The sequence below is a fragment of the Asterias rubens genome, chromosome 1 (genome assembly GCF_902459465.1).
Source record: "Asterias rubens chromosome 1, eAstRub1.3, whole genome shotgun sequence".
NCBI lineage: Eukaryota > Metazoa > Echinodermata > Asteroidea > Forcipulatida > Asteriidae > Asterias > Asterias rubens.
In genome coordinates this window covers 15,819,873-16,068,803 of record NC_047062.1, presented here as the reverse complement: position 1 = coordinate 16,068,803, position 248,931 = coordinate 15,819,873, and the positions used below count along the sequence as shown (strand labels likewise).

Here is a 248,931-nt window from a genome sequence, read left to right as displayed (position 1 = left end):
ATGTTTCCAGTCATTTACGCAACTCAGAAGCGTAACTGCAGTAATGCTTTTCATATTCGAATGTTGGGGCATCAAAACTGATATCTTATTACATGACCACATTACTTCGAAGTGTTTAAACAATCGGAAGCTGCAGTAGGCTTCCCTTTAAAGAAGCGCAGACCAGCTACAAATTGTACACATGACAGAGGGTGATCTTGTGGTATTTGTTGAGCACAGGTGTGAAATATAAGATGGGCTGGAACCCTATATTAGTAAATCCACAATGAAACCGGCTCGCTTGATGGAAGAAATCACCCAGGTTGTGAGTAATTTCGTCTATTAAGACAATATACACATTCCCGGAAGGTATTCAGGACAAGATTGGGAGGGGGACAACTTTAATCAACGAGAACCTAATTGTGAATGATCGGCATGTTCAGGTGCGTATTTTGTTCTCGCACCTGTCCCTTGGGGCTACGGCATTTACACCTGGTGTCTGCTTGTTCAAGAGGTGAGATTCTAGAGTAAAACATTATTAAAGGCACTTTTACACTATTGGTAATTACTCAAAATAAGTCTTAGCGTAAAAACTTACTTGGTAACGAGCAACGGAGAGCTGTTGGTAGATATACAACATTGTGAGAAACGGCTCCCTCTGAAGTAAGGGTAGCTTTTGAGAAAGAGGTATTGTTCACTCAAATATTTGAACCTGATAAATAACTTCAGGCCTGAAGCCTTTTATTAGGCATCTGAAAGCACACGAGACAACAACAAGGGTGTTTTTTCTTTCACTATTCCCTTGCAACTTCGATGAACATTTGAGTCCAAATTTTCACTGATTTGTTTATAATTATTATTCATAATATGTTGGAATACACCAAGTGAGAATACTGGTCTTTGGACAATTATCAACGGTGTCCCGTGCCTTTAAGCTTTAAGTGACTCTGACTGAATACTTACGAATAGTACACTCTCCTGTATATGCGTCTAGTTTCCAACCGCTGCAACACCTTGAAACGCACACGTTTGGTCTGAAAGAGGAACAAAACAGAAAGCAAACATAGTAAGTCGATTGACTGGTCACGTTTGTTTGCTTGTTTGTTTTTGAAGTAGCAACTCTGCATGTGTTTGATCTTCGTTAGGTAAAAACAAAAGAAAGCGCCATATCGAGCATCAAATGCGGTAAAAGGACGGGAGAAGAAGCCATAAACCTGACCAGTGCAACTCCATAGAAAATGTATCATAACCATACAATTAAAGGCAGTGGACACATTGGTAATTACTCAAAATAATTATTAGCATAAAACCTTTCTTGGTGACGAGTATTGGGGAGAGGTTGATGGATAAAACATTGTGAGAAACGGCTCCGTCTGAAGTACCATAGTTTTCGAAAAAGAAGTTATTTTCCACGGATTTGATTTCAAAACCTCAAGTTTAGAACTTGAGGTCTCGAAATCAAGCATCTCAACGCACACGACTTCGTGTGACAAGGGTGTTTCGACGACCGATTGAGCTCAAATTTTCACAGGTTTGTTATTTTATGCATATGTTGAGATACACCAAGTGAGAAGACTGGTCTTTGACAGTTACCAATAGTGGCCAGTGTCTTTAAACCATTTATTTGTTGTCGTGTAGTTGTTGCTAATTTCCAATAGACTGAAACGTGTACGCGTGAAAGACTACGTTCACATTACACCCCAATGCAAACTTTAAACGGTACCATTTATTTCAACCGACAAACCCGTCAGTGTGTTACAAAAGCTTTGGTTTTGTTTGCCTTTCACCAATACCTGTGCCCATTTTCATAGAGCTGCTAAAGCAGATAAATATGCTTAGCAACTTTCAGCTCAGAAAAAAATAAGCAGCAAATGAGTCACAGATTGTCCTCAATACACAGCACTTTGTCAGGTATAAATCTTGTTTGGTATAAGCACTTAGTTACATTTTGCTTCAGCAGCTCTAAAAAACTTGGCCCTGTTTTTATCTCAACTAGTTAAGACTATTCTTATCTCAAGTTAGGACGAGTTTATACTCGTTTTATCTTAAGCTTTAAGTTTTCAACACCTCCTAAAGAGTCATTAGCACTAGTTCTAAGTTACAAATATCTTTATAAAATTGACCCTTAGTACTTTAGAAGATGACTGAGATTCTCTCATTTCTTATACCACGGATAAACCATCTATCTATCTACCCCAATATGGTTCAATGTTCAATAGAGGCTCTACTGGAAACTTTGTAGCGAGACAGTCGTCTGGAACTCAACCAGGGGAATAGGGGAGAAACTTACCAACGGGAAACCAAGTTATGCCGTTAGTGATGAGGGACCAGCAGATTGGTAGCGTCTATGACGTGACCCATTTAGCTCTAATTTTCTGCCTCTTGGAGTTATAAGTAAACGAGGCAGTCGGAGTATGATATAAATCATCGGGCAGCGATCCGCGGCTGCTGCGGTAGGGGGCCTGGGGCTAAGAGACTTCGTCGCTGATTTATACCAGAACTGTTTCGGGGAAAATCGTCTTATGGAAGCTTACTTGGAACGCTCTGTTTAAATTTAATGATGTATGTTACATTAACAAGCATGACTGAGGGTACAATAGTGGGAGGGGTGGTGTTGACTGCCATACACTGACGGTTTTGCTTGATCGTGTATGGAGCCCGCCCAGCTGTTTGAATTTTCAGCAATATTGGGCAATTAAGCACACTTTCAGACTATTAGGGTTTTATTAATAAAAAGGGGTGTGCCGCGTGCGCTCTTGAGCGGTTTTATAAATACATATTGGGGAACGGGCAGCAGAGGTGTCTGTGTGGATGAAGGTATGGAGTCGGGGGGGGGGGGGGGGTGGGGACATGGTATCTGAGTTGAGGCGGGGTACGTCAAATACAAAGCCTCTTGAACTTGTCTAAACTGGACACATTAACACAAAATCCAACGTCACTAACAATCGGAGACACAAAAGAGTTCCTTTTTGTCTGGTTTCTGGAGATGAGTCATTGACAACCCCGGAACAACCTTAAATTGTATGTTATATTATAAATAGTTCTCTGTTGGTACTTGAAATAAAACCCCAGCAATTAGTCATGAGTCCCTAAAACATGGGTTGTCTGACGCCCAGACTGATCCAGACACCGCAGGTTTGACCCGTGGCTCGGCCAGGTGACCAGAGTGTAACGCCCCACGGTTTGCCTCGGCTAAAACAAGGTCAAAGGAAACGCCTTTTAACGAAATCCAATCCCGGATCATTTGGAGAAAAAGTCGAGTCTGTCTAGGTTTTTGACACAAAGTTTCAAGTTGACAAAAGATCATAGTACAGAGGAAAGAAATTATGACACGATAGCGCGGTGCGATGCTTGCATTTTAAGGGTTTTAATTGTGGTAACGTGGTTAAGCCACTCTTTTTGTTAAGGGATAAAAGAGGAAAACATTTAAGATGAAAACAAGTCAGGGGAGCTGACGGCAGGAAATGATATTCCTCAACAGTATAGATTGCAGGGTGGATGTAATACAATGAGTTCAAAAGAGCACAGTGTGTAGAATCAAACTGTTGGAGTGGCTCTTTGTTCCTGTTTACTAAATAAGGCAGTGGACACTATTGGTAATTACTCAAAATGATGATTAGCATAAAACCTTACTTGGTAATGAGTAATGGGGAGAGGTTGATAGTATAAAACATTGTAAGAAACAGCTCCCTCTGAAGTGACGTAGTTTTCGAGAAAGAAGTAATTTTCCAAGAATTTGATTTCGAGACCTCAGATTTAGAATTAGAGGTCTCCAAATCAGACATCCAAACGCACACAACTTCGTGAGTGACAAGGTTTTTTTTCTTCTTTCATAGTTATCTCGCAACTTCGACGACCAATTGAGCTCAAATTTTCACAGGTTTATTATTTTGTGCATATGTTGAGATACAACAAATGAGAAGACTGGTCTTTGACAATTATCAATAGTGTCCAAAGCAGTATTGGGTGGGACCAAGGAGAAAGCTTGACGCTCAAACACCCTGGTAGGAGGGACCAGATTGAAAACTAGTGCCACATTATATACGATTGGAGGCATTGCATGGTGAGGAATCAATATATACCACGCAAATAGCTGTTGGAAGTCAGTGGCTGGTTACGAAAAAAACAAGATGAGAAAGAGGTTGTACATTCTTTTATCTTGCGATGAAGACCATAAAGCATGACTGATCAAAACATCGACCTGACTGTCAAACCATCAGCTCTTCTCTGAGCCCACAACTTTTTGCTCTTCTTAAAACAGATGTTGCATCCGTGGCACAGGCTTGACTCACATCTGCTCGGATATCAAGTACTTCAGAGTGTACATAGGATGAGTCAATATTGGTGTTCATATACCAACTTGAAGATGATGTTTTTCATTACATAGGGTTAGGGCGCTCATCGCAATGCCCGAAGTAAATGAGATAATGTTTTATCAATGACACCTTCTCCATCTTCATTAACTTTACGCACACCTCTACGGAGCGGCAGATAGTACCACTGAGGCAATAGATGACTATCCCCACCGATTGGCCAATTGACAGGCCCGTTATCAAAACATCTGTCCAATCAGATGCTGCGTCACATTAACTTCCGATCAGGAAATTGTGCGTGTCTCCCGATGAACTGCACCATAGACTTCATCGTCTAGGTTAATCTAGGGGTCCAGACACTGTGTCATGTACGGTGACACGGCATGTTACAGACGTGTAATAAGATAGGGGTTTCTATTCCAAATCAAAGTCTAGCTATAAAAGGTCATTTAAAACATGCTGAAAAACCATGGTATCAATTTAGTCTGATATCTCATGTAACGGTACCAATATTGTCAATGGATACAACTAAACGGCTGCCATAAAAGTCATCAAAATAGCATGTTTAAGATTCTTTCCCCCATCACACTCAAAAAAATAAATACAAAAATCCCCAACATATGACTTTTTAACACAAGCTAAGAAAATATTATCAATTAATGTGAAAAAGACCATCAGAACAGTGATTTTAAATCTAGACTGCATTGATTAGAACTACACATTTTCAACCAAAACCTGGTTTTTCACACACCTGTTGTTATAAAACAGAAGCGAGAATGACAATCTACTTTGATAATACTCATCAGTTTGGTTTTCTTGTAATCTCAAAATATTGATATCAACGACCGTCGAATCTGGATAATCGAGTGAGTGGCATACGCGTCGTTTATAGTTTTCCCGCACACTTTTAGCATCAAATTTTCCACAAACTCGCCATGTTTGTGAAAATCTAATCCAATAAATCTTAAAATTACTTTCAGAATGCAACATATGTTCTTGGTAGGCAAACGTAATCCAGTTTAAAAACTTAATCCGCTTATGGTACCAATCTTCCCAAGTTGTGATGTACTTAATTTTTTTTATAGACATTGAACATGATTTCCCATATCCTTATAAATTTTCGAATGGAAATTGCACAAGCTGCCTTAATATTACCCTTTTAATACTTTATTGCAACTGTCTTAATCATCGCAGCGTTTTTGCAATGTAACTCATTTTGCTCATTTTGCCCCAAACGATAAATAAATGTGGTATGGCATTTTAACCAACACACTGACGTGTGTCAAGCACATGTACTTTGCAAACACTGAGGTGTTAAAATTGACACCATTTGGTGTTGTCACATACTATTGAAACATCAACAAGAATCACAAATTGGCAGCATGTGTAAATAGTGTTAACTATAGTGTTAATTTTTGTTTTATATAATAACACCAATGTAATTGTCTTGCCAGTAATCAGTGTTATGTTAATACCTTATAGTGTAAAATAAAAATGTTGATACCTTTTTGGTATCTATTTATGACAACACTATGGTATCAATTTGAACACGGCTTTTTTGCAGTGTCCTTCCCCAGCCAAGAACCATCTTCAAAGAGGAAACTATCGAGGTGTGTTGATTGTATTACAAACCCACGAATTGTGATTTACCAGACAGCAGAAAGGAACACTGTTTCTTATAATATAGTTTTAAATATAATACGTACAAATTATCTGATCGCTGCAGTGCCATTCCCCATAGAGGTAAGACCCCAATGCGTGCCATACCTTTCCATTATCGAAACCGGTGTCAGCAGCAGGCAACAATTTAAAAACAACCCTGGGTTCAATTTCACAAAGATTGTCTTAAGAACCCTCCTAGGACTCTGTAAGAGTTTTAAAAACTAGTCCTTTACCTACAGGACGAGTTAGTAGGAGTAACTCGAACTAACTCGAGATAAGACTTAACTCTTTTGGAAATCCACCCATGGATCGTTGTAATCTTCAATGCAACATTCAGAAAAATCGTAACGTCTAGGAATGAAACAGAAGCCGACACAAGGGTCACCAAATTGGAGCAATTTAAAATGACTTCACAAGTACCACTGAATATTCCACTTATCTACAATTGAAACGGATTAGTTGTCATCTAAAATAATACCCCTTCGGCAATCAACTGTTCATCACACAGAGATGTATTTTTATTTCAGCTAATTTGTCGTAAACGGCTGTCGCCCACATGTCATACTAATACTTCATGTCATTTGGTGTCATATTGTATCGCATTGAATAACGTGACTCACGCTTGCTGCTATAAAATGGAAGAGTGCCAAGTGAATAAAGCAGAAAAACCTGCCCAAAGTACATGAACATATACTTGAATGACTTGCTTTTAGGAAAACCGACATCTTGCAGTTTCCTTCATTACAAATTTGGCGCTTTTAATTGTCATGTAAAGTCCGTTTCTTCGAGGTCTAAATTTAAACTTGACTGTGGAAGTGAAATACAGGACAGAACTCGACGAGTGAAACTTCCTTGTTTGAAACACAAGGCGTTTTTTGAGACTCATAGTGCATTTAATAAACGGATGCCTTTACAGAGAAGGGGTTCCAAACAACATTGTGCGGTTCTCAACACTACCAATGCGTACATTGAACTTTTACTTTATAGCTGTGATAAGAATATCTGACCTGAAGACGGTAAAAATACTCCATTCAGCTCAATTCAACTCAGCATGTTGTTCCCATGCTGCAAAATGTACGTACAGGTAATTATAGAGAAGTTCAAATGAATAAAGATGTTAGTATTTTGTGTACTTCGAATCTTTTTTTGGTGTGATGTTACATAATGCCCTAATTAAATTGTTAACTGTGTTAATGGAGCCTAATCTGCAGAACATTATGATACAGTTTTTTTTTTTAGTGGAGTTGAGTTAAAGAACTATAAAGAGACACATGAATTGGAGGCAATGGTGGCATATTCAAAACACCATGAAAAATACAAAGCATTGTAGAAAAACGCCTTTATAAAATTGGATTTTGTCTAACAGAAATTGTTAAACGCCTACTATTACCACACTGTGACACCCATGAAACATAGTGACCTCTGTCGTCACAACTATCCATATTCACTTTTATAGCCTTAGCCTTTAAGACACTTCCCAAAATGGCTGAATGTGATTGCTTCCAAATATTCCACTTGTTCATTGCCCGGAGAGAAACTTTACTTTGAATAGACAGTCAACAACTAGAAATGAACTTTGTGTACTTTTTTGTGACATTATGAACGCAGACAACCATAATAACTGTTTATGCCAACTGTCGTTTTCTGTCCTTGGATGAGGTTTTCGTGCATGTCTCATTCGTTTGCACATAATCTACCGTGGAGCAAAACCTTAAAAGTACAAGGAGCGAAGGCACATTCGTGATCTTGCATTTTGACCTTTAACCGTTTTTTTTTCATTCAAGTGATGACAACAATAGTTAGAGAAAGAAATTCTCCACAACAATATTTATGTAATTTGATGTGTCTTTAATAAACAGTATAGGCATCAAGTCCCTGAAACCTGTGACGCCACGTGTTTAGAAAAAAAAAAGAGCCGGAACGTGCCATGCGTGGCTCAATGGAGTACAACATTTTATGTGGATTTCACCTGGATGCATTTTTCAATAGAAGAGTTCCAGTGATAGTATAAGGTGATTATGATACAAAACATACAATTTGTCATGAAACGCCCTGTGTGGTAGCTGGTTAGAATTAACAATTGACCCTTTTAAAACAATGTACAATGTGCATTGTTCCAGCTGATGTCCCGACGTTACTGTTATTTTAACCTATTTCTACATGTATTTGTATTATCCAACACAACGCACAGCGCACAGGAAGTTTTTTTGTCAAGTGGTATCATCAGTAGTCTCTCATCGTGACGTGACCATGACGTGACCATGACGTGCCCATGACAAAGTTAACACCAATGGCCCTGTCTCTCATAAACATTTACATTCACTTTAATATATAGTACAAACTCGATTTGTTTACACTACAACAAAAAACAGATAATGTAAACAAAAACAACAGCGTCTTAATTGCGTCAGCTATCCATTCAAAATGCCGGATCCAAAGCGGGCTTGTTGACAAAATCACCTTCGATATCTCAAAGCCACAAAATCATCAATAGAGACATGAAAAATTGCTTCCAGAACAAACGGATGTGCTTTTCCCGCTCCTACCTAATTTCTAACATACTATTTCTGTTTCACTAACGATCCAACACAGCAATGGTCGTTCAACCCTGGAGTGTGCAATTATCAGAGAAACACCCGATCTATACCGGGAATGTAAGGCTCGTAGTGCCGAATCCACGGCTCGACGGGTGGTAATAATGCGCTACATTACCCGCTTGTATTCAATTATTGACGGCGGGAGGACCTTGACACTGGTGGGGAGAACGTTTGAACTAGAAATCTGGATGGAGAAATATAATATTGCAACAGTTTCCGTTTATTCAAGCCAAAAATAAACAAAGGCGAGGGCTTGAGCGGAGATGTGTACCGTGTTGCCGGTCATTTCAGGGTCTGGTTGTAGTCAGTGAGTCCGGTAATAGATGACAGATTTTTCATCTGATCTGGTATATGTATAGATCATGATCAGAAGTAGGCTCATGAGAGTTGATAACAATAATAGAGTGCTATTTGTGATCATCTCTGGCAAAAAAGACTGAACTTTATCTGACCTCAAATTTTAAGCCTACGAGAAATTTGGGATGATATTTATACTGCGTGTCGGAATCGCCAATCAACTTCAGCTACGGCTACACCAGGGTATCTGCACACTTCAAAAAGTCAAATATTAGACTTTAAAGACACTTTTGAGCCACCCTTAAAAAAATTAAGACAATTTTTAATAGTTGAAAAAAGCAGGGGAGAAACAGCAAGTTCATAACTCTGTGCCAAAAGAAGAAAAAACCACAGGTTTACCCACTTCATCAATTTTGTAAAGACATGAACAAATTACTGAATTTAATATCTATTAATGCTCCTTTAGGCCTTAAATTTGGATAATTCAATTTAAGACTTTTTAACACTTTAAGGACGGACTTTTTAACCAAATCCGACCCCACATGCCACATGGCCGTTAATTAATAGGACACCTCCTTATTATGACATAAGAGGGTTGGGAACTGTGGACTGTTCCCTGTACATGCAGGTTCCTCGTGGAAATTGATCATTTCTCAAGTTGCTAATCATAGATCTTCGAGGCCAAGCTGTATTCAAGAATCAAGTGCTCCTTCAAGCTGTAAAATAGTTACTTACAGACATCAGTACGACCAAAATGCAGGCATGTTGACATTAGGCTAGATCTAATTGTCATGAATACCTGAATCTGGAAATTAAAGCACAAACATCAACAACAACAACAACAACAACACCACAACAAATACCGACAACATCAAAGACAGCAACAATATTTTGTAATATCAACAATTACGACGACATTAACTTAAAATGCACCACAAATCCGACAGCATCAAAACATCAATGACGTCACAAGCGATACGGTATCAATAATAATACCAATGCATGTATTACAACGGCAGCAGTATAACTTTGAACAGAAGTATCAACACGTAATGACGAGGTACTGGACGAGATCCAGAGGGCATGTAGATCTCGTTGCCAACAATCCCATAACAGACACACAACAATAACAAAATTGTGACATAACCAAAGATCAAGGACAGATGTAGGTAATGCCGCAATATAACAGGGGCTAGATTTAAATGAGGGGTTCTCACTTGGCCATCTTGATTTCCCGCACTCGAAACAACGTAACCAAAACCGAGGCTCGAAAGCCAAATAGTCTGGTTCCTCTTTGTACCATGAATATTAGCATCCATGACTGTGCTTGGATACAGGGACCATGACCAAGTTGGCAACAGCACGATAAAAGTCTATTGGAGAAAATAACAGACACAAGTGGAACTCAACTCAACGACCTAAGGTACGCTTCCGGCCCAATTACATAAAGCCTGTAAGCACAACAAATTTATTAGCATGAAATTTCTTCCTAGGTAAAAACAGGATTACCAACCAAATTTTCATATGTTGCATATTGCTTGATACTGGTATTCGGCTGTTGTTTGCTTAATCCTGAAAATCACGTGGAAATTTGGTTGGTAATCCACAAGCACAACAAATTTATTAGCATGAAATTTCTTCCTAGGTAAAAACAGGATTACCAACCAAATTTTCATTTGTTGCATATTGCTTGATACTGGTATTCGGCTGTTGTTTGCTTAATCCTGAAAATCACGTGGAAATTTGGTTGGTAATCCTGTTTTTACCAAGGAAGAAATTTCAGGCTAAGCATTTGTTTGTGCTTGGGCCCAGGTAAGATCTACCAGACGGAGATAGTTAGATAGGTACACAGGCAAGGCAGTAGTGTTTTTACCAGAGAAAAAATTGACCCCCCCTAAAGTAACCATTAAGTCATTAACAACATGTCCGGTTCAATATCAACCCCCCTTGACAGGTATACTAATTGTAGGCTGAGGAAAGAAACGACGTATGAGAACTAATTAAATTTAATTGTGAAGGACACACGGTCTTTGCTGTACCTTTGCTCACCCATGTTTACGACAAGACCAGAGCTGTTCCGTCGTATTTTAAAACGACACCTTGAAATGTATTTGTAACACAGCCCGTTGCCCAATAAACGAATTTTGACAGATCATGCAGTTTCACATAATAAGACAACATACATAAGACATAAGAAGACATAAGAAACTCTCCAAAAAGAAGAAGTGTCATTGTCGGACAACAACACAAAATACCTGCACATTGCTTGCTTGTAAATATCGACATGAGATATTCTATCGAAATAGCTATTTCAAATCAAAATCTCGATTTTCGGGACAAGTCTGACAAAATGTTAGATTGTTTACATCATGGTTTTGGGCAGAACATTTACAATGCCCTGAACTGCGTCAACGCGTTGATTGGGTGCGTCAATCTTGAAATTTGGAGGCATTTAGAAGTAGGAAGAGAGAGTTACCGGTCCGCCTACAGGCTTTACGGAAAGCAATGGATCTTACACGTTGTTTCGTGCGTTCGGACCAATCCAAGAAGACCCTTTGTCACGTTTTCCTGACAAAACAATTTTAATGCTTAGGAAGGCTTTTCGCTTTTGGCCATTAGTTACCACCAAAAAGAGATTATATTTGTCCCTATGTGTCTAAGCAATTATATGCAGAGACAACATGGTCAGGTGTAGCACAGCGGGACTTTGGCTCGCATTTTGCTCCCGGTATGCAATGGTCACTCAATAGCAATCAATTGCATGCATTTGTTAGGGGCCGATACTTTAGTCCATTGGTCCTTTCCAAAATTCCATCTGTCTGCAAGGGATTTTGATCTGATTTTTAAAGCAAAACTAAACTCTACGCCTGTCTGTCATTTTGATTATAGCATCGGTTCAACAGCTGAACTAAGACGTCCACACTGTTTGGGATATTAATAAGTAGGACTGGTGTATTTACGTTCCGTGCACATTTTGACCATCAGTTCCGTCCGGATCGAGCTTGATCCCGGTTAAATTGTTCCGGTCTTCCTCCGGAACATCTTGTGCAATGTGCAACAGTTAACAATGTATTTGGGGAGGGGTGGTAAAAATAATAGAGGCTTTTTATATAGCGCTTATAATATTCGTCACGTGACGCACAAGGCGCTTCAACATTTTGCTTCAGTATTTTCCAGCAAGGTTTATGGACTATCTTTTATAGCAACATGTAAAGTTTAACAAGTTGCTGTGGTGCAATATGTAGCAAATCAAACGAGGAACACCGGGGCAAACCCCTTCCATTTACAATAAGTGCACTGGGTTATTTCACTCCGGTTAAGGGTGTAGGCTACACCTTTTCTTAAATTATTTTGTCTGACACATACTATCAGAAAGGCCGACTGAGGGAGACTGGTTCGTATCATTGCCATTAAACCTGACAGACTCAATCTGAGTCTATAGATCTTGAAAGTCCCCCACTTTGGGTCCCATTATTACCCATTACTCGCTCTACCAAATACAAACAGAAAAGACCCTTGGACTTTTGAACTCCACGAGTGATGTCACATCTTACGAGTTGCTAGTTGTTGTTTTTTCGATGTTGTTTGTTTAGATGATCTTCCCGCCAAGGGAACTCGGCAAACCCCCACAAGGGGATAAACATGACCTGGCAACAGAACAGTACAAATATTGCAAAATTTGGTTTAACGTCTATGATTATTAATTGCACAAATCATGAAATTGTAATTCAGTAACTAGACGACATAACTTATTTCATAGCTATTGTGAAATCAGCGGCTAGCTTGTATGATTCGACCCTACAACCTTGTGAATGCAAGTCCTTCGGTAACACGATCTATCTTTACATTTGCAATCGAAAACAAAGGGAAAGGGTTGTAAACAAAACGAAGAAGTTTTACTCTTATGTCAAGAATGATAAGTTTTATGCAGAATGTGAAACAAGACATTGATGCCTAGGGTCGATTTCGTAACTCGTCTTTACTCAAGATAAGACTAGTCTTAACTAGTTGTGAAATCCACCTAGGGCAGAGACGCTAGGATGTGAATCCCTGTGGCAAAATAACTACATGAATCAATGACTTTTGAGAGAAAATGTTCAATCTACTTCGCTTTGTACGTCTTTTTTAGTTTGTTGAAAAACAATTGCTTTAGTCTGTGCATCTGTGGGCGCTTTGAATTAATGAATTAAAAAAAATGTGTTATCTACCAAGGAGGAGTTGGTTGAACAATGTTCCATCCACCATGATTGAACATTATGACATGCAACATCAAATCCATTCGCACGCAACATAAACAATATTTTGCAACAAGGGCATGCAATATCACCAAAAAATATCCTCGAACGACTTACACGCAAGTATAACATTTTATGTTCCTTAGAGAACGTGGCCTTATTGAAGAAATATCCTTCTAGTTTTCCGGCTCAAAAAACAAACAAGTTGGCAAAGCTAAGTTTAGAAAGCTTCGGGCGTGTGTGGGTGGGTGTGTGTGTGTGGGGGGGGGGGGGGGGGGTAATACGCTAAAAGGTAAATCCAGAACACTTTTATTCCGGTTTAGCCAGCACCCATCATTAAAGACAGTGGACACTATTAATCATTGTCAAAGACTTCTCACTTGGTGTATCTCAACATACACATAAAATAACCAACCTGTGAAAGTTTGAACTCAATCGGTCGTCGAAGTTGCAAGATAATAATGAAAGAAAAAACACCCTTGTCACCTGAAGTTGTGTGCTTTCAGATGCTTGATTTCGAGACCTCAAATTCTAAATCTGAGGTCTCGAAATCAAATTCGTAGAAAATTACTTCTTTCTCGAAAATTATGTTACAGAGGGAGCTATTTCTCACAGTCACAGTGTTTTATACTACCAACAGCTCCCAATTACTCGTTACCAAAATAGGTTTTATGCTAATAATTTTTCGGAGTAATTACCAATAGTGTCAACTGCTTTTAAAGAGAGATTTACGTTGAGTTTTTACAACATGAAAAAAAGGAGAGATGGTTGACAAAAACGAGCTCTCGCGTAATCTCCCCTTTAGAAGTTGACCGTGATCTCAACCGCATCTGCTCGAGAAACTGTTTACACTTAAAGAAGGTCTGGGGATGTTCTTGTCAATAAACCCATTACGTCTGAAACATTCCCAAACAAAGTTACAGTAATACATCAATAAGGCTTGCTGATGCCACACTATAAAAACCCACTATACACTTGAAAGCTGTTATGAATTACCTTCTAAATAATTGTTGGCTGTCATAGTAACTGACATTTACAGGGGATAAACGGTTAACCCCTGGAACACAATAATACACATGTAAATGTAATTTAGGACCACCCATCGGAAGATCGGTAAATGGCCTACTGCATGCTATCTGGTACAAATAGACCGATCTGGAGCAGCGATTGTCCGGGCCAGGTTTGGATGCTTCATGGTGAGCCGCCAGATTTGATTATTTATAAAAATATAAATTAAATAAATCCTGGTATATTTATACGTCTCCATTTATGGGAGCCAGACTGTGTTGCATGTTTACTGTCACAACTGGCGTTCCATAGATACGAGAAATGAGCTACCAGTGTGGTTCGCAGTGCTTTGATGATGTATACCTTAGTAGGTGAACATTTTAAAGGAATATTTTCCAGAATTTTAAAGACCGAACACCCCATCGTTGCTTGATATCGTGTTTAAATATAGGGGCCTGCACAGATACATTTTGCTACGAATATGATCTCAATAATTTAGAAAATATTCGGTTCGCTAGAAATACGGAGTCTGAAATCGTGGACCTTCCAAATGTAAACATGATGAGGGATAAACACCTCTGGCGGGACGTTGTGCATGGAATCTCGGGTGCCACCGCTAAATGATGAGTTTAGAAATTGGTGGCACGAGTTATTTTCAAAGAAATTTTTATAACAGAAATAGAGAAAAAGCATCCGTGCAAACATTCATCATAGAACAGTCGTTGGATACTTTTGCGAACAGCTAATCAAGTTGTAAAGATTTGGTTTTCACTTCCTGCTGTAATAGTTATGCAGTTACCATTGTTTTCTACAAAGTGTCTTAAATTGTTTCAGGTTTGACAATATTTCTACAGTGGTGGGGAGGGGAATAAGACGATGGGGCTCAGAGTACACACTGTTAGGTTCTGTACAATCAAAGTCTATTTCTGGATTGAAAAAAGGGCAACCAAACACAACTTTCATCTCGAGAACTAATTGCTCGGTTTCCAGTTCTCTCGCACCAGCTGACGATGCACCCCAGACAGGGGGAAATTGGATTCATTACCAGAATCTCCAAAATGTCTCACTGCCTTGTCCTTTACCAGGAAATGCCCCATATCAGATCCCGCCACTGTCACGGTCAGTGTTGACGTCGCGTACCTCCACCCCCTCTATCCTCACCTTAAAGGCACTGGACACTAGTATTGGTAATTGTCAAAGACCAGTATTCTAAATGGGTGTACCCAAACATATGCATAAAGTAACAAAAAAAACTGTGAACATTTAGGCTCAATTGGTTATCAAAGACAAATACCCTTGTTGCACAACTCAGTGTGCGATCAGATGCATTATATTTAAGGGCCTAATAAAATGCATCAGGCCTGAAGTCTTTTATTTTGAGTAATTACCAATAGTGTCCAGTGCCTTTAAAATGTTGAGTTTATTCTCAGACTAAATCAGCTCTAAAACCTCTAAAGGTTAACGAAAACATTTCAAAAGCGCCAACCATCGAGTATAATTTTTATTCAGTTGTTGTAGAATTTTAAAAAATGGTACCCTTTTGAATCCGAATTTAGCTTTTGATTCAAGCATCGAAATCGACTCTGTGTTGACAACTTAGTTATTTAGAGGCGGTTTGATTTCCTTCCTCCATGGTTTTTACAAATGGGTTTAAAGCCATTGGACACTTTCGGTAAACAGTATTGTCCAAGTTCCACACTTCGTGTATCACAACTTCTATATAAAATAACAAACCTGTGAAAATTTAGGCTCAATCGGTCATCGGAGTCGGGAGAAAATAACGGGAAAACCCGCCCTTGTTTCCGCACGTTTCGCCGTGTCATGACATGTGTTTAAAATAAATCCGTAATTCTCGATATCGAGAATTGATATTGTTTTAATGTTTTCTCAAAAAGTAAAGCATTTCATGGAATAATATTTCAAGAGAAGTCTTTAACCAAAACCTTCTGTAAACCCTGTAAGTTATTTGTAAATCTGTGAACTTAAAAAAAAAAATGTGTACCGAAAGTGTCCAATGGCTTTAACTTGGGCATGTCATTCATTCACCCGTTCATTCATTAAAATGTAAAGTATGCTAGCAATTAATGGATACGTGCAGGTGGAGAAAGTGAGGGTGATGGGGGGGGGGGGGGGGGGGGGGGGGGCGAGTAAACATCTCCCTGTATTCTTCATGTGGTGGGAGATAACACACGAAAAGCATATTGATATCTACTGATAAATAACAACAACTGCTCATTAGCCTTGCCATCAGTCGCTTCCAATTATGTCTTCAATATCTCAAGGTATAGACCCCTGGTACGCATTCAGCATGCTCAGCGGGCTCGACTACTGCGTGATGTCATTATTAGAAGGAAATGTTGAGTCCAGATGCTAAAACTGGTAGTTTCAACTACATAGGATATTAGTTGAAGGACTATTATAGTTATCGAGTTGACATTTTGAGGGATCTGCCATGTTGGCTTTCAAGAAAGAAGAAAATGTCAATAAATCCAGAACAACCAAAGCAGTGTTGTGGTTGTTTTTGTTATTGTTTACACTTCAAGACACTGGACATGTTAGGTAATTGTCAAAGACCAGTCTTCTCACTTGGTGTATACCAACATATGCATAAAATAAAAAACCTGTTAAAATTTGAACTCAATTGGTCATCATAGTTGCGAGATAATAATGAGAAGAAAAACCTTGTCACTCGAAGTTGTGTGCTTTCTGATGCTTGATTTCGAGACCTCAAATTCTAATTCTGAGATATCGAAATCAAATTCGTGGAAAATTAGGCCCCCTACTTCTTTCTCAAAAACTACGTTACTTCGGAGGAGCCGTTTCCCATACTATCAACCTCTCCCCATTACTCGTTACCAAGTAAGGTTTTATGCTAATAATTATTTTGAGTAATTACCAATAGTGTCCATTGCCTTTAAAGGTGGAGGTTTGATCCGTTTATAACGCCATTTTCACATTCACAAAACGTAGATAAATGTCATTCTTGCTCTCAGACAGATGAGAGTGCCTTGCAAGTTTCCTTAATACATAACGATCCCTTTAAATTATGAAAACACACGAGACACTAAATGATGCTTATGGGCCTAGTCCCATATTTTTGGTCGATTTGACCAAAATTTCTTTTTACATTTTTATTAGCTATAAAGATTCGAGAAAGTTACCAGCCTTCATTTAATGTATGGCATGAACAACTGTCAATGATGAGTGGTAGTTAATTAAAAACTAAACACTAAGAATTTTGTCGGAATCCCTCCATTATCTCAAGCACATCAATTTGTGCATGTTTACACGCTTCGTGCAGTGTCTGTGATGGCACATGCAAAATCTATTGTGTGTTTCGTTTTGAAGCACTAAGCATCGTCGGTCTGTCAAACTTCTCTCAGAAAAAGTCTTAAAAACAGTTTCTCTCTGTGAAAAAATCGGGTGACACAACTTTAATTCAATCTTACCACGTACGGATGGAATCTCAGCGCTCTGATCAAAGGCTCTAATGTGTAACCGAAGCGCGTGTCACTCGACGGAGTGAGGTAAAACAGCCTGCCCCCTACGACCTTGTTTGCGGTGAAAGTTGCGTCCGGGGAAATGTTTCAAATAGCAATAAAAATCTTTCACAGAGGTGCCTGCCCACGAAGCGGTTGGAAATATTTAAACACTTTAAAGCCACGGTATAGATTTTCAAACAACTCTTCGTTGCAAAACAATACTGTGGAACAAAGCTGTACAAATCCTCCAATCCTGATAAAGGTGAAGACAACGAAAAAACTGATAGACATTTTCAAGGACACTTGCGCATGCTGAAAGTTAAATAATTTTCTTTTGCTCTATTTGAGTCTATAAAATAAACCGACAGTAAAATAAGCAGAATAGCCATGAAACAGTTAATTTTAGATTCAAATGATAAGGTCACTCAAACCTATATTTTAATAACGATTTCATGAGAGATCGCCTAATAACATTAGGCTGGAAGGCCACTTCAAGGTGAGGGCTACATTTAACTTTATTTGGGCCATCGACCCAAGTCAACTGTCACCAGGGCCACAATGTCACCTACTTCTGGGACTGTAACAGGGTGACCTCAGTCTGTTTATATTACAGACATGGGTATCACTAGGAGCCTGGCTGGTAGAGCAGAATGCACAGCATCTTAAAGACACTGGACACTATTGGTATTTGTCAAAGACCAGTCTTCTCACTTGGTGAATCTCAACATTTGCATGAATAACATACCTGTGTAAATTTGAGCTCAGTTGGTCGTCGAAGTTGCGAGTTAATAGTGAAAGAAAAAAAAACACACCCTTGCCACACTAAGTTGTGTGCTTTCATATGCTTGATTTCGAGACTTCAATTCTAAACCTGAGGTCTCGAAATCAAATTCGTGGAAAATTACTTCTTTCTTGAAAACCACATTACTTCAGAGGGAGCCGTTTCTAACAATGTTTTATACTATCAACAACTCCCCGTTGCTTGTAACCAAGTAAGTTTTTATGCTAATAACTATTTTCAGCAATTACCATTAGTGTCCACTGCCTAAGTTAAGGCCCGGTCACATATAGGCCCCGATAACGAGAACGAAAACGAAAACGATAAAAATGCACGTCTTTGATTGGTTGAATGAGCGTGGGCGTACTCTGCGTGGAGCAATTCAACCAATCGAGGGCGTGCATTTTTATAGTTCTCGTTTTCATTCTCGTTCTCGGGGCCTGTGTGACCTTTTTAGGAAGAGTAACTCGTCCGAACTTAGGATGGGTTTAATGCGTCCTAACGTCTAAGGTTACGGAACTTAACTCGTCTTTGTTTCAAGATCAATCCGAAGTTAGGAAGTGTTTGGTGAAATCGACGGCTGGACATTATGAAGAATACACCTACCTATGAAAAAAAGAAAATCGTTGAAAAAAAAATCAAAACAACTAATGGGACAAGTTTGTCAACAAGTGCCGACAACGTACCACGGGGGCGTTGCAACCAAATTGGTCCTTTCGCTGGAGGGCAAAAGACAGGTACGGTTAAAGGGAAACTCTCTCTTCTACAAAGTATGGCAATACAACTTTTGATTAGATGCCTATAACTGCAGCTTAGTAAAGCATTTTGATAAACATTTCACTTCGTAGTACTGCAGATATGGATAAAGATATCAATTATTATCCCAACAACATGTGAATCTAAAGTCGTTACAATAGCGTTTCTCAGATTGCATACTCTCAATTGCATATTATTTTTCCTGCGGGGACATAACCACTCAAGATTGTTGGTACTAAAAAAAACTCTCCCACCTTTTGAAATGAAAATGCCACAGGTTAGTTTTTATGTATATATATACAACTGCATATATATTATATTGAAACAAACAGTGGGCTCCAGCAACCCAACGCATACAATCCCTTTAACTTAAAAGAAAGCAGGCAAAACCATTTAATTCCTCTGTGACTTGTTTCTGAAACAAAACAAGAAATCAATCACTAAATTCTTATCCATCAGGCCTTTGCTGACGATCACATTTCTTTCCATCCCACATCGCCATTCTTCAAGCAAAAACAAAACCGTAGCCGAGGTGGCATCAGTTAACCTTCTGATCGGTCCGTGAAACAGTGATGTCATCAAAGACCTGGGGGTCCTCCAAATTAAATAACTCTCAACCCTAATCAGGTTTTGCTGAATACGATACTTGCAATTTCTTGGAACGGTACACAATGACTGATCAATGTTTGCGTATACAGTCCGGCGAGTTTCCGAGAATGAGACCATTAGCCAGGCTCATGTCACACACGGGGAAATTGATGATTAAAGCCCCGTACGGTCGGAAAGAACACGCGCAACATTCCGAAACATTCCCGGTGTTTGGTGACTTCCAAGAAAATGTCCCCATCGTTTGTCCTCGAGGGAGGTTAACGCAGTAAATTAATAATAAACTGCAAAGGTTTGACACAATCCATTATCTCTGACGTGTTCGTTATCAGCGTCAACGCAACAGATAATAATGTCATTGGAACGTAAATATTTGGAGTTCCAAACTAGACGGGACGGTTGTTTTTCCTCCCCCATCTTTGTCGAGGATCCATCACGATTAACGCAGGGGAAGATAAGGGGAATGCCTTTGGTCTGTGATTTGAGGGTCATGGCCCTAAGGGGGTCTCTGAGTACCCTCAATGTATCATTGATGCCCTCCCATGACATCTGGACCACACCCAAAGCCCCGTGTTGCTGATGAGCGTTGAGGTGAGTGTCATGATAGACAGTTTCTTAATAACTAACTGCCCTTGTAAAATGGGTTGTGTTTATGCGGGATGAATAGTTATTCTTTCATTGAAAGTTGAACAAGGAATTAACATCAGTGTCACTTTATTTTCAATCCTTCAGGCAAAATACACAGTTTTTACAATGTTTATTCTAGTAAAAGATTACAGCAACTCAAATCGAAATGATGACATTAATTATAACTTATAGCAAGAGTATTGATTTATGGATTTGTTGAAGGTCATTGTGCAATAAATCTTAAGAAACTAGCAAAAAGACGTCTAGTATATTTCCATGAAACGCCTACAGGTTCAACGAAGGCCATTGTAAAAATAATGGGACCGACTAATAGAGGCAGTACAGTAGTCTCGCGAGGAGCAGCGCAGTCTCGTGAGATAGTTGCGACAGAGCAACACGTCCAAAGTATGTCTGAATTGATGAATTCGGCAGTGGCTATGGCTGGATTGCCGAAAATTCCTATTCTCCAAAGTTGCCATTGCACCATAACAGCCAAAGCCGTAACCGAAGTCACGTAACTCGGATACATCCCCATAATAACATAGGGCCACCAGAACAGGGCCTTTCCAGACGCCAGGACTACTGAAAACAGACCTTGTCAAGAGCGACATCATGGACCCGCCCCTCCCCTCAGCATCCTTCCTCCATACTCAGCATAAGTGTCTTCAAGCAGTTCCCCTCAAAAATGTACCCGGTGATTATTTCCGAACTTGTACCCTCTCATTTACAAGAGCACCAGACGACATTTCCCGCTGCATTTCCTCTATAGGACAACCACAGGTCGTGTTGGGATTTGTGAAACAACACAAGACCCACCTCATCAAAGAGCTGTCATGTTTAACCCTTACTTGACTACTCCCACTGTCTGATACACCCACTACTGATATCGTACCTTCTTCCTATAAAAACACAGCACAGCTTTATGCATCCACGTTTATTAAGCCACACTTTAACAGGAAACCGCCAATAATCTTGGGACATTTTATCTACAAACCGAAGTTCGCGCTCCCAGCAAAATGGCCACACTTGACTGCAGTCATGACAACTGGTTTCCTGAACAACCTATAAACTATTATCTCAACTACGCAATCATGTTTCATCCAAGGGGACCAGTCTTCCTGATGACGAAACGTAAACTTCGTCAAGATGGACGTATCAACTGCTAGACCCAGACCAAGACCCATGATAGACCCGACAGTCAAGTCAACACCCCCCCCTACCAGTAGCAATTGTTTTCCTTCTCAGTAGCACGTATAGATTTGCCACCATCACAAATTTTCCTCATTTTGTTTCAAGGACTCTCTTTATTTAATTGATTTAGAAAAGAAAACCCCCATTGAAAAAGCACTCACGACAGTGGCAATTTTGATGTACAGAAACATAGTCTTATCTCGATTTAGCAATAGTCAATCATAAATTGACCAGCCAGACGATCTCTTAGGACTAACTAGTCCTTTAGGACTATAAACTAGTCCTAAGTTAGGACTAGTCCTGACTCTTTGTGAAATCGACCCCCAGAGACTCATTGAGTGATACCGTATAGTGATACGGAGGAATAAAATGATCCGAACAATACGCGATACATGACTAGTTTCATGGTATACCAGCACTGGCCGCTAACCCATGTTCAAAGTCTTGAGCAGAAAAAACAGAGGTCCAGCTTACACTGCAGTATATCCGCTCATGGTAGGCTACAGTATACGCCTCTCTTAATACTTATGCATGACGTCATAATTCTTACCCAAAATGAGGCTATGGGCGCACTTCCCCCATCACTTGCAGTGGCTGCGCCCATCGCCTCGTTTTGAGTTAGCATTGTGACGTACCTCATGCATAAATATTAACAGAGGCGTATAACGAACATTGGGCGTATTTGACTAGACAGTTTCATGGGACTAAGAGCATAGAATAAACCCATGTTCAAAGGCTTGAGAAAAGGCAGAGGCTTCCATTGCTGTATATATACACTTATGGTACATAACAAGTTTTACAAACATATAGGCGTAGATGACTAGTATTATGGTGTACTAGAACCGACCGATAAACCACGTTCAAAGTCTTGACTTGAGAAAAGACAGAGGCCGAATTCAGTCTAGCTTCCACTTCAGACTACCCACTCATGGTACAAGGTCCCCTGATGGAGGAACTTACATAAATTGTCGGGGTAACATGTGCATGAACCCCGCTGGTAATACAAAAAAAAACTGAAGTAAAAACAAACCATCCAGCTCCCGTGTGGTGTTCGTTATTTATATCTCGCTCACATCAGAATGAACATCCTGAAGAAACAGTTTGTTTTAATGACACTCCAGATAATAGGGATATAGCTAGCTCGCCAACATTCTGTGCATGACCTTGCTAGACACTGAATGCCAGGCATCTCAACATTGATAACAGGTATCGGGGTTTATCGTACAATGTCCGGGATCACCATCTCCTGGAGTGATCTCTCGAGGATTCCAACCCATGATACCACTCTCCCTAAACGCACAAAACATCAGATATTTTATCCAAAGTCATGGAGGTATACAATGATGCAGGAAGAGGAAGGAATACACAGTGACGTGGCGAACAAAATGTACAAAATACCATTCATCATAATGAAGACTGTGTTAGACAACTTGATAGGAGTAAAAATAACCTGTATACCCAAAGAGTAGGTATACACATTCAAACCGGGTACCTATATTTAACAAAAGTGTACAAAACCAATGAGAGCTGTTGCAAAAAGGTTTAAGTATAAACACAAGAGGGACAATAGGAGATCCACGGTTGCAGGCGTATTCTCATCCTCCATTATTCCTAGTAATTCCTTTGATATTAAATTAAGCCCCTTTTTTTAGTTTACGTCAAGAACCCACCAATGCAACAGAGAATCCAATCCAGCGAATCCAAGTTCGTTGTCATCGTCATCTGACATGTGGTAAGAATTATTTTCACACAGAGTTAATCCAGTTATGGTTATTAATTTGAATAGTTGTGTTCACTCACTGGATCTATTCGCTTTTGAAGGTTATGTCAAATTAACTCCAACACTCCCAACAGACGCTACAGCACGCGCCATAATCAGTGGACCTATTCTTCAAATGACTGACTCTACTAATACTATCAAAGTATTACTAATTTGTGAAAACTTATTTCCTTCAATAGTTTCCTTCAGGGGTTATAACACGCGGAGCTGAAACACAACGGTCAGCTGCACAAAGGGACGCATGCGTATTGCTGACCAATCACGACCGAGAACAACGGTACGTCATAAAACTTGTGAGACAGGATAAGCTGTAATTGGTCAGTAACTTTTGGTCAATAGGTCAACTCAATGCCACAGAAGAGGTGCACGTAGATCAAGGTTACCAAGAGCAAACTTCGAAACAACGTAAGAGACGTAAGGGTATGCATGGTGGAAAGTATAAGTAAGGTTTGCGGTGACACCATGTACAAGTCTCTTTAAGTTTTGTGAGTAGTGGTTGCTCTGAGTTTTGCTTGACGTTTCGATCAGTGTGCTCTGGGCCCAATTTCATAGAGCTGCTTAAGCACAAAATGTTGCTTAAGCAAAAAAAACCTTGCTTAGTAAAATCAGATTACCGGCCAAGACTCCACTCAATTGTTATGTTAAGTAAACAACAATCAAATACCGGTCAAAAGCAATTGTATATGGCATGAAATTTTGCCCAGTAACATGTGTAAAAAACGCGAGCTATTTTCGTGCTTATTAAGCAAACTTTGTGCTTAAGCAGTTTTATGAAATTGGCCCCTGATCGTCTGTATACAAATATGAATTCCACAACTTTTGGGTACAACAACCTCAGTACGCACGTAGTTACAAGAAATCAGTCTCCACTACTTCCATGTAAAAAGAAATCCAATACTTATTACCACTTATCTTACATGCCATAGCGTTATCCATTATGATTGGGGGCCCCCTTGACGATTTACAGAATTTCATTTCGGAATCTCTTGTAATCCAGTAAGACCGCACAGTGTAAACTTACACAATGAACATGCCAGACCTCTTTCCAATAAACAAGCCAGGTGGAAAATTATGAACAGCGAGTCGCACAATGAGAAAGTAACAATTCGGAACAAAACGCCTTTTCAGATAAACGAGCCAAAAAATAAAGCGTCTGTGAATAAAACACTTTGGTGAGGTCGGCAAAGTACCGTCTACCAGTTCGCATTGTGAAGACTAAGATTTAACACGACTCAAGTGTGAGGTCAATGCCATCAGTGAATAACTACGAACAATTCAACTCTTATTTAGGTCAGGTCATCTAGGATTTTCTAAAAGAAAAAAACAATCTACCACCACACCTTTTAGGTGAGAAAATTGTCTCCCCATTTCTCAAAATAAACATAAACCATTCTGACATGGCACGCCAAGGCATGTTTTTCCTTATTTGATTTATTTGATTAAAGGCAGTGGACTATTGGTAATTACTAAAAATAGTTATTACCATAAAACCTTTCTTGAGTACAAGTAATGGGGAGAGGTTAATGGTATAAAACATTGTAGTGACGTAGTTGTCGAGAAAGAAGTAATTTTCCACGAATTTGATTTCGAGACCTCAAGTTTAGAATTTGAGATCTCGAAATCAAGCATCAGAAAGCACACAACTTCGTGCGACAAGGGTGTTTTTTCTTTCATTGTTATCTCGCAATTTCGACGACCGATTGAGCTCAAATTTTCACAGGTTTGTTATTTTATGCACATGTTGAGATACACTAACTGTGATGACTAGTCTTTGACAATTACCAATAGTGTCCAGGGTCTTTAATTAATTCATTCATTTATTTATTACTTATTTATTTATTTATTTATTTATTCGGCAATTTTAAATTGTGACCTATTTATTTATTTATTTACTTACTTTTTCCTTTTTTCCTTTTTTTCCTTACTTATTTCTTTTTATTATTTGTATTTATCTAATTAAAAAAAATATATATATTATGGGGGGGGGGGGCAAAGACATAGTTTGTTTGTAATGTTTGATGGCACTGACCTTACATTTATTTGTGCATTTTCTTGTTTATCTCATTTCTCCCGTCAGCCCCCCTTGGCCAACCCCCACCACCCCCGCATGTAACCCCACTGCAACTCGGCACTAAAAAGCGCATTATAAAGCCTTCCAAGAAACCCGTACCAGTGTCCCTTTATGACATAATCTTCACAGGAAATGAGAAATCAAAAGTGAAAATGAAGCTGCCGCCATTATTTACGACTCGTTGATTACAATGACTTCCTATGTCTGTCATTGCTTGACTGCAGATAATAACTTCATGTACTAATGTGACGAGTGAGAACAACCAGATATGTAGTGAACCATTTTCAAGACCAAGTGGTAAAGGGTTTTGGAATCCTTTTGTAGATCAAGTTTCTGGCCATGACGTGAATCCCTACTTACTCACTGTGAATGAAGATGTATGTAATATAATTCACCTATAGAAGTTTCAGCCTTAATAGTCGTCAAGTTTTGAGAAAAAAAGGTGAAGTTACAGAGCATCCGCTGTACATAAATTTATTTACGTTAACTTGTTTTACTAATTTCTCAAAAACTACAGGATCTCAGCAAGTAAAATACTTTAGCAACGGCTTTTCTACGTGTATTCCTATAGGGGTAATGTTCCCTGCGTACTTTCTGCGATATCTCTAATACGCGATATACCTTTTGCAAATAAATGGTCACGTTAGTTTTATTGATATGTATACATCTACATTTAAATAGGATTAAACAATCGAACGGTTCCACACACCTAAGGGAAAACGTTGCCTTTAAAAAAAGAAAAAGAGGACATTTTACGTTATGATCAATTTCAGCAATTTCACAAGATGTACAGATGTATAGGCCCTACAGTATCCTCTTGACACACCAGCTTTTTGGTAACACAGTGTCCAGTCCTTAATTTGCCTATGCTTGTCTCTGTTGCTTTATTCCTCATACTGAGATTATGTGTCCTCCATGTCCCCTTTTGCTTGGGCGGGAAAGTTTCCTTTTCAATTATCACCCATTACACGGTATGCCATCAGCAATGACCACATCAAATAAGACACACCAATGACGTTTGTTTAGCTCTTGTTTCTATACGTTTTGTACAGTGAACGACTACGATATACAGTTTCAATGTGTACATAGTCACATCGAAGAATAGCCAGGGGCACAAACTAACAAAGTAGAGTGTGCTAAAAAAGAAAATCGCAAAAGAATGTTTAGTCTGGGTACAGTTAACACTGGGACATTATATTAATTCGTTTGTCAAGTATACCCCGCGGCAGTTAAAGAGGCTAGAGACAAACTTAAAAAAAAAAAGGAAGTTAATATTGACGAGACGTATTCCCTGACACAGATCATCGGAAACAACAGCAATTAACAAACCGAAAGTAAAATGTTTAGCAGGTGACCACAGAGTCTCCTGTGACGGGTGGCGAGTCTAGCATCCATCCATTTATGTGGGCAACAGTCATGATAATATGCAGTACAATTTAATGAGAGTCATGGATTGGCTGTACTTCAAATAATTAAGCGAAACGAAAGTATTCTTCCTCCAAAGATTTATGGTGTCTTATTACGAACAGGAAGAGGGTTGGTCGGTAAGTCCCCCGCCGAAACAGACTGAAAGTATGTTCATGGAATGGTTGTTCACGAGACATGCAAGGAATACCGGTAGTCCTTATAAGTGAAGTTACAGTCAAAACATAAATAAATAACGAAGTAATGAAACAAAATAAAACGCAATAACGACAGATCATAATTAAAGCCAGGAGGCACTCGATATTAACGCCTAATTATTTGTGTGCACTTACTAATAGTGTTATCATGGAGCGGCCATCTTTGATTTTGACCCAATGTAGCCGAACCGAGACTCAATGGAATAGGTCTGGTTCCTGTCATGATATGAGAATTTAACAACTGTTATTGTCATGTTGCATGCAGGGTATCGGACACATTATAACTACAACATGATCAAGGTCTATGGGTAGGGTTAGGGGGGGGGGGGGGTGGAGTGGGTTCATGGGCGGGATACAAAGTAGACATACCGGGATAAAAGAACTCTATAGGGTAAGACATAGCTTGGACATTGTCACGATTATATTAACGTGCCGCACAAGGAGTTCGATATCATCTGCGTTTGTATATGAATGTTGATATCAGCTCAAGGATGTGACGTATCCCACAATGACCTCGTTATACGCGGGAGTCTATTAGGACTGACAGACTTATTTAACATTAATCATGTTCACTTTGTTTGGCACTGTGACAGTGTAACCTTAAACTGGGGACATTAACCCGACAGTAATTTCTGCTCCTTCCGTAAAAAAACTGCTCCCAATTTGCCCCTCATGGTGGCAGTAAACAAAGTTCCTGAGGTATAGGCCTACATGATTGTGCGGCAGTGGAGCACCCCAAGGGTGACTCTGGGGGTCTGCTGATTTGATTTCAATACAAGCAAATATAACAAAATGTTTCCTCAATTTTGAATTGATGTGGGTCGAAGAAAATTGATGGGATCGAGTAGAAACAGGTTCTCCCTCTTCCCGCAAACATCTAACTAGAATGTCGGTCTCGTTCGTCCTCCTTCTCCCACCCTCCTAACTATCCCTGGAAAAGGGAAATCCTGACCCGTGCCTCTCGATGACAGAGGCTGTTATGTAACTTTATTTGTTATTGGCTGTCAACTTTAAAATCAAGTCAAAATAATCCGCAAACATTAGTTTAGCCAAAAGAATAAGAATCGTTTTTATAGTCAATTGCTTCAGTTTGTGTAAAGTCTAAAGAAACAGGGCAAGACTTGTGCGCATCAATCACGGTTAAAAAAAAAGGTATTTTTTTCCCCCTTCTTTTTTTGTGCAAACGCACAAAACCGAAAGGAGGCTTTATATTTTATGACAATTCGCGCTGGTTGGCATGGACGGCCGAAAGTTAGCAAAACATTCAGATATTGTGAATAAATTCAACATTTTCTGCAAACTGTCACACCCAAAATACGCCCATGATTGGTTACTTTGTTTAAAAAAAATCTACACTATTTTTTTTTTTAAATATCTGTCGGTAACATTGTTTAATACGAACTGTAGCTATCTGTTGTTGCTTTACATATTTGATGGCTTTCCGTAGTTGTCCAACCTCGTTCGGCGTCCAACCTCGTTCGGCAAACAACTCGGGCTGTGACGTTGCATTGCAGAAGAAATGTCTAAGACGGGCTGCAGAAATAGTCAGTCCCCTTTAGAGGAAGTACGCAGCAAATTGCTCGCATACGCCTGGGGAGCAGACATGCACATAATGTCCATAGTCTGAATTTTAGGTCAAACTGTCCCAAATGCAACTAATGGAAACAAAGGCCTTAAGTTGTCTTAAAACCCGTCTAGCCATATATGTGACTCATCATGTTGTCCCTTGTGTCCATCGCAAATGTATGTAAACGGACATCAGCCAATGCCCTGCCAACCTCGCTTTGGATCCATTGGACTGAATGGACGAAATACAACATGGTGTTACCCGCACAAACTGCTTGCTAGTCTGATCTGCGAGGCTTTGTTAAAACCTCTGTGACTTCGTAGATTTCTGTCTTTAAAAAGTCCAGGGCCCAGTTTTATAAAGCAAAACAAAATTACGCCAACCAGAATAAGGTTACCAGCCAAACTTCCATGTCACAAGTACAATTGTGACTGGTGTCCCGCTCATTTCTGCTTAGGAGAAAATTGTTCAGCAATATTCTCTACTTAAGCAGCTCTATTAAAATTGGGCCCAGCTCTTTGCAACTGACACTGAAATTTACACGACAAACGGTTCACTATGCATAAGTCCACTCATCTTTCCAAAGTAAACGTCTCGTCCGAATCCTTTATGTCACAAGAGCACTTGAAACTCATATCAGAGGAAATGGTGTCTGGCTTTGCTGGGCGTAAGGACAAAATTGTGGTATCTCAGACCATGCTCAGACAATGATATAGTTCTCTGGAGGATTTGTAAAAATTGTTAAGTTTCAGTTAAAAGATTTTTTTCTTCGCTCACTCCGTACCAAAAACTGGAGTTTGTTTCTCAGTATGCACTTGATTTTGTTGTACATTAATTGTTTTAAAGGGACGGCTATCGGTGTGATGCGGAAACCTCGGAGTAAGTTGAGTGACTTGCCTGGTATTACTTTTCTGATGAATAGTCGATCAAGTTAAACTAACCGAACGTTCTAAGGTATTCATGCTTGTAATATTAACAATTTCACCCCGACAACATCAAGTTCTACGACCCCGTCTTTTTTTTACGAGTCCATTATACCATCCTTGTTCTATGATTATGCCATAGAGCAAGGACAGAACTCTCTGATTATACGAAGTTACACAAACCAGACACGCTATATTTGAATCTCAAACTTGAATCTGTATGAATAACTCATGCGTGTAACTGTGACACTACCATAGGCATTATGTCCACATTAAACGCGTACCTTACCAAGGTCAACTCTCTGTGGGAACGAATTTCTAATGAAAATATTGGTATTATGCAATTGACGGAAACAATCGGCCCAGAGGTAGGGTTCAGAACACCCATGCACGGATTTACGTTCGGTTCACCTTGGAAAAAATCCACTCGATAAAGATCTCTCAGCGTAAACAACCCACGCACGGAACATTAACACCACAAGGAAGAGTGATTGAACACTAAGGGAAAACAATTAAGTCTCATAAATGCATTGCTCATCATTCTTAGGTATGCATGACTAATCCTTTGGTCTGGTGCTATGTTACATTGACATTGAATATGAACGTCGTTGAAAAGTCATAGTGAGAGATCTACAGAAGCCAGACTGAAGATGTATAAAAATAAAATTTATTACGATTCAATTATCTCGTTTGGAAACATACCGTGGATACTCCGTACATTAAATCATGGACTGGTGTCCTTGCTCTATGTTTCAATATTACAAAACGAAATAACATATAACTCGTTACGTCTTATAGATTGGATTTGAGATGAGGTAAGAAAGTACACAAAGGCAAGTAGATACACACATGGTGTTACAGCACCGCAAACCAATATATATATATAGTTATACGTCTTGCTACAATTATTTGCAAGCAGCATGCAAATGTAGTTGATTTAGTATGCGGTGCTATTGAGTCAACAAATATGATATTAACATGATAATATTACAACGAGTGCAAAGATGTACTAGTAAATAGTGTGGCTAAAAGAACAGAACAATTTTATTTGTAAAAAAGAGAGTTTCCAATGCCTTTTTTTTTCGGTAGCTGTTGAGGTAATTTACACCAACTCTCACGAGACTAGCATTTTATATCGTCTTTCTTGTTTTCTAGCGTCAATAAAATACGAAGTATTTAGTGTCACTATTGTGAACTTTTAAGAACTCTCGCTGCGTGTGAATTTTTTGTTACCACCCAAGGCTCGATGAACCATTATATGGATGTGATCCACTGTTAAATATTAATTTTTTTTTATGATATATCAAAACTTCAATTGTTGAGTCGAAGACAAAAACTTCTTATGAAAGGAGGGTTCTGGAATCATCAACGTACCTCCCCCTCTCTATACGAATGTTTAAGAACTTACCCATCTCGCTGTCTAGGCGCAAGTACAAATCGGACCGCTGCCCATCGCTGTCTGTTCGTCTGTTGACCCTCAGCAAACAGATGAAGTGATGAAAATGTAATAACGAAGAGCAATAAACCAGCTACAAGTGAAGAAACACGCGCCGGGCGAAACATCATGATGTGACGGCAGCCGATGTGCATTCTGTAACAGTCAGCTGTGATCTGATCGACAGACTGTTTATTACATACTACTAACTACTACTACTACTTGACACGATACCGCGCGTAGTGTGTATGGTGTGTGTATACAGCAGTGAGTGAATCCGAAGACAGACCCAAACATTAGTCACCTCTCTATGAAACTTCCTGAAGTTCTGACAACGCCTGACTGAGCTACATACAGTCAATCAAGTGATAGTAGTCTGTAGGGGTTGCCCGGGGTTTGCCCCGCTGCAGCTGCCCCGTGTATTTACTCCAGAGCACGGCGTAGATGCGGTGCGTAGACAGAGGGTAAGAGATCAAGTTTGGGATTACTACTGCATCAAAAGGCATACCAGGCTATTGAGTTGGTTGTCTGATCCACTTCGGGGTTGAACTAATCCACTCAAGTCATATATCAGACAGTCGTTTGATTTAAAGGTGCACTCTCCGGTGTTTGACGGATTGGAACCATATGATTGTAATGAACCATATATGATTGTAATGAGACTTTAGATGAACAAAACAAGCGCAGCTGTAACAATGCATAATATTGAGAAGATTAAAGGGGTATGGTCCGTTAGGTAACATCAACTATGTGTGAAATATTTGTCACAGCAATTAACACTCAACAGAGGGAAACTACAAAAAGAGTACAATTCAATCAACGACAATAAAACACGGGCTGTAGATTTTCCTGCTGACGTAAAGTCAATTCGAAATCATGAAATGGCCGATAAATTGGAGACAATTTGTCCTTAACCCTAGCACTAACACAACCTGGCTTTGACTTTCAAGGAATCAGGGATTTGGGTCACTGGGGCTAACTTTTTAGGGGGGATGCCTCCCTCTTTGTATTTTCTAAAGTTGTGGATTGATTTTAATTAAACTTGCTAGTAATGCTCATTTCCATGATGACGTAGTGGTCAAAAGAAGAACAACAAACAACTAGGAATATAAATCATTTGACCCAACGTCAAACAAGGGGTTGCCATGGTAAAAAATTACCCCATATGAATTTTTTTGGTTTACAATACGACTGTAGATGAGATCGGGGAAAGTCAGAAAATGCGATGTTACCCTGGATTGGCCCTGAGTGTTCAGCGGTGGCGGTGGTGCTGGCATATTGTGCCCGCTTGCCCCGGTTCTAACAGTAACAGTGTTTATTTTCTTCTTACTCATTTCATATGTATTGTATATTTCTCTTAAAGGAACGTTACAGAATTGGAAGAAACAAAAATCGTGAAGATCACAGATTTACCTAAAACTTACATGGTCTAATGATAATGATAGTAGAAAACATCCCTTGAAATATTTATGTCTGAAAAGTCATATTTGATGAGAAATAAATAATCTAACTTCGCGTTTAGAGTTTATCGCTCAGTGAGCGTTTTATTCATTTTTATTTTGGCATCGATGCAATGCAAAATTCGTAATCGGTTTTTCACTATTCTCTCGTGACCCAGATGGACGATCGATCTCAAACTTCTACAGGTTTGTCAGTTTATGTATGTGGTGGATTACATAAAGTGCCTACACTGCCAGCAACTGTTTTGTTAGCAAAAACCAATTCTGTAATGTTCCTTTAATACTTTTATATGGAGCTGGTCAACTGTTGTAATTGCTTGCAAAGGATGATTAAAGTTTTTTTAATTGAATTGAATTGAATTGAGTTCACAAATAGCCTCAAATTCGAGCAGAAGCAATCATGCGTTCCTTTCGACAAGAACAAAATTAAGAAGCAAAATTAAACAGTGAGACCTCAGATTTGTATTTCTTGACAAGTGAATTGCGTTCAAGCCGTGCGTCAGTGGAAGTTCCAGTGAGTTACGACAGATCAAATTAATAGGCAGTTACAAGGTTACATCAGGCAAACAGACAAACCGGAGACAAGCGGAAACCGTGCCCGTGTAATAGCGACCCATCACGGGAGTGAGTGAGAGAGTTGCCTACGTCTCAATAGGGTGGGGGGGGGGGTTGCGAATTTGCCTAAACTCCAATTTCAAGTTTAATGTACGAAGCTATTATTTGGATGAGACTACACTTTTGCCATGATTGCGGAATTCGCTGATTTTTTTAAATATATATAACAGTTACTGTAGAACGAGGTGCATGCTGGTCTATAGCGATCAAACCTGGAGCGTTTTGACGGCCCAAAACATGGTCATCGGTTGAGCGTTTTCGCATGTTCGGTTAAGAGCGGTGATGATGCTGTTCAGACCAACCGGTAACCGGCTTGTTGGTCGGTTGGGCTTTGGTAGGGGTCGCCATCCAAAACGCACTCCTGATCGCTAAGACCAGGGGCCAATTTCATAGAGCTGCTTAAGCAAAAAATTTGCGCGAAAATAGCTCGCTTATTTTACACATGTTACTGGCCAAAATTTCATGCCATATACATTGCTTATGACTAGTATTTAGCTGTTGTTTACTTAGCATAACAATTGAGTGGAGTCTTGGCCGGTAATCTGATTTTACTAAGCAATTAATTTTGTTGCTTAGGCAAGCTTAAGTGCTTAAGCAGCTTAAGAAATTGGGCCCAGCATGCACCTTAGTCCACGCCTACACGCGCGCGTTCCGACTATTTTGCGTTTAAATGGTCTACATGTCTTTGACAGTTGTTTTGGGATGATTCATCTGGCAAGTCATTTCAGAACGTTCATGTTTAGTAAGAGATGTTCCCGACATCAATGTTACGCCTTTCCGACATTTCCTCGAAACTAGTTGCCATCAAGGACCGTTGAGGATTACCGTAAGGGATATGTCTGCATCCTGTACGTTCATTGCAACAGTGTTTTTAAAGGCACATTTTGGTGATAGTCAAAGACCAGTACTCTCATGGTATAGCCTATCTCAACATTATGCATAGCTTGAATAAAACAATCTGGTGAACATTTGGACTCAATTGGTAATCGAAGTAAGAAGAGAAAATAAAAACATGGAACACAGTTGTTGCACAACATGTGATTTCAGATGCATAATAAAAGGCTTCAGTCCTGAAGTTTGTTTTTATTATTTGAGTGAGAAATTTTTCTCAAAAGCTACGTTACTTCAGAGCGAGTTTTCTCACAATGTTGTATACTATCAACAGCTCTCAATTGCTCGTCACGCAAGTAAGTTTTTATGCTCACAACTATTTTGAGTAATATTACCAATACTGTCCAGTGCCTTTTGTTAGTAATTCTTTGACAAACATCAAGTTCATGTTCCTCAGTTTTAGGAACAGTGATGCACAGAAGTCGGAGTTTGTCTCTTGCAGCTTTTGGAAAGTCGCCAAAAAAGAGAGCTGTAGATTCGCGGTTCTGTGAAAATAATGTTATGTTCAGCAACAGACTCAAACTGCCATTCTCGCAAATATTTTAACGTCCGGGGTCATGTTGGTCCACGCCGTTGTGGAATTTTACGTGTGTGTGATTCTGTTTATGGCTTTACAAACTTATATAATATTGTTCAGAAAGTATTTTAAGTTCGATGACATATATTTGGAAGTAAAATAAAAATAACAAATCACCAAAGAACACCCGAGAATACGACTTGACAACCGTTTCGGTTACCTGTGAACAATATGAATGTTGCACAACTGCCGCTCATGTCATCATCACTGGAATTTGTTGCTTTAAACGGGAACATATACGCTTGGCATCACTTTTAAAATTAATGACATTTACAACTTTTGATTAGAAGCATAAAGCAGCTTCCGATTTAAAGCATACGGGTAAACATTTCACTTCGAAATAAGTTTTTATTCCCCAAAATTTGAATCTGAGAAGCGTTACTGCCAGTAACGCTTCTCAGAAGGTGCATTCCAATTACAGGATATTCTTCATGCGTGGACATTATTTGCTCAGGATTTTTTATTTTGCAAAATATAAAAAAAAAAAAAATCCTTCGGTATAATGAAATGTTTACACCTTAATTTAATTGTGAACATCTAAATTTATATAATATGATTCAAGCAATTAAACGGTTCCAAAAACCACCTGCAACCATCTTCACGACTGCGTTTCGTGATAGGCCTAACGTCATTCAGAGACACACGTAAGTTATTTTGTTGACGGTCTCTAGTCATTAAAACCGATAACAGGCGCTAAATCCACAGTCTAAAGTCGTAAATCTAACAAAGTCGTAAATCAAATTTAGAATATAACTGTCTTTACGTCTTGTCAGCCTAAGACCAAAGTTGGAAGATTTCAATCAAAACTTTGCACCTGTATTTAATTTTCCGAGGAACGATCGGTGAGCCACCCCCCGTAAATCAGAAGAGCAATTTGTGGGTAGGTATACGAGTTTCATGGTCGAGGCTGTAAATCATATTATGTAGGCTAACTTGTTAAAAAGAAATACGGCATTTGAGAACCTGTCCATCATTTGCTGTTATAGTGCTTTTATCATGATGGCTCGCTGTCAGTTAGCAGCAAAGTTAGCAGCGAAGTATAGCTAGCTACTCGTGTGAACGTGGAACAAATAATTGCTTTTATCGAGATCTGTCGCTGTTCTAGCAGCGAAATCAGCAGCGAAGTTAGCTAATCATATGACCCTCGTTCCATGTGGGGTAGCTAACCATATGACCCTCGTTCCATGTGGGGTACGATCTCGCCGCTCCTGGTCATCCCACCAGTGGGACGAGAGGTATGACGCGCTGCTCATGGTAGCGAGGCCCTATGACACTGCTCTATGATCACACAGCACGGCAGTGGATTTATCACATAATTAGAATTAACCAATGACAGTATTGTAGGTGCATACTTGCCTGCCTTTTCAGACGACGAGAATAAAACTAATACAAATAATAGAGATTCCTTTGCGAATTTTACAAGCGCAGAGTGTTTGTTCAAGTTACTATGGTAAGCAAAATGGTTTGAACTGTATTTGGAAAACTTGGTACACGCACTCATAGTCATACAATCTTCGCACAGATATCCCTTTTTCTTTGGATGTCGAACTTCTGCCGAAGAAATGGTCAATCAAAAAATGATCTGCCTTTACCATAATAGGTCAAACTTTTCACATGTATGTTTCAAAAACAGCTCGCGCTGCTCTTCGGTTAGTCTAGGTTCCAAGACCATTGGTGTTGCGTGGTCACACACAACCAACGTTCCGATTATGCACGGCAAAAACTGTCGTGTACAGTGTTTGCCGTGCTTAGATCGGAACGTTGGTTGTGTGTGACCGCGCAACAGCAATGGTCTTGGAACCAAGACTACTCTTCGGTTAGAAATTTGACATTTTTTTAGGGAGGAGACAACGCGGCCAACCCCGGAGCCCTAACAGAAGGTTGTTATTTTGTATAAAAGAACACAGGCTAATGACATTTTAAACTCACAGTAAACGTAAAACCTATGTGCAGATGTGAATCGAAATGTAGAAAAAAGGAAGACCACTCTTTCCCGGGTGTTTTAATTTGTTACATATTTCCCCGCGAGAGGGCGCTATCTTCCAAACATGGTGTGCACAACGCTAATAAACTTCCCATAAGCAACTATTATAACTTTCTGCTTACGAGTCTCTACAGAGTCGTAAATACATGAAATATATTTCGGGACAGTTAAACTTAAGATTTCCTGTTAATTTTCGGCATGTAAGCCGTTTGGATTTTTTTGCCAATTACCATCAAAAGTAATACTTCGAAAAAAGCCATTTACTTCTCCTATTAAGCAGCACCCATCGGCTGATTCTGATCTTTAATGTAGCATAACTAACGCCGTTGTACTCAAAACCGTTAAATTTGTCTTTGGAGGTCAGTGAATGTCCCCGTCCATCAGTTTTCAGTATAACACAACACAGCCTGCAAAACTCTGTTAAAGGCAACTCAGATTGTAACTTGTTTGATGAAAACAACGAAAACCAAAGTCGACAGTTTTGGACAAAACCATTAGCAATGGTGTCTTTGTGGGTTTTCAGATGCTATTTGGTCGACTTATTATTATTATTTTTTTGAAAACCCCGTATTTTGGATTGAAATGATCATCTTTGTTCGCTTTGTCAATGCATTAGGCCTGATGAGTCCATTACATAGTAATAAAGTCATACTGCCGAAGTAGTAACAATACAGGTTAAGCACCCGGTATTTCAAATGCCGTGTTTATGTACTTATAACGGCACAAGGTTAGGCCACCAATAATTGTCTTCATCTTATAAAAAGAAATTATTTTCTTAAATAATCAGAGATAATCACTTTTCAGAAATGTCTTTTCTAAATTATATGACAGGTTGTTGTTATAAGAGGGAGAAAAAGTGTCCAAAAATGAAGATGAACACAGTTAACACAACGGAACTTCAAGGCCGTAGCAGTAAGCAAAATCAGGAGTTTATAGAAAATGTAGTAAACTAAAAAATACTAGCCCCCAGTGAGATTTGAACTCACGACCCCTGGTTTACAAGACCAGTGCTCTAACCACTGAGCTATGGAGGCTTACATGTTGAACGAGCTGAAATAAGCTAACTTATTGAGTGCTCTCGCTCTTGTGTTTACCAACAGGGCGGGGTGAAGTTTTAAATGTTATGCTTGGCTAACTTCAGGTTTTGTTCAATTGTTACCAAGCCAGTCTTAGCATGCTTTAATGTAAAACATTGTCTTCCAATATCAGCTTAATGGACACTTAAACTCTTATAACAGACGTGTGATTTCCAAGATTTTGAGGATTTCATTTTGCGCCTTAAAACTTTTAAGAGGTTAGTCCAAGGCAAATGGGAAAGAAGTTGTCCATATTGTGTCTTAAACCTCGGTGTGGGTTTTTTTGGTGCCATGCACAGAGTATGTGCCCGTCGTAGGTCTAGAATATTTTACAAATTTGTTAAATCTCATCCTTTAATTTGTTATTGATTTACGTTTTTATTAAACAACAGGTGTTCATGGCAGACTTTATTATAATTATATACTCACTTAAAGGGAAGGGATGCATTTGGTAATCACTCTTGAAATAAACAATTCTGGTAAGAAGCCTACAGCGGGTATGAAGCATTTTTAGGAACACCAGAAAATTGTGCCGAAAATGAATGGGGAGAAATCCAGTGGTAAATAATAATTTACTAAATGAAAATAGTAAAGTAGAAACACAGAACAACATTGATTGATTGTTGATTTTGAAATGTGGGGAAACCGTGATTCCTATTGGTGACGCATTCATCAGCTTTCTCCATTTGTTCCATTTCTACACAACAGATGTTAGCAAATTAAATTTAGCAAATTTCATCGTAAATATCTTGAATAACTGAACACATATTAATCATAAGTTATTCTCATTATAATTAATTTTAAGAGTAATTACCAAACCTTCCCTTTAAGTGATCATGTGTATAAATAAATCTATCGCGAACATCTGGCGTTTGATTTAAAACGTTTATCAATATAGACCCTACGGCAGTTAAAGCGATATTTTACAAACTTGTAAATATTCTACAATTTCAAATGTTTTAATATTCTGCAACGGCACGAACTCTATATAGAAATCTATAAGATAATGGAAATCACACGTCTGTTATAAGGGCTTTAAACGTCTTAAAATGTTTTAATAAGACCGCAAAGCATACTAAGACTGGCTCGGTAACAACTGAACAAAACTTAGGTTAGGTAAACACAACGTCTTAAACTTTTACCCGCCCTGTTGGTAAACACAAGAGCGAGAGCACTCAATAAATTAGCTTATTTCAGCTCGTTCAATATGTCAGCCTCCATAGCTCAGTGGTTAGAGCACTGGTCTTGTAAACCAGGGGTCGTGAGTTCAAATCTCACTGGGGGCTAGTATTTTAGTTTAATACATTTTCTATAACTCTTGCCTTTGCTTACTGCATACGGCCTTTGCGTTCCGTGGTGTTGTTTTCATATCTGTGGATGCTTTTTTCTCCCTCTTTTAACAACGACCTGTCATATAATTTAGAAAAGAAATTTCTGAAAATAGATCATCTCTCAATACTTCTTCATTTTCTACATTGAAACTCCTGCTTTTGTTTGCTGCTACGGTTCTTATCTTCCGTGACGTTATGTTTCCATCTTTATTTTTAAGACACTTGCTCTCCTTCTTCCCACCTTTGATTCTGTCTTTTCATGCATCTGATGAAGCATGCAGATGAAGTAGTTGTTGCTATGAAAGCTTTATTGCAGTTTATAGTGTACTAATTAGTCAATCTTTTAAATACAACCTTCCTTGTTTCAACTTCTTGTGGTCAAACCAGCCCCTTCCCTCAACCGCCCCTTGTCTCCTTATTCTTGTTTACAACTTGCCTTTCTGCCAAAAAGAATAGTTAGTGCCTGAAGTTTCGACCCTAGCAGAGGCTAACCAATGATAACTTATGAATGTTTGTTTGTTTGGCCTTCGAGTAGAAAGGCTCGGTGCGAAAGGTCAGGCCATTTATCTGCATGCATTTATACCATAGTTCATTTTAATTGGTAAGCAGTTTGCAACATAATTCTTTTTTTCTCGTCATTATTTTTCATCTAATTTTCATCACTTTATCCCATTTACCCAAGAAAAAACGCCCACTTGAAAATTATTCTTAAGATGATATGTTTATTTGTCTCCATAGAAACCAACAGCATGACAATCTAATGTAGAGGGCTTAGATGAAAGGATGCAAATACAGAAACTAATATCATGCATTGTGGAAAAAATGAAGATTGTTCTTCCTATTGGGGCAAGCAAGGCCACTTACCCTGAAAATAAATAAATAATAATAGTTCAGAAGAAGAGTAACAACCTGCTTCATGCCATTTGGAATACAATAAAAAAGAACAGAAAAAAGATGATCATCAACCATTAAACAAAATAATTTATATACAATAAACTATTGATGGCTTAACCGAAACATGGCATTTAATACAGGTTAAGCACCCGACCCAAAATTTTAGGGTCGGGTGCTTAACCTGTGTTGTTATTACTTCGGCAATATGACTTTATTACTGTCTAATGGACTCAGAAAACAGAAAGAACAAGGATGATCATTTCAAATCGAGTTAGGATTTGCATCAAAAGTAATGTCAAAGTCGATCGTAAAGCATCTGAGACCCACAAGGACACCTATAGGACTGTCTCTTATTTTTGTGCGCAGTCCACAAAACCACCTTTTTTGGTTTTCGTTGTTTTCATCAAAAAATATACTGTCTGAGTTGCTTTACAGTTTCGCATGTCGTGTTGTGTTTACTGAAAAATTATGGATGGGTGCTGAGTTTACTGACCCCAAAACAAACTTAAGCATTGTTTTTAGGACAGCGGCGTTAGTTATGCTTCATTAATAAAGATCAGAATCAGCCATTTGAGTGCTGCTTAAAGGGAGAAGTAAAATATGTCTATTAAAGCTTTAAAATATGAATTACTGCCGTTTCCCTGAACAACACAACAGTTCCAAATGACAATTAAGCATTAACCTCTGTTGCGACGTTGTCTCGCGTCTAAGTTTTTTTATCTATTTTTTTATTAAGGGCACAACTGGTCATGTTGACGCAGTCCTGCACGGGAGACGGTTGATGAAACACCGGGTTGTGGTAAACCTCGGCAGCGGAATTCTGATATTTCGCGTGTCAAGAATCACACTGACTAGAATACTCAACTTGAAAGATTGTCTTCAAAAGATTTTTGGTACACTATGGAAGAACAAAACAACGTCAGTGCATTTATATGTGTACTTATTGCAGCTGTTATACTCCTTATGGTAAATCTGACTCAGGCTGACTCTAAGGAACAAACGCACACAGACTTGAAGTTTTACAGCACGGACAAGAGAGCTTTGAAAAATGGCGCTTACAGTGTGCAACATGGGGTTCAATCCCACGTGCAGTGTGTCCGTAACTGCCACATGGATGCCAAATGCATTTCAGTCAATTACATCGAGACAAACCTAATCTGTGAATTAAACAATGCATCGAGGGCTGAGCACACAGATGAACTTTTGAAGGATTGTGAAAGCATGTATTTTGACGCAGAGGAGAGTACTCGTCGTTTACCTGCACTTCAGCAATGCAGTTGTCTTGACTTACTCAAAGATGGCCAGACTGAGAGTAGAGAGTACTACATTTCACCTCCCAGCATCAGCAAAGGGTTGAAGGTCTACTGTGATATGGAAACAGACAACGGGGGATGGATTGTATTCCAGCGACGTATAGATGGCAAAGTGGCATTCAATCGAAATTGGCTGGATTACCAAGACGGTTTCGGGCAAGCATCTGGAGAATTCTGGCTCGGGAATGAAAACCTGCGCAAACTGACCGAGTCGTCTGGAAAGTGGCAGCTGCGGGTTGAATTGCTTGACTGGGATGGTTCAACTGGATGGTCCGGTTACAACCAGTTCTCTGTAAGCAATGATAATTATCGTCTGACATGCAACGAGTATGATGAGAGAAGCACTGCAGGTGACTCGATGAGGTTGCATAACGGAATGCTATTCTCAACCAAAGACCAAGACAATGATGTCAACGACAATGCTCACTGTGCAGTCGTCAGACCTGGAGGGTGGTGGTATTACAGATGTGTGCAGGCAAACCCCAATGGTCAGTACTTTGACTATGAAGATAGGAACATCCCAACTACTAGTGGATCAGGTTGGGGGATCATTTGGAAAACATGGACCGGTCAATATTACTCCCTTAAAGCATGCACAATGAAAATACGTGAACTGGCCTAATATGACATTATGAATTCTTCTTAAACATTTTAATGTATACTGTACATAGTGTAATAATATTATAATACTAGTTTAATTTTGATCAGTTTATCATGAAGTCTGTGTACTTCCCGTGATTATTATGCAGTGATGGTTTCGGCCATTGTTTGTGCATTTATTTTGTTGTGAGCCGAGTTCTGCTGCCTTAACGAAGTTGATCCCGATCGTACACGAGGTTTTGGGCTCAAAAATTCCTTACAAAATGACAAACGATTTCTTGAAAAACAATTTGCTGCAATTGAGGTCCATTAATTTCCATTCTTTGTTTACATAATATTAGTCATTAGCATCTTGTTTGATTTCACTGAACTGAAATTAGAACTGTCAGTTTACTATCATAATTTTGTTTCAATCCCTTTGTTCTATATTTTTGAATCTGATCGTGTGCAGATTCTTTAGATGGACTTGCCAGTTTGTACCATGGAAACATTTTTCCATATTTAATTCATCCCATAAGTTTTGCTTATTTATGTTTTAAGTCTGTAACTTTGTGTTCCTTTTCCGCATAATTGTTTTTTGTTTTGATTGGCGTTATTTATACCATGCCACTATTGTAACTGCCAATCTCCTTCATTCATATTTAATTTTTATGTTGGTTTAATGTTTTGTATATTTCCCTTTAATGTATGTAATCTTGATGTTTTTTACCTTGTAAATTTAATTGTAATTTAGCCTTTGGCTACAAATATTTGAATAAAATACCATGAATTGAATTGAATTTAATTGCTTTCTTTACTGTCTAGTTCCACTGTTTGATCTCTCCTTTTCAGGTTGTATTGCTTTTTTGCAGGTTTTATCTTTTTAGTTTTACAAATTTGTGTCGATTAAACAATACACTTTAACTACTGTCGTGTATGTATGGGGGTTGATTAATATACTTCGAAATGCTTTTCATTGGAAATAAGCAATGATGTTTGAACGAAAATGCCAAGTCGTAAACTTTTTTTGCTGAATTTCACTTAAATTTAAATCAATAAAGAAATCGAGTAATTGTGTAAAAAACTGTGTCAGAAGTGTACACTAATTAAATTAAATTTAAATGGTGAAGAAACGCATTACAAACAAGTTAAAATAGCATATCCGTTAAAAAAATTCCGCTCAAGTAGCTTTTTATTAACTATCAGCACTTTGTCTATACTTAATTTCCAAGTTCATCTTTCATCAAATTTTCACTCCTTTATCCAGTTCTCAAAAGCAAAAACGCACACTGGAAAATAATTCTTAAGATTAGAGTTGTAACTTAAAGACACTGGACACTATTGGTAATTGCCAAAGACCAGTCTTCTCACTTGGTGTATCTCAACATAAGCATAAATTAACAAACCTGGGAAAATTTGAGCTCAATTGGTCGTCAAAGTTGCAAGATAATAATGAAAGAAAAAACACCCTTGTCACACGAAGTTGTGCGCTTTCGGATGCTTGATTTCGAGACCTCAAAATCTAATTATTAGGTCTCGAAATTAAATTCGTGAAAAAATTACTTCTTTCTTGAAAACTATGTTACTTCAGAGGGAGCCGTTTCTCACAGTTTTATACTATTAACAGCTCCCCATTGCTCGTTACCAAGTAAGGTTTTATGCTAATAATTATTTTGAGTAGTTACAAATTGTGTCCATTGCCTTTCATAGAGACCAACAACATGACAAACTTATTATTAAGGGCTTTTGTGTTAGAATGCAAAACACAGATACTTAATATCATGCATTGTGGAAAAGAATAATTTAATGTTGAACAGGCCTCGAATTTGATTCTTATTTTGGGTTTTAACAAGCAAGGATACTTTCCCTGAAAAAGGGCATTGTCTCTATTACAGAAGGGTGGAGGGGAGCAAGTAACTAGGGGCAAGAGGCACAGACTTGGGCAAGGAGAGGCACTGACTCCTGGGGCAAATGAAAAGCCATAGTTTTCTGTGGAATTCCAAATCTGAAAGTCGGCGGCTATCATTAGGTGCAATAACCCTTGCAGTGCCCTGTATTTAAATTAAAACAGAAACCTGTAATTCCGCTCGCTCACGTAAAATTTTCAATGACAATACTTTAAAAAAATAAATCACAAATAAATCACGTCAGTCAATGCATGCTACACAGAGCTAACGTCCCGACTGTATTTACGTCACAACTTGTTCATTTAAAGATCACATGGTGGGTTGTATCCAAAACAAATGCACATTAAAGGCACTGGACACTATTGGTAATTACTGAAAATCAATGTTAGCATAAAAACTTACTTGGTAACAAGCAATGGAGAGCTGTTGATAGTATAACACATTGTGAGAAACGGCTCCCTCTGAAGTAACAACAATTTTAAGAGGTAATTTCTCACTCGAATAATATTAAAATACTGCAGGCCTGAAGCCTCATTATTCTCTTGCAACTTCGATGACCAATTGAGTCCAAATTTTCACATTATAAAAGGTGAAAACCTCAAATCTGTTTACAGTCAATTTACATTTCAGTATCAAAGTCTGTCTCTATGCCTCTCATCAGAACTCAGAGTAGCAGCAACAGTTGATGATTTGATCAGTTTGGGGGACAAGAAATAACAACTCAATCAATCCATCCTATACCCATGGTACCTTAGACAGACTGACACAAAGTACGATACCTTCCAATCAAGCATAATAAGGTGCATGTCTTTCTTGTACCTCAGCAGGTGATAGTGGAAACCATTGCTTGTGTACTATGGACAAGTTTCTACAGTCTCCTTTGGTATTTTGTGGAAAGATCCAGTTGGGCAGGAGAGTGTCAGGATAGTATTCCTGTAATCTTCCTCAGCTCCTTAAGGGAGTATACAGCCTCAGGCTGCCATGGCGCTCCAGTAGCTTTTTCATACACAACATCAACCTCTACCCTTGCAGGTACCAATTTATACCACTGGATGAAGAGAAGCAATTATGGTAAAGCATGTTGCTCAACAACACAAGTGTTATACCCGGTATTTGAACCCACATCCTATGACTTAACCACCAGAAGTTGAATTCAATGGTCTAGACTGCTCGGCGATTCACCCTCATTCACTGTATGACTCCAATGTCGCAGCTCAAATGTCAGTAATAGGAACAAAATGTAGAAATAATCAGGATTCACTTATAAAAGTCTGGAGTCTAAGTTCAGCTGGATGGTTTTCCTTCTCCCAGCTTATTGGAGCATTCCAGCAGAGCATCGTGGATCTCTCTTGCATAACTAATCTGCGACTTAACCGTTGAGACGTACTGATTATAAGTCTGGCTGTCTGTGCTGTTTGTTGGCGCCTCTGATTTGGCAGTGGATAGCGGTAGAGGAGTGTGACGAACGCTGTCTACGTACTGTGCTGAGCCGTCTAACCCTAACCTCTGTTGGCAAAACAATAAGAGTATTACTATACAGTTTTCTCCAGAAGATGATCAGAGCATACTGATCGAAACGTCGAGTTAAAACCAACCGTTCTTTTTAGAACCACCCCCAACTCATTCAGAGATTATCATTACATACATGCAGTGTTACCGCAAACCCTACTATAAAAGTATTACTACTTGAAGTAGTATTACTATTAATACTATTATTATTTATTCGGCCAAAAATATGAAACAATAATACAGACATACATTACACGAGAGCGAACTAATGATTAATTAGGCCTATAGAAGAGGATAGGTAATTAAACAGGATGTCTAGTTTATAAATGAACAGACTGAAATTAAAAAATGTATTTTAAAAGCCGGAGTAAGGGGCCGGGGATGGGAGAGAAGGAAACAGGTTTGGGTGTAGAGAGCAAAAATTGAAGTCCAAGTAACAAAATGATGAAGCAGCAATTGGACACAGGCTAATGATTAAAGGCCACATTAATCATAAAGGCAAGAAAGAACTTAACATTTCGACAAACAATTCATTCTAATATGGCCAGGATTAACAAAAGCAGACCTAAGCACTATAAGTAAAGAGCCTATTAATCCAATCTTAAGATGGAACACTTATTAAATAAAAACTAAACAACTGTACACAAATAAGAGACTAATCGATATATACAGGCCTATAAAATATAAGTAGGGCAGATGGCATGATGGCCTTAGCTAGCTTTCAATCCAAACCGGACCTTCTTCACAGGCATAAACAAGTACAAACAAAAACATATCCATTTATAGCAAAAAGAGGAGCAAAGGATTAAGGGAAGGTATCCAGAAAAAATGGGAAAATTAAAGCAAATCAAATTTACCAATTTATAAACAATTGGCTGGCTAAAACCCAATAAGAATAAGGTGGTGAGAACAAAGGATGGTCAGTATGAAAGGGTAGATTACTGGACCAGTAAGGGGTAAATGGATCCTAGGTATTACAATACAGGGTAACATGAGGGTAACATGAAAGTAAAGGCTTGCATTAGAGTGCAAGCTGCATCAGGATGCAACTAACAATAGGCAGTTAAAGAATAACAGGACCAATGATAGGATAACATTCAAAATAGGCAAGAGGAACCTGGGGAGAGAGTGGGTTATTAAATTTGTCTGCGAATAGAAATAGTAACTAACCAATATTTAGAAAACAACTTATTGATCGAAATAATGGTGAAAATAAGCCTGTTGAGAAAATGGGTTAACTACAGATTATTCACAGTATACATCTAACCTTATATTCATCTGCGGGGAAACGGAAGGGGGAAAGACAAAAGTTATTAGTTATTTCCTCCTTGGATATTCAGACCATACATATATACATACAACATAATTTTACCGCTATTCCATAAAGATCACAGCGGTTTGTTATGATACAATCTGAACAAATCAATATGAAATAATAAACAAACAAGAAAAGTTGAATGTCTGGAGGCGCCTTATCCACAGTTTCTCCCTATTCCCTATACAGTCTCCCTGTGGTTACCTAGTGCCTGAAATGTCTGTATTGAGGCACTGTGTTACCAGCTAATTCTTTCAAACTAGTGACCATATTTTGTTCAATTTTCACCACTTTTAAAAATCAAAACACAAATTTGATAGCAACTTCTCTGTTCTACCTACCAAATAGAGTTCAACTTGATCACAGATAGAGTAAAACTCCTCCAAGTTTTTGTCAAATCTTTGCACTGTGACATCTCCTGCTTTCCTACAGAAACAAAAGACGAAAAAAACCTGTAACATCAGCCATTTTATATGAACAGTGCAAAGGTCAATCACTACGTATTGGTTGAGCAGAAAGTCCCAAAATATGTCATTAGCTATCCAACAAACTTTGGGCATTGATATTTTCATACCATAGCATAGGGAATCCTGTTGAGGTGTGGGGGGAGGGGTGGGAGCAATGGGGGTGACGGTGGGTGTATGAATGTACATGTAGACAGATACTTACTGCGACGCATTGTCGATCAAAGCTGAGCATTGGAATCCATGGGCAGATACTTTCATCAAATTCTAGTTGTATAAGAAGAGAGTCATAATTCAATAATTTTAAATTAAAGGATAAAACTTTCCGTATCCTGGTGTCATGTGTTTTCAGTAGGATAACAGGAAAATTGTTCACAATCAAAAACAATTTTTTTTTTTTCAAATCATCTATCCAATTTTTTTTACATTAACACTTACACTTCATGGTGTGTTGAAATTTTTAAAGTTTTGGTTTTACGTTGCGAGAGACAGTCCGCCATTAACAGTGCTTATGCATGCACGACATAGGAGCAACGTCATATGTTTTCACACCTTTCATTGGTTGGTATTTTATTGAATATTCAGAAGCTAGTATGGCGTGCAAAATAAATCAAAAATATTATTCAATTACTACTTAACAAATTTAATTACATTTTTGTCCAAAGGCATTTTGGCTACTATATTAGAAACCAGAGATATCATAAGGCATGAAAGTGGAACACCCCCCCCCTTGAAACACACACACTTCATAACAATCCGTTACAAGGTATTGTATTTTTTTCAAATGAAATTAAAAAGTGGTGACAAGATACGGAACATTTTTGGTTTTTAAGAAGCAGTGCCAGTGGTGACCTTGTTGTAATAAAATGTCCCATAAACCACCTCTGCACTTGAAGTTGTAGAACACAATTATAGACCTTATGCACATGACGTCATTTCAGTACAGCGCCCCCGCATGGAGGTCAAAAGGAGGTTGTTCATTGGCCAATCTATGTGCGTTTTGATTGTTTCGTCACCATTTGACCTCAAAGATGGCGGCTGGATGACGTCAAAGCATAAGGTCTATATCTCTTCTCATGCTTCAAAAGAATCATAAAAACAAACAAAAAATACAATTAATAAAACAAATTCTGAACGGACTCGCCACAAATTTACAAAACTGTTGTACTTCTTGTTTCACATACCAATATATCAAAGGTAATTCTTTGGTAGTTACATTAAATATTTCTCACCGATAGAGATTCTTTTAAATGAGGAACCAATACTTTCACTTTTGAAATAGGGTCAAATTCAGGCTGTTGTTGCTGTTGAGATTGTGCAGGTTGAGTTGGATGGGCAGCCTGTGTCGTTTGCTGGGGTTGTTGGCCACCAGTAGCAGTACCGGGAGCTGGTGACGAGGCCCCGCGGACAGCTCCTGGTGTGGCGGTCGGTGCCTGGTTTGGTGGCTGTGATATCGGCGAGGGGCCCTGTGAAGCCATTTTAAACAATTCACCAAAGACAACTTGTGATTGTGCGGAGATTCTCGTGTTTGTCTGGGATTATTGCATGTGAGGCCTATAATGACAAACGGATCCGAACGTCAGTTGATTTACATGGGGAACTTTTCGAAACTACGGCTTAAAATTGGGCTCCGGTCAAAGCTCTAGCGCAGCTTACATAAAAAACGCGTGATTTTATACACAAGCGTACAAGCCGAAGCTAAAGCCCAAAATTAACCGCATTTTCGAAAAGGTTTACAAACGCCCTCTTGTGTCTTGCATTGACAATCATTTGCTGTTCAGTTGATCGGATCTGAATTGTCGTGTTAGCATTAATCATGCAGAAATGAAATCCTTACTGAACTTGTGCTAAAAATACGGATGTTTGTGCGCCTTTGTATCCGATTTTTCAACACCCAAAATGGCACCCATGCCACCCATGCCACCGACGATCCAAAGTGGTGAAAAGAGAAGTGATCGGGACAGAAAGTGAGTATATATGCAGAACAATTATTTGTATTCACAAGGTAGTCCAGTTTACGGACAATAAACACGCATGCAGGATCATCACTCGTGGGTCCTTGCTCTATTTTTCTATGTTCGGACTCATCGGACAGTGCTGACTACATGTGCACCCCCTGTATCGTAGTGTGGCTTCCCGCAGTGTCCCCAGCAGAGTGATGTTTGCAGCCAGTACAACACTCTTTTTGGTTACTAAATCTATTACAGTGAACTGCCCGGTTAGAATTAGATGATGTTCAATTTCAACCCCAAAAATTGTCAGTTTCCATTGAATTGATGTAGTTTATTATTGATATTAAACTACAACACAATTACTAATACAAGAACCAGAAAACAGAACATGATCTGATGATCAGATGTCAGATGTTCATAATCATTCTATAAAGACAAGTATCATTATTTGTTTACACTGATTATTGAGGATCAACGCAGTCTCCGGCCGGCTTGTCATCAATCAATGATCTATTATCTAGCCCCATATAAAAGAGTGCCAACATGCTGGACTCGCTTCTCGGCCCTAATGCATAAGTCTCTGCAGGAGGTGAGGAGTCCAGCGTATTTGTCCCTACCCTGTTTTGGGGGATACGCCTCATCGTTTGTCATATTACATGTAATAATTACTTTAAAGTTAAAGGGAAGGTACATGTTTGGTAATTGTCAAAGACCAGTCTTCTCATTTGGTGTATCCCGACATAAGCATAAAATAACAAGCCTGTGAAAATTTGAGCTCAATTGGTCATCGAAGTTGTGAGAAAATGATGAGAGAAAAAACACCCTTGTTGGACGAATTTGTGTGCTTTCAGATAGGAATAAAAGACTTCTAGCTAGAAGTCTTTTATTATTTTAGTGAGAAATTACCTCTTTCTCAAAATCTATGCTACTTAAGAGGGAGCTGTTTCTCACAATGTTTTATACTATCAACAGCTTTCCAATGCTCGTTACCAAGTCAGTTTTTAAGTTAATATTTGTTTTGAGTAATTACCAAACACGTACCTTCCCTTAAAGCCGTATTTAATTTAGGTAGTAAAACAAATTATTTAAATAATTGTAAAACTCTTTTATGTCATCATGCTTTTTCCAAATTTTTAATTTCCCAGTTGGCAACTGCCTTGTTTTATTGGCATATAAAAAGTTGTGGTAAACAAAGGAATTTGATTATCTTAGTCGAGTATTCGCAATTGCTTGCCTGTTGTGTTCTGAGGATTGTGATAAAGGAAGAAGTTTGTATCACTTACAAATGCAAAAAATAATCAAAACTTTTCTCCAATTCCCTTTTACAGGTCAACAAGGGGTACAGTACCAGGAAAGTAAGTTACTTGAAATTTGATTTTTGAGACTGCTTTATTTTTCCAGGAACAATATGCAACATACACTAGAGAGCTCTATTTGAAACCCTTGTTTATAGAATTGTGTGCTTTCAGATGCCTAAGAAAGGCTTCAAGCCTAAAGGCTTTCTCGGATTCAAATTTTGGGGTGAAAAATGACCTCTTTCTATCAATACTTCAAAGGGGCTGTCTCTAATAATGATTTATGATATCACAGCTCTCCAGTACTCTTTACCAAGTAAGTATTAATGGTAATTATTTTGAAAAGTAAATACCAAAAGAACACCCTGCCTTTAAAATTAAAGTACCAAGCTAAAGAAACAACTTTCAGATGGTTGCGGGGGTAAATTACACATAACATGTTTTATAATCATAAAGTGCTATTAACATGAAGTCTTTTTCCTGATCATAAAAACATCCAGATCTGACCTGGTGTGTCGCATCAAGTACAGCAACAATCTCCCAGATATTCCATTCGATCCCAAGTTTGTAACGTATCCGTTTGAGGCCAATCGCTTCGTCCAGTACAATGCCACGTCGTTGGAACGTAACTACAAACATGAACTACTGGCGGAGCATGACCTCGGGGTCACCATTGATCTTATCAATCCAGACACTTACAAAATAGACGCAAATAGTAAGTACTTGTAAAATTTCTTTAGTGCAAAACTTTATCATTGTTTTTTTTTCTTTCTTTTTTGAAGAGTAAATAGTTTTTAAACTGACCTGTGAAAATTTAATCAAATTCTATGCTTATATTATTCCAAGCTTTGCATTTTCTTCAATAGTTCTTTTTCTTGACTGATAAAATCAGCTAGTAACATCTCTTTGGGGGTTGTCACTTTTTCACAAATATTAAATGTAAATGTAAAAATGATTGTCTCTTTTTTTGGGAGATTGCCTTCAACTGATATCCTGTAAAATTGCCCTCTGCTCAAACTTGTCAACTTCATTCTTTGTTATTTTGTTTTGTTGTTGAACACAGCTTATTTAGACCCTGCTGATGAGAAATTACTAGAGGAAGAAATTGCAACACCGGGAGATTCCAAACGGTACAGAAGATAAGATATTCAGTTATTTCTCTGCAAACCCAAAGTAATAATACTAACAAGAACAAAACAAAAATTCATACAGCATCAACATATCCATGAAAGACACTCTTGCATCTCGGGAGAACTCACAACAAATAGTTGACAGAAACACAGTGAACCAAAACATAAGGTAGTACGACAATGTTGGCCCAGTACAAAGGCTTTTTGAACAGTTCTTGATATTACGATGTTGACCAACAAAATTTAAGTCCATCTCTTTTCCTAGATTTCAAAAACTTTTTTTTCCTACACTTTGTAAACCAATTTTTGTTTCTACATTCATGTAATAAAACACAGCAATGCATAATGAGACATCCCTAATTACATGTTAGTAACATGTAATCGTTTAGATGAGTGTTCTAGTACATTCTAGTTAATTTCGGTTATTCTTATTGAAACAATCTTTCAGGTCTCGTCAGCATACCAAGGCAGTATCATGGTTGAGGAAGACAGAGTACATCTCCAGTGAATACAACAGATCCCAGTATAGCAGAGACAAAGTAGAAACAAAGTAAGTGTGAAATACAAACTAAAATTAGCTTGTTTAGTTTGTTTATTGTTTCCTTCATGCGTCAAAGAAAAAAAGAAAAATAGTTCATGGCCAATGTTTCGACACTAGCAGAATTTTTCTCAAGGACAAAATGACAACACACACAAACAAGTATGCTGTTGTAACTGAGACATTCAAGTCACAAAATGAAAAGAGAGAAAGGCCAGTGGTTTGCTCTGATGTCCTGATTGAATTGTCAAACCACCAGTCCTTTTCAGCACCACCACAACTCAAAAAGATATTAGAAGGTGTTACCGCAAAGTGCTAACTTTTACTAGAATATTCTCCTACAAGGCAAAGTTTCAAATCCTACTTGAGGTTCCTGGATGTTAGAACTTGCACAGTCAGTAAGCTCAGATCTGAAGCTGATCAAAGATTAATGTTGATTTTGCCCCCCCCCCAACCCAACGCTTTCATCTATCAATTTTCATTGAAAGAGGAATGGTTTGATTGTGTTTGTGTTTCAGGGTTGCATATCACTTGAAGAAACAGTTCAATGAGGAAGATTTATACAAGGTAAACCTTACACCAAAATAAAAAACACGTTATTTATTACATAGAGTTGTGAAAATGCTATTTTAAATATTATTGTCTATGTCGATTCAACATCATTTCCACAAATATTTGAATGTCATTTTAGCAAAAGAGTTACAGAGATTATTACTTTACACCTAAAATGAAGTTAAATTTTTGGTAAAAAAAATGTAGTTCAAAAGTATTTTTTCTGAAACTGTGCTTCCTTTTAGTAGTAGTTTTGAATGTTTTGAGTAGACATTTTGAGGACCGTGTTTGTTTTTCGTCAATGTTATTGTGTTTTCTAAAATTATGCAATTTGATTTATATTTAAAAAAAAAAATACTATTGGTTGGTTTCTGTTATGAATGTTATTTGAAATCCTTCTTCATTTCATTTTCAGGACCAAGCAAGTCAAATCGCTGCAATCGAGAAAACATTTGAAGATGCCAAGCGACCAGTAAGTAGCCCTTATTGAGAAAACGAAACAAATCAAACCCCCTCTCTAATAATTGAACTTCTCTCTACTAAATTATGATGGTTTGGAGCAGTTCTGAGTAGAACCAGTGGATGTCAATACAACAGAAAAGAGGCTCAGCCCATACTGTTTAAAGTGTTGTAGTTTTTAAAACCAGATCTTTTCAGAACCATCAAAACTTGTCATTAAACTTTGTGGAAATCATGCAAACCTAAGTTTCTAAACTGCAAATCTCACCGTGAACTGCACTGACAATTAATGTTGTTATTTTCTTGTAGATCGAGCAGCATTACAGCAAACCACATGTCAAGCCAGTGGAAATCCTCCCAGCATTTCCCGACTTTGATGTGAGTTTTATCTTCTATTGTTTCTTCCAATCTGAAAGATTTTTTTAAATACTCAGTACTTCAGCATTTTGCTTCTACCTGTTGATATTATATTATAAGAATTGTATGTCATTTGCCGATTTCCTCATGTTTAGAGTCAAAACCAAAACAAGCATCTCTTATCTGAATTAATGGTTGCTGTTTCATCATAAGTGGCCAGCTCATGGAACCAAATAAAAAACCAATGTCATGTGTAATCATCATCAGATCAGAATTGCTGTAAACTTCACCATGAAACTGTGCCTTGGTGGGGTGTCATGGCCGAGTGAAGATCACTGGACTCGAGCTCTGGGCCCAATTTCATAGCGCTGCTAAGCACACACATTTGCTTAGCATGAAATTTCTTCCTTGATAAAAACAGGATTACCAACCATTATTTCCATTTGTTGCATATTGCTTGTTACTTGTATTCAGCTGTTGTTTGTTTATCCTCAAAACCACGTGGAAATTTGGTTGGTTATTCTGTTTTTATCGAGGCCAAATTTCATGCTAAGCAAATTTTTGTGCTTAGCAGCGCTATGAAATTGGCCCCTGCTGTTTCTGTTCAGCAGAGTGTGGGTTTGAGTCCCATTGAGTCATGACACTTATGTCCTCAAGCAAGACACTTCACCATTATTGCTGCATTCTTTGGATGGGGTGTAAAGCCTCAAGTCACGTGTGTTGTGTAATGCATGAAAAGCATCAAGTGCTCTTAACTTATCAGAAAGAGAAGGGGTCTTTATAAACAGAAACAAAATAGTTAGTGTCCTGACGTTTCTACCCTAGCAGAGTCTTTCTCAAAGGCTAAATGAAAGTGGAAATATATGGAGAGAGAGAGAGAGTTAGACAGCGCACAGTTAAAAAGCAAGGGGTAAACAATGAATAGAGAGACAACGGGGGAGGTTTGGAGGGAAGGGGTTGCTTTGTCCACAGCCAGCGTGCATTCTACTCTTGTGGTGATATTTTCCTCATCGATTTTTACCCTTTTATTTTGTTGTATAGATGTGGATCCATCCGTGTGCTCAGGTGATCTTTGATTCAGATCCAGCAGTTAGAGGAAAGTCTGTCCATGCTCAGGTTGAGGAGATGTCACAAGCTATGATCAGGTAAAATATTTACCTGAAAGCGAGCAGAATATAGTGTTTGAAACATCGAGACCACACCGACTCTTCTCAGAGTAATCACTCACACAAAAGAGATTTAAACATGGGTGTACCCTCAAGTTTACTTTATATTTATCTTCCTACATCGCAAAATATGTTTATGAAAGATTTGTGGATGTAGAGCTTATTTGAAATTGAATGGTAGGGTCATAGATTTATGTCAAGGTAATGCTGGTTTACAGGCAAAATGATTCAGAAAGATATATAACAAGTCGCATGTTAAAGTGTCTGCAGCAATTTTGTTTGGGTATTTTCTACTTTATGAGAAGTAGGATGATAATTGTGTATGAATTGCTAAACAAATGGAAAGCAACTCAATGTATACAAGAAAGACAGGCAAGTGTCTAGGTTTGTGTGCTTTAAAGTTGGGTTCTATTTTCGTATCAGAGGGATACTTTTAACTGTGTGTGCTGAAACTTTTACTGATTGATCTATTTTGTTCCGATGCTTCTTTAGTATTTTACAAGTTGCTTATGAAAACATGTTCGTTCTGGCTGTAAAGTAAGATAGTTGTAGAAATTTATAATTCACATTCATGGATAATGATTTTTTAATTCTCTCTCTTTTTAAAACTTACTAGGGGTATGGTTGACGAGGCAGGGGACCAGTTTGTCGGCTATTTTCTCCCGAATGAAGAGACGTCAAGGAAGAGAAAGAGAGATTTTGCGGATGAGATAAACTACGTCGAAGATGAAGAGTAAGTAAAAGGAACAATGTATGCTCAAATAAGGTATTTTGTAGCGTTTTGATTTTTTAACGGTAATATAATTTAAAAATCCTTTTCCCAATTACCAAAAAGTTAAACGAAGCCAACAGTAAATATAAAATATAATTTAAAACAAAAGCCTAAAACAAATGTGGCTCAGTGTAAAAAACATTGAATGGTTAAACAAAGCCAACAGTAAATGAAAAATATATAAAAAAAGAAGACAAAACGAAATGAAGCTCACAGTTAAAAACATTTTCAGCCCAGATGATATCCAGGGAGAATGAAAGACATCTCTTTTGTTGGTGGAACTGTCTTATCATAATCCCCTACAAATAATGTAATACATTATTTCCTATCCCCTACAATTTTGTTATACATTTTGTATGCTGCCATACCTGTGGTTTGTGGTGACAGGGAAGACTGGCTATAGACCTTTATCACGGTGTGGCCATCTTGATTTTACTCCATTCCAACTCATTGTAACCAAACTGAGGCTGGACGAAATAATAGTCTGGTGCCTTGCGCAATGGATGTTAGCATTCATTACTGTTATTGGGAACAGGGAACATGACCGAGATGGTGAGAGCGTGATAAAAGTCTTAAGTGTTCTGTTTGTAATCCTGATGATGGTGGAAAGTATGTTGAATGTATTTGGGGTTTTCCTGAACATTTCTTCTTTATTCATATTCGCCTTTATTGGCACTTTTGCTGGTGGATGTGTAATGAAAACAAAAAATAACAATAAAAATAAACTAGAATTTTTCAGTTTTTGTCACCTACAAACCCAGGTATTCGTTAGTGATGTCATCAAATTGTGATTGAAAGAACTGTTGACGTGATTTCAACTAGTTCATGGGGTTAGATTTTGTCCAATAACCAATATGTAAATCTTCAACTTCCACTTTGATCTGTAAATTCAAGGTCAAATGGGTTCAAGTTCAAATATTACAAAAACCCAGAAAAATAACAAGAGGTGTTCACAACATGTTGCACAAACATGCAATAAATAAAGTCTAAGACCAGCAACACTTCAGAATAAAATGTGAAAGTATCATTTGATTGTAGCACAGAACTGATTAAAAGTTTTGTTTGTTTCAAAAGGTATGACTACGATCTGGAGAGGGAATATAACTGGAATGTGAAGAACAAAGCAAGCCGAGGTTACGAGGAGAATTACTTCTTTGTATTTAGGAGCGGCAAGGGTGTCTACTACAACGAGCTGGAAACAAGGTAAAGGGAATGACTATATCCGTCCAATGATGCTAAAATCAAACCTGACTTCCCAATCTTTACTTTGATTTAAATGTAAGCTTTAACAAAATGTTTCATGGTGGATGGTAATAAATGCAAACTGTGTTATAAAAAGCCAAATTGAATCAGCCTGGGCCACTTTTCTAAATTTTACCCTCGCTCCAGTGTAGTTGCATAGCACTTTTTTAATTTAACTTGTTGCAGACTGAATGAAAAACACCCAAGTTTCCTTTTTTTATAATTTGTGTTTACATTTGAAAATTTTATCCTAGAGTGCGACTCAACAAAAGAAGAGCTAAAGAGAAAGAGGGTCCACCTTCGAAGTCGATCCTCATAGTTAAACACCGAGAGCTCACTGATCAGGAAGTGATTGTTCAAGTAAGTCTCAGGAATACAACTTTTTGGCTCGAATTTGACTCCTCAAAAAGAATACTATTTTTAGTTTAACCCATACACTGATGTATGTTCAGCACTGTATACTCGGTAATTCCCAAATCTTGTACATTTTTAAATGCACTACTTTTCATATTATTATGCCTTACTAATTTGGATCATAGTTTCAGACCTGTTTATCAGCAGTTAATTTCACCCCTGGTATCAATGTCAGGCATGATTTAATTTCCGCTTAGGTCTGTTTTCCGATTTTTATGCCCTCCCAAAAATAAGCAAAATTGTGATTAAAATGTCTATCAAAGACTCTACCATGTGTACATATAAGTCAGCCCTTGTACTCATTAAAATATTCCTACTTTTTTGTCCAAGGCCCAAATATCGTCTCTTTGTATTTTGAGTGGTGCAATTACATTTTAAATTTATACAACCGAGGTGTGTGTTTACTGGAAGCTTACTGAAGAACCTGACAACCTTTAAACATGTAACATTTACCCTTCCTGCAGCTGCAGTACTCTAATCTAGCTATCATCGAATCAGCAGTGCGTTAACAAAACCTTAAACGCCTAATCTCCCTCAGGTGCTCTCAGGGTCTCTGCGTAGAAATCAAATAAGCGGGGCCTCCGAGCTCGTGTCGATTTTTAAATGGATGAAGTTTTACATTTCAATGCTCTTAGGCTGATGAAGTTGCGGTTAGAGGATAAGGGGGGAAACACAACATAAGTTCACTTACTAAATAAAATTAGAATGCAACAGTGTTGTTGGGTAAAGACGTTTTTTGTTTCTAAATTTTTTTCTTCGTTTTAGTTTGCTTAGAGGTGCTACAATGGAATTGAACGTCTTTGAATGGTTGGAATAAGGGGCTCTACTTCTACCTGATTTATAACTTTTGGGGGATTCAAATTAGTAGTTTATATTGTGGTAAACGAAGCAAAAATTATTATGGCAAGATTTGAACCTGCAACCTCTGGGTTTATGGGCTGGTGCTCTATCATCGGAGCTAACTAGCCATAATATGTTACCTGTCCAACAAAGGTCTGAGTTAGTTCAGTTGGTTGGTGCAAATCCTGCTCTGGTACAACGTCGTAAATTGTAAAGTCTTGTACCCAAATTGATTCATAACCATTACCCATTTTGTTTCCCTTGTGTTCTTATCAGAGATGTGATTTCTCTGATTTAAAAAAAAAAAAAAATACAAAAATCAAATTCACAAGAAAATGAAGATAAAATCATATGGAACACCCCAGTCTGCAGAGTAGGGCTTTCAAAACCAAAGATAACTGTTATGAGCAGGCCTCGCCCTCGGAAGCTTTCACGCTTTGTGCTCATAGTGCAGGATTATTTCAACAGCCTATCACATCCCTGTCTTATAAACAATTGCTTTTTACTGCAGGATGCAAGGTTATCCCAGTTGGATAATGTCATTCACGAAGAAGAAGAAGAAGAAGAAGAGGAGGAAGTGGCAGTAGAAGAAGGTACCGAGGAAGCTGAAGAAAAGGATGAGAATGAAGACGAGATGGAGACACAAGCAGAAGGTGGTGAGGAGATGGAGGTCGAGGAAGAAGAAACCAGAGAAGATAGTGGAGAGGAGGAGGAGGCCCAAGATTCAGGTAAAATTGTCTTCATTCTTTTATAAAGGGAACATTTATTTTCATTCAAAATTTGCTTGTGAAATGTACAGAATTTTTAAGACAACTTTTTAAAGACATTTTTGTGACTGCTTTTATTACAGATGCTGAAAAGGCAGTCAGTGGGAGTGGGAGTGAGAAGGCAGAGAGTGAGGTTGAGAAGGAAGGCAGTGATGCAGAGGAGGAGGAGGTTCAAGAAAGAGGTGAAGACGAACAAGAAGAAGAAGATGAAGAAATGCAAGAGCACAATGAGGAAGAAGAGGAGGAGGTGGCCAGGAGTGGAAGTGAGAAAGAAGACGAACAAGAAGAAGAAGCAGGAAGTGGCAATGAAGAGGTCGAAGATGAAGAAGAGGAGAAAGAAGAAGCAGAAGAGGAAGAAGAGGAGGAGGAGGAAGAGGAGGAGGAACAACGAGGCGTTGAGAGGGACGAGGAGGAAATCTTTGGGAGTGATAGCGATGCTGAATCCGGGCAGGCATCTAGTGCTGAGGAAGATAGTGATTGAACTCATGAACCTATCAATGAATGAATTGATTTATATCATCTTTGACGGCAAAGACAATTTTTGCCACATTTCTCCCAGGGTATCTTAAGCTTTGCTTTTACATTGAGTTGGTGTACTCAAAACAAGCAAGATGTGAATCAAAGTTCAAGCTTTCTCCAAATATAACATGAGTCTGAAGGCTTTGTATGGAGACACTAGATCACTCAATAGTAGAATTTCCCAAAGTAGATGCTGCTCATGTTAAGCATGGAAAAAGGTGTTTGACCTAGCTAGTGCCTCTGCTTTGTGTGTTTCAAAGCAGATGAAATACGCTATTTCTTACATAACGTCCAATTTTTTTAAACTTGGGACTAAAATTTTGGTTATGAAATATGCTATTTCTTACATGAGCTCCTCATTATAAAATCCCCTTATGAAATTTGGGCCTCAAAGTTATGCAAGGTTTTTATGAAGTCTTAGCATCTAGTGTTTAATTTCACCTACCAACAAAGCAAGGTATTCATGTGCTCAGAATATGTGTGGTCGAAGCATTTTTCAAGTGGTATAAGTTAAGCAGAAATAATGTGAACCAAAGTTAACAACAGACAATAAATTGAAAACAGTTCTATTTTCTTTTCATTACTGTGATGATTTCATGGATACAAGTTTGTCCGTCTTGCAAGCAGTAGGTTTGCCCTTAACATTTTCAGTGAACTAGCCAGAAGGGCCAGTTAGTTGTTCAATTCACTGGTTCGTCACCTTTTGCACTTGTTCATAATTCATGTTAAAATAGGGATGCTTTTCAACACTGAACTATCTAGCCGGACTACTGTGTTAATTTTGACTGGTCCTCCAGTGTTTTAACTGGCATTTGGCGAGCGAACCACTGTTAAGGGAAATTGCTGTTAAGGGAGAATACACATCAAATTTGCATCGGTGATAAAGAATATTAATTTTGGTTTTAAAACCCTTAAACCGATGTGTGTTAGCACTTTATACCAAGTACTTTCCCCCGAGTTCTGTGAAAACAAAATCATAGGCACATTATTCCGTTGATCAATATCTTAGTATACACAATGTGTGAGTATAATCGGGAGGTGGTTTCTACAAAGTACAAGAAGATGATGATAATGATAAATTGCTAAGCCGCCGAAGCCAACCGTTGTTATTCTAATCTGCTTTTAAATTGTTTATGCGGTATCATTTACAGCAGCTTCTCTGAATCTGATAGTGAATTTAAATCAATTCAATCAATGGAAAGCTTTCAAATCATCTTTCAGGTGAAAATATTAAGAATGTTGACCCGACAAAAATGCCAATCTTCAAGAATGATTCAAGGTGTGATATCTCAGTATTTATTCTGCTTGTAAGTTGGAGAAAGGTCACTGCTTGTTAAAGTTCAAACTTACTTATCGCTACTATGCTTTAATATGGCAGACACATGCCTGATTCATGCTTCATGTGAATTTGAAGATGACGGAAAATTGAACATTTACCACGCAATGCATTCACAAGTGGTGAGCACAATACAACATAATAACTTGCATGGAATATATGAAGTCAAATTCACTTCGCATTCTACTATGAAACTGGTTTTAAAGATATAACAATCAGGAAAATAAATGGTACAATATTGAACAATCAGCTGCATCACCTAAGAGGTTTTAAAATAAAATCTGATTATTTCTTTTTTAAAAACAATGCTGTATGAGATCTTTAATCTATGATTCATTTAACGACAGGGAGGATTTACCGAGGCGATTTGTGTGATTTATAATCCCTGTGGTCAGATGGCTTTTATAAGCGGATGTCTAGCTTCGGAGGGTGGAGTTAAGTCAGTTGCTCAATTATTTAAGGATGTAATCCTGTGATGGAATAGCTCTCATCTCTACAGCGTAATATACCTGTCATCACAAAGTCCGTTTGATCTAGCGACAATTAATTATTGAAGATGGCTCGAAATAGGCAGACCCATTTTACTTGTTTAAAATATTTTTTATACTAAATAAAAACGTTGAAATGAAGCACATCTCTATATTGCTGTTTTCTTTCATCATAAAGTCGGTCTGATAATGGGTCGATTTTATCTATTGTATCCAATGCTGTGATGCATATTTTTTTATGATTCACTTACAATTTTAAAAAGAGTTAACATACTTGTTGCAGCAGAGGATAAAGAATATTATTATTTGTTTTTTATCAATGTGTGATCAGCACTGCGTACTCGGTGGTTTCCAGAGACTTTGTATTGAGTTGAGTAAACACAATGGTGTTCGGGGTAATATGTGTCTTGTTTTCTTAGTGCATGTACCTGACACAAAGGAAAGAGCACACAAGTCAGTTGAAGCATGGAGGAAGGAAGAAGTGCTTCAAAGTACAATCCCACATGACAGAAATAACAGCTAAAAATAACAGAGAGCGCTTTTTTATACGTGGTGGATCTGTGGGTGTAATAACGCTAGAGTGATTCCTTCACAAGGTTGGAGGATATTGTTGACTATTAATGAAGATTGTTCATCAACCATGCATGAAAATGCAATCAAGTCGGTGGTTTTACTGTTGTTATTAATGCTTGCTTCATTTGCAGGCAGGCGTGATAAGTTGGTTCAAAATGACGCTATGATCTACTGTTTTTTCTATGTGGGGTTGGGGTCAGTCTGATCTCTATACTATTATACTGGCTGGATAGCGGGCTGGGTTGGGATATGCGTGTGCACAAGACTGTAGTTCTCACAAACATTGCAAAGTGGCGGCCATTTTGAAACTTGTTTAAAAGTATACACTGTGGGTATTTATCAAGTTTTTCTTTACTCCTAAAGCTCATTTACTGACCACAATGTTATTCAATTTCTTGTTTAGTTATTTTTTGCAGCTTAAAATTTGCATCCAACATGCATTAATAATTATCTATCGTGCGAGTTTAAATATGGCTTCCACTGACTTCGGCAACATGCTATCAAGTCAATGGTTGGGGTCACCAGAGGGTACCCTGTTATAGTACTTCCACTGTGAGCCACTCCCACTTTAAAACACAAATTTTAGTACCAGCATAAACAAATTGGAAATGTATTGAGCAAGGTTTTCAATGGCAAAAATTGTAAAAGTTATCGGACTTGGCTTGGTTAGAATTTTAAGTTAATGTCTTAGAATGTGGAAGCAAGTGATTTCATATTCACTACCTTGTGGAGATGCAGAACAGAAAAGGGAACATAAAAGGTCTTTGAAGGAGAGCTGGGGTGCTCCACAAGAATTGTGTGTACAATGTTTACGGGAGGTTCTGAACTACAAGGACAAAGGAAAGATCAAGAGCATTCCAAATGTTTTAGAATGATGAAGCAAGTGATTTCATATTCACTACCTTAAGACCGAGAACAGAAAAGGGGAACATAAAAGGTTTCCATGAGGGAATTTGAAAGTCTAGGGTGCCCTACAAGATATGTTGTGTACATAGTTTAAGGGAGGTTCTGAACTACAGGGACAGAGGAAAGAACAAAAGATGCCTCCATAGGGATGCACCAAAAAAGAATGTGGGAAGTTTTAGGTAAAGTCGCACAAAAACATATGCCAGCTCTGAAGCCGGAACCAGCCCAAAACTTCAGCAGATGCACACACGCGCAACGTATTGCCTTACCAACAGGATACTGCTAGGGGTATGCAATTGTCGATTGTATGTAATGCGAGGGCACTTTGTACCACTTATTCATACCATTAGGTTGTGTGTAATACGACTCCCTAACTAGCCCACAGCCAGAAGTGCATGACTCATTGACAAGGGGTTTCTTGCACTCTCCGTATATCTTTACTTTTTCAATCACAGTACATAGTCGTTAATAAATATCATGAGAAATGAGACATGAGAATTGAGACAGGATAGGAGGCATCCCTAGTGTTTGGATTGTCTGTCATTAGTGTTTTATGTTTCCTCTGGAATTGAAGCTGTAAATCACTTGACGCCTTAATAGTAATACAAATAAGACTTAAGTATTAAAGGCAAGGGACACCTTTGGTAATTATCAAAGACCAGTTTTCTCACTTGGTGCATCCCAACTTATGCATAAAATAACAAATCTGTGAACATTTGGACTCAATTGGTCATCGAAGCTGCAAACGAATATGTATTTTAAAAAAAACCTCGTTGCAAAATTTGTGTGCTTTCAGATGCTTAATAAAAGGCTTCAGGCCTGAAGTCTTATAATATTTTTGAGCGTGAAATTACTTTTCTCAAAAACTACATTACTATAGAGGGAACACTTTCTCACAATGTTTTATACTACCAACAGCTCTCCAATAGAGTGCCAAAAACGTATGGCTACCATAGACTCATCATGATATTCTCAACATCTATTAATTAAATCCCCTTGCTGGAGATTGGATTGAGAAACATATGCTGAAGATTAAGTCCAGAGTTTTTCCTGGTATCGTTAAAGGCCCATTGCATTTGCGATATTGTTTGATATCATGGGAGTTAATTGCTCCATGGTTTGATGAGTATCGCTGAAGCTTGTCCATTGTCTGGCGGTTGTAGTTTATTGACATTCTATTTTTATCAAGATATAAAAAAATATATATAATATATAAAAACAAAATTATCAATATCTCATCATTTTGGTGAAGGGGGATTAGTTAATAAATCTCTTTCAGTTTGCTATACATGTTTGAAGAAGTACATGTATGACAATCTATCATGACTTGATTTCTTCTGTAGTCAAAAATAATAGACATTCGCTGATCATCAAGACCCAATTTAATGCTGCTTTTACTGCCGAATTCTGAGCTTGCGATCACCATTCTTCACATGAAGGACAAGCGCCAAACTTCTGCGCTAGCTGTTTAATGATGAATGTCTAGTAACCTGGGCCCAATTTCATGGAGCTGCTTAAGCACAAAAAGGAGCTTAAATTATGCTTAACAGAATAAGGTCACCAGCCAAAGTACCATGTCACATGTACAATCTATGACCGGTGTCCTGCATATTTTTGCTAAGCAGAACATTGGTTCAAGCAATATTTTCTGATTATATTATGTGGGTGGATAAAGAACATACCTATTAGAATGGGATTTAGTTTTGATCCTGCGACCTCCAGGTTTATGCTACCTGCCAGCGCTCTACCAAATGAGCTATCTTAACCCTGGTGTTGGCAGTTTCCCTTTGTCAATATCCTCGATTCAGGGGAGTTTACGATACAACCTCAGAGACACTATTGTGAGATGATGATCGCCTTAAGGGAATGTGACTATTTATAATTACCCAACAGTTTCCCTTGTGGGTTCTAACACTTCACATTGGTTTCATCACAAGATAAGGGTGATGTGGTCGGTTCCGCTAAACAGCTAAACGTAACGTAAAAGTTATATTTGATTACACATCCTACAGCACATAGTAGGGCCGTTGCTCGACACGGACATTCATCACACAATAAGCGCCAATAACGAGATGAATAGGAATGTTTAGTTTGGTTTTAAACCATATACACCAATGTGTGTTAGCACTGTACTCGGTTTGGACAAGTGCTGAGAAATTAAATCAGAGGCAAATTACTCTGGTGGGATTCGAACCCTAGCCTTTGCAATTCTAAAGCAGTGTCTTGCCAACTGAACCAACGAGGATTGCCCGGTAGCTAGAGGCAGTTCAAATCCTTCAGCAGCGGGCACCAACAGTTTAATAGGAAAATAGGAAACAAAAAGAATGATAATGAGACAAAACAAACAGAAGAAAGGGACCAGCAATTGGTTTTGAAGTTTCACAATATACAGATATTTTTATCAAATTCTGCAGGCAATATATTGCACATATACAGATTTTAACTTAATAGACTCTACATTGTACCTATGAAAAATAAACATTTTGGCATCAAATGTTGTAAGAGATGTACAGTGTATCAGGGACAGGGGGTAAATATTAAAGGAAAACATTTTTAAGTTGCAATAATAAAAATATGGAAAAAACTACAGTATAAAAAAAACATTAAATACAAAGATGAAAATAAAAGATGGAGTAGCCAACAAGCGTCCCTAGTTGTCCATTTTATTTATTTATTTATTTTATTTTAATTCTTCGGACAGAAAAAAGCAAAACAATAAAACAAGCACAGGCCGTCCAGGGAAGGGCAAAAGTCCAAAAACTGTCATCAAAAAAGATGTGCTCTCCCAGACCTAGCTCATAAAAAATACACATGTTGTACGGCCATATCTGAATTGAGACTATGGCTACAGCTGTATTTATGTGTCCATGCATTGAAGTATAGGACGTCCTTGGCAACAGCATCAAACATCTAGCCGAACTGTAGCCGCCAATTCGGATATAGCCTCAGATAATCTCAAAGTTTCAGAAGCAAACCCATCATTTAATAAACTTATTAATTAAATCAACTCATCATGATTCAATTAGTTGATTATTCAGTCAATTGATCAATCAATTCATTTCTTGTTCCAAAATAAAAGGTGTACCTGGTATACAAAATTCATACCATTTTTACTTCTTAAATCTGTGATGTTGAAAATTGTTTACTACATACATAAAGCCAACCCCAATATTGTATTGTTTATTGGATTTTAATTTTTGTTTATTTGTGTTAGGGTGATGATTGATAGGATCAGTTAGCAGCCTATACACATTTCACCTTGTTTTCTTTCTGTCACTTGGCATATTATACCAGAATCATGGGCAGCTATAGAAAACCAATCCTTTGATACTCAAATGAAAGCTGATGGTGAGTGACATTCAAATGCAACTGAATATCAAACGGATTAAGAAGGTATAAATCATGCATGCTTGGCAGCAACCTTCTTTTTGACAGGACGGGTGGGAAGGGGGGGGGGGGGGACATGGTTTAGTGCTACCATATAGAACACCTCAACAAGACTTACTATGCAAGTCTGTAGCTCCTGTATGAACATTAAGTTTCCATGACACAGGACCAAACAGGTCCCCAAAATATTCAAATGTATGGAGACCCATTGCTGAGTGCTGTAGGGGTGGATTTTGAATCCAACAATAAGATACATCATTAACAAATGGCAGGCCTGATTGCGCCATGAAGGCAACATAGAGGCAATTTAATTAAGTAAACTACCTCCGAGTCCATTTGGTTGCCACTGCCTTGATGGATGCCCCTTTAAACATCCCTATGAAAGTTTAAATTGTCCTCAACTGCATTGCCCTTCAAATATCAGAGTATCAGAATCAGGACCTATAAAGCCCGGTTCATACTTCCTACGAATGCGAATGCGAAGCCAATTTGATGTGAATTTGTGAATTTGACATCACAACCCTCCTTTCGCAGCGATATTTGCAAGGGAGTAGAGCAGAGTTAAACTGCTGCGAATTATTTGTTGCGAATTATTCGTTGCGAATTATTCGTTGCGAATTATTCGTTGCGAATTTGTGGCGTCAAGATACGCTTCGCAATCGCAGGAAGAATGAACCGGGCTTATACCTCCTGTATTTGGCATTTTTTGTTTCTACATGTATGTCACAAGAGACAAGTTAGATGAAATGTGGCCCCCCCCCAAGAAAAAACCCCAGACAAAACACTAACAAAACCCCAAAAAAACAAAAGAGAACCTGAAGCCTAGTGGAAGTGAAAAATAGATCAACTTAATGAATTAAAGAATTTAGATTAGATAAAACAAACAAACTCAGATTGTATATAATATTGAGATATGGATAAAAAACACAAGTTACAATTTATAATACAGAAAAAAACATAAAAAACATAAGCATACAAAATAATTTTGTAATTCTGAAAAACTTTTGATATAAAATTTTACCCTAATTGAAACAAGATCAGCCTTTACTTTTTACTTCACACAGAAAATGAGTTTACCAGCCAGGCAGTAGATACTAATTAAAAGTATAACCACTGTTTAAGCACCTCAAATCAATTACCATTTTACATTATTCAACTCCGCTTCTGTACAATCACTCTTCCACCTCGCGCAAAACCAAAACATAAAACCAATTATTCATCGAAGGAAAGACTTTTTTTTATGAATAAAAAAATAACAATAATACAAAAATCTACAGCTGAGAGTGTCCAATACTTTTTAAAAAACTTTTACTGTTTTTAACATTGTTTTTTTTACAAATAACTGGTACTGGATGTTTTTAAAACTTGAAAATTTGCTGTATATCATGGAGTCATATTTGAGCTTTAGGTCACTTGATTCAGTTTAATATGGCCCAGAAAAATAAAATGTTACCACCAAGAGAGAAAAAAACAGAACAAGCAACAACTTTATTGTATTAAGCAAGAATCTAGCCCCGAGCAGTTATTTTTTATGGTGACCCATCCAGTGATCATGATACTCACTTCAGACATTTTCTTTTCAGTAGAACTCAGAAGGCACCATGTATAGACTCAGAGTGTTTGTCAGCTACCATCTATACCCATTTAATAGTTCCAACAAACTCAGCGACAATTCTAATACTCTCATAATACCAGACTAATTTATTTCCCAGTCTCATTGTGGTTTACACTGCTGTGAATAGAAAAAGACTCAAGTTTGGATTTCATTCAATGCAATCTTTCACTTATTATTTTAGGTCAATGTGACATGGACTTCTTTTTCTTGCGGAGACCACCATATTTAGAAATGTTTGCTCCCCTTATCTGACTCATGGTTCCTCGTTGGACCATTGAACCAGTCATGAATTGAATAGCTGTGTGTGTTTAAACTCAAGCTGTGGCTGGAATCTCACACCAACTTTCATTTCTTTTCAAGTCGTCAGGTTTTTCTTCACATCTTGGGAATTGATTCCATTATTGGTGACCACAAACTGGGAGAGAAACTCTAGCTCTATTCTTCACATGCAGTTACAAAGGCTCCATGTTGAGACGCGAATACACACATCTACAGCCCTTTTCACACGACAGAAATTTAACAGGAGTCCCTTGCTTTATAATTTGAGCATGGTTGAGAAGTTTAACAAATTGCACTTCGTGTAAAAGGACAAAAGGACACTAATGTTTGGACTGTCCAGTCCCCAGTGAAATCTCAAGTTTAATCATTGTTTTTCTTTCACACGAAAATAACTGAAAAGACCCTTGATAAATTGCTGTCGTGTGAAAAGTGCTATACAATGAAGAATTTACACAATGACTAAAAACACATCCGAGATGTATGCAGAATGAGTCAAAGTAAATACCGAAAATTTTTGTATAGAATAAGCCAAGAGCTACAGATGGTCTCTCGACAATAATCACTGATAATCGCTGTCAGACTCGACAATATAGAAATAGTGTTACTGAAATCGTGTTACTGCATAAAGCTGTCTTACATTTCTACGCAGAAAATTGTTTCACGTACAAATCATGCAAGGAGTTTAACAAAGCCCCTGTCTATCTATCTTCCAATGAGTACATCTCTCCAGAGGAGTATAGTCGTGCATGACGCTTGCAGTATTCACGCAAGACACATGCGTTAAAAACATGATAATCATTGGCCGACGCTACACTGTGTGATGTCGATTGGAAACCATCTATGGTCACAACATTATAATTGTTATAGTTTAAACAAAAGCAACGAGTGATGAGACATACATAGTATACTCTGAGTGCGCATACAAGCTCAGAGCGTCTGTGCGTAGTACACACAATATTTCTTACAGTTATGTTATACAAAAGTGCAGCCTTTAGCTTTGAACACCCATGAGTGAAATAAAAGAAAGTATACAAAGTAAAATACCCTGTGCACGCCATCGCATTTATCCAATTAATTTTGCATATGTATCAAAACACATCTGCCCACTAGTACCAATCACATTTTGTCCCCCTTCATATTTCTAAAGAAGACATACACAGCTATGTACCGTATCAATTCCATACTAACTCACTTTACTATCCATTGCATTGATTGCCCTCTAAGCACAGCCAGATCCCTTGGGAAATAGTTTGCAATATGATTAAAGAATTATGAATCCGTTGGCAGCCATTGCACCAATTTCTAGTCTATCGATCGTACCCCCATGTCTTGCCGGATTACACTCTTACATGACCCTCAGCAAACTTGAGAAGTCCTTGGCCTTAATCCGAGAGTGAAAATTGGATTTCAAGAATGTAAACTAAGGCCCTGGGGTTTGAATAGAAACTTGTTTCATGTCCTGGGCTCACTGGTATTAATAAAACATCAGACTGTAACGTTTTGAGAAACACATTTTGTATACAGCAGCCTCTTGTGAATTCTAAGATTTTGAGGCAATAAAATGTGTTGCATTGCAAAATCCACTTTTTTTTTATTTTGAAGGTCAAAAACAAACTAACCACAACAACAACAAATTTGCCAGAAATGTGACCCTTTTTGAAGACAACAGGGCAGACTTCATGCCTTTTTTCGCAGAATCGTTGCTTAAGTTACCCTGTAAAGCACATCAATCAATCAGTCGCAAGTACAGAATTCCAAGTTAAGCAGAGCCATACAATTTAGGCCTGCCAATAAAGAACTATGGTTTCCATGGCTACCTCAGTGGTCCAATTAGCCTCCCCCAAATGAAACCAGGACAAAGTTAGAAACAGAAACTGGGCAAGCGTGGAGGAAGACCCCCTTGAGCAATTTCACATTTTCTTGGTCGTTAATTTTCAAGTGTCCATCTCTACATCCAATTACACTGCAGAAGATAGTGACCCCATTTCTTTAAGCTGAGAAAACACACTTCTTTTACATCTGCTATCTGGAGCATGGAGGTTTCCTCAATGGTACTATAATGATGGTACTTAGTGCCTATTAATGTGTAATTGCGCTTTGAGTAAAATTGGTTTGTGGGGGGGGGGGTACAAGATAAAGCATATTTGACAGAATACTTAAAGTAATAACTTGCTTATAAAAATAAGCAAATTTAGCAAGGAGCCAGTCAAAACAGTTTCATTCTCAAGTCCTTTTATAGCGCTAAAACTCTGGTTTGAAAATTGGTGTATAACATTTTGCAGGTTATTTTTTTTCTTTGCATTGCAAAAGACCGGTACATGTAGAAGTTGTCTGTCAATTAAAATTCTGTTAAATAAATATCAAGAAATGTGCCAAAAAGAAAATAACTGTGAATAAAGCTGAATAAACAACTTCAGAAATCAAGGCGTTAAGTTGAAGGGGGTTGGCTGGGCATCCAGCACAATGGTCATGAATAGGATTGGCATACCAGGATGGCATAACGCTAAACCCTGGGCCTAGGAGAGAGGCCAACAATTCTCCTTTCAACTGGAATTAATGACTCCAGTAAAATGCTGGTAGATGGTCTACCTATCAATGGTAAACCAGGGTTCAGTTCAAAATGGATTTATAGAAAAGCAAACAATATTTTAAAATTTAATAAAATTTATATAAAATAAAAGTTTAAAACTAATTAAAACTTTGATACTTAGTACTGCGATATGATCAGATGATTGTAGTGAAATTGTTCATAAACAACAATAGTTTACATTAATAAAACAATTGTTCAACCGTGCAAATAATAACATGTAGTAACCTTTAGTTATAGTTTTTGCTATCAGGTACAGAGCAAACAAAGACAAAGTATAAAGATGATAAATATCAACAAATAAATTGATTAGTTTCAATCTGAAAGCTCACTGATTATAAAGTTCCCACCAGTACCAATCCTCCATTGTCTGACAGGGTCGTGACAGTATTGTGACTTTCATGACACAAGTATGGAATTTGGTGAACAGTTAGATTACGCCATGAGAAAGATGTCTGGTTATATAGGGCCATCCATTGAACAGGTACGAAGCAGAATAAAAAGCGATGGCCGCCATTTTGAACAAATGAAAATGTCTTGTTATTCTACTTTTTTGCCTTCAAAATTTAAGTCTACCGAGGCCAGTTGGCCAAATAACTTTCGCATGACTTACTCTGACTGCATGTCAAATTCTATGCTTGTAACATCAAAGGCACAATTCCCTCAAATATTTCACCTTAAATGCCACTTCTATTTGAAGCCCCCCCCAGAAAATAAGCTTCTGCTGCTTTGAAATAAGCCTTGATCGATGGAAAGAACTGTTTTCCCCTGTTTTAACTTAAATTTGCCAACCAATGGTTGCTGTAAAATGAACAAAAGAAAGAAGGCCCATTCTCCTTCTGCTTCGGATCTTTCCTCCGTTGTTTTATGGTGGGTTAGTTGAATAAGGAAGATATTTATTTTTCTCAAATAAAAACTTAATTCAACATTGTAATGACAGACGATCATCAACATTAATTCAAATTACAAGTAGGCAGGAAACCAGTTTCAACTATTAGTAATCATGCAAATTACGGCTGGTAACCTTAATAAAAGCAAAACCTTCCCTTTGGCAAATCTATGATATTGGTCACAGCTTATTCGCTTCAAGTAAATTGTATACTTATACTTGGTAACACCATGTGTGTATCTACTTGTAAGACGGTAAAATTATGTTCTTTTGAGAAGTTGTCTTGCTTCTACTATCACAGAGTAGATTTTCCGAATGCGGGAGACTTCTCATTTCTGAAAAGAACTGTCCTGCTTATTAACTACTTCCTCGGCGGAAGGTAGAAAATCAACCAAGGACTACTACTGAATTGTACACCCTACCCAATGAGGGGTGGAACACACAGTTTTGAAGGTTTTGGACTGCAGTATTTGAATGCCAGACAGCGGGAACAAGGTTGTCTTTCAGGGCTTCTCTGTTGTGATAATCAATAAGCTCTAAAGAGCAACAATTACGATCACTGATGATGGCATTTGGATTATGAAGGTCAACTGTACAGCGCTGGTTCTAAGATAGGGTTTACAATCAAGGGTCCTGTTGTGCAAAAGTATTATACAGCCGTATTAAGCCAAAAATTAAAAGTAACCACTATGCAGTAAGGGTTTGTACCAGAATTTGTTGGGGTAATTTTTGGCCGACTGCGCTATGTTCGAACACTCCCACAACTATGTTCCAACACCTCTATGTTCCGACACCCCTATGTTCCGACACACCTATGTTCCGACACCCCTATGTTCCGACACACCTATGTTCCGACACCCCTATGTTCCGACACACCTATGTTCCGACACCCCTATGTTCCGACACCCCTATGTTCCGACACCCCTATGTTCCAACACACCTATGTTCCGACACACCTATGTTCCGACACACCTTTGTTCCGACACCCCTATGTTCCGACACACCTATGTTCCGACACACCTATGTTCCGACACCCGTATGTTCCGACACCCCTATGTTCCGACACCCCTATGTTCCGACACCCCTATGTTCCGACACCCCTATGTTCCGACACCCCTATGTTCCGACACACCTATGTTCCGACACCCCTATGTTCCGCCACCCCTATGTTCCGCCACCCCTATGTTCCAACACACCTGTTTCCACACATACAGGCCCTATTTTTGAACACTCCTATGATCTGATCTCCCCCTGGTGAATTACACATGAGGAATAGGGTTAGGGAATGGGTAAGGTTTAAGAAAATACACTAGGGGTGTATTCTAGAGCTTCCTTAATTTAGGCGAACGTACTAGCCTAGGTCGTCAAGTGAAAAATGTATATATAAGTGTGAAGAAAATAGAAAAAAAAATGAAAATCAACAAGTAAATGTTTTTCTTAGAAGACGAATCTTCCATTTTGCCAACAACTACTTTGGAGACCACTCTTGATAAATTTACCAGGAGTTCAAATGACCTTATAGTCTGATCTGATGATTTGTTCTACCATATCTCTTCACCACTCATGCATGCTTACATCTACAATGTATGGTCGGGTACTTTATTTGGGTTCTCAAGCCAAGGGAGCCTGTATATTTTCATAACTTGACTACTACCTTGAGTAATGGGCCACAAAAATAACAGAAAAATATTTGCTGAACCAAAAGTCCACACAGCGTGTGTGCTTGAGTGCAGCCGTACAAGTCCAGATTACTCACTATGTACTTGCTGACATTTTGTTTTTACTGGCGCTCAAATCCCACTTGGCACTGACTCTCTTCTGTAAACCATTACAGCATAGTAAAAAAGACCAATACTGCAAAATCACAGTAAGATGTTTTCCCTTCTACACAGATCAATGGGTTTTTGTGATCAAACTTGGTCAACCTCCTTTTTTGTGCACATTAAGATAAACTCTATATAAGACATTCAAAATGTGTATTACTTCAGTTTGGTCACATGCCACACACTTGACTGATCTTCTCTTTATAAGAAAATGAAGACATTCCATAAATCATATTATGTTAATATATATCAACCATTAAAAAAAAGGTCACAAATACTTGTGACATTTGTGTAGATGCTGCAAACCTTTACAAATGTAGTTAAACAAATAAAAAATAATAAACAGATATAAATTGCAATATTTCATGTGAAATTTGCAACAAGAAAAACTGCAATAATTATCTTGAAATAACTCAGTTGGGGGAGTGCAAGACAGAATATCTGAAGGTCCGTGGTTCAAATCCTGAACTAGGTACTTACCGCTTTAGACTTTTTTGTTATGGCAAACAATGCTATTTGCCACCCCTTTAACACAACCGTACACCTTGCAACTTTACACATTTATGTCGAGCATTTCATTGGTACCAGTTTGGCTTCAGGATTTTCTTTTAGACGTTAGCAATGACTGCCGGCAGTCATGAATTATGGCACATGTTCACATAGGAAATGTTGACCTCTATTAGAAAGAATGAAGAGACCCTTTGATTCGAATTCCAAGATCTCTACAGCAGCTGCATTTGTAAACGGTGTAATCAATCACAACATTCTAACATTCAAACTTGTGTCATCTTTTTCTTCCAGATTTCCTTAGGAACATTCCCAGATATTCCATGGTCTCAGACGAGCTATATGTAATGGTTCTTAAATCAAAATGGTTTCGGCTCTGATGGCAGCTTGGGATCAAGCAACCTTTTTGGAGCAAAGTTTTTTAACTTGTAGCACTAGCAGTAAAAAGTGTTGCTTGAACAGAGAGTTTCAACAGGGTCCCAGTGGCATTCTTAAGATATGTATTTTGCTTTCATGTGTGCTTCCACTGCATTCCAACAAGACTTGTGTACAACTTGTGCTCAAAGTCTATTGCAGTGCCAATGCAAAATCCACCAATCAGCTACAAACCTGAAAAATACACCGGCTTTAGATTGATTATAATCGATATACAATCAGTATGAAAGAACATGGGTGGCAAAGACTACAGAACAATTCTTTTTTTTATACAGAAACAATTGTCTCATTGTGGGTGTTGAACAAAACTGCAGAGAGGATATGGAGAACACAAATGTGCACTACTCATGTGTAGTAAATCTGCAAAGCATTACTTTTTACAGTGAGGGGAATTCCAACACTAGCTTGATTTTCACAGAGGTTGTAGATTAACACCCTCTTGACTATCTTGAGATTGGCACAATACTTCCAATCATCTTCTCAACCCCTAATGAGGCAGGCAAAATATGTTTCCCGTCACTAGCCAGACTCCACAGTATCTTATAATCACAACCTGACTATACATCCACAAGTATAATCTCAACATTTCAATGTGTCGTGTGGGCCGATAAAATAAACTTCCGCTGGGTTGTTTATTTTGCAAAGAAATTTGTGACATGCCAGAATGGACTCCATCATCAATTTGCGACGAGGACCTCCATTTTAGGTTTTGACCAAGCCCTCTCTTGATTAACCACCCGTACTGCGACCCGCGCTTAATTACTCAGGGAGGAAGAGGTTTGGATCATTTCCGGTTGAAGTAAATTTTTGCATCAGTAAATAAAGAAGTGCAGGGGCTTGGGAGTAATTGTATGTTTATTGATGAATAAAAAGCTCAACAGCATGTGTGTATACAGGCATTACATGTCGTCGGCCCAGTGCTATATAAGGTCATCATTTGCAATTTCATATTTGTAATGATCAAGAGGTCATTAAATGCAAATCAAGTAATGACCTTATCGTCCTGAGCAGACGATGAGATGTTGCTGCTTTACGATGGTGAATTAATGATCAGTCATCGACTGAATTTTAATCAACTCAGCAAAAAATGGTCGGACAACAACATCCAGTTTAAATTTAACATTTTCGATATAACCAGCAAGAACATTACAAATTTGTTACTTAAAATTAGTTCATAATGTTTTGTGTACATAAGTAATCTTAATTTAAAAAAAGTTCTCATTTAGACTGTGATACATACCGATAATATTTCAATTAATCCGTCCCTCTTAAATTCGAGACTGTAAATTCATTTCGAATAGGTTTAAAGTTTACAACTGTTTAACTTTTCCAAAAACAACTAACATACCACAAACACCTCTTGGAGGCAAACCACCATACTGTACTGAGCTACTCATAAAGACTACGTCTGACACCTCTTTGACGAGTCAGGATACTTGACTTTCAGCTCTTCCTGAAAATGAAGGAACAGCTCCTTGTTTTTGCGATTTTCGTTGAGTTTGTGGGCATGGTAGGACGATTTCTCTTTAAAGCCCTTGTGGATGAGGAAGGCGTTATCCAAAACGGCAAAGTTGTATCCAGCGACGTTCATCTCGCACACCTGGAGAATAAGGACAAGGGGAAAGACGAGATGACTCAGAGATGTACGTACAGGAATAAGGGCTAGGAATCAATATGACAAGGCCCACTGGCATACAGCTGTGGTCGGCAGAAAATATTACCCCTTAAAATTAATATACCCCGCCTCCACCTGCTTAGCTAAATGAAAGACGGTAACCTCCTACAAATTGATAAATTGCATTCAACAGTTTGGCTGGCAGCCTTGATGCAATTTACAATTTAAAAAGGTTATATTTACAACAAGATACACTGCAGACAAAAATAACAGGAAAACTGTAAAAGAAAAGATCAAAAATGTAAACACTAAAAATGGCTCCATAAGTAAAAACCACATTAAAAATACATAGGCTGACCTCTGTAGGCTGTAATAGGCTAATTAGGCTCATTACTACAAGACAGAAGTGAAAAACACTTAAATTAGTGTGCTGTCCACAGCAATAAAAACAAACAATTAAATGATTTAAACAGTAAACGTAAAAAGTGATTAAAAAAAAAAAAAAAAAAAATAGAATATCAGGTTTAACATCCTGAGAAAATGGGTCGAAATTGGTCCTTGGCTATCAGTGATGGTCAGGTTTGTTGAGGTTATTCCAGGAGTCAGGATGTTGCTAATAGACTAAATGGATCCATCATGGATCCTTGTGGGAACAATGACCCTATTGTTGTTCGCTATATTATTTACATTGCCAAGCCCTTGAGACAACTTGTCACCATCACTGATTACTTCTGCCTTTAAATAATTACAATAACAGTAATAGTATCATTTATAGTTCTCCATATTATTTAGGTAACCTATTTTCAAGGCATAAGAAAACAATGAGGACTACAGTAACACAAGAGAACTAGACATGTGTTTTCGGTTGCTGAAATAAAAAAAAATTACACAAATACCCAACACATCTTTAATATACAAAATGATTCGTTTGGTCGAACCCTAACAAAACTTTTTGAACTTGCTCTTTGGTCTGTAAAGAAAGATCACAGTGTGGTCAATAAATGTCAAAATAATGTGAATTAAGTTACAAGATGAAACAAAGATTAAAATTTTAAGACATGTGGTTCAGGAGAACAAAAGAGTTAACAAATTTAGTAAATAATTATGCATTGTACAGATGTGGGCAAAAACTTATGTTTGGAACATCTATAAATGAGTACCTAAATTAGTTCCATACATGTAGTTTGGGATCAGCAGATGAAACAACCCACCATCACCCCAATAAGAAGAAAATGATCAAACCATTTTAATAATGTTATTGCAATAACATTATTATAATGATAATAATAATAACAACAATAGCGCATCAGCCTAAGCATTAACAATATTATTTCTACCATATGGAAACCATTTAAAGCCAACCTGTTAATTACATAAAGCTTTTAACCACATTTCAAGGATTTCCAAAGCGGTATAATTAAATTTTGTCAAACCTACATGACCCGTAAACCATTCCCCATGAGCTCTGATAAGAACCTGTGTAAGTGTCTGAGCGCTTGTAAAGAGACTGGTAGAGAAATAAACCATTTAACACAGGCTGCATCTTGAATGAGAAAAACACAACTTCAGATGGACAATACATAAAGACTGAACTTCAATAATTATGACTGTCAGTTCATATGAAAACAGAGACCACACTAGACGCAGACAGTGAACTAGTCTTGGTGCAAGACGTTTTTATTAACTGTCACCACTCAACTATCACAATCTCCAACTTTACCTCTCCTCGCCGCTCACACTACTAGCGAACCCGAGCGGGCCCGTTGGAAAACTTCCAGATCACCACACCACTGGTGGGATCGCGGCTTACAGTACAGTACTAGTCTTGGTGCAAGTCGTTGTTATTACTGTCACTCAACAATCAAGATCCTCGACGCGATCCTCGATGCGCACTATGGAACGAAAGAGGGTGCCGTTGGAAAACTTCCAGATCACCCCACTAAACCACTGGCGGGATCGAGGATTACAGAAATGCTTTCTTTAGGTGGAATAGTCGGGATGTGTGTGGCGTTGAGTGCATGGGGGCCTATGGTATTACCATAGAGGTTGACCAACTCAATAAGAATGTCTTGTACCAAGACTAACAGTGAACAAGATTTTACCCACTAGAAGATCCACACTTGATGGAGTTCCAGTTTTGAATGGAGCTAGGTCTAGACTCGGTGTAAAACTAATTTAAGAGAAGGGTGATTGACAGGATTCATATTGAATAAAAGTCCACTCAAGTCAGGAAGGATAAATTGACTTAGCTTTTTTAAATTACTAAAGAATGATGTACAGACACGCCTTGGAATACTAAACTAAATACCGATAGACAAACTGATTGACATCCTGCATTTAATACAACTAGCTCAAGCAGCAGCTAAGATTAAATCCCAACAAACCAGTAAAAGGTTGTTTCTGAATATCCTCAGCTATGGAAACCCAATACACTCGAATTCACTTTTATGCCAGGGGAAAAAAACATCCATAAATCATACAAAGACATAATCCTTAATGACTTTGTGAGTTGCAGCGTCAGGAATTTTACTGCATGAATGTAAGAACAGAGTGCAGTATGGGTACATATCCTAGTTAGGACGGCTTTATATTCCTGGATACTGTATTCACAGCCAAGCGCCCAGGATCAAATATCACAGGGCAGCAGGCTGGAAGCCCCGGGGGCCAGCGGGATGAAAGACAAGAGAATACAGCGTAGCAAGAGTATTGATGACAAATGATGATAGAGACAGGTACTGGAACAGCAATAGTAGACATCACAGGAGTGATCAAACTTGCCTCTTTGAGAGCAGCAAAAACACCTGCCTCATCCTTTGTGATAATTGCTAAATTGGCCTTGGGTATGAAACATCTACTTCCATCTCTGAAAAAAAGATCTGATCAACAGAGAACTTTACAAGTATTTCTAACACGTCAATGCTTTTTTTTTGTGCTTAACTCCTCGGCAGGGTCTTACATGTATCTCACCTCAATGCAACAAACAACATCTTATCAGTTTTTAGGAATTACAAATATAGCACAATGGAAAAAATAACTTCCAGATAACAAAACCCGATGATAACGACTCAAGATTCAATGACAACGTACTCCCTCAAGTGCAAAGTACCAATGTAACGTACTTTTAGAAAGAATCAATATTTTCTGAGATATAAAGATGTGGCATGTAAATATTTCCTAATTCCATTTCTGAAGAATGAACATAATCTGAAACAAGTCATCCTTGGGGCCGAGGACTTCTCAGTGAACGATTTCCCTTGTATAGTAGAGCAAAATGCTACAAACATTGTGGCACTTGCTTCTCAAAAATCACTATTTGCTACTCAATATTGGCATTCAGTGTGCAGTTTAACAATGTTTGCTATGCAAAACTGCTGGATAAAATCGTTCCCCGCATCTCAATCCTCAGCTTAATTAATCTGTAGCATCTCACTCAGCCTCTTCTTCAGACGTTGAACCTCCTTAACACCTCTCTCATCTTCCCTGTGAGCCTAGTAGAAGAAGCCAGTCTGATAGATAAAGGTGGTCCAAGCACGGTCAGTATTACAGACACCTCATACACACACCCTCGTTAAAGGCACTGTTTCCTCTATGCTTCTTTAAATGCACTGGTTCACCTTTGGTTATTCAGCCAGCAGCACAATTACATGAACAGAAACATTATTAAAATTCTGGAATTCTCAAAGACCAGTATTCTCACTTGGTGTATCCCAACTTATCTTCCAGTATGCGCTAATCCACCAATCAGATGCTCGAACTGGAGGGTGGTTAAAAAGTTATAACCTACTCCCAGTTTTTATATTGCACACTGCATATTGTGAATGTCCTGGCCAGCTTGAAATGGGTTGTCTCTGTCCCTAATTGTAGTTCCCTGCTCTTCCCTCCCCCACCATGTCTTCATGTCCTCTCCCAACCTACCATACTCTCTCATCTATTCTTCACATGTTTCTTGTTATGTCAGTTTTCATCATTCAGGACCAGTGCTTTAGTTGCCATTATTTAGCATGTATGCCTTTATGTAGTTCTGTTCAACATATTTTTTAATTTTGTTTTCCTTTTACTTTAATCTTATTTGCAATTACATGTACATGTATTTTTGTTGTTACTGATGAAATGGCCGAATAAAAACTAATAATAATAATAAATAATAATAGACTGGAAGATAAATTTGTTAATAACACGCACGCTCGTGGAATATGGGAAATTATAGCGACTCTGCGTCCCATATCCAACGAGGACGCAGAAGCGCTTTATTTTTCCACATCCCACTCGCGCTTGTGTGATAACTTATCGAAGTTGCAAGTACATCCTTTTATGCTTACAATTATTTTGAGTAATTACCAATAGTGTCCAGTGCCTTTAACATTAAAGAAATCTTCACCACCCATGTAAAGGTTTACCCGGGGAGACTTGTCCCATGTTGCGCACATGCTGACTGTGCATGCCTTGTCGTGAATGAGATGTAGCTCTTGATGTGTTAATGATATTTGCCAATCCAACCATCTCTGCTGATTCATCACTAGTCACGTACATTAGCATGTTCAAGCATGTTCAAGTAGCCATTGAAACATCTTTATTCTGCCAAGATGTCTACCTTGTGATTTGAAATTGGAGCAATCCTACAATGTAGTCTTACATAACATGTCATGAAACTGTTTCGAGTTAAGTAAAGTTAAAGTCACCTGGAAGTGGTATTTTTTCAAAATAAAGCTTTTGTCACTAATATATGTGTTTTGATGAGTGGAATGTGAATAAACAGTTAACTAAGGTTTTAAAAAATCAGTTCTTATGTTATTTACAAATTTAAGAGTAGACCCCGACCCGAGAGGGCGCTGTTCGTGACGTCAATCGAGGCAGACTTTGCCTGTAATGCGTAGAGTAAACACAATTGCAAAGTACATGTACGGACCAAGTCGTGAGTTTGTACGTTTCAAAAAATTGTGTTTTTGTTTTTTTCCGGCAATGCCGACCAGGGGTATTGCTGCTGAATGCACAAAAACACTTTTTGAAATGTACCAACTCACGACTTGGACGTACATGTACTTTGCACGTGTGTTTACTATACGCATTGCAGGCAAAGTCTGCCTTGATTGAAGTCACAAAAGGGGTAGGCGGAGTCAGCCCCCAAACAACTTTATATATTTTTTAAACATATAAATCGTGACAAACAATTATTAAAAAAATTGTTTTATTGTTCGAAAGCATATACTCTTATGTTTGAAAGAAAAAAAAAATTCTATTTCCAGGTGACTTTAAGTTAAGTGCACTTATGGAGGAATTACTTTCTCCCTCCATGGCTCAGATAGTGTAATCAACTTGTATGCAGTTTATCAATATTCCAAGAAGGAAGTACTTCATGTAAAACACTGTACTTTGTTTTAAAACCTGAGATGAAATGCATTGTAGTAAGTTCCACCATCGAGGAGGATCCACTGTTCATTACGTATCTGATAAACTTTAAATGTCCAACCATCTGCTAGTGTAACAATTGCTTCTTCGTGCTTCAGTTGGACTTTGCTGTTCTGTCTTTGTTCTACATACTTTTTAAATCCAAGATCAAACATTTTCAGCTCTAAATACCTGTAGCTGCACCGTACAATTTACATCACCATGTGTAAAGACCCAATAGCTGTACAAATTTTAGCTCACTAAAATAAAATAAAATGGTAAAAGTACAATATCAGACTCTCTGTTTAATTATTCACAATGTTCAAGTGTACTCCCTTAACGTATTATCAATTCCAACAATTTCCCGACCCTTTCCTCCTCAAATGACAGCATTTCAGGGGAAAAAAGCGTAAAGTCCAACCCAACACTGCCATCAATCAGCATTCAGCTTGAAACCCACACAAATGAATATCCGGATGACAGGTCTCTTGTCATCTTGCACCAATGACCCACATTTTCCGATCTCACAATCAAAATGGGGGAATGTAGACAACCCAATAAATCATTCATGACATCAGGTCGGTCAGACATCAACCACTCCACAGTCCACTCCACAAAACTTACGCACCTATCCGAGGTATCGGAGAAACCTTCTGAAGTAACCTCTGAAGAGGGTGTATCGTTTACAGCCAACTCCACCAAACACCAGATATTGATACACCCCGTGATTCCATGGAGTGGACAGTTTTGTTCCCGCTGCTAACGATGTTTACCTTTATAATTTAGAGGTGTTGATTTCAAACTAGGCTTCCAGGGAGAGACTCAATGACAGTTAGTTATTCAGACAGTGACAATTCTTGTTGGAAGACAACACCGACCGTGATATAAGAAGCTCCATGAAACACTGGCCGTGATGAAGTTGATGAAATGCACCCCCTGTCAAACAACTGTGTGTTGAAGATGCTTTCAGGAGCCTCTCTCATTATTTGACGCCAAGTTGAAGAGGTTATGAAGATCACCAAGATACCCAACAGTCCATAACAACAATGTCCAGAAGCTGACGGTCAGAGCACACTGACCGAAGTGTCGAGCTGTTCAAACCAGTTCTTCTCAGAGCCACCACTACTCTTAAAGAGACTTCTACACGGTGTCACCACAAACCTTACTTACCTACATGTACATTACACCCAGCTGTCATTACCGTTGTTCTTATTATTTTAAAGGTACTATGAAAATATCACTAGTCAACCCCTCTCATGGTGTTTTCACGGAGCTCCAACCATCCTCAAAGAATAATTGCTACATTCTAATGGTTGTGGGCCAAGGGCTCGCACCATGATACATACATTCTGCGCCTGATATCCTACATGTTGTAGCGAGACCAATTTGTTATTCCTGCTTATCCCTGCACTTTAAACGACCATTCCTCTAAATTTCTCAACCCCCTGACGAGCATACAATCCTAAGCAGCTTAAATTTGCGCTAAGAGTGATAATCCATCACAATACTGTTTCAGCCCTCTCGGTTTCCCATTAATACACTTGGGTTTTAAGAGAAGTGCAACAACGGCTTAGTGCCTTGCTCTCAAGGACTAAAGTGACACGACGAGGAATCGAACCCACAATCTGATGGTTCAGCCATAAGAATTTGAATCCAACGCACTGAACCACTCGGCCTTGACACGTACTGGGCCGATAAGTTGAAAGCAAAGCATTATATCTCAAAGAGGATGGAATAATCTAATGACAAGAAGGGGCCGTTCAGAGAATTCAGTGTTAAAAAAAAATTTTCTTCTAACTTTGCGTGGATGATTCAAAAGAAATAACTGAAAAATGAAAACACATAATTAAAAAATGAAACACAAACAACAATGTATGCCAATTCATGTATTGTGTATTGTATACATGGACACATAAATAAAATAAGCTACCCTTCATTTTAATTTGAAATTGAGAAGCATTTTGTCCGAGCACCGCTGTGATTCTGCATACATGCATACAACATTTATCCCAAACTTTAATAAAACCTCAAAGAATTCGCTTGACAACTTTAGTTTCCAAAATGTCAGCGGAGATTGATCGGAGCCCAGGAAAAAAACCATTACAAGAATGAACGCCGCGAGTAGACAACGTGCACCACATATTATCAGCACTACCACCAAGGGAAAGAAACTAGCGTAGAGCTAGGGGCTTAATGGATCGTGTTTGTGGGACTGTACTGATACAGTTAGAATCGGCCTGGGGGTTTCTATCTTGGCCTGCTCCGTTGTCTACCGCTGCTGAGTAAGACCAACCAGGGCACATCTTTTGTTGCAAAGATACATCGCAGGCTCCACTTCAGAGAGCCAAAAAACCTACGGCTGTATGGATTTGCATAATTGAACACACTGTTTTTGCATGAGAAAGGGGAATTTGAGAATCATGATTATTTTTTTGTTTCTTCTTTTTTTTTCTTTGTGAGGAGCTGACACAGTGCTGTTGATAAACAGTTTGCAAGTATACATTTGTATAAAGAGACTTTGTAAGACTTGTGGACTGCCAGTTTTGCAAATGCCATCAGTGCTTTGAAGTAGAGTAAAGAACATACATGTATGCTAAAATTAAAGAAATAGTAATGGCAGTTTCAGTATGTTGTTACTAATACTTCCAAATAATTACAATACACACAATAATAACTTACAACTTTGGGAGGCTTATCGTCCTTACTGGCAGCCGAGAAGCTGAATTGAGAAGGACGCGCCTATAACACAAGCCGAGGTATTCACGGTCACAGAATTGTCTTTGGCAGCCAGCCACATCAACATATGACCACCGAGCACTGCCAGAGATCGAAAGTGTTTGATTTTTCTGGAAGGTGAAAAACTGGAGGGCCTGGAGAAAAAAACCTTGTTGCACAGGAGAGAACCAATGCCAGAAAAACTCGCACCGGGAATCAAACCAGGGCCACGGTGGTGAGAGGCGAGTGCTTTACACTCTAGCCACCCACGCCACAAATAATTACACCAGGCATGTATGCTTCGTTTTCGAAAGGGCAAGGGCACCAAGGCATTTTCTCCTCGATAAAGGGCACCCTATCATGAAATTGTCAATTTCTACTAGAGCATTTCAAGGGCACCAAGGCAATGCCCAGGGGGCATAAGGGCAATCGCCTTTGTTACCTCGGTGAAGTACATGTATCAGGCTTGACTACCCATAGAGAAATTAGTATGCGAGTCCATTGTGATGCAATTTATGCGCACAGCCGTTTATGCAAAATTCAGCTTTCCCCAGTGGTCAATCCAATAAATTTTGCTCTACAAGTCTGTCATATATTAATGGCATTCATGATTCTTCCTCCGTTTCTGACAAAGATAACAGAAGGCATGCCAGGCAGTCGCACAAAAATGATCAGGCACAGTATTTTTTTTGGTTCTATTCTGTGGCTGAAATGCATTCCTTGTCAGGAAAAACAAACGCCAGCTTCCTTCGTCTGGATGGTTATTGTCAAAATTAACTCAACTGAACAATTTTCTCACTTCTGTTTTTTTTTATTTTTTATTTCATTGCATACAAAGACAGCAACAAAACATGCTGGTGTCAAATGCAATAAGTGCTTAGTACTGTAAAAATTATATTCTGAATTGGGCTTTTAAATTATTCAACACACCAATTTTAATTAGTATACACATTGCATCAGAAGAAGTTGAGTAATGAAAACTAAGACCAAACAAACCCTCAAGAGTACACTGTAAAAAAACCACAATAACTACATCTGTCACTGTACTTACAAATCTATTACCTACTAAAGAAGATTGTTTTAATAACAGAGCTGGATAAATTGTTCTGCTTCGTGAAAAATTCAGGCGCCACTTGCTCTGCGTAGGTATTTTGTTCTCATAATAAACCAATATTGATCCCAATCCTAAAAAGGTCGGTACAAAGTGTTTTCACAGCGGCCAATGTCTCTCTTGTGAAACTGATCAATGGCCGGTGTTAAATAAAGCGGGGAAAATGGTACTGAACTGTGACGCCTTGCACAAGAACCCCAAGGCTCTCGGAAATTTCAGATCCAAACCGAGAGAAAAAATAATATCTGGAACAGTGCCTCAACGCGGGAAGCCATGATAGTGTTCATGTGTCCCGACTAATTGAAATGAATATAAAGGGATACATTACCTGGATCTGCAAGACTAATGCCCGGACTACACCAACTTATCAGATTAAGGAAAGCTTTAAGGTACAAACCTAAGCAACGGAAATTCCGGCCGACACATTTTTTCATAAATGCGGGAGGTGTCTCTCCGGCATACGTATACGGACTTTGCAAATTTGACAGGGACGACTGATCGATACTGACAGTGGTAATAGCATCATGTTTTACTGGTTTGTGGCGGGGCGGTATTTTTTTTAAGAAATGGAAATTAAGGAGTTGAGTTTAATGAAGGAGACAGCCCTGATTGGTCAATCGGATTAGGCGAATCTTGACGACAAACCGAGAATGAAATGAGCTGGTACACCGCTCTCATCCCTGCGAGATGGGATCCCAAGGTTGTTTGTGCACCGGTGAAATCAACGGCGTGTTTAATTTCCTACACGGCTTATCAATTCATGAATTTTGATTTAATTTCATATCTAGTTGGCGCGTCCCATCCAGACGGATATCAAGTCAGTCAGTGTGAAGCACAGCTGAGTGAATCTGCCCTCTGCATTAATTAAGCTCACTTTCATAGCGATGACCCGCTGACATTTCTTCATGTACGTCTACATTTTACTCATTTTGTAACAGGAGAAAAACGAAAGAATGTTAAATTTGCATCGGGGATAAAGAATATATATACATTTTGGTTTTACCCATATACATGTACACCGATGTGTGTTAGCACTGTATACTCAGTACTTTCCCGAGTTCTGTGAAAAAAACCCACAGGCATATCACTCGGGTGGGATTCGAACCCTCGATTGTTGCAACTCTAGAGCAGTACCAACTAGACCAGTGAGATTGCCCGGTAGCTAGAGGCAGTTTGAATCCTAGACCAGTGAGATTGCCCGGTAGCTAGAGGCAGTTTGAATCCTATTTGTATATTAGCAGCGTCGGTACTGCAAGAAAATTTTTTTTACACTTTGTATATTTTAGGTAGAAACATAATGGCAAGTATATATTTCTTCTTCCACACTATGCCTACATTTTGCTAATTTTGTAAAAGGAAAAAAATATCACACTTTCTCTATTGTCGGTAGAAACATACATGTACTGGCAAGTTTATCTTCCTCCACACTACATGTATGTCTACATTTTACTCATTTCGTAAAAGGAGAAGAAAAAAGTCACACTTTGTCTTTTGTCGGTAGAAACAAACTGACAAGTTTATATTTCTTATTTCACAATAATTATGCCTACATTTTGCTCATTTTGTATCTGGAGAAAAACAAAATCACACTTCGTCTATTGTGGGTAAAAACAAACTGTTGATACGTTCCTAGTTAGAGGAGGAAATGAGGAGAGGAGGGAAAGAAACATTTGTAAACATTATAACATCAGTAATTATTAAACACATTTATATAGCCCGGAATCCACTGCTAAATGCTCCCAGGCGCTTTACAATAAAATTTAAAAAAATATATAAGATTTAACCACAATAAGGAAAATCATAAAAAAAAAGTAAGATCCACAAATGTGATCAATATAAAGCAATAAAGGATAAAGTATACAGATATATAAGCAATCAGCAATCAATCACAACAGTAAAATCCATGTGAAATATAAAAATACTAAAGAAAAAGTTACAATACTATCCACTTAATAAAAATATTTAAAATGAAATCAGAATTATGTTAGGGCTGATCTTATTATAAGCTTATGTCAAACATTTGTGCAACATTTGACTGCTGTCACTTGGGGCTTACTGCTCCTACCCCCCAACCCCACCCCCCCCCAAAAAAAAAACCCCAAAACAAAAAACAAGTAACAGGTAAAATATGAAACATACAAAATCAAAATACATACAAATCATTGAGGAGAGAGTAATAGTCAAAGGTAAAAAAGTAAATGGTAAAGTAGAATATAGTGTGATACAATAATAAGAGATTGTAAAAAAACACAAAGTGATTAAGATTCTTTAGATGATATACTCCCTGAAATATTACTCCGACTATTCCCAATATTCCAAAGTAAAAAGGGGCTGTATTTAAAAGCAGACATGGATGTTAATTGATTGATGGATTGGACAACGTATGACAGGAACCTAGACTGACAGCCCAACAACAGGGAACAATAAAACACTACAGTACCTGACTGATGCGATTGTATCCATACTGCTTGAATCGTTCATCGTAAAGCGGTACGTCCCGGTGTCCGATGAAGAACGGTTCCCAAAGGGGCTTCCATTCTACTGTGTAGGCGATGTTGACTGCACCAGCGGTACCCTGCACAATACAAAAAACCATCAAATATATCAAATCTCAAATTTGGATTCATCCAGGTTTTCTTTTGAAGGAGATCTCAATGTGACACAAAAACAAAGAAAAGTGATCAACGACCTCACAGTTCAACCCCAGAGCAGGGTTCCAAATAGTGAAGGGACATGCAGTGTTCTCAAGATGTGATTAATAAACCCTGCACAATCAAAACCCATCAAATATATCAATGCTCAACATTAGATTCATCAAAGTTTTTCTTTTGAAGGAGATCTCAATGTGACACCAAAAAAAAGAAAAGTGATTAACGACCTCACGTTTTGACTCCAGAGCAGGATTTCAAATAGTAAAGGAACATGAAGTATTCTCAGAATGTGATTTATTAACCTGAATGTCATCTAACAATTGGTTAAAATTTTCCACAAAGTTCCCAGATACAGTGCAAGAATTGCTTCAATGCACTGTATTTGTGTGTTGGGATAGCACAAAGAATTCAATGTGATTTTATGGGGAGCACCTGTCTACTTTCAATAAAAGTATTGTCAATTTAGGACTAAAGGCTACATTGTAGATGTTTTTTTTCATGCATTATCAGGCATGAATGATAATGGGTCCTCCTTCGAAAAATAAAAAGTAAGAATTTTTAGTTGAGTACAAGGTCTGAGCTACGTACATGCACATGGTGTAGGCTCCAATACATTTCAGGCTTTTTAATCACAATTTTTTCAGATTTTTCTTAGGGCAACAAAACCCAGACTAAAGTAAAGAAACATATCATGGCTGCAATATGCTGCACTTTGTCATGTTTCTTCCAGTTCCATCGTGTGTTTTATTTGCAAACTTTAGCACTTTTCACATTAAAGGAACACGTTGCCTTGGATTGGACGAGTTGGTCTTTGAAAAGTGTTTGAATCTGTTTGTTATGAAATGCATATGGTTAGATAGATATTTTAAAAGTAGAATATAATGATCCACACAAGTATCACTCAAAATTGCGTGGTTTTCCTTTTACCTCGTCGACTAACACGGTCGGCCATTTATGGGAGTCAAATTTTTGACTCCCATAAATGGCCGGCCGTGTTAAATTTTCGAGGCAAATTTGTGTGGATCATTGTAATCTACTTTTAAAACATCTTTCTAACCATATGCATTTTATAACAAACGGTTACAAACGCTTTTTAAAGACCAACTCGACCGATCCAAGGCAACGTGTTCCTTTAAAGAGCCACTTCCCAAGAAATAAAACACCAGCAAATTTGTGGGGGAGATATAACCCAGAGCTACCAACATTTGCAATTAGGGATATTTTGTACTACAACAATCATATTTAGAGTAATACATTCAACAAAATAGAAACATAGTCAGGGAGACTTTTAAATGTGTTCATCAGATCAAGGAAAGATTGGTTTAAAGTAACACATTGCCTTGGATTGGTCGAGTTGGTCTTTGAAAAGCGGTCTGTAACCGCTTGTTATAAAATGCATATGGTTAGAAAGATGTTGTAAAAGTAGAATACAATGATCTACACAAATATGCCTCGAAATTGCGTGGTTTTCTTTTTACCTCGTCGACTAACACAGTCGGCCATTTATGGGAGTCAAATTTTTTACTCCCATAAGTGGCGACCGTGTTAGTTCGCGACGTAAAAGGAAAACCGTGCAATGTTGAGTGATACTTGTGTGGATCATTATATTCTACTTTTAAAACATCTTTCTAACCATATGCATTTTATCACAAACGGTTACAAACGCTTTTTTTTAGACCAACTCGTCCGTACCAAGGCAACGTGTTCCTTTAATTTCAGGGAACTTTCTGCAGAATCAGGGAGAGTTGGAAGCTCTGTTAACCCCACCATGCCCAACGCCACACCCCTGGGAGCATTAATGACCCACTCAGTGTGATAACCCTGGCGCTTTCTCCATTAATCCTACTCCAAAGCAAGGGGAAGCCATTTCCCTGGAGGATGCAAGGGTTAGAAATTTAAGTGTGAAAGTGTCAATCAAACTTTCCTGGGAAACACGTTTAGTGTGAAATGGGTTCAATACTTATGATTGGGCAGGGCCCTTTTGCAACAAATCTGTCAAGCACGAAAATTCACTGGCACAGAAAAAAAATTGCTTAGAAGAAACAGGTGATGACTAGCAAAAAAGCCATGTTGTGAATTTATATATATTAATGAAAGAAAAAACGCCCTTGTCGCACCATGGTCACACGAAGTTGTGTGCTTTCAGATGCTTGATTTTGAGACCTCATATTCTAAATCTGAGGTCTCAAAACCAAATTCGTGGAAAATTACTTCTTTCTTGAAAAATACGTCACTTCAGAGGGAGCTGTTTCTCACAATGTTTTGTATTATCAACCTCTCCCCATTACTCGTAATCAAGAAAGGTTATATGATAATAAATATTTTGAGTAATTACTGCCTTTAATAAGCTTCATGAATTTGTTGCCTATTTTTTGTTAAAGGCAGTGGACACTATTGGTAATTACTCAAAATAATGTTTAGCATAAAACCTTTCTTGGTGACGAGTAATGGGGAGAGGATGACGGTATAAAACATTGTGAGAAACGGCTCCCTCTGAAGTGCCATAGTTTTCGAGAAAGAAGTAATTTTCCACAAATTTGATTTCGAGACCTCAGATTTAGAACTTGAGGTCTCGAAATCAACCATCTAATTGCACACAACTTCGTGTGACATGGGTGTTTTTTCTTTTATTAATATCTCGCAAGTTCGATGACCGATTGAGTTCAAATTTTCACAGGTTTGTTATTTTATGCTTATGTTGAGATACACCAACTGTGAAGGCTAGTCTTTGACAATTACCAATAGTGTCCACTGTCTTCAAGACATAAGAAACATGTATCCTGTCGCCTTCAATCTGGTTCCATTAACTATAAGTTACTCTGATTATTATTATCGTTCATATTTTTGCAATGTACACCTAAAATATACAACTTCTAAATATTAACCTAAAAAAAGTAGACATACATTTGTAATGTAAAAATGGTATAAAAGTTACACCTGTAAAGACAAGGGCTCTTATTGATCTCTTCACACTGATGATAGTCTCTTGGGGGGGGGGGCACCTGAGTACACGTATCTGCTAAAGAATTGCATATTTCAATTCAAGAAATTCAATCAAAAAATCCAACCAGCATCTCCACAAACAAGCCTCTCTGCTCTTTGTTCCGAACAAAAAAACCTGCCCCGTGGAAAACAAATAGGAATGAATGAATGCTGGCGGGACCACGAAAAAAAAAAAGGAAAAAACAAAAAAAAACTGCTCTCGCTTAAGGATATTTTTTCAACAGGCCTTCGGCTGGAGAGCAAAGCTTTCACTTTAACAGCCAATGGGGCAGCGTGCATCTGCCCGATAATTACTAGTATTACCATTTCATTTTGAGTGGCTTATCCTCGGCCATTTATATCCTACTTGCCCATCAATTTTCTTTATGAGAAGTTCAGAGGAAGCCTACGGCGAAACTGACATGTAAATATTTTGTTTCCCGTCTCTTCTTGTTTCTGGCGACAGGCAAAACTTGTGTCAGACATTTGTGCATATCATGAGAAAAATATACGCCATGACTGCACTACAAATGTACATGTACACAGTATGGTCATTCTCTTGTGTGTTAAATTATTTCAAATACAGTTCCCTGACCATTTCATTTTTGTGATGCACTCAATTTCCAACAAACAGAGTCCTCATGAAAGTGGGGGGAAACACTTACAAGTCTCTAAACTCACGTTGAAATGGTGTTTTGAATGTCAATTTATTTGATTCTCTTTGAAAGGGAAATTTGAAGCATGTCTTCAGTGAACATAAAAAACAAATTGGATTTTCAAATTTTGGTGTCAATCAAAAGGTCAAATTCATTGCTGTTTTGCATGAATAGCATACAAATTCAATCATTTTAATTCAAATTCTCTGTACAAAATGTGACATCATTGAACGTTTCGGATTTTGACCACAACTGCACTTGAATGGTATCAAACACTTTCACCACTTTAATGTGAGGTTGGACTCTTGGAGACAAGTAATTCTTGTTCTCCATAAGGACTCTCTAGCGGATCTCAAACTCTGAAATTGACCTTGGAGCCCCTCTTTAAACTTTAATGTACAGTTCCACATCACAACATTCTAAAAAATCAATATTCAAGGATCGAGGCATGTCTCACTTCAGGACCCGACTGAACAAATATGTAGTGTATAGTCAGGGTTGCACATTCATCAAGCCTTACATATTACACTGGTTAACCTTCAAATGTAATGAAACTTGTTTGTATTATTCATAAACCTTATTATCCAAATGACTTTTCCATAATTATTGGCATTCATTTGGAGTTGTTCTTGATGAAAGTTTACACCAGCGTGGCAGACAGGAGACAGAAGTCTCGTTTAAGCTCACCATTACTTGTTAATTTAAACAGACACATATTGCATGGCACAATGAGCAAACTAACATGTATACGAATGTATGCGTGTTCTCGCATACGTATTGGCGCAGCGCATCGAGCTGTGAAATGACAGTATAGTTTCTTTTCCTGACGATAGTCCTAGTTTATGATTTATTTCTATTAATTTCAGACGGAGAAAGCCAGACTCATTATAGCTTTAATGACTCTTATGCCATTAATGGTAATGAGGTAAAAAAGAGACAGGCTATAAATTTAGATAATGGCCGATCATTACCATAAAAACAAGCCACTCAGGCATTGAAGTATCTCATTCCAAAGAAATCTATCCGCAGGACTTGGACCCAGTTTTTTAGCAGAAAATACTGTTTGCCAAATATTTAACTCTTGAATGATTCTGAGTTCATTGGTGAGAATATTTTCATTTGTTGAAATATGGAATCATCCAAACAACTCGGCTTCACCTCATTGAATGGTACACAAATAATGAATGTTTATGAGTGCAACGATGCAAATATTTTCATGAGTTGAAAGATGGAATGTCCGCCTCGCTAGATAGAACATTCAACTCATGGAAATATTCTCACTCTTGCATGAATTAAAAACATTCATTATTTGTTTTATATAACATCCAAGTAGACCTTTGTCAAAAATCCACCGTATACAAAATGTTCACCAAATACCTACTTTACGGGATGCACATGTACATCGTTCTACCAGTAACAAAATTTTGATCTAAAACAGGAAATTAAAGTCCACTCTTTCAATCATCAGACACATTTCAGAATTCCATATTTCTATCCAACTAAAAAGTCTCCATTCTCCAAAGGTGTGTTGTTTTACACAGACCCTGGCATCTACATTACATCTTAGCAAGGCTGTTCAACTTGAAACCACAGTTCCTAGGCATTAAGAGAGGGACTGAAAGCGTATACACAAATGTGTAGATATCTTGGGAGGCCTCTTCAGATTGTATTGATCTTCCGTACTGAAGTCCCCACTGTCCTGTGTGATGTGTAGTGTGTAAGACCGAGGTAAAAAAAAATGTTTAGCATCCGGGTTTCTCAAAAAAGTAAAGTGGGAGGGGCATTTTTATTTTCTTTATTTTCAAGACGATGGCAGCCATTCTATTTAAAATTTCATTGTTTTTTCCACTATTCAGATTGTATTGATCTTCCGTACTGAAGTCCCCACTGTCATGTGTGTTGTGTAGTGTGTTAAACAGAGTAAAAGAAGTAAATATTGTTTAGCATCCGGGTTCCTCAAAGTATATATTTTGTATGTTTTATTTTCAAGATGGCTGCCATTCTATTTTTAAAACTGGGTCCTCATTTCCATTTGGGTTACCACATGTAACTGCAGTACAGTTCTCAATTTGGCTCAATGGGCAACATACTAGTTCTCAGTTGGGCTAATTAATGTGTGAATTTATACAAACCATCTTCAACCATCTTTTTGTTTTACAGCCATAATACATGCAGCCACAATTGTTCTCACGGTGAAAACTGGAAGATGGTGGTAAACCAGCAGAATAAATGAGTCCTACTCTAGAGATCAGACCTCCACGAGTGGGAGGGTGGGTCAGATGCTTAGGTTGAGCTACAACAGGTCAATTGAAGTTACACTTGGAAAATACCTCTGGTACTACTCTGTTTTACCCCACCACTTCTCAAAAACAACCTGTGGGATTATTTTGTACTCATGAGTTGATGCACCTGCATACCATGCATGCTGAGGGGAAAAAAAGTGTTCCTGACCAACTTGCCGAGTGATCTGACAGGCATGATACTTCTTGAATGCAATGAAGGCGATTGCCTCCGTGCCCCCCAGGTCATTGCCTTGGTGCCCTTGAAATGATCCCATAGAAATTTACAATTTCCTCATAGGGTGCCCTTTACCAAGGAGCAAATGCCTCAGTGCCCTTGCCCTTTATCTGAGAAAAAACCCAAAGCATAAAGGCCTGATCTGATATTCAAACATTGTACACATACTGTACATGAGCACACAAAATGTGTAGTTTGAAAGTATTTCTTTGTGTTATGGATTGTCCTTGTGTTAACTTTTGGTCCTTGGTTGAGATGTCCAGTGTAAACTTGTTTTGGATGTTGTCTCCCGACTGTCATTTCATGCACACAGCTCAAACCACACTTGGTTCCGGAGACATCAGTAAGTTGAAGGACGAAAGACAAAATTCCAAAGTCTTTTTTTTTTTTTTTTCATTCTTGAATTACGTGTACCATTACAAGGGCCATCTCACGCCATGCTATTCTTTGTAAATGAAAGCGAGCAGGAAACAAGAACTGGCCTCTTGAAGTTCTCACCGGGCATCTTCGGTGGTCTAGTCGGCCCTAGAATATGATTAAGGGGTGTGGGTTCGAATCCCACCCAAGTAGGTTGGAGTGGATTATTTTTCCACAAGACTTTGGAAACACTTATGCATACAGCACTTACACATCAGTGGAAGGATATAACCAAGGTACATGTACTACTATTCTGTATTCCGGTTGAAAGTTATTACATCTAGATACAAAAAAAAAACTTCTCTGTATTTCCCTGTTTCAACGCTACATACAAATTCCCCCTATGATGTAGGGACTTGAAACACTATGTGTTTTTTACGTGTTGAGGAACAGGTTTGTCCTTAAAAGTGTACAGAACAAAGGAATGTCAACAGAATGACTGCAAGTGCAACACAGCGATGCTATACTGTGTGTGTTCAGACCTTGGAGTTTATTGCGCATAATAACCTCTATACACACTATTTTCTCATCAAACATTAGACCAACATCTTGGTTAAGGACGGTTGTGTACATTAGTGATAGGATCTGGAAGCGATTATTCAAAAGAGCAGACAATTCCAATATTTAAATAGCTCAGTATACAGTAAATACAGAGCAACTTGCCATATTCTATGTTGTACAGGTTTGTATGGAATGGATTGGCATTAGCTTTTGCAGTTCGATACGAATTGTTGCTGTTTAAACAGTCCAAGAAAAAAAAATATATATCACGGTACAGTATGCCTTAAATGTCAAACTACTAATTCATCATAAAACAACCTTTTAAATTCCTGGCCTCGGATAGTGCAAGACAACTTCTTGCTTTGAACATCGTGGTGAGCCTTGCTCATTTTTTTTTTTGGGGGGGGGTGGGGGGAACAGCTAAACTGGGCTTTTAGTTCAAAGTTATTACTAGACCTGAGTGTTTTTTTCACAAAACCAGAATCATAAATATTTTTATTTGAACAAGCAAGATTTATCTAATAATAGTTTCACACTCAAAAGAATTGAAAGATAGTTTTCAAACTTAGTATTTGAAAGAATAAAAATTAAATTAAAATTTGAAAAGTTCATGTGTCAATTTTGTTTACTTTGTAAAAGATTTGTTGTTGTTCTGAGTTTGAAACAAATTAAGAGTTAGTCATTCTTTTTTTTAGTTCACCAAACTATTTCTGGTGTGCTCATCCTTATTCCCAATTAAAGGGGAGGGGCCTCCCCTATAGGCTAATAAATGCACATGGTAGGGGCAGAAACCTAGACAATGCCTGAATGTAGTCCCACATTCATGCCCGTGGCATTCCCTTCTCGCCGTTTCCAAACACACTGCATGTTTACCCTCTCTCAGCCAGCATCCCCAGGTACACATTAGAACACTCTGCCCAAACCCAGCCTGTCAATTCCCCCGCTCGATTCATCTGAAATGAGGTGAACACCAAGCAGCAAATTGAGACAGATGACGACGGCCTTTTCTTTATGGTGGGACTTTAAAGGACTGGGGTACTGCAGCAGCCTGTTGAGGCATGATGGGTCCCATACATACAAAAAGTACATTGTCAGGTCTGATACTTCACACAGACGCAGCAAAGGTGATTGCCTCCCCATGCCCCCATGGTCATTGCCTTGGTGCCCTTGAAATGCTACAGTAGAAACCTACAATTTTTCTCATATTGGGGTGCCCTCTACCAAGGAGAAAATGCCTGTATTGTTGCCTTTTGAAAATGGGGGAATGTACATGTATATGTATGATAGATTTATGGCCTAAAATGTGATACATCTAGAGCATGCTATCCTCAAGAGTTTTTATGAAAGGTCTACATGCCTGTATGATGGCTAAATTGTTGAAAGGGCAAGGGCGCCACAAAGGCATTTTCTCCTGTGAGGAAATTGTAAATCTCTACTGTGTATTTCAAGGGCACCAACAGACCAAGGCAATGACCAGGGGGGGCATGGAGGCAATCGCCTTTGATGCCTCCGTGAAGTAGAAGGCCTGGGTCTACATGTAAAGTGATAGACTATTAGAGTCAAATGGATAGGTCACTGGAGCCTGGAGCAAATAATTAAAATCAATGGAGAATATATGACATGGAGTATACCATGGGGTACTCAAATTGATGGACCAAGTGACTGATGGACCACTAGGAGAGCGCACACAGATCAAAATGACTGAAATGTACTATCAATTCCCTCAGAAACCTAAGATGGTCAATGACCCTAAATGTATATTCCTTCTGTGTGTGTCATTCTTCAATCACTTGCCAGTAACTTCAGAAATCCTTTACTAATCTAATATTGAAGAAAAATAAACTCCTGCAGTCAAAACAAGCCTCATTCCCCAATCCACTTTGTAACTGTCCCAAACCAACTGATCCTTTTAGGATTTCCAACTAGACTAAAAGATTCCAGCTGCAAAGCTCATTCCAAAGAGGGGGGAGAAATTAAGTTGGAACCAATTTGCAGCCGGGTCTCCTGAGCACTAGAATTGAGAAGCAAATTTTCTTGGGATTCTGTCTGGTTTGGGAATGATAAGTTGTTTGGTGTACAGATTTAGGGTTCATGTATTGTGCATTGGACAGTGAATGACTTCCCTTGTCTAGCAGAGCAAAATGCTACGCAAAATATGTCAGTTGCTACTCAAAAATCATCAGTTGCGCCTTGAGCATCATTTGTGTCATGGATACTGGCGCATTATAAGTGTTGTTCTTCTTATTATTATTTGCAACTCAATGTTAGCATTCAGTGTGCACGTAATATGATGAGTTGAAAATATTTCGCTATGCTGGATGAAACTGTTCCCTGTTGGATTATCTGAAAAAGTGAAACACTACACGATACAGTACATTCCATAATACAAAGTGAGTTCTGTATGACTGTGTTGTACATCAGTGAAATACATTGCTATAACATTAGGCTACAGGGCCCAATTTCATTACTCTGCTTACTGCTGAATTCTGCGCTTACGCTCACCATTCTCCGCTTGCACGTCAAGCGCTGAATTTTTGTGCTAGCTGAGCTTTAGAATGCCTAGTAACTAGAAGGACAATAAGTGTGTGGAAGAACCTCCACTTGCACGTACATATACTGTAATTAGGGTAATTTATCCCCCAATTATGCTCCCATGGTTCCCCCAAACTAATTGATGGAGGGAGGAAGTCTGAAACCATTGTTAAAAACTTGACTTAAACTGAATTATAGATCTACCTTATTTTGATTCCTTTGTCAGACGCTAAGCCATTACATGTTGTTGTGTCCACACATTAAGGCCTAATGTGTCTGTTCACTCGTGTGAAAATGATCAGCGTCAAATTAAAAAGCAATTAAATGTGCACTCAGCAATTCTAGGTGCCTTTCATTATTCAAAATAGGATGACAGGATGACAGAGGCAACTCACCATTTTCTTCCATTTTAAATTACTTTCGTCAGAAACGTTTGAAGGGTGCAATGGATGTTTTTGTAGAAAAATGGGGGGGGGGAGCAGAAGTGACTGGTGAGGGGCAAAGAAATGGTTTATTTAGCAATCAATTATCTGATGTCGAACTTATTTAAATAAAAAAAAACGATAACCAGCAAGAGTGAATTTAAACATCACTGGTGGTGTGAAGAGAGTTTGGTCTAGCAAAGTTTGAACATCAATAGAGGACAACCAAAAAATAAGGTATTATAAAGTCAATTTTAGAGTTATTTATTTGGTTGAGGGAGGAGTTTTTAGGGACGTGGAGCAGAGAAGCCATGTCTGAGGAAAAGTTACGCCGCTGCCACAAAAAAAGAGATAGCTATGCAAAAACTGAAGATGTTAAAACATAAGATATTCATTACTTTCCAAATGAGCCAAAATTACTGCTCATCTTTGCGAGCTGCATTACGTTCTGCCACTATGTTTATTCCTAAGCCAAGGTTAACAATTCCTCAGTAATACAAACTGTCTTGATTCTAGTTGGTAAGACACTGCTCTATAATTGCAAAGGTCCTTGGTGCGAATCCCATCCAAGTAATATGCCTGTGATATTTTTGCAAGTATAGAGTATACAAAGCTTACACACATTGGTGTATTATTGGTCAAACCAAAATTAATATTCTTTATCCCAGATGCAAATTTATATCTATTATAGTTTAGTTTTAATTGTATTGATTTTTCACTGGCTTGTCCAGATTGTTTAAAACTGCCTAGAGCATATTTTTGTAATTGCCTTTTTAAATAGTATTCTGCGGGTACCGGGCCCTTTGTATTGTTATGTTGTAATTTGGTAAATTTCCTTTTTATCTTCGGGCCATTATGGCAATATGGCGCTTTATAAATATCTTTCTATAATTATTATTATTATTTTCTCTTAATTCATGTTTGAATATGCTAGAATTTGTCTCCACGATCACTTTGGTTCATCATCGTATACAACATAATGTGGATGATGGCAGTTGACTGCCTTTAGTTCCCAGTCAATGCAGGAGCCTTTTGACGAGAACTTCCTCGTCAAAAGATTCTTGCATTGACTGTATCAAGGGAAGGGTTATCAATCATTCACTGCAGCTGCAGGCAGTGTGATTACAGTCCTCAAATAAAGTTTCAAATAATCTTGAATTGATTTTTTGTTGTAGCCAGATCTCAGCCTTGACTTTGACTTGGCGGCCGGACAAAGATAAATTGTTTGGTGAATGCAGCCTTTACAGAGGGAGCGTACAATGTGTGCGTGCCACGTACCTACATCAACAGTAATTTGTTTATACTTCTCTAGGAAACGGAATACCATGACTATTGTCAAATAAAATACGACATTAAGTCTATGTCAGTAAAGTACGTAGTTATGAATGAAAAATAGGATCAAATTAGGTCACTATGAAAGACACATGAAAGGGAAAAAAATAGGACACCTAAAATGAAAAAATTCTGGGTTAGGGAAAAGGCCTACAATAATCAATGTTTACTTTTAAAATGTTTTAATATTGGGTCACAAGAAATAACCGAGTTTTCAGCTATTCTTACGAAGAACAAATTTAGAAGGAGAAAGTATAGAAATACACAGAGGCCCATTCCAGATCATCTGTCATCTCTGCTATTCCAAAAAAAACCTTGTTTCCACACCAATTACCAGGCGCACTGAATTTCCTCTTCTTTTTCAAACTACTAAGTTGCATGCTGGAAGCAAGGAGAAGGCCATCCAAAACTCCTGAGCTGTGAGTATATTGATGATCATACTATTTTATTTGTGGCTTTGTTCTTCAACGTGTAGGGTATATCGAATAGCATGTCAATAGTTATACATAAAAATTTGGGTAGAGTGGGTGGTCAAGTCAAAAACATTTTTGAAAAAAAAAGATCATAACTTTTAAATTCGATTGTTCTGAATGTATACTAAGATTTGGAAAAAACAGTTTAAATCTGTACATGAGTGTCCAAACCTTCTGCTCTAAATCATATCTTAAATGGATAATGTTGGTTTAAAATAGAAAATCAGTTGTACCTGCAACCATGGAGGTAGAAATGAACAGTCAAAACGATAACCACTCATCTTATGTTTCTTTTCATCTCAATCGCAACCTTCTCAAACAATTCCGACACCGCTATTAAAAATAACCTTCTCATAACTCTAGAGATTGATAGTGGTGCCTGCAAAAGGTTCCACAAACCTCTGTAAACATGAAATTCATTTCCAAGAGTCAGTGTGAAATGCCAGCACAAAGTACCCGTCATTACAGATCAAGTAAAATAAACTGTCAAGGGCAAATGCCGCAGTGAGATATCCAAGCAATGTGTGATTGGACCACAGTTGTTATTGTTGTTTTTAGAGTTCTAAGCCATCTGTCATATACACCCCAATGATTTACTCTTTAGTCTGCTTCACTATGTTTGCGAATCCATGTGTGTGGGATCGTTTAAGTCGGCGCTAGCTCCATCCATGTGAAATTGAATGTTGATTGAAATAGAAAAGATATCATGAGTTGTAAGATGTTGATGGTGTGAAAGCAAGAAAACTTTTATTGGTAGGGAAAAGTATGCATGCTTTGACTCAATCAAACATGCATCTACAGATATTTTTGTGTCAATAAATAGTATATCCAGAAACTGTGGTTTGTAAAGGTTAGTCTCCTATGGTACAGTAGTTGTATCATTTATTGTTGATACTGAAGAAATAGGACCATACCTGAGCTTGTTTTTAAACAGGGGCAGCTCCAGACATTTCAAAAAGGGTTTAGGGGAGAAGTGAGGATGGTGCATCTTCAGTATAGAAAGGTTTTCTTTTCTGCTACTATGTGTGTTACATTTCCAAAGTGCATTGTATGCAACAGTGTTGCAACATAAAAAAAAACTAAAATAGATTTTGTTCTCCTTCTGTTTTTTGCTGAGTTACTTGCAGACCTGTATGCTTCGTTTTTGAACGGCAAGGGCACCAAGGCATTTTCTCCTTTATAAAGGGCACCTTATGAGAAGTTTCTACTGGAGCATTTCAAGGGCACCAAGGCAATGACCCATGGGCACGGAGACAACCGCCTTTGGAATGGAGCCTAGTCCAGTGGTGCAATCGCCATCCTTCCCACTTTTATTTGCCCAAGTCACACAGTATGCAGATAAAATAATGAATAGTATTACTAGCCGGATCCTTGGTTATCGCCATCAGGGATGTACAGTCTAAGTGCCTACCTCTAATGGTCAGTACAATCAATATCACAATATGTCTGGTCACACCCAATAACCCTGTACGACTCTGAACAAATAACTTATTAATACCTTGTGTTTATCATCGCTTAATTTGTGCTGTTCATCGTCTATAGCACACACTGGTGATGAAACATGAGGCGTTACATACAATGTACATCGTGTAGATTCAGTGTTCGCATGAGTGTTGGGCTTTATTCACAGTGTATTTGTTAGCCAGGTCTACATTGTATACGGTACATATATCGAACATGACAGTTTTGTAAGTCAAGCTTTCTTATCGTATTGCGAATGCATACGTCCATTCCAATTTAGGTATTAATGTATCAACAGATCATCGGTAATGCAACTGCCCGACCGTAGTCAACCACTCATTCTTGCTGAATTAAGCCCAAATACTCCGAATCCATCACAATTCAGCTAGGCCTACTTGGGGAATCATTCTGATGGATCTGAGATGATTAAACCCGAGGGGCAAAAACACTTTGATTAATTCTGATTTATCAATTCCAACACCTGTTAAGACTTTGATTTACGTTTTAATGCATAAATTTATGGGATTAAGAATGTTAAATGGTACAAAAGTATGATGTATGATCATTGCAGAAAGACACAGAAAGTTGTGCTAGAATTTACACAACTGAAGGCTTTGAAGGGGCACAGGAATTTCCTCTGGTAAGAGACACTTCTACATGTATGAGGAAAATATAAATTTGTATTAGAACTTTGCAGAGGGCACCAACTGCAAAAGCACAGGCAGGTAAAGTGTTTCTGTCCAGCAAATAAATTTCTCAGGTCAGCAATAAATTAAATTGCCCTCATTGGCAGATTGCTTCCTTTGCACAATTTCATACAGCTGGTATGCATTTTTTGTCTGCTTCCTACATTACATTAAAAAAAAAGAGACTTTTAGCAAAAGAGCATATCATAAACTATCAAGAATATTTTACCGCTTGTGTGAGCGTCCACAATTGATGGATTTGCATTGATCTGCCCACTAGAACCACCAATAATCTTAGCGTGCCTTTTGCTTCGAAATGCTAACAGTCTGTCTCTATGATACTGTGCTACACAGTTCCGTTCCATCAGCAGAAAAACGTCTGCGTACAAGCTTTGATGAAATTGTGAGTTTGGTTTAGAAAGAGGCTGATGTGTGACAGTAGAAACTCAGAATGGCGAGATATGAAACCCGTTTTTTATTGTGGTAACCTAAAACTGTCCCAGTTGTTGAAATTACATGACAAAGTCTACAGTTACTCTCACCACATGGCCACAGATGGCTGGGAAGGATTTTCATGATTATTGAAACTTGTTAGTACCACTGACAAATTTTAACAGACATTTTTTGTTTATGATATCAAGTCATGGAAGATCAGTCAGAAAACCATATTTTTAATAGGAGGAGACTATAACCAAATAGTAAACTCGAGGGGTACATGTACAACCATGTATAAATTTATTTTGTAGGAGTGTCGGCTCTGAAATAAAACTATTGAAAATATACTTTAAATATTTCACATTTCTAGTCAATTCAACCTGGGGAAACCATGGTAATGTCAATCTGCTAAATAAGACTCAAGTCACCTGTATTTCCTGAGATACAATGTACTTGAATGCTCTGCAATATAATAAATGTCATCATGCTAATCACGATCAGAATATTTTGCCAACAGCATTTTATGATGCGTCCTCAAACCCAAAACCCAACAAATTATTGACGTGGGTATCTCCTTTTGAAACCTGGGCCACATCGAGTGACTCTGGACCAATCAGAATAGAGTTTCCCAAGATCCCATGGCCCAGCCGACATCAGTTTTTCTCTTCATGGTTATTCACCTGGGATGATGACAGCTGAGATGTGCAATTTTGTTTGCCCGCGGCACAACTGCACTACCAGATATTAGAAAAAGCTCATGTTACTAGACACACGGCATATTGGCTAAGGGCATAATCGTACAGTGATGGGCGAAAACACCTCATCGTTTGGCCCCAAACTGTCAGTAGAGGTGCTGGGACAGGATCAATGCTGTCATGTTTCTAGCAAGACTGTAAATAGACAGCCATATAAATATACAAGAAAGTGTTATTGTGGACTTAATTATTTTTAAGATGAAGTATGTTTTAATAGATTCGCTATAAGGTTAAATTACAGCAAGACCAGATGTTCAACCACTTGATAATAAAATTGTACAACTTTACAAGTACAAGTTTTTATTATTAAGAAGTACAGCAGAAACAAGCAATAAAAAAGTGCTGTACAACAAGTTTTATGTCCGACTTCTCAACAAATTATCAATGAATGTAAAAATTTGTTATTGTTAATGAATGGATAATTCTCAATTTTCACAGTTCGGTTTGTATGAAATTGCAATTCAACTGCATTTGAAAAGGTTCGGTGAATCTATTATTTCTTTTACATCAAATCAAATCAACCATTCATTTGTCATGTAGTCCTTACTACAAATGCGTGTTCGACAATAGAAAACTTTTATTCAGGTTTGTCATGCATGATAACTCTTATTGCTTTTTAACTGCAAAAGTTTTCCACAAATCATGTCTAGATGCAGGGTTGTAAATGCTTTACAAACTATGATAAAGAATATTATACAACACACTATACACAGTGAAAGGTTATTTTCCTGGAAAAACCCCCATTCAATTTGGACTTATAAGTATGAACTTTGAATACCTCTTCGGAGGCAGTTGTACATTTGTATCTACGACCAAGGCTAACTAGGCAAATTTCTGCTGTGATAATCTTATTTTTTTTATATAAAATTTTATGACAGACACTGGCAATAATGTTACGTGTCAGGGTGCTAGTGCAGTACTTTTTTCTAATTTTAGTAATACTACTATTTTATAAAAAAAGCCGAGTTAGACTTCAGAAACCCTGTAAACTCATACCATGAAGTGGAATATTTAATAGACGTCATTTAATTCTTGCTCAACTGCCAGCACCTTTTTTTCAAATTTTAATATTACCATCATTTTTATTTAGCATGGTAGACAATAATAAAAATAGCCGTGTTAGTCTGACTGTCAAAACAAGGGAGATACTGGTAGCACTTCTGTAAAGATTTTAAAATAAATACACAACTACTGCATCTGGTGAAGTTGTTGCTACGAAAGCTTCAATATGTATTTTTATTTTTGGTAATTAGTTAGTCTTTAAAGTGCTTAGAAACATTATTATTAAACCCAAGTGCTTACAAACCATGTACTAAACCCTATATAAATGCATGCTATTATTATTATCATTACCACTACTTCCCTTGTTTGAATAGTATTGTTATTTGTTTATTTATTTATTTCTTAGAGTTGAAACCAACGGTTCTTTTCAGAAACACCCCAACTCATTTAGAGATTACCATTGAACGTTGTTACCGCAAATCTTTTTATAGTGCACATGTATTTCCACCATGCCAAGTTTCAAATCCAACTAATTTTGTCTTATGTATTTATTTATTTGTGAGGGGGGGGGGGAGGGAGAGAGAGAGTACAAAATATAATAGCAGAGATAAACACGAAAGGTTGATAGCCAATCATCCGTACTAGTCACTTGTATCGCACAACATTTCATAATGACATTACAGAGATTGGCTTGTGTACTCCGTACGTTGATTTGCCGCAGATACAGAAATTTCAATCCAATCACTAACGAGCCGAACATCTCTAATCAGAACATCTAATTCTTTAAGCGCCCCAGGGTTATTTTTTTTCTCGTTTTCTTCTTCATTCATTAGTTTTCCCGAGCGGGTTTATAAAAAGCAACTTGCAGATTTCCTTAATGAAATACCGCAGTTAAAAAATTTGCGAGACGCCATCACTGGTCCACGGAAATTGGAGACTTTCTCATGAATTGCAGATTGGGAATTGACCAAACTTTACCGCCATCGATTGGGGGAAGGGGGACGGCGATGTTTGTGTGCCGACTCTCCAGAGAGATTCTTGCTTCACGTCAGGTTTAATGCTCGCCACAACTCACAAATTAAATCTTAGACCCGAGTTTTTAGAAAGACACAACATTAGCCGGGTACACAGGTTTGACACCTGGGCAATGTGTGCAAGGTGTCTGAACAAAATCTATCCTACGCTGAGTGCATTATGTACATATTCTCGGGAAGAGATGTGTCACTGACATCAGAATAGGGTGGGGGGGGCTATCAATTAGATGCAAGACCAAATTTAAATTTCCAAGGTAATTTTTTATGTAAATCCCGCTTCTCTAACACTGCGTATGTAGTGAGATTACATCCTTATAACCCTTGATCCCTTGAGTGTTTTAATGGAATTCTTCTCCAGACATTCTAACAAAATCAAACTCCATATGGTAGCTCAAAACCTAAACTGTATTAGAATCTAATTATTATGGTTATGGTGGTCTGCATGATCTCCCGTAATGTGCAATCAATTAATAGACCAATAAGGAAAACTGACTGCGCAAATTTTAATTAATTTTGGGTTGAACAAAGAAAAAAGTCAATTGTTTTCTTCGTTCAACACAAAATTAATTAAATTTACCAAGTTAGGCTGTTTCCCTCATGGTTTATTCATAATAAAGAAATAAAAAAGCAGATCCCTCTGATGCTGTTTCCCTCCATTGCCTCCATGCCCCCTGGTCATTGCCTCCATGCCCCCTGGTCATTGCCTCCATGCCCCCTGGTCATTGCCTCCATGCCCCCTGGTCATTGCCTCCATGCCCCTTGAAAGGCTCTACAAGCATACAGGCCTGACCAATTACAGTCAGAAGCTTGTTGTATTGGTTAGAACAGTTTCAATGAGTTAAATAAGGGAATCAATGTGTGGTGAAGAGGTTTTCAACTAGTGGTTTAAACCCAACGAGGCCTGGCTCTTGATAATTTTACCGAGACGAAGTTGGTAAATGCAAAATTTATAATTGTTCAATGATATCTTTCAACACAACACCCCTCTCGCTATGAAACGGTTAGGCCCTCGGGTAAACAACTCCTTATAAAGGGAATGCTATGCGCGTCGTGCGTATTGCGCAATGTGGCACAACTGTTTCAGCCGTTGCTCTCGACCAATAGGAATATAAGCACAGGTGCAAGCTCGCGTGTCACGCCCATGTTTCAATACTTTTTACTGGTCATAAACAAAGGTTTATACACAGTTGCACCCACGTGACGCGCTCTCCACCAATAAGAATAGCAAAACTGTCTGAGGAATTTATGAATGCAGTTTTTATGTATGGGCTTGAATTTCTTGCAGGCTGTGGTGTATTAATGTACGGAGTACACATGTCCTGTAGGTGTTCAGAACAAGCCATCTGAACCCCTTGGTGAGAATTGTATCAACTTGTTAATCCTCTGGGCCCAATTTCATAAAGCACAATAACTTGCTACTCAAAGAAAAATCGTGCTTAGCAGAAATAGGTTTCCAGCCAAAATACCATTCAGTTTACATTGCAGCACCTGGTACACCACTCATACAAATGTATCTTGCTTAGCAAAGTTTACTTTTCTGCTTAATTTGGCTCGCATGAATTGCATTTAGTTTTTTTTTAACCAATTCACTGTAATGAGAGAAAACTTACAACTAGTCAGTGAATAAGCTCCAGAAATTTAAATTTAAAATAAGAAACATTTACTAGAGTGGAACTTCAACCTGCAATCTCCAGGTTAACGTGCATTCGCTCATGTACTAACTATCAATTCTAGTCTTTGTGGTTTATTCATAAATTTACTTACAATCAAGAGTTTGATTGAAACTTATGGAGACGTCATTTCTTATAAATGTTACATGTCACGAGCAATTCTGTTTACATTTGCTTGATGATTTTATTTCCGATCTTTTGAGTATGATTATGTGATTGAAGTCGGCCATGGATGACTGGTCTGGGCCGAGTTTGACAAGGCTTGAGTGATAACGAAAACTTGCATTTGATCGTGTGTGAATAGTACGCAGTGAAGCAATGATCATTAGATGTGTATTGTTTGAAAATGCTATGACCCTCCCCTGGGGCTGTGTATGTTGACATGTTAATCACAGAGCGTGACTGCTTGCCAAGAAAGTGTTACATCTGTCGCTTGCAATAAAATCTAGAGGAACTATTAAATGCACATTGTATCATGTTACAAACAAATTTTACAGAACATACACTTGAAATCTTAGGTCTACTCTTACACTGTACAGGCCTTGAAATAACCCACGGCACTTCAATTCACTTCAAAACCCACGGTACATTAATTGCCGTGGTGCCCTGCGCTTTTGCTGAGCAGGTGCCCTTTGCAAAGTTCCAATACATATTCAAATTATCCTCAAAAAGAAGTACGCCTTACAAGAGTAAATTACTTTCTCCTTTAAGAACGAGATTCGAGGCCTGGATGTACAAAAACACCGGACAGCGACAAACCTGTTAAAGTTCACTCTGGACATCACATCAGGGATGAATGTGTAACAACTAAATTCAAAATCCCACCATTGCTAACTTTGGGATAAAAACTTCCCCTTCCATGGCTTACCGAGTTTAGTGGTCTAGTTGTTTTAAGCCACCTGCTCTAGAATGCAAGGGTCCTTGGGTCAAATCCCACCTACAGTGTATTTCTCATATGATTTCATTTTACACCAATTTAAAAAAACAAAAAATCCTCCAAAAATTTCTTTGCACCGCCCCCCTCCCCCCGAGAACCCAATGGAGCAACATTTTGTGTCTTTGAACCCAAACCCAGAAAGTGTGAAAAGATCCAGGAAGAAGTTTAAAGAGTTTGTATTACATGTACATGCTTGTCTGGAAAAGTCATTGTGAAATTAAATGAGAAGAGTATCAGCTAATTACGCACGAGCAAGCTCCTTCCAATGACCCGTATTAATGAGACCCGCGCAAGTCCACGTGGGAGTCCCACCACAACAACAAAAAATAGGTCTCCTCCTGTGAAACTCATTTCCAAGAGTTAATCAGGTGGACGGAGGAGAGCTCAAGATTATCAGCTCTCATCCCGGCCGGCCGTCGAAGAAGGTGTGACTCACAAGATGTCGTCAGCCATCTCAAAGTGGCGGGGTGCATTTATCATTTATCAGATGTCTGCACTTTACAAACACACCTTGATATTGTTATTTGCTTTTAGAATGAAGTATGGTAAGTGGGTATAGTGTTGCTCGAACGTGTGAAGTTGCTATGTTTTGAAATATTGATGTTATAAGACGCGATTGGCAGCTTCAGGTCTTGGTTTCTAGATTGGATTATCATGAACACTACGCACTAGAGAATAATTTTGTTTTTGTACACTTTTTGTCTTTTTCATCACTGCAATAACCTTTCTTTCTAAAAGTTTGTATATCATATACTCAGCGCCTTGAGTACCGTGTTTGGTAGATACGTGCGCTATATAAGACTTCGATATTATTATTAAAATTATTAGGCTTTTGCCAATACACTGCTTGAATTTTGAGTAAAAAATCCACAAGATTGCGGGGCTTGTACTCTCAAAACTTTGATAGGACCAGAACATTTCTTACATGACCGGCATCAGAATGAACACAGTTTCCAATTTGAGCTGTTTTGTTGAACAAGAACAAGCAGTCGCACTAAGAGAATATTTATATCATTTTTCGGAACAGAATTGCAAGATTTGTGTGTTTATTAGTTTAAAAATGCAGAGAGGCGTAGGCATCTAGAACCTTGAGACAGACAGACTTGTATGGTTGTAACCTGTAAGATTCTAAAATCACTGGCCCAAGGCCGGTGGTGTTATTTCAAACTGCAATACATTGTTTCAAAATGAATACAGACTTTGAAAAAAAGTATGGTATGTTGTTTTTAAATACTTTTTAAATAGGCAAACCACATTGCAACTCAAGACTCTACACTGGTTACACTACATGTACATAGGTGCACACAACCTTACCGATTGGGTTTGTGGGGTCCTGCTATTGTTATTCTATTGTTCACTTTTCTAAAGAATTCATCTGTGGGGTCCAAGTTGAAAAAAATAAATGCCTTGTGCGGTCCATATTATTCCATTGAGTAAAACAATCCAAAAGGGCCCTTCCATTTAAGCCCATATTACACTACACACAATGTAAATGTATAGCGTACAAAATCTTTCTCTAAATAATGTTTTAGCATACACACCACAGACATATTGTACAGCACTTAATGAAAGTGTTGACCAGTGTCATCTAAACTAACAGCTGACCATCGTGTGATGCAGCAAAGCATTCAGCAAGTCTGAACAAGTTCTTATTTTGCATTTAGATTATAATTGCTTGGATAAACTAATAAATCCAGCGTATCAAACAGGCTGAGTTCAGTTCACTCTACTGTTTACTACAGATATCCAACTGATGTGAATATCAGCGCTAAAATTATCAAGTTCAGGAGTACTTTTTTTTATATAAACGTTATCCCAGTTCTCGTGAATCGTTTTCTTTGTGTGAAGGGGGTGCCCTTCGGCGAAGTACCACAATACAATGCACTCTCAAAGGCAAATTGATTTGGATTCCATCCTGGTGTTATGGTGACTCAATATGTGTGTGTTTTTCTTGTCACAATGCATTTCAGCGAAGATAATACATCTGAAGAAACACCGCAGACTGAGTCAAGAAAATGAAATCAAAGTATGACTACTACTGTATTGCCAACCAATCCTGACAGAGCGGTTGGTTTGATCCATGGAGGAAGCACTTGAACTACTGTGTCTAGCGTGATCCACAACCGGTTAACATTTCCCAACATTTTACGACAATTTAAGAATTTCTCAAATTGGAGCATTTCAAGGGCACCAAGGCATTGACCAGGGGGCATGGAGACAATCGCCTTTGTTGCCTCTGTGAAGTATCAGGCCTGCATAATGTGCTTAGCTTTCATGTATCAGGTACATGTACATTATCCTGCCATATGAGCAGGCATTGACATTTTTCCCTTCCAGGGGAGGGTGGGGTTAAGATCAGGGCAATGGAGGTCACACACCCTCCAAAAATATCCAGACCAAAACAAAGGAATAGCTGACAGACATATACCAAGAAATACTGATTCCAAATTACCCTTAACATGTACCACAACCCTAAATTTAAGAACCAAAATATTGCCATAAAAGACTAGCATTAAATCATTGCTACTTTTATTGCCTTATCAGGCAATTTAAAGATTATGAGCTCAAAGGATGACATCATCAAGCCCAGGAATATTTTATGAATTAAGGGGCCTTTCAGCAGCATGTTTATTTAAAAAAGTTGATATATTTTAATACCTGAAAATTAAAAATTTTAGTTTTTTTCTCAAATTGAATTACAGTATACTTAACAAAAGTCACAAAAAAAGTGGTAAAAATATCCAGCCATGCCAGCTGGCAAAATTGACAATTTTGTGTCTGATTAAACATAATGGGAAAATTCGAAGGAAACTGCTGGTGTCGGAAACCTTCGATCTAAAATAGCTAGTTTATTTGAGGCATTTACATCGTGTTATTATTTATAAAGTCAATCAATATTTAGGCCTAATTGAAATTTGGGGTGGATGAGTTTTCAAAAAAAATTCTTGACAACTGGATGGCCTCTAAAATGTAAAAATATGAACTTTATACCAAGTACATGTTAATCACATATTTTAAAATCGGTTCTTAGCATAGTTAAATGTCAAGTAGTATTCTTACCTTGGTATTCTCCCATCTATGGTAGTCAGTATGGTTCTGACAATACGAACAGTCCTCAATGTAAAATGGTCTGATATGTCCATAGTGGGACATATCATAAAGAAGTCTTTCCTTGTTGAGCGGCACATGCTGACCATCGCGCATCTCAAACGCTGGCACCACAAAGGCCGTCCTCTTGGAATACTCCGTTTCCTCTTGCAAGATGATGCTACTCCGAGAAAGATGCAGGAATTCAGTCCTCAAGTTCACACTCGGCACCATGTCAATGTCAACCACAAATATAAATCTGGATAGCGCGCCACTCCTGGCCACGTTGCGCAAGACGTTACTCGGGTACGGGACCTGATAGGCGTAGTTCTTCTGCTGGGGCGACTCCAAAGACTGATCTTTGATGTCATTTAAAATGGTGTCACACGACAGTTTAGTGAAAGACAGTGCTTTGGCACTGCTCAGAGTCTCCGTTATTTCAGTAATGGGTTGCACAAGATGAAACGTAACATTTTCCTTGACGGCCGGAAAACACTCGCGTAACGTAAATAAAACATTATTAAAAGTACTTGTATCTGGTCCAAAGGAGAAAACGGCAACCGAGAGAGGACCTTTCCATCGTACGACAAGATCTACAAGGTGATATAAATTGTTTACTGAACACTGAGTGATGAGGGTCACATCTGAGTTTGGGAGTTCCTGACTCTTGCTCTTTACGAGGGCAGCACTCTTCATGTAGGAATGATAGATTTTATAGGAACCTGTGGTGTCCAACTTGGCCTCGAGGTGCTGGGATCTAGTTCGGTCACGGCTGGAATGATTGTGTTTGCCGGGTAGGCTCCCGGAGCCTGCGGACCTGCGCCCATTGCTGATTGACGTGGCTTTATTCTCCAGCCAGGAGATCATGGACAAGTGCACCAACTGTAGGATGATGAGTACAGATACCAGACCTCCGATCATTACACGCACGATGGTCAATCGCATCTTGTCAACCAACCTTCAAATGAAACAATGAAAAAAGGTTATTTTTTTCAATAAATCTTGCACAAGCAAAGCAATCGACCCATGATGTGAAAATGTCACCACTTCATACGGTAGGAGTAAACTTGGTACAAATAGACACAAATACATAAACTTACTGTCTAAAAGTTGCCCTTAAGGGAAGGTGTACATTTCAAATTGGAACTCAGTTTACTCAAAAAAGTGAACGACTATAAAAACTTATTTGGTACAGTTGTAAGAAGAACAGCAGGCTGTTGTTAGATTTGAAGAAACAGCGCTGCCTTTCTGAAGCCAGAAATGAAAAAAGGGGTACTGAATGAAAATATATATTTTTTTTATATTATCTTTAATACCTAAAAATTATTAATTGTTTAAAATGGACAAGAAACCGTCACAACAAAATTAATTTCAACATTATTTTTTGTTCACCCTCCCACCACTAAACAGCCCTGTACTTGAGAAAAGTGGCTGTGCAACAAACGACTTATTTTCATAAAGCCTGTAACATAATGGAGTCACTGCACTATATATCATTAGCAATAAGCGCATGGATTTTTTTCTTTCTTGGTTGAATACCTACCATGTAGAAATTAAATATAAATACTCCAAATCATACAGAAACATCCAATAACAAATTTACAATGTACGTCACATAAAAAAAGTTCAAATCAAAAGTTGGGAAATGACAAAAAGTACTTTTGAACTTTGTATACCTGTAGGGGCAAAGCACTTTTATTAAAAAAAAAAAAAACTATTTATGAATTGAAAAAAGGTAGAAACATTATAAGCAGGCCTGGAATAACGTGGATGCTGCAGAGACCATGGCCTTTGTTGCCCTAGTCTTGGCTTTGGTGGTCCTTCAAAAAATTGCCCATCTACATCTTTCTAATGATGCCCTTTCCTTTACAAAATTTAAATGGCCTTTCTCTCTAAAAGATGAAGTTCCATGCATACGTGGAGGCATTATTGCCTGGAATAATATTGTGTGGACATTCAACCATGTAGCTACATGTATAATAGTGATAAATGTTCAGCTGTCAAAAGTTTTATACAAACAATTACCACCCAAGTTACTATCTGCTACATTAGCAAGGGTACAATTCACCAGAAATGCATATTTCTCCCCTTTCTCCAATAATCTTAGAACATCATACATGTATTTGATTTGTGAATCCAAGCACACCTAAGCTTAATTTCATTGAGCTGCTTTAAAGCAGAGAAATTAGTGTTTGTTAGTAACAAAATTGAGTTAGTGGCCAGGCCTTTCAACACTGTGGCAAAGTCTTTCTAACAAAGTTTTTTTTCGTTTTGTTTTTTTGTTAGCCTTCAAGAAAGTCTCTGCTATGGTCTAACTAATTTGTTTCCATTCCTGTAAGCAGTTTGCAATCAGCTCAGTCTATTACCTCAATTAAAGGCAATGGACACTATTGGTAATTACTCAAAATAAGTATCGGCACAACACCTTACTTGGTAACGAGTAATGGGGAGAGGTTGATAGTATAAAACATTGTGAGAAACAGCTCCCTCTGAAGTAATGTAGTTTTCGAGAAAGAAGTAATTTTCCACAAATTTGATTTTAAGACCTCAGATTGAGAATTTGAGGTCTCAAAATCAAGCATCTGATTGCACACCACTTTGTGTGACAATGGTGTTTTTTCTTTCATTATTATCTCACAACTTCAACGACCAACTGAGCTCAAATTTTCAGTGAGATAGTGTCCAGTGTTTAAAATACTTAGCAAAAGTAAGCATTGAAAAAACATTTTTGCTGGTAAACTTTTCTGGTAAGCAATAATGCTGCTGTGCTTAGCTCTTCTTTGTGTTTCAAAGCAGCTCTATGAAATCGATCCAGCAGTCTGAAAAGCATCATCCCTTTACAATTCAGTACATTATCAAACCTTTGACCAACTTTTAAAAATTCTACCTATGTGTTGGCAGACAAACGGCATGCATAATGAGACAAGCAAACAATCATACATTGCACAAGTAAGATGTGAGCCTTTCAATTAGGTAAGAAATTCCATGCACATTTCTCGATGAAAGAGCAAAGTAATCGGTAATACATCAAAAGACCAAAACGCAATCAATAACATCATTATAGGTAACGCCAAAACATTGCGTGATATAGAAACAACCCGTAGGGTGAAAAGCCCAAACCAAAATTGAATCAATTATTGATTTATTATCCGAAAGATCGGAATGTGAATACCGATCAATAGATTCTGGGGCACCAAGGCCATGACCAGAGCGACAGAGAGGCATGTGACCAAGCCATCTTGACCAGTGCTGCGCGCCCCCAAAATATGAATCTTCTAATTTTGTAATAGAGTTTTTGAATGAATTTTAAATTCCTAATAAACCATTCTCTCAAACCACTCGCCCCGTACAAGATACATTGCTCATGATTGAATGGGCACTTCCTGCAGCGCCTGTAACAAGTGTGCTTTTTTTTGTACCAATAATGTATCAGTGGCCAACCTGACCCCTGACCTACCATTGCACAGCGATGAAAGTAAGCCGGGCACCCGTCTATTCCAAGCATCCAATGAAGGATTTTTCAATGAAAGGTTGTCATGTGGTGTCTTGCCTTGCTTTCCACGTCTGGGACCCCGCATCAAATCCTACTGGGGGGGGGGGGGGGACTATGAGGATTGGGTTTTCAGTCCCTACCTGACTGCGTTGGTTTTCCCCTGCGATAATTCTCTGGGGTTATCCCCCACATCTAAAACTTAATTCCCTTCATTGCCTTCTCCAGATGCTGAACAGGCTTTGACAAGAATTGTAGAAGACGATCCTAACAATAACAGACATGGCTTCTTTTGTGGTGGACTTACACATCGTCAATTTGGAGAAGAAACAAATTTATCACAAGTAGGCCTACAATCTTTGCCTAATGTTGCATCTTTGATAGGCCCTATTAATAATTTCAACCTATTGTTTCCATGGTGTTTTTTTTGTCATTTGGGGGCATTTTGAGGCTAGGTGTTTTGAAAATCGTAGCAAATCAGCAATCACACAGGGTCTCACATGGCTTCACTGATGAGTGCACTAGTACTGTATGACCACAGTTGTAAAAAAAAAAAAAACACACACAAAAACGGAGTTACAGGTTGCCCTAAAGGTTGCACCAGTTTTTGGATCTAGTGTGAATACCTAACCTAGTCGTTGAGTAGTTGCAATTGCATGCTCATAAAAATTACACACTAAATAGTAAATGGGAATTAAAGGGCCAGTTAAAAGCGTTAGATTCGTAGCCCTGTAATAAATTACCTAGCCTTCTACTTAAAATTGAACCTTTATCACAGAGGCTACGATAGTATGACCCAGCCGGTTTCAAACAGCTACGTTGTATTTTAAGACCTGAACTTTTATATCCCATGTTCCACTGACTGGCCTCCTATCGGCCAGGGCTGGGTCTTAATATTAGGGAAAAGTTTCCGTATGGCGCCACCACTTTTTCATTCGAAATGAAATAATATAGTATCTAATTTACCTCAACGAGATATCCCTTTTTTGTAAAAATGAGTGAAAAAGTGGTGGCGCCATACGGAAAGTTATCCCTTATTAGTAGTCCTAGGACTATTGAGGTTCATTCCGCTATCCATTCATTCCGTCTCTACGGATGATGAAAGAAACCTCATAGTTCCCGTAGGTTCTTGTCTTGTTTTAGTTTTCTTTTGATTTCCTTATTTGAAAATCATTGCAAATCAGCAACCCTTACCAATATTCTGCCTTTTCATTGGTTTAGAGCGCGTCACATGATACGTCTTAGTTTTACTAGATGACGGCCATGTGATAGTGCATCGGTTTGCCGCACGCTAATCCAAAGACTATCACACAGCGTGCAGTACCCAGACGTCCGTTGCATGTACGAGGATGATAAATTAATAGTCTGTAACCATTAATTTTGGATTACATGACACTACATCGGTAGGTCGGTAGTAGGTCGGTAGTACAGTATTTAGAAATGTTTGGGGTGTTCAATAAAACAAGTATTGACGGTTTTTACTCGTGCAATGGTTAAAACTATGACTCCCTCGGTGATCCCCGTAGGATTCTATTTTCCTTCGGCTTTGCCTCGGGAAAATAGAACGCCCCGGGGATCACCTCGGGAGTCATAGTTTTAACCATACAATCGAAGCAGTAGAAAGTAGAAATTAAACACATGCATGTAATGCATACAATAAAATAGTACAACAAAGAACAAGTTCAAGTACTGGATTAAAATTGGATTTAATTGTTAAATATTATTTTGCTCACCACCACAGCAGGCATGAAGACAGAAGAAGAGTTTTGCATTGCAGCAAGCAGGTTTTAATAGATAATAGCAGTCTCCTAGCTAAAATTCAGGATAGAGGAAGAATCATCCCCTTGTCCATTGCACGATAATTAAGTACCGTTGTTTCACTGCGAACACACTGTTTACATTCGACGTTCTGCCCCTAGCCCTCTCGATCGCTTGCACTTAGCAGAGGTGCATGCCGTCTGGAGCTCAGATAGACGGGCTGCTGCTTTGCTGGTGACTGTGTGGTAGTGTGTGCATGTTGTATGTTGTTGCATGTGATTGTTGGATGGCCAAGCAAGTGACCCGATCAACATGGCCACTTATACACACATGGTGGCGCTCTTTAATTTTACCGTTATCACAGCGAAGAAGAGACATCATCACAACACCCCTACAGACATTGCAATTATTTTTCAATTAATTTTATTAATTTCTTTTAAAAAAGTTTTTTTTTTTTTTTTTAATATGGGTACTATGTTAACACGTCAACCATTTGTGACCTTTGGGTGAATAGAAGTAGATAGTGGACGTTTGTTGTGCGATCACTAGGGTTTGTTTTCCCCCCTTTTTGTCTTCGACCCCCACCCCGCCCCGTCTCTCTCCTTGACTATCTTTGTGTTTTTTTTTAATTAAAACCCTTTAAGACATTTTGACAAATCTTTTGACAGATGAGTTTAAACAATTAAAAGCGTGTTCAATTTTACCTCAATCGTTTATAATTCATGATTAAAAGTTGTCGACAAATTAAATGGCACAATATCTTTACCATTATATTTGTCTGAAATTACTATTGTGGTGAGGGTCAGACGGATTAACGTTAATCTTTGTCACTCCTAGGGGTGCAACCCCACTAAAACAACCCCTATAGGATGTATTGCAAAAAGGAAAATATTCAAAAATACATGAACAACTTAGAAGTTCAGGTCAGACTCCGACCGACCACGTGCAGCAATCTTGTCGTAAAAAATTGCCAACTTTGAGATAAAAATACATTTGAAAACTGTTTTTTTTTTTATAAAATCTATGCGTCTTGCTTACTAAATTGAATGATCTTTGTAACCTTATTCATTGAAGCGTCTTATTTTGACCAGTGAATGCCAATGCAATTTATCACTTCTTCTTTGACTGTTGAATGATGCAGTGGAGGCCACTACACCTCAAATCTTTATGAGGGAAACATTCTTTCTTTGATGTTCTGACACACCAAATTTTTGTTCTGACTGCTCAACCTCAGTGTTCTGTATTTATGGACGCCCTCATACCGCACTAATACTATTCAATTTTTTCAAGAAATACCCGGAAATTAATTGTCTTTTCCGACCCAACCCCCATGCAAAGACATCCGTTCTCTGAGGTCACATGCAAACGGATTATTTTAACCGTCGCCTAACGACTTTTCACAACGAAAGAGATCATTCTCTATCAATTTGGTCGATATAAAACAACCTGGTTAGTTTTTAGGCACTTTGATAAGTTGACTGATTTCCATCAGGCTGGTATTAATGAAAGAGAAAGTCCTTTTTCTACGATGAAAGTCTATAGAGCTATGTGAAAGTACATAAGCATTACAGAGACCTTCGCACCCGCACGAATAATCAGAGCCATTTTTATCAAATTTTGCGTTTTAGTCCGTGGCTGGTAAACAGCGTGTGTATTGGGAATAACCAATCTTTAGTTTGTGATGCTTTTGTCTAAAAAAAAAAAAAACGAAGACCCAATGATATTTAATAAAATAGGTATAAGGTCCGATGAGAGCAAGCAGATTGTTGGTGTCACAAAGCGGCAAGTTATAGTTGGTTTCAAGTTTGTGATCGTGGCTTTTCGTCTACCCGACACGGCTGTTCAGATTGCTTAACCGATGGCCTAGCACCACAGACAGGTTATTTATGTCTGTGCCAAGCACAGACACATTATTGCCCCAAATAGCGCCCTCTTGCAGATTGACCTCCGTCATTGGCCTACCGTCTCACAGACTTTGAACCATTGTCAATGGTTTGTATTGTATTGTATTATATTGTATTGTGCACACCCGCCCCGAAGGCGGATTATTTCACAGGTAAAGTCTACAAGTAAAATCGTACGGCGTCCTGTGCGAAATGCAGAACAGAACAGTTACATTAAATGTTTTGTTCCAGCAGTGTTGTTGTGTATAACTGTGGGTTAATAGGCCTAGTTAAGCTATAATGCAATTTTCAAATGGGATGGTGCAACCAATCTATTGCAGTAGGGAAATCTCTCTCTGAGAATTTTCTTAGCTGTTTTACGAAATGCCTTGTTGAAGAGACAGTAAATGATTACATTGCAAAAGCTATTGCCAGCTAGCAGCCAGTTGGCAAGAAATTGCATTCTCCTAGAATCTTCTAATCAACAAACACTGACTCCTCCTAACGTGACACGGAACGCTAGTCGTACACGTGCATTGTAGGAGCATAGTAGGAGTGACCTATTAGCGACCGTTATTTTCAGGGCGGGCACAGTCGATTGCCACGGGGCGTAGTTAACTATGACGTCATCTTGACAGAAAGAGAAGCCAGGCTTTTTCAATTACTCAATTTTTAAACAATCAGATTAGAGGATTCTATATAAAAAATATGAGGTATATAATAACATGGAGGTAGAAATGACATTAATAAGAAGTACAGATATTAACACATGTTGGGGTGTCAGCCCAAGAATCGCAAATTTGAAGTGAGTACTATCGTAACATTGATGACATGTGTTCGAAGCTCCTACGAAACATTCGCTGCGAGGGCACTATGGCATGTGCGTCAACAAAATTCGCTTTTCATTCGCAGAAATGAACCAGGCTTCAAACTGCGACTCAAATAGACGACTGTTTTAAACTCTATGAGACTGTCATTAGAGCTAGAAGTGTTCATGGCACGTTTCCGGTTCTCTTGGGAGATGTCCCCCACCTGAGTAGCATCCATTCCACAGCAAGGGCTAGTATCGTTAGAGACCAGATAAACCCCATCAAGATGAAAGCCAAGTCGTAGCTCCCTGTCACATCGTAGATCCAACCTGAAACAAAGATCACACGTATCATGTATCATTTACACTGTAAAAACTGGTGTGTCAAAACTTGACACCACGGATGTTGTAAATAATATCAAAACATAATCAAATTTACACCATTAGGAGAAAAATAACCACCAGCAAAAGGTTAAGTTTTTGTTTTCGTTTTAAACAGCAATAGGCCTAATCTGTCAAAATTCATCCAGAGACAGCTTTACTCAATCAAATTAACACAAACAAATTAAACAAAATAACAAATTTGCGAATTAAAATTAATCAGAAATTGTAACTTTAAACCACCGGGCTGGGTTTACATTACATACTCACCGGGGAAGAATCCAAGACCAAAAGTGGCAAATCCTCCCATGACTCCCATCCAGCTGAACGCATTCACCAGTTGGTCTGCACCAAGTAAATCCTTCGTGTATAGATCAATTAGCGATCCCAGAGCACCCGATGTCCCCATGAAGACTACAGCATTAATGAGCATCAACCAAAAGGTGTTCATCCAGGGATCCGCGAATAGACACAGCATTGCAACAGTCGTCATCAATACAATCATGGGTCTTAATTTTATCCAACCCCAGTCTACGATTGGACCATGAAGGACTTTGACCAATAGATTACCCACTCCAGCAACCGAGGTGAAGAGCACAGCGTCTGCAAGAGAGAATCCATTCGCCTCGGCGTGCGCTACGAAGTAAATAACCCATAAGTCGTTCACCAAACGATTAGAGATATACGGAATGGTTCCGATCCAAAATGGAACTGTCCGCAGAATGTCCAGTCCGAAGTTTCCGAGACTGCAACTGTTTCCGAAATCAAAGCAAGTCCTGGTATCACTTTTTGCCTCTTCGTCTCCTAGAGGTCTGGTATCACTTTCAGCATCTACGTCTCTTAGTGGAGAATATGATTCACCCCCGTTGTTCCTCTCGTGGTTGTGGATAAGAGCACCACACACGACAAGGTGCAAGAAGATGGCACCAAATAATAGCATTGAGCCACTCCAGCCGTATGTATTTAGAAACAGCTGAGTGAGTGGCGGGAACACAATGAGAGCCAATGGGTGTCCAGTGTGACCGATACCATTGGCTGTGGCATACTGAGTAGTAAAACAACGTCCAACCATCGCTCTGGTTAGAATGTTTGCAAAACTTATACCAGGTGCTGTATACAGAAAGGGACACAAACAAATTACTTCTACCAATAGAAAAACATTTCTTCGTACATCACCAAGTTAATCCGTATCATCATTATACTGCTTAAAAGCAGCTTCCACTATCACTATCAGAGTCCAGCGTTCCACGGAAGACGATCAGAGCATGATCGAAACGTTGAGTTGAAACCTACGGTTCTTTTCAGAACCACCCAACTCAATTAGAGATTATCATTACATTGTGTTTAATACCGCAAACCTTTTTAAAAATACACCAGTTTGACTAAACATGCAACTTTCAAAAAGCAGAATTTATTTTCACAAAGTCTTCATATTATGTCATACATCGTTTTCAGTCCCGAACGAGGAAATCTATCAATGTTATTCAGAAATTTAAACAATTTACGTCGAAATGAAACAAAAGAGAAACATGTATACCTGACAACACAACAAGAGTTACGGCAAGCTGAACAATACTAGTTGACATGGAAGACACGATGAGTGATGTACCGATCATCAGACCACTTTTCATTATCACAGCGCGGGTCCCAAATCGAGCTTCAAGCGGTCCAGAAAATGGTCCTGTAAATAACAACATAAATAAAGATAATCATGCTTACTGAAGTAATAAATAACAACAAAATAAAGATAATCATGCTTACTGAAGTAATAAATAACAAAAAAATAAAGTTAATCATGCTTACTGAAGTAATAAATAACAACAAAATAAAGATAATCATGCTTACTGAAGTGGCCCCATTTGAAACGCCTAGATTTGTTAGACATCCCATTATGGGAACTTGAATGATAGTGTAGGACAAAATTCTTACTTTTTATAAGTAGCCAGAAGCTGTCTTATTCTGGAGTTTTCTTCAGAATGTTGTTACAAAACCTTTGGTAACTTCCATATGTCTAAATAAATTGTACTTTCCCCATAATGTTTGTATAATTTGTAGGCCATAATACAGCCAATAAACTTTGTTTCACTAAAGTGAAGTAGAAGCAGAAACGCGCACACGTTAAACTCAATTGGGACCAACCCGGAAGGTTGACTATGCCCGAGACTTGCACTTTTTAGGCGCTCGGCTTTCAGCTGAAGACGTATTTTTTTTTTTTTTTTTTTTGAGGTTTTCGAGACATTCACTATTTCTCGTCCTCCCCAACGCTTCGTAAACCAAAAACCAAACTGAATTCAGCCTTGAAACTCGAGTATTTGAACATCAGCGTGAGACGGCCCCTGAACAAAGACGGCATGATGAGGTCATTGGCACATAAAATCAACGTTTCTTGTTTGAACAAAATCACACCACCTCTTGTTTTTGTACAATACCGGAAAGGTTTCGAAAACAACAACAAACAAATACACATTCCGGTTGTACTGACATAAAGTTGTCAACAAACGGGACAAAAACCTATTTAAAAAAACGAGTATATAGGCCTACAGTTTTTGATCACAGCTTATTTGTATGAATCGTAGGCCCGTCATAGACTCTTCGAATGGACTATGTAAATTGCATTTCGTGGGAGCGAACTTATTACCAGGGAAAATCGCGCCTTTTTTGATGGAAGGGCTGATGGTGGATACTCGTTTTTGTATCAGTGCACAAAGATCTACTTCTTTATGTTTTAAAGGAACACGTTGCCTTGGATCGGTCGAGTTGGTCTTTGAAAAGCGTTTGCAACCGTTTGTTATGAAATGCATATGATTAGGATTAGAGAGATATTTTAAAAGTAGAATACAATGATCCACACAAGTATCACTCGAAATTACGTGGTTTTCCTTTTACCACGTCGACTAACACGGTCGGCCATTTATGGGAGTCTGGCCGACCGTGTTAGTTCGCAAAGTAAAAGGAAAACCATGCAATTTAGAGGCACATTTTGTGTGGATCATTGTATTCTACTTTTAAAATATCTATCTAACCATCTGCATTTTATAACAAACGGTTTCAAACACCTTTCAAAGACCAACTCGACCGATCCAAGGCAACGTGTTCCTTTAACGGTTCATTAGGCACGGGCTGAAGTTTTACATAATCGGTACCAACTCGAGGAACTAATTCTAACAATCATTGTTCATCTTTCTTGTTGAAAATAATCCAAACTGCGACAGCCTGTAAATAAAAATTAGATTAGACCAGTTTTCGAAAGATTTTCAGCGTAAAACTTGAATAATCTCTTGCCGTTAGAAACATTTCGTTGGATCGGACGGCTATGACAAGATTTTAAAACCGATTGTTATAAAATGCATTAGAAAGATGTTTTAAAAGTAGAACATTACTGATCCACACAAACATGCTTCGAAATTGCGTGGTTTTCCTTTTACTTTGCGAACTAAACTTGACTATACACAAAATGGCGTGCTGTGTCAATTCACTACGTGTAAGGAAAACCATGCAATTTCGAGGCATACTTGTGTGTAAACTCTGGTCAACTCGCCCGACCCAAGGCAACGTGTCCCTTTCAGCCAGCGGATGTTAAGATAGTATTGTTCACGGAAAGTGCATAATAGTCAAACAACCGTTGTATTGGTCACTTGGTCGCCTTTCAACAATTTTTTCTCTTTATGTAGAAGGTCTTTTTTAAATATTGCAGTACCTGCTTTAAGCCGTACTTTGTTATGCGAGGTCAGCGGCGTAACCAGAAGTGGATATGTAATTAATGTATATAATAGAAAAAATATGCATACTGCTAATACATTACCAACCAAAGGGACCTTTAGAATACGTAGTAATGGTATAAATGCTAGGGATGAAACGGCAGACCACTAATTTACTAACTAAATCGCAAAAACATTTTCACAAGACGAAAGAAGAATGAGGGGGACAATTGTGCATTTGACAGCACAGAAGTGGATCAACCACAGGACTAAAGAAATATCCAATTATATTTGGGTATTTCAAAGTCACAACTCCAGGGTTTATGGCCGATCAAGGCAAGGGGTGAGAAAAAAAAAACCACCAGCCAGATAGTTCCCCACTGGGAACGAGGCTGGTTTGCGTACATGTTGACTCCCAAAATGGCGGACGGGACTGGAGGCTAATTTGCATTGATGGCAATCTCCTTATTCATGATGAATTGGACAGAGTTCAAAGATAACAAAATAGTGCAGCTTTGATAAAACTGACTTCAGCATGTGAACAGACACAAGTGGCTGATCTGGCTCGGTCTTTTCCCACAAATGATTTTAATGGTTTCAGTTGAGGAAGTACGGAAATTGTTTTACAAATTAAACGTTCTCATAAAGCAAAAGGACCGGATGGCGTGAGTTGTGAAGTTTTGAAGCTATGTGCTAATCAGTTAGTTTTCCCTTTACATAAGCTTTTCCAGGCGTCTATCACTGTACATGTACTGGGAACTTGTTTCCACCCTGTGGAAATGTTCAACCATTGTTCCTATTTCTAAAAAGCGACCCGCACCAGAGAGATGAACGATCTTCGATCGTGGCTTTAACCTCTGACCAGTGAAATAATGATTAAGAAAGGGTAACCATGAATAGGCTCATGCCATCTTTAGACCAGATGCAATTTGATGTGCATTATTTTTAATCCATTCCGGAAACATGATTATTTTTATACCTGATATTCTTAATTAATATTTTAATCTGTCTGTTTATTGAAATACAATTTTTAGTTTTTTTGTCTGTACTGTTTGAATCAAGGCCAGTTTTAGTTTCCCCAGTGAAGGATAATAAAAGTTCTCATCTTATCTTAAAGACAGTGGACACTATTGGTAATTGTCAAAGACTAGCCTTCACAGTTGGTGTACCTCAACATATGCATAAAATAACAAACCTGTGAAAATTTGAGCTCAATCGGTCATCGAACTTGCGAGATAATAATAAAAGAAAAAAAACACCCTTGTCACACGAAGTTGTGTGCGTTTAGATGGTTGATTTCGAGACCTCAAGTTCCAAATCTGATGTCTTGAAATCAAACCCGTGGAAAATTACTTCTTTCTCGAAAACTATGGCACTTCAGAGGGAGCCGTTTCTCACAATGTTTTATACTATCAACCTCTCCCCATTACTCGTCACCAAGTAAGGTTTTATGGTATAATTATTTTGAGTAATTACCAATAGTGTCCACTGCCTTTAATACAAGGTTCCTAAGCAACTTTGAGGAAAGTTTCCGTATCCTGCCACCACATTTGAAATAAATTAGTGTCTCCATAAATCAATCAATATCCAAATTAAGAGTTCCTCCTATTTGTAAAAACAAAAAAATCGGTAGAAAAATGGTGGCAAGATACGGAATGTGGTGCCAACTTCATTTGACCTACCTGCAAAGTCGACGGCTCCGTTAATCATAGCGATAATCCAGCCAACCAGCCATGTTTTAGAATCGAATTGTTCCTTCAAGACTGGTAGCATTACTCCTAAACCCTTGATGAGGCCAGTCCATACAAACCAAGTAACGGAAACACAAAACACGGCTTTCCAGCCACCATTTCGCCACTCTGACATGTCAGCTGTTTGCTTTCCGCCTACACCGATCCGTTATGTTATGGCTGCTTTTGGATCACCATCCGCAGAAAAAAGTTAATGCCCAGACGTGCTCGCCCCGTCGTAAGTAGAGTCTTTCTCGAAATCAACACAACAGCCATGTTACCCTCCACGCATAGATTTTCATGTGAATAGTAGCTGTGTATGGTTCATGGTTCGCTGAATAATGTGGAAATAACAAACTTTTATCATTTTGAACTGAATGCTTGATTTATTATCTAGAGGTAAATGCTTGAGGCCAGTAAGAGTATTGTGCACGTACACCATGTAGTTTTTGTTGGAAACCGTTCGCTAACAGCCATTTATGTTACCCTTTGAAATAAAATCAGAAAATTTATAAGTTTGCTTGTTGCATAAAATTAAATTGAAGATGATGCCTGAATTGATTTGTACGATCAGAGTTGGACTCTAGACTGACGTGTTGGACTCCTTGAACACTCCACGTGGTTCAATAGGTAGTGCAATTCCAATACTTATGCTGATGTTCTCATGATGTCAGCATCAACAGGAAGTTCCAACAACTTTGTCCCCTTGTACAATTAAATATGCAAATATGGGTCACGTGGTTAATAAATAACGATTTAAAAAAAATTTGGGTCGGTGGTTTGTTGTTTGATCTAGTACAAGTTGATTTCACAGAACTCTTAACCACCAAACTCTGCGCTTATGATCACCATTTTTCGCTTGTGTTTTTAAACATCATCGTGTCATGCATGCACACAGGTTATGTTGGGCTAACATTTGAGAACAAGAAAAGGCAACACTATCGATATAAAGATAAGAATCAAACTTAAATATTACAAAAAGAAATATATTTTTAGTTTTGGGGGATAAAAAAATATTGATTGAGGACGGAGATTCGAACTCGCAATTCTCAGATGTGTAGTCGCGACTGATGACCACTAGGCTAGAAGGGCACGATGTAAAAATGGTGGGGTTTTACATGTGTGCATCAACAGAGGGGATTATGATCCGGCGAAATAGTTCTCGTTTCATGATTTTGCGACCATTGTCACTAAATATGAACTGCTAACGCCTATAACTATTAAGTAGGGTTGAAATGTAGTATTAGATGCCTTAAGGGGGTTTTTGACGACGACGTCGATGTTGTCAAAAACCCCTATCTAATCACGCACGTTCGTTTTAACGAAACCCATGCACAGAACGCGGTTAGAAAAACAAGGAAAAATTTAACGCACGTTCTAACGAAAATCCCAAACCTCCGTACGTTGTGTGTGTACAGAGTAATAGGGACTTTTCGTTTTCGACGACGGATAGTTCTGCGACGGTAAATATGACATTTGGCGTCATCTGCGCATGCGTCGGCTTTGAGGATGGTCGTCCCTCAATTTCTACAACAGTACTTGGGATGAATCTTCGTTGTGCTGAAAACGACAACGTTTAGCTGAACAACCGTCGCAGAACCATCCGTCGTCGAAAACGAAAAGTCCCGAATAATGTGTCAAGAACGCGGGTAGGAAACAAAATAGTATAGACTCCTCTCAAGAAGTCAACAACTCATTGAGGTACATACTGTGTTGTACTACCAAATAGAATGTTTCACAATAACATGAAAGTGACTGCATCAAGTTTACAAATTAAAAATTCAAATGAAGACCACGTGGTTAATTAATTAAGAATTTTAACACTTTTTTGTTAGAGTAAAGCTTATGTTCTAAGCTTCAATTTGATATATGATTTAACTCTTTTATCCTCATACTTTAGGAGACGGGGCCTGAACAAAAACGCTGTACAAATGCAATGGGGTTTTAGGCGGAAACAAAGAATAATAATAATAATAAAAATAATAAAAATCTCGACGAAAACAACACCTGTTCCGACGGTAGGTCGGAACAGCTAATAAAAATAATAAAAATCTCGACGAAAACAACACCTGTTCCGACGGTAGGTCGGAACAGCTTAAAAATAGCCAACAGTTTGAAACATTAACGGAGGAATATACATTTCCAAACGGGAAAAAACTTTTTAAAATCTGTCATGGTTATAAAGTTATTTACTTTCAAAAACATAACTGCCGTCTGAATATTTTAACATCATAAAAATTCAATATCAAACCATACATTCTTAACAAAATTCGAACAAGATACACTCTATCTTTCAGGTTAACTTAAAAGTTGTTAACCATTTTAATAAAGAGTAACACTTACAACTTATCAGCAATATTATTTGGTATACTTTGCATACACAGAGAAGTGAATTATACTCGCGTCGAAGTGGTAAAGTGTACGACTTTGCGTGTGTTTGACTAGTATACATGTACGTGTTTAATAAAGGTCGAAACGTCGAATCATCAATTCTTCGTATTTACAAGTCCTTAAATGTAAACATAAATAGTCTTGATATTGAAATGGTCACTGAACATAAATACCTTGGGACTCACATTGATAGCCATTTAAATTGGAATGTTAACACTCAGAAATTATGCTCTAAGGCTAATCAACGTTTGTATTTTTTAAGGAAACTTAAGATTTTTAACATTGACCAGGATATTATCATGTTGTTTTACAAAAGTGTAATTCAGTCTGTCATTGCGTTCTCTTGCATTGCATGGGCGAATGGTCTGTCTGTGGGTAATCAAAATAAAATCAACAGAATCACTAGATCTGCTAGTAAGCTCATTGGTATTCCTGTAAAAGATTTGGGTTCCATCTACAAGGCAGCTCTAGTGTCAAAACTCGAAGGTATACAACTTGATGATGCCCACCCACTTCATACACTTTTTTGTTTTTAATGAGTCTGGGAGATTGCGTCAACTCAAATCCAACACTAATCGTCATCGTCTCTCCTTCTTACCCAGTGCAATTTCTTAATTTAACAACAATTTTAGTAGATAACTTGCTTCGTACTTCCCAATCCATGTCTCCTATGGCTCCAGGTAAAGTGCCGTAAAGTTTACGGATATTTTTCACAGTGTAGTGGGAGGGGGGGGGGGGGGGCGCACAGGAAACGATCAATAGAACAATTTCAAACAAAACTGACCAAGAAAACATATTGTACAGTAAACCAGCTGGATACCAAGGCAGAATAGTAACATGGTTTAATATCAGAACAACAACATCAAAATAATAAGCTATAATTTTTACGACAGCGTATTGGAATTCGAAGAACAATTTTATTACAGGAAATTTTGCCATAAATTATTATGATTTGTATTAATTTATTTGTTAAATTTTCTATTTGTTTATTTATTTTGTATTATTGACTCTAGTTTTATGTATTTGTTTTTGTAAAGTGGGGGGTGTCAGTGTTCCCTTCAGTCTAAAGTGAATTACATATTTCATAATACATTGTATTATTTTCGAATAATTGTTTGTTTGTTTGTTTGTTTGTTTGTTGATTTTGTTAATTTGTGTTTGTTGCAGGATCTTGTTACACCTTTCTGTGGGGGTGGGTGGTGAGCACCTAACAGAGGCGGAGTTGAATCAAACACAAGAACAGCATGAATGCAATAATATGATAATACGGAGTGACTGCAGATGCCTTATTGCTCTCATTGGGATCCTGGAAGCCATTGTAAGCGGCCAGACCAGCGAAGAACTTTGCCGATTCTTTCTCGGTTCGTGGACGTTCCGGATCGTCAAAGTCTACATAGTGGAGACCAAAGCGCTGACTGTAACCAGAAGTCCACTCAAAGTTGTCCAACATTGACCAGGCGAAGTAACCTCTGACGTCATTCTCATCCAGTAAGGATGCTAAAAAGAAGAAAAACATGGTTTGGGGAACAGTTTAATAACTATGAAAGAATAATTCTTATATATCGCTTGTCTGACAGTAACGTCTATCACATTGTGTAATCCAATTACGGATTATTCTTCTTGCGCTGACATAAGTAATTTCCCCGGACTTTTGGCGACAACTAAGAAAAAACGCGACACCTTTTGAAACGAAATTTTCACAGGTTAGTTTGATTATATATATCTATATACTAGGTTTTTACTTGTTTATGCCTCTGAAGAAGGCCCGGTATTGGATCGAAAGATAAGGCCATCTACCCCTACTCATTAAAGCATTAAAACAGTCGAACGGTTTGATAAAACCAATAAGGCACGCCTTTACCTTTTAGAACTTCGTTGATGTACGCCCCATAGAAAGTGATCCTACTGACATCGTTGAGTTCGGACACATCGGGAGTAGAGACGCCATTTTCAGTGATGTAAATCGGTTTGCCGTACTCTTTTTGAACCCAGTTCAAGAGTCTACGAAGACCCCATGGCACTGGACGAAGCCAGTCGCTGCCCGAGGTGGGCCACTCTTGCGGCTGGTACCTAGACACGTCCTTTAAAATGAGAATATGAAGGTGAAAATATGGTGAAAATATGGTTATTTTTATTATTATTATTATTTATTCAGCAATTCACATAAATATACAAAATTACAAAAATTTTATACGTAAAGGATAAAGCTCTTAAAAACATTAAATAGGCCTATATAAATATAAACATCTGGATTGGAAAACATTAAAAAGGGAGATACATCAAGATATAAAAAAGGAGGACAGGCAGTAAAAGAGAAGACAAAGTACTACACGACTGAGGACAACAAAAAGACATCAACAATCCAGGTTTACCAGGACTGACAAAAGTGCCTGCACTGTCACCAAGAGGTGTGTCAGTTCAACCTGGAAGGACAAGAGACAAACAATTACACATAATAACCAGGTTAACAAACAAACAAACAAACAAACAAACAAACAAACAAACAAACAAACAAACAAACAAACAAACAAACAAACAAACAAACAAACAAACAAACAAACAAACAAACAAACAAACAAACAAACAAACAAACAAACAAACAAAACATGGATGCAAGACAACAATAAAAACTGACAAGATAAAAAAAAAACATCTGTTTACAAAACTGCCAGAAAAGGAACTATCGGGAATAAACCGCAACTTTTAGTTTCCCTTTAAAAATATTGAAATTAGCAGTGAGCAGAGAGTTTTTAACATCATTGGGTAGAGCAGACCACTTAGTTGGAAAAGAGAAAATGCAGCTGTTTTTGGTAGAAGTTTTCTTGAATGATAAATGGTTAAAACAAAGCTTGTCAGTATGCCTGATGTTGATGGTAATTAAACTTAGGATGGGAACACTGTCACTTTGACCATTAATAAGCAATTTAGAAATCAAACATAGGCTTTGATACTCTCGACGTTTACTAAGAGGAAATAAATTTAAGCGAGCAAGTCTAGACTCATAAGGTTCATCTTGGCGTCTCTGTTTAAGGATCATTCTAGTGGCTGTCCGTTGAATTTTTTCGACAGCCGCAATATTTTTTTGTAAGTATGGATTCCAAATTGGAGTGCAATAGTCTAAAACAGGCAAAACCAGAGACTTATACAATTGCAAGAGAGCTTCAAGTGATGAATGACCAGCTACACTGCGGATAAAACCAAGTAATCTATTGCACTTAGAAACTGTGTTTTGAACATGCATATCCCAAGACATATTATAAGACAATGTAACTCCAAGCAATTTTAGATTGTCAACTGTTTCTAGAGACTGGCCCTGCACATAGTAGGTAGGTTTAGTTCGAGATCTGCTACGGTTCAAAGATAAAACCTTACATTTGGAAATATTCAAGGTCAGAGCATTCTTTTGAGACCAACTTACAAGGTTATCAAGATCATTTTGTAATTTAACTGTTTCATGATCCTGCGAATTCACAGAGTGGTATATGAAGGTGTCATCTGCAAACTGACCAATGGAGGAATTTACATGAAGATGTAGGTCATTAACGTAGACGCTGAAAAGAAGTGGGCCCAAAACTGAACCTTGAGGAATTCCAGACTCTTTCTTAGCAAGAAATTAAAGTTAAACTCTCTTACGAGTGAGGTGTTCAGTAAACGGAAAATAAATAATCCACGGTAACCATTTTGACCTAACCTGGTCTTCTTCGTAATTTGGATCTGTGGATGATTTGAAGTTGTCCTTGCACACTGTGGTGGTGTAGGCGTTCAAACCAAAGAAGTCTCCAGTACCGGCATTGAAGACTTTCTCTGCCTCGGTGAAGGCTGGAAGACGGCTCTCGCTCAAGCCCTGAGACAGGCTCTTGTTCCCCACCTGCCATTTCATCACGTCCGGGTAGTCACCATTCTTGAAGATGGGATGAGCAAACCTTGATAGAAACAGAATTGCTTGTAGTAAGGAGATTGATGTGGTTTGAAGAGGAACACACGTTCCTGTAGAGACATCTTTTGTTCTTTCTAATTGTCCCTGTACTTAATATTTCCCCACAAAATTTGTACACAAAACTCCCTGTGGAGCACCCCGGTTTAAAATGTCCCTATGAAGTTCTTTTAGTTTCCCTTGTTGTTTTGTCCTTGGTCTCCAGAAAGTATCAAACGGGAGAGCTCATTGGTAAACTTACAGAAGAGGACTTTTTTTATTGTCGTAAAATATTGATCGATTTAGAATATTTTGGAATAACTTTTGGACCTGTGTGTGTCTACCTCTGAAGAAGAGAATCCCTTTGGTCTACTGAGTTATCTTGTTAGTGTGACTCATTTTATAAAATGCTGTTAAACTGTCTCACTGAAAAGTTACCACTTTGTGAATGAAATATATACTAAAAATGTACATGTTATTGGGTCAAGTCAATTTCAAAACACATTTAATACGCCATGCAAAAATTAAAAGCGAAAACGGCGAACACAAGGGTTGCGATTGGCGACGTTCGTTTTTCTTGTGTAGTCGCGATCAACACGAGAGGAGATACTCAAGAAAGACTCTGCTAGGGTGGAAACATCAGCCCATTTTAAAACTTTTTTTTTTTTTTTGCATTAATACCATCGGTATTATTGCGGGTAAGTTGTTTGCAATGGCTAATTATATTTTCTAAAAGAGGTATATTGTTTTGTGTCCAACGTATCCAGATTGGTAGACTTGCCCAGTTCTTCCGAACTAGTCGTTGAGCCCTCCACCATCAGTGAATAATAGTAGGCTATTACTAAACTAGCACCGCTAATCAGTCTACGTTTCGGTTAAGTGTCTTAACATTGCATTATTCTTTGTTCCCCCAAACTAACTTATAAAACTTAAGATAAAGAGCAATAAGTTGACTTACCAGCCGGCCGTAAACTGCATGTAGCGTTCAGCTGCAGCAACATGATTTGGGTTGGTCTCGTCTTCAGGTAGTCCAAAATCTGTACTCAAGGTGATAGAAACTTGTCCATTGTACATCGCTTTGTACTTTTCCTGGTACGTATGATACGCCTTGGCATGAGACTTGACGATGTTGTGTGCACACCTGTACGGCGAGTAACCCGGGTCGTATTTCCCAGGGGCGAAAACACCGATACCGTAACCCAACCAGCAGACGACATACGGCTCGTTGAATGTAATCCACAGTTTAACCTTGGCGCCAAGCCGTTCGAAGCATACGTCAGCGTAGTCGTCAAACAGCGCCACCAGCGTTTCGTTCTCGAATCCCCCGTATTGGTCCTGGAGAGTCTGTGGAAGATCCCAGTGGTACAGAGTCACCACGGGCTCGATCCCCTCCTTTAAAAGTTCATCCACCAGGTTTTCATAATAAGCCAACCCAGGCTCGTTGAGGCTAGCCCGGGTACCGTCTGGCATAACCCGGGGCCATGAAATGGAGAAACGGTAATGGGTGAGACCGAGCTTTTTGGCGAGTTGGACATCCACTGGGTACTTGTTATAGCTATCACAAGCTACGTCACCTGTCTGGTACGCGAAACATCTACCTGCCTGTGAGAACGTATCCCAGATGCTTTCACCCTTGCCGTCGGCGTCCCAGCCTCCCTCCACCTGGTAGGCGGACGTCGCCGATCCCCAGGCAAAACCTTCAGGGAACTTCCCGTAAATCGGTACATCTCTCTCGGTGTCGTTAAAAATATTGGGGTAGGCGAAATTTTGAGCCGCGGTCAACGAGCTGGCCAAGATGCAGAGGGAAATAACAATTCCACTCATCTTTAAAAATCTGAGTCCTTCGGACAGAGGCATTGCTGGGTTGTCCTCCAGTAGTGTATAGGGTGGTGTGAAGTGGTATGACCAATAGCCTCAACGGTAACTCGACAAAAGCAGCGTTAACTCCTGTTTATTTACAAACATAAGAGATCGGCTTTGATTGGGTAGTTGGATCACGAGACCCAGGACCCAGGGAGCATAAATCCGTTTATGATCGACGCTAACTTGACACAATGATGTCAACAAATAGTTATACGACTTGGGGATTTTACAAGCCGGGACTAATGTTGTGTAATGAAATACAGGCAAATAGTACATGCAAAGTTGAAATTATCTTTTATGGGGTTGGGGGCGTATCCCTTTATCACTTTAAGTAAGAATATTAACATGATTGTTTATATTACAGATTAACAAGTTATTGCTCTTATCGATATTGTTCAGGGGAGACGCTTATCGTTAAGTTTCATAACATTGATTCTCCTAAGACTTGTGCAGTATTGGCACAAAATGGTTGAAAACCACATATACGGCCTGATTTTACAATAATTTTTACCTAGAGATAATTCATTTATAAATCTGAACATTTTAGCACCAAAAAAGTGTTTCGTTCATTATAAAACATTACAATTAACATAATGACAACAAGTTTTTTTTTATGGATGATAGAAGGAAGTCCGGGGGGGGGGGCGGGTCCAGACTCAAGTTATGATTATGATAAGCAAACACATACTCTATTTTTTTGCATCCCTATTTCTGTTTTGTTCTCGGTCCCCGTAAGCCTGAATAAGTGGCGTTTAAATCACTGCCATGGCTCAGGTAGCCCAGAAATCAAAGCAAAACCATGAAAACACTGCAGTTATCTGTTGTCTAAACTATCTTGCAGTTATTTAACAGGATTACACATTTCGAATGAGGTTATCTCTCATACTTTTATCATGGTGCAGCCATCTTGAATTTCTCGTATTGATAATAGGGTAACCAAACCGAGGCTGGAAGAACAAAATAGTCTGGTTCCTATTTGAAAAATTACTATTAGCATACATTATTGTTACTTGATACGATGAACATATGACCAAGATGGAGGCATCATGACAAAGGTCTATTGCAGATAGCTGAATTATCATTGATGCCGCGATATTCTAATACCACTCTGCTTTATTAAGATAACAGCCCGCGGTATCATCAAAACCCATCTCGACCCTAGTTAGGTAACAGTCACGTTGTTGTGACAAACAGTACACATCACCTCAGCTAATAAAACCGGACAATAAGTCAACATTATCCGCAATCTCGACACCGAGTTTGCAAAATCAGTGGGGGAAGAACCACTGTTCAGTTTTCAAAAAAACAAAACAAAACTACTTTTCGTTGAGACCCAAGGCTCCGGAACGATGCAGACACGATTACTGGTGCTTTGCCTTGCGGCAGCTGCTGTTTTTAGCTGTGCGAAGGGGGCAGAAAGGATCGAGTTTGTGTATCCTGATGTATTCAACGATCCAGAGCGTGATACCTACTATTATGGCACATTCCCTGATGGTTTCATATGGAGCAGTGCTACTTCCTCGTACCAGATAGAGGGAGGATGGGATGCAGATGACAAGGGAGTAGGTATATGGGATACCTTCACGCACGAGGGTGGTCATGTCTTCAATAATGACAATGGTGACATTGCATGCGACAGCTACAACAAGTGAGTAGAGTTAAGTTATGCTTGAAGCTCTGCATGGTGTGAAGGTATTCAAAGAATAAACTTTAATAAATAGTTAACTTGCGGGTACGTGTACATATTAAAATAATTCTCTTTTGGGGTAGTGTTGGCTGTGAAAAGAGCCGGTTTGGTATCTACGTTTCGAACAGTATTATACTCTGCTCGTCTTCAGAATAAGTAGAGTGTGTCTTCTCATGTCGTCTTTGCCAGTGTGTTACCAAAGGAGCAAAACTGGAGCATTGTGGCATCATATAAAATTTGACTTCTGTCATATTTAAATTTTTTAAACCACGTTTTGATTGCAGTTATTAACAATCCCCATAATATGTGAAATAAAATTGAAAGTAGTATCAAACAAATTGAGCTGCCCTCCTCATTTGCTGCGCCAAGACCAACACAGCATGCCAATGTTTATCAGTGCACTAAAAGCTGCAAAACAAACCAAAATGTATACACATTTGTCTTCATTAAATCATTGATGTGGTTGTCATATGGTGAAAAGTTTGTTCATGCTGCTATATTCTAACTGTGCAACTAATGTTGATGTTGAGTGGAAAAGAAAAACACGTTTCCTTTTTGAGACGGGCGCCGGAATTTTTTTTTGGTAAGAAACTGAAAGTCTATATATAGCCATTTGGCGTCATATCTGGACAGAAGGATTGTCAAACCAGTTACCTTTCTCATGCAGTATACGGTTTCTTTATTTGCCTTGCAGTTACAAGGAAGATGCTGCCATGATGAAAGCAATGGGTCTTCCATACTACCGATTCTCCATCTCATGGCCGCGTCTGATGCCAGACGGCACCGCCGCTAGCCTCAGTGCCGCTGGTGTACGTTACTACAATAACCTGATTGATGAGCTCATAGCCAACAACATCTCACCCATGGTTACACTGTACCATTGGGATCTTCCTCAAGCTCTGCAAGACCACGGTGGATGGGCAAACGAAACCATTATCAACAACTTCAACGACTATGCCAGGGCTTGTTACGAAAACTTCGGGGACAGGGTTAAGCTGTGGATCACATTCAACGAGCCGTGGATCGTGTCTCTCCTCGGGTACGGCAGCGGGGCGTTCGCCCCGGGCATCGCTGAGCCAGCCATGTTGGTGTATAAGGTAACACATAACATTATCCTATCGCATGCACATGCTTACCACACCTATCAAGATGACTACAAATCCTCACAGAATGGACAGGTTGGAATCACCCTCAACAGTGACTTCATTGAGCCGGCCAACCGCGACCTTCCAGCTGATATCAAGGCGGCAGATGATGTACTTCAATTCAACCTCGGTTGGTTTGCACATCCCATCTACCTCGACGGAGACTATCCCGAGGTCATGAAGTCCAACATCGCTAGAAAGAGTGCCTACCAGGGATTCAATGAGTCACGCCTCCCGGAATTCACCGCCGATCAAAAGCTATTCATCAAGGGGACTGGGGACTTCTTCGGACTTAATCACTACACCACGACCCTGGCCACCAACGGTTCATCGGACGATCTTCTCCCATCTCAGGCAAGCTACTGGGCCGATCAGGACATCTGGTCTTGGAAGGACTCTAACTGGCCCGGGTCTGGCTCCAGCTGGTTGCAGGTCGTACCGTGGGGACTACGTCGCTTGCTCAAGTGGATCTCCGAGGAGTATGGACGCGAATTGCCTGTCTACGTCACCGAGAATGGAATATCTACCAAAGATGTCTTCGATTTGGATGACACCACCAGAGTCAACTATTACAAATCTTACATCAATGAAGTGTTGAAGGGTGGGTACTCTATTGCTAGATTTCTTTGTTAAAAGCCATTGGACACTTTCGGAACAGGAAAAAAAACAAGTTCACAGATTTACAAATAACTTACAGGGTTTACAGAAGGTAATGGTAAAAGACTTCTCTTGAAATATTATCCCATGAAATCCTTTACTTTTTGAAAAAACATTAAAACAATGATAAATTCTCGATACCGTGTCATGACACGGCGAAACGTGTGGAAACAAGGGTGGGTTTTCCCGTTATTTTCTCCCGACTCCGATGACCGATTGAGCCTAAATTTTCACATGTTTGTTATTTTATATATAAGTTGTAATACACGAAGTCTTTGGACAATACTGTTTACCGAACGTGTCCAATGGCTTTAAATGCACACAGGACACCTTTCAATTTTTTTATTGTCAAAGACCAGTATTTGGTGTATTCAAACGTATGCATAAAAATAAATAACAAATCTGTGGAAATTTTGGCTCAATTGGTCATCGAAGTTGCAAGAAAATAATGGGGGGAAAAACAACCTTTTTGCAAAAAATTGTGTGCTTTCAGATGCCTAAAAGGGGGTTTAGGCCTGCAGTCTTTAAATTTTTGAGTGATAAATTACTTGTTTCTCAAAAACTACGCTATTTCAGAGGGAGCCTTTTCTCACGATGTTTTATTTTATCAACAGCTCTCGATTGCTCGTTACTAAAGTCAGTTTACCGTTTAACTTTATAAACCGATCGCCAAACCGTCCTTGTACATTTTTCATGAAGTCCCAATCACAGTAAGTCCATATTGAATTTTGTAAATTAATATTAAGGCCTATTAATTGAGTTTATACATGGCTCATAGACTTCCAGAGAGTACTGGTCCATACATGGCTTCGCGTCACGTGCCTCATTTCTAGCCAATCAAAATTTCATGGATCTCGCAGGGGTAGGCCTACCGCAATAATCAACAAACATGAAAGGTTGGTCACTGGACAGTTAAACCGGAACTACCTTCAACAGAAGACGGAAATTCTTCCTCCGTGGTTGCACCATCATGGTTGAACCATGAACGCACACATGCACATCCACATACACACCATCAGACCAAAGATTTATCTACCGCCCCCGCCCCTGCCCCCCCCCCCCAACGTTATATGGGACTTAACTATTTTTCTTGTTCTAATGTCTTCATCAAGAGAGCGTTTTTATGGTTGCTGATGAGTTTGTTTTCGATACACTGCAACAACTTAAAAATGCTGTACCTTAGCAATGACCTACCCAAAATAGTTCAATGGTTATCGTTGTGTCATAAATCTCCATACATCATTTTCTTTAGGCTCACACCCCAAGCTTGTTGCTGGGTAACGAGCATGCATCTCTGAAATGTCACCCCGTAACCTCAACTCTCAATGTTTGCCTGAATCGTCCTCATCCACCAGATAGGGTCCATAAAGTTTTTCAACCCTAGATAAGCTCGTGTCGTTACGAAAGAGCTTAACAGTCAGGAAAGTAAACACGCATCATAAATTCATATTCAACTGTGAATTAATGCACTTTTATTGTACTCTGAAACATTCTAGCACTAAGATTAAGTAGTTATGCAAGTGACACACATGACTTGAACACAAACCAACACAATCGAGAAATAGGTACAGCACCACCTGCAATGGCCGACTTTCAACTCCTCTTAGTTGTCACTGCCTGTCTGGCGTTCTTAGTAACCCGATGTCTCGCGCAAGAAAGAATAGAATTTGTGTATCCTGAAGTGTTTAATGACACGGAGAGAGACACGTTCCTGTACGGTACGTTTCCCGAGGACTTCTTGTGGAGCACCGCGACCTCCTCGTACCAGATTGAAGGAGCCTGGGATGTTGCAGATAAAGGGCCCAGCGTGTGGGATACATTCACCCATGAAGGGGGACGCGTTACTAATGATGACACTGGAGATATAGCGTGCGACAGTTATAACAAGTGAGTATCATTGCAAGAACTTTACCATTAGGGCCTACCCCTTTTTGAAAAATGTTGGTCACTGTGGGATTGCGCTGTTTGGTTTGGGTGGATAGGGTCAGACTTACCCAAACCTAATAATGTAAGAGTTAAAATATTGTGTCCCCCATACCTCAATATGGCTTATTGCGGCCATATTTTTGTTTTATATTCCCATTAAAATCGATGTAACGAAAGCGAGGCTGGAAGGAGAAACAAGTTTGGTTCCCGTTTTGTACATTGATAAAGTCCAGAGATTTTGTAGCTCTTATATGATAAATAATTGAAGAGTTTGGGGACGAATACTGAACAGGCAAGAACGCCATTGGGCGTGGTTGTTTAAGGAACACTTTCCAGAAGGAAAGTTGTTTGCAGATCTAAGATCTTTGACTATAAGGTGAGGGAAGTTTCTTGAGATATGGTGTCTTGTCATTCCTACATACGAGCAATACAAATTCTAGGCAATATTTGTGCAGCGGGGTGGGGCCAATGTTTCTAAGCTGGAGGGGGGAACTTGGTTTTAACACAATTCTTATCGGTGTTTCAGTAAAGACCGTTTGTTGTATTTTCCTAGGTTTGAAAATAACTATAAAGCTTATTATTGACCTTATTCAACTTTGAGCTATATTTTAGTATCAACATAAAATATTCAGTTTCCTTGGATGGTTATTCCTATTAAATATGCATAATGGTATAACTCCCTTATGTAAATAATTATGTTAACTGCATTCAGAAATGTTTCTTTTTGAAAGATAACCATTGTCAATTTGTTTCTCTTTCTGCTTTCCAGATACAAAGATGATGTTGCACTGATGAAAGCAATGGGCTTACAGTTCTATCGCTTCTCCATCTCATGGCCGCGTCTGATGCCAGACGGCACCGCCGCCAGCCTCAGTGCCGATGGGTTACGTTACTACAATAACCTGATTGATGAGCTCATAGCCAACGACATCTCACCCATGGTTACACTGTACCATTGGGATCTTCCTCAAGCTCTGCAGGACCACGGTGGATGGGTGAACGAAACCATCGTCGATCGTTTCAACGACTATGCCAGGGTCTGCTTTGAGAACTTTGGCGACAGGGTGCCGTTTTGGATCACGTTCAACGAGCCGTGGATATTCACTCTTCTCGGGTACGGTTCAACCATGTTTGCACCGGGCAATATCGTCGATCCCGCCGTCAAGGTTTATACAGTCGCCCGGCACATTATCCTGTCCCATGCACACGCCTATCACACATACCAGACGGACTTCAAAGCGGCACAAAACGGTCGAGTTGGGATCACGTTTAACACGGACTTCATCGAGCCTGCTGATCGCTCAAAGCAAAGCGATCTTGACGCTGCGGACAGAGTTCTTCGATTTAACCTGGGATGGTTTGCCAACCCCATCTTCGTTGATGGCGACTATCCAGAGGTCATGAAGAGTACGATTGCAACCAAGAGTGCCTACCAAGGGTTCAGAGAGTCACGCCTGCCACCTTTCTCCACAGAGGAGAAAGAGTTCATCAAGGACACGGCAGATTTCTTCGGGTTGAACGCGTACACCACCGTGTACGCGACCAACGAGACTGCCGATGATTTCTTGCAGTCCCAGGCCAACTACCTGAGCGATCGAGACGCTCGAACCTTTAGAGATCCTTCGTGGCCCGGTGCGGGGTCCAACTGGCTCAAAATAGTCCCCTGGGGGATCCGCCGTCTGCTGAAGTGGGTATCAGATGAATATGGCAGTGACATCCCAATTTACATCACCGAGAATGGAGTGTCAACCCACGATGTTTATGAATTGCAGGATACAATCCGCGTTGATTATTACAAAGCTTATATTAACGAAGTTCTTAAAGGTATTGCGTAAATAAGTAGAGTTTTTTTAATAACTTCTATGCCCTTTTCAATACAAAATGGAGATGTATTTTTTTTTTTTTGAAACCATAAACTGATTTGCGTCAGTGGTCCTGTCTAATAATAAAATACTTTTGTTGTTCTTGCCATAGGCCATATATTCCGTTATCATTATCTGACATTGGACTTCAATAAAACAATGATCGTATCAAATACTGTAATAATATTATGAATGAAATATCCTAACACAAGGCAGTGATATAAAAAATGTAATGAACATGGTACACTCGGATGATAGTAAATGCGCGGCTGTATAGCAGGCTGATGACCCAAGAGTTTTTGAGATTTTTCACCCCTTTTGTAGATTCTTTGGTAGACAATTCTTTGGTAGGCAACGGTTCCTCATCAAACCCGCTGAAGATTTTCAAACATATTCTGGTGATTCCTTAGAAGAAATTGTAAACAGACTACAATGTGCTACCCAACTCCTTCCTCTTTACTAAAGATGTATAATAAAATCAAAATCCTGTTCATGTTTGTTGTGTTGTCATTTAGCTTTCGAGAAAGACTTTGCTAGGGTCGAAATGTCAGGCCATGTACCACAGGTCATTTTGGTTGGTAAGCAGTTTGCATCAGCAATTTTATTTTCTAATGAAACCCAATTATTTGCAGAAGTATTAACGATGGTCTATTTTTCGTCACTGTTTACAGCTATTGACATGGACAACGTCAACGTGAAGGGATACACGGCCTGGTCTCTGATGGACAACTTCGAGTGGGCATCAGGCTACAGTGAGCGATTCGGAATGCACTACGTCAACTTCTCCGACCCGGCAAGGCCTCGAACCCCGAAGGCATCAGCGCTGTTTTACGCCCAAGTGGTTGCTGAGAACGGCTTCCCCGAGCCCAAAGACGATGCCATGACCACAGCTGATGGGGGCGTTATCTCCCATGCTCCCGCTACGGCAGTAGTGTCATTCACGCTCAGTCTTTTGAGCGGCATTGTCGCGTTTGTGCTCAATTACTAATTGTATTTCTAGCACTCGTCCGTGGTTGCCATGAGCTTCTCGCATTGTGACATTTTTACATCTACAGTTTAGATACATTTCCCGTACAGAGGTTTTGCATTTTTTTACGATTCTTTTTTTTATTCAAACGTTTTGATGAGCGTTGGAAATAGTAAATTTTAAGTTAACAAAACCCCCCAATACTCCCCAAAAAAATGCATCCAGGATAAGATTTTCGATCATTCCTTTGCGAGCTTTTATTCCTTTGCATAATCATGGTAATCCTTTCTCTGTGGTACAACATATTTAAAAGTTTTGAGCCGGGGTTGGGTCCAGCAAGGGGGGGGGGGCATCAGGGGAGGGTATGTATTTTTACTTGGCACGATGACATGCCATGCGCAATCTTTCTCTTGAAGAACACTTTTAGTACTCTTTCTTTTAATAAAGAACACTTTTAGTACCATTTCTTTTAATAAAGAACACTTTTAGTACTATTTCTTTTGAAGAACACTTTTAGTATCATTTCTTTTAATGAAGAACACTTTTAGTACCATTTCTTTTAATAAAGAACACTTTTAGTACTCTTTCTCTTGAAGAACACTTTTAGTACTCTTTCTTTTGAAGAACACTTTTAGAACTTTGTCTTTTAATAAAGAACACTTTTAGTATTCTGATTGGGTCGAGTAGATGATCAAATGTTCAAGTCTCTCTAGATCTAAGTCTTCTCCTATAAAACCTTCACAGCCCAGATTTAAATACATTTATTTTGACAAAAGAACATCTGATATAGTTGTATTTTTTAAACAATTATTAGCAGTTTTTGTTTTGTGATAAATAGCTGGAAAAGTGCATCCGTTAAATAAAACAAAAAAAGTATGCACTGAAGAACTTCGTATTGTCTCCTTAACTTTCTACCTGACAAAGTGTCTATTTACCAAACTCATTTCAACATTGACAATGAAAACATTTTATACCATAGTCAACAATATTAATTATGTTGCAAAGTAAACATTTTCATATTTTTGTTTTGTTTATTCAGTTGCTAAGAAATTAAAAATGGTTATAAACATGGCAACAAGATAATGCTCCAATGCCATGTTGTCCTTCACTTATCCTTCATTCTGCCTGTTTAATTTTTCAAAACCCATGACCCAATTTCACAGAGATGCTTGTAGCAACAAAAAACAAAAGAGCTGAGCAAATACAACATTGATAAATAAAAGTGACTGGTATCCAGGGATACGACTGGTATCCAGGGATACGACTGGTATCCAGGGCCTTATGTCATAAATCCTGCAAGCAACAAAATCTTGCTAAGCACAGTAAAATCATGCTTAGCAGGAACAGGTTACCAACCATTACACAATGACGTATTCATTGTTGCAACAGGTAGCCAATTATTTATTTGCATTTTCTGCTAAACAGTTTTATGAAATTGGGCCCTGCTTAATTTTGCTCAACAGAAATTGGTGAAGCATAGCTGTCTACTTAACTGCAGCAGCTCTTATGAACTTGGGCATGATGCCTACCTGAAACATAACTGGTTCTTTAGACACAATGAACTCAGTTTAACTGAATTTCATGTAGGCATATATAACTTTAACATGGACAGGACGTCCAGAAACAAAACCACACACTTCATTGGGTTAAAACAATTGAATACAAGCAGGACTTTCACAGCCTACTGTGAAGAAACTCCAAACAAATTTACCCTTTTTCGTAAACCAACATAACAGAAAGTTGCCCCCAGAGCACTTAGTTTATAAAGGCAGATAAAAAGTCAGCTATAAATGAACCAAAATAATGTCAGTTACATAAACTGATTAGTTGCCCAACTGCAGTGTGCCAAGTAGCATGATGAAATATACAACAATATTTAAAAAGAAACATGTCTTCAAATTTGAAGGATGGGAATAAGTTTGTATCAAGCTGGAAGACATGTACATGGTATTTGAATATACTATTAAGCCAGGCCCAAGTATAGACAATATGGAGACGGCTTTGGGAGATTTGAAGTGAGTAGCCTTTAATCAAGGCAAACAATGCATTTCTCAGATGAATAAGAAAAAAACAAAAAATCACTAGTTAGTCTTCTTTCGAGTCTGAGATGCTAGCATCTGCAATGTCCCGTGAGCCAAAACTGGACGCTTACAAGTTCAACACAGGTATTCTGTCAAACAATCATTTCCACACTTACTGTAGTTTTTGTGTGGAAAACAAATTAAACAAGTTAACAAGGTTGAAATGGAAATGCTTTACAGTCTGACATCGACTCTTTGTCATGATTTGGCGAATCTTTTCTCTGCTGATGAGCGGTAAAATTCAAATACTTTTTCACTCGCTGTTTGGCAAGAAGCCAAAAGCATCTGGTACTGTGGAAAATAGAAAAAAAAGGAAGAAAAAGGACATTAATAACTGAGGTCCAACAGTTCATTAAGTGCCTCCACCCACCTCTCAACCGAAAGTAATGAAATAAACAAACAAATAAATGTCAGACAAAATTCAAAATTGACAGTTGATTTGTTTGTTTGAAGGATTAAGATTTCATCTTCCTTAACCTTTAGCCAATCAAATTGGGTTTGGCAATCAAAACATGAATAGCCTTGGACGAAGAGTTTGCATTTAATAATAATAATAATAATGACACGGCATTAATAAAGGCGCACTGAATCTGATAAAAACCGTTCAAAGGCGCCGGCCAAGATGGAAAAGAGGGAATTCTCAAGTGGTAGGAAAAGCGAGTGTGAACAGGTGTGTCTTCATTATAGGAACACGTTGCCTTGGATCGGTCAAGTTGGTCTTTGAAAAGCGTTTGTAACCATTTGTTATAAAATGCATATGGGTAGAAAGATGTTGTAAAAGTAGAATACAACGATCCACACAAACATGCCTCGAAAATGCACGGTTTTCCTTTTACCTCGTCGGCTTACACGGTCGGCCATTTATGGGAGTCGAATTTTTGACTCCCATAAAATGGCTGACCATGTTAGTTCGCAAAGTAAAAGGCACAATTTCGAGGCAAATTTGTGTGGGTCATTGTATTCTACTTTTAAAACATCTTTCCAACCATACGCATTTGATAACAAACGGTTACAAACCCTTTTTATAGACCAACTCGTCCGATCCAAGGCAACGTGTTCCTTTAAGGTCAGCACAACAGGCAGAAAACAATGGCATTGTTTTCATATTGGATACACTGATTCAGTAATTCATTATGGGGGAAGAATTCTTCCTCCATGATTGACCTCAGTGAGGGGACTGCTGTGGCCTTGGGTACATTATTATGTAATGGTCTTATCTCAGACCATGTCCAGAGAGCGTGCATACAAATTCCACGTCAACCAGACAGCTTAGCATGCCTGTGCTTTTAAAAATACACCTGTAGACTTTGCAGTCTCCCGCCTCACAGGAAAAACAAAGTGAGAACAAATCTAACCAATTTGTGAATGTGCTAAAAGAAAAATGTGAAAATAGGGGAAACATGGACTGTGTATTAAAAGAATTTGGAACGAGAAGGAAACTATACATCCGAGGTTGCGTTGGTATTACGGGCAGAGCCTGGCACTGCTCCATTGTTGGCAAACACTGTTAATAGATGTCATCAAGATTAAGATCAATGCCCTATAATGATGACTCGGGACAATCAAGCAGATTGTCTCTACCTCTCATGGTAAACAGATGTTACCATAGCAACCACAAACATCAACACCCCCCCCCCCTCCGCCCTCCAAAACCAATCCTAATGTGGTATGCCATCAAAAGCAGTGTTGTAGCTAGACCCTTTCCAGTGGTGGGCTCTAAATCCAATTTAATCCCTTAAGGGTGTGCGGTTCAACAACATTATTCATTATTCATGTTTAGATATTGGGCCATCATTGCTGAAGTGCAATCTAGGGGGGAAATCTTTGCTGGGCAGCGGAGTGTTTTTGGCTCAGAGTGCTGGGTGAAATTTTTTAGTTCTGGGCAGGCTCGCCCAGCACCGTCCACCGTGGCTACAGGGGTGAGAGCGGAAGTTGGTACTGACCTCTTGGACTGTGCATGACCCTTGCATTGTTGAAGTGATGACCTTTTTGTTACTGCTGTCAAAAGCGAACGTGGCACAACATGCTGCATCCTAAAAAAAAATTGAATGGAAATGAGCAGGTAAATAATAATAATAATAGCGCTAAAAATCCGTCTAAACAGACTGTCATGGCGCTTTACAGATTAAATGAAGTAAAACAAGCAGCCAATAAACAGACCGAAATTTATAAAACAACTGTGTAAGCATATAAACAGGAATTCCATGCACCACTAACAAAACCAAAACAAAACCCCATGATACTACAAAAATACTTAAAGGAGTCCTAACTACATGTATAAGAAGGAGGAAAACAAGAATAATTAACCTTTTTTTTCTCAAGGCAGACGTTAAACATTCTGAATTTCGAATAAAAGTCTGAAATTTTCTCATCCCTGACTATGATAGGATTGTGTAGTCTTTTCAAGCTTTTTAAGAACAGTTGAGGCAAAATTCTGATTTAAAAAAAGAAAAATTATCATAACTGGTAACAGCATCTTTGCTCATCTCTTTTTTGGTTGTAATAAACGAATCGATTCTAAACCCAACAGCTGCTACTGTTTTAATTTATGAATAATTTATGATTGTTTCACATTTTAAACATTGCTATATATATATATATTAATTTACAGGAACAGTGTTGTAGTACACCAGACTGACTCAAATAGTAGGCCTTCTACAAAAATACCATTTTGATGGGACTAATATTTTTTAATATTTATATTGATTTCATTTCTTGGGTAGATACAACACACAATAATGCACATTAATTAGGTCAAAACGTTAAAAGATATAGTATTGAGCAAATAAAAAAACAGAGAAAGGAAAACGAAACAGCTGGAGCGCGAAGGATTGACTAAAAGAAACACAGTTCCTGTCTCTCCTCTCCAAATGGTCTTAAAGAGCACAAATATATATTGAACAAAAAATATCAAATGAAATCATCTTCTATCACAATTCAGTGGTCGATACATTTCTGCAGAGCTGTAAAGAAAATACAATAAAATCGAAATAAAAAAATGTATATGTAATACAAACAGCGTTGAAAATAGTACAAATGCGCATATAAATATACACACAAGGGCATATAAGAAAGGTTAAAACATAGATACAATGTAGTAACCATATTCTGGTAGGCATAATGGTGTTGTGCTTAGCTACGTTTTGTGCATTTATCAGCTTTATGATATTGGGCCCTGGTTAATTGTTAACATATGATGAAAAACAAAAACTACAATGATTCAGAAATCAGAGCCTTATGTCACATGATATTTAATCAAAAGTGACAACCGAGGACAAATAATAATAACCCTATTTATAAAGCGCCTTTTCCAAAGGATACAAAGCACTAGATGTCCAGTGAACACGTACAAATAAACACCAAAAAAGGAGCCGAAACTTGCATCCATACCTTGGTTTGCTTGTCAGTTGGGTCTAGGAACAGCCTCTTTTCCTTGTCAAGCATACAAGTCACACTGGCAACCAGACACTTCATTGGTACCCCGGCATCAATCAAAGCCATACATGATGCATTGATACTGCATGATAAGAGCTGGTTGGTAAACGTTAAGGCAACAATGTTTGTTCAGTGATGATACTGAATAGTTTTAACTCTTTAAAAAGACTCACACTGCACTTCTGCCTTTTGTTTCATTTCAACCCATTTCTCCAAGGCTCAATGTGAAAGACTCTTAGCTGTACGGCAATTTTTCATTTATACCACTTGCCATTTAGGTTGGTAAGCAGTTTGCAATAGTTAATCCCACGGTACCAGGGATGATAAATCAAATGAAAACGAGTTATTTATACAACTGGCATTACTTCTAAATATTGACAGTTAAAGGTAAGGTCATAGATTGGTAAATACTCACAACTAATTAATGACAATTTTGTCGACATACTTTTTACATTTACATGTAGGGGGCCTGTAACATACGTCTGACACAAGTGCAACACATGATTAAAAGTGAAATGTATATCAGATCTCAGGAACCATAGAAACAAGAACAGTAGCAAAGGATACTGATCCAGCATCGTGTACAACTTGTGTTACTATGGTAACCGATGTCCTTGGATGTAATGTGGTCATGATCACTGCTCCACAGGTGTTACGGATCAACTCCTCCTGGAACTTTTCCTTGATACCTAGAAGCACAAGAAGGAGGGAGGTGAAACTTGAGTTACATAAATTGATGTGGGTGGTTTCAAGGACTGGACACTACAAGTAATTACTCAATACAATTGTTACTATATACCCTAACTTGGTAATGAGCAATGGAGAGCTATTGATTGTATAAAACGTTGTGAGAAATGGCTCTCTCTGTGGTAATGGTTTTTGAGGAAAAGGTAGATTCTCACACAAATAATAAAAGACTTCAGGCCTGAAGCCTTTTATTAAGCATCAGTGTTTTTCTTTCATTAATCTCTACAACTTGTGCAATGCTTACGAGGCAAATATATGAGGGTTTAAAAAGGATACTCACCAGGCATACCAACGGTTGGTTTGTATATGACCTCGACTGTTGCCCGATCAATGATTTCTTTGGTCTGTCTGACGTCTCCAGGACCATACACTGCGGCCATTACCGATGTGTCTCCTAACAATATTAAACAATATAATACTTTTTTTTAAAATCAAGTCCTTAAAGGCAATGGACACTCTTACTGGACACTAAAATAGTGTGGTAATTACTCAAAACAATTGTTAGCATAAAATCTTACTTGGTAACAAGCAATGGAGAGCGGTTGATAGTATAAAACATTGTGAGAAACGGCTCCCTCTAAAGTAATGTTCCGTCCCAACTTGATAATCGTCCCAACTATAGTTGGGACTGGTCCCAATTTGAGTGTTAAAGTTGGGGGTCCCAACTGTAGTTGGGAGTTCACATAGAGACATATAGCTCTATGCATAGAGCTCAACAGTACATGCGTGGATTACTGTACTGTCGGGTCCAAACTGTGTAGACTTGATTTCAAGTCTGAGACTGCGGTTATTTCTCTGCATCAGCAGGCTGCCGTCCCAAACTGTACCAATGGGTTGACTGTCCCAACTCAGTGTAGTCTGTGGGATATGCCCGGGTTGATAATATTTTAGCTGAGTGGTAAGGATGGTCTCCTCATAGAAGATGGGACAGTCGTTACTCTAGTTGGGACCCCAGTCCCAACTGTAGTAATGACTGTCCCAACTGTAGTAGGGATAGACCAAATTTATTTTATAATATTTTATTTGGTAGAGGTGGTCTCAACTATAGTTGGGACAGTTGTTACTCTAGTTGGGACCCCCAGTCCAAACTGTAGTAATGACTGTCCCAACTGTAGTGGGGATAGACCAAATTTATTTTATAATATTGTATTTGGTAGAGGTGGTCTCAACTATAGTTGGGACAGTTGTTACTCTAGTTGGGACCCCAGTCCCAACTGTAGTAATGACTGTCCCAACTGTAGTAGGGATAGACCAAATTTATTTTATAATATTTTATTTGGTAGAGGTGGTCTCAACTATAGTTGGGACAGTTGTTACTCTAGTTGGGACCCCCAGTCCCAACTGTAGTAATGACTGTCCCAACTGTAGTGGGGATAGACCAAATTTATTTTATAATATTTTATTTGGTAGAGGTGGTCTCAACTATAGTTGGGACAGTTGTTACTCTAGTTGGGACCCCCAGTCCCAACTGTAGTAACGACTGTCCCAACTGTAGTAGGGATAGACCAAATTTATTTTATAATATTTTATTTGGTAGAGGTGGTCTCAACTATAGTTAGGACAGTCATTGGTACAGTTGGGACAGTTGTTGTCCCAACTGTAGTAATGACTGTCCCAACTGTAATAGGGATAGACCAAATTTATTTTATAATATTTTATTTGGTAGAGGTGGTCTCAACTATAGTTAGGACAGTCATTGGTACAGTTGGGACAGTTGTTGTCCCAACTGTAGTAATGACTGTCCCAACTGTAATAGGGATAGACCAAATTTATTTTATAAATTGGTAGAGATGGTCTCAACTATAGTTGGGACAGTCATTGGTAAAGATGGGATAGTCATTACTCTAGTTGGGACCCCCAGTCCCAACTGTAGTAATGACTGTCCCAACTGTAGTGGGGATAGACCAAACTTATATTATAATATTTTATCTGGTAGAGACGGTCTCGACTATAGTTAGGACAGTCATTGGTACAGTTCGCTTGTTCAAGTTGTCTTGGCCCCTAGGCATGTTTATTTGTTTGATGACCACAAGTTCATATCTATTTGTACAAGTAGGCTCAAACTGTCACTGTAATTTTCAACATAAAACTGTATTCAGAATTTCTTGAGAATAATTAATTTACCCACTCAACAAACGCTTCAACTGCATACCGCCACGCTCCAGCCACAAAAGTACCGTCCCTTAAACTACACTGCTAAACAATTACCGACTTGATTTCACGACTAGCTCACACCACGAGGCTGTGCACACACGTCAACCACCACCACACAGCATGCAGCAGAAAACAACCCTGGTACCCTGCAATGCGCTGGTACCCTGCATTACTGTCCCAACTATAGTTGGCGCCCCAACTTTAACACTCAAGTTGGGACCAGTCCCAACTATAGTTGAGACGATTATCAAGTTGGGGCTAGCAGTAACGTAGTTTTTGAGAAAGAGATGATTTCTCACTTTATTAGGAACCTGAAAGCACACAAATTTGTGCAACAAGGTTGTTTTCTTCTTTTATTATTCTCTTGCAACTTCGATAACCAATTGACCAACCAAGCTGGCAACACCCAATCTCACTTATACAAACATCGATTTAACTTTACGACTATAATTATGAATTGCACAAATCAAGATATTTTGATTTAGTAACTAGACAACAACTAATTCTAGTCATTGTGAAATCAGCGGTTAGCTTGGGGGATTCGAACCTACCAAAATTGTGATGTAATTGCAGTTTAACCACTGGACCACACGGTGACCTTGAGTCTAGACCCAGTAACTGGGGCTCTAAACAAAAATGTACACACTTGCATTGTTTTTGTACAATGAGATGTAAAAAAAGAATTAAATAAAAAATCATTTTCTTTCAATTAAATTCATTTTATTTCCAGGTTATCAATACACAAAGTCATTAGTCAAAGGGACTGGTAGTGAATAACATAAGACAATAGTACTTGGCAACAATTTTATGTTAATGATGAAATACAATATAAAACAAATTCTTACAAGCAAATACAATCGTACAACAACACTACAGAAGACACAAACTAAAAACCTAAACAAAACACATGTGATCGTGATGGAGATCGTGATGGAGATCGAGCAGGAGCTTGTCGAGAAAGACGAGAGTACAGACCCCCTTCACAAAGAAAGCAATGTAAGCAATTCTACTAGGTTGATTGAGCCTAAACGAAGAAGGAAAATGGTTACCGTAAAACAATTCTAATTAACAAGAAGAAAAAACAAATACAAACAATAATTTTAAGCGTTTATGAATACACAATTATCAATAATACAATAGCAATAAATTCAGTGATGAATTGTAAAGCAAATAAACACACATTATGATTATTATATTAACTAACAAACATCTACCTCCATCCATGCATCTACTGCCTACTGCCTGGTGCTCTATACCTAAATTTGAAATGTTGACATTTGCATTTATTATGTAGGGGGGCCTACTGCTGACCGCGCTAGTACGAAGATGCAAATGCCAAAATATGTAAAAATTAGTACAGAGCCCCATTCAGCCAGTGCAGTAAAAATACACTTCATTCGGTCAGCCGTCCGTCCGGGCCGTGGAACTCAGTAACTGTTTTTGAACGTTGGTTAAATCGATTTATTTTTATAGTTACCTTGGGTAAACGTTGCCGATCCATCTGGCCGAGACAACAAATTCTGTACTGTGCCAAATGTTCGCACTTCAGACTTCCCTTCACTTGAATCGCAAGACATTATTACGAATCACTCACTCACTTATGAAGAGTTGAATTTTAAGAGACAAGTTTGTTCTCATTTCGTGCACATGTCGTGCTTCTCCAAAATGTGGGTCACTAGAGATCAAAGGTTATGATAAGTAGGTTGTACCATTTTCTGTAAAGGGGGTGTATAGATTCGAGGTACATTTCCAAACCAAAGAAAATTTTGAAATACACAAAATATAGAATTGCAAAATGGTTAAAGGAAACAATAAAAACAGTTTAATGCACGGTAACAGCGGGTGTAAACATCAAAATGTTATCCACTAGTGAACTAGTTGCGATAATCGTAACCCTCCATCCTCCCGACCGTCGGGAGGATGGAGGGTTACGATTATCGCAACTACTAGTGAACCAACTCCTTCACTTTACACCCTTGACTTTAAGTTCATCATCGCGCGCGAGAGGGCGTCTTTTGCTAATGTCAACAGAAATTGACATCCTCGTTCATCATTTTTTTACCACGCTTCACTGCACTGAATATCGTGATGTTGCAGTTGTTTCAAGTGAGAACTGCTGGTAGTCGGTTGTTGACCACAGCTTTCAGAGCGCTTTCCACAACATCCACTCAAAACATGCCGATCACGGTAAGTTTCAAATGGAAGTTTGAGCTGAGAAAGGAGAGAGCTATGTTTCGGTAATTGCTCTACCTCCATGCCACGACCACCAGTAACAATTACAAAGTCCATCAAAGCAATAGTTTTGTGATGATCTTCCTCCTACTACATCATTATGATCATGTACATGAGGAATTCAAATCTGGAGCTCCAAATTCATATTGTTAATAATATTCATACTGGGTATGATGGGGAAAATTTCTGCGTTAGACCACCTCCATTGTTTAGACTGTCACGTTTTCACTCAAAAAGCATATTCGCATTAATCCTTGACTTGAGTACTGTTTTATTTCAAATTGAATTTAAAAAGTGGCAGTCGGATACTATACCGGTACTTTTTTTTACCTACTTTTACCTAGGCTAGTTAGTTGTGACAATTCCTCCATCCCTCTATCATGTCTATTTGGTCCCTGGGTTACGATTATTACAACTAAATAAAACATTTAATAAACCTATTATGTTTGAGATCTTTATGTATTGTAGGCCGCGCCTACTGCCCTGGATTCAAGCAGGGATGCAGATTTGAAAGACTGGGAAAAAGTCACTAGAGTAGAATATCCATTTTTTTGTAGAGTATGTTATTCAAAACCCTGATTTGAAAATGACAGTTTTGTTTTGTGCTCAAAACTGCTTTAGGTTGGAGACAAGCTTCCCAGCGTGGAGCTGATGGAAGATAACCCTGGTAACAAGGTCAACATAGCTGAACTAACTGCTGGAAAGAAGGCTATCATCTTTGCTGTCCCAGGAGCTTTTACACCAGGATGCAGCAAGGTGTAGTATTGCCATGAGTGCATTGAATGCTGGTCATCTCGCCAACTGACAAGCTCGCCACCAACAAAGTCGCCCCCCTGCAAAGTCGCCCCCTACCCGGCTCGCCCCGGGTTGAATCAAAGTCGCCCCCTGGCAATGTTGCCCCAAACAATGTCGCCCCCTAGCAAAGTCGCCCCCTGACAATGTCGCCCCCTAGCAAAGTCTCCCCCAGATGTTGTTCGGAAAATAATTAAGGCTACAATAATTATGGTAAAAAAATATAGTTAAAACATTTTCAGAAAAAAATTCCGTATGAAGTAATGTGCTTGTGGAAGGTCTTACCCTAACCCTAACCCTAACCCTAACCCTAACCCTAACCCTCACCCTAACCTAACCCTAACCCTATAACCCTAACCCTAACCCTAACCCTAACCCTAACCCTAACCCTAACCCTAACCCTAACCCTTAACTATTTTCTGGGGCGCCTTTGCTAGGGGGCGACATTGGCTGGGGGCGACATTGTCAGGGGGCGACTTTGCTAGGGGGCGACATTGTTTGGGGGCGACATTGTCAGGGGGCGACTTTGTAACAACTCGGGGCGAGCCGGTTAGGGGGCGACTTTGCAGGGGGCGACTTTGTTGGTGGCAAGCTTGCTAGGTGGCGAGATGACCAGCCCCCAGTGCATTCACTGGTTAGGTTTCTGTTTAGTCTTGGTGCCAAGTCGTTGAAGGCAGTGGACACTATTGGTAATTGTCAAAGACTAGCCTTCACAGTTGGTGTATCTCAACATATGCATAAAATAACAAACCTGTGAAAATTTGAGCTCAATCGATCATCGAACTTGCGAGATAATAATGAAAGAAAAAAACACCCTTGTCACACAAAGTTGTGTGCGTTTAGATGGTTGATTTCGAGACCTCAAGTTCTGAATCTGAGGTCTCGAAATCAAATTCGTGGAAAATTACTTCTTTCTCGAAAACTTTGGCACTTCAGAGGGAGCAGTTTCTCACAATGGTTTATACCATCAACCTCTCCCCATTACTCGTCACCAAGAAAAGTTTTATGCTAATAATTATTTTGACAAATTACCAATAGTGTCCACTGCCTTTGTCTGTAAAAATTAGAAAAACAAAATCACCGTCGATAAAGGAATGATTACCTTTGGTATGAAAATAAAGAATGTTTATCAAAGACAAGTATCCTCACTTGGTGTATCCCATGTTTAAACTAACAAACCTGTGGAATTTTTGGCTCTTTGGTCATCAAACTTGCAAGAAAATAATGAAAGAAAAAACACCACCCTTGTTGCATAGAATTGTGTGTTAAATTTTTGGGCTGAAAAATTACCTCTTTTTCTAAAAACTACATTCTTCAAAGAAAGTCGCCTCTCACAATGTTTTAAACAGTCATCAGCAGCTCTTCATCGTTCCTTCATAGTAAGTTTTTATGGTCATTAAACTGAAGAGTGATTACCAAAAGTGTACCCTGCCATAAATTTTAGTGTATAATATATAAGTTTGTATTGTTATTCCTTTTAGACGCATCTTCCAGGCTACGTGAATGACTTTGACAAGTTGAAGGCCAAGGGGGTCGATCTGGTGTTATGTGTTTCAGTCAATGATCCGTTTGTCATGTCAGCTTGGGGAGAAGCTCAAGGTGCTGCTGGCAAGGTAGGAATTTAAAAAGCACATTATTCATTACTCCAAAACGGTAGCATTTCATGCAAAAATACTTCAAGGGAAGTTTTTACCTTAATACCATGTAAGTTGCGTGCAAACAGAATGCCTTTCAACCTCACAAATGTTGTGCACACCCTTTAAAAGCAGGGTATATTTTTGGTAATTTTTAAGCCAGTATCCAAATAAAATGTGGTGTCTGTTGTATTTAAAAAATTGTAGCCTGTAAACTATTTTTCTCTCTGCTTCATTTTACATGGAAAGCATTTGATTTTTTATTCAATTCTGCCAATTGTCTTGTTTGAAATTTCAGGTTCGTATGCTTGCCGACACTGTGGGTGAATTCACAAAGGTATGTATCAATGTCTGATGGAGTCATGTTTTAGATCACATTCTGGGTTAACATTACAGCAAATTTCAAACAACTAAACTACTGTATAGAACTCTTAGGCCTAGGCGACAAATGAAATTTACTACGTGAGCTTCAATTTGTTAACCAAAATTTTTAACACATAAGTTAGTCATAACCCTCCAGTGCATGACAATCGGAAAGATCGGGGTAAACAATTATGAACTAACAATTTAACTGATGTTGTCTTTGGAGTCAATTCTAGAAGGTGCTAGGTTTGTCTCAATTATCAACTTTAAATATTTTCAATGAAGTAACATATCCAAGTATGATAATTTGTGCTGGAATTCCCCCTTTTCAATTTAGTTATACAAATTGAGTGATGACTGGCAGGCTGAGCAGGAATAACTAAATAATTCTTCATTATTTTGCACTTTTCAGGCTGTAGATATGGAGCTTGATGTAACCGCTGTGCTTGGAAATGTTCGATCCAAACGGTAAGATTTTATAAACATGTCAAACACTGGATCTCTAAACAAAATAACAAACAAACAGAAACGCTAGCATTTTAAAGTGCTTGTTTAAAATTGAATTTGTCGATTGTCCCGAAATGTACTCTGCTTATGTGCTCATTGTTGGAATTAGAATTTTAAAATCAATAAATCATCTGAGAAGAGATTAGAAAAAATGATGACCACCATTTTATAAATTTCTTCTCTCCTTGTCTCCTCCTCCCCACAGTTACGCCCTATTGGTTGAAGACGGAGCTGTGAAACAAGTGCAGGTTGAGCCAGACGGTACTGGCCTGACTTGCTCTCTTTCAAACAATATAATCTCTCTCCTGTAATAAATAATGGCTGGTCACAGGATAGAGTCGGTAAAACCTTAGCTGAGGCTGAAGAACACTGGAAAACTCGTTTTAAGCCGGGCTCATACTTCTTGCGAATGTGAAAATGAATTTTAACATCACAAATTTGCATCGGTTGAAATGTGCTCAACTCCTGCGAAACATTCGCAGCGAAAACAGGGCTGTGATGTCAAAATTCGTTTCGCTTTCGCAGAAAGAATGAACCAAGCTTAACTCTCTTAATAATTGTGTCACCCACTTAGACCACTCAAGTATGAAGTACTTTTTCTTGCACAACAACACGCTTGTGTTCAGGGGCCAAGTTTACAATATCTGTTACCAACCAGAAGAATTTACAAAAGAGATAACACATTTCTTGTTTTTAGAACCCTTGCATTTGCCACATTATGAGGAAAGAGTTAAAGGCAATGGACACTATTGGTAATTGTCAAAGACTAGTCTTCACAGTTGGTGTATCTCAACATATGCATAAAATAACTAACCTGTGAAAATTTGAGCTCAATCGGTCATCGAACTTGCGAGATATGAATGAAAGAAAAAAACACCCTTGTCACACGAAGGTGTGTGGGTTTAGATGGTTGATTTTGAGACCTCAAGTTCTAAATCTGAGGTCTCAAAATCAAATTCGTGGAAAACTACTTCTTTCTCGAAAACTAAGGCACTTCAGAGGGAGCCGTTTCTCACAATAGTTTATACCATCAACCTCTCCCCATTACTCGTCACCAACACATGGATTTATGCTAATAATTATTTTGAGTAATTACCAATAGTGTCCACTGCCTTTAATCTGTATCAGGATGAGTGCCTTGACCTTTCTCCGTTTCATCTTTAGTTATTTTTGTACTACAAGGCTGCATGTTTGTGCTGTGTATTCCTAAAATGTATTCCTAAAAGGAAGATTACGAATCTGATAAATATAATTTATCAAAATGCGTGAAGATTATTGTAGCTAAATCTTAGATTTTTTAAAATGATATTTAATACTCAGACCATGCTATTCTAGGTATTCATTCATATAAGTGATACTTTTATCAAAATGTATAGTATTGCTATTATTTATCCTTAATTTAAACCTATATTTGTTTGATTGATCACAGAACTTAATAGGTGCATCCGATTAGCTTTTCTGTGTCGACCCTGCGATGCTCATTTGGGTTAACCCTGACAAGAGCTAATTGAATGACGTCATGCACCTCAGGCCAGCCCACAGTGACCCGTTCCACAAGCAGGGCACTTGGGGCTGACCCGGGTGAGCCCCTGGAATGACGCCAAAGCTATTCGAACGTAGTGGGGGCAGACCGGGGGCAGACCGGGGGCAGACCGGGGGCAGACCAGGGTCGACGTGGGGAACCTTATCGAACGCACCCATTGTTCCTGTTGAAACCCATCAAGTGTTCCATATTGCTTCACAAAATCATTCATAATTTACTGATTTGCAAATAAACATTTCCCTCAAAAACTGTATTATGATTAAAAAATTCTCTTTACATCCCTGCAGTGAGGGACCTGTTTATTTGGTCGATTTGCCCCTGTAGTACATTGTTAGCATAGGCTAAAAAATTGCTCCCATAGTGTAGATATTGTTTTGCATGTTTTTACAATTATTTTTTCTTGCTGTGTTGTTACCACTTTCAGGTATTGCATGGGTTAATTTAAGCTAATTTGTTTACTTACCACTTGTATAGGATAACAAATTTATTGTTCACGAATTTGTTTTTCAATTTGTGGGGATGAACAGTATTTGTTTGAAAGGAAATCCCATATTAAAGCAGCTGATAAGGTTGATCAAGCTACATGTAGGTTTTGGTGGTGAAGTCGTGTTTTTAATTTCCACCTGAAATCATAATTCATAAATACCCCACACAGTTTCTCTACTCCTATTGGTGGAGAGCGCGTCACGTGGGTGTGCATAAACCTTTTGTTAATGCACACTGGAGCTCGGTTTATGCACACTGAGCTGGCTTCCGTGTGTCGGCGCGCAAGATTATCACGCGGAACACGCAAATCATAGCTATCAGCGCGTAATCTAAGTGCGCGCGCGTACACACAACCCACACGCCTCGAACAGATTCTTCACAAAGTTTTCAAAAAAAATATTTCAAACCTCAAATTTTCAATTGTTAAAGTGTCTATAACTGTATTTGTTTAGGTTTTATAACAAAAGGGCATTTATGAATGGGAATAGTAGTGACTCGTTCTTCAACGTCTGTTAAAAACCTTGCAGGGTCGCTGCCGTGCGATAAAGGCCAGAGCTGAATCTTTATTAAAACATCCAAGTTGATCTTTGTCATTTGACAAGATTGTGTTCTGGCATCCACTCAAATGAATGTGTGTGGTGTGGTCTCGGTCTGGATGCAATACACTGTAATGGGATGAATAATATAAATGCCACTTGACCAACAATCCTCAAGTCCAACAAGAAAAGTCTATTCATTTCGGTTTAACCCATATACACCATTGTGTTACCACTGGATACTCAGTACTTTTCCAAGGTCTGTGGAAACAAAAATCACAGGCATATTACTCGGGTGGGATTTGAACCCACAAAACTTTGAAACTCGAGAGCAGTGTCATACCAACTAGACTACTAAGATTGCCTGGTAGCTAGGGGTAGTTAGAATAATGTTTTAGCAGCGGGTACTGCAACGACCATTAAACAAGGGTCTACTTGGGTGTTATATAGAACACGCTTCAAAAGTATGGCTAATGGGCTAATAAGGTTAAAATGGCTCTTACATTTGTAGGAGTCAAATATTTGTGGTGTGGGTTTTTGCTGTAATACGCTCACAGACTTTTACTGAATTTGAACTGAACTGCAGATTATTTGGAATTGGGACATCTTAAGGCTATGTGACAGGTGTTGTTTTTCATCATGTATTGCACAGAATAAGTTACCTGTATAACAATTATTGGTGTTTTAATGAGTATTTTGACAACAGGTTTTTTTTCAATTTGTGGTGGCAGCATTTTAGCAGGGTTCTCCCCATGCACAAGCTACAATCCCGGCCAAAATGCTTGGGCCAGTAATTCCTAACGTTACAAACCCCCGTCCCCCTGCTCAACAATGACTGTAACGCAGAAGACCAAAATTGTCAGGGGGGCCCCCAACAAGATATGGCCGGGGTTGTACCACACTGTCTGTGTAAATTGCCGGCCAATACATGCAAATGGCGGCCGAAACAAACAACAGATAACATAATTTACAAACAAATTAAAACAGGTACAATGCCCCAGATTGCACAAAAAAAACAAGGATAAACACCCCCCAAAAATATGTTCTTATGACCTTGTTTTAATTAACATGATCAGGCCAGACATCCTGAATTTGGGGTCAAGAATGCCTCACAGTTTCAACAAACCCTGGGAGATCCCTGATTCAATGAATATGAAGAATATCGCTACCATTTATTGTTCTGTTTATTGCAGAATTTTGGCTTTCGAATGATCGATTTTAGAATATAATTATTTAGAATGTTTCCATTTTTGTATCCAGAGATCTGTGCAGTGTATTCAAAATAAATATGTTGGAATAGTGAAATTTTGTTTTCCGAGTATTATTTCATTTGGATTACTCATTCGTCAAAGAAAGTTGGAGCACAGTTCATTATCGTTACAACTAATTCTTCAAAAATATTTCTGAACAATTGATAGCCTTGCTCAAGGCAGTCGCATTATTCACTCCGAAACAGACGCCGTAAACCCACCCATATACACTCGCACCTCCCACCCCTATACACTGCGTAATGTGTATCACATCGCACGACGCCCGTAAAATTACTGTGCGCAGGTCGTTTGCACTCGTACCACTCTTCGCATGTGGAGGCCATCACTAGAAACTTCAAAGGAAAGAAACAGAAATATTCAAAAATGAAAAGAGAGTAAAATAAACAACAAAATGTTGGACAGGAAAATAATAATAGGTTATTAATAAATTTTATTTGTATGATAACTTTTTTTTTTACAACAAAAATAATTTATTGTGGGCATCAATGAACTCTATTTCAATTTCTGTTAATTTTACGCCAAATGCGTTTTAATCCTTGATGTAGACAGACTGATTTGCATATCCGACCGTCTAATGATTTTACACTTTAATCAATAATGCTGGGTAACAACTTTTAAATCTCAGTTTTACATCTTTCCTTTCATAATAACTTCTCTAAGTATAGAACACCACAGTTGCTTCATTTCTCAACATGATAAATTTTCACGGAATTTACAAAACAAAAAGCTTGTTATTTTAGCTTTTTCGAAATTCTGTATACGAAAAAATCAATAAGTCTTTCTCACCAAACAAAGTGTGTCTTGCTGATTTTGTTTGCCTTGGTACATCCCATCTCAATAGTATTTCTTGAGTGATAGTGCCCTCTTGTGATAACATGTATATTTTGGGTCATGCATACATATACGATTGATAATACTTTTTGAGTACATAAAACAGATCATAGATGTATGACAATGGCACTTTAGGAATACATAAAAATGATCAGACATATACGAACTTGGCACTAAAAGAGTCAAGGCACTGAAAGAGAGTGAGCATGATACAATTCACTTGTATACAACTACTCCTTAATCACATATAAATCTCTCTCAAATGTGTAGATAAGTTGTATAAAAAACAAAAAAATATTAAGTATTTGATTGGTACAGGGCTGAGCTACATTTACACATGAAGGATTTTATACTTTTTAATTCAGGCCTTTCTGATCTTCCAAGGGCAAATGGGACAGTTACAAGAACTCAATGTGAATATGACTGTTATATAACAATTTCTCTTAAAGGCAGTGGACACTATTGGTAATTACTCAAAACAATTATTAGCATAAAACCTTACTTGGTGACGAGTAATGGGGAAAGGTTGATGGTATAAAACATTGTGAGAAACGGCTCCCTCTGAAGTGCCATAGTTTTTGAGAAAGAAGTAATTTTCCACAAATTTGATTTCGAGACCTCAGATTTAGAACTTGAGGTCTCGAAATCAACCATCTAAACGCACACAATTTTGTGTGACAAAGGTGTTTTTTTCTTTCATTATTGTCTCGCAACTTCAATGACCGATTGAGCTCAAATTTTCACAGGTTTGTTATTTTATGTATATGATGAGATACACCAAGTGAGAAGACTGGTCTTTGACAATTACCAATAGTGTCCACTGTCTTGTTAAGAAAAACACCTAGCAAATACAATTTTTAAACCGACTTTCCAAAAGTGACTTTTTAGGCACCCTATCAAATGAGGTAGAAAAACGATGGTCAAGTTTGAAAGCATGTATGCTCACCACAAACTTATAAGGGGCATATATTCCCCATGACTTCTTTCCATTGCAATATAGCAGTGGAAAGATTAGAGTTGGCTAAACACTCAGCGTGTCCAAGACATGTACCTGTACACAAAACCCACAGGCTGAGCTATAATGGCTAGCTGGGGTTCGAATCAATGAGACTCGTGGGTTGGAGCCAATAACTTGACCCTCTCCTTACCGCGTTCCCAAAAATCAGTATTCATGATTAGGCCCCTGCTAGTGCACTCGGGGAACATAATAGTCACGCTTGACGCATGAAAACTGTCACAAGAGTGGCACGGATAAGGTGGGCAGCTACAGCTGGGGACTGATGCCCAAGTCACCTCTTGGACCCTAAGCATGTCATCTGCTCATCAAACCTGTGATGTAAGAAGCTTAGTATCTCCTTGGCTCTGGCTTGAGAAATCTTAGCTCTGTGCTGCAGCTGTTCCTGTGAGCTGAAGAAATAAAACATAGTGGGGATTAAGAGGTCATCAGCATACACGTAAACACACACTGTTGCTGTTATTTGTTGTACTTGTTGGTGTTAATTTGTTTATTTTGTTTATATTTTGTCCTTTGTAAAGCTGTTGTTTTGTTTTGTTTTAAGTGCTGTTCCTTGACAAGCTCCGCTTTTTGGAACGTGCCTCCACATTCATGTATAATAAGATGTTCATACAGATATTAATATCATGATGTTACTGAATATCCTTGTTGTCAGACACAACAACTTGTTGTTCCTACTGTTGGATATTTACCAGTTAATAAGTTGTCGGATACTTGGAAATGCTATCATCATTGACTGTGCAGTAGCGTAGCTCACCCTGGGCAATGACACGTAGAACTTAAATACCTGGATGAAATAACATACAAAGTGGTGGATAATCGCTCAACCATGTCAATTCAAAGGCCACATTAAATTCAAACCACTAGTTCCCAGCACAGGGCTCGCTATGAGGTTATTAATTGCAATTTCAAAAAATGGTCATACAATTAAAAATGCATGTACATTTGAAGAAACAAAAGTCAAAATCAACAAATTAATGTTTCACTTAAAGGAACGTTACAGAATTGGTAAGAAAACAAAATCGTGAAGATCACAGATTTACATAAAACTTACACGATCTGATGATGATGATAGTAGAAAACATCCCTTGAAATATTTCTGTCTGAAATTTCATATTTGATGAGAAATAAATAATCTAATTTCGCGTTTGGAGTTTATCGCTCAGTGAGCGTTTTATTCATTTTTGTTTGGGCATCGATGCAATGCAAAATTTGTTATCGGTTTTTCACTATTCTCTCGTGATCCAGAAGGCCGATCGGTCTCGAACTTCTTCAGGTTTGTCAGTTTATATATTTGGTGGATTACATAAAGTGCTTACACTGCCAGCAAGTGTTTTGCTAGCAAAACCAATTCTGTAATGTTCCTTTAAAAATTAATGTTCCTTGTTCTTGCTTTAACAGACTGCACAATATTTGCCACATTGTTAAAGTCTTTTAATTCATTCAAAATCCAATTTATAACAATTTTACTTCAAATGTGATCAGTACAACCTAACGCAATCTTTCCCCTAAGGGAAAACTAATCAAACAATAAACTCGGCCACAACACTCCAAATGGATATGGAATGAAGTAAATAAATTTATTGATGTAAGTCTTACCTGTTCTTGCACGGAGTCCATTAAGGGTGGAGGAGACAGTGCAGATCCTTTCCTTGTCTCCATACGTACTAACTCAGCTAGGATCCTTGCTGTATCCTCTGCAGAAACCACACACCACAAAAAGTTAACATCAAAATCAAGCCTGGTATTGGTGACTTTACCATTTATTGGAAACTCCTGAGATGGGAGACAATTGATCTGAAATATCTGCTTCATTAGAGGCATTAGTGTGTTCTTTAAATGCAGTGGACACTATTGGTAATTACTCAAAATAATTATTAGCATAAAACCTTACTTGGTAACGAGTAATGGGGAGAGGTTGATAGTATAAAACATTGTGAGAAACGGCGCCCTCTGAAGTTATGTAGTTTTGAGAAAGAAGTAATTTTCCACGAATTTCATTTTAAGACCTCAGATTTAGAATTTAAGGTCTCGAAATCAAGCATCTGAAAGTACACAACTTCGTGTGACAAGGGTGTTTTTTTCTTTCATTATTATCTCGCAACTTCGACGACCGACTGAGCTCAAATTTTCACAGGTTTGTTATTTTATGCATATATGTTGAGATACACCAACTGTGAAGGCTTGTCTTTGACAATTGCCAACAGTGTCCACTGCCTTTAAAGTACTGGGTATATTGAATCGGAACCCCCAGTCAATATGTGAAAAAATTCTGGAGCGGATGGGTCCAAAAAATCTTGAAAATAAAAATCAACAATTTTAGGCATTGATTGAAGTGTTCAAAGTTTTTAGAAAGACTACAACCCATTTATAATCAATGTTGTGTACAATTTGTAAGTATTATCTGACGTCCGATAGCAATGGCTTTTCTTACCCAATGAATCCGAGTACAACACTTTAATGTGGGTCATACTAAGAGTTGCTAAGGTACTGTCAAGGTACTTGGTTCGATTCCTGTAGATGGGGATATAACAGAGATATGCAATTTGTTAAAACAATAATAATAACAGCAACAAAAGACATTATATAGCGCAGGATCTGCCTAAAACAGTACCCCAGGCGCTTCACACAAACAATAAAAGTAAGAAGTTAAAAATTCACTTGTTTTATGCATTTCAATAAAACTATACAGAAGAATTAAACATTACATAAAAAGTACATTAATAGTAAATTACAAATCACTGACAAGAGGATACTTCATAAAACTACAGAAGAATTAAATATTACTTAAAAATTACATTAATAGTAAATTACAAATCACTGACAAGAGGATACTTCATAAAACTACAGAAGAATTAAATATGACTAAAAATGTACAATAGGCCTACAATGAAGAAATACAAACAATGACAAGAAAATATTATCCATGGGCTACTTCATAAAACTACTGAAGAATTAAAAGTTATAACAGACGTTAAATTTGCAACGGGGATAAAGAATATTAATTTTGGTTTTACCCATACACCGGTGTGTGTTAGAACTATATACTCAATACTTTCCTGAGCTCTGTGGAAACAAAATCAAGGCATATTACTCGGATGGGTAATACGGGTAAAATCAAAATGAATGTTAAAATATAGTTACTTAAAAAGTACTGTCAAATGTAAAAAACAAGCAATAAAGCAAGGTTTATGCAAGATATGCAGTTAATATTTGCCACAACAATTTATAACCTTTCAGAAATTATCATTATAAATTATCATTATTATATATTACTGGGAAACCAAGGATGCCTCATAAGTGAACTTAAAGGCACTGGACACTGTTGGTAATTACTCAAAATAATTGTTCACAGGTTTGTTATTGTATGCATATGTTGAGATACACCAAGTGAGAAGACTGTTCTTTGGCAATTACCAAACTTGTCCAATGCCTTTAATCTAGCTTGCAAGCCTGAAGAACCTGTAAACAAGGGTGCTTGCTATGTGAACCACAAACACCAGGGTCAACCCCTGCGTCATTTATGAATTCTATGTTATAGTTAAAATGTCCGTTACAGTTAGTTGCCTTCCCTAAAGGCTCATTTAACTTACATTGGTTTGGGGTTCTTGGCATCCGAAACCTTGACTCGATCTTTCTCTAAGATGAGACAAGGCCTGTCAAAAAGCTCACATAGATGTCGGACTCGATCGATCAGCTTGTTCTTGTTGACACTACTCCCAAAATCTGGCAATTTAAAGTCAGAATATTATAAAAAGACAAAAAAAGTGCTAACCAATTTTCTGCTAAGCAAAACTTAGCAGAAACTGGAGAAGAATATTGATGAAAAGTAAATAAAGTTATACAACTAAATTAATAATAATATTAATAATAAAGACATTTGTAAAGCACCTAATGCAAAAGCCTCTACTTATATAAAGAGAACAATAAAACATACATTGAGTAAAGATACAAGATACAAATAAGCTGATTACAAATAAGCAGTTTCAAACAAATGAGCTTTTAAAACTTTTAAAAGAGACTTAAATCCGTGTAAAGAACTAGCCTGGCGAATATGTACAGGAAGACTATTCCAGAGAAACGGTGCAGTTTAAGAAAATGATCTGTGGCCACAAAAAATGCAAGCTTTTGTAGTTGAAAGCAATGACTGTTGAGATGATCGTAGTTGCAACACGAGGAGGCAAAACCCTTTTGTAGTGTAGCACCGAAACTGCTGTATAAAATGCAGCACTGGTTTAACAAATGACAAGTGTAATATGAAAGAAAGTTATAGATAGGCTGTATCCGAGTTGGCGGCTACGGCTGCAGCTGTTGCTAAGGGTGTTGCTAAGGACGTCCTATACCTCAATGATGATGACGAGGAAATCTAGCTGTAGCCATAGCTGAAGCCGCTAATTCGGAAGCGGCCTTTCCCTCAATAAAGCACTTTTTTTGGGGGGGGGGGAAATTAGTAAAGAAAAACAAAGATATGAAATGTGTTTTCTAACAACCCACCCGACATGGATCTCTTTTCTACGCCCATGCGAGTGCTGACGATGTAATCACAGCCACTGAGCTGGCTGACAATGGGGTTGAGGTTGTGTCTTAGAGCCAGGGTGGACACAATGTGGGAGGAGCTGGACAGTTCCTTGGAGTCTACAAGAATCACTGGCTTGCCTCGATTCATCTCACCTTGAGACTGGAAAAAAAATGAAATCATGTGTGCAGATAGAGAGAGAGCAATATACACAATTTATCTTGTATTACAATCTTACTGAGACAAAAGTTATTTTTCTTGAAATTGTTTTACTCATTTCTCAAAAACTACAGCGCCTCAGTGAGTAAATTTTTAAGGGAAGCTTTCTATTATCGGTATCTTTAAACTGTGTAACTCTAACATGTCTAATGGACATTGTGTTTTGTGTTGTACATTAAGTAGCCAAACCCTTTTAACCGCTTGACCTACTCAGCTACTCACCCCTGCCAGTGTTGTCCTGCTAGTCATTTGAACAGAGCTCGGCGAGAGAGGAAGGCTCTTGGGCTGAGCTTTCACAGGTGATTTCATTGTGGTGTTCTGCAGCGCTACTGCTTTAGATCCACCCCCAATCACATCAACCTTCGGTATCCCCGAGTACTGTGGAGTAGATTGACAAACTGAGGTACGAGGAGCTCCGGTTCTTGAAAATCTTTCAGCCGGGTATTGTGATTCAGGCAGTTGGGTTTGACCGTTGCCAAGCCCTGCATTATTTGATGAACTACCATGGAGTGGTTTGGGCTGATTCAGATGCTGCACCTGCTGATTGGATTCCTTTGAGATCCGCAGCAGCTCCTGTTTCTTCTGCTCCTCCATCCGACGCAAGAATTCTCTTTTCTTCTCCTCTTGCCTCTTCAATCTTTCGGCTTTTTCTTTCTCAGCCAGTGTAAGACAATCGTTGCCGATGCGGAGGGGCACGCTGTTTGATTTGACGGGACTTTGCTGCTGTGTGGATTGTTTGCCATTTGTAAAATCGCTCAGGCAAGAGTTGACTGTTGTTCGATCTCCTTCTATAAACTGCCTGATGACAGAGCCTTGGCTTGTGCTTATGTTTCCCTGACTATATGGTTGATTTTTTGTAGGAGAGTCTCCAGCCTGTCTCTGAGAGTCCTTGCTTGTGTCTTTCGTCATCTTGTTTTGAACGTTTATTTGAGTTGTTGATGTTTTATGGAGTCTATTTTTCAATATTTGGGTGTGATCAGTAACTGAATGTTTGGCACTGTGTACAGATGCTTGTTTGTCACTGTTACCAGTAGTATTCTGTGTTGATAAACCTGAATTTCTATTTTGGCTTGTCTGAGGACGAGTCGGTACTCTCACAAAGTCCTTCCTCATCCCTGCAGGTGGTTTCCTCTGATCGTGGCGTCTTGATTCTCCGTCAGTCTCCTCAGTGCTGGTCGATGATGAGGATGTCTTGAGAACCTTCCTCCGTCCTTCCTTCAGGATCTGCGCTGCCTTGCTCAATCCCTTCTGCCGCCCTCTCCGCTTGGATACGAGAATGTTATCCAGATTGATGGTGTTCTCAAACAGACTTCCATCCTCATCGTCCTCCCTCCGAGCCTTCCTCACGATCTCCTCAAAATCGTCCTCCTCACCTTCCCGGACGACGAAGCTGTTTTCATAGTAGCTCTCATCTTGGACAGGAACCTGGGAGAAGATGTCCAGGTCATCCTCGACAGCGTCACGGTGGACCATCTTGAATCTGTTCTGAGCTGGATGTATTTGTCCTGTGTGTGGAGTGCGGACTGATTGCATATACACAGCATGCATATCTGTGGGATCGATAACATCATTACAACATGTTGGTATATCCTTCATTACAATATATTAGCCAACAATTTTACATAATGCAACTAGGAATAAAAAAGAATAAACAAAATAAAAAAAATTAAAAAATTGAAAATTGCAACAAAATAACCTTTTTTTATAAAGGGTTCCATCCAAGACCAAATTCAATTTTATGATGCACTAATTTTCCAATAGAGAGATTCCTTATGAAAATGGGTCCATAACTTTGAGGTCTCTAACCTTTCGTTAAAGTTGTGCAAAATATCATTATGTTATACCCTTCAAGTGTAATTTTTGTTAGAAAATTAGTGCAAATTTACCATCTATTATAAGAACTTGTGACAATTATCATTGTTATTTCCGCACCACTGTGTTTCACAGAGCTTGGAAAAATACTGAGTATACAGTGCCAGCACACATCGGTGTATGGGTAAAACCAAAACGATGTAAATTTAGCATTTATTATCATTATTATTAACGCACCACTGTGTTCCATGACAGACTGCGAGGTTTGCGAGGCCTGGGTTGCATTATTGATGAATCCTTCCAACGAGTTATCCAGGTCACTCCCATCTTCATCGGATGAACAATCCTCATCGGCAGAAACCTCCACTTCCTCCGCCAAGAAGCCCCTTGCCTCACTCGGAACACGTCTTGGCTTCTTAGTCTGCAGACAGAGCAATCAGCAGTTGTTAAATGCACAGGACACCTTTGGTAATAAGCCATTTGCATGTTAGATTTGAATGATTATATAGCGAGCACCCATACACAATTCTGAATGGATGTGTATGTCACAATAGTGCCAGGGTTTGCTCATCTGGAGGTTGCTATGCAGAGGATTGCCCTGTCTCTATAGTCTGAGGGATTCAAATGTCAGTGGTACATTGTGACTAAGCAAGACATTATACCTGACATAAAGCCCTAAAAAAAAAAAAAAAATATGTTGGATTGCCCTTTCACACGATTTTTTGCTTGGGTCGGTTGGTCGGGATTTTTTTTTTTTTCAGATGTCAAAGAATGCCCAAAACTGCATAAACATTTGATGAAAGATCAAGTTGTCCAGCAAGCAAGGTACTAATCATCTTATACAACTCGCTTCAAGCGCTCTTTTTGCGTCTTTATTTTGGCAAATTCCTTCAAAAACAATCAATTTCCAAGAGTCATTTCATTCACCATGTTTTTCATCTGTTCAATAAATGAAAGATACCATATATGGGCATTACTGGCAACAGTTGGATAAACGGGCGTGTGGTTTGATATGTGACACACAGGCTTGCTCCATCCGTGCATGTGAGGGAAATCGATCTACATTTTTGTACGTTGCATTTCTGTGAACGTTGAAACCACGACTGTTGCACTGGATAATTATTGTCGACCGAAACAAATATTTGCGTCAAATCTACCATTTTGTAAGCATAAAATATTCATGAAATCAAAATTCGGAAGTAAAAAAAGGGGGGGGGGGAAAAAACCAAAAATACAAATTTAAAAAAACCGCGACCGAGATTTTGCTACTTTTACGGTCAGTCGGGATAGGGCAATCCAACAATTTTTTTTTAGGCCTTATTAAAATGTAACTCGCAAATGGCTTATTGTCAAAGACCAGTCTCCTCACTTGGTGTATCCCAAGGTATATGCATAAAATAACAAACCTGTGATAATTTGGACTGAATTAGTCATAGAAGTTGCAAAAGAATAATGAAAGAAAATAATCCTTGGTGCACAAATATGTGTGCTTTCAGATGCCTGATAAAAGGCTTAAGTCTTTTATTATTTGAGTGAGAAAATGACTCTTTCTCAAAAACTACATCACTTCAGAGGGAGCCGTTTCTGAAAATGTTTTATATTACCAACAGCTCTCCATTGCTCTTTTTAACCGCAAAAGTTTTTAGACTATTAATTATTTCGAGTAATTACCAAGAGTGTCCAGTGCCTGCAAGAGATTCTGCAAGATAATAAATATTTCAGACTTCAAAGTTGAAGTTTATTTTTAATGCACACCTTTTTCTGTTTGGTGTTGACAGGCTGAGCATCAATCTGAAGGTTCCGCCTCTTGTCAGGGCAAGATTTCTTTTTGACCTCCGAAACAGATTTCTTCCTGGAATCATGGCCTGTTATTCGAATGAGAAACAAATCTATTTGAAACACACTGAAAAAGATGTAATACACTAGGTGGCAATGATATATCAACTATTTGAAAATGTCCTTAGATGAAATGTCACATCTTGGTAAGACTGCTGCAAATGCAGTTCTTGCTGGCTTGCCAAATACATCGATATACAAACTAATCCTGCATAAGGCTGCTCTCGAGTTCTAGTAATAAAATCAAGAAGCAGAAACACATTGCCCCTATCCTTAATGAACTCCACTGCCTACCGGTACCAAACCAATTTAGGTCCTGCTGGTTGCAGGTTCAAATCCTGCTGTAATAAAGATGTCCTTATTCCCTGGAAAATGTTTCCACAATCACAGAATTTTTTTAATTTGTTCATCGTAACATATGTAAAGATTAGTTGATATTCTAGGTGCAGAATCAGGGGCAATTGGCAGCTTGGTTATCTGCTAAGCGAAACAGAGCGAGTCAAAGGTGAACAACGCCCAATTTCATGGCAAAGAATGGGTGCTTAAAAGCAGGGAATTCTGTGCATACGTCAAGCATATCTCACAGGTTAGCAGGTTTTGCCTTGGGCGCATAATCGTGTACTCGACGTTACTAGGCTTTCTCCGCTTGAACAGCTAGTGCTGAGCTTCGCCGCTTACCCTGCAAGCGGAAAAATGGTGATCGAAAGTGCAAATATCTGCGATAAGCAGAGCCATGAAATTGGGGCCCGATCTAGCCTTCAGGCCTGATACTTCATGCAGGCAACAAAGGTGATTATGTCCGCGATTGCCTCCATGCTGCCTTGGTACCCTTGAAATGCTCCAGTAGAAATTTACGATTCCCTAATAGGGTGTCCTTTACCTAAGAGAAAATGCCTTGGTGCCCTTTCAAAAATTTAGCATACAGGCCAGAGTCTTGATTAAGACAATGGCGGTTTCCCTTCCTACCTTCGAAGTCTTCATCATCTTCATCAATGCCGATCATCATTTTATTGAGCTGTCTGCGTTTCTTGGGTCGTCTGATTAAGGGAGATTCTAATAAGTCATCCTCACTGCTGCTTGTCACAGTCTGTGATTAAACAAACAAGTATTATGCAATTAAGTGCCCTAGTCACTGGTCCAATAACAATCCTTTCACCTTTCTCAGCTCCCTGGGGAGTATACAGCCCGAGCTGCCGTGTGCTCAGAAGGCTTTTTTAATCACTACATGTATATCAACCTTTACCTTGCTAGCAGGTATACATTGATACTCAAGGGCGGAGAGAAGCAATATTAATAAAGTATCTTGCTTAAGGACACATGTGTCATGATCGGGATTCCAACCCACACTCCAATGACTTAACGACCAGGGGCGGATTGCACCAAGTGGTCTTAAACTGGTATATGCGCTATAGTCGGCTAACTTAAGACGCGCTTACACAGTCTCTAATTTTAGACCGATTGCAATAGCGCGGTCTATAATTATAGCCGGTCTTAAATCTGCTCTGAGCTGGCTATAATCTGTCTTTGTTTTGGTTTTTAAAGATGGCGCTGCATTTGTTAGTTGTAGATGATTTGATACAAATAGCTATACGATGAGATTGTGTTTTAGAAATAGATTACACCCATGAGAGGCATTATGATGATGATACATTGTATCGAAATGTATGTTCCCAAAAGTAAAAATGATTGGCCTACAACTCACAGGTTGGATATCCGATGATTTAAACCAAAGCAACAAGAACAATGCCGTACCACCAGTGCCTGCAGAGTGCCAAGTATTGTGAGACATTTGTTTATATTGCATTACATTTCGCCGACTTATCCAAGACTGGCTTATTGCAACAGGCTTAATGACTGACTAAGCTAAGACCGTGTAAGGCAGATAGCCGGCTATAACTGACTGGTCTTAGACTGCTTACTAAGACCGTTTTATAGCAATCCGCCCCAGAACTTGAAGTCAATGCTCGTAACCACTCGGCCATGACACTCTTCGACTCCAAGCAATTGTTGAGGACGACACTTCATGGAGCAAGTGGCATTCTTTTTTATAGTTATCACAAATTGCCTTGTTGGGGATTCGTGATGTACATGTAATTGTATGAGGTTTAGAGTGAACAAAAGCATGATCCAAAGGAATTGCGGTAAAATAAAACAAGAAATACAGAATGTGTGTCTCCAGCTTCTTACCTGAATGTTCCTGTTCGTCTTGTGGGAACTCTTGCTGGGTTTACTTGGTGTCTTAAATGCTGGTTGTTCAGGAGATTCCAGTACTACAGCTTTACGACGTTTCTTGTGTTGGACAACTTGGCTGAAAGCATCCTCTTCATCAGGAGAATCAGACAGCACTTTGCTAGGAGATGCTGTTTGAAAACAAATTTGTCTTGAAGTAAATTAATAAGAAATAGTTGATGTTATTTTTTGCATTTGGGATAAAGAATAAAATTTTTCTTCCCCGATTTCAGTGAAAATGATCCACAAGCTTATCACTCGGGTGGGATTCAAACCCATGAACTTTGCTTTGCTAGAGCAGTTGTCTTACCACTATAGGTATGTGTTGGCAGTGGGCATAGCAATGATTTAATAGATGTTAATTTTGCATTGGGATAAAGATTATAATTTGTTTCTACCCTTACACCGATGAGTACTTTCTCCGAGTTCTGTGAAAAAAAACATCCACAGGCAAAATCACTCAGGTGGGACTCGAACCCCTGACTTTTGCACTGCTAGAGCAGATGTCAACCACTAGACCACTGACTGAGCTAAATATTCCAGTTTTGTTTGTTTCCTCTTTTAACAATTATTAGTATTATTTTGTTTGTGTGTGTATAACTTAAGATCAAATCTACAAAACATACATACCTAGAATTGTTCGGACATTTGGTGCAGGAGCCAGCCCTACTCTTTTATCATCAACACCATACGAGACAAACTCCTCAACCTCCAAGGATTGACCTCCAGTCATCATCTCTAAATCTTTGGCGCCCAATGCTACGACGACTAAATCCGTTTCTACAGGAGCTGTTGGAGACTCAGAGGTAAGTCCGACTGATGTAGACTTCCTGCGCTTGACGCCAATCGAATTCTCGTCTGAAAATGCGGAAATCGGTTCCGAGCTTTTCCTCTTCCCGATGATCGGCCGCTCTTTCAGTCTGGACAAGTTTTTTGACGCTGGGCTATTATCCCTCCCCGATTGGCACTTCTTTCTACAGTCCTGAGTTTGAGAAAGTTCTACTTGCTTGTGTAGGCTCTGTGGAATTTCTTCGATAAAGGAAGAAGTTTTTTCACCGGCAAAGATTTCAGTTTGTGGCACCGAGAGGACCGTCAAACCTTTCTCAGGGACATGATTGCACTTTTCTTGCTTGTACTGGGCAATGGGTGACACTATTTCATTACAAGATATTGAACTGAGGCTTAATTTAGTCTTCTGTGCAGGAGTTGACGATGCCCTCATCCAGAAACTGGACATTCCCCTGGATTGAGAAGAGCATGGTTGTTGCTTCTGTGTAGCCACTTGGCTAAGGTTAATATACTCCTGCTGCTGTTTCATGTCTGGAGAAGGTGGAACAACACCATGTTCCTCTATTTCGTCTTCTTCCAAGCTATCGAGATCGAATCCGAGGTCGAACATAGGCTCGGATGAACCCAGGACCTGCAATCTCATTCTCTCAATCTCGGCGGTATCCTCCTCATCAAAAACCTGTGCTTTACCATCGCAGACAACTGGTTCAATCATTTTTTGTGGCTCCAATAAATTCAATTCTCTCTTTGAGCCGATACCTGTTGAGGCTGGCCTATCTCTAATAAGCTGTCCTGAATGTCTCTGTTTCGGAACAGAGTCCCGTCTGGATTTAGGCGTTTCAGAAAACACTGCCGTGGTCCTTTTGTTTCCACCTAGCAAAGAGCGTCTGTTTGATATCCCCTGCTGGGAAAGAGTTTTAGCGTCTCCAGCCTGTGCACGACCAGGACTCGGTGAAGGTACAGAGGAGACGGGTAATGTCTTCTGGGTATGTCTCGAATCCATCTCGAAAAGAATAGACTCTACCTGAGGTGTCTCAATATCAAATGCTACGGGTGTTCTCATTATACTCTCGGTCTGATTATTGAGGACCATAGAAACCTCGTTCTCCACTTCGTTCCTTTGCTCTGACATTTTCTTTTTATCGTTTGGTGTGTTGCCTTCTTTGTCAGATTGAGGCTGTTCAATCGTTTCCGATTCGTCATCGTCAGAAAAGATTGTGAAGTCCATGTTCAAATCAAAATTTGGTTTGATTCCCGCTAGAACCTCTGTTGCATCTCTCTTGGCAGTACTGCAATCATTGTTTTTTGGGTAATCAGAAGAAGTTGAAGAATGTTTACTCTTGCTATCATTACAGTTAGGTGGAACTGAGTTCGATGCTCCATCTGAATTTGAAATTTGTGTATCTCCAACGTTCACAATATCCTTAACAGAGGCTGCTATTTCAGGCTGGTCATCCTGTCTTTTACTACTGCGGAAGAAGTTGGATAAGTTTTTAAAATGCTGGGTGATGTTGACGCTGATATCGATGTCATCTAGAAGGTCAAGAGAAGATAGGGAAGGTGGTGGTGGAGGGATAGAGGATTTCCCACCAGGCCTAAGCCTGATTCCAGAGCTGACATTACGATCATCTTCGGGAGTCGAATCTAAATCATCTGGAAAGCTGAGAAACATTATCGACAGATTTTTATCTGTTTTGGTGAATTGGCTACTTGAAAGTGCTGCTTGAGTCGACTGGGAGACCTTTCCAAATGTTGGCGACGTTGGAGGAGTGTCGCGATCAATATCCATCGGTTCGGGTGTTTCATACTCTGGTGATCTGGGTTTCTTAAAAACCTTAATTTCATCTTCTGATGCCTGGACTTTGTCACCAACTACCTCAAGATGTGCCATCTTATCTCCTGAAGTCGCAGCTCCAGGAGACTTCTCTTGCTTGTTGTCTGCTACTTCAAAGTCATCATCGTCAGAGCTGTCCAGCTTGGTCTTGAGATGTTCCAACTTTTGTTTATGTTTTCTGTGTTTGGTTGTTTTGGATGTGATTTGGTTGGCTGGGTCTGACACTGTCCCATGTTTCTCTGTTAGAGTTCCTAGATTGGCCTCCATGAAGACATCTGGAAGGTTGTCATTATCACTGTTTGAAGGACTAGACACGAACTCAAGAGGCTTGTTTTTCTTCTTTGATTTCTTTTGACCACTCTTCTTGCTCACAGACCCTTCATCGTCAGGTCCCACATTATCACTTCTTGCATTTTCCGCAGCAGCGTCTTTACTGACTCTTGTGCAAAATTGCTCAATTCCTCGTCTTTTAGGCTTGATGATGTCTTCCTCGTCCAGGTAGGTTTGCATCTCCAATCCGTAGATATCTTCACCTTCTGTGAGATTCTGAAGGTCAATGAACTCCATGAGTTCGACGAACTGGTTGCAGCGTTGGGAATGTTGTACAAATCTGATTGGCTGCTTGTGCATTTGCCATGGCGACCACTCTGTCAAGGACAGTTCGGAACGACTGCTTTTTCTTTTTGAAGGCTGGTGAAAAATTAGACAGTAATAGAAAACAATTAGACTGGCAAAATACTTCACTAAAAGGATATAACAATGCAAATTTCTGGACCAATACACTGTACATCGATCTAAATATGGTTACAATTAATATTATTTGCGCATATATTTAAAATGGTAGCGCAAAATTTTGCATAGTAAGACCGCCTTCGCAAGATGTAAACAATGGATTGTTTCACACAAGGGAGTACACAAGGTTCCTGGCAAAAAATTGCGCTGGCGTAAGTATTTGTCGTTGGTTGGCCACTACAAAATTTCAAAATGTAATAGAAAAAATGCAAGGAATGCAGAACATGTAAAACTTGGGTGTCCTTTCATGTGGGTTTCTAGCTAAGTTATGGCACCATTTCAAATATAAGCCAAAATCAATTTATGAAACGAGGGCTTACCATAGAATTCTGTGCTTACAGCACCCTATGAAGCGCCTAATGCTATTAGTCGCAACTGCAGAATTCTGCGGTAAACAGAGCCATAAAATTGGGCCTAGTTTTATTATTCTGTTTTTTATTAATTTACTGAACTGGCAGACAAGCAAGCCAAAAAGTGCATTTACAAGTAAAAATAGTTCATATAGGTAAAAATATATATTTGGTGGAAAGGAAAGGGCTGGAAAGTACCTGTCTTTTTTTCTTGGTCGCTAATGTTAGAAAGTTTCCATTGTCAGCCATGGCTGGAAGACTTGCATTCTCAGCTGGGTCTAGTTTGAAGTTGGCACTCCAGTAAGCTAGCTCCTCTGCACTCAAAAACTCGCTGCTTTTCTTGTCACTTTTAGCTGAACAAATATTAAAACAAACAAAAATTCATTGAAACAATGGCTGCAGTCAAGTTCAAAGTTAATTTTCCAAACTTGATTTTGGTCACAACTTGAAGTTTCAAACTGGGGCCAATTTCATAAAACATGTGAGCAGCTTTTTTGTGCTCACCCTAATAGCAAAATTTCTATTTCATAAAGATTTCTTCCGTAAACAAATCCATGGCACACAGGCCTGCGCGTCGAGATTTGTTTTGCTAACTTGAGAAATCATGGTAAAATAAGTTTTTCTGCTCCAGTAAGCACACAAATTTGCTTACCGGCAAACAGCTTTATAAAATTGGGCCATTTTTAAACCAAATTTAAGGTTATGCGGTTTGTTATTTTCCCAAAATGATTTATACATTCGAAAGCTGCTGTGGGCTGTGGACAGTGGGCTAAGTTTTGAATTCCATTAATATTAAGAGTGACGACCAAACAAAATCCTTGGGTTAATTGGTAATTGGTAATTTCTCACTTGGTGTATCCCAACATATGCATAAAATGCCAAATCAATGAAAATTTTGACTCAATTGGTCATCAAAGTTGCAAGAGAATACTGACAGAAAAAACAACCCTTGTTGCACAAATTTGTGGGTTTTCAGATGAATAATAAAAGTCTTCAGGCCTGAAGTCTTTTAATATTTGAGTAAGGAATAACTTCTTTCTCAAAAACTACATTACTTCAGAGGGAGCCGTTTCTCACAATGTTTAATACAATCAACAACTCTCCATTGCTTATAATACCAAGTAAGTTTTTATTCTATGTAATTATTTTGAGTTATTACCAAAAGTGTCCAGTGCCTTTATAAACAGTAATAGCAAAAGTTTCCATATTTGTTAAAAATTACCTTTCAAGACAAGTGTATCACTTCCAGGAGCACAGCTCTTCCTTGAAGCAGAGGAGGACGATCTCTTGCTTTCTTTCTTATTAACATACGCCTGAACGGAGATGAACATCTTATGGGGTTGAGGGTCGATACCCCTGGGCACCATACGGGGGCTGTTGGGGTACAGTTGGAGCGATTTGGCATTGCCCTGCAGTGCCTTGTGAATGCCCTTCTTGTTGTACTGGCTTCTGTCGTAAACCTGGGATCAATTTCACAAAGCAGTAAAATTCATCGTATGACAAATTGTAAGTAATTCCAAAATGATTTGTATTGTGACGTCACACTATACTTAGCAACTATGATTGACTTGCAGTTTTTATCACTTTTATGTAACTGTAATTTTCAACTTTATATATATTAAAACTTTCACATAGTTTTAATGATACCTGTATTTAGCGGCTATCCGCTGTTGGATATCAATAATAAATAAATAAAATAAAAATAAATTAAGATCAATCTTAGCTCTTAGTGACATCGGCCCCTGACCTGGTTGGAAGAGAACAAGACACCAATCGAGGGCTTAGGTGCCAGTCACAATAACCAACGTTCTCAGATTTGTGGGTTGCGTGTTCAAAAGAAGCAACTGAAAATTTAATTACAGCTATTAATAATAAAATTAAATGTAAAAAACATATACCCTGCCTGTCCGCATTGAATACAACTTGACATTATAGGAGCTTTTATACATGCCTACAACTTTTCTGCTTCTGTTACACCAGTATACCTGGTTCTTTGTGTTGTGTTGTCATGTAGCCCTCGAAAAAGACTCTGCTGGGGCAAAAACGTCAGGCCACTTGGTATTTTTTTCTCCATTTATACCACAATTCAAAGTGCCTTAGGTCCTAATTCAAAATACCTTAGGTTCTAATTCATACACACAGTTAATTCTATTTTCTTAACTTTTCAGGTTACGAGCTCATTTCCTTGTTTATTTCAGTTATAGCATCAGACAACAGCAGTGAGTAACCTGGGGGTCAAAGGAGTCAATACTTACAGCCGCCTCCTTGCCCTCGGTGACCAGCATGACAATCCGACCCTGCCTCTTCCTTCCAGTCCGTCCCATCCTCTGGACCAGCCTGATGGGACTCTTGTGAGCGTCGTAGCACACAATCAAGTCAACGTCCCCAATGTCCAGACCCTCTTCACCAACACAGGTAGAGACTAGAGTGTTGTAACCGCCCTCTCGGAACTCCTTCACCACCTGAAGGTCAAGGGTATCACAATAACAATAATAACAATAACAATCAATATAGCGCTTTATCACAGCCCAAAGGGCGTCTCAAAATGCTCACAACATCATTTCCCCTGGACACTGGCCTTAAATCATTCCTTAAACCATCTCAGCTCCCTGGGTAGTATACAGCGTGTGCTGCGAGTTACCACGTTATAGACGTCAATTGGTAGCCAGGGCCCAGTTTAATAGAGCTGCTTAAGCACAAAAAGATGATAAGCACATCAAAATTATGCTTACCAGAATGTGGTTACCAGCCAAACTACCATGCCTTATGTACCACTTGTGACTGGTATCCTGCTCATTTCTGCTTAGCGGAGAGTTGCTAAAGCAATATTTTTTGCTTAAGCAGCGCTATGAAATTGGGCCTAGGTAATGTGACACTTCTAAAAGGTTAGACTTGTGAACAAGTCGGTGATGGTCGTGTCTTGGTGATATTGTAATACATTCAGCTTTCTGCGATCGCAGACGCCTCTCTTGAGACCACTGCTGTCGTTTGAGGCTACTGGCTGCTGACTACTCTAAGACCGCAGTCGCCAGAGCAGTAGTATTGCAGGGACCGGCAATCTCACAAGAACATTCCCAGTGTCACTATAGCAGCCAAGAGAGTATGAACGCTATTATTGTTACAAACATTAAACGACTAAAGAATAAACTATAAAATAATACTAAACTTGCAGGTACCACAATGTAATAATTCTCTTTCGAGGGAGTGTTGGCTCTAAAGGGGGTAGGTTTGGTCTGCTCGTCTTCAGGAGAAAATTTAACGACTCGCCAACAATTCCCCCAAATATTTCCACTCTCTGCACAGTTTGAAAAAATTAACAACAGTTTTCCGATTCCCTAGAATGTCTACGAAGAGAAACCAGCACGTACCCTGAGTTGTTCTTTCTGTGAGATACCCTTGCTATTCTTGCCAGACGACGCCTGCCCAACAAACCCCATGCAGCGCAGCAGCGGTCGATGCCTGTTCAACATCTCCGCTATCTCATTCACACTGTCTCGGTACTGGGCAAAGATCATCACTCGCGTACTCTTGGCTGTCGGTTGTTGTTGTTGTTTACTTGTTGACGGGTTGTCAGTCTCTACTATGAAAAACAAAAAAAACAGTTTGTGTTTAAAGTGGTGTTCGGTTTTGAGATCAGTGATCATGTTTTCTGTGACATCAAATATGAAGAAATATTAATAATGTAGAGACAAAAGATGAAACACTGAACTAAAATCGACCCCATGTATTAGTAGCCATGGCATGGGACACAATATGGAAACAGGCTTGGTAAGTATGCACTACGCACAAGTTGATAAAAGGTCTCCATTTGACATCAGTGAGGGCGCTGTTTGGATTAAGTGTTTGAAGCCATAGGGATCTGATTTCTTCCCATAAAAAAAAATGTCAAGACAAAGAATATTAGAATGTAGCTACATCAGATTTACAGTGCCTCTTGAGCGATCTTTATAAAAAAAATAAAAATTTATAATTTGCAGATAAAATTCACTACTCAATGGACACCCAGAACCATTGTGGTGCCACCTTGGCTAGTTTTGTCATATTGGGTGGGATTTCAAATAAGCCAACTCAGAAAATAAGGATACTATTACATTAATGATCACATACCTGAAACTGTGTTAAGACTTCTGAAGTGTTGTAGGACAACCTCCTGTAGTTTGGCCATCTTTGGGTGGCTAGTCACATAGGGTTTGGATTCTTTCACTCCTGTGAAAAAAATAAAATAACAATAGCCACAGATAATTTAACTGTGAGAGGTGGGCGAGAGGTGGGAATCTTTAAAGGTTGGGTCATAGGTCATTCGTTGTTAACAAAGGCCCTTTTCAAATCGACAGCTTCGGCTCTAGATTCGGCTCAGGCTAGCTTGGTCGCGCGGTTGTTTTGACAACTGCGCATGCTTTGCCGAATCCAAAGCCGAAGTTTCTCAACATAGTTTACATTATATCAACAGACATAGTGCTTTTCACCAAGTAAGTTTGAATGACAGTGATTAATTTTCAGAGTATTACCAATCTTTGACCCTGCCTTTAATTTGTTTAAACACCTATCCATAGATAGGTTGTTGGCATACATATATCATTTTGGTGGACTGTGTGTTCAGCTAGTGGTATTTCAAGAGGCAAATTTATGATTTATAAATTACTACTCATAAATTAAAAACAAATTTTGTGTTTTCGTGCATCAGAACTCTTAAAAAGGATAAGGAGAAATTCCAAACAGAAAATTGTTGACAGATATGAAGGTAATGTTCCCTTTAAAGGCACTGGCACATTAGGTAATTGTCAAGGACCAGTATTCTCACTTTGTGTATCCCAACAAATGCATAGAATAAAAATCTGTGAAAATTTGGGCTCAATTGGTCATTGAAAAAACACTCTTGTAGCACAAATTATTGTGCTTTCAGATGCATGATAAAAGGCTTCAGGCCTGAAGTCTTTCATTATTTGAGTGAGAATTTACTTCTTTCTCAAAAACTACATTACTTCAGAAGGAGCCGTTTATGACACTGTTTTATACTATCAACAGATATCCATTGCTTGATACCATGCAAATTTGTATGCCAACAATTATTTGTAATCACTAATAGTGTCCAGTGCCTTTAAAAAAAAAGGTATTATCCAGGATTGGTAAAAAAAGGAAAAAGTCAACATCGTTTCAACTCAGTCTGAAAGCTTACTAATTATAAAGTTTATATTTATTATTACATTGTTTTTCGGTGAAATGTTTTCCTCTTAAATTAAGTCATAGATGATAAATGTCTAGACAAGTTTTTTTAGAACTAAAGAGGAATTCAGTTCTTATCCCATTCAGGGTTGTTAAGTTAATTACAAACAAATAGTTAAAGGCAGTGGACACTGTTGGTAATGACTCAAAATAGTTGTTAGCATAAAACCTTTCTTGGTAACCAGTAATGAGGAGAGGTTAATAGTATAAAACATTGTGAGAAACGGCTCCCTCTGAAGTAATGTAGTTTCCGAGAAAGAAGTAACTTTCTACGAATTTGATTTCGAGACGTCAGATTTAAATTTGAGGTCTCAAAATCAAGCATCTGAAAGCACACAACTTCGTGTGACAAGGGTGTTTTTCCTTTCATTATTATCTTGCAACTTTTACGACCGATTGAGCTCAAATTTTCACAGGTTTGTTATTTTATACTTATGTTGAGATACACCAACTGTGAAGACTAGTCTTTGACAATTACCAATAGTGTCCAGTGCCTTTAAGTTTATTGAAGACAAATTAATAATATGTGATGCATACCTGGTGCCGAGAACATTCTACTTCTGTTCAAATCCTCCTCCTCCTCTGCTCCAAATTTCTCCTTCAATGAATCCATTAAACTGGTGAATTCCATGTTCCTCATCAGCTCTTGTCTGGTCCTGGAGAAGCCCTTGGCTCCATCGATGGTGCTCTGGAGGAAGTTGTACAAAGAGCGGAGTCCGTGCTGGAGCAGTAACTCAAAGCCATGGTAGAGGCTGATGGAGAGGGCATAGTCTCCCTCAATGGCACCAGTGGCCTGTGGGGGGCGTCAATGAACAAGACGTATGAAATATAATCGTTATAGGGAAAGTATACCTATGGTTTGTGGAACCATGTAAGCAAACTTAATCACTGTACTAGCCAAGAAGACGAGGAAGGACGTTTCAGTTTAAATGCGGGAGGAAAACTCCAGAGATTTATTCCAGTGAAAACTTGCATAGTAAGGTAGGAACTGAAAACCCAATCCACGTAGTACCCTCGGCGTGCTTCAAACTGGGGGTCCTAGATGTGGAAAGATACCACTACGCCAAACCGACCAGCAATTTAGCAATTAAGATTGATACACTGTTAAGATCAATCTTAACTCTTTGTGCAATCTGCCCCTGGTTCTTGACTCTTACAAATTGGGAATTCCAGAAAAAATCAAAAGTTGTGATCTTGACCAGGATGTCCATAAAGTCAAAGAAATAATTCCCATTGTCATGATAATAGGCACAGCCTCCATTTGACAACATGGATTTGAACGAGAGAAAACCAAGCACGCTTCACTGTGATAAATGTCTGTTGGGGTTTGACCCCTCTGATATGACCTTTGACCTTACCTTGACATGGGAAGGCGGGTCTTGGCGGAAGGCTTCTCTTGATTTGAGGATCTGGAACTTGGTCAACGTTGCTGGGTCTTGATTGTAGAGGGCACCACAGCGATTGAGCCGCCCGATATACACACTCAATATCTGCAATATCAAATAAAAAGCAATATTAATTGATTATTTCAAAACTGAACAAAGATATTGACAAAATAGGGACACTGCCAACATAGGGCTAGATAGCTCAGTTGGTAGAGCACCTGCACATTAATCTGGAGGTCGTTGGTTCAAGTCCCACTCTAGTAAGTTTGTCTTTGTTTAACCCCAAATATATTTCACAACTGGCTAGTTCAGTAATGAAAACCACCCCTGTCTCTTTACATACGGACAACAGATAAAGCTTGCGTACAAGTACACTGACCAGCTAACTAATTCTGCTGGCCAGCCACTAGAAAAGTTCAGAGCAAACCTCGATTATACATGTATTTGTACTCTTTTAATAAAGAAGGCAGGAGAGGGGGCGGGAGTGTAAGATTCTGCGTGCGACACTGCGTCTCTCAAACTTCAAAACATTTCCAAACTCCTTTAATTTGCAGTTCTTGGAAGAGGTACATCTATGGTTGGGTTTGAAATACTGTTTTGCGTCAAATTTAAAGGCAGTAATCACAGGGATCTTAAAACATGTAGTATAACCTGTATAAAAACAATGGTTAAAACAATGAACATGTGGCAAAGTCTGGTATCTGGTCTACTTGGTCTAAAATTCAATGTGAAACAATCAACATTTGGGGCATGACTATTAATTCTAAGGTCTTCTCTCAACAAAGTAGGGCAGTATACAAGATTATATTATTGTAAGAAACAAAGAAGAAAAGAAAGATTCGGTTAATCTTACAGGAGGATTCAGTAAGTAATTTTATAAAAGACTCCGCTCAAGGAAGTGGCATACATGTATTTCACCTTCAAGTATCGATCTCGGAACGATTTCATGAGATCATCCAGAGGGACCACAACTTTCTCCACTTTGCGCTCATGGACGTAGCGTTGAATATCGATGGACTCCTCAGAACGAATCTCAATATGAGAGATGAGAAGGTTGGTCAGAACTTGTTGGACGGCCTGGCGGAGATCAAAACAATTATATACTGGGTCAGTCTTTAAAGACAGTGGACACTATTGGTAATTGTCAAAGACCAGTCTTCTCACTTGGTGTATCTCAACATATGCATAAAATAACAAACCTGTGAAAAATTTCAGCTCAATTGGTCGTCGAAGTTGCGAGATAATAATGAAAGAAAAAACACCCTTGTCACAGGAAGTTGTGTGCTTTCAGATGCTTGATTTCGAAACCTCAAATTCTAAATCTGAGGTCTCAAAATCAAATTCGTGGAAACTGATTCTCTCTCGAAAACTATGTTACTTCAGCAGAGGGAGCTGTTTCTCACAATGTTTTATACCATCAACCCCTCCCCATTACTCGCAATCAATAAAGCTTTTATGATAATAATTATTTTGAGCAATTACCAATAGTGTCCACTGCCTTTAAAGGACAAGTGCTGTCTCAGTGGAGTGGTGTTTACATTGTATAAAACATTGTGAGAAACCGCTCCCTCTGGAGTAACGTAGTTTTTAAGAAAGAGATAATCTCTCACTCAAATAATAAAAGACTACAGAGGTATCTGAAAGCACACAAATTATTTTGTGCAACAATCAAAACCTCTGGTTTGAAGCCTACAGTAGCTTATAATAGTATAAAGTATTGTGAGAAACATTATTCAGTACTTTGAAGTAATGTGATATGTAAAGATGTATCAGTTTTACATAGTTTCTGTCCCAAAGCTTCAAAGGAACACATTGTCTTGGAACGGACGAGTTGGTCTATAAAAAGCGTTTGTAACCGTTTGTTATAAAATGCATATGGATAGAAAGATCTTTTAAAAGTAGAATACAATGATCCACACAAACTTGACGCGAAAATGCATTTTATAACAAACCCTTACAAACGCTTTTCAAAGACCAACACGACCGATCCAAGGCAACGTGTTCCTTCAATCTGAGAAGAATAACTGTCAGAAACATTTCTCAGATTGTGTGTTCCTATTAAGGTTTAATCTTTCTGCTTGGACATAATCGCTCCAGATTGTTGGCGATAGCTAAAAACGTGACCTTTTGAGGATTAAAACAATCAAACAGTTCCCAAAACAATACATGTAAGTATACTGGCATTATTGATCCACAAAGAAGGAGTTTGCCTGCATAAATTAGCCCTAGGGCCAAACACCATAGCCCACTTTCAAGCACAGCTTCCCACAATCAACAAACCACAAAAAGTAACTTTACAAAAATTTTCTTTTGGATCTTACCTTCAAATCACTTCCTGGTGTAGCACTGAGAGCCAATACTCGAAACTCAGATGAGTATTTATACAATTCCCGTATGACCTGTTTACAGTTATCAACACAAGGTATTTTTTTTTAAATAAGTTATAAGAGATCCTGAATTTCAAACATTAATAACAAAAATTGTAATGTTCAGATGGTCTCAAACTCTAGTTTTATATTGTATTTGGTGAAAAAGAAGTATATTAGAATGATAACAATCATTATTCTTATAAGAATTGTTTGGGCTTTTTATTTTGTAATCTGATTTTCGTTTTCTTTGGGCTGTAGGGGGGTAAGGGTGTGGTGCAGGGGCAATAACTAGTTGTGTGTCAAGGCCATGCGCTTAAGAAACCCGGACTCAAGCTCTGGCTTTTCTGATCAGTAGAATGTGTATTTGAGTCCCGGTCATGGCACTTGTTTCCTTGAGCAAAATACTTTACCATAATTGCTTTGTCCTTTGGATGGGACAGTAAGCCATAGTTGATCATGTGTACAAGATTTAGTAGTGCACCTTAAAGAACCCAGAACACATCAAGAGAGAGCAGGCGTTAAAGACACTGGACACTATTGGTAATTGTCAAAGACTAGTCTTCACAGTTGGTGTATCGCAACATATGCATAAAATAACAAACCTGTGAAAATTTGAGCTCAATCGGTCGTCAAACTTGCGAGATATTAATGAAAGAAAAAACAACCTTGTCGCACCATGGTCACACGAAGTTGTGTGCTTTCGAGACTTTGAGACCTCAAATTCCTTAGGTCTGAGGTCTCGAAATCAAATTCGTGGAAAACTACTTCTTTCTCAAAAACTTTGTTACTGCAGAGGGATCCGTTTCTAACAATGTTTTATACTATCAACCTCTCCCCATTACTCATTATTATGTAAGGTTTTATGGTAATAATAATTTGAGTAATTACCAATAGTGTTCACTGCCTTTAGCCACAGTGTTTCTGGTTTTTATTGCAAGCACCCTTGTCTACAGATTTCCTCATGCTTGGAAGCTAAAGATCACTTATAAAGCCCCTTTAATACTTCCTACCAATGGGATATGAATTTTGGAGTCACACATTTGCAACAAATAATTTGCACCAGTTGAAATGTGCTCAACTCCTGCGAGACATTCGCTGCGCAATCGGCATTGTTAGGTCAAAGTTCGCTTTGAATTTGCAGGAAGTATGAACCGGGCATATAAGGCATCCCAGTTTTATTACCAAAAATGTTTAAGAAAATAAATAATAGTAATTATAATAATGATTAATTGTGTTAATACCTGGCAGTATGCGTGGTTACCCAATGCCTTATGTGCTTCATCGACGACTAGGCATTTAACCTGCTGAGTTGGACACGCCCTTCTGCTCAGGTCATTCATCAGGACTTGCGGGGTCAGGAAGAAAACGCGACATCTTTGCCACGCCTTCTTTCGTTCCACTGGGGGCATGTTACCTACAATGTCAAGAAGTTGGGGAAAGAAGAATTAGTCACAATAACAACATTCTGGATCATGAACTTCATGATGTAGAAGGGGATGTTTTTACCAGTATTTACATCTTTCTCCTGAGACAAAAATTATTTCGGGGACATTGTTTTAATCATTTCTCAAAAACTACAGCACCTCAGCTAGTAAAATTTTGAGAGAAGCTTTCTTCAAACTGTTTAAGTTTAATGTAAATCAGTGGTCATTTCGTTCTGTGCTACAAAAAGTACCCAAACCCCTTAACAGTTACCTGTCATTTCTGCCATGTCTGTTTGGGGTATGCCCATCACGTTGTAGCATGCCTCGATCTGCTGGGCCACCAGAGGTTTAGTCGGTGCCATGAAGATTACCTTCCCTTCAGGGTACCAGCGATAAAAGTTATACATGACGACCGCTGCCACAAAGGTCTTGCCTAACGAGACAAACAATTAAAACAACATCCAGTAACATAGATTGTTAGAATTACCCTGCGGGGTTAAAGAATGTTATTTTGGATTCGATCATACAGCAACAGGTGACATGCACTATACCCATGAGGTGTGGTGGCCGAGCAGATAAGAGCACCAAACTCCAGCTCTGGTGCTTCTGCTCAGCTGAGAGTGGTTTCGAGTCCTGGTCGTGACTCTTGTGTCCCTGAGCAAGACAAACTAAAACTTGATTTGCTTCTCTCCACCCAGAGTTAAATAGTACTTTTTAGGGTAGAGATGGTTCTTCTGCCACCAGAGGCATGTTGACACCTACTCCTGTGGCTGAATCAGGGTTAGCACTTTCACAGTCCGTAAGGATGTAGTCATGGGTATCATCCACTAGGAGCCACCTACTGCTGTGGCTGAATCAGGGTTAGCACTTTCACAGTCCGTAAGGATGTAGTCATGGGTATCATCCACTAGGAGCCACCTACTCCTGTGGCTGAATCAGGGTTAGCACTTTCACAGTCCGTAAGGATGTAGTCATGGGTATCATCCACTAGGAGCCACCTACTCCTGTGGCTGAATCAGGGTTAGCACTTTCACAGTCCGTAAGGATGTAGTCATGGGTATCATCCACTAGGAGCCACCTACTCCTGTGGCTGAATCAGGGTTAGCACTTTCACAGTCCGTAAGGATGTAGTCATGGGTATCATCCACTAGGAGCCACCTACTGCTGTGGCTGAATCAGGGTTAGCACTTTCACAGTCCGTAAGGATGTAGTCATGGGTATCATCCACTAGGAGCCACCTACTGCTGTGGCTGAATCAGGGTTAGCACTTTCACAGTCCGTAAGGATGTAGTCATGGGTATCATCCACTAGGAGCCACCTACTGCTGTGGCTGAATCAGGGTTAGCACTTTCACAGTCCGTAAGGATGTAGTCATGGGTATCATCCACTAGGAGCCACCTACTGCTGTGGCTGAATCAGGGTTAGCACTTTCACAGTCCGTAAGGATGTAGTCATGGGTATCATCCACTAGGAGCCACCTACTCCTGTGGCTGAATCAGGGTTAGCACTTTCACAGTCCGTAAGGATGTAGTCATGGGTATCATCCACGTAGAGCAGAATGCAATACCTTACCAACTTGTGTGATGTGTAATGAAATAATTTATAAATCAAATCAGTATGCAATTTTACCAAGGAGGCATTCTACGCTTTAAACTGCAACTCTTACCCAATCCTGTTGGTAGAGTCACCATGGTGTTCCTGAACAGAGCCCGCTGTACGATGTTGAATTGATACTCTCTCACTGGGTAGTTCGTCGGGTAGATCCAGATATTACCAGCTGACACATCGAACCCGGGAAGGTCTTCCAACTGAGTTGCCTGAGGAATGACAGGCTGTTGATGACCCGCTGGTCTGGAGGACTGTTCCAGGGAAACTCTTGACCCCTGACCTGTTCTGTCAACACTGCCCTCATTGCGAGGATCTGCAAGCGTTTGTTCCTCCCAGTCTTGGCAGGCTGCCAGGAACATATCGTCATCAAAAATCTGGTTGTCGAGGTCATCCAGGTTGACCTGGGGCTGATTTCTGGCTTGAGCAACATCGTCTGATGAGGCAAAGAAAATGTAAACTTTGTTTAGGGACAAGGCTGAAAATATTTGAAAATAATGCCTAAAAACACACTTGTTGCATAGGAATGTGCTTACAGATGCCTGAAAGTGGGTGAAAAATTACCTCTTTCTATTAAACTACATTATTTCAAAGGCGGTCATTTAAAAAAAAAAAATTATAACGTCAACAGATCTCCAGTGCTCTTTAACAAGTAAGTTGTTATGGTTTTGGAGTAATTATCAAAGGTATACCCTGAATAATAACTTTCTTGATTATTAACAAAACAGCACAAGTTCCTTCCAATCTAAATTATTCCGATGAGAAACTCAGCCGTTGATTTCACCAAACTCTTCCTAACTAATAAGATTAATCTCGGGTTTTAGGATGAGTTGAGTTCCGTATCCGAAAACATTAGTGCGCATTGAACCCATCCTAAGTTAGGACGCGCTACTCGTCCTAGCTCTAGGATTAATCCTAGTGTTTCATGAAATCGGCTGCAGGGTTCTTCAAGTATACCTCAGGACCAACTAACCATTTTGAGATGTGGATGTGGTTGCTCTTGACGTGAAGTGATGCAATAGTGTTTGCTGACTCTTCTTCATCTCTTAATGTCTTATTTCAACATCCATCGAGTTGACTGGTGATGACCCTAAAACTGAATCATAATAATCATTATAAACACAATTGTTATCACTACTATTATTATATATTTGTGGTAGTGAAAACAAGGATGCCTCATAAAAAGTGAACTTTTAAAATCACTGTAACTGGACTGGAACAACCTCCCAGCATGCGGTGGACCCGTGTTAAGGGACCCCCCGACTGAAGTAACCCCCCTCCAGCCTTTTTACTCGCACCTGTACATAATTCTATCTGCACCTGACACAAATTCCTGTTGCCTAAGTCAACCCATGGGCTCACACGCAGTGCGTACATCTTCAATCATTTGAAGGCTGCACTTTACAAGGAAGAAGAAGAAGAATCAAGTCAAGTGACTTTTATATATAAACCAGAATCAAAAACTGCTCCAACTAAAAGTAGCAATTTTCACAGAACTTGTGCCTAACTTTTAGTAAGTAGAACTTACAAGTCACAAGTGGTAGTGCACTAAACCACTCAGCTACTTTAATTGATAATTTTAAATAAAAAAAGGTATGACTGTCTGCACTCTGCACACACAACCACTCGGCCAAAACATCATCATGCTACTCGGCTACCAAGGCTTGAAATCAGCGAACAGCTAGCCCAGGACAGTGGCAATGTGTGCTCAATTGTATTATATAATTATAATTGTTATGTAAAGTTTTACTGCAATCAACGACAACGTGGCGACCGACGTCCTGCTATCTAGTGCTACCCCCTCAGCAAGCTAAAGATTAAAGCTTTCTCTAAATCGAACAGAACACAACATCACAAACCTGTACACGTCTGAGAAAGATCCGACTTTCAAATCATGACTGACAAACAAGTAAAATGAATTTAACCACTAGTTTTTCTGGTGCTATTTTTGGCGACAGTTCTTATTTTGTAAATTTCACGCCAACAATTTCTCATCGAAAATAGCGCCACCAAGCGTTGCAAAACGGGGTGTACATTTTGTACAGAGGGCCGGTGTCCATTATTGCACATGCAATAATGTCCGCTGGACGGTTTTGCGTATGCAATCGTGTCCGCCCGGAAGCCGCTGCATAATGCAATTGTGTCCGCTCGGACACATTTGCATATGCAGTTGTGTCTGCCCCATGCAAAACCGTCGTAGCAGTAAATTAACCGCCTTTGGTGGTCGACGGAACACGTTCAACATTTTTTTTACAAGCTAAAGTGCATGCCATGAATGACATGGGAAATGTTCGGCCGTTGGATATTCGCTGCAATCATAAAATACGTGAATATTCTTGCTGCATATACACATATACCGGTACGTAAGTTCAGTGCATAGCCCCGGACACGATTGCATATGCAAAAGTGTCCGAAGCGGACAGTATTGCATGGTGGACACAATTGCATCTGACAGGCCGGCCAAAATGGGAGGACTCGACTGCTAATCGGCCCGTTCTCTTAGACAGTAGTTTGGGTGTCTGAACGTTGAAGCTTTTTTTAACGCTGCATGATGTTTGAACCATTTAGAGAGCATGCAAGTATCTTTGTATCGATAATCAAATCCAACAGGATCAACTATGCATGTATCTCATGATGGGGCCTAAACGAAAAACACTTTGGCGAGATGGCGGTTTACGTGAAGGAATTTTTTTAAAACCTATAATCACACGTTCTCGCTGCATGTTTATCTTTACCTGGGCCCTACGGTCAAGACTGTTTATGTGGACATAGAGTGGACTAGTCTTGGTTCAAGACTCTCCTGGATTTGTCACAACAGGGCGCGCAATCACCCCCAACGCGCTATCAACCACGAACCGCTATCACCCGAGAACCGCTATCACAGGAGAGTCTTGGCACATTCGTTAAATCTCCCCCCCCCCCCCCAAAAAAAAGGGGCGGGCTCTGCGGGAAACCTACGCACGCGCATTATGTTTCCCCCCGATTTTGGGGGGAGATTTAACGAATGTTCCAAGACTCTCCTGTGATAGCGGTTCGTGGTTGATAGCGCGTTGGGGGTGATAGCGCGCTTTCTTGTTACAAATCCAGGAGAGTCCTGAACCAAGACTAAGAGTGGACCAGCAGTCCACGAAGGTAGCCTGATCATCTGACGTCACACCGATCGTTATTGGGTGCGTTCGTTTAGCCTCCCCGGGTCGACCCCGGTGTGTGGTGTTTTTTTTTTCCAGGACGAACGTGTGCAGATAATTACCCACGTTCGTCCTGATGAAAGAACCGCCACACACCGGGGTCGACCCAGGGGGAAGCTAAACGAACGCACCCATAATTATACGCGTGATGGATGACCGCCATAACCAGCATTGAGTGCAGAGCCCGGCGGCTACGAGAAGTACTAAGTAGGCTACCACTTCGACCGGCATGTTTTGATTGAAACAACAAGTGCAAACATTATGCGCCGCGGCAGACGATCGAAGCGTGACTGACAAACTACGTCACTTGGAGGCGGACCAATCAAAAGACAGAAATTGAAAGCTTATAGTCCCCTACGTTTAAACTTAACTTTTCATAGGTTTTTGTTGTTGTTGTAAATACGTACATAATGAGTAAAAAACAACAAAAAACAAAAATCACCCACAGATTTTTAATGTCGGTGGCGGAAAATAAAGTCTACATACGCCTACACGACATTTTCAGGTGGGAGTGCACACAGTTGTTCTTATTCGAGGGCTCAAGAATGCTCATAATTGAGTTTTTATGTCCGATGCATGGAGTCCACAAGAAATACTGAAGCTTTTTGGTGGGATACTTCCATAATTACCAATAGCTTAAAGCTGTCCTTACTATAATATTCATAAACATTGCAAGATTGTACCAAAGATACAACGCGGAAATTCAGCAAAATGGTGGGATGAAATAGCGTGCGAAGTGATATTGCGAATAGTATTGTCTTTGTTTTATCTCGTCTCTTTTGACTTTTGCTTTTAAATTTGTAATGTTTCTTGTGTATAAATATTCTGCTGTGCTTAAATTTGTTTTTAGACAAAAATGTAAATCTGTATTTTAGTCAGTCTCTGGACTGCGTCAAACAGATGTTTTTACAATAAACCAGCAATAATAATAATAGCTGGGGGGGGGGGGGGGGGGTGGTAGTACAAGTGGACAAGGAACTTGACATTGCGTGCGAGTTGCTGTTGGAAGCTCGGGGAAACCCCCAATACAATGGCGGCCAATGACATTGAGTGCACATTATTGCGAAGCGCTTGGAAAACCCCAACTATGGTGGTCATGAGAGGACATTGCAAATCGCATATTTAATGCCTGTAATATTAATTATTCTTGTTATTATTATCATAATCATACTTTCTGTCAACGAAACCAAGGATTCCCGAAGTGTATGCACTTTTGTATCAGGAGGGGAACAACCAACATCGCAATATTGTGTGCCCGTTGTAAGATGTGCGGTGTCCCTTCAGGGCCACCACCAATACGGCTACGTATGTACATTGTACATGAGGTCAAAAGGGTTGTCTGGCATGAGTTCGGAAGAATAAAACAAGGTTCTGCAACCACCATTATACCAACCATGGCTGATCGGGAACGACTTGTTCAAGCAGACGAGAAGTCGGAAGGGCCACAGACGGTTCGTATCCACATGATTATGTTTGTGACCAGTAGAGAGGGGTGTTAACAAGGAGCATGTGTGAACAATATTATTGACTCTTCTAAGCTACAATTTGTAAAAATACAGGCAGGGTCTAACTATACCAATTTAGAAAATTACTATTCTCGCACGTGGCAGCCACAGGTGAAAAATACAAATTTCCAGAATGTTGTATTATTGTTCGTTTTTCTATTTATTTTCTATTTATACATTTTATTTTATTGTTTACTTAATAAAGCCATTGGACCCTTTCGGTAAACAGTATTGTCCAAGTCCCACACTTCATGTATCACAACTTATATAAAATTATAAAATAACAATCCTGTGGAAATTTAGGCTCAATCAGACATCGGAGTCGGGAGAAAATAACGGGAAAACCCACTCCTGTTTTCGCGCGTTTCGCCGTGTCATGACATGTGTTTATAACAAATCCGTAATTCTCGCTAACGAGAATTTATATTGTTTTACCGTTTTCTCAAAAAGTAAAGCATTTCATGGACTAATATTTCCGGGTAGAAATGAGGACCCTGGGTAGCCATTTCTAAACCCGAATATTATTTTAAGTACATTTTTATAAAGGGACGGGTTTTGCATTGTCTCAATGCACTGGACCCGTTTGGTAAAATGTTGTCAGATGCCAGTATTCTCTTTCGTGTATCCCAACATGTGCATAAAATAACACAGCTCAATCTGTGTCCCAATGTATGGTGTCTTTTTTTTGTTGGGAGATCCTACCAGAAGCACGGTAACGTATGCCAAATGTTTCACGCAATAACATAATTATGTTGAGTAAACTACCAAACATAGTGCAGTGGACACTATTGGTAATTACTCAATTATTACTATAAAACCTTACTTGGTAACGAGTATGTGGAAAAGGTTGATAGTATTTGGCAACATCGTGATAAATGGCTCCCTCTGAAGTGACGTATTTCACGAATTAGATTTTAAGACCTCAGAATTAGATTTTGAGGTGATGAAATCAAGCATTATGAAAGCACACAACTTTGTGTGACACGGGTGTTTTTTCTTACTTCACGTGACATTCACTATTACTCCCATCCGCACTGGCGATCAAAAAAACCTATTCGCCCATGGGGAATAGCATTTCCCATTCAACAGTTAGGATCATCCTTGTTCCCAATGTTTTTGAGCAGTATGGCGCCACCGCGCCGCTGCTAAAACAAAGGAGCACCTGTGCAAAAGGTTGTGATCCGATTTGTGCATTGTTGCCGCTACGCGGCGCTACATGATTTTTGGTTGTCAGTAATTTATGTGATTTTTCATAATGTTATACTTTTAAAATGCATTAAATGACAAGGATCTGTCAGTTATATAAAACAAATATTTAGTGGCTTTAAATCGTGGAATGGAAGGAATATTATCGCTCGGTAAAATTTGGACTGTTTCATTTCACTCGGCTTCGCCACTCTGAGCCACTCAATATTTGTATACTATTTTTATGTTGAGATACACCAAGTGAGAAGGACAATTACCAATAGCGTCCAGTGCCTTTAATACGGGAAAATTTTTAAGCAAGTAAGCCTGTAATATCATTATGTTTCTCGCAATTATTACTACACAATGAGATCTAATAATTCACTGTTTTCAGAGTTTAAACAACTTTGGAGAGTCATCAAGAGCGGGACTGCGTGGTGTCGGCCCAACAGGCCCAAGGCAACCAACCATGCCAGTGGTTACCCAACCACAGTTTATGCCTCTTCAACAGGTAAATATCGATATTGTTTCTTGCAACAGAATTCCGTGCCGCCAGACAGTGTTTTGCCCAATGTGATTATCTTTTCCATATTATCTTGCCATGAAAATTCCCTAGTTTTTTAGCATACTTTTTAATTATTCCAATTTGTGCATAGACTTTCTGAACGGCACTTTGCCTCAGATATTAATCGAATTAACATAACTATGTACCTTAATGAAACCAGTGATGCCCCATAAGTGAACTTAACCACTGTATGGCTCGCAAGCCTGATGAAATTAGAGGTGCTTGCTGACCAGGGGCCAATTTCATAGAGCTGCTTAAGCACAAAATTCGCTTAAGCACGAAAATAGCTCGCTTATTTTACAAATGTTACTGGCCAAAATTTCATGCAATATACATTGCTTGTGTCTGGTATTTAACTGTTTGCGTGGAGTCTTGACCGATAATCTGATTTTACTAGGCAATGATTTTTTTGCTTAGCAACATTTTGTGCTTAAGCAGCTCTATGAAATTAAGCCCTGAAACACAGTTTTTAATTTAAAAGTATTTTCGGTGGGAATAGCAAAAATAGCAAATAGTGATCATCCGTTGGTAATACGGATTTTCTTTAAATAGGAAGCTGGCCAATTGATGAAATTGCCTATTGTGGATGATTTAAGTGTGTTGATTGATTAAAATTGATTGATACTCATTAGTGTAATTACAAAACGTGCTGAAATTGTTAGCAGTAGGCCTATAAATCGATGTATAAACCAATAGTTTTCATGAGCATTAGAGAGCACATACCGTATTTTTAAAATGTTTTTATATATATTTTGTTGGGAGCATGTCATGTTGGGAGTAGTCTAGGTCACACACAACCAACGTTCCGATTATGCACGGCAAAAACTGTACACGCTTGTAATGAACGAACGCTAGCGGGCGCTCTGTTTCTCTGATTTCCGGATTTCCCCATGTCCTGTGCTCACAGTGAGCGCAGGAAATCAGAGAAACAGAGCGCCCGCTAGCGTTCGTTCGTTACAAGCGTGTGCAGTTTTTGCCGTGCATAATCGGAACGTTGGTTGTGTGTGACCACGCAACACCAATGGTCTAGGAACCTAGACTATGCTGGGAGGGGTCATAACCTATATCTCTATGAGTGATGTTTGTATTTACGTCAATTTTTTGATCAGAGAATTATTATTATTATTGTCATTTTTAGGGGTATATGAATCGGGTATTGTAAGCTCGTATTATGTAGTCTCGTGTTGGAAACTTTTGCCCTTCACAATCATAATCGACTGTACTGTGCTATTTGTATTGAGTGCTATTGATTGGTGGAATAAAATCCGTTCATGTGCAGGAAATTTTATAATGGTATGGATTTTTCTTGAGTATTTTGGTGAATACTTTGGCTCGTCCTTTTTTAATAAGAGCATCGGCCTCCTTTCCGTGCCTTTACAATCTGATTTTGCCAAAACAACGTTGTTGTTTGTTATTGACCTTTATCACGCGGCTGTTACCATCATGGCACCACTTTATTATTTCGTCCATCCTCAGTTTGGTACAATGAGTTGGAATGGAGTAAAATCAAGATGACCACGCCGCGATAAAGGTCCATACCCCACGATTGGTAGTGGTGCGACCGGGCGGGCGATCTGATGTCCCATTTCAGTTGTTGAGTAATCATTGCACGATACGTTTTTCACGATTCTTGTCTCACCGTCGCCATAGGCTACGACCAATGGGAGACTTTTGGGACGCTTGGTGGCAGCAGACTAACCAGGTAAAATCTATTGTTCTTGGTAATGTGCGCATGCTCAGAACTACGTAAACAATGCAAATTTACCTTTTAAGTCTGCTGCCACCTAGTGTTCCAAAGTCTCCCATTGACAGGACGACCAAACGTTGGCAAAACAATACTTTGACCAAATTTGACCGCGGACTTTCGATGTTTTGTTTCTCTGATATGAGTTACTTGTTTGAGATGGTTCACTTTTCAGGTCCCGTTTGCGAGATCACTGCAAGATGAACTTACTGCGTTCAATTTTAGTCCGACATCTTGGTCCGTTCTTCAAAACCTGCAACTTCGATATGGTAGCGAGAGTCGAGCAGTCAGTTCGGTCCTAGACGGACTGAGAAATGTCATAGCAACTGCTGGTAACGCTCGCCCGGAAGGTCTTGAGAGTAATGAAGACAAATACAGCAAACTTATTGGAGGTTAGCTACTATTCTTTGTACTATTACTGTTGTATGCATCGATACTTGTGTTACGACACAAAACGCAAAAGCCCACATATTTACATTAAACTTACACGGTTCGACGGTAATGAGGGTAGAAAACTCCCCTCAAATTATTACTTGCTGAGATGGGTTGTAGTTTTTAAGAAATAAGTAAAACGATTTGTTTTAGTCTGAGTGATACGAAAATTGATTTAGCATGTGCAACGGATTTACGCGACTCTCCTGAAAACATTGCTCAGTGGTTTTCTCTTTATCCTCAACAACTTGACGACTATATAAAGCTGAAACTCCCACACAGGTGAATTATATTACATACATCTTCATTCACGGTGAGGGACTCGTGTCATTGGCAAACATTCCTGGTCGGGTCCTGTCCGTTGTACCTTTGACCTCGCAACCATTTCACATTGAGATTCGCAGTCAGTCACACGTACATCTACACATAAACCTCTGCTCAGATGAATAAGGTTTGTTAACAAATAACTTAAAACTGCTTTCGGAGCTCATGTAAATCGAGTTTATTTGATCTTTAACAATGGTAATCAAAGAATTTGTTAGGCCAAAAAGTCAAATTCGTTTTCTAACTAAATCATTCATACTGATTTCATAAACCTTTGACGTGTTTTTCATTCAAAGGCATTTCGATTAATACGTATTGCCATTAATGACCTATGAGCAGAACAAGTACAACATTCACAAGCTGCTCGCACACAATCGTAAGTGCGATTTGACAAACCTTGGACCAATCATGTCACATGGAAATCTTACGTCACTGCAATTTATCCAATGAAATCATTGCCTTTAGTAGCATCATTTGTACATGTAAGACCAAATTCCTGTCTTTATCAATGGTACACCGAATCTGGTAAATTGAATTAACTGATTCTACATGTTGTTCTTTTTCATGCAGGGGTTATGTTTACAGGAGAGAGGCTCACAGGAAATAACTTTTTGGATTTCAGTAAAGTGGAGTTTCAACACATACTGGATTCGCAACAGGGAGTGACTGCGCAGCCCAAACCTGCTATGACTGCGGGTCGGATTTACCTGACAAATCAGCGACTGCTTCTTCTCTCTACGGGAGACGCGACAGGTGGGCGTGACTGACTGTTTTTCTTAGCTTTATAAAGGCATGGACACCTTTGGTAATTGTCAAAGACCAGTATTCTCACTTGATCTACAAAACAACAAATCTGTGAAAATTGTGACTCGTTGGTCATCGAAGTTGAAGGGGGAATATTAGAAGTAAAAAAACACTTGATGCACATAATGTGCGCGTTTAGATGCCTAAAGAAGGCTTCAGGGCTGAAGTCTTTGAGTGAGAAATTATCACAGTTTCTCACAATGTTATAGTATAAACCGCTCTCCATTGCTTGTTACTAAATAACAAACATTTTGAGTAGTGCCTTGGAACCTTCAGTGCCTACGCAGATAATTATTTGTAGATTAACATATTACAATCATATTTGCTATTAAAGTTTTTGAACAACCAGCGTTTCCCGTATCTTCCCTTTTAAGTGACAGACTACTGTTGTGGTACATTATTTCTATCAGGCATGCAGTTGAGCGAATCTTCACAGCCATTGGGAAATCGCAAATGCGTGACCCTGTCCATTACCGGCTGCAAAACCAGTACTTGCCGCTACGAGAGCATTCAACTAGCAGACATTCGCGGTGTCGACATGAGCTCGGTGTTCAGCGGTACTTCGTCGACAACCGTCAAAGGCGTCATACCGTCACCGTCTTGCGTCCTGTGTTGCTGCCCAGTAAGCATAAAGACCGGTATTCTCACTTGGTGTATCTCAACATATATGCGTAAAATAACAAACCTGTGAAAATTTCGACTTGATTGTGTGCTTTCAGATGCCTTGAAACCATTTAAAATTCATTTTATTTTCCTTTTAAAGTAATTTCAAATAATTATTTTAGTGAGAAATTACTTATTTTTCAAAAACATTGCGTACTATATAAAGGGAGCCGTTTCTCAAAATGTTTTTATAATCAAAAGCTCTCCATTGCTCGTTACCAAGTACGTTTTTATGCTAACAATTTAGTATTTTGGGTGATTACCAATAGATCATGTCCCTCTTTGACTTTGCTTTGTAAATTCAGGAGGAGGCTGAATGGGAATTGTCGCCTCACATCTCATCATCAACAAACTTGGTCGGAGTGATCAATCTGGGTACACTCCTTCCTCCATGGCAGACCAAATGTAATGTCGTCATCTTCATGCCGCCGAATAACGAAACGGCTGTAGGGGTGGAGTTCATCCGGGCACTTCAGTATGCTGCTCCTGCTCTTCAGCCCAGTCCAGGAAACTGATTGAAAAGGGAATGAGGTTTTGAGGTAGAATTTCTGCGTTTAGGCTCGCCGTTGGTTGTTGTTTTGTTCACATTTCCTTTTTTTTTTTGAAGCAACCATCTTGTAAATCTTGCCGCGTTGCAATATGAATATTCTATTGGTTGGATAGGTTCAGTTCAGTTCAGTTCAGGTCAGGTTAGGTCAGGTCAGGTCAGGTCAGACTATAGAAATTAAATGATTTATCCGCGGGTTTCATGTGGAGATTTTTCGAGAACGAAAGTGTTGGATTCAACGTCCATTTACAGGGTCTACACTTTTTTCTAACACAAAACACATTGTCCACAGATTAACATTAAACTTACACAGTATGTTATGGTATGATATCATAACTGGTTAATATATTGTTTCCATGCTAAAACGGAAACGAAAATTATTATCGTGACATTGGTTTACTCATTTTCTCAAAAACTACAGCACCTCAGTAAGTAATATTTCAAGGGAAGCTTTCTACTATCATTACCTTCAATTCGTGTACGTCTAATGTAAATCTGTGGGCATTTTGAAAAGTACCAGAATCCTTTTAACTAAGAAGGAGTTGGTCCATGTTCTAGTGGGCATTGTCATTTTGTCATATTGTTTATAACATAATATTAATAACGGCTGTTTGAGCATGGAGGAATGGTTTGAGCAATGCTTCAACAGTTCAGTTCAGTTCTAGAAAATGATTATCCATTCATCCGACGAAACCATTTCGCAATTATGCTTTCCACCGTTACAATCCACGTAACAAGTATGTTTAGAATAGAAATTGTACAATGTATATTCATTATACGAAAGAATGGCCCTCTCTATAAGACCAGCGGCCTACTCCAAACTGTCAAGATTATTTAAAGTACATTAATACATTTCCTGCTTCCACTTTATATCCAGAGCTTCTTTTTAAACAGGTACTTGAGCAATGTTTTTTAAAACGAGAATGCTATTTAAATTTGTTTGTAATATTTTTATTGACCGTTTGATAGTTCGTTACGCACTTCTGAAAATGGGCACCTACCACACGCTAACAGAGCGCCGGTACTATAATCCGAAGGCCACTGGTTCATGTCCCACGTTAGTTAGTAAAGTTTCAAATCAAAGTATTGTTTAAGTTTAGCCAGTAAATTTCGCTGTGGTTTATTGCTTCGTTAAAGGAATTATTGTGCAAGATAAATAGAATGGTAGCTTTGAATTTAACTTTTAATATTTTAAGGGGCAAATCATTCTGTCAAAGGGACACGTTGCCTTGGAACGGTCGAGTTGGTCTTTGAAAAGCGTTTGTAACCGTTTTTAATAAAATGCACATGGGTAGAAAGATGTTGGTAAAGTAGAATACAATGATCCACCCACATTGGCCTCGAAATTGCGTGGTTTTCCTTTTACTTTGCGAACTAACACGGTCGGCCATAATATGCGAGTCAAAAAATTGACCCCGGGCATAAATGGCGTTAGTCGACGAGGTAAAAGGAAAACCATGCAATTTCGAGTGATACTTGTGTGGATCATTATATTCTACTTTTACAACATCTTTCTAATCATATGCATTTTATTACAAACGGTCACAAATGCTTTTCAAAGACCAACTCGACCGATCCAAGGCAACGTGTTACTTTAATGTTTGTTCTATAACGGATACAATCGGTAAACAATACTCTCTGATCACTGTATCCTTCCATCTGGTACCATAGTCTTGGTTCACCGCGTTCAGTGTGTGCTTAAAGGACACATTTAAACTGCAGAAGACGGTTAACACTGTGATCAAGATCCAGAAGTATTGAGACTGTAACGTCTTGGACCAAGACTATACGGACACCAACGTGCACAACCAAGACCAGTGCCGCCTCACAAAGCTGTTAAGCAGATAAAAATGCTTTAAAGATTCGTTTGTCAAACACAACTTTGCAGGGAACCACCCATAAGTAATGTGCATTACCTGGAATTTTATACTGGTAACCCAATTCTGCTCAGCATGCTTTGTCTCTGCTTATATAAATTGGGTATTATGATAAATAACAGCTTTATAAAACAGGACCCCGAAGTTAATAAACTTTGTCTCTAGTGCATGTTGAACACATTTATAAGCTAACTGCAACAGTACTGATAATAAAACTTGTATACAGAACACCTGTTTTAATGTGTGACGTCATTGTGGGGGATTGAGCCAAGTTCAAGTGTGCACAATGATGATTAATATAACTAAATGTTGACCATTATTGCACTCGAACCCAGGCTGGTCGACCATTGGTCGACTACTGTGGTCAGCCAATCCGCAACACACAAACAATCATTTCCTTTTATCTGCAAAATATTTATGGTTTTTCGTGCGTGACCTCGTTATGAATAATTAATTAGTCAGAAGGGCTTCTGGAATTCAGTCTTTTCGGCCTTTTCTGAAAAGTAAATTGGAATGAAGAGCATATCTGTCGTTTTTTTATGGAAAAAAATCGGTGCAACTACAAATTTAAAAAGATAAATTTGAACGTAAAAAATGGCTTCAAAAAGAAAGAAAACAAGCCACAAAACACGGCAGATTTTCCCGTTATCAATGTCGGCAACAGTCCCCAAATAGTATACATGGATGTTGTTTAATGATCTACCTGGAAATGTTAAAAGCGAGACCGGATCGTAGCTAGTCCAGCCAGGATACAGCGATTTCCATCGGTCGTCCAAAATTCCAGTTATGAAGAAAAAAAAAACACAATTAGACAGCATGGTTTTCCTTCACGGTGATTGGCTGACGATGACATCATCGATTGATAGGAGAGCCTGCTGTTTTTCGTGGGTACGGTGCCCCGACCGCCAAGCCAGCGTTAGTCAAACAACAAAAGAGCCTATTTAGTATGAGCGGCCCCCGGATTAACAAAAAATAAATCAAGTTCAATTTGATGTGAAAAACATGATAAAAAGATCAAGCTTTTACAACCATAAAAGCAACTTTCAAAGGTGTAGGCTTCTTCATAAAACAGTCAATAAGATTTTAATTTCTTTAGTTTCAAGGAGTTCACTTAAAATTTACTTTGGAAAACTTGTGGTAACACATTGAGCTTCCGGTTAGACTTGGTTCCAAGTTCTTGATCGTGGCTTTTAGTCGTCCTGAGGATAGCCGCTACAAACAGCGCCCTCTTGTAACCAACCTCCGTCATTTAGCGAGTTATGGTGCGTTCGTTTAGCTTCCCTGGGTCGACCCCGGTCTGCCTCGGTACGTTAGAATAGCTTTGACGTCATTCCAGGAGCTCACCCGGGTCATCCCCCAGTGCCCTGCTTGTGGAGTGGGTCACTTGGGGTGACCCGAGGTGCATGGCGTCACCACGAGAGGGCGAGTGTGATCGTTCGATTAGCTCTTGTCAGGGGCTCACCCGAGTGAGCACCTCGGGGTCGACACAGGGAAGCTAATCGAACGCACCCTTAGTGCGCGTGATAGACTGGGCCTCTGTCTTCATCCGCAAGGATGAAGACAGGGTCCCTGCCGCTAGATCAAGTGATTCCATTGGATACAATCATATCATTACGTGCAGTGACATACGATGCCCAAACAGTCACTGCTGTCACGTCTTTGACTGCGTGTCTCTATGTCTCTGGCGTGGCCATGTTTTTTAGTAGGGGCGCATGCATGCTTTATCTTTAAGAAGCGCTTTACTCCGTTCCTCCACTGTATTCTATCAGCTGTCAAGTGCCCGGTGTGTTGGGTCTTGATGTTGAGGTCCGATCCGTGGCTCAGCCAGGTCTTTTGCGTCATTTTGTTGTTTGGCCGCTCATTTACAGCTTGTTAAAGGCAGTGGACACTATTGGTAATTGTCAAAGACTAGCCTTCACAGTTGGTGTATCTCAACATATGCATAGAATAACAAACCTGTGAAAATTTGAGCTCAATCGGTCATCGAACTTGCGAGATAGTAATGAAAGAAAAAAACACCCTTGTCACACGAAGAATTAATTTACTCAATTAATCAATCAATTACTCCTTTCTCGAAAACTATGGCACTTCAGAGGGGGCCGTTTCTCACAATGTTTTATACCATCAACATCTCCCCATTACTCGTCACCAAGTAAGGTTTTATGCTAATAATTATTTTGAGTAATTACCAATAGTGTCCACTGCCTTTAAAAAAAACAAAAAAAAAACAAGGCCACTCTATAGGTAAAGTGCTATGTAACATTGGTAGCGCAATCGGTCTGTTACGGTGGCAATGAAATGACTTTGCAAATCGCATATTTAATGCACATTATTCTTATTATTAATCTTATTATCATGTTTCTGTTAATGAAACAAAGCATGGGCGTCAATCAGGGGAGGTACAGGGGGACATGTCCCCCCCCCCCCAATCTTTTGGAGGGTGGTGGACACAATATCAAATGTCCCGCCCCCCCCCCCCATCTTTTTGACCACCTTCATCATGAAGCCCAAGTATTGCATTGTGTAAGACAATACCCTGTGTCCCGCCATGGGCATTTATCTTGGGGGCAAAGGATGACACAAGATTTTGAAAGGGGGACACTATATCCTGGGCCCTTAAGCGGGCCCAGACAGAGTTGCACCTCCCCCTTGAAAGAGTGGTTTTGGAACCGTTTGGTTGGTTCAATCCTTAAATTAAAAAATTAATGTACACAAAAACATATGTACATTTCATTTCAATAGGTTCTCGCTAGAGCGGTTAAAGTCAACGCAGGATCTGATTAATTATTAATCCTTATAATAAGAAAACATAACCTTCTTTTGTGTGAACATAACAGCTTTTGAACGATTATCCCCACAACGCACTTTTTTTTCAACTAAAATGTTCAAAGGTTGATTTTGTTGGTACATAAAGATTAAACCAAACAAACGGTTAAATACAAAAACTAAAAAACAAAACGAAAGAATTGTTATTGCGAATAACTTTGGAAAAACCCACTGAACTTGGCATTGTGTATGAGTTATTAGTAGGAAGCTCGGGGAAAACCCCAATTATGGTGGCCAAGGTTCGACGATCTTGAGAAACCTCGATTACGGTGGCAATGAAATGACTTTGCAAATCGCATATTTAATGCACATAGTATTAATTCTTCTTATTATTATTCTTATTATCATATTTCTGTTATTGAAACAAAGCATGAGCGTCAATCAGGGGAGGGACAGGGGGACATGTGTCCCCCCCATATTTTGGAGGGTGGGGACACAATATCAAATGTCCCCCTCCCCCCAATCTTTGACCACCTTCATCATCCAGCCCAAGTATTGCACTGTGTAAGACCAAACCATGTGTCCCAAACCCTTTGACCCGTCATTGGCATTGGGGGGGGGGGGGTTGTTGTTAACTCGTGTGTCTAATAAGGGCACGCATGCGTGCGTGTCATATCCATATTTTTTAGTGTCTGCAGCCTCTATGGCTAGTTCGAGCGATATTGGTCATGTTTTACCCAGGTAACTCCACACCCAAGGCTGTTATTAACTATGTTCCATTTGACACAATATAGTCAATTGAGACGTTTCTGAGATTGTTTTCTTTTTCCGCAACCCTTCCGTACAAAAATTGCAAACAATCAACTACACATACTATACTCATCTTTTTCATTTTGTTATAATGGAAGTTCAAGTATTTCCAAAATCCAAAAAGGCCGAAATTCTACTGCTCAAATTTTGAAGGCGTATTGTTTTGTTTCGTTCGCCATTGGGCTCTAAATGGCCTAAGATTGCACCACAGAGGATCTAAAATGCAAAAAACTCCCGGGCCCTTAGGCGGGCCCGGACCCATGCCGTAAAGGTTTCACACTCGCGTGCATGCTCACTCTTCGACAGATTTGCCCCTAAGACTTGTGTCATAGATCTTATGCTGTTAACTCAAAGGGATCTACTGCTGCTCACATTTCAAAGGCTTATGTTCTGTTCCATTCTTTTTGCCTCTTATTGGCCTAAGATTGCACCACAGAGCATCTGGAATGCAAAATTTTCCCAGGCCCTTTAGGCGGGCCCGGACTCCAGGCCGTAAAAGGCTTCGCGTTCCGCTGAGGGTGCTCCATGAGCATGCTCCGTCTTTACTAAATTTACCCCCCCCCCCCAAAAAAAAAAAAAAAAAATGTCTTGACGATGCTGGCGATGGTTAAGGATGAAACGCCGTCGGAGCATTAATATGCATAAATAATATGGATACGAAGCTATAATTGAGTTGCTTTTTAGATACAATAACCATGATATCCCCTAAATGTTGCATCATAGTATACAAATATTGAGTGGCTCAGAGTGGAATGGGGGGAATATTATCGCAAGGTAAAATTTGGACTGTTCCATTTCACGAGGCGAAGCCGAGTGAAATGGAACAGTCCAAACTTTAAACGAGCGATAATATTCCTTCCATTCCACGAATTAAAGCCACTCAATATTTGTTTTATTTAACTGACATTATAGATCCTTGTCATTTGATGTATTTTAAAAGTATAACATTATGAAAAATCACACAAATTACTGGTTCGGAACCAATTCATGTAGCGCCGCGTAGCGGCAACAATGCACAAATTAATAGCAATCGGATCGCTACCTTTTGCACAGGTGCTCCTTTGTTTTAGCAGCGGCGCGGCGGCGCTGTATATACTGCTCAAAAACATCGGGAACAAGGATGATCCTAACTGTTGAATGGGAAATGCTATTCCTCATGGGCGAATAGGTCTTTTTGATCGCCGGTGCGGATGGGAGTAATAGTGAATGTCACGTGAAGTAAGTTCCACCAATCAAGTGACAAGGATCTGTATGTCAGTTATATAACTTGAAATATGCATGAAATTCCAACATCTGAGATGGGGGGCACATCACCCTCAGACTCCCTAGATTGCACCAGAGAGCATCTACGGCCTAAAATTGTCCCGCGGCCCTGAAGCCGGCCCGGACCCCACGCCGTAAATGTTATGACTAACGATATCCCACCCCCCTCCATCTTTCACGACAGATTGACGCCCATGAAACAAAGGAACCCCAAATGTGCACTTAAATATCAGAAGGGGAAAAGCAACATGGCAATGATTGCGTGCCCGCTGTAAGATGTGCGGTGTCCTTTCAAGGCCACCGTGTAAAAAACGGCTATGATGTGCGTACATAAAATGGGTTGCCTGGCAGTTCGCAAACACCATTACCAACCATGGCTGATCGGGAACAACTTGTACAATTACAAGCAGACAAGAAGTTGGAAGGGCCACTGACGGTTTGTATCCTCATGATTATGTTTGTGACCAGATAGAGGTAGTGGGGTGTTAAGTGACCAGTCACACGTTTGTGTAACAATGTTGACTCTTAACTCTAACCTATACAATTCTGGAGACAAAAGAATTCTAGAAAAATAAATTGCAAACTATTTAATTTTCTCACACATTGCAGCGATATAGGTGAACATGATAATTTTCAGAACGTTGTATTATTATTATTATTATTTGTACTTTTACTATTTTCTACTTATTTATTTTACTTAATTGTTCACTTATACTGGCCACTTTTTGTTATTGAGCATTTTAGGACCAGCCAAAGTCATATTTCTGGAGAAATGTGGTCCAAATGTAGCCCGGTTTAACATTGCTAAACCCGAATAAATGTATGTACATTTTCATAAAGGGACGGGACACGTTTGGTAATATTTGTCAGATCCCAGTATTCTCTCTTGTGTATCCAATGCCCAACAAACTAAACATTAAATCTGTGTAAATTTGGGTTCAATATTGGTCATTGAACTTGCAAGTAAATAATGGGGGAAAACACCTTTGTTGCACAAATTTAGTGTGCTCTAAGATGCCCGAAAAAGGCTTCAGGCATGCAGTGTTTCTCAGATTTAAATGTTTCGGTGAGAAATTACAACTTTCTCAAAAACTACGTTAATTCCGATGGAGTCGTTTCTCACAATGTTTTATGAACAGCTCTCCATTGCCTGTCGTTTACCAAATAACATTTGTATACCGTATTTGTAATTTATAGTCCAACCTTTACAAATGTACGTTGCCTTACAACTTGTATTGTGGACATAGAGCTATAGTGTAATTAGCTCTTTGGTTAGGGATCATAATGTAACCCTTTTGCCAAATGTTCACGCAATTACATAATGCTGAGTACCAAACATGTCTAGCCGTCGATTTCACCAAACTCTTCCTTAGGATTAATCTTAGGACTTATAGGACGCATCCGAGTAACTCGTCCTAACTTAGGATTAACCTTAAGGTCTGCATGCTACATGCAGGGTTGGGACTCGTCCTGAAGTCCTAAGATTAATCTTAAGTTAGGAAGAGTTTTGTGAATTCGGGCCCTGGGCTGGGACTCGTCATTAGTCTTAAGATTAATCCTAAGTTAGGAAGAGTTTGGTGAAATCAACGGCAGTGCCTTTAATACAACTTGGATGGGGATCATAAAGAAGCATGTAAGCCTGTAATGTTTCTCGTAATTATTAATACACAATGAGATCTAATAATTCACTGTTTCAGGAGTTAAAGAACTTTGGAGAGTCATCAAGAGCGGGACTGCGTGGTGTCGGCCCAACAGGCCCAAGGCAACCAACAATGCCGGTGGATACCCAACCACAACGCTTGCCCGTTCAGCAGGTAAATACAAAAAAATGTTTCTTGCAATATAATTCCGTGCCGCTGTGGCAGTAGATTCTCCCCTGGAGATTCTGACGTCCCCCCCCACCCATATGGCGAACTGTATACAAACTACTTCTGATAGTGCCCTGTTTTAAATCCTCATCCTCACGCCCACATTAATTTCCCATGCGGGGGAACGAATCTCCGGTGGAGAGAATTCCTTGGGACATCGCCAGACAGTGATTTGCCCAAGTGCTTATGATTATTGGCTTTTCCATTATTATATTGCCTTGAAAGTTCCCTTCTTTTATAGTATTATAATCCAATTTGTGCATATAGGCCTACTTTCTGAACGGCACTTTGCCTCAGATATTTATTGAATTGACATAATATAGACCTTGTAACAAAACCAAGGATGCCCAATAAGTGAACTTCATGCAAGACTGATGGAACAAGGGTGCTTACTATTATTGTAATTACAAAAGTATACGTGCTCATGTTGTTAGCAGTATAGGCATATAGATAGGCCTTTATAAGTCAATATTTTTAATGAGCATGAGAGGAGCACCTCTTGCCATGTTGGGAGGGGTCATAACCCAGAATTCTATGTGACTGCTGTGCGACCGGGCGGGTGATATGATGTCTTATTTCGGTTGTTGAAACCTGAGTAATCATTGCACGATATTCACGATTACTGTCTCACCGTCGCCATAATACGACCAAAATAGACACGACGAGCACACGTGGGCAGAACAATACTTGACAAAAAATTGACTGCGGACCTTTGATGTTTTATTTCTCTGACTTGAGTTACCTCGTTGAGATGGTTCACTTTTCAGTTCCCGTTTGCGAGACCACTGAAAGATCAACTTGCTGCGTTCAATTTTAGTCCGGCATCTTGGTCCGTTCTTCAAAACCTGCAAGTTCGATATGGAGGCGAGAGTCGAGCAGTCAGTTCAGTCCAAGACGGACTGAGAAATGTCATAGCAACTGCTGGTAACGCTCGCCCTGAAAGTCTTGAGAATTCTGAAGACAAATACAGGGAACTTAGTGGAGGTTAGTTATATTTGTATTATTACTATTTTCTGCATCAACCTGTTGGGGCTACAGGTGAACCTGGGCATGGTCGTGGTGCGCCCTTCCGACCACCTATCGGACAATAAAGATTTGCATACGTCCCAGTAATGAGGGGACAGCCAGTGCTGCTCCTGGTGTAAGAATATCGGGTGACCAATCAAAATTCAGGTACATGCCCGAACGTTACCATACGTCCAGTTTAGGTTTCCGTACGTCCATTACGTTAACGTTGTAGTACATACCTAGTGAGACGAAAACTGTTTTAGCATGTTCCACCGATTTACGCGACTCTCCTGAAAACATTGCTCCGTGGTTTTCACTTTTTCGTCAACAACTTGACGACTATAAACTGAAACTTCTAAAAGTAAATTAAATTACATACATTCACAGTAAGCATGGCAAATAAACTTGATATAAATGTATAACCCCTTTGAAGGGAAGTTATACGCTCAGTAATCATATACTCTCAAAATGAATGGCAATATAAACTATACTTGGTTAGAAGTAGGCCTGCAGCAGATTGTGAAAGTGTAACGCATTATTTGATAATGATATATATTCGGAGTATGTAGTCATTAGTGAAAAAACCATCAGTTTTGGCGCGTAGCTTATTGTCTGTGTGCCACTGTGCTGGTAGTGCAGCACACGTTAGAATGATCTGAATACACAAAGCGTCTGTGAGCAGACGTTTAAAGGTCATTAGCCATTGTATCAGCGGTTACCGGGTAATCTCATACAGCTATCTGGAGTGGTTTAAAGTCTAAATTCAACTTTGAATATTTTTAACGACGTATCAGTATCACACTAACAAAATTACAATTTGTTTATAAATTACTTAAAACTGCTTCTGAGCTCATATAGTTTATTGATCTTTAAAGATGGTATTCGAAGTATTTGTTAGGTCAAAAAAAAAACTCGTTTTCTAATTAAAGCATTCATTTCGTGTTTTTTTTTCTCAAACTCTTTAACGTGTTTTTCTTCAATGAAATTTCGATCAATATGAATTTGCCATTAATGACCTTAAGTTAAAGTTCTGGGCCGGGAAAGTGCAATTTCACACGCTGCGCGCAGACGATCGAAAGTGCAAGCTTACGTCACTGCACGTTTGTCCACTGAAACCATTGCATCCAATGATCTCATTCATAATAATAATAATAATGGAAATTTATATAGCGCCTATCCATGTAAACATGCCCCTGGGCGCTGAACAATTAAAAGAAAACATATTAAAATCCATACAATTAAAACACCCAAGAGAAAATACAGTAAACATGTAATAAATGCAGAATTTGTACACAACAATCAATGATTAAAAAACACTGAGAATAAACCCTAGTTAAAAAACTGGAATTGCTACAGAGAATACAAAAATATGAACCTGTAAGATCATGTGCATGGGATATGTCTTTATCTTTGGTACCGAATCTGGTAAATTGAATTAACTGGTTTTATACTTTTTTTGTTTTCATGCAGGGGTTCTGTTTTCAGGAGAGAGGTTCCTGGGAAATCACTGTTTTGATTTCAGTAAAGTGGAGTTTCAACACTTACTGGATTCTCAACAGGGGGTTACTGCGCAGACCAAACCTGCTATGACTGCGGGTCGGATTTACCTGACCAATCAGCGACTTATTCTACTTTCTATAAGAGACGAGACAGGTGGGCGTCACTGTTTTCCCTAATTTCTGTGGAAATAGTGACTAATTTTTCGTCGAAGCCTATAGAGAATAATGAAAGTAAAAACACCCTTGATGCACAAATTTGTGCGCGTTTAGATGGCAGCCTAAAAAGGGCTTCAGGCCTGAAGTAGTGAGAAATTATCTCTTTCTCAAAAACTACGTTACTTCAGAGGGAGCCGTTTCTTACAATGTTTTATATTATCAACAGCTCTCCATTGCTTGTTACCAAGTAACAAATATTTTGGGTAATAATTACCAATAGTGTCCAGTGCCTTTAATCTTAAGTGCCTACCGATAACATTGTAGTAAAACATAATAACATTATTGTTATAATATTTGCTATTATATTTGGTTGCACACAACCAACTTTTACTGAAACTTTCCTTTTAAGTGACAAACTACTGTTGTGATAACTAATTATTTCTACCAGGCCTGCAGTTGACTGACGAGGGTTCACAGCCAGCGGGAAAGCGCAAATGCGTGACCTTATCTATCACCGGCGGCAAAACCAGTACTTTCCGCTACGAGAGCATCCAACTAGCAGACATTCGCGGTGTCGACATGAGCTCAGTGTTCAGCGGTGCTTCGTCGACAAACGTCAAAGGCTTCATACCGCCACCGCCACCATGTTGCTGCTCATGCTGCTTCTCGTGTTGCTGCCCAGTAAGCATTGTTACAATCCCAAAAACTCCAAACTCTCCGTGAATATAAATCACTCAAAAAGCCTGGATTTTCTCACAGATGCAACAAAGAAATCAAACAAGGTGACACTGATTTAAAGAACACATAATCAAAGTGATTCTTTTAATGATCGCACTATTAACCACTTCAGCTACAATTAATGATCGAGTAAAACAAGTGCACACATTTAAATAAATCGTATACAAAATACGTATCTTACGGGCTAATACGTCCACCGGGATGAAATACAGGCAAGGACCACAGCAACAGAGGATACAGCGAGGATCACATACACTGGCTCTAAAACGATCAACTCTAGGGACGGTAAAATAGTTCTTTGCCGATGTGGCAATGAGCTATCACGGGGGTAAACTCACTCCGACAAATCCCCAGAAGAAGACGAAGCAACAACGGGTACCGTTCTGACACCCGCCACAAAATATGGGGAAAAAGACCCCAAAATACCGAACTGCAGATTAAGTTCGAAAATGTTTTCAAAGCGAACTCTATATGAGTTGAAAAACAATCGCAGAATCGCACCCTCCACCAGTGTAGAGTATTTGTGTCTTATCGAAAATTTATCCCCACTCGTATATAAAGGATTTGTGATGTTTTCTGGAAAGTACTCAAACTAACTTCAAACTTCAAGAGCCCAGATCATTCTAAATCAGATCATTCCAGATCATATTGAATAACAGATTAGCGCCGCCCACTAGGGTCAACGGACTTACACACAGAGAATGACTGACAGCGTGCGTTGTACACACGTAATTACATGTACATGTACATGTATTAGGGTCTCATAACAACATTGCCAAATCATGCACATGTTGGAAGAAAAAAGACGGCCCTGTCGCCACATGATTAAAACAAAACAAAATGCCGCGCTCTAATCGTGTACGTACGTTTTAGTTATCGCATACGTACATAAGTTATCGTGAAACAGTGTGCACTATAAATATACCCTTTTTGTTTATTCATGTACGTATACAAGGGAAGTTTGTCCCTGAAAATTAGAGACTTCAGCTGAGGTCTCGAAATCATTTCAAATACTTTAGTGAGAAATTACTTCTTTCTCAAAAACTACGTTACTTCAGAGGGAGCCGTTTCTCTCTATGTTTTATTATATCATTGCATAATAGGCCGAATAAAAAAAAAAAACATGTTTAGCGTCCGGGTTTCTCAAAAAAAGGAAGGAGGAGGTTTTTTTTTATAAATTTGTTTATTTCAAGATAGCCGCCATTCTTTTTAAAATGTCAAATATCAATTGTTTTTTCTACTGCTCAAACAAACAATACATAAATGAAACATTCAGACAAGACATTCAAATTGTTTTAGCTGAGATCGTTTAAAATAACCTTTTTCATTTAAAAAAAATGTAAAAAAAAATCAAAAAAAGAAAAAGAACAAAGGAGGCTGCCTCTAAAAAGTAAGCGGGCGGGGACGCTAAACATGTTTCTTTTTTTACTTGGCCTGACCAAGTATGTTTTTATGCTAACAATTATTTTGAGTATACCAATAGTGTCCACAGTGCCTTAAATCATGTCCCTCTTTGACTTTGCTTTGTAAATTCAGGAGGAGGCTGAATGGGAATTGTCGCCTCACATCTCATCATCAACCAACTTGGACGGAGTGATCAATCTGGGTACACTCCTTCCTCCATGGCAGACCAAATGTAATGTCTCCATCTTCATGCCGCCAAATAGCGAAACGGCTGCAGGGGTGCGAGTTCATCCGGGCACTTCAGTATGCTGCTCCTGCTCTTCAACCCAGTCCAGGAAACTGATTTTAAAAAGGAATGAGATTTCGCTGTCGATTCTCTACCTCTACCATGCTCTTTCGGTTTTTGTTTTTTGTTTCGACCGCAATGGGAATTTTGCTGCGATGCGAGTTCGAATGTCCTTTTGGTTGGATAGGTTCAGTTTAGTTCAGGTCTGACTATAGAAATTAAATGATTTATCCGCGGGTTTCGTGTGGAGATTTTTTGAAACGAGAGGATTGGAATAAAAAGGGGGTCGGTCTAAATTTCATCGAAGGTGTAAGTGATCAATGGCGTTTCATGTTGTTTGTTACAAAAGCTGCTTGATTATCTGATAACGCGTTGAACCGCCAGTCACCAGACTATGTTACCTGTGAGTTATTATGATTTGGGTAATTTTGTTTTTGACAAATGCCTATGTGATTTCTAATCAACGGGGGTGGGGGGGGGGGGGGGGGGGGGGGGCACTCGACGAAATCATTTCGCATGATGCTTACCACCATTACAATATCTGTAACGAGTATTTAGGATAGAAATTGCACACAGTTTGAGTCATTATACGAAAGTATGGCCCTAAGACCAGCGGCCTACTCCAAACTGTACAGAAGTTTTAAGTTTAAGTAAACATTTCCTGCTCCCATCCGTCCGGACTTTGTTGTTGTGTTATCTGCGTACACACGAGCTTACTTTCAAACAGGTACTTTATGTTTATGTTTTTGTTGATCGTTTAAAAGTAGTTTTTTAACTCAATACACTTCTGTATTTTTCGTAGTGTTCGATCAACAGAATGGGTCCCAACCACTGATCATATGTATATTATAATGGAGATTAGTGGCCCAAAACCCGAAGGTTTTGAAATAAATTAATAAATTAGTTTAGTAAATTCTTCTTTGTTCAACCTAAAATTATCATAAACATTTTACCCAGTCAATTTCCCTCGTGGTTTGTTACTTCGATAAAGCAATTATTTTACAAAATGAGGCGGCAACTTTAAATTTGACTTCGTATTTTAAGGGGCAAATCAATCTGTTACGATCGAGTACATGTGTGCTTTAAAGACACTATTGGTTATTGTCAAAAACCAGTCTTCTCACTTGGTGTATCTCAACATATACATAAAATAACAAACCTGTGAAAATTTGAGCTCAAATTGGTCGTCGAAGTTGCGAGATATGAAGGAAATAAAAAACACCCTTGTCACACGAAATTGTGTGCTTTCAGATGCTTGATTTCGAGACCTTAAATCTCGAAATCAAATTCGTGGAAAATTACTTCTTTCTCGAAAACTACGTTACTTCAGAGGGAACCGTTTCTCACAATGTTTAATACTATCAACAGCTCTCCATTGCTCGTTACCAAGCACGTTGTTATGCTAACAATTATTTTGAGTAATTACCAATAGTGTCCAGTGCCTTTAAAGACACTGGACACTATTGGTAATTGTCAAAGACTAGTCTTCACAGTTGGTGTATCTCAACATTAAAATAACAAACCTGTGAAAATTTGAGCTCGATCGGTCATCGAAGTTGCGAGATATGGGAAAAAACACCCTAGTCGCACCATGGTTACAACACGTTGTGTGCTTTCAGATGTTTGATTTCGAGACCTCAGATTCTAAGTCCGAGGTCTCGAAATCAAATTCGTTGAAAATTACTTCTTTCTCGAAAACTACGTCACTTCAGAGGAGCTGTTTCTCACAATGTTCTATACTATCAACCTCTCCCCATTACTCGTAATCAAGAAAGGTTTTATTATAATAATTATTTTGAGTAATTACCAATAGTGTCCACTGCCTTTAAAGGACACATTCAAACTGCAGATGGCGCTGATCCAGTTGTGTACACATTGAGACTGTAACGCCTTGCGACCGAGACTACGGACACCAACGTGCAAAAGCAAGACCAGTGCCCACAATTTCATAAAGCCTGTAAGCACAAACACTTGCTAGAGATAGTATTGATTATGTAAAAACAAAGTTTGCATTGTGGCTGGTGCTGCCCCGCTAAATATTTGCTTAGCAAAGAAATTTGGCGAGCAGTATTTTCTGCTATGAAATTTGGCCCAGTGCCCAGACTCGCAAAGCTGTTAAGCGGAAAACATTGCTTAGAAGATTCGTTTGTCAAACACAACTTTGGAGGGACCCACTCATAAGTAATGTGCATAACCTGCAATTTTAGACTGGTAGCCCAATTCTTCTGAGCATTTAGCTCATTTGTGTGTTATGATAAATAACAGCTTTATAAAACAGGACCCCGAGGTTAATATATTTGTCTCTAATACATGTTGAACAATTTTATGAGCTAACTGCAAAGTACAGTATTTTTAATAAAACTGGTCGTAAACAACTTGGTTTTAATGTTTGTCTGGTATTGTATTAAGGAAGTAAACAGTAAAGAAACATAGAACAAATTAAAAAGCTATTTCTTTCATATATTATGAATATTATAATTTAGTTGTTAAAACGCAACATTCTTTATTCCCGAATTAAATAACTATCATAATTATAGATAATTATGATTCCATTATTGCGTGAAAAAAATAAAAGGATAACAAGATCAAGCTTTTTAATATTTTAATTTTTTAGTTTCAAGGAATTAACTTAAAATTTACTTTGGAAAACTTCCGGTGGGCACCTCTGAACCATGTTAGTTAGACGATAGTGCTTGACATTGGATAGTGTACTGCAGCGCCCCCACCCCCTTTTTGACTTGAGAGCTTGACAGGCGAGCTACCCAGTCAAAGGAGGGCGCGCTTTAACGATTTACAAACTGAGAGCGCCGTACACTATCCAATATCCAAAGACTATGTTAGTATAGGGGCGCATGCATGTTTTTATCTTAGCGCTTTACTCAGTTAATAGTTTCCTACACTTCAGTTCAGTTTTATTTCCACTCAATCATTTCAGATGACAAGATATAACATAGAGTAGTAAAGATACACAATAGATTAAGTGGTGGAGGACTCCCAAAAGCAAGCTTGTCGGGTGGAGTCCCCCAGGGATGTGAGTAAATACAAACGTAGTTTGTTTTCAGAACAATGCCTGGGATATTTAAAGCACACAAAAAGTTACACATGGAAAGACATGGACAAACACTAACAGGACAAACAAACACAAAGACAGTGGTTCTCTATATGGTGGATATGCAGAGAAAAGTAAAAAAAGGTGGTAAAAGCTGTATCAAAAATAATATATAACAAAAGCAGTTAACTATAGTAATATATACTTAAGGGAAAATAATACTATTCAATCATGGTAATTATCTAAGAGAACACATTTGAGTTTTCTCTTGAACATGTAGGTACCCTTGCATTTTTTTAAAGAGTCATCAAGGGAATTCCAGTACTTCGGGCCTTGGAAAGAGACACAATTCATAGATCTAGATGAGGAACAAAAGGGGATATGAAAATCATGTGAATGTCTAGTTTGATAAGAATGTATTTGAGAATTAAACACACACATATTCTGAAAGGAATTTGGTAAGTTATTGGAAATAAACTGATGCATAAATATTCCAAGCTGGTGTAAATAAATATCAGATACTTTAAGAGTTCTATGTTTAAGAAATAATGGGTTTGAATGATCACGAAACCCGACACGATTAATAATTCTGAGGGCTCTGTTTTGTAAAATAGTAATACGATTTAAAAGATAAGCACTCGATTTACCCCAGGCAAGAACGCCATAGGAGATATAAGGCAAAATTAAAGCAGAATAAATATTATATAATAATTCAGATGGAAAAAAATATTAGCTGCGAAGTGCCCTATGTGTTGGTTTGATGTTGAGGTCCGATCTGTGTCTCAGCCAGGGCCCAATTTAATAAAGCTTTAAAGACACTGGACGCTATTGGTAATTGTCAATGGCCAGTCTTCACACTTAATGCTTTTCACCATATGCACAAAATAACAAACCTGTGAAAATTTGAGCTCAATCGGTCATCAAAGTTTGGCGATAGTAATGAAAGAAAAAACACCATTGTCACACGAAGTTGTGTGCTTTCAGATACTTGATTTCGAGACCTCAAATTCTAAATCTGAGGTCTCGAAATCAAATTCGTGGAAGATTACTTCTTTCTCGAAAACTACAGTACTTCAGAGGGAGCCGTTTCTCACAATGTTTTGTAATATCAACAGCTCCCCATCACTCGTTACCAAGTAAGGTTTTATGCTAATAATCATTTTGAGTAATTACCAATAGTGTCCACTGCCTTTAAAGGTCTTTTACGTCATTTTGTTGTTTGGTCGCCCCATTTAGAGCTTGTGATGACGTATACAATTCGGAAACGCTTGCCTGGCTGTCAAGTTCACCGGGTTCTGAGATGACCTGTTCATCTCGGGCGTCTTTAGGCACTTATAAAAAAATAAAAAATAAAAATTGTTTTTGCATGTTGAAAAGAGCACTTCTATTTGACACCTTTTGGGCCACTATAAAGGCCGAGGATTGAGCACAGGAACCTTATAAAAGGTGTCAGCATTTTCTGTTCTATAAGTTACTTGGTTGGTGTCCATAACTAACTGTAAAGAAAAATAGATGCATTATGAATGTGTGGAATGTTTTGAGTTTCGTTTACGGTTTGGGTTTGAGAATCATTGGACATAACAAGGGGGTGTGAAACCGTCTCAGGTGCACCGGTTCTGTTAAATTGGAGAACCATGTAGCTTAACATGTTCACGTATATAGGCCTATATTGTTATCGGAAACAATCTGTAAAATACCGCGTGATTTAAAGGCAAAGTTTGCCTTTGTTTTCTGGATTTGTTTGGTTGTTTAATCCTTTATTATAAAACAAGGAAGATACATATACACTTCAATAGGTTGTCTCGTGTTTGAGATTCGGAGGGGACGAAACAAGATCTGAAGGAATATTAATCCCTATTAAGAATACATTATCTTTTTTCCTCCGTGGACAATAACCGCTCCAGGTTTTCGACGATATCTCAAAAACTCAATTTTTTTGCAAGTAAATTTTTCACAGTTGTGTTTTGTTGGAATAATAATTCAACCAAACAAAATGGTAAAAAAAAAAAATACTTTCCCTTATATCGGCGGGGAAAGCTACATAAAAGTAGACCCTACACTCAGTTTTCGTGCAATAGTGTTTTATTCTAGCAGAGAGCGGATCTAAAATGCCCGGAATAAACTATTTAGTTTCTAAAGGCTATATTATTATTATTTTTTCCTGACAGATGTAGCGTGTACCCCAAAGCTTCCCTTGTAGTCATACAATTACATGAAAAGGTAAAGGCTATGCACCAAAGACTACGACGCGGAACTTCACTATAGCAACCCCATGTTGGATAACATAAAGGAAAATGCGAGCGAATTGTTATTGCGAGTAGTTGGGTGAAAAAACACTGCACTTGGCATTGTAAGCAAGTTGTTATTGGAAAACTCGGGAAAAACCCACATTATTGTGGGCATAAAGGAGGTCACATTGCAAATCGTATATTTACTGATAACATTGGTTGCTATGGGAGTTTAGCATGGTATAACACTTCTGACTAATAATCAAGGGAAATAAAAATTAATAAAGAATAAAAAAGTCATACAAAATAAAATAACTTAAACATTTTGCGTTGTAACTGTGAAGCTAATAAATTACACATTAAAAGCAAAAGGTTTGTTACATTGTCTATTTATTTTCGTTAAATTCTGACATCTATACAACTTAAATAAAGGAGGCCATGTCAGACTAGACATACGCCGTCTCACATTGAAATTATGATACAATTAAGCTGCGATAAGCGCTCCTTTTTTACAAAAAAATGTGTCATTATGCATTTAAGAAAATAGCAAAAACAAGACAAAAAGGGTCGTAGTGTTAAGTTTTGAGAGCTTTTCTTATATTAAGGCTGCTAAATGAACATGAAGGACGTGTATTGTAGGGTTATCAGTTCCACATAGTATACCTCTCTAAATGTAAACGAGTGAAAAACACCACTCTTGACATTTCGAGTTGTCCCTCATATTATGGCTATTTAAAGGCAGTGGACACTATTGGTAATTACTTATAATAATTATTGGCATAAAACCTTTCTTGGTGACGAGTAATGGGGAGAGGTTGATGGTATAAAACATTGTGAGAAACGGCTCCCACTGAAGTGCCATAGTTTTCGAGAAAGATGTAATTTTTCACAAGTTTTGATTTCGAGACCTCAGATTTAGAACTTGAGGTCTCGAAATAAACCATCTAAACGCACACAACTTCGTTTGACAAGGGTTATTTTTCTTTCATTATTATCTCGCAACTTCGAAGACCGATTGAGCTAAAATTTTCACAGGTTTGTTATTTTATGCATACTTTGAGATACACCAACTGTGAGGGCTAGTCTTTTACAGTTACCAATAGTGTCCACTGCCTTTAAAAAGAGTGGTAATTATTTCACTCTTTTAGAGGGGTTTCACTCTAGGACAGAGTGTAAAATCACTCAAAAAGATGCAAACTTCAATCTAAAATAGTGGAAGGTCACTCGAAAAAGAGTTGTCCCTCATAATGGCTCTTCAAAGAGTGCCTTTTCACTCTTTTGCATTTAGAGAGTAGGCCCTGCAGCAGAGAAACCGCGGTCACCAGAATGAAGTACTAGGATATGTGGGGATGATCAGAAGTCGGTTGTATTGGGCAGATCGTAGTTCCTTTTCTAGACGGAACATACGGATTAATGAGTTCTTTGAGATACAACGGATTGTGTGACGATGATACTTTACAAACTTTGAGAAGTTTGAACTGGATGCGTTTTGAAATGCAGAGCCAATGACGTTCACGTATTAGTGGAGCTTGGCCTGGAAATGATACATTTCATAAACGCTGGTTAAACTGTCAAGTTCATCGGGGTGTGAGATGGCCTGACCATGAATCTCAGGCAGCTTCTAGCGATTATAAAAAGACACTTTTAGAATAATAAGAAATTACAATACAATGGGGGTCACTGTAACCGTCTCCGGTTGCAGAGGTGCACCGCTTCTGGGAAAATGGAGGTAACTTAAAAAGTTCACGTATACTGATATTAGAAACAATCTGTAAAATAACCGCGTGGTATCGCCAAAAATCCGGAGCGGACGCAACAAGATCTGAAGGGATATTAACCCCTATTAAGAATACATTATCTTTTTGCCTCAGTGGACCATAACCGCTCCGGTTTTTCGACGATATTACAAAATTGCATACGTCGGCTTTGAGGACGGTCGTCCCTCAATTTCTACTACCGTATTTTTTTGCAAGTAAGTTTTTTGCAGGTTGGTTTTGTTGTAGGATAGGCCTACTTAATGATTCAACCAAACAAAATGGTAAACAAAAATTACCTTCCCTTAAATCGGCGGGGAAAGCTACATAAAGGTAGGCCCTACACTAAATTTTCGTGCAATAGTGGGCGGTTTTTCGTTTTTTTTTTCTGACATAGCGTGTACTCCAAAGCTGCCCTTGTATTTATAAAAGTACATAAAAAGGTAGGCTCGTGGACCAAAGACTACGACGCGGAACTTCACTATAGCAACCCCATGGAGGCCATAAAGGAAAATGCGAGTGAATTGTTATTGCGAGTAGTTAAAAAAAAAAAAAACTAAACTTGGCACTGTGTGCGAATTTTTGTTTGGAAGCTGGAAAACTCCCAATACAATCGTTGCCATGGTTGCGACGCTGTTGGGGGGCAACCCCAATTATGGTAGCCATGAAAAGACATTGCACATCGCATATTAATGCAAATAATGTTCATTCTTCTTATATTTCTGTTAATGAAACCAATGAACCCCCAAGTGTGCACTTTATTATCAGAAGGGAAAAAGCAACATGGCAATGATCGTGTGCCCAGCTGTACTGCTCAAAAACATCGGGAACAAGGATGATCCTAACTGTTGAATGGGAAATGCTATTCCTCATGGGCGAATAGGTCTTTTTGATCGCCGGTGCGGATGGGAGTAATAGTAAATGTCACGTGAAGTAAGTTCCACCAATCAAATGACAAGGATCTGTATGTCAGTTATATAACTTGAAATATGCATGAAATTCCGACATCTGAGATTGGGGGGGGGGGCACATCACCCTCAGACTCCCTAGATTGCACCAGAGAGCATCTACGGACTAAAATTGTCCCGCGGCCCTGAAGCCGGCCCGGTGTGGCGGTTTCAGTTATCCGCCGTGTTCAGTTTTCCGGGTGACGTAGTCGGACATATCAACACGTTGTTCGAACGGTTTTAGCTTTCCGGCGTGTTCAGTTTTCCGGGTGACCTGTCAGATACCTCCGCGAGTACCCTGGCGAGTACTGTAGTTCTCTCAGCAGTTACCCCCAAATTGTTTATATTACGATTCTTTTCTGTGTAGTCACATAATCTCTTGCCCCATCTTTACATGTATTCATGGGTACAACTTTAGGCAGGTCACACTCTGCTTGCATAAAACACAACTCATACGATCCACGCGTTTGCCGCTAGTTGTACTCGACTCGTGGACGCCGCCATGACAGCTACCGGAGGGTAATGGATGACTCAATACGGCACTAAAAATGGACTACTTTCGCTTGCTGTGCGCAGGCATCGCATGACGTAATGCTACCGTATTTGGTCATTCGGAAAACTGAACACAGCGGAAAGTTGAAACCGCCACACCGGACCCCACGCCGTAAATGTTATGACTAACGATGCCCCCCCCCCTCCATCTTTCACGACAGATTGACGCCCATGAAACAAAGGAACCCCAAATGTGCACTTTAATATCAGAAGGGGAAAAGCAACATGGCAATGATTGTGTGCCCGCTGTAGGATGTGCGGTGTCCTTTCAAGGCCACCGTGTAAAAAACGGCTATGATGTGCGTACATAAATTGGGTTGCCTGGCAGTTCGCAACACCATTACCAACCATGGCTGATCGGGAACAACTTGTACAATTACAAGCAGACAAGAAGTTGGAAGGGCCACTGACGGTTTGTATCCTCATGATTATGTTTGTGACCAGATAGAGATAGTGGGGTGTTAAGTGACTAGTCACACGTTTGTGTAACAATGTTGACTCTTAACTCTAACCTATACAATTCTGGAGAAAAAAAAATTCTAGAAAATTAAATTGCAAACTATTTAATTTTCTCGCACATTGCAGCGATATAGATGAAAATTATAATTTTCAGAACGTTGTATTATTATTATTATTTGTATTTTTACTATTTTCTACTTATTTATTTTACTTAATTGTTCACTTATACTGGCCACTTTTAGTCATTGAGCATTTTAGGACCAGCCAAAGTCATATTTCTGGAGAAATGTGGTCCAAATGTAGCCCGGTTTAACATTGCTAAACCCGAATAAATGTATGTACATTTTCATAAAGGGACGGGACACGTTTGGTAATATTTGTCAGATCCTAGTATTCTCTCTTGCGTATCCCATGCCCAACATACAAAACATTAAATCGGTGTAAATTTGGGTTCAATATTGGTCATTGAACTTGCAAGTAAATAATGGGGGAAAAACACCTTTTTTGCACAAATTTTGTGTGCTCTCATATGCCCGAGAAAGGCTTCAGGCATGCAGTGTTTCTCAGATTCAAATGTTTCGGTGAGAAATTACAACTTTCTCAAAATACTACGTTAATTCCGATGGAGTCGTTTCTCACAATGTTTTATGAACAGCTCTCCATTGCCTGTCGTTTACCAAATAACATTTGTATACCGTATTTGTAATTTATAGTCCAACCTTTACAAATGTACGGTGCCTTACAACTTGTATTGTGGACATAGAGCTATAGTGTAATTAGCTCTTTGGTTAGGGATCATAATGTAACCCTTTTGCCAAATGTTCACGCAATTACATAATGCTGAGTACCAAACATGTCGAGCCGTCGATTTCACCAAACTCTTCCTAACTTAGGATTAATCTTAGGACTTTATAGGACGCATCCGAGTAACTCGTCCTAACTTAGGATTAATCTTAAGGTCTGCATGCTACATGCAGGGTTGGGACTCGTCCTGAAGTCCTAAATTAGATTAATCTTAAGTTAGGAAGAGTTTTGTGAATTCGGGCCCTGGGCTGGGACTCGTCATTAGTCTTAAGATTAATCCTAAGTTAGGAAGAGTTTGGTGAAATCGACGGCAGTGCCTTTAATACAACTTGGATGGGGATCATAAAGAAGCATGTAAGTCTGTAATGTTTCTCGTAATTATTAATACACAATGAGATCTAATAATTCACTGTTTCAGGAGTTAAAGAACTTTGGAGAGTCATCAAGAGCGGGACTGCGTGGTGTCGGCCCAACAGGCCCAAGGCAACCAACAATGCCAGTGGATACCCAACCACAACGCGTGCCCGTTCAGCAGGTAAATACAAAAAAATGTTTCTTGCAATATAATTCCGTGCCGCTGTGGCAGTAGATTCTCCCCCTGGAGATTCTGATGTGTCCCCCCCCCCCATATGGCGAACTGTATACAAACTACTTCTGATAGTGCCCTGTTTTAAATCCTCATCCTCACGCCCACATTAATTTCCCATGCGGGGGAACGAATCTCCGGTGGAGAGAATTCCTTGGGACATCGCCAGACAGTGATTTGCCCAAGTGCTTATGATTATTGGCTTTTCCATTATTATATTGCCTTGAAAGTTCCCTTCTTTTATAGTATTATATTCCAATTTGTGCATATAGGCCTACTTTCTGAACCGCACTTTGGCTCAGATATGTATCGAATTGACATAATATGGACCTTGTATGCCAAGGATGCCCAATAAGTGAACCTCATGCAAGACTGATGGAACAAGGGTGCTTGCTGACCAGAAACACAAGGGGTACCCGTGACCTCACGTCATACGATTGGTCCTTTTAATATGCGCACTCTGCCCGCCACTCTCAAAGACTTGGTAAGGTACCAGCTCAATGACACAAGTGCCACGACCAGGACTCGAACCCTCAGTGTGCTAATCAGAAACACCAGAGCTTGAGTCCGGTGCTCTTAACCGCTCAGCTACGACACGCATAGTGGGGTTGTGTTTCCGAAGAGCGATCGTCATCACGTGCCACGCTCAATGACACAAGTGCCACGACCAGGACTCGAACCCTCAGTGTGCTAATCAGAAACACCAGAGCTTGAGTCCGGTGCTCTTAACCGCTCAGCTACGACACGCATAGTGGGGTTGTGTTTCCGAAGAGCGATCGTCATCACGTGCCACGTTAAACCCTATTTATTTAAAGGGATTGGATACTTTCTGTACAACATAAGTTACAAAAGTTCACAGATTTACATTAAACATTATGATGGTAGAAAGCTTTCCTTAAAACATTACTTGCTGAAGTGGTTTAGGTATTTTTAGTTTTATTTTTTTAAATGAGTTAAACAATTTCACGAAAGTAATTTTCGTCTCAGGAGACGATTTTTTTTTTAGCGTGTACAACGGGTTTATGCGGATTCACGCGACTCTCCTTTTAAAGGTGTTTTTGTGAGAAAAGCAAAATAGCAAATAGTGATCATCCATTGGTTATACTATTATTGTAATTACAAAAGTATACGTGCTCATGTTGTTAGCAGTATAGGCATATAGATAGGCCTTTATAAGTCAATATTTTTCATGAGCATGAGAGGAGCACCTCTTGCCATGTTGGGAGGGGTCATAACCCAGAATTCTATGTGACTGCTGTGCGACCGGGCGGGTGATATGATGTCTTATTTCGGTTGTTGAAACCTGAGTAATCATTGCACGATATTCACGATTACTGTCTCACCGTCGCCATAATACGACCAAAATAGACACGACGAGCACACGTGGGCAGAACAATACTTGACAAAAAATTGACCGCGGACCTTTGATGTTTTATTTCTCTGACTTGAGTTACCTCGTTGAGATGGTTCACTTTTCAGGTCCCGTTTGCGAGACCACTGAAAGATCAACTTGCTGCGTTAAATTTTAGTCCGGCATCTTGGTCCGTTCTTCAAAACCTGCAAGCTCAATATGGAGGCGAGAGTCGAGCAGTCAGTTCAGTCCAAGACGGACTGAGAAATGTCATAGCAACTGCTGGTAACGCTCGCCCTGAAAGTCTTGAGGATTCTGAAGACAAATACAGGGAACTTAGTGGAGGTTAGTTATATTTGTATTATTACTATTTTCTGCTCAAACTCTTTAACGTGTTTTTCTTCAATGAAATTTCGATCAATATGAATTTGCCATTAATGACCTTAAGTTAAAGTTCTGGGCCGGGAAAGTGCAATTTCACACGCTGCGCGCAGACGATCGAAAGTGCAAGCTTACGTCACTGCACGTTTGTCCACTGAAACCATTGCATCCAATGATCTCGTTCATAATAATAATAATAATGGAAATTTATATAGCGCCTATCCATGTAAACATGCTCCTGGGCGCTGAACAATTAAAAGAAAACATATTAAAATCCATACAATTAAAACACCCAAGAGAAAATACAGTTAACATGTAATAAATGCAGAATTTGTACACAACAATCAATGATGAAAAAACACTGAGAATAAACCCTAGTTAAAAATCTGGAATTGCTACAGAGAATACAAAAATATATGAACCTGTAAGATCATGTGCATGGGATATGTCTTTATCTTTGGTACCGAATCTGGTAAATTGAATTAACTGGTTTTATACTTTTTTTGTTTTCATGCAGGGGTTCTGTTTTCAGGAGAGAGGTTCACGGGAAATCACTGTTTTGATTTCAGTAAAGTGGAGTTTCAACACATACTGTATTCGCAACAGGGGGCCCGGGTGACTGCGCAGACCAAACCTGCTATGACTGCGGGTCGGATTTACCTGACCAATCAGCGACTTATTCTACTTTCTATAAGAGACGAGACAGGTGGGCGTCACTGTTTTCCCTAATTTCTGTGGAAATAGTGACTAATTTTTCGTCGAAGCCTATAGAGAATAATGAAAGTAAAAACACCCTTGATGCACAAATTTGTGCGCGTTTAGATGGCAGCCTAAAAAGGGCTTCAGGCCTGAAGCAGTGAGAAATTATCTCTTTCTCAAAAACTACGTTACTTCAGAGGGAGCCGTTTCTCACAATGTTTTATATTATCAACAGCTCTCCATTGCTGGTTACCAAGTAACAAATATTTTGAGTAATAATTACCAATAGTGTCCAGTGCCTTTAATCTTAAGTGCCTACCGATAACATTGTGGTACAACATAACTACAATATTGTTATATTTTTTTTGGTTGCACTAACCAGCTTTTCCTGAAACTTCCCTTTTAAGTGACAAACTACTGTTATGAAAACTAATTATTTTTACCAGGCCTGCAGTTGACTGACGAGGGTTCACAGCCAGCGGGAGAGCACAAATGCGTGACCTTATCTATCACCGGCGGCAAAACCAGTACTTTCCGCTACGAGAGCATCCAACTAGCAGACATTCGCGGTGTCGACATGAGCTCGGTGTTTAGCGATACTTCGTCGACAAACGTCAAAGGCTTCATACCGCCACCGCCACCTCATTGGTTCTTCTCGTGTTGCTGCACAGTAAGCATTGTTACAATCCCAAAAACTCCAAACTCTCCGTGAATATAAATCACTCAAAAAGCCTGAATTTTCTCACAGATGCAACAAAGAAATCAAACAAGGCGACACTGATTTAAAGAACACATAATCAAAGTGATTATTTTAATGATCACACTATTAATAACCACTTCAGCTACAATGATCGAGTAAAACAAGTGCACACATTTAAATAGATCGTATACAAAATACGTATCTTACGGGCTAATACGTCCACCGGGATGAAATACAGGCAAGGACCACAGCAACAGAGGATACAGCGAGGATCACATACACTGGCTCTAAAACGATCAACTCTAGGGGCGGTAAAATAGTTCTTTGCCGATGTGGCAATGAGCTATCACGGGGGTAAACTCACTCCGACAAATCCCCAGAAGAAGACGAAGCAACAACGGGTACCGTTCTGACACCCGCCACAAAATATGGGGAAAAAGACCCCAAAATACCGAACTGCAGATTAAGTTCGAAAATGTTTTCAAAGCGAACTCTATATGAGTTGAAAAACAATCGCAGAATCGCAGCCTCCACCAGTGTTGAGTATTTGTGTCCCATCGAAAATTTATCCCCACTCGTATATAAAGGATTTGTGATGTTTTCTAGAAAGTACTCAAACTAACTTCAAACTTCAAGAGCCCAGATCATTCTAAATCAGATCATTCCAGATCATATTGAATAACAGATTAGCGCCGCCCACTAGGGTCAACGGACTTACACACAGAGAATGACTGACAGCGTGCGTTGTACACACGTAATTACATGTACAGCATTGCCAAATCATGCACATGTTGGAAGAAAAAAGACGGCCCTGTCGCCACATGATTAAAACAAAACAAAATGCCACGCTCTAATCGTGTACGTACGTTTTAGTTATCGCATACGTACATAAGTTATCGTGAAACAGTGTGCACTATAAAAATACCCTTTTTTTTATTCATGTACGTATATCAAGGGAAGTTTTTCCCTGAAAATTAGAGACTTCAGCTGAGGTCTCGAAATCATTTCAAATACTTTAGTGAGAAATTACTTCTTTCTCAAAAACTACGTTACTTCAGAGGGAGCCGTTTCTCTCTATGTTTTATTATATCATTGCATAATAGGCCGAGTAAAAAAAAAACATGTTTAGCGTCCGGGTTTCTCAAAAAAGGAAGGAGGAGGGACTTTTTTTTTATAAATTTGTTTATTTGAAGATGGCCGCCATTCTTTTTAAAATGTCAAATATCAATTGTTTTTTCTACTGCTCAAACAAACAATACATAAATGAAACATTTTGGTCAAGACATTCAGACAAGACATTCAAATTGTTTTAGCTGAGATCGTTTAAAATAACCTTTTTCATTTAAAAAAGAAATGTAAAAAAAATCAAAAAAAGAAAAAGAACAAAGGAGGCTGCCTCTAAAAAGGAAGCGGGCGGGGACGCTAAACATGTTTCTTTTTTACTTGGCCTGACCAAGTATGTTTTTATGCTAACAATTATTTTGAGTATACCAATAGTGTCCACAGTGCCTTAATCATGTCCCTCTTTGACTTTGCTTTGTAAATCCAGGAGGAGGCTGAATGGAAATTGTCGCGTCACATCTCATCATCAACAAACTGGGACGGAGTGATCAATCTGGGTACACTCCTTCCTCCATGGCAGACCAAATGTAATGTCGCCATCTTCATGCCGCGAAATAGCGAAACGGCTGCAGGGGTGGAGTTCATCCGGGCACTTCAGTGTGCTGCTCCTGCACTTCAACCCAATCCAGGAAACTGATTTTAAAAAGGAATGAGGTTTTGGGATAGAATTTCTGCGTCTATATGCTCGTTTGGTTGTTGTTTTGTTCACTTTTCCTTTTTGAAGAAATGGGAACCTTGCCGCGATGCAAGTTTGGTTGGATAGGTTCAGTTCAGTTTAGTTCAGGTCATCAAACAATAGAAAATGATTTATCCACTGGTTTTATGTGGAGTGGAGATTTTCGAAAACAAGAGGATTGTAATAAATTTCCATTCTGTCCAAACTAGATAGGGGTTGGTCTATTTTCATTGAAGGGTGTAAGAGGTTAAAGACACTCATATTGTTCGTTACATTAAATACACCCATGGACACTATAGGTAATTGTCAAAGACCACTCTTCTCACTTGGTGTATCTCAACATGCATAAAATAACAAACCTGTGAAAATTTGAACTCAATTGGTCGTCGAAGTTGCGAGATAAGTGGAAGAAATGATACCCTTGCCACACGAAGTTATTTTGAGTAATTACCATAAGTGTCCACTGCCTTTAATACACAGCTGCATGCTTGATTATCGTACGTGTATCTGTTGAACTGCCAGTCAGCAGTCACCAGATTATGACAACCGATAATGGCTGTTCCACAAGCGGGCACCGTGGCAATTTGAATTTGCAAAACGTGCCTCGAGGTGAGTTTCTGTGATTTGATTTTTTCGGCTAAGGCGTATTTTTATTGATTTCTAATCAACGTGGGGAGGGGGGAGCACTCGACGAAATCATTTCACATGATGCTTACCAACATTATAATCACTGTAAAAAGTAGGTGTAAGATACAAATTGCACACTGTTTGGAGTCATTATACGAAAGTAACGGCCCTCTCTGTAAGACCAGCGGTCTACTTCAAACTGTCAAAAATAATTTTAAGTAAGTATACATTTCCTGCTTACAACTACTCAGAATAAAATCTTTGTGTTATTTGCGTCTATAAACGAGCTTCCTTTTAAACAGGTACTCAGGCAGTGTTTTTAAACGGGAACGCTATTTTAAACTTGTTTATAATGTTTGTGTTGATTGTTTGTAAGTAATTTTGATAATTCATTATACACACTTCTGAATTTTTCGTAATATTCGATCAACAAAATGGGTCCCAGCCATTGACCTACATATTATTATAATAGAGGTCAGTGGCCAAAACCCGAAGGTTGTGAAAATAAATTAATAAATTAGTTTTAGTTAATTTTTCTTTGTTCAACCTAAAATTATTTAAACATTACCCAGTCAATTTCCCTTGTGGTTTATTACTTCGACAAAGGTATTATTTTACAAAATGGGGCAGCAACTTTGAATTTAACTTCGTAGTTTAAGGGGCAATCTGTTAAAGGGACACACCGGCTCACCGTTTACGCAATTTAAGGCTGTAGAATCATAAATAATGTTTTTATAGATCATCAAAATGTCACGTAATTAGCGAAAAATGATTTTTAAAAAACCAAAAAGTGGTAAAAGGCTAGCGTGTACGTGTTTCCAGCCGTTGCAACTGTCAAATCTTCGTGACATCGTCGCACAATGTTGTAAGTAGACTGGTGCTTTGTTTACAACGTTTTACTACGACGCAGCATAAGGATCCTGTCTATCCATAAATTATAAACAACCAGCATAAACGGATCAGGCAAATCCTTCGACGATGGAGGTAGTCGTGCTTCGACGTACATCCAAAGATCGTCACGAAGAACACAAAAAACTAACCCAGAATATGATGGGACAGTTACAAGTAAACAAAGCATTTCTGGCACCAACTAAGCCTACTACTGTACTGCATAGCCATGATGCAGTTTGGAATGCGATCGTGGCGTACATGCTCCCGACGTGCTACTCCTGTCCTTATTCTATGCTCCTATCTATTTCGGTTTCGTCCGGCTATCGTCTCCCATAACGGGAGACGATAGCCGGACGAAACTGAAACAGTTCTAGGAGTACCGACGTGCCAGGACCCAACTTCATAATGCCTGTATGGCCTATAGAGGCACAGAAATTTGCTTAGCACAAAATAGTATTGCATAGCAGCAACTGATACCTTACGAATCTTACGTTAGATTTTTCACCATTATTTACATTTTGTAGCGATAATTTGAATACATGATCTTTTTCGTCAGTTACTCGTTAATAATTTTGTGGAAAAAAATATTTAAGTAACTTTTAGACGGCTGGAAGTAAAACTAGCCCGGAAGGTCACGTGATTTTTTGTACCACTTTTTGGTTAGAAACCTTTGTTTTTGTTTTAAAATGCTCAAAAACGGCCAAATGTGATGATTTTTTTTAGGGACTGTTCTTCATTCCTGGAAGACCGTTGAATTAATTTCCTAGTCTATTTTGTAGCCCAAATAGCCCAATTTGGCCGATGTGTCCCTTTAATGTTCATATTATAATGTGTAAGTCGATCGAAATAACTCTCTGGTCACCACTTTATCCTTCAAACTGGTACCATAGTCTTGGTTCATCGCGTTCAGTGTGTGCTTAAAGGACACATTCAAACTGCAGATGGCGCTGATCCAGTTGTGTAAATATTGAGACTGTAACTTCTTGGACCAAGACTACGGACACCAACGTGCCGAAGCAAGACCAATGCCTACAACTTCATAAAGCCTATAAGCACAAACAATTGCTAAGCATGGAATAGTATTGCTTATAGTAGAAAACAAAGTTTGCATTGTGGCTGGTGCGGCCCAACTAATTTGCGCCCCAAAAAATTGGGCCCAGTGCCCAAACTCCGTAGCTGTAAAGCAGATAAAAATGGTTAAAAGATTCGTTTGTCAAACACAACATTGTAGGGAACCATCCGTAAGTAATGTGCATTACCTGGAATTTTAGACTGGTAGCCCAATTCTGCTCAGCATGATTTGTCTCTGAGTAGCTCATTTGGGTGTTATGATAAATAGCAGTTTTAGAGTTTAAGGTTATTAGGTTATTATACTTTGTCTATAATGCATGTTTAAAAAAATTCTGAGCTAACAGCAAACAGGAAGTTTAATGTGTGTCTGGCATCATCTTAATGAGTAAGGAAATTAACAGTAAAGGAACATCGAAATAATAAATAAATAAAATGCTTTTTCAGATAATATGAACATTAATATTGTGTTTTTTTTAAACACAAACTATATTTTTTATTCCTGAATTTAACAGCTATCACATAGACAATTATGATTTCATTAATGAGAATATGTTTCAAAAAAATAATTCAAGTACAATTTGATGTAAAAATAAAAGGATAACAAGATCAAGCTTTTACAACCATAAAGCAACTTTCAAAGGTGTAGACTTCTTCACAAAACGGTCAATAAGATCTCGTAATTTCTTCAATTCAAGGAATTAACTCAAAATTTACTTTTGAAAACTTAATCCACTGAAATCTATGCATGAACAATCAGTCTTGCATTAATAGCCAAAAAATCAAAGTTTATAAGCTGAAGAGGAAATATGATCCTTTGCATAAGACCCTTCCCATAAAATGTGTAAATTTCACAAGAGAACACAAATAACACTGGAGCTGATCTGATTCCTAGTTGGAAAGCACCCAAAAAAACAAAAACAAAACTTAATACAGAAACAATTTGTTGAATTTGCGTGACAGCCGGTCCAAACTTGATTCAGTTTGTTGTGACTTCTGCCATCCTAGCTTTAACCCCGTTTTTTCTTAAGAAAAACATATTTTACTTTTTGTTTTCCTTTTTCAGGATGCATAAGTTTGAGGAAATTGGGCCCCAAATCTGCAATTATAAAAATAAATGTTTAATTCTGACATTCCTCTTCGAAAATATCATCAACAAATAAAATGAGGATTTAAGAAAGCTATACAAAAAACATTCCTTGAGAAATAATACTCCTTTAAGAAAGAAAAGGCTAACAGCCCACAACTATTAATAAAGATTCCAACATTTGATAGAATTGTCAATTATAGCAACAATTTTATTAAGGTTTAAGATCTATTTTTGTGTCAACATGTAGACACATAACACAGAAACACACAGCTTTGTATTACATACCCTCTGTGGACATTCCTTTGTACTGTGCACTTAAGGAAAATCCTATTCTTCATCACTGTAAAACAAAAACTGTATAAATGTATTGTAAGCCACATAATGTTTCGAATCCCTGCCTTATGTGGACCTCTTTTGTCCTCATGTCCACACTTCGTATGTAATGCTTACCTAGAAACAATAGCCGAAAAACAGATCAAATTAGACTTTTTCCCACCTTTAAGACAAAGCAAACTCCGATAACTAAGTTTGTTTCAGAAGAACCAACAGCCATCATTTAGAGACCTGTTTGGTTAAAGGCAGTGGACACCTTTGGTAAACGACAAAGACCAGTCCTCTCAACATGCGCATAAATAGCAAACCTGTGAATATTTGACTCAATTGGTCATCAAAGTTGCAAGAGAATAATGAAAGAAAAAACAAATCTTTTGCTCATTTTTATCAAATTCTGCACAAAATTATCTGTGCAATCACTCAATAGCCTTCAGACCTGAAGTTTTTCATTAGATATAAGTATTTGAGTGAGATATTAACTCTTTATTATTTTGTTATTTCAGAGGGAGCCGTTTGTCACAATATTTTATACTATTAACAGCTCTCCATTCTTTTATGCAAATAATTACTTTGAGTAATACTAGTGTCCAGTGCCTTTGGAGATGGTTATATCTTACTCGTCGAGCTCAAACATGACGTCATTGCTGAAAACCACAGCGCTGTTAGTCCGATGATCCTGCAGCTCCAAGGGAATACTATCATCTTGGTTGTCATTTTGGTAACATTCTGTTGCCTTTGTATCGCTGTTATGTTGGACATCTGCTTTCCCAGTTTTTGGATCATCTTTATCAGCTGTTTTCACACTATGCTGCGCGGCGGCTTTTCCTTTTGCTGTGCTCTCACCTGGGTCATTACCGTTTTTATGCTTCTGGTTTTGTTTTGTGCTGACCGTTTGTTCCTCTATCTTCTCCTTAAACCCTTGGTTTTGCCTGGCGGCAGCGATATTGCCTTCAGATGAAGTGGCACGAAGTGGGTAGCTGGATTCGAACCACGCTTCCTTCATCTCACGCCTGTCTTCATCGAATGCCATCGCTCTCTTCGCAGCATTCATCTTTTTCCGTTGACGCTTGCTAGATTTGGGTTTCTTCTTCTTGTTCCCATTTGGGATGACCGTACCACCATCATCACCACCGCTGGAATCGCTGCTAGTCTGTCTCTCCATGCCGCCTCCCATATCTGGGAAGACGACCTCCTCCAGAAACTCCGGCTCTTCCTCTTCGTAATTGTTCCCGCCCCAGTAGTGGATCTCAGAATCGCTGGAGGCACCTTGATTTTGAGATCCGTCCCGAAGCTTTGTGATGAACCTCCTCGGTCTGGGAGGTTGGTATCGTTTGTTTTTACCCTTTGCTTTTCTTGGACTGTTACTAACCATCGTCTCGACAACGACATCTTCACTGAAACTTACTGACCTCTGACTTCTGCGGTAGTGGGTTCCATCTTTTAAGACACTTCGGAGGCCAGAGGGAGAGCAAGGGGTTGAAGACGGACTGGAAACGTCACTTCCAGTTGAGTCGTCTTGCTTCAGGTCCAGCTTGAGAGAGGCTGCGACATTGGAGATCTCTCCTATCACAGCATCGACCACTTTGTCTGTGACTGTACCTAACGCAGCATCTGACATGGCTTCTTCACTTGATCTATAATACGCTTCTGGGTACCCATTCACTTTGGGCTGAAGGAGAAGTGAAAAACATTGAGAGTTAAATTCAATTAACATTTATTTTCGTATTGGTGAAAAAAGGAGATTAGGCCTAATAAATAAATTAAGTACAATTCTTTAAGTCAAAGACAGTCAAGAACAGGTGAAGAAAATATTTAATGAAATGAAATAAAAATTGAATGTAATGGATACGGACAATATGAGTTACAACCTAAAATCCATCGTACCCAATTACTGGTCAATGTAAAATATAACGCAAAGTTCAGGCCTTATCCAGTTATTAAAATATCTGAGGTTTTCAGTTTTGTGGGCATTGCCTCACCTATGGGCAGAGCATTGATGCTTGATTCCCGCACATTGTGTTAAATGACAGCAATGAAATCATCTATGCAATCTTTGTCTTTGTGCTATGGTGCAACTTTTTACCCAATACAAATAGCTCCTAGTACTAAACAAAATTCCTGTAGAAAAGATATAGATTAGGCCTATAATAAAAATAACATTTACTAATTGATAAAAACAGTAAAGAAACGAAACTAGAAAAACAAAAATAAATTAATTTCTTGTGTAAATAAAAAGTACAATAATGCACATGTATTAGGCAAAAACATTCAAAGATACAGCCAAGAGCAATTAAAATACACAGGAAGGAAAAAGAAACAGCTTGAGCTTGAAGGATTGCCTCAAAGAAACAAAGTTCCTGTCTAGAGGCGCTCCTCTCCAGCTGGTCCTAACATATTGAAATATAAAAATACATAAATATCCAAACAGCAAAAATCAGGAATAAAAATGCACATAATTTCCATTTAGTATAGTGCATTGCGCTAAACCCGGTTCATACTTCCTGTGTATTCAAATGCGATACGAATTTGACGTGAACTTTACGTCACAACTCAGTTTTCGCATCAATATTGGCAAGAGAGTTGACCACAACTCAACAGCTGCGAATTATTCGTTGCAAGTATGTGACGTCAACACTCGTATCGCATTTACAGGAAGTATGAACCGGGCTTTATCCATAAAAAACTGTTGCATTGCTCGGTGTGTATTGTCATGTTCAAAATATTGCACTTGCACACAATGCGTTCTGCAGGATGGACAAATGGGGCTCCTGTGTCCAAGGGAATTCTGTCCACGGGAGATTCGGTCCCCCATATTGGAAATTAACGTGGGCAGGAGGAGGATAATTCGAAAGAGGGCGCTATCAGAAGAAGTTTGTACACAGTTTGTCATATGGGGGACCGAATCTCAGGGGGAAGCATTTCCTGGAGACAAGTGAATAAATATATCAAGACTTTTTAAGTTTTGTGGCATGCCAGGGAGGTCAAGCACACGGGACTCAAATCAAACTCTGATGTTTCTGATCAGCAGAGTGTGGGTTCGAGTCCCTGTCTTGACAACAGTGTCATTGAGCATGACACCTTAAAGGCAGTGGACACTATTGGAAATTACTCAAAATAATTACTATCATAAAACCTTACTTGGTAACGAGTAATGGGGAGAGGTTGATGGTATAAAACATTGTAAGAAGCGGCTCCCTCTGAAGTAATGTAGTTTTCGCGAAAGAAGTAATTTTTCAAAAATTTGATTTCGAGACCTCAAGTTTAGAATTTGAGGTCTCGAAATCAAGCATCTTAAAGCACACAACGTCGTGTCACAAGGCTGTTTTTCTTTCATATTGTCTCGCAACTTCGACGACCGATTGAGCTCAAATTTTCATAGGTTTGTTATTTTATGCATATGTTGAGATACACCAACTGTGAAGACTAATTGTAAATCTCGACTGGAGCATTTCAAGGGCACCAGGGCAATGACTAGGGGGCATGGGGCCAGTGGTTTCTATTCTTACCTCTAACTCAATGACTAGGCTGTCCTCTGTGGCTTTTATAACGCCACAGTCCATCTCACTCCCAGCAGACCGTGGTCGTCTCCCTTTACGTTTCGTTGGCATGGCGGTTACGTGTTCACGAACATTGTCTTCAGTCAGGAACAACTTTTCCTGCAAAAATGAAAGTAGACATGTTCAAACCTTACAGCATACACCAAATATGTTGACCAATATCTATACATTTCTATCTAAAACTAAATAATTACGAGGAGAGCTGATAAAAAAAAAAACAGCAGTCGATTTTATGACAAGCTAGGATTAATCCTATTTCGAGTTAGGACCAGTTCCCATGCTTACATGGGACCAGTTCCCATGCTTACATCCTTACGGACTGGGAGGGGGTAACCCTGTTTCAGCCCCTGAAGTAGGAGACAACATGTTCCTGGTAGCAGTTGATTTGGATCAAAAGTAAAAAATGTATGTGTAGCTCTCACCTCGAAATGGACGTCCGGCTTCGTGATGTTAGACGATTTCGCATAATTGTTTTTGGGGGTAAATAAGAAAATCCCCAATAAGTAATTGTCACTAACCAGCAAGAAAGGAAACTACCAGAAAACCATGAGCTTCATGTCACCCAAATCCTAACGATAGACCTACAATGGAGTAGGGCCATCGGCTGAGAGGTGTGTACAATCATGGGTACAAATGTAAATATCCTACCTCAATACATGATAACAGGACTGTAGACTGTTACTGTAGATTACCATCTATTGGCATCCTCATGTATGCAGTGCACAATGTTACTATACAACTTGGACCATAACTTCCTCATACTAAAACAGCATGTAACTTCATCAAAGCATAGAAATCTCTCTCTTTAGTAAGTTCACGTCAGCATAGAAATCTCACTCTTTGGTGCAACAGTGTACGGTATACATGTAGGGTGCAATGGGTAACGCACCCAAATAAGTGCTACTTCATCAGTCAGTCAGTGAGCTGTGACACTTATTCCACAAAGTACTATTACCCTACCCCTGCCTATTGACTTTCAAACGTGACATATATAGCTTCAATACAGGTCACCTCTAGTCTTTCCAAGTCTTTCCTATCACTTATCAGTGATTCAACAACAAGGAAGTTCAAAGGTCATCTGTGTTGTATTAATAGATTTGGAATTTCTGTTTATTGTGGTAAATCAAAACAAACAAGTTTCCTGATTGACAAGTTGGGAAGAGAAGTTTTTACAGGACTGCAAGGACAATGCATCTAAGTTTGTTATATAATTTAATTTTTCGAAATTTGTTGTGACAGACATGTTCACTTGTGTGAAACTGACAGAACATTTTCTATATATTTTTGGGAGGGTAATTACTTGCAGCTGAGAACCTAAATGGCTACCGGCCCCAATTCACCCAGTGATACATAGTGAGGATAAATGGTTATCACTTATCAGCAGCATAGCCAGGCTTTTTTGTTCACCAGGGGAGCACTGGGGGGGGGGAGGGGTCATTGCTTTTCAGTCGGTAATTCTCGATATTGAGAATTGATATTGTGTTAATGTTTTCTCAAAAAGTAAAGCATTTCATGGAACAATATTTCAAGAGTAGTCTTTCACCTTACCTTCTGTAAACCCTGTATGTTATTTGTAAATCTATGAATTTTTAATTTTTTTTCTGTACCGAAAGTGTCCAACGGCTTTAAAGCCATTATACACTTTCGGTAAACAGTATTGTCCAAGTCCCACACTTTGTGTATCACAACTTATATATAAAATAACAATCCTGTGGAAATTTAGGCTCAATCGGACATCGGAGTCGGGAGAAAATAACGGGAAAACCCACTTCTGTTTTCGCGCGTTTCGCCGTGTCATGACATGTGTTTATAACAAATCCGTAATTCTCGCTAACGAGAATTTATATTGTTTTGCCGTTTTCTCAAAAAGTAAAGCATTTCATGGACTAATATTTCAAGAGAAGTCTTTCACCATTACCTTCTGTAAACCCTGTAAATTATTTGTAAATCGGTGAACTTTTTTTTTCTTCTTCTGTACCGAAAGGGTCCAATGGCTTTAACAGAAAAAACTACTTGACAAATTTCGAGTCGGGCACCAGCCACAATGATGCAAACTTAAAGTCACCTGGAAATATATATATTTTTTTCAAACATAAGAGTTTATGTTTAGTAACAATAAAAACAATTTCTTTAGTAATTGTTTGTCACGATTTATTCGTTAAAAAATTAGTTAAAGTTGTTTGGGGGGGTTGACTCCGTCTACCCCTTTTGTGATGTCAATCAAGGCAGACTTTGCCTTGATGCGTAGAGTAAACACACGTGCAAAGTACATGCAAGTCCAACTCATTGAGTTTGTACATTTCAAAAAAGTACAAAACAACTAAAGATGGGGTCAGTCTGCATGGCTGGTCAGACTCACAAGAGCAATAGTGCCTAGTGGTCCAGTCCGACGTCTTTTTCAGCACTGTGCAACATTTTCTCTTCAAATATCGCGCCTCGATTGACGTCATGAACAGCGCTCTCTCGGGTCGGGGCCTACTCTTAAATTTGTAAATAAGATAAGAACTCATTTTTTAGTAACTGCTTATTCACATTCCACTCATCAAAACATATATATTAGTGACAAAAGCTTTATTTTGACAAAATACCACTTCCAGGTGACTTTAATGTAATTTAAGCTGGTAACCAGTTTCTGTTAAGCAATACCATTCTGTGCTTACATAGCAAGTTTTTGTGCTTAACAGGCTTTATGAAATTCGTCCCATGTCACCCGCAGTAAATACAAATGAAAGGATTAGTTAATTCGACCATAGAGACAAAGTCTTGGGCCATTACAAACTGAAAACGGCCTTTTAATCTCTTGGATGAAATATCAAGGCCTGGGAGACGACCTTTAAGATTCCTTACCTGTAAGCCTCCATCTAGAGACGCACCAGCCTTAAACCCAGACCATTCTCCTTGGGAAGATGTCGCTTTGTGAAGGAGCAAAACTGCCTCTGTGGGCTGGACGTCCAACTCCATCTCTTTAAGTACACACTGAGGTTGAAACGCTAAGTGTAATGCGAATGGTACTGTGTCTGTGTGCAGGAAAACAACAAGGGATTCAGTTTAGAAGAAGGACCAATATCAAATTCCTGAAAGGTTTTATGAGATGAATCTGTAAGAAATTTCATAACGTTTTAGAAAAGGAAAGGGGGGTTTCTTAAAAAAATCAGACCTACAGAATTACATAGTAGACACGGAGGTCATTGCCTCTTTTGGCTCAGTCTTGGCCTTGGTCTTGGCCCATTGCCCCCTTAATAATTTTCAAATGTAAGTGCCCTTTGCAAAACTGAATTGGCCTTGCCCTCTCAGTGATGAATTGCCAGGCCTGCTCTTAACAATTTTTTAAAAGAAAGTTTTCATTGCATATATTTTTTGGTATAATTTGGTTTGTAAAACAATTATTTCATTCAATTTAAAAACTTTTAAAAATATCATTTTCTTTTCGTAACTTTGTAGTGCATCTTATGATTTAAATTGTGGAGAAACACATTTTAATGTGTGTATTCGTTGTGAATTTGTAAACATAGTTTAAACTGAGTTTTTGCACAAAATTCTCATTCAAGAGTTTTGTTTACAAGAGGCTGTGTCGTCATGGTCAAACATGGAATTATGAACTGTCAACCAGTCCCTCCGTATCATTTCTATAGTAAACAACACTCAATGCACGTGCAATAACTGATTGAGTTCTTAATTCAATGAGAGCCACATACATGCTTGGAACATGACAACAGAGCCCCTTTAAAGGGAACAGAACAAATTAAAAACAAAATTCATCTCAAAAAAATATGTCAAGGGTTCTACCTCCACTGATGCTATCCACGGCTGTGAATTTCAGGAACACCGTTGAACCATCTTCGGACATCTGCTTCTGAAGATCCTGTGTCTCTATTGCAGCCACTTGGATGATGATGGAAACAGTTGCATCATCTTGTCTGAAGATATAGGAAGGGCATCTTGGCTTCGTAGTCTCAGCTTGGTCTGCTCTTGTGGAAGCTTTCAAATTGATGCCTTGGATGCTCTTTTCTGGGCTGGATTGAGAAACCTGATTTTTATGATCTAAGAGTGGCTCGTCTTGATTTCCTTGGTCTTCCCCTTCAGCTGCTTTGGAATCTCCATCAGGTTGGCAATTTAGAGAGTCTTTAACCGACGTGACAGAAGACCCTGCAACAGGCTTTGGAGGGTCAACCTCTGGCTCTTTGTCGTCAAGGCATTTGGGTGGAATCTCTTCTATCAGGGCTGGTTTCTCCAACTCAGGTGCAAACGATGGCAGTGCCGGGATGTCAGGGGGTAAAACGGGAAGGGTAATGGTCAGGCAGGACTTGCTTTTGTCAAACTTGGCACTTCCGTTGTCCTCATCGATAGGGTATGGCAGCGACAGATCAAGCTTGTATGAAACAGGCTTCTGACACTCCAAGACTATTTGCTTCTCGAAGACATCCAACCGCACTGATGCGATTGACTTCAACAAGGGAAGCTGTATCTTGACAACAAGTTCTTGGGGTCTCGTTGTGGGCATTGAATCCGGAGCGTTGGTGAAATTCTGCATATCGAAATGTCCCCTGTGAGTGATACTGTACTGCGGTTCAACGGGTCCAGGCTTCTTTCCAATCTTCTTAGCAGGAGGGTTGCCGCTCTCAGACTCTTTCTTCTTATTGAACGGATATTCAACATTGAAATCTTTCAACGCATCCGTTTCGCCGGATGGGCCATCTTTGCTTTTTGTTCTAATAACGCAAGCCCTGGGTTGGCCCATGAATTTCTTTTTAGTCATCTTTTTCATATTGGCCTGATCCAGTTTGACCCCAAAATTTGATTCGATGACATTGGCGGCAGTCTCGTCCATGAGCTTGAAGAACCTCGGATCTTTCTCCCCATTCTTGAAGCACTCGGGATGGAAAACACAGTCATAAACCATACATTTCTTTCCACCTTTGTCAACATCTTCCCTGCCCGGAGCTAGACTATGAGGTACCGACCACTGGGTACCAACTTGCCCGTTGTCTCGGCGTACAGTAGACGAGCTGGGCTTGGCTACTTTGTCGCTCTGGCATACATTGATAAACGCCTTCTTCTCTCCGTCCACGTTTGTTTTGATTACGTATCCAGGCTCGGGATTCACGAACACAACATCAGAGCCGCGATTTCTCTCCAACTGAGCAATTTCCTCTTCGTATTTTTTTCTATTTTCAGGGTCGGAAATCTCCTGAGCATATTCGAAGAAAAGCTGTCTAAACTTCTCGTCTTTTAAAGCTTTGGTTATTCTTTCAACTTCGTCTTTAGTCACATCGAGGTCCCCGGACGACGCCATGATTGTTGTTTGTTTTCAAACGTGCAATAAACTAAACTGTTGCATGATGATAGGATAATTATCATAAAACAGCCGTAAACAGCTTTACGAAACGCATCTAAAATGTCAATAGGTGGCGCACTTACATTTTCTAGAAACGTCTCCGACTCAAACAATGGGAAATTTTGTGGGGAAGGGGCCCCGGGAGTTATTTGTGATTTTCTTCCGGTGTCGCAAGCAATTATGTCCTTTACATATGCAATAATATACGCCGGACGGTTTTGCATATGCAATCATGTCCGGACGGACACATTTGCATATGTAGTTGTGTTCGCCCCCGTGCAAAACCGTCCTTGCAGTAAATTAAACGCCCTTTGGTAGACGGAACACGTTCGCCATTTCTTTTACAAGCTAAGTTAGGCCGTGTCCGAAACGACGACTTCGGCTACAGCTACGGCTAGATCAGCGCGTCTACCAGTGTTGAAGAATAGCAGAAGCGCGCGATCTAGCCATAGCTGTAGCCGAAGTCGTCGTTTCGGACACGGCCTAAATGTCATGAATGACATAGGAAGATGTGATGCAATCATAAATACGTGAATATTCGTGCTGCATATACGTAGGTTCGGTGCATGCACGCTTGCTTACGCGCGCACATACAATGTACAGTCATGTACATGTCCACCGGACGTTTTTGCATAGCCCCGGACACGATTGCATATGCAAAAGTGTCCGGAGTGGACAGTATTGCATGGCGGACACAATTACATCTGACACCGGCGTCGTGATTTATTAGGATCTGTCATTTTTTGCAGTATTTTTTGGGGGAGTATTTTTTTCAGTGGGGGCCTATAACAACCTAGGAAAAACCTAATCTGTATTCGAACCGACGACCAGGATCCTGTACAGCGCTTAGCACACATGCAACAATAACAACCTAATGATTGTTCAGGCCATACCATTAGTTTTCTTCCTTAAAGGAAAACATTGTTTTTTTTCGTTAAAAGGTGTAGACCTGAGGCCAAAATGTTTTGGTATCACCTTCAAAAAGAAACCTAGTATGTCTATATATAATACATATCATAATATGCACACAAACACATTGCTCTATTTTCGTGTAGTAGACCGTATAAGCATTGAGGAATAAAGCGATTATATTTGAATTCAATTGGATTTGTGGATTGTGTGGTGATTTTAAAGAATTCTGGAAGAGCCAGTCGACATCTGGATCTGGATATATTATTCTCAACGCTCTAACCATTTAGTCCCTGCACCGCCCGAGTTTGCTGAAATCCAATTTCTCAAGATTCTTGCAGTTAATTACTGGAATCGTAGTTCAAATTTTAAAAGATAGCCATGGCTTAATGTGTATGCACAATTTTTTACCCTTTCGGTAATATTTGTCTAAAAGTACAAGTTCTCATGGGAACAATAAATGCCTATCGTTAAACGGCTACGGTAATTTTTATGGCGAATATTTTTGTGCACGGATAAAATGAACACAATAGCTTTTCAAGGCTTTTGTATGGCTCAATGCTCATACTGATTAAATGCGAAGGTGTTAATTTTCGACAATATCATCATAAATGATGAACAGATTCCTGTTTACTAATGAGCGTTTTATTTTTCGTAAGAGCTAAATTATTTCATCATCATTAGCTTCGACAAGTCAACTGTGAAGGGAGAATTAATAACGATCTATAACAACTAGATATATTAAAGGGACACGTTGGCTTCGGGTTGCGCTTTATTGGGCGTTTTTGGGCTATGACAAGCGTTTGATGTAAAATGATTACGGTTGGAAAGATGTTAAAAAAGTAGAATATAATGATCTACACAAACATGCCTTAGAAATGCTTCGCTTTTGCTAACTTTCTCGAAACAAAACGCTCCGCCATTTATGGGGGTCAAGATTTTGACTCCCATAAATGGCCGCCAAATTCACTAGTCTTATTTCCAGTCGCAGCCTTTGAACTATACGACTGAGCAATTATTAACCATTTTACGAACCCCATTTGTATCTATCTCTTCCTCCATGGTTACCAACAACAAAAAACAGTTAATGAACAAAAATAAAAGGGCCTACGTTGAATTAACTTTTTATAAATCTATCTAAGCAGCAAGTTCAGCCCACGTCCCGGGGCCGAGCGGCTGCCGTCCAGCGGGCCATCATCCCCCGCGGCCAGACCTCCCCAGACGCACTGAACTCCCCGTTCTTGCTCGTACGATGTAGGATTTTAGCGGGGCCAGTCTAATAATGCGAATACTTTGTACACGAAAGAATGTCTAGTACCCGTTTTACTAATACTAATAGTGCATGTGATTCTGTAGTCGTGTGTCTCTTTTTGCCTCGGGCCTTTGCAGCAAAAAGACGAGATTATTTAATACCAACTAGCGAGTGGAGTTGAAACAAAACTACAGCTAGAGAATTCATCCTCTCATAAAACATCTGCTCAGACATGTCGGAGAGGCGTTTACCGTGTTTACCGCGTAAGTATAGTATGCAATTGCGAGTCACATATACCCGGTCCCCACAGTTCGTTTTTAGATACAAAATTACAGGGACTTTACTTCTCTGTCCTTTCTCTATGCTGTTTGCATGTACATGTAGAGTCACAGGGCAACAGGACAGTGGTGTCTATCTAATACTAGTCCATCGCCATAGGATAGATGTCACTTGTCTTATTTGCCAACATGATCCTTTCTTCGGGGTATACATTCATTGTTTTATCAAATAATGTTTATGTCTATTATGGGGATGTAATTCCTTGACCTTGGTCTTGGACGGTACTATTTGAGGTAGCTCCTGTTTACATTGCTCAGAATCATTTGACAGCAAAATTTACTGTGCGATGCATCTGAACAGGGAGCACATACTGCAAATGGTAGTTGGCAAGGAAAGCTAAAATAAAGTAATACTCTTGTCCACAAAAATGAAGCTTCCATAGGCCCTTTTCGAAACCTTCGAAACCTTTTCGAAAGCTTCGGCTTTGGATTCGGCTTCAGACTCCGTCCTCTTGTCTGAATCCCTACGCAAAGCACGCTCAGTATTGTCCAAACATCTGCGGGGCCAAGCTAGCCCGAGCTGAATCCAAAGCCAAAGCCGTGGTTTCAAAAAGGGCCATAGTCTAGAAGAACTCTTTTCAAAAATTACAAAACAAAATCAGAAACGGGGAACAATTTTATTATTTTGTAACATTTTTGTATTGATACTTGATTGCCAGGTCACAGTGAAAGTTGGGTGGTGATGTGATTATTGAAGCCGGTATGGACAAGAAAGAGTACACGTACATCAAAGAAGTTTTCCAAGCACGGTTAGATGACAACCAGCTTCTTCGCAGGACAGGAAAACTCTGCTAATTAGGCCTGGGCGACCAGTGAAAATTACTAATCGACTAGTCGCACCTCCATCCAATAGTTGCGACTACGACACTAGTCGCGACAAATTTTTAATTATCACAATGCACTGTGGCAATGTGTGCCGCAAGCACAATATAGTCTAATTCAAGCGGAAAAGATTGAAGATTTGTGTCACTGATGTCTGACTGTGTTCTGTAAGTAAATTATGTTGTCATGAATAGTAATGAGCGACTAATATGGTTCACCAAACAGGTAGACACAATTTTTTTAAAACTATTTTTGTAGCACGTTTAACCGGATAGTTGAAAACAATAGTCGCGACTCGACTAAGGATTCAATAGTTGGAGTCCGACACTAGTCGCCCAGGCTTACCGCTAATGGTGCAAGGATGGCTTCTACCCACAGCCGCCATCCCCCCCCCCCCTAATACCACCACCACTACTACCAACAGAAGAACTTGTAGCAAAACACAAATCCAGATTTTCCACTTCTTAAATTTAATTTCCACAATTTGGCTACAAAAATGTCTGTACAGGTGTGCATAAGACATAAGGTCAGTGCATTATTGGCAAGTTCTAGAGTTTGTATGTAATCAAATAGAATCTTTGTCACAAATTTATAGGAACTTTATAAAACAATATGGTCAATTTATTGAGACATGTTTTTACAATTCACAGCAGTACACGATGTATTTGCAAACATTAATTGAATTTGTCCTTTGTCAAAGAACACTATAGTCCCATGCAGTATCCTTAGTAATAGTTGGTGTATCTCCTCAATATTTATGCATAAAAACAATAAACCTGTGACAATTTGGGCTAAATTTGGCAATAAAAGCTGCAAGAAACAGTGAAAGAAAAACACCATTGCAGTATAGAAACAAGTCCTTTGACATGCCTCTCATCATGTAGACTTTATCAAGTGAGTTTTATGATCACAAATTAGTAATTATTTACCAACATCTAAGGTATAAAGTCCCTTTAGAGAGACCAATGCCTTAAATCGAGTGATTTGGTTGTAAAATGCATTGTATGGTTAGAAAGGATGTTTTAAAAGTAGAATAGAATGATCAACACAAGTATGACTTGAAATTGGGTGGTTTTCCTTTAAAACTGTTACTTATTCGAACTAACATGGTCTGCTAGTCAACAATATGACTAGTTCTAAAACATCATTCTAAAACAGCATTTCATAACAGGCATGTGGTTTGAAATCAAAATACACTTGCAAGGGTTAAGGTTAAAAAATTGAAATGGCACCGTGTTTATCAAACTTGTTGCATCTATGATCCATGTCTCTTTATGAATACAGAATAAAGATATTTCAGATAAATTTATTTGAATACAGATTGTTTATGTTTTTGCATTTTGTTGTTCTTGTGTGTTTTTTGTTACAAAATATCGAAATCTCAAATAATACAATAAATATGATTGTATAAACAATTGGCCATGTACTTCAAATTAAACTTAATCATATGTCGTTGTGATGAAAACAAACTCTGCTCACATCACATTCAATGATTTGTTGACATAAGTAATGTGCAAAAAAAAAAAAATAATAAGTTTAAGTATTGACATGTGTTAATTTAGGAATAAGAATCTACTTGTTGACAACGGGAAATATTGGCATTTGTTAAACCTGTTTTGCATAAATCATGTGTAAATGAGAGTTGAAACTATCTGGAAATATACCCCTGATTTTACAAACACAGTAACCAGGTAGTGTTACTCTATTTCCAGTACCATTCTGACATGACACATGTTGTCTGTGAAGGCTGGCTGGGTGGCAAAGTCATTTGTTGTGTACATCATGCTGCCCTGGTGTACATGTCATTCCTGTGATGTCGTGCCAACTCTAATGGTGGTCCAGAACAAGGTGCCTCAAGATCTTTTCAAATATAAACACAAAAATTTTTGAAACAATTAACAAAATAAAAATTGGTTATTTGTACATGTATATGGAATATAAAACCCATGCACTTGATGTTGATTCATTAAAGTGACATTTTAGCAAATACTACCTCCCTGCAGCCGATTTCACGAAACTTTACGCAACTGCGTGAGTCCACTTGCGCAATTTTAATGGCGCAAGTTGCTCCATAAACGTTGCACAAGTGGACTTACGCAGTTGCGTAAAGTTTCGTGAAATCGGCTGCTGGTCAAAGACATGATGTTATTAGGATGTGGCTGTTCAGTGTGAAGTATTTTGGTAATGCAACGTTGGCGAAGGAGGCTGTTTACAAGTAACTACAATGAATGAAAGCTTAAATTTGTGTTTCCTTATTAAATGTTTGTTTACACATTTACTTTGTTTCCTTTTTTTTGGGGGGGGGGGGGACACAGATCAAAATATCATGTAACAAAACTGGACTGCTTTGACAGTACATGTGTATATTGTTATATATGCACATGCCATTGACAGTATGAAATAATCAGTCTCTTACTGCCAAGTTTGAGAAGCATTCATCCGGCCTTTGTTTGCAGCATGACCTGTCCTGTTGTGTTGGCATCTCCCTACAGTTGGTACAAACCCACCAGCTTGGCAAGAGCTTTGCGGAGGTGGATGATGTGGACTTGGAGGTGCCGGGTTTGATGAGGTCTCCAAGATGTTTACGCCAAGTCCTGGCATCTGCTCACATAGTACCTTCAACAAGAAATTGAAAACCATTGATATAACTTTATTATATTAGTTCTCGAAAATTTTATTTGTTATTGTTTGAAAGGTCACACTTCTTTGAAAGAATTCGGGTTGACTTGGGTACGAGTTGACTTGGGTACAATATTTTGGGTAAACTGTTAAAAATATACAAAAAACATTTCATAAATCTGTACTATTTTTAAAATGTACTTCTACAATTTTTACAAAAGCCCTCCCCTTCCCAGCCAGATAAACGACTCTTTTAATTGTAGCATCAAAGTAAATTAGGGTAAATTATGCCAAGTCATTAGTTAGTACGCTGGGCACTCGATTCAAATCCCCACCCCCATCTATGCACCGAGTGAATAGATCTACAAAATTATATGTAAACTAGTCATAGTACATGTACATTATGTACTCTCACAACTCAGTGCTGCGGCTGTCTCATGGCTGTGAATTTACGTGTCATGTCCACAATAATAACTAACAATAACATTGCATTGGGTATAAACAATCACGGTCCGTTCTCTCTCTCTCGTCGGCTAGTCCATGTCCCACTACATTATTCTTACCCTGATTGGCGAGGTGTCCTTTCCTTCTTTTTGGACGTGTCTTCAATCATCTCTTTGCGTAGAGCAATGAGCTGAATCTGTGTTTTTCGGCGATCCATTTTGACAGCAAAATGGTGTGTTTACATTTCACACAACGTCGTATGGTAGAGAACGGTATATTACCTCGTGTTCTTCTGGTAGGTTTACCAGGCCATTGGCTACGGCGCCAGCCTAACTGCTGTGCATCGCGCATAAACGGACGATCGTTTTGACGGCTTGAAAAACGTATATATTTCGCGGGCCATGTTTCGGGGTCAGAGGTCAGTGTTTGTTTTTTTTAATTACCATTCACTAATTACAACACATTAAATGTGTTTTATTGCAAGAACAACTCTTAATAAGTATAAGGAACACCCTCAAACGTGAAATTTTGTGAAATCTGAAGGCAACGTGTTCCTTTAACAAATGCGTAGACCTACTAATGACTATCGAGTTTTCTTTTGATGTTCCTTTTTTTCTACAAACACAAGCTAGCGAGGTTTCCTCGTACCGCATACAGTGTATCGCTATATGCGGCTGGGCGGTACAGCGGCTAAATGGTTAAATAGAGCCAAACGAGAAGAGAGAAAAATAACAAAGGAAATTAAGTTTTAGATGTGGGAGGAAAACCCCAGATAGTTTATTTCAGGGAAAACCCACACAGTCAAGTTGGTATATGGGGACCGTGGAAGCCATCCACATAGTGCCCCTGGTAGGATTCGACCCGGGGTCACAGAGGTGGAAGGCGAGGGAAGACACCACTATTTCTTTTAAGTCATGTTGACATCTTGAGTGCAAGATGATGTCATGATAAACGAAAGATGACGTCATCCTGAGATAATTTATCTCTGCCTAGGACTGTAGCTAAGTACAGCATGTCATCTTCCATCTTAAATAATGTCCACATCATGAAATGAAGAGATGACTCATCTTTGGGTGATATTGAACACCTTAAAACTGTCGAGAGGTAACTTATCTTTTGGAAATATAGGACAACATCCTGCCGTTAGAATGTCTTAGAAATCCCGGGAGATAAAATATCGGAAAAGACATTCTAATTTCAAGATGTCGCAAAAAAATCACTTGGGATGTCATCATCTTACGTTTATGACATCTTCGTCCTGCAGTACATCTCAGAATCACAGTTGGATGTCAATTCAAAAGCTCCGTCATTAAAGGCCCTGGACACTTTCATCTGTAATTGTCAAAGGCCAATATGCTCACTTAGTGTATCCCAACAACATGCCTATGCATACAAATATAACAAGTCTGCAAAAATTGGACTCAATTGGTCATCAAAAATGCATGCGAGAATAATAAACGAAAAAATACCCTTATAGCACAACAAATTTTGTGCGTTTTTCGGGCCTAAATGAAATTATATGAATGAGAAATAATTCCTCTTTCTAAAAGAACTACGCTCATTCAGTGAGAGCCGTTTCTCACAATGTTTTATATTACTAACAGCTCTCCATTGCTTGTTACCAAGTATTAATTTTGTTATGCTAACAATTATTTTGAGTAATTACCAATAGTGTCCAGTGCCTTTAATCTGAACCTGCCCAGGCATCCAAACGGTATTCCAGGGAACAAGAAAACACAGGTAAATAAAGACCCACTGACGTATAGTCATTTCTTTTCACTCGTTGATTTTTTAATAATATTTGTTTATAATTCAATTAAACCAATAAGCACACATTGAGAAAAGAAAAAATCTCCTTGTGTATGAAGTAAAAACCCTTTTACGATTTAAAATGAACAATAAATTATAAACATGTTCCCGGATGTATCATAAGATACTATACTTGAACCCAGCATTTAGTTCATATTATTATATTTTAACTGTGTTCACGAGGCACAGCTTGCACTGGCAATGTTCTTTCAATGAAACATGTTCTTTGACATAAGGGCCATGTCACACACGTCACATTTTAGACAACTAGTTCCAGGAAATCTCCAGAAGAAATTTTTTCGAAGAATTACTCATTAAAATTGTGCTACCAAGTTGCTTGTCTCCTGTGACAGGGCCCTTGAAGTGAACAGTGATCAATCTAGGACCCAACCCCTACTCAAGCGCAACTACATTAATTTGCTTACTCAAAACATAATCAAACATTTTGATTACCAGAAATTTCGGACACCAGCCCTACCCAATTTCATATGTGTCCAGACTTCTTCTCAATTGCACCGTCTTAAGCATTATCATTTCCAGCTGAAACACAGGTCCATAAAACTTAGCTCAAGATAGCAATTATAAGCTCAAACCAAAACTGCATGCTTGGTAAGTTTTTGTAACCATTTTTTATTTTCATCCTTGAAGGTTGGTGGTACAGATTGCAGCCTATACGTTAATACTGTTAATTGTGTTCTATTTTTGAAATGCCATAATTGTATCCTAATTAGCTCAACTGTCCATAAGAACGTTTTATATAAAATGATTTTGTCATTGATTCCATACAAATATTAATAATAGGCCTATAAACCCTATTATGGCAATCGATTTTAATTTGTTTTAAAGCAAAAACCACAAAGTAAAAATCAATGTCAACCAGTCACAAGCACCATGATATGTAACAAAACAATATGAATGGTAAACATCAATTTTTTGTTGTATATTTTCAAACGAGATTCCCTGGCAATTTGTGTGTTTTAACTCTAGCCCGGTGACCAATACCTACAATGACCCTTCTTATTCATAATCTTTGACTGAATAAAACTAATCAAATTAATGGTCACGTTATTTTGCAAGTGTGCTTTGTTCAGTTAAGGCACTCAACCAGCCTTGTGAAAGACCAGTAGGGCTATTCGCACTTATGTGAGCCAACACACAATAATGATAACCCAGAAAAGTAATGAGATAATTATACAGTGCTTTATATACACATCGTAAGGGTAAAAGCATATTATATACATGAAAATAAAGAACCGCTGTGAAATGTTGAGCCCAATGCTGTTATCGGACTCACAAGAAAAACGTGAACTAAACCCTTCTTAATATTATCACTGTTTTGTAACACCGGGTTTTACTAAAATCTCAAAACGTTATTTTAGGCGCAGACAGTTGTACACGATGCCCATTATACCATCTGCAAACCTGTGAATATCAATATTACCAATGTTAAAATGTATTCACAGGGCAGGGAAAAGCGGCCATCTTGCATTTTATAGTGACCCTGTAAGTCAGTATTAACGGTACAGAACGATCAAGTTAAGCATCCTTAGCAACTATCCCGTGGAGACATGCCCAATACGCAATACTTTGGGAGTTCCAAAAGTGACGTCATAAATAAATATTCATTCATGGCAAATAGATTGTTATCATTAAAATACGAAAGCTTTTGGGGAACATCCA

At 38.9% G+C, this 248,931-nt stretch overlaps 15 protein-coding genes and 2 non-coding genes across 20 annotated transcripts in view; 8 read left to right on the top strand and 9 right to left on the bottom strand.

The window, feature by feature from the left end:
- Positions 1-37,417: 37,417 nt before the first annotated feature.
- Positions 37,418-37,490, bottom strand: Trnat-ugu. Its single transcript has one exon. It is a non-coding gene; the product is annotated as a tRNA-Thr (tRNA).
- Positions 37,491-38,745: 1,255 nt separating this feature from the next.
- Trnat-ugu lies at positions 38,746-38,818 on the top strand. Its single transcript has one exon. It is a non-coding gene; the product is annotated as a tRNA-Thr (tRNA).
- A 1,839-nt stretch (positions 38,819-40,657) lies between these two features.
- On the top strand, positions 40,658-41,692 carry LOC117298319 (fibrinogen-like protein A). The gene has a single exon (XM_033781502.1). The coding sequence runs from the start codon at positions 40,658-40,660 to the stop codon at positions 41,690-41,692; it is 1,035 nt and encodes a 344-aa protein (XP_033637393.1).
- Positions 41,693-44,069: 2,377 nt separating this feature from the next.
- On the bottom strand, positions 44,070-48,394 carry LOC117299216 (mediator of RNA polymerase II transcription subunit 29-like). Its single transcript, XM_033782676.1, has 4 exons — positions 48,077-48,394; positions 47,050-47,111; positions 46,722-46,806; positions 44,070-45,062 (listed from the first exon to the last, which is right to left on the bottom strand). Exons 1-4 carry the CDS (start codon positions 48,320-48,322, stop codon positions 44,841-44,843), a joined length of 615 nt encoding a protein of 204 aa, XP_033638567.1. The 5' UTR covers positions 48,323-48,394; the 3' UTR covers positions 44,070-44,840.
- A 247-nt stretch (positions 48,395-48,641) lies between these two features.
- LOC117292160 (RNA polymerase II-associated factor 1 homolog) lies at positions 48,642-60,812 on the top strand. Its single transcript, XM_033774102.1, has 14 exons — positions 48,642-48,811; positions 50,125-50,151; positions 50,592-50,806; positions 51,155-51,221; positions 51,670-51,771; positions 52,278-52,326; positions 52,727-52,783; positions 53,080-53,148; positions 54,169-54,272; positions 54,910-55,026; positions 56,140-56,268; positions 56,562-56,667; positions 58,073-58,289; positions 58,412-60,812. The coding sequence occupies exons 1-14, from the start codon at positions 48,744-48,746 to the stop codon at positions 58,807-58,809; spliced, it is 1,725 nt and encodes a 574-aa protein (XP_033629993.1). The 5' UTR covers positions 48,642-48,743; the 3' UTR covers positions 58,810-60,812.
- Positions 60,813-73,101: 12,289 nt separating this feature from the next.
- Positions 73,102-115,608, bottom strand: LOC117289593 (beta-1,4-glucuronyltransferase 1-like). The gene is made up of 4 exons (XM_033770791.1): positions 115,272-115,608; positions 110,022-111,006; positions 86,939-87,073; positions 73,102-75,272 (listed from the first exon to the last, which is right to left on the bottom strand). Exons 2-4 carry the CDS (start codon positions 110,991-110,993, stop codon positions 75,075-75,077), a joined length of 1,305 nt encoding a protein of 434 aa, XP_033626682.1. The 5' UTR covers positions 110,994-111,006; positions 115,272-115,608; the 3' UTR covers positions 73,102-75,074.
- Positions 115,609-115,901: 293 nt separating this feature from the next.
- LOC117289584 (monocarboxylate transporter 13-like) lies at positions 115,902-124,058 on the bottom strand. The gene is made up of 4 exons (XM_033770781.1): positions 123,749-124,058; positions 119,906-120,049; positions 118,639-119,478; positions 115,902-118,317 (listed from the first exon to the last, which is right to left on the bottom strand). Exons 1-4 carry the CDS (start codon positions 123,930-123,932, stop codon positions 118,172-118,174), a joined length of 1,314 nt encoding a protein of 437 aa, XP_033626672.1. The 5' UTR covers positions 123,933-124,058; the 3' UTR covers positions 115,902-118,171.
- Positions 124,059-127,181: 3,123 nt separating this feature from the next.
- Positions 127,182-131,924, bottom strand: LOC117298309 (lactase-phlorizin hydrolase-like). The gene is made up of 4 exons (XM_033781481.1): positions 131,059-131,924; positions 129,879-130,110; positions 128,049-128,268; positions 127,182-127,684 (listed from the first exon to the last, which is right to left on the bottom strand). Exons 1-4 carry the CDS (start codon positions 131,922-131,924, stop codon positions 127,395-127,397), a joined length of 1,608 nt encoding a protein of 535 aa, XP_033637372.1. The 3' UTR covers positions 127,182-127,394.
- A 1,388-nt stretch (positions 131,925-133,312) lies between these two features.
- On the top strand, positions 133,313-140,228 carry LOC117298300 (lactase-phlorizin hydrolase-like). The gene is made up of 5 exons (XM_033781455.1): positions 133,313-133,611; positions 134,345-135,396; positions 136,949-137,339; positions 138,148-139,202; positions 139,912-140,228. The coding sequence occupies exons 1-5, from the start codon at positions 133,313-133,315 to the stop codon at positions 140,226-140,228; spliced, it is 3,114 nt and encodes a 1,037-aa protein (XP_033637346.1).
- Positions 140,229-140,554: 326 nt separating this feature from the next.
- On the bottom strand, positions 140,555-150,391 carry LOC117294441 (exosome complex component RRP46-like). The gene is made up of 6 exons (XM_033776844.1): positions 150,102-150,391; positions 146,751-146,864; positions 146,291-146,412; positions 145,679-145,819; positions 144,232-144,321; positions 140,555-142,579 (listed from the first exon to the last, which is right to left on the bottom strand). Exons 1-6 carry the CDS (start codon positions 150,199-150,201, stop codon positions 142,487-142,489), a joined length of 660 nt encoding a protein of 219 aa, XP_033632735.1. The 5' UTR covers positions 150,202-150,391; the 3' UTR covers positions 140,555-142,486.
- Positions 150,392-150,628: 237 nt separating this feature from the next.
- On the top strand, positions 150,629-154,514 carry LOC117294449 (peroxiredoxin-5, mitochondrial-like). Its single transcript, XM_033776856.1, has 6 exons — positions 150,629-150,811; positions 151,478-151,612; positions 153,130-153,261; positions 153,581-153,619; positions 154,058-154,113; positions 154,358-154,514. Exons 1-6 carry the CDS (start codon positions 150,713-150,715, stop codon positions 154,461-154,463), a joined length of 567 nt encoding a protein of 188 aa, XP_033632747.1. The 5' UTR covers positions 150,629-150,712; the 3' UTR covers positions 154,464-154,514.
- Positions 154,515-159,615: 5,101 nt separating this feature from the next.
- On the bottom strand, positions 159,616-188,190 carry LOC117294580 (Fanconi anemia group M protein homolog). 3 transcript variants are annotated; one of them, XM_033777054.1, is made up of 26 exons: positions 188,077-188,190; positions 187,191-187,313; positions 186,279-186,653; positions 184,884-185,045; positions 184,430-184,602; positions 183,141-183,218; positions 181,738-181,896; positions 180,793-180,924; positions 179,972-180,227; positions 178,319-178,417; positions 177,580-177,791; positions 176,467-176,673; positions 175,434-175,671; positions 174,410-174,564; positions 171,077-173,759; positions 170,405-170,577; positions 169,184-169,304; positions 168,137-168,246; positions 166,619-166,802; positions 164,792-166,119; positions 164,329-164,512; positions 163,428-163,560; positions 162,269-162,348; positions 161,434-161,531; positions 160,527-160,621; positions 159,616-160,226 (listed from the first exon to the last, which is right to left on the bottom strand). In XM_033777054.1, the coding sequence occupies exons 2-26, from the start codon at positions 187,258-187,260 to the stop codon at positions 160,109-160,111; spliced, it is 7,623 nt and encodes a 2,540-aa protein (XP_033632945.1). In that variant the 5' UTR covers positions 187,261-187,313; positions 188,077-188,190; the 3' UTR covers positions 159,616-160,108. The 3 variants fall into 3 exon arrangements, with proteins under 3 accessions (XP_033632945.1, XP_033632963.1, XP_033632953.1); XM_033777072.1 differs by having other exon boundaries at positions 177,580-177,788; XM_033777062.1 differs by lacking the exon at positions 188,077-188,190 and adding an exon at positions 187,968-188,009.
- A 2,527-nt stretch (positions 188,191-190,717) lies between these two features.
- Positions 190,718-198,429, top strand: LOC117294843. 2 transcript variants are annotated; one of them, XM_033777392.1, is made up of 6 exons: positions 190,718-190,856; positions 192,490-192,606; positions 194,580-194,796; positions 195,731-195,913; positions 196,375-196,602; positions 196,933-197,025. In XM_033777392.1, exons 1-6 carry the CDS (start codon positions 190,800-190,802, stop codon positions 196,941-196,943), a joined length of 813 nt encoding a protein of 270 aa, XP_033633283.1. In that variant the 5' UTR covers positions 190,718-190,799; the 3' UTR covers positions 196,944-197,025. The 2 variants fall into 2 exon arrangements, with proteins under 2 accessions (XP_033633283.1, XP_033633273.1); XM_033777382.1 differs by having other exon boundaries at positions 190,721-190,856; positions 196,375-196,586; positions 196,933-198,429.
- Positions 198,430-206,241: 7,812 nt separating this feature from the next.
- On the top strand, positions 206,242-211,280 carry LOC117298261. The gene is made up of 5 exons (XM_033781407.1): positions 206,242-206,274; positions 206,526-206,742; positions 208,237-208,419; positions 208,870-209,102; positions 210,696-211,280. The coding sequence occupies exons 1-5, from the start codon at positions 206,242-206,244 to the stop codon at positions 211,056-211,058; spliced, it is 1,029 nt and encodes a 342-aa protein (XP_033637298.1). The 3' UTR covers positions 211,059-211,280.
- An 8,445-nt stretch (positions 211,281-219,725) lies between these two features.
- On the top strand, positions 219,726-226,515 carry LOC117306794. Its single transcript, XM_033791311.1, has 6 exons — positions 219,726-219,791; positions 221,061-221,177; positions 222,708-222,924; positions 223,478-223,666; positions 224,106-224,329; positions 225,909-226,515. The coding sequence occupies exons 1-6, from the start codon at positions 219,729-219,731 to the stop codon at positions 226,116-226,118; spliced, it is 1,020 nt and encodes a 339-aa protein (XP_033647202.1). The 5' UTR covers positions 219,726-219,728; the 3' UTR covers positions 226,119-226,515.
- Positions 226,516-230,487: 3,972 nt separating this feature from the next.
- LOC117306785 (protein kintoun-like) lies at positions 230,488-239,022 on the bottom strand. Its single transcript, XM_033791298.1, has 4 exons — positions 237,510-239,022; positions 236,571-236,740; positions 233,673-233,822; positions 230,488-231,835 (listed from the first exon to the last, which is right to left on the bottom strand). The coding sequence occupies exons 1-4, from the start codon at positions 239,014-239,016 to the stop codon at positions 230,780-230,782; spliced, it is 2,883 nt and encodes a 960-aa protein (XP_033647189.1). The 5' UTR covers positions 239,017-239,022; the 3' UTR covers positions 230,488-230,779.
- An 8,205-nt stretch (positions 239,023-247,227) lies between these two features.
- The window catches only part of LOC117293692 (transmembrane protein 26-like), a 7,350-nt gene continuing 5,646 nt past the window's right edge, over positions 247,228-248,931 (bottom strand). Inside the window, exon 3 of the mRNA XM_033776098.1 lies at positions 247,228-248,931. This exon is cut by the window's right edge and continues 805 nt beyond it. The gene's annotated coding sequence lies outside the window, so the exon portion shown is untranslated.

Excerpts from the sequence above, each read along its gene's own strand:
- LOC117306785 (XM_033791298.1), bottom strand. The coding sequence starts at position 239,016 with ATGGCGTCGTCCGGGGACCTCGATGTGACTAAAGACGAAGTTGAAAGA. Across the intron at positions 233,823-236,570 it reads CTCTAGATGGAGGCTTACAG|GAAAAGTTGTTCCTGACTGA; the intron begins GTAAGGAATCTT and ends TCATTTTTGCAG. Across the intron at positions 231,836-233,672 it reads GCCTAGTCATTGAGTTAGAG|CCCAAAGTGAATGGGTACCC; the intron begins GTAAGAATAGAA and ends CTTCTCCTTCAG.
- LOC117298261 (XM_033781407.1), top strand. The coding sequence starts at position 206,242 with ATGAGAGGAGCACCTCTTGCCATGTTGGGAGGG. Across the intron at positions 208,420-208,869 it reads TTCTATAAGAGACGAGACAG|GCCTGCAGTTGACTGACGAG; the intron begins GTGGGCGTCACT and ends TATTTCTACCAG. Across the intron at positions 209,103-210,695 it reads GCTTCTCGTGTTGCTGCCCA|GAGGAGGCTGAATGGGAATT; the intron begins GTAAGCATTGTT and ends TTGTAAATTCAG.
- LOC117299216 (XM_033782676.1), bottom strand. The coding sequence starts at position 48,322 with ATGGCTTCACAGGGCCCCTCGCCGATATCACAGCCACCAAACCAGGCA. Across the intron at positions 46,807-47,049 it reads TTGATCGACAATGCGTCGCA|GAAAGCAGGAGATGTCACAG; the intron begins GTAAGTATCTGT and ends TTGTTTCTGTAG. Across the intron at positions 45,063-46,721 it reads ATCAAGTTGAACTCTATTTG|AGGTTAGGGTTAGACGGCTC; the intron begins GTAGGTAGAACA and ends TTTTGCCAACAG.
- LOC117292160 (XM_033774102.1), top strand. The coding sequence starts at position 48,744 with ATGGCACCCATGCCACCCATGCCACCGACGATCCAAAGTGGTGAAAAG. Across the intron at positions 52,784-53,079 it reads TTGAAGATGCCAAGCGACCA|ATCGAGCAGCATTACAGCAA; the intron begins GTAAGTAGCCCT and ends ATTTTCTTGTAG. Across the intron at positions 53,149-54,168 it reads CAGCATTTCCCGACTTTGAT|ATGTGGATCCATCCGTGTGC; the intron begins GTGAGTTTTATC and ends TTTGTTGTATAG.
- LOC117289593 (XM_033770791.1), bottom strand. The coding sequence starts at position 110,993 with ATGCGATTGACCATCGTGCGTGTAATGATCGGAGGTCTGGTATCTGTA. Across the intron at positions 87,074-110,021 it reads ATAGATGGGAGAATACCAAG|GGTACCGCTGGTGCAGTCAA; the intron begins GTAAGAATACTA and ends TGTATTGTGCAG. Across the intron at positions 75,273-86,938 it reads GATACAATCGCATCAGTCAG|GTGTGCGAGATGAACGTCGC; the intron begins GTACTGTAGTGT and ends CTTATTCTCCAG.
- LOC117289584 (XM_033770781.1), bottom strand. The coding sequence starts at position 123,932 with ATGTCAGAGTGGCGAAATGGTGGCTGGAAAGCCGTGTTTTGTGTTTCC. Across the intron at positions 120,050-123,748 it reads CGGAGCCGTCGACTTTGCAG|GACCATTTTCTGGACCGCTT; the intron begins GTAGGTCAAATG and ends TGTTATTTACAG. Across the intron at positions 119,479-119,905 it reads AACTCTTGTTGTGTTGTCAG|CACCTGGTATAAGTTTTGCA; the intron begins GTATACATGTTT and ends TTCTGTATACAG.
- LOC117294843 (XM_033777382.1), top strand. The coding sequence starts at position 190,800 with ATGGCTGATCGGGAACGACTTGTTCAAGCAGACGAGAAGTCGGAAGGG. Across the intron at positions 192,607-194,579 it reads AGTTTATGCCTCTTCAACAG|GTCCCGTTTGCGAGATCACT; the intron begins GTAAATATCGAT and ends TTCACTTTTCAG. Across the intron at positions 195,914-196,374 it reads CTCTACGGGAGACGCGACAG|GCATGCAGTTGAGCGAATCT; the intron begins GTGGGCGTGACT and ends TATTTCTATCAG.
- LOC117298300 (XM_033781455.1), top strand. The coding sequence starts at position 133,313 with ATGCAGACACGATTACTGGTGCTTTGCCTTGCGGCAGCTGCTGTTTTT. Across the intron at positions 133,612-134,344 it reads GCATGCGACAGCTACAACAA|TTACAAGGAAGATGCTGCCA; the intron begins GTGAGTAGAGTT and ends TTTGCCTTGCAG. Across the intron at positions 137,340-138,147 it reads GCGTGCGACAGTTATAACAA|ATACAAAGATGATGTTGCAC; the intron begins GTGAGTATCATT and ends TCTGCTTTCCAG.
- LOC117306794 (XM_033791311.1), top strand. The coding sequence starts at position 219,729 with ATGGCTGATCGGGAACAACTTGTACAATTACAAGCAGACAAGAAGTTG. Across the intron at positions 219,792-221,060 it reads AGTTGGAAGGGCCACTGACG|GAGTTAAAGAACTTTGGAGA; the intron begins GTTTGTATCCTC and ends TCACTGTTTCAG. Across the intron at positions 223,667-224,105 it reads TTCTATAAGAGACGAGACAG|GCCTGCAGTTGACTGACGAG; the intron begins GTGGGCGTCACT and ends TATTTTTACCAG.
- LOC117298319 (XM_033781502.1), top strand. The coding sequence starts at position 40,658 with ATGGAAGAACAAAACAACGTCAGTGCATTTATATGTGTACTTATTGCA.
- LOC117294449 (XM_033776856.1), top strand. The coding sequence starts at position 150,713 with ATGTTGCAGTTGTTTCAAGTGAGAACTGCTGGTAGTCGGTTGTTGACC. Across the intron at positions 151,613-153,129 it reads TTACACCAGGATGCAGCAAG|ACGCATCTTCCAGGCTACGT; the intron begins GTGTAGTATTGC and ends TATTCCTTTTAG. Across the intron at positions 153,262-153,580 it reads CTCAAGGTGCTGCTGGCAAG|GTTCGTATGCTTGCCGACAC; the intron begins GTAGGAATTTAA and ends TTGAAATTTCAG.
- LOC117294580 (XM_033777054.1), bottom strand. The coding sequence starts at position 187,260 with ATGAAGAAGAGTCAGCAAACACTATTGCATCACTTCACGTCAAGAGCA. Across the intron at positions 176,674-177,579 it reads CACAGAAAGAACAACTCAGG|GTGGTGAAGGAGTTCCGAGA; the intron begins GTACGTGCTGGT and ends CTTGACCTTCAG. Across the intron at positions 168,247-169,183 it reads AGATGATGAAGACTTCGAAG|GCCATGATTCCAGGAAGAAA; the intron begins GTAGGAAGGGAA and ends TTCGAATAACAG.
- LOC117294441 (XM_033776844.1), bottom strand. The coding sequence starts at position 150,201 with ATGTCTTGCGATTCAAGTGAAGGGAAGTCTGAAGTGCGAACATTTGGC. Across the intron at positions 145,820-146,290 it reads TTGTACACGATGCTGGATCA|CTCTTATCATGCAGTATCAA; the intron begins GTATCCTTTGCT and ends TTTACCAACCAG. Across the intron at positions 144,322-145,678 it reads CAACTGACAAGCAAACCAAG|GATGCAGCATGTTGTGCCAC; the intron begins GTATGGATGCAA and ends ATTTTTTTTTAG.
- LOC117298309 (XM_033781481.1), bottom strand. The coding sequence starts at position 131,924 with ATGAGTGGAATTGTTATTTCCCTCTGCATCTTGGCCAGCTCGTTGACC. Across the intron at positions 128,269-129,878 it reads CAAATTACGAAGAAGACCAG|GACGTGTCTAGGTACCAGCC; the intron begins GTTAGGTCAAAA and ends CTCATTTTAAAG. Across the intron at positions 127,685-128,048 it reads CATCAACGAAGTTCTAAAAG|CATCCTTACTGGATGAGAAT; the intron begins GTAAAGGCGTGC and ends TCTTCTTTTTAG.